We start from the raw sequence: 288,358 nt of genomic DNA, 5'->3' as shown, positions 1-288,358 counted from the left end.
ATCTGCAATGTTCAGCTTTTCCCTTGTGCCTTTTAACACTAGGGAGGGAAGATGAGTAGGCACAGACTATGCTCTGCTGGAAATTTGTCCTCTGCCTAAAAAAGTGCAGGTTTTGAGGACCATCTTAAGGACTGCAAGAGGAAACAGGAGGTGCTGTGAGGCTGATAGGGACATCCAAGCCTTGCAGCGATTCACCTAAGGATTTTCTGCATGTTCCTTAAAAGGATATTAGCAGCATAAATGGTTCTTGCCTTTTTAGGCTGAGTTGCCACATGGTCTAGTTCTTTTCTATGAGGCCCAACTGACTTTGTTGCTAACTAACCACCAGGGTGGGTATTTTCAGGCAGCATTAAAGCAAATTCCATGGAAGCGAAAGATCATTCTTGTCTTACTTAAGAGTTGATTTTGCTTGGGATCTTCTGACAATATCACTGTTGATTTTTGTTATTAAAACAGAAAGTTTTTGAAGAAATATATTGGTTTCAGATGGAAGTGTCTCTTACCCACAACAGCAGACGTGGTCAAAAAAGGAGGGAGTAGGTACTCATTTGAAGTGAGGAGGTTCAGCTTCATATTCTGGCTGTTTTCCTGATTTTCTGGGTGCAAACCAGGGTCATTTCACCTTGGTGCTCTTAGAAGTGGTCCCTGTTCACCGAGAGCTCCTTCTAGGCAGCTCTGCCCCCTCAGCTGAACAAGGCCACATAATGAGCAGACTCAGATGAAGCAGCAGAAATCTATGGCACAGGGGATGAGTTTTAGGGGGCACAGAGAGCTAAAGCAACTGGTTACTTTCTTGGAAGTAATGCAGTAGCGATCCTGCCTGAGGGAGGTCTTACCCCTGTTGCCAAAGGGAGGCTGCACTATGTGGTCAGTCCACTAATCTGTCCTGACATGCAAGAAATAACATGTTTTTCTTACCCTGCCCCACAGTCCAATGAATTTTCAGGCATGCAGACTTTAAAAGCGAGAAGGAACCCACTCAGGTGCCATCTGAATCCATGTTTTCCATGGCATGGATTGGTGCTCAGCTCTCCAGGAGGAAGGTGGGTAATTCAGTGAGGGGCAGGAGGCAGCAAGGACATTCACTGTTTCTTGAGAGCATTTAAAATGTCCCAGGTTCATTCCACATTGCAGCAAAACCTTGTTTCTGAACTTCAGCACTTCTTTGTGAAATGACATTCTTGATTTGCAGCCAGCCTGAAAAGACAGTCTCTAAGATTATCAGTTCAGCTTCAGCCCAGGAATGATCAGGGAAAGGAAAGAAACCCATTACTACTTGACAGATGGATTTGACTCTGTGTGGAATAGGTTAATGGGCTAAGTCTAAGTGGAGCAAAGTAAAAATCTTAGGCTGTTTTTTCTTCCCAACTAATAGTAGTTGGCAGAATCCAAGGGCTGAGAAAAGTGTAAAAGAACCTGTGTTACCCAGAAAACTTGGTGTGAAATACACATCTATCCCCAGGTACACGCCCCATGCTACCCCAAAAACCCAGCATCAGTACTGAATGGAAATATCTGACCATTACTGTAGTAGGAAAACAAAGAAATAAGGACTAGAAGAGGCAGTTGGGTCACTGAAGCCTGGTTCCCTGCTATTCCTAGTAACTACTGCATATCATCGCTTGCACAGCTGGATCTTAGTTGTAGGGCTATAGGCTCTCAAATATCACAGCAATGCTCCCATGGGAGTACCAAGGCAACAGAACCCTTGTGGAAGGCCATGTTTGTCAATTTCTTTTTCCTTAACCCTATATACAGCTCTTTGGAGGAAGTTCGAGTTTTCCCTAATATTCCAGTTCCAACTTGACAGCTCTCAATTTGAATCAAGCTTCTTCAGGGAGGACATTTTAAGGGGTAAAAAAACCCACGTATTTCACTTTTCCCTCCCCATTTTTCACCAAGTTTCAGATGAGATGAGCCATCTCTGCCAGGATAATCTGTCAGCAACATGACCCACAGTGTATGTGTTAAGGGAGAACATAAAATCAAGTCAGGTATAATGTAGCATTTTCCTATGCTACAGCACTCATTTATTTAGGAACCTTTCAAGCTGGAGACTGGATTTAGACTTTTATATTAATGACCAACGGGCGTGTTCTCCCCAGACTTATCTGGTTTTTAACCCATTTCTGCTTTTGATTTCTAAAGTAACCTATGGAAATGAATCCCACAGGATTCATTTTAAATATCTGTACCTAGAAACCCAGAAGATTGGAAAAAAAATTTGTTTCTAAAGTTACTTTGGTGGTGCCCAGTGCTTATAAACAATCAGATATTTGCATCTCGAGTGATTATCTTGTCCCCCAACCCCTAAAAGCTCAGATGAACCCAAACTGTAGACTGGGACCCAGAAGGAGAGCTAATGCTCAATTTTAGGATCCAGGATTTAGCAATTCTTTGCATCCCATAAAAAGCAAAAGCAGCTGCAAAGATGAACTTCAGATGTGAACTTACAAACTTCCCGAGACTGGTGCTATTGGGATTTAACTGGAACTCACAGTCCACTTCAGGTTTGCAGTGCTGCTTTTCTCCAATTGCTGGCTCTGTCCTGCCTCCTTCTGTAACTCTTGCACTTGAGCATGTACAGATAACAAAAATGAAACAGTAAGAGCGGAATGGTTTATAGACTCGTATATATTCATGTTTCCCCATTAAAAAAAAAAACACAACAAAAACCACAAAACCAAAAATAAACAAAAAAACCCCACCAAAACCCAACCACCACCACCAACAAAATACCCCCAAAGAACCCCCAAGAAACCCCAAGCCAACACATAAAAAATCCCCACACAAACAAAGCTCTGATAATGGATGTCACCTCCTGCTGAACTCCAGAGCCCGTTTGTGAAATGAGACAGAAATTGCTAAGTCTTAGGTGGATGCCAGACCTCCAGAAGATCTAGGGCTAGATCTCCAGAAGATCCAGGGGAGGTTAGGAAGGCAAATTTTTGACTATTTCAAATACATCAGGAGAATGGTTTGATTTTGATTTGGCTTTAGTCTATCCTTTTCCTTCTTCTGGTAATGTTCACTGATCCTGATACACAGGCTATGCCACACACTCTCACGAAAATGGGTTAATAGGTTGCAACTCTGGGGAGCACCTATGCTCTTAACTGTCATATTTTGCATTTTCCACTGTTCTTTACAACCTTTTCCGGCATCTGGGTGGGATGTGAATGAGTCCTGGAGAAGACAGCAGACCCATCCAACAGTTCATGTCAGACAGCTTGAAGTGACAAGATACTGAAAAACAGCATATGGAGGACCTTAATGTGTGGAGATGTACGAAGCTGCCTCTGAAACAAAGTAAGAAACACATCCCCCTCATCCACCTCCTCCTTTCAACAGTTTCCCTCTTCCATGTCTGAAGGTCTGATCCAGCAGGAGACAAGTTCTTGGTATGCAAACTAACTGAGATGGACTCAGCCCCTGCAGCACCCTCAGCACTTGATAGTATGTGCTGTCTCTTCTTAGATCTGGAATAAGATGAATGATCCATCTTATAGGTAACTTTGAGACCTTGTTCTTTCCATGGGAAGTGCTTCACTTATTTCTTACTCCCCTAAGTTTCCAATGAAAAGCAAAGCAATTAATAAAGTGTAATTAAGAAAGACAAAGAAGTATGGGACAACTGTAGAAAAGGGTGGGCTTTAAAGGCTTTTGATATAATCACATAGGACCAACTTTCCTGACCTTCTAGGCCACGTACTAAGACACACACACACACAGGAGCACCAAGACATGAGTAACTTAGACCAGAAAGCTGGAGAGTGGTGAAACATAACCAGAGCTCCACAGTGGTGTATCAGTCCTTGGAAGAGCAAGAGCATGCACACGGACAGTGGAGGTGTTGTATGGCAGGACCAGCAGCTCATTTCTTTCACTGGTTGGAGGATCCAATTACTCAACAGGACCTATACCAGCATAGCCACATCATGGGAACATTAGCTCCCATACAAGAGCTGCTCAGGTGTGTGTGTCCTGGTAAGAAAAGGTTTCCCCTCCTCTTCTCTTCCCCCACACACCCATTTCACAGTCTTGATTAGATAGAGTTTAGCTTCCATCTCCCACTTAGGTACCAGGAGTCATCTTTTGCAATTTCTCTAGTAGCTTCTTTCCTTTAAAAAAACCACATACACATCAAGAAAGCAAAGCATTTGCTTCCTATATTTTTGGGGGCTCCAGCTGCAAAGACAACACCATGGCCTCTAACTTTCTCCACCTTTTTTATTATTTTTTTTATAGCACTGGTATTTAATGTTTTTATTTTTTGTGTAACTCTGTGCACCATAATGCTGAAGGAGACAAGCAGGCATTTCAGTTGTAGTGCTGCTTTTCGCTCCCATATCCTGCCAGTTCCCTTTGGGAGAGGGAGTACCAACTCTTTGCTCATTTAAAATCAGACTTATTCAGGTTGAAATTATCTCTTCTCTTTGCAAAAAGGAAGATAGGAAGCACTTGCATCCCACTATGAAAGAGGAAGACTGCTCATGTATGCGTGTCTGAATGCTCCATAATCTGAGCATTTTGTCTTTTTCTCTGAAATATGATGTTTTTTTCACAGCCAAAAACGTCTCTACCTCATACTTTTCCTCCTTAAGAAGGTTTGAGTATTTTCAGACTCATCTGTGTTTACTCCTGTAGCCTGAACTGAGCCCTTTCCACTGATTACCCATAGTGATTAAGGTTAGATTTCTGCTGATTTGCACCCCAGGTTGCCACTGAATAATCCTGTGCTCTTTTAAAGTGCAACCACTGCCTCCATGCAGTATAAGTGGGATTTGAAGCTTGCAGGTCCTTTGTAGGTGTTTTTAGTATGCAACAAAGAAATCTGAAGTAATATGAAAACAAATGATGCTGAAGCATAATACTACCTGTCCAGTTTAACCATGTGGTAAGTCTTTAAACTTCTGTTTTTTCTGCCCATGTGTTTATCCTCCTTCTCCATCCCCCCATTAGGTTTATGCTAGTCAGAATTAACCCCACCTATCTGCAGGGGATGCATGAATTTCCAGCACACTCACTCAGCACTCCACACTTTCCACTGCAAAAGCCCTACAGACTTAGTGACAGAACAGCCAACAATAATATTAAAACATATAAAATATCTGTAAAATGTCTTCCTCCAGGAGATGACAAGGTGGGTTCTCCTCATGTTATTCTACTTGAGGCCATGTTGCAGTACCATATTATCCTGGGAATGTGGGTGTTTCCACACACTTGAAACTGAATTCCTAACCTGCTTGTGCTCAGGTATAGACTGGACTATCTGTCTATCTACATATACATAATATATCCCAGGTATAGTATGGGAGATATATATATATACACCCTGGGAGTATATATTGGCCCCAGGGTAGGGTCAATATTTAGCACAGCTGAGAAATGTGCCTCAGTTTCAGGATTTTGGTGGTCACAGTTAACCAAGTTGTCAGTACTTGGTGACATTTAATGCATTTTCCTGCATATTAACCATCTCTTATGGGTGGAGAAAATTATAGGCAGCTCCTTATGACTGCTGTTGGAGGCAAGATCCTTTCCTGGAAGGGCCTCTGATCTTCCATGCTGTGAGCTCACAGTATGCAGTGGTGGCAGGTGAGGTCAAAAGAGACTAGGGACACTGGGTGAGCAGCGGGATACTTGCATGGCTCTGTCTTCTGGGAATGCAATCTCCTCTTTTCTGTCACCAAGGCAATGATCCTTTCTTAGTGTCACTTTTCCAATGGCTTCATTTGCTGGAGCCACAAGGAGAGAGTGGAGCTAATTCTGAGTGCTGAGAAATGGAAGAGAGAAATAATAAACACTGGACAACAGTGCCTCTATTAAGAAGAGACCTGAAGGTGATAGGGAAACTGGAGTAATGGCAAGAGATACTGGTGTACAGTGATGTATCTTTGATTTCTGTACACAACTTACATCAGGAGAGGACCAGGGCAAAGACTGGTGGAAGAGGTAAAGAAGGATCAGGCGTGACTGAGTCCATATTCATGGCTGAGAGGCAGGAGTAGAACCCAGGGCTCCCAATCATGACAGCCCCCCACTGTCTTCTCTTGAATTATTGCCTTGATTAGCGTGATGTCTTGCTCCTGGCAACCATGTGGCATTGAGTCTATGGAGGAAAATATATGAGTGTAGAGAATAATTGTTTCTTTGCTATTAGATTGCACAAAGGTCAAAGTGTACTGGGGAGAGAGAGACAGCTGAAAAGTCACATTCCCTGCAAACGCTGTGGCACTGACCTCTTGTGCCTGCAAAAACTGGGAATCACAGACAATCTGTTGTGATCCCATTGCTTCTTGTGCTGGGGGACTGCAAGATCTCAGTACAAACGCCGGTTTCTCAGCTGGCAACACTGGAGTTCTTTGTAGCACCGGGTCAGGTTGTGTATAGGGGGAGTTACATAAGGTTTTCTTGTTATGTGATCTGCCTTGTTGCATTATTCTAACAAATTAGACACTAGAAAGACACTCTGCTGTCTATGTACCACCCTGAGGACCTCTCTCTCTTCCCCTGAACTCTGGAAGCTCTGATTTACTTAGGACAAACTTGATCTTTTTGAAGGATCTTGCTGCTTATGTCTGTGGGCTCTGTGGAAACCCTATGATTTTTAATGCCCCTCACTTGTATCTCCATCAACCATGATGGAATTTCTAAAAAGCCTAATACCTTTGCAAACTGCTGACTCCAAACCTCCCAACATGGAGCTTTGTCTAACATGAATTGATTTGCATCTATAATTTCCCTCTTTTTGTAACATCTCTGAAAGTCATTTTTTAGTAGTGTTTTAATTGAAACTGCATTTTTCCATATAATTGTTCAGGGAAAAGGCTGGGGTTTGAAAGTAAAATGATTTTCACTGACAGAAAAATCCCTGGCCTGGCTGCACCTAGAAATGGGCATCAAGCTGTCACTTCCCATCTCCTAGTCACCACAAGGAATGAAGAAAATCAAGCATATGGCTGCCTGGTGGTAGCTATTCAGAAAATAAAAGAACCTGTAGAGGAAATCAAAGGCATGATGGCCATTTAGTTGCTTCCTAAGTCAATGGCACACAGTGCCCCTGGCATCACTTCTGTTCAAGATTTGCTTCCCAAGGCCATCAGTTGGTTGGTGACTAAATGGGAAGCCTAGACACGAAGAGCCATTTCCTCCCACTGCCGTGATCTGTGTTCAGGTCTGTTGGCCACCTACGCATTACAGTCAAGACCATGCAAAACTTCTCCCGCTATAGTGTGAAATTTGCTTCAGAAAAGCAGAAACATCTGGTTAGAGCCAGGAAGTGGTTGCTGGCTGGGTTTGGCAACAAGGGAACGTGTAGTTAATACACTCTTACCTCATCAGTAGGTGTCACTGCAGCAAAAGACAGGGTCCAGTGGAAAGTTTCAGAGGGGAATAGAGAGGGGTACTTCAGCCAACCAACCAGATGCAGTCAGTTCAGTGCTTCCTGACTACAACCAGAGAACAGCTATGGATCTGGGTTTATGAATTGCTTGTAATAAGGCCATAGGAAATGGGAGATTAAGGAAATGAGTCATTAAGTGATTACAAAGACATGTGAAGCACACACAGTTGTGGCCGCCAGTAACAGAGCATTGAGCAACTGTAAATTTCTTCTGCGGGGGTTTTGGGAATGTTCCTGCTGAACTTGTACGCAGTAGTGAGTTACGGTTCGGTGGACATAGTTGAAATGAACCAGTAGCAAGTTTCAGCCACTCTTAGCAGAAAACCCACAAAAGAGTTTTCTACAACTCAAAATCACCCTTTTGATGCCAGGTCTAGTGACCAATCCCAGAAGAAGTATTGCAACAATTAAGAAACAGTCCCCCTCTCACACAGTAGGATTTAAGTTTGGTTTTCAGTATGGATGCAAAAGCTTTAACCAAGGCTCAGTTAAATCTTCTTTGTCAGGGCCAACATCTGAAAGCTGACAATGTATCCCTATGCTAGGATCAGCTTCTGACTCAGTTTCTGCATCATTGACAAAAAAGCCCCCAGCAGCTGCTCCTCCTCATGCAAGGTGTTTCTCTGGTGTGTTGGAACTGGCATTCAGCACTGTCACACAGAGAGGTGTGGATAACTCGGTCCTGTGTCTGCAGAAAGCACAAGACAGAGGAGAGCAGCACGGCTGCACTTGTTCAGCAGGTGTACTACCATCAGCTGGTGAGCAGATGTCTCTGGTGTGCCTGGAGGCCTTTGTTCACACCACAGTGAACCTGCTGCCTTTCCCAGCCTGCAACCTTTCTGGAGAGGCAGCCTCCCTCCCTCTGCCCTGCTGCAAAGCCAGCTACTGGAGATTCATAAACGAGGTCTGTTCATTTTAAGAATCCATCAGTTTGGAGGCAATAGGGGAAGCAGAATTCAGAAGCTGTCACTCCATGCAGCTGGGATAAGTCACATATCCCATCAAAATGGAACCTTTATGTGGTTTGGCATCGAAAAACAACTTTTTAATCTTATTTTCTGGGAAGCACAGTCAGGAAAAAAGATCTAACACAAGGCAGGTCAGTTGTTAAACCTGGACTCTCCTGCTCTCCATGACCTTCATGCAGGCTCTTGATCAGTCATCCTGCTCCAGAGTGTGCTACGCAGCATCTCCAAACCTGTTCAGCAAATACATTGCCAAATAATCAAATGCTATGGAAGGAGAAAATGAGGCAGTCAGGTATCTTTGATGCTATCCTAATGGCTTTACTAAAGACACACATCAAGTCCTGGCAGCTCCTGGTATAAAACTAAACTGTATGAGATGGGTTCTTTGAGTCTTTTTGGAAACTTCCTCCACAGTATTTTGCCTCCAAAGTATGTTGATTTTCTACCACCACCTCTGCAGTCTGCAAGTGTTGGCTTTCAAACTGGCTCTAATGCTCTGTGCCTGGTTCCCTCTGCCATATATCTGACTCCCTCAACCTACTCCCTACCCTTTCTCTCTGTTTTGTTTTGTTTTTTATATTTACATTCAGCCTCAGATCCTTGCTAGTCTTCTATGCAAACAGTATTTTGTGTTTATACTGTATTGTTTCACACAGAAGTTAATCACACCTGAGCAAAGATCGGCTGCAGTGCTTATAGCCACAGTTTGGTTTCACCCACTCTGCAAACTAACAATTCAGTCTCTGCATATAGAGTGCAAACAAACCAAACAAACAAAACCCAAACCAAAACAACGTTTTCTGTTCAATTTTGCTCCCTCAGTTTCCCTTCTATCATGAGCAAACTTAGGAGGCTCAGACACCTCCAGATTCTCTGTAATGGGCTGGCAGATGGGAAAGGATGGAGCAGAATATCCACTATTCATGCTACTGCAGGAGAAGCAGTCATCTAAGCATCAGTGTGTATATAAGAGGCTCAGTATGTGAGAGTTCCTGACCCTATGACTTTAAATCTGACTAGATAAGAGAGCCAAAGAGTGGGAGGTGAAACAGAAGCCCAGAGAGTTGAAAAGATTTGTCATAGCAGATCTGGGACTGTTGCCCAGGCCTTCTAAGCACAGCTGGGTGATGATATTATGATTATTAATAATAATAATAGTTAATGTGCCAAAAACTGGTGTTAGGGTAGGACTGGAAGAGATCACCAAACTGAGCAGAGTGTGGTGAATATTTCTGGCCAAAGAACACATCTGTGTTGAAATCTTTCAGAACAAAACATTCAGAGGAGTTTGAAATGGTACTTTACAAATAAAAATAGCCATTGCATTTAAAAGCAACAAAAGAAAAAACAAAACCAACCAAACAAACAAATAAAACCCAACAACAGAAACCCCACCAACTTTCTAAATGGTCAGAGTAGCTAAGTGTAAAAAGCCTTTAAATTTCAGTTTAGTGAAACATTTCAGTCAAATCCAAAATCAACCTTCTTTTTTCATCCAAAAATTCAAAAGATTGTCATGTTGGTTGAGACTTACTTCCTTTCCAATTTTCCATTTTGGCGACCAATCCAAAATATGTATCAATCAAGCTTCACTCATAAATCCTAAGAAAATAATGTGTCCCATGGACTGCACTAAACTACTATGTAGACTTTTCAACAATGAAAATCTCTCTCCCAGACATTTCAACTACATCATCACAATAACTATCCTACCATGCTACAAGTTCTACTACAATATTTCTTTGTTGTACAGATAACTGTGACCAAGCCCTTGCTAATGTAATTCATGAGGGGGAGCAGCATGATTGAAACAATATTCACGCTTCAGGGTTGACCTCTAAACCTGTCATAAGTCACAAGTGTCAAAAGTAATCAAGGTTATACAGGGGAGGTTATGAAATTTCATCACGTATACAGATGTTGGATTTTCTATGGCTTAACGACAGTCAGGCAACACGATTGTGTATGCCTTGATGCAAAGAACAAATTGATTTTATTTTGACTGTTTTTCATTTTTAGATGATGCTCACTATTTCTACAACAGTTTATTTTCTGTACTGTCTTTAAAGAAGTTCCTTTTTGTTTGGTTTGTTAGTATTGCTTGGTATGAGACAGTGCATCAATACCTTTCATTCTGCACAAATCCAGCCAAAAGGCATATCAGGGACGTATTTGCTCCTCGATGAAATGTAGAGAGACGTGGAAGTAGCTGTTTCACAGCAAAATGTTTATAAAGCTCAGGAAAGGAAGGATAAAAGGGATGTGCCTGAAGCTGATGGTGAAAGCAGAAAATTAAAGCAGAAGCAAATTCACTTATCTAACAAAAATCCTACCCAGATGCTGGTCATCTACTTTTCTTGCAGAAAATGCTTGAGTGGATCTTGAAGGATCAGGAGCAACTGGAGCTGTGGTTATGTCTTCAGAAAAGCTCCCTGAGTGCTCTCTGCTAAACCTCCCTCGTATCATAGGAATACATGCTGTTCTCACAAACACATCAAGATCCACAGGCAGGACAGCTTAACACTCTATTGTGTCTGATGCTGACTGAGAGAATAGTAGTTCCCACTAATGACTAAGCTTCTCCTGTTGGTCCTTCTGTACCCTCCAAACACTTATTTTACTCAAATGCCTAGATCTGCAGAGAATTACGACTTTTTTTGATACATCCAAATGCAGCTTAGGAGAACATGCCTGGAAAACCCCAACAGAGTTCTCTAACTCCTTGGATTTTCCTGGAGTCACCTAATTACTTCCAGGGTTTCTCAGAAATATCTGGAGTTTCCCAGACAGAATGGCCTTTGAGAAGCTGTGCTGTGACTCTATCAGGAGCCCATTAATTCTGCCTGGTATTAAATCATGTTGTCGGGAGAGTGATAACAAGCTGAAGAGAGAAATCAGTTTGGCAGAGCATTGCCTTCAGCTTGCATACACAACAGTGTAATCCTTGGAGCCCTCAGAGAAACACACATGTATAAGGAAGGAAAGATTTTCTTTTTCTTTTTTGTTTTTTATTCCAGGAGAATTAAAATGAACGTCAATAAATTTGGGTGTCAGAGCACACAGAAGAAGAGAAAGTAATAGTGCACAGCATCAGCAAGAGACCTACCAAAGGAATAAAGATTGAGAGCTATATTCAGCCTGGCCACAATAGATGTCCTAATATAAGTCAGCACCTACTTTTCTCTACTGATTCCAGAGGGAACCAGGCTCTGACAGTCCATCACTACAACTCGCTAAGTATGATCTCAAAATGACTGATGAAAAAGCCGCCGGCAATGTTTGCCATCTGAGAGTGGCATCATGGCATGTATGAGATAGAATGGATGGTCAATCTTACAGTACTTGAGATGATAGTAAGAACTCTAGAGATCAACTGTCCTCTGCAGTGTATACAGTTCCTATCAGGATGGTGTGGGACTACATTAGGGTGGCAGGGGAAGGAAATCAGGGTTTACCAGCTTAAGTGGAATAAAGCTTGACACAAAACACTTGATTTCCCATCTCCTGGGTGTTTTTACAGAACAAAATATTTGGGCTCATTAGAGAAGTAATAAGCTGAAGTTTGATAGCCCATGTTTGTGCAAGAGGTGAAACGTGATATTCAGATGTCCTCTACTGGCTTCACAAATCTGGATAATCCATAGAAGATTTCTATGCACAAGGTTGACATTCGAAAAAGTGGCAGAAGTAGTCTCTCTTCTACACAAAGAAATGTCATGCAAGAGTTAGTAGATGATGTGCTAGTCCTCGCTCTTCACCCCAAGCACTGTATAAAGCATAAGACCTCATGTCTTGTCTCTGTTGCTATTGTTCTAGTCCACCCCTCTCTTTCCAAATTTTGTAGCACAGCTGATATTAATGACATTTCAATATAATTCTGAAACTATAAATAAAATTAACAAACATGGTGTGGATTTGCAGTCTCTGAAGGCTTCAGTTCAAATACTTTCTTTCACTTCCTTTTTCGTATCCGTTCCAAGACTCTACAGGGCATTCAGGTGATATTTAACACTAGCTGTGCTGAGCAGTTTGGGTCTTGTTATTTATGTTCCTTTGGATTCAAGAAGCACCACTAGAGACCAGGGGTCAATTATATATATGTGTGGAATGGCCTTTGGCTTGGAAAATCACCAGAGTGGTATCATGAGCCCCTTCAGACACAACCAAACACACCACTCAATGTACAATCCATAAGTCCAGAGAATGCCTACACTCCTCATATAGAAACAGCTCGTATAGAAACAGTAAAAAAGAAGTAGTAAGGGTAGGGAAAGAGAAGAAATATATCCTACATGAAGTTTTCGGGTGAGAAAAGTAACTTCACCTCACTATTATAATGGCTGCATTAAAAAAAAAGACAAAACAGGTTGAAAGGGACCTTGAAGGGCATATGAAATGTACCCACACAAGGACAAATCATATCTAACAAGCAGATATTCTTAAAATTAACTGGAAATGAAGACTCCATACCCTCCTTGTGCAAATCTGTCCCAGACTTTCACTGTTTTTACTGCTTAGAAGCTCTTTCCCTTTGTCTCATCTTGGGTAATCCATCATGGGCGTGGAGAATTGTATCTGTCCCCCAGTACTATAAGATCCTGTTCTGTTGTAATGCAGTCCAAATAATTCCACAACATACAGAAATTTGCTTTAAAATTTACTAAATTTGGCACACCAAAATTAAAAATAAGCAAGTAACCCCATCATGAAAACAAGTGCCTGTGTTTAGAGGCATTCATGCAAGAGACAGGATGAGTGGCAACGGGTGTGGAGGAACAAAGAAGCTCCTCTGACCACTGCCAGGATTAATGAAAGACCAGTCCTAGAAGTCTGCTCCAGCAATTTTAGAAACGATAATAACAGTCCTCCCCCTCCCAACATACTAAATCTGATCCTTGCTAATGTGAATTAATACCAGGTTTCAGTGCAGTCATTGGGGTAATGTGATGCTCTAGAGTGCTGTAATCCTAAACAGAGCATTAGGAGAGCAGCTCACACCACAGCTGTGGCTCCTTGCAGGTGTTTCTTCCCAAGGCAGCCCCTTCAGTAGCAAGTCTCCGACTCTGCACGAGAGGCATAGGGGGAGCTCTGTCATGGGCAGACAATAGGGTCTTCCAGGGTCTTTCTGGAAGAAATGGGCTGGTCCAGTGCTGGTGATACCAGGAGGGGTCAGAAAGGGGGAGGTCTGAAGTGATATGAGTCTCTGTTTACTGTGCACAAAAGGAGAGAGAGTGGGTGAATGAACGAAACAGATACCTCTGTGTGACCCCCTTCCCCTATGGACTGGGCACACACCGCCTGCGTTCATATGTGCTCTTTGTTCTACAAATGATCCCGTTGCCCCTGCCCTACTCCACCACTTTCCCTTATCCTCCCCCTTAAACAAACCCTGGCTCACACATTTCATCAACAATCCCCACTATTCATTTTTCAGGGCACCAAAGGGAAACAGAAGGCTCTTAAGCAAATTCTGCCTCCTTTGGGACTGCCCTGCTTTCCCTCCACCCATCCTTCACCACCCTCCTCCCTCAAACCTTGCATCGTGCCTGTCTGCAGCCACAACTCAATATTGGGTTACAGCAGGCCTCCAGCTGACCTGGTGGGTTCATCCTGTAAAAATACTGCTTATGTTGTTCGTCTCTCTGATTACTTCTGGCTCATAACAGGTGGGGTCACCAGCTCAAAGGGGGAGGGCAAAATGGAAGAGCTCCTCTTTAGCTGCAAGCCCTCCTCCTCACAGGGGACAAGAAAAGCCCCATTTGTTCACTCTCCCATCTTTGTCCCCAGAGTCTCTTGTTTTCCAGAAAACAGTTTTGTGTGAGTCTATTTTTTCAAGTTCAGTGCCACTGGAATCAATGGAGGGACACCAGTAGTACTTTTTTAGCTTAATTGTCAGCGCAGCATCTTTCTGTCTAGATGAAGGTCCCCATCAGATTCCTATCTGACTTCTGTAATCCTCTCACCACTGCAGAAACAGGTCAGGAATTTAATTAGTCTCACAACAAATTCAGTGCTTCCTGATTGTCACATGGGCCAAGAACTACCCTTTTTGTTTGTTGTCTCCTGAGCTTTCAGTCCTGGTTGTACTCAGAAGTGGAGTAAAAGTTCAGGAACAGCTATAAACTAACAGTATTTTGAGTTCCAGAAACAGATATTGGAGGGACTTCTATTTAACTCAAAGTAGTGGGTCAGATTTGAACAGTTCGCAGCGTAGGGGAGTTTTAGATGTAGACCTTCACTCAATGGCTTGTTCCACTTCTGTGGTGATTTCAAAATTGCAAAAGAGTTTCCCCTTGCTGTTGGTAGCAACTGTACATTCCTCCTGGAGTAAGGTAGTTGTGGACTGCTTGATGACCCAGGGTTGCTTAGGTAAATAAGGAAATGCTTAAAAGTTTTCTAAACAAAACAGGAGGGATTTAATAGTGCAAAGCTCATAGAACTTCTTGAAGAAACAAGAATGGAGAAGCTCCAGGCATGGAAATGGTCACAATCTTTCTGTAGAGCAGTCAGAAGCACATGAACTAATTTTAGTTATGCTGTAAGACAGCTGAACAGAAAACTAGATTTGAAACTAGAAACTTTATTTCCAAGCCCTTTCCCATGCTTTGAAATAAAGCGTGCGTACAAGAAAAGTGAATGTTTCAGGGGGTGCAAGGCGTAGGAGGGATGTTCACCTTCTTCAGCATGCAAACCTCTAATCAATATCCAGAGTGGAAAAGAGAATTTTTATAACAGGTTATGCCAACTGAAAATAACCAGGCTTTTCTTTGTTGCCCTCCACATACTTCTCATTTCCTAATGCATTGCTCCAGCTGAGACTTCTCTAGTGTAGAAACACTGGGCTCATTAAAATGATCAGAAATGGTCAGGTACTTAGCTGGTTATTTCCTAACCCCCTAATAGCCTGCACTATGTCTGATCTATGAGATCCAAAGGACCTTCGATGTAGACATTGAGAGCTGGGGGTTTTTCCTCCTTCTTTGCAAAGCTGTAATGAGGAATTATTTAACAATGTTTCCACCAAGCTCGATGTATCCTGCACAGCAGTTGAAGCTGATGATAAGCACTGGCTTTGTCACCTTGGAGACAGAGCAATCCTCAAAGCCGAGTGACACAGGAAGAAAAAGATCACTGAACCAGACAGATTGAAGGAGGAATTCAGAGCCATTTTTTCAAGTGCCCCCATCAAACAACCCAAGTACTGATATTTTCTCTTTTTAGCTAACAATGACCTCTGTCTTCCCTTCTTCATTTTGTTCTATTTCACAATGAAAACCAGCAAAAAGGTTTAACTTCCCAGTTCTCATTTTTCTGCTCAAGCAGTTCTACTTGGAAACTCTAGGCAATAGGAATTCATATATTTTTCAAGCAATGCAGAGTTGTTGATGAAGTCTGAAATATAATTCCAGACCATTTCTACATATGGATAGTTGTAGACTCTTTGAAAGAAGAAACTCCTTTCTTGATGTATACTTACCCCTGTTTTCATCGGTGTCCTTTAAGTTAGTGTTCCTCACCTAAAAAAACCCCATAAATCTGCAAATTAGCAAAGGACAATGGCTTGTTTGTCTTTTACTTCCACTTTTGTGCCTAAATGAAGCACAAAAGACTTTATATAATATATTATACTATATGATATTTGTTTCTACTTTACAGACTAAGGAACACTGCGTCTCTTTATTCTTTTATGTCTCTCTTGCCTGTATTTCTTGGAAAAGGGAATTGGAGTTGTTGCTGAGAATTTGATAGGTTTTGTGTTTAAAATGGACACATTTTGACAAAACGTCATCAGTCCAAAGATGTCTAAGCAGCTGAAATTTAATATATGTTCCCTTCTTCAATAGGCATCATTTTTGATACCTTCATTGACATATTTTTTGCTAGTTTTCCATTTTTCAGATAAAAGTAGACCAGAAATAACATGCATTTATAAATTACAAACATGTCAATAAATCAACCTTTTTATAAAAAGAAACAACTGAGTCCATTTGTCCAAGTACTACAGATGTCCTAAAATGACCAAATCCAGTGACATTTTTCTTTTGCAAGTCATTTTTAAAGCACAAATTACCTTGTTACAACTGGAAGTATCATCATCATGATGACTACTTTGAAATCATAAAGCAGGTGACATGATCTACTGTGTTTGTTCTTGCTGTGCCTGCTTGGCGTAAGCTTCCTAAAAGCCTCAGGAATTGCTCTGGGGATGAATTTGGCCTGCAGGGGTCTTCCCTTTACTTTGATTTACTGTGGTCATTCAAAATGTATTCTCATTTGAATGGTCAGGGATTTACACACATAGCTTCCATTAACACTAAAGGGTGATACCATTAGGATAAATGTACAGTTAATCTCTGGCACTGTGGAGATAAAAATATACCTCAGAGAGTGCACTGGCTGGGCTGGAAATATTCATTACCTGAGTTTCATTTCTCATAATGAAGCAACTTTAAAAGGCAGCTTTATAATTTTACCACCTCAACTCCTGTATTTCTTAGGAGGAAGGAGAGAAGTGAAAAGGGGGAGATATACATGGGAGAGATGGAGGAAAATGAGATTGCTTCCTTTGAGCCCCAGCATGCAGGCAGTGTTTCACTTGGATAGCAGGAAGGATAAGATGATTTTTGATCTCTTCCCCAGATCACTGTCACGGCAGTATTGCCAATGAACACCATGGCACTTGCTGCTTTTATTTTAGTAGTGTCACTGTAGCCCTTGGAGAGGGAGCTTCCTAATTTTTCCCCAAATTCATGTCAACTGATAGACTTATGCGAAACCAGAGATGACCATAGAACAACTTACAATAGACAAAGGAGGAGGGTCAGATGGCAATCCAAATCTTAAGAGGCAGGAAGCATCTTTTCATTGATTTTCATCTACCTACAGTCCAGTAGGATTTAACATCAGTGGTGTTGCATACTGTATCAGTTTTTTGTTTGGTTTTTTTTTTTCTGAAGAATATGTCTAAATGAAGAAACAATAACATGCAATTTCCCCAAAAAAGCTCTGGTGAATCATCCAGGAGGTTCAGATGAAGATCACATTAACACCAGTAACAGAGGACTGAAGGCTCTCATTCCAGGGATATTCAGCCTAATAGCTTGGTTCTTATTTCCTAAGCTTTGGGTGAAAGAATTGAGTGCCAGTCCCTTCCAAAAGGGTATCTGACAGTGACAAATTCTATGCCAGCCTTTGTTTCATCCTGACAAGTCTCTCTTGAGGATACAAACTGGCTGGTTTCTGGAAATAAAACACTGGCTCATATACTAAGATGTCTTTCTCTCAGATGTCCTTGTCACCAGCTCAAATGACTCATTTTGCCATTGGGAATGTAAAAACAGTATTTGAAAAGCACATCTGTAATCTAACCCTATTCACCCAGTGCCCTCATGGTGTCCAAAACTCCCAGCACCTTGGGTTGTGACCACTGGGTAGTTAATTCACTAACAGATGAAAGTATGGCCAGCCTCATCCAGCAAATCATGGGCAGGGAGGCATACAGAACCCAAAGGTCTGTCTCACAAGTCTTCTCTCCAAGTCTTAAAGTGAACCCCTGCATGGTGCAGTCGCTCTCCATGTTCTCCTAACTCAACATTATTTCTGATCTGTGGACCACCCTGCTGCAGAACACCCATAACATGGCAAGATACCCAAAAGAATCAGTTAGGTTGTTAGACCCTATCAAGCAACAAGAAACAGGTAGTGCCATGCAGTGCATAGAATAGTGACTTAATCCCTGATCTTGAGCAAGGAACTTTATCATGTTTTACCTTTTGCTTTCCCCCCCTCACACTTTCTCTGCATCTCTTTGATAGCCAATATAATTCATTGAAACTAAACCACAGGAAAACACCTTGTACGTGTCTACATTAGGGTCTGGCACTTATGTTTTTCTCGGTTGCTTTAGTGAAGCCATTTATATAGTAAAAGCCCAGAGACACTCTGATTCTGTCTGTGACTTTATTATTATATTGGACACCATGACACATTTTAAGTGGTTCCCTGTCTTCAGCTGTAACTGAATATTACATTTAGATAGCCCATCAGGTTCTCTCGCTATGGTAATATGGATTCTATATTTCAAACACCACTAAACAGTTTTCCATTCCTGTGGGTGAATCCAGGTTTGTAAATTTTGCTTTGGGGCACAATGTTATTCAACAGCCTGACCCAGTAAAACTCCTACAGATCTCACAAGACCCCTGTCAAAAGCAGAAGAGAAAATGGTCTGTGTAAACAGCAATTGCAAGCAATAAGGAAGAAGAGGAAGGGGGAATGAGTGTGGTTCTCATTTAATTGCTTTTAAAGCTTTTTGTCATCTTTTTCTCATTTGCCCCCCCTGCCCAAAACCAGAATATCATGCATGTAACAGAATCCGTTCCGATTAGAAGGTTTTGTTACAGCTGTAATAAGCTTTCACACAGAGGAAGTCCCCTGAGACCTATATTTCATCTCAACTTTCCCCACTGCATTAAACAGAGGGATTGATTCTGGAAAACAGAGATTGAAATTCTCTGTTCCTGCACTCAACACTGGGAAGTAATGAGGATCGGCAATTCCAAGGTTCAATGTGGAACTAGCATGATCTGGACTGAAACTGCTTGTGTGATAACAGGTTTTGGGAATGTTTCCACTTTCATCTGTTTATTTATTATTCTTATTAATTATTCTTAGTCTTGTGATTTGGGGGAGAGAGGATGGGAGGAGGAAAATGGGATAAAAAAAGGGAGTCAGTAGCTTGGCAGCACACAGTCTAAATCTAAACACCACACACACTCGCTATACCCTGGAAAAACCTGGATCTTATACAACAATTTCTGTAACAGCATCACTTGGATAAACCAGCAACTTGGAAGGAATCTTTGCTTTCCTAGAATTCATGTAACTAAGAGATAAAATGACCTTGAGGGATGGCAGCTTTCCTTGTAAAATACATTAACTCTTTCAGAGCAAGCCTTGATGAAGATCCTCTATCCATTCCGTGGCAAATCAAGGAGGACAGAAGGGTCTGGTTAAAGCATGACAATAGGTCTTGTTGCACTTACATCACCAGATTTCACATCCCACCTCAGTTCTGATGATTTAGTAGGGAGACTTTAAAAATCTCCAGTCAGCATCATCTGTGAGTGCTGACAAACTTAATGCAAACAGATTACTTGACCCATTTTTACTCATCCCCATTCAAATGACCTCAGAGCTGATGACTTTGACCCTCTTCATTGTCCTTTAAAATAAACTGGCAGCCAGGTTAGCAGAAGGTCTCTCCCGAAGTGCTAGTCCCATGAACTGCTCTCTTGAACTATTTCTGTTCCCATGGTCCTGCAACAGTGATTTTTAAGAGGAAAGTGAGAAATGAGACAGTCAGGCAGCAACCAGTAAAATCTGCTGTGCAACTGCTTCAGGAACGATCAGTCCTGTGAAGAGCAGAACTGCCTGAGTATGGACTCTGGGGCATAATGTTATTTGGCTGGATTTTCTGGTGCTTAAAAATAGTGTTTTCCCTGCTGTAGCTTTTCCCTTCACAAGGTTTCTCTTCCCTCTACACTAGTTTCCTATTTTCACAATAACAGTAGGAACACAATACTTCTTTTCACTCTCTGTCGGTTTTGATCAGCAGACAGATTCAAGGTTATTAGTGGGTGACTGACAGAGTGAAAGGTAATTCTTGCTAGCTTGAAAAAGAGTAAGGATGAAAATTTAAAGTGATCATGGAAGCAGCTCACTGGAATCATTTAGAAGGGATAGATAAAAGGGGCCACTTGGGAGGGAGAAGCAGCACAAGCTGAGGGCTGCATACTTTTTACTGGTTACTCTACACCCAGATGTTGTGTCTGTAAAGAAGATTGTTTCATGCTTCAGCATATTTCTATAGAGATTCTGACAGCTTCCACTTTTTTTTTTTTTTTTTTTCATTTTTAGGTGATGCTCTAAGACCAGATGCTGCAAACCTTTTGGGATGAAAGAACTCCATGGAGACCCCTTTCACAGAGTAGAGATGTCCCAGATGTCCTCAGACAACACTGGCATCCATGTTCCCTTAAATTTGTCACCTCTTTTGCTCAGAAATGAGGACTTTCCTCCCTTCCTTCTATACAGTCCTGGGTTTCACTGAGAGCCCGCTGCATTTCACTGTCAACTGAGCTGAACCACAGGGATGAATATTCCCTTCTGCTTCATCAAGAAAAAAAAAAATGCTTAAGACATCAGAAGCTGGCTACAGAAGAAATCTTGCTTTTCTGTGTATTCTTCAGCTGTCATCTCTCTGAAGAAGACCATTTAATAAAGCTCCAGCAGGACCTTTGAAATGACAGGAATGAAGGGTTTACCTGCTCAGCCCTTGCCCCTGGCTGAGCCTGTAGCTCTTGGTGAGCAGCTCCCCAAGATGCTGCAGCTTCATCCATTTCTCTGCAAAGAGAGAGCAGTGTTAAAATAAGAGCAGCTGATGGAAAAGCAACCAAGAGCTAGATGTGCAGCGAAGAGGGGAGAGATGTGGCTCTCCCATCACTTCCGTGTTAGGGGTTTGCCAAGGTGGGAAATGGAGAGACAGATGGACTGCATATCCCCTTTTTCACTCCCCCAATCCTATCAGAAAGGTGAAAGAAAGAGGCCTACAAAGCAACAAAGTAGTGATTTAGACAGGCCAGAATCTTGTGTATCAACTCTGCAAGGGTTCATACAAATACACACACCTTTTGGCTGCTGGAACCTGTTTGAAAGCCAGAAGGAACATGAGCCCGAAGACCAGGTCACCCCCCAGAAAAATCCCAAATATGAAAAAGAGCCCAAAACCAACAACAGAAAGAAAACACACAGCCCTCCTCCAAAATAACAGCAGAATCAGCCCCATGACAGCCTCACCAGGGATGAATTTACCCTCATGTAATTAATCCCCCTTTGCAAGAGTTGCCAGCAGAGATCTCAGATTAAAATCTCTCTCTCCTCCAATAGGAAGCACCTCCAGGAGCTCAGCATCTTCCCTCCCCTCCCCACAGCATGAAGAACCAGTCCAAGTCCCAGTGTGAGACCTGAACCTACAGTGACCTCCTGAGCCCTGCAGTGAAGGATGTATTAGCCAATGAGTCATGTTGACTCTGGCTTGAATCTAAATGGGCCTCTTCTCTCATACCAGAGAAACCACGTCCACACAGCCATGGATGATGCTTGTATCGGATAACTCTTAATGCAAGAGCTGGGTGGTGCTTGTTGCTGTCATCCTTGCCTGGATGGAAGTGGTGAGCAACGGGGTGGGGATGTAAAAACCCAGTTACTCCAGAAGTTTCATCCTCTCTGTAATTTAGAAAGCAGAAGAAATTGTCATCCAGTTTGAACAGCAGAGACTAAACCCGACCTCTGGTTAATGAAAATTATGACTTCTGTTTCCCTGTGGGTGGCCTTTTCTTTGCAGGGAGAGAGCATAGAATCACAGAATGGTTAGGGTTGGAAAGGACCTGAAGATCATCTAATTGCAAACCCCATGCCATGGGCAGGGGTGCCTCAGACTAGTCTATGTCACCCAAGGCTCTGGGTCCAAGATCAAGTGATTGCTGCTTGTGTTGAATTACAACTTTTTGAGAGGTCACTTTTTACACCCTTGTGTGCATATCCTGTACAGAGCCAACTTCCAGTTTTTTATATGCCACCATGAAGGTACGTTTAGGCCTTCCAAATCACCTCCTGCTGTGGGCTAGCTAGCAGAGTTGGTAGCTCCTTTTGCTTATTTCTCTATGCTCCTTAGAGACACCAGCCACTTGGGATGTCTCCATCTCCTCTGCAGGTACTGGTTAAGTGAAGCTGGAGCAAAGTGTGAGTGAACAACCAGCAACCTTTCACGGAAATCCTAGGAAGTAAGAGTTTATTACCAAATCAGCTGGTGACATTCCTGGACCACAGCTGGTACGCAGCAGCTTTCAGATGACAAGCAAGATGAAGTAAGCCTCCCAGCCATAGATGCTGTGTGAGGGTCTGTGTCTCACTGAGCAGAAGGAGGGAAGGTTATCTCCTGGCAGGATACCAACTTGACATTGTGTAGAAGGGATTTACCCACTACTGAAAAGCAGCCTACTCTCAGCTGGATGCTGCAGCTGGTCAGGACATTTGAACATGCTTCACTTGAGGTGCTCAGGTGGTTGAAAGTTTAATGCAAAATAACACTCCATGTCTGGGTAGGGCATTCGGCATCCAGCTGTAAGTACAGGCTGATGAACTCCAGTTACTCATGCTGATATTTCCCAGGACAATGACTATTTCAACAGAGGTCATCCTTTGCCTGATTCTCTCTATCTGCCTGATAACCAGCAGGATATTTGTGCTAGAATATTTTTCTTTTGCCTGCCTGCTTGTCTTCCTTTTGCAGCTGAACAAAGAGAGCATTGTTTTCAGGATATCGAACTGATTTTGCTTTGAAGGGCTTAAATTACCAGCTATATATCAAGGGAAATCTATATCAGCCAGACCAACACCTCCTTCTCAGCTCCCGCATCCAGCCACCTCCTGCCCCCCCAAAAATATGTCAACATCTCCTCACAAACTCTCATGCAATTCTGAACCCTCACTGATGCTCTGTTACCCATTGGCATCCCTAATGGTCTGCAAGGAAATGCAAACTGGAATTGATAGGAAACCTGAGAAAGCAACAGAGAGATTTACTGGTCAGGAAAACACTAGTTTTTCCTTTCCTTATTCATATTGTGGTTCCTTGTGCTGTCATGTAATACAAATAACATTGATGGCATTAGCCTGTACTTAGAATAAATGCTTCCTGTGGTTCTTACATAGCTGCATTTCATCATATACCACCTGAAAAAAAAAAAAAAGAAAAAGGAAGGAAGGAAAAACTTGTTCATTGCCTCCTGTACTCTACCTATGCATGTTTGTCCTGCAGACATGAGTGTGTGGGCTGAACAGCTGTAATTCTGGTTTCTGTGTACTGTGCCTTTAAATATGAGTAGGCAGCCTGCCTCTAGGGCTGGGAGGCTGTAAATCTGGAAAGGCATTTAAGAGAAAGAAGAAAGAGATACCTTTTGCAATGTCATTCCTGTAGGAATGTGCCAGACAGAGCAAACTCAATGGGAAACAGTCCTCCAACCTGAAACCCAGGTTCAGTATTTATCAAGAGCAGGCAAAATCAGATAAACCTCCCAGCCAGGGCTGTTCTCTTGAGGAAATCTCTTCTCCAAAGGCTGGCTCTGCTGAACAGCCAGTTGGATAACCCTGCCTAAGGCCAGCTGTTTCTGCAGCCAGGAGCCCTACAGTGGAACAGAGTGGATAACACCATGAGCACATCCTTCTGAGAATGACCATTAACAACTCAGCTGGTGGGTCTCCAAAGCCCATTACAGCCACATTCTTCATGTTGACCTGAAGAAAGTACCACTCTGGCCAGGGCTGCCCTGCTGCTTCCTGCCACACACCCCCACACCCCCCACACCCCTTGTGTTTTGCAACTTCATTCTATAGGTACCAGGGAGTATCCCACAGATGTTCTGAGGCAGCAGTCCCTGAGGAGGTTAGATCTACACCACAAGGTGAAGAGTGATTTGAGAACAGAATTAAGAACTATAGCTTATAGCTTCATCAAACTGTTGGCTGCAGCTTAAGTTTAAAATGCCTGGATTCAGGCTAAACCTGGAATAACTCTTGATGGGATGGACCATAGCCTAAGGCATCATCTACAATTCCCATTTGTGCAGACCCATGTGGACAAGAGCTCAGGCCCAGTTTAAGGCAACAAACAAGCTCCTTCCCTGGCAGTAAGCCTATGTCCATGCATTGGCCTGGTCTCATGCAAACATACCACAGTGGTTCCATAGACAGTGATGTTTAGAAGTTCCACTGAGTTCCTCTTACTTTATATGATATCCAAGCTCTCTATACCCATGCTATAATTTTCCTTTTCCTTTTTCTTTCCAAATGGAGAAGACAGATTTGTCTAGAATCCAGCAGCAATCCAACACCAGAACTAGGAGAGCAATCCAGTCCTTCTGACTCCATTGCCGCAGGCTTTGTCTGCTAGACAGAAGTGCTGGTCATGTTTGAATAATGACATTATCTCTACTTGACTGGTCAAATTCCAAAAGCGAGTCATTTTCTTCCACCATCTCCTCCACGAGTTTCAATGTATTTCTGCATATGTCTCCAGGTGACATGAGCAGTTGCCTGTAACATCAGATATTTTGGGTTTCATTTGTTGGGGCTTGGGGATTTTTTTTTTGCAGTGACTGCTAATGACCATGCTCTAGATAAACCAGGAATGACATCAAGAAACTGCCTTGTTATGTTCATTATGAGATTTGGACATATATTTGGAACTGGTTTTCACACAGAGGTCAATGAGGGACAGAAGACACTAGACGGTCTTAGTTACTCAGTGTTTTAGTAATATGGTTTAGGTCTATCCTCAGGAGAAAACAAAGCCATGCTAGATTATCTAGTTGACTCAGTTAAAGAATTAGCCACAGTGTAAAACCCTCTGTTCCTTTCACCTCACACGAAGGGAGTCAGAGTCATGTCATTGTCAACAGAGGACTCCCAGTACAGTTTGCTGGAGTGAAACCAGTGATGAGTGGAGTTCCTCAGGGGTCAGGATTGGGACAGATTCTGATCAATATCTTTGTTGGTGACGTGGACAGTGGGATTGAGTGTTCCCTCAGCTAGTTTGCTGACAACACCAAGCTGTGTGGTGCAGTCAACATGCTGAAGGAAAGGGATGCTATCCAGAGAGATCTTGGTAGGTTCAAGAGGCAAAACTTCCTGAAGCTCAACAAGGGCAAGTGCAAGATCCTGCATCTGGGTAGGGGCAATCCCAAGCACAACTACAGGCTGGGCAGAGAATGCATGGAGAGGAGCCCTGAGAAGGATTTGGGGGTGTTGGTTGACAAGAAGCTCAACATGAGCCAGCAGTGTATGCTTGAAGCCCAGAAAGGCAATCGTATGCTGGGCTGCATCAAAAGGATCGTGACCAGCAGACTGAGGAAGGTGATTTTCCGTTTCTACTCTGCTCTTGTGAGACCCCACATGCATTCAGCTCTGGGGTGCCCAGCACAGGAGGGATATGGACCTGCTTGAGTGAGTCCAGAGGAGAAACACAAAGATAATCAGAGGGCTAGAGCATCTCTACTATAAACAGCTGTTATTTTTTAGCCTGTAGAAGAGAAGGCTTAGGGGAGACCTTATAACAGTCTTCCAACACCTACAGGGCATCTGCTCTGGAAGCAAATGCTACTTACAAAGAATTGTGCCAGTGGTTTTTCAAATGCCTAAGAAGACATTCGCTAAAGTAGTGAATGATAGTTTAGGAAGAGAGAAAAGAGGGAAATGACACATTAGTTTTGCTTGTTTTCACAGACAAGGACCTTGTGGATGAAATAATTTTCCCCCAGGATAATCCTGGAAAGAGGGAAAGCACCTATATATTCTTTTTTATAGTTCCCTGTCAAACTCACAGAGACAATCCAAGAACATGGTAATGTCATACTTGTCATGACTTGAATGGCAGCCCTTTCTTGCATATCATGAGCTCAGTTCTTCATGTGGGGTCACACCTCCAGTTGACCTTTATGAGTGGGATTGTGAAGAGAGGAGGTAATGGATTTTGGAGTGCTTTACTTCAGAAATTGCCAGGCTAAATCCAGTTCATACCCAGAGGTGATGAAGTGGTTAGCATCTGAGGGCTGCTCAGCCAATCACTCTTCCCTGGTCCCCTTACTTTGAGGTGGCTATCCAAAAATCCCCTTTGCTGATGGCACCAATTCAGATCTTTTCTGCCAGTGTTAGGCCTGGGCTGCATGATCTGTTGTGCCAGTAAAAGCTGCCTTCTGTCAGCACAGCTTTTTTCCACATCCAATGCTATGGCCTGGAAGGGCATAAAACTTTGTGTTTCTCTTAAGTACCACCCAAAAAAAACTTTCCTGGCATCAAGCCACCAGCACAGATGGTGAATGCTACATTTTCCCTGCCAGTCCAAACAGTGCTGGAGCAAATGTCCCATAATCACATTGGATCCCAAACATTTTCAAGGTCTGATCACATCTCTAAGTATCACTGCTTGGAGCAAATGGAAGCCTAGCCACAAAGATCTCATCCATGCAGAGCCTCCTCCCAGGTACTGCTATCCATTAACATGTTCCCGTGCTCCTTCAATAAGGGGAGCACTTAATGCAGAATGGAGCCTGGGTCTCAAGTAAAATGTCTGCATCATGGACAGAGTCCTACAGACCTAGCATGCCCCTCTGTGAGAGCAGAAATAAATGCCTTCAAAGAGACTGGGGGACTGGGGCTGATCAGGTGATGAAGACAGAACTCCAGGCCAGGGCTGTGTAGGTGGAAAGTGGTGACTGCTAATGACCATGCTGTCAGCCTGTTGAAGTAAGACAAGCCTTCTCTCTTTAACGCTCTTGTTAAGCTATTGCCAGAGGCACTCACTGACACTGAAATTCAGGAACAATTTGCAAGCTATCAGAAACACCTTCTGCAAAATTAGTCCCCTATCCAGTTCACAAAAAGCAATTGTTCTAGCTGCTTGTGGGACCTCAAAGTCCTGCCTGTGTTAGAAGCTGAGGAAAAAAAAAAACCATATAGTCATGGGATGGTCCTTCATTACTTCATTCCTCCCCCCCAGTGAAAAAATTACAGGAGAACAGGGGAAAAACAATCTGCCAAAGCTTCTGGTGTGGGGTTCCCAGATTAGTGGGGAATGCTATAAAGGGGAGAAGGGAAACCCACTTCCCAAGATATTGAAAACATGACTGGGCAATGTGCAAGAGTGGTTATTTAGGAACAGCTTTCACTGGGGTGATATGGTTTAATATAAGCTTTGGGGGTGATATGTCTTAACATGAGCTTTGGGTTTCATCAGATGCATTTCCCCTTTAAGGGATGATGTCTAAATATGCAGGGCTGAAACTCATTTACCACCAGATGTCCAAGGCCAGCTCTAACACAAAAGACCAATTTAGGAAATTAGAACTGAGATCTGAGCTATAAATGCCAGAGGCTCCAGAATGTGGGTGTTGACCCATCCTGACAGCACCAGCCTTTCCTCTTAACTTTTTCCACATCCTAATGCAATCCTAGAAGACCAGGTAAGGAAAGGAAACTATTTAAAAAATATAACAATACTTCCCTCTGCCCTTCATACTGGCAGTAGTTTCCTTTCCTTGAACACATGCTATATCAGACTATGGAACTTGTGTATGCAAAGTTAAGCTATCAAATTCTCTTGTCAGGCTTTTGTATTTCCAAGGGGTTTGCAGATAGTAACAGACAGTTTATCTATTTTTTTCACTTTCCTCTAACTTTGAACATTTGTTAATTTATTTGGTTTTTTTTCTTTATTGCTGTTACCCCATTTTGTACCTGTAGGTTGTACACAGGGAGGTAAAATGAAGAAATAAAAAAGTGGGTGAAACATTCAGATTTCTGGGTAAAGAGCCAATTGGTTTCACCTGCGTCATCTTTTCTCTTCTGCCTGGATCTGTTAAGAGCTCCCTTCAAGGTCTCGCCATGGTACCAAGCTTGTTTGAACACACCTGTATGAGGTGACTTCTTTAGTATGTGTGCATGTGTATAACTTAATGTTTAGAAGAGAGGCCATAAAGCAAGCACTGTTTCAAAAGCCGTTGTTTGTCTTGGAATCTTTCTTCTCTCCATTTTTGTTAATTATTTGACGAACTCTTGCTTGTGCCTGATGTCCTTCCAAATGAGAAGAGCTGTCAGCCAACTGTGCACCATTATTCAAACCTTCAGTTATTGCTCTGCAAAAGCCTCTTCAAAGCCCAGCCTGCTGCCCCTGTTTCTGTTTATCAAACAGCTGTGTTGAGGTTGGCTGTGTTTGGTCAAGTTCAAGGAGAAGAGCTGCCAAAATTATGAGAGAGGGAGCAGAGGAGAATAAAAATGCCTCTCACCTCACAGGGAGTAAGAAAAGGGAAAATGGCAGCCTCTGGTCCAGGTTGCTATGAATAACAAGTTTGGCACTGCTGTACAAGAAACAGTTTGGCTATCCCTCCCTTCTCCTTCCCCACTGGGTTTATTATGTATTTTACCCTCTGCAGCATTTATTGAGGGAGGAGGTTGTGCCAGCCAGAAGACCTTTCTCTAGGTAACTCTTTGCACACCATGTAGATCTCTACCATAACCAAAAAGGGCAATGGACCTAGTCCAGGTCAACGTTGGCTTCTAAATGTTTACTCATGCAACAAGCTCTCCAACAGCACCACAGCAAGTGCAAAATTAAGTAGAGGTTGAAAAGTCATGTGTTTCAGTCCCTTGACAGTAATAAACCTACTGAGATAACTGAGAGGAAGGGAGCAAAAAACATCTCTTTTCTACTGAAGAAAATGTGTACTGACCAAGATGATGGGCAGATCTTATTGCAAGATGTATGAAGGTATTCCTTCAGGTTAGTTGCTGCAGGAATTGTGCAATACTCCCAAGAGAATTTCTCCAGGATTGTCGATATTAGGAAGGGGCAGTAGCTCAGAAATATCCAAGTAGGGATTCTACGTTTAGTAGAATGCTGGGAAAGGGCCCAGGAAAATGCTTGATGCTCTCTGGAGGTTTTGGCAAAATACAGATTGCCTGTTGTAAGATGGGCCAATATTTTCTCCTGTCTGCAGAATGTTTCTTAGTTTTGACAAAATGCATTCACATCCTCCACAGTGTAAAGAATTTTAAATCAAAAGGCATTAGTGTCAAATTCAACAGTCCCTCTGAGCACAGATAATGTGTTGTGTTTATTTGCCACTGGCACCAAGCTGGGCCAGGCAGAGTGATTAATACCCACCTGAGGCTGAGGGATAAGCCTCTATTACAAAGTCTCTACACACCTTCCTTCAGTCTCTGCCTCAGCTATATGTTGGGGAACAGAGCCACAGAATGTGTGAAAATACAGATAGATGGCTTGTTTGTAGAGAGCTTCACATACGGAACACAGTGTAAGAGTCCAAGAGAGAGAAAAAATTCTTTGAAGATCTTACAAAAAGGCAAATATTTTAAGGGGCACCTCTGACTAAACCACTTCTTTCCTTTGTTTTTTCAAGAAATCTTTATCACAGTTCTCTTCCCTCAGAACAGTTTTCTTCCATCTCTTCAAATAACCTAGACATCATTTGTATCCTCACTGCAGGATCCAAGGCAAGACTCCCAGCAGTGTCCCCATTTACTGACCTCCCTCCCTCCTTGTCAGCACTTCGAAGGGGTTTTCTGGGTCCCCTTGTTCCAGGTCTCCCTGACCTTGGCTGCCTTTTAACAAAGTCCTTGGATCATCAGTCGCACACTTTCTTTGTTACTTGATTTGGCCAGCTCTCTTGTTTTCCATTCCCTCTGGTATCCTTGTCAGTCTCATAGATAGCACTCTTTCCCACTATATTTGTCTTTATTCAGAATCTTTCATGACACCTTTTTCCTAACTTCCCCAAAATTCCTTTCACTGTGTTATTCTGCTTTGTGCAAGACCTAAGCCACCACTGGAAATAATCATTCACACATCTTACACTTCCATTGCACCTAGAAAAGGCTCTGTGCAAATGATTGTATTTATCGTGGATGTGAATCCTTACCAGCAAAGAGAAGTGCTCCAAAATTTTAGGTACTTCCTTGAGTTCAAGGTGGAAGAAATACACTTTAGGGAGTCTTTCAATTAATGCCTATAAAAAAAACAACTCAACTTCAAACAGTCCTTGAATATAGCCCTAAATCAGAAATCCCAGCATAGGTGCTTTTCTTCTCTGCCATCCTCCATGAGAACTTATCGTTCATAAAAACTTGAGAGTGATCAAGTTAAAGATCCATGACCCTTAAATCCCATCTGTATAGCTGGTCATAAGCTGAGGTTTACAAAAGGAGTAAAAGAAAGTGAGGCCACATGGAGTGTTTGTGTCTCTAGATGTGCTCTTTCAGCCGCTGGCAGTATAAGGACTGATGAAATGGAGATCTTGACAAGTCGACTTAAGTGGACTAAGTAATGGAAAGCAACCAACCACTTAAAATTCTCCCACAATAAATGCTGCTCTTCTAAAATATCAATGTCCAGAGGATCTTTTCTTTTTTGCATCTTTTGGTAGTAGTTCATGGAGATAAATTCACGAAGAAAACTGCCTGCTTGTCGTATATCTCTACCTGGGAGACTTGGAACTGACATATTCATCTGGTGCAGGAATGCTAACTCAGGTGCCTGAGAACAAGGATGTAAATTCTTACACCAAGTTTCTCAGAGCCCCCCACAATAATTTTCCCAGTGTCATGTCAGGTTCCCTCAGAAATAGCGCATTTACCTCAGATGTAGATATGATGAGAGCTGATTATCTAGGGACATAAACTTATCGTTCTGGTGTAATATCTAAAGGACACTCTTGATTAAGCCATTTTATATTTAGAATATTTTCATATCCCTAGTTTGACCTCATTGGAGTGAAGATGACAGCTAAACTCAGTAATTTGGGATTGACTTTCTCCAGAGCAGAAAATCAGAAGGCCACTCAAGGGCAGCTTTGTGCAGTACCTTGCTGGAGCATCCAGTCTTTTCCTTTTGGAATATTCCCTCAGTTTCTGGTTTCACTGCGAGTTTTCAGTAGCAAGCAGACTGCCTTATTTCAGATGTTTGTGGAACTGAACAGCAGAAAGAGAAATACCAGGGCTCAGACCTTTTGCTTGAGAAACGTGAAACTTCCTTTTGATATATTTCCCCTCAAAACGTGGTATTTATTTAATAGGCTCTCTGACTGACTCTGGAAACCTGCTATTCTGACTCAAGAATTTTTCTCAGTGAATTATATTAGATAAATATAACCAAAGTGTGTGATTATGTTGGGTCGATTAACTCCTGATGTTAAAGCAGAACCATTCCTTTGGCTCTGTTCTCACCAGCAATTTGTCACTGGTTTATGTTTAAAAAAAGCTCCCTAAGACTTAGTGATGGAAACTTTAAAAAACCATTACATCTTGCCCAGCAGTTAATTGCTCCTGATGTTACATATTGCAGCTACTCACAAGCACATTATTTTCCTCTGCAGACAAGGTGCTCTCTGCAAGACCTGGAATTAACACAGTACGGCTCTTTCCTCAGTGCTTTTCCTGCAGTGGTAGAACACATATTACAAATCTCAAGTTCAATCCACTTTAGTTTGCTGGAAGAGAGAATCTGAACTAAATCCTGCAAGGTGCTGATTATCCTCATCTCCTGCTGTCAGCATGGGATCCCAGAGGACGAGTGCATGTGTGGATCATGCGTTTTTTTATAATTCATGAGCCCTAAATTGCTATTTAAGCCTGCTTCAGACATCTTATATCACATTCCTGTCTTGTTTGCCCTTTTCTGAGATTAAAATAGCATTTTTGTCTCCCTTGTCCCTTTTGGTTCTCCAGCATTTCTCGTAAGACATCTTCTCCTGTTCAGTGAATTGTTTCTAACTCTGAATACATCCTAGTCACGCTAGGGTAGTCTTCATACAGTCTTGGTTATACCACGTTGCTTGCAACACTGATACATTCCGCTACCGACAAAACTCTGTAAAAGTACCAAACACCACAACACCCAAACTCTTAATTTTCATATTTGAGAAGAAAAATGCAATTTTGTGTTTTAAATTTTTCTTTCTTTCTTTTTTTTTTTTTTTTTGAAAAAGCATAGAGGTAGGGTATTCGCAGCAAGGAAAACGTACTCAGGGCTAGGAAGGGTGGGAAATCGCTTTGATTCAGTACTACAGCAACCAGAAACTTTCAAAGAACAGTAAAGTGGATTTAATAATCACCCTGGCTCTGTTTATTTCTAATTGTTAATTGGCTCTGATCCCTATACTTTTGGCTTGATGATTAAAGTTCACCTAAGCAAAAATTAATTTTATTTAAGGAAGGTTCCTGCAATAAGCAGGACATGGGTTAACTGTTGGAGGTTTGCCAGGCATGAGGAAACCAACCTGCAGTGTTTGTAGGCATTTTATTCTACAAAGAAACTGCCCAAAATGTTTGTACCGGGGATTTGGGGAGTTACAGCAGTAACATAAGATTGTGCCCAAAGCCGGAAGAATTAAATGGACCTGGGTAAACAGGACTTGGAGAAAGCAATTGCTTACTCAAATTCCCAATCCTTCTTGCAGGCCATGGTGATTGTCCCAGCAGTAGACAGCAAACACTTTCTGGGGGGAAAGTAAGGGTTTTTGCAGACTGACACTTTCTGACACTGGATGAAGAAAGCAGAAAAAGGCAATTGTGGCACAAGGGAGTGAGAAAGGAGTAATATTTTGTCTCAGTCCTTTGACCTCAGGGTTTTCCATGTAGTTAAACTAGGAATATGGTTCCCAGGGATTTTGGGAAATGAGTGGTTGTCAAAACAAATACCACCCCCATGACACCCTCCATTCCTCATTGTAAAGTCTTTAATCGCTTCATAATAGGCTGCACCGACGGGAAATGGTGATTAATACTGTTTACCACTAAGAAACTCCTGTTGCTTTTTTAACAAGGAGTCATTAGTGTTGAGTTGTACTATGGATATAAGGCTACCTTCCTTTGAAACACAATTCGGGGAGAATACTGCCCTAAATTATTGCCTTATGGTGGAATTAAGATGAATGAAATGAGGAAGAGAGGGTCTCTTGCTGACTGTTGCTCTTTGCATAGCTCGACAAGCTCCTTAGAGCTTAGTAAGCATTTGCAGGCACATTTACAGGCTCATTTGCAGAAACAGAGGTGTGGGACAAATACAGTAGTTTCATTTGCTCAGTGCTCACCAGTGAAAAGTCCATCTCTTAAGGTGTCTGTTGAAAGCATTGACACAAAACATTTCTTAAACTGACATTGTCAACTGGGTAGCTGGAAATATAATCTAATTCTTTGATAAAATATTTGAGTCAAAGAATGTAATGGATTTGAGGAGATTTATTTTTTTTTAGCGGTGGGATAAGTCCAGGTTAAATGGGCAGTTCAGAGGCTGTGATTAGAGCCTTGTGAAACATAATCTTGAAGCCCTGAAAAGTTAGAAGGCAAATTTGCTCAAAAATCATTTGTGGTGACAGTGCTTCTGTAGGCATGCAAACTCCTGTTTCTATATGTTGTATCAGTAATCATGAAACACTCCCAAGCTGGGCCATTTGCTCTAGCTCATTTTCCTAAATAAGTAGGATTCATGGGAGAAAAAAACCCAACAAATACATTGTCAGAAACGTCACCACAAACTGGTCTGAGGGAGGAATCAGGAGCCCAAAACTTGAATTTTGTCCAAGCAAGTATGAAGCCAATGGAAATTATTCATCTGCTGGTTTTTAAGCTGTAGTTGCCTTCTCTCACTCACAACATACACTCTTGTGAGTGTATCTTGCAAGTATGCTGAAATGTCTTTAAAGCTTTCAGTGACCATTAAAACTCATAGGGTCTTACTTCCTGAGTAACACAAACCACAAAATTTCATTGGGAAATCCCCTCTTCAGGCCAATAACTTCTGGCTGAAAATTATTTAATCTCATGATGGCAGCATTTCACCCTTGAAGAAATGCATCTTAGCAAAAATGGATCACATGATATCATGTGCCACTTCCTCCTTCTCTCTCTTTCTTTTGCTTCTTTTCTCTTTTTACATGTGTTTATTTTGTGAAAATAACAAAAAAATGATTATCTTCCCTACACCGTATGCAGCACTTAAGTGATGCAATCAACCTGAGCCATAGTGGGGAACCAGTGGTGTGCAGCTTGATGAAATATACATAAGATCAAAGCTGAGATGGTTCCAAGCCAGAGAGTGGGAATGTGGGCCTGAACTTCCCCAGAGTTTGAATGAGCTGGTTCAGCCCATTGTGAAAGCCCTGGGTAGATTCCAGGTGCACATTTTCCTAAAATGTGGTGGTATTTAGATCATCATCTCTCATTTGAGCTTATTATAATGAATCAGCTTCTCTGTTCACTACCTTTGTAATTGGTTTGATTATTATATTATATGTATTTTTTTAAGAAATTTTTATGGCAGTATGCTATTTGCTTGAATATGAACAGGAACATCATGTTCAAAGATTGATGATGCATAGCATAAGTGAAAAGGGGTTCATAACTTTACATGTGATCTTAGTCTTTTCTGGTAGTTCCAAACAACACAGCAGTGTCTGTGCAGCAGATAACATTTCTTACAGCAGCTGCTGTGAGAGAGTGAATTCCTAAGGGGCAGTAAGTGCAGCACCGGCCAAACAGACCTCTGTGAATAGCAACCTCTACCCATTTATTAATGCATTATGTAATTAACATTGAGAATAACAATATGGGTATTAAACTTTCCTTAACACTCTCTGGTGTAAGTTCTTCTTTTCATGGATTTATAGCTTTGTCAAACTTTAATCATTCAAACTGAAACTTTCCATATTCATGCTCTGCCTTAGGCTGGCTTTTTTTTTTCTGTGTGGTTTTGTTGGGGATTTTTGGGGGAGTGTTTTTTTGGGTGGGGTTTTTTTTGGGTTGTTTTTTTTTTTTTGGTGGGTAATTAATGTTTTAACAGTCTGGCCATTTCTGAAAAAAGAAATGGAGGAAAATAAATTACTTTTCTAAACCAGACATTTTTTCCCTAATTGTTTTTCTTGAAACAGTCTGAAACCTTAAGGCTTTCAGGAGGAAACTTGAGAGGGAATGAACTGGGGAAGAAGAAGGGGCTGTTAAACCCCCAGACATGGCAATGTGCATGTGATCCTTAGAGCTTGCAAGAGTAGTATGTGGTCCAGCCACCAGTCTCTGCATGTTGTGTCTGAAAAGTGCCAGTCTGTACAATAAACTTTCTACATGGCAGGCAGATGAGTTAAGATCCTAAACAGAAGGGCATAACTGCAAAAAAACAGCAATATAGATAGTCACAACAGTGTTTGTTCTTTGAGTTACAGAAAAGTGTAGTAAGCTGCCAGCTTAATGGAAAGTCATGGTTATTAGCCTTAACTCCTCATTTTTTCAGTTTTCCATCTAAGTCAGCCCTATATCACTGCCTGAAGAGACAGATAGGGACCATTTATACATTTTAAAAGGAAGTTTGTGGAAAGGTTTTAGATGAGTACAGAGCTAACAATCTGCCTTTTAGAAAGATTGCACACTAAATTGAAGTGATTGATTGAGTGTACTGGCTAATTCCACATTTCCTCCCAGAATCAGGAAGAGGAGCCAGGATTTTGAATATCCATATATTTTTGCTGGCTAGCAGAGACATAAATGTATCACATCTCCCATTAACCATCTGTTCTTGAACAGTAACAACATACTACCTCTGCCAGTTGTTCCTTCAGTTCACACAGCAGATAGTAATGTGCATTCAAAAGTAGTGGGCTCCCACTGATGCACGAGGTTCATGTTCACTCTTCCTCCCTCCACCCCTCCTTCCTTCACTAGCATACATTTACCCAGAGTAATTAAAGACCCAAGTCTACTGCAGAGTTCACTCCAGCTTGTTGAGTCTGCTAGCCAGTATGGAAGAGGAATGTCTGAATGTGCTCTCATACCCATCCTGAATCAGTTCCTCAGCACGTTACCCATGGGCTACTCTCTTTCAAGCTACTGGTTACCTACAGCCACTGTTTGAAAACCATGAGGAAGCCATTCCCAGTGCAGGCTTGTTCCCTCCGATATGTTTTTTCATAGGAAACCATGAAAGAGGAGAGGGAAGGACATAATACCGTCTATTTAAGAGCACTTTTAAGATGTTTACTTTAGAAATGTCTCCTCCCTTGAATGTCCTAAATTCTTCAAATGTTACTCTCTGCTAAAGCAAATGTTCAGAGTAGCTGAAGTCAATAGCACTATGCAGAATTTGAAGACTGGGGTTAGAAAGTATGACACCTGATTCTTCCCATGCTTTTCTGTGACACTCCTCAGTTGGTGGAGCAAGAAACTTCATGAGTAACCTTACCCTTCTGCCAGTCTCCAGTGACAAATGACTAGGCAGCTCTGGAGTTACGGTTGAACATCCAAGGTGTTTGCTTTCCCCATGAACTTCAGGACCTCTCTTTGTTTCTGCCTGAAACAAGGCCTCTTATCAACCAGGATGTTGTAGTCTCTAACTTGTAGGTTCTACTCTCCAGATTCTGCTGTGAACAAAACAGGTGCAGCTATATTTTTTTTTTTCAAAACTGATTACTCCAATTATTCACTTTATTATATGAAACCTAAGGAAAAGATGAAGTGCACTAATTCCTGGCCACCTGCCAGTTGCAGCTCAGTCATTAGAAATTACAAATTGATGCTGGTTGTTTTGTACTGTTCCATGGGAAGATTTATGTCTTTATGTAGCCAGTGCTGATGGAATAAATTAAACTGGGCATGAAAAAGGAATAAAGATTTACTCAGCATTTGAAAGCCTGGCTTCAATGCCTCATGGAAGAGTGTGGCAAATATTCTGTAGACATGCAAATATATCACATATCCCTAACAAAGAAAGACTGGGTAAGTTGCCATTAAATCTGTGACATTTCACCCTAATGCCCTCTCATTCCCAGAAAAGTCCTCTAAGCTGCTGGGAAAAAGCACTGCATTCTCCCAGTGCAGAAAAAAATATTATACTGGGTTTCACAGGAGAAATGTGCTTTGTTGAAATCTAAATTGGAAGTTTTCAGGTCCTTAGGGTCATTACTACTGGAGCACAGTAGAGTGCAAAGGTACAGAAGAGGACTAGAAAAGGAGTGCCCAGGCAGAGCATGGTTGGAAAAACCTGCCATGCCTCTCTGTGCAGTCTCCCTGGCAGATAGTCACCTGGACTGCACAGTGTTTGCACCATACAGGGCTTTTCAGTGAACATATTGGCACTCTGATATTATTTTAGTTTTCATTTTGAGCAAGGGACTGCCCAAGGAAAGAGACTAGACTTAAACAGATCATCTTTCCTCCAAGCTTGCTGCCAGCAGGAGCTGAAGTTGGTTTTCATTTGTGTCATTTTGGCAAGCCAGCTCTGTGACTTAGCCTAGATTATGTGTTCACAGCTATGTGCAGGATTTTACTAATTCTGCTTGCACTGCTTAGACTGCATTGGTCACCCTTGCCCAGGCCTTTCCCCAGAGGAAAAAAGAACATAGGTTTTGCAAAACTGCCAACATTCCAAAAAAGTCACCAGACAGACCAAGGAAAGAAAGGAGTTAAAACTCATGTCTTGCCTAAAACATAAACCAGCCAAAGGTATGGGAAGTTTTCTCCGAGTTTTGCATTAAGTGACCATTCAGAAGTCTTGGTCCCATGTAAGAATTGAACCTGAAACATGTTGCTTCATGCAAAAATTTTGCTGCTTGAAACTTCTTGTTGCAAATGCATTTCTTTGTCAATGATTCATAGCAGGTTGTTTCTTGGATGACTTGTATTTCATTTTTTTGCTTTCAAATGTACATATTGTATGAGTCCAGCTGTGAAGTCGTTCAGATAAACAGTACTTTTCCCTTGTCTGTTCAGGGCAATTTGTTGTTGGGATTTATCCGTTCTGATTGGGCAGCTTGGCCACAGGGTTAATTTTTATTTCATTCTTCATAAGTGTTCTCTAAATTCACTTGTTTCCAGTCTGAAATGGGTTTCATCCTTTCACCATTTAAAAGAATGCCAAGACTTGTGGGATTGGATAAACACAGGACTGAACACGAAGTCATTTGCTGGAACGTTTAATGAGGAGTGAACAGAAGAGGAGTGAGTCAAAGTGAAATTGCTGATTAATACAAAAGTGTATGCACAAAAATCCATGTGTGTGACTCATCTAAGAGAGAGAGAGGCCCCAGATAAATTCACTTGCTCACTGGGAAGTGAAAATTAGGAGGAATCTCTTGTATAATAATCTCACAATCATCTTTCTCTTGATACATCTAGAGCAATCTGACTCCCGCCATCTGCTGAGGCTTTGTGGGAAACACTGAAAACTCTCCTTCCTTACACTATCTAATTTTACAACCTTCCTTCTCACATAGCTTCTCCTTAGGTGCATCAAAAGAATGCAATCTACCTGTGGTGTGCTTAAAGACCAGAACCTGCCAGTTCCCAGAACATCCACTCAGTGTCCTTGCTGAAGAAATAATAGGGACAACACAGCATAAGATATACTTCAGTTCAACTGGATAACAAGGTTTTTATACACTGTTGAAGACTGCAAGAACATTAGGGAGATCAACAGATGCTACAATATGGATGCACTGGAAACAGTTGGCTTACAGTACTGAAAGGAACCTGTCATTTACAAACCTGCCTATGAACAGTAAAAGAGAAATATGCTGGAAGAATAGATAGAAACATCGATACTACCTAGACTGTTTTCAGGCCCATTTAAGCAGCAAAGGTGCCTACCACAAGACTGAAAACTATCTGAATCACCTAATAATTTCTTAGGACAACATTTTAACGTACCTGAGGAGGAAGATGGTAGGTAGTCTTGCTAGCTCCTTGACTGCTCAGTGAGTTTGGAAGTTTTGATCCAAATGGGCATTTCCCATCCTTCTGCTGTCAGCCACCTTACAGCCGAAAAAACTGGCATCACTGGAAAGTGACATCAAAGCTGGAGGGACAGGGGGAAGAAGTAGTGAGTGAATGATAGGACAGGATAAACAAGGAGAAAGTTGTCCCGTTTGTTACACTTTAGAATCTACAGTTGGCATAATATGTATGTCTTGTCTAAGGACTGTAACATGTCTTTTGCCTGGTAATTGAAACAGCTCAAACTACTTTCATGGAAATGCCATGATTGAGGAAATGGTCCTGTGGTCACAATATCTCCAAGATTTCTCCTCCTCCCTCTTTTTTAACAACATCTCAAATGCAAATTTTCATCAAATCTGGAGATGTCACTCTCCAGTGATGACATTGTAATGTAAAGTGGTTGCATATATTAAAGGAGGTAAGCAATTAATAAATACTTTCTTTTTGGCCAGAATAGGCTACCAGGCCCTATTCTCAGCTAAAGAACAGTACAAGTCTGGGGACAGGAACAGTTTACACAAGAAATACTAAATGTGATGAGGAGCTGAAGTGTCCATGACAGTATCTTTCTCAGAAAGTCAACTTATTCACCACAACAGAGCCATCCATTGATAATAAGTTTTCACTCCAAGGCTTTTTGGGGAAAATCCTTGCATCTCATCTCCTCAGCACAAACAAAATGTGTGTTTATATTAGATAAACTGATTTCTTATTTGGTTGTGTTTTTTTCTTGACCAAAGTCCTCAACGACTCTTGGAACTGAAATTACTATGGGTATTTGAATGGAAGTTTTACATGGAGGCTTAATATGTTGATACGACAGAATACAGAAAAGTCTAGTCAAGTCAAATAGTCATCTCAGAATAAATTGAAGGAATGCATAGCGTATGTGGCAAAGGGCAAGGATTGATATTTGTCTGAAGAATAAGCCTCAAAAGATTACTTAGTGTCACTTTTCTGTAATTTGCTTAGTTTTGACATTATTCCATTTTCCCATGAGCTACCCTTGAGCTGACACTAACAGGATGCACTCCATTAACCTCAGTGAAGTCAAGGCCCTCAAAGCTCTTAGTATGACAGTATTTTAGTTTACTCTGGGGTGTAAATTAGCTTTAATGCCAGGACTGCAGGCACTGTAATATAAGCCTGAAAAAGTTAAAAGGGTGTTGCAATGCATGCAAAATCTATATGAAATAGAAGGATGCTTTTCTTCCCCTGCAGGAAAGAAAATGCTTTATTGGTTAAGCACTTTGATGTTCTCTTGGAAAGGCAGTGGTTTTTCTTTTTTTTTTTAAAGGAGAAAAAACAAGTACAAATTACTTCTGCTAGGAAATAACAGCCAATAATTGGGAGATGTAATTCTGCAAAGTGTTAGTGGTGGAATCTTTCTTCAAGAAGCACAGGGCCAGTTTTGAGGCCAGTTCCTTCCGGGTAACCAAACCAAATCCCACAGCACAATGTTACAAAACATTCAGCCCATCTCCAGACTCCTGCCTCAGAGGCTGGCTTTCACAGGAAAGTGTTTTACTTCTCACACCCACCTCAGAAACTTGGCCTCTGCCACTAAATAGCCAAAATGGTTTTGAGATAATTCTGTTAAGTCCTGAAGTCACCGACCTCAGTGCTACCAAATTTCAGGCAAGATGTCCCTTCTACTTTCAGTTCTCTTTAGCAGCCTGAAGTCAGAGGCAGTAATTGCGGGTTACAAGTAGAGAAACAGAGAAAGCAAGACCAGATCCTTGCAGAAGGGAGGCCTTGAATGTGATAGGAAGGAAAGTATCTGGATTCAACTAGACTTCTATTTCTATAGTTGTCACCAAAAGATTTTTGGATTCTTTTCTTTCCTTTTAAAGACTTTATTCATCCACTGACGGAAAAAAAAATAATAAAAAAAATAATAAAAAAAAAGAGAGAGAGATACTGAGTGACTTGGAACATCAGCACTAGAAGGTGGACAGAAATGCTGTCCAGACCTTTTTAGTAATGGCCTGTTCTGAAGAAATTATGCAAAGATTTGTCTTTGATACTTCAGAATGCCAGGGAGGAAACAAAATCAGCACCAGAAAAAAAGATGTGTTGGTTGCCGCAGATAAAATTGATGGGTTTAATGTTAATATTATCAGAGTTGTGCCAGATATTTTCACTGCCACAGACCCAACAGTGGGTAGAGGTAAGATGTCCAGGAAAATGGCACCGAAAATATGAACTGGAGACCAAGTGGCTCTCCTGAAAGAGAAACTGGGAAATCATTCTGGCAAATAACAGTATCTGTCTTTGCTGCCTCTTTACAAACAGGGCTACAGATGAAAATTAATGCAATTAGCTGGATGACCTAGAAAAAGGCAGAGTCTCTCTTTTCAGGGAGTTGTGGTTGAACCAAAGTCTCATTCATGAGAAGAATCCAGCAGAATTTCACAGCTTACTGAAAAGCGGTTCAATGCAATCTGGCTGAATTGACTGCGATGTTTGAAATTAGTCTTGTGCTGAGTGTGATCCAATCGCATTTCCAGCCAAGGACTCCAGGGAGACCTCAACATAACGAGGTAGTGAATCTTGATTGGATTCCTAAGGGATGAGTAGCCACATAACACAAAGTATCATTCAAAATGCTGAATTTCTTAAAATCTGCACCAGGAATGTTAATGTCAGACTGCAACAGAATAACTTCCCACTACCTGTGGTCACATATGGAGAGCAGGACTCATGGTACAGCTACATGTTTCCTATAATGACAGCACCCACAGAGTTAAGACAGCACTCATCCCAGAGTTATTTGTAGTCCTAATTCATTTCCCTTTTTTAAGAACCACTTTTTCACATCCATAGCCTGGCATAAAAATCCCAGCATCTAGACCCTGATATCTACTGCTCAAAAAAAAATAAATAAAAATAGTTCTTTTCCCTCATTTCCTTTCATGGCCCCATCCACTCATGCTATTCCCGCCAGCCAGAAAGGCACACAAATGAGACATAAGGGAGCCTACTGTAACAAGACTCTATGAATCTCCTGCCCCTGAAGAGCTTTACAGGCATTTTCCCTCCTCCAGGGACTCAAACACAGCATCTCCAAATGCACTTACCCTCTGCCAGCCTAGGTCCTGGGAACTTGAGTTTATTCCCAAACTCAGATGTTCCAGTTGACAGCATTAAGAAGTCGCTGCCAAGCCAACAGGCCAGTGAGTGAATGGGTTTCATTAAAAATAAACAATATTTTTTAAGGAAAGCTGAGTGAACTTTATCTTCATCTTTGATATAAAGCGGATACCAAATTTCTGGGTTAGAGTTCATTCTTTACCTGTTGCCCCTTCCAAAACTGACATAAATCACTCCTTTCATTTCTTTGATTTTTTTTTTTCATTTTTCTCTCCTAACTGATATGAAGAGAAACTTTCATGCTTTCACATAAACTCTAAGGAATTGTTTTAAGCTCCAGTACAATAATACAGACAGGTTTTTATGATGCACACTTCAAATAGCCATTCATGTCCATATTTGAATGCCTACAAAACTTGGCCTAACATACAAAGGTACATCATCTACTGATATATGTGTCAGCTCTGTTCTGTATGTATCTAGAAATCAAGCTGCAAGCATTTTGTTTTGAGCCTCTGGGGAAAATGTAAAAACCTGCTATCTAGGTGCAAATGAAGCCTGTTTTCATTCAAGTCTTTTTTAGTACTTCTTTTTACTAAGGTATTGAGAATATTCCTAGACAATGAAAAAATATTACTTTAACTAAATAGGGATTTGAATTGGTACTGTAAGGCTCTGAACTAAGCTTCACCACAAGAACAGGAAAAAGAATGGGTTTTGCTTAAATGAAGGCTTTTTGGTTAGTTATACACTCCTTACAAATTATTATTATTAGCAATATTAAAAAAATACTTTAAGGATAGCTTCTGGTCATTGAAAACATTTTACTTAAAAATAATCAGTCCCCTCTGAACCCAAAGGACGTGGTAGTTTCCTTTCTAAGAGTCTCTAACCCAGACTTTCCTGAACCAGAGAGATTTAATACGTGAGAAAGAGGGGTTCCTGGTAATGAAGAGGAGGAGAGGAAAAGCTTTAAAAGAAATTTCAGTAATTTTGTCTTGCTGACTGTTTCTAACAGGGCTTTTAAACTAAGTAATTCTGCCGGCTTTGCTGTGTCACCTTTCACTTATTGAGTTTTTCATAAATGTCTGAGAACAGCACTGGAAAACATAGGAGTGGGAGCTGAAGGGTGTGCGATAGACCACAAGAAGGAAACCTCTTTGCCATCCAATCCTGAAATCAGAATTTACCTAATATCACCCTCTGTGGAAGTTTCCAAATGAAATGTGAACAAAGCCAGGTCTCACCTGCAATGCCCTGAGAGGTGCAGCTCACAGTCATCTCTGCATCCTGTACCAGTACAAAACTAAATAACTCTTGCACAACCAGCATCCTGGCAAACCTCCCAGGAGGTTGGGAATAAGTATCGCAGATGAGAAAACAGATCCTTGTAGACTGAACTATTTTTCTAAGGTTCTTTGGTGAAACTGTGGTGGAGATGAAAACTGATGTAGGTTTTCTGGAATCCTGAGGCTAAACTTATAGGGCAGAATCATTGCTGCTGGAGAAGATGTACCTGAACTGATGTCATTGAGAACAAATCAGTGTTCTGTAGTTTATCTTCTAATCGAAGATAACTGGACATTTTTTATTTTTTTTTGGGGGGGGGGGAAGCGGACTGTGTGTGTGTATATGTAACTGTATGAATTTAATGCATATGCATGCATACGATGGGGTTTTAATGACTAGCTTCTCCACTTATTTCAAAGTCACTGTGAAGAAGCGGAAAAGAGTTTGAAGCCAAGTTAGTTATTTTAGCAGAAACAGCTAATATGACTGTATATAATTTTCTAGCTATAGAAGTGGGATAATACCCAGAAGTTACACAAACAGTGCTGAACCAAATACAAGGGCCTTATTGAAAGACAGGGAAATACCTGGCAAGTAATAATAATGTCAAGGTAAAACTCAGTTGATTATTCTTATTCATGTGTATCATGAGTGCTATCACAGAATAGAAAAGCCTTCCCTCCACTGTTTATTTCTGTTTGGGGGTGGAGATTAAGGGGAAGAGGCATTATCTTTATGCTCAAAAAAAGCATTTTGAAGGCACTGTGGAAGGGACTGATTTCTCTCTTGTTCTTTCCATGCCTCTTCAACACCCATACTTCCATTTGTTCATTCATTCATATTCAGTCCCTGCCTCTCTACCTAAGGCTCTGTTAGCCCATCACTGAACATGTCACATGCTGGCCCCACTACTGTAATCAGGAAAAGAGATGATTCCAGTGACCCTGTAAAAGTCATTACAGAGTCATTGGAGGGAGATGGTGGATTGATCAATGTCCTTGCTGAGAAGCCAGAGAAGCTGTAAGTCTCTTGCCAAATAATATCTAGAGAACTAGAATAGCTTTTAGCTGTGTCAAGTCAGACAGCTCAAGTCTGAATATCTTCAGATATGCTTTGGCTTTCCAAGTAAATACTATCTAGTTTCTGCAGGTTCTGAGGACTGTTTGGCTCAGATTCTGACCTTAGGGCTACATTCTCTTCACTCCTGATCCAAAATAACTCTGCTGATTTCAGTGAACTGACTCTGGATTTGTGCCACTCAGTGCAAAATTGGAATTTGTCCTCTCAGAGACTAGCTGTCCCTTCAGAGTTTATGTGTGGTACTCATTCAAGAAAAGCACAGCAAGTATGGGGGTTCAGTGACATTCTTATTGCCTCCCTTGAGTCACCAAAAAATAAGAGAGGTCCTGCAAAGTCAGCCATCTAAAGCACTGGTTATAAACAATCCAAGGGGCTCTGCTTTCCCAATGCAAGGGAAAGAGCTTCTCGGGCAGCTCTGAGATGTATGGATAGTGTTTAGTCTACATGCTTAAAAATAATAATAATAAAAATATTCCTCAGGCCAGAAGGAATTTACAGGCTGAGAGCATCATGGAAAGCAACTACCTTAGTCTGCAGAGTGAAAATATTCCAGAGAGACCCAAATAAGCTTCTCCTCCTCCTATTAATTCATTAAACTTGGCCATGAATCACTAGCCAAACACAACACTCTTTCCTAGGCAATAATCTTCCCCTTCATGGTCAGTCATGAGCTATGCCAGTTTTCTCCCAGCCTCTGCAAACTTGATTGGCATTGAACATCAGTCAAAGAACCAATTTTTCCTCATGGGATTCAAGTTCTCTGACAGCAAAAAGCCTCTTCCAGCAACATTAGGTATAGGGTTTTACACTGCTATTTATATGAGGCACAGATCCTCAAAACCCTTTCATGGGGAAGGGAATATGTCTGAGATCACACACTTAGGTCTAAGATCACACTCTTAGGTCTAAGATCACACTCTTAGGAGGGTCTCATCACTTTGCAGTTAGGAATGCTGGCCTCAAGATAACTAGGCCATATGCATTTCAATGGCAAATCATATTTTTCATAGTCCAAGCAGCCAGACATCTTAACCTCAATTCCCAAGCTAAGCAAAAGTTAGAACACTCATCATCATCGTCATGGCTTGACTTCACGAATGAAGATTTGGGAAGGGCTTTACCCACGCTTACTACAAGCGTGCTGATGACTAAGAAGGCCAATGTGGGATAGGCAAATCTGGCTACAGAAAGCACAGCAGAAGGTCTCCTTGGGTGGAACAGGTGGGATACGATTCTTCCTGCGTTGTCTTTTCTCCTCGAGACTAGTTCTTCGTGAGCTCTCAAAGGAGTCAGCGGCATTATGTATGGTGTGCCTCCAAGTCTCCCGATTTGAGGCCAAGGTGGACCACTGATGGTAGTCAATATGGCCAAGGCTAAGGTATTGTTTCAGGGAGTCCTTATACCTCTTCTTTGGGGCACCTCTCTTGCGGCTACCGGTGGCAAGTTCACCATAAAACACGATCTTGGGGAGGCGGTGATCCTTCATCCTAGAGACGTGCCCTGCCCAGTGCAGCTGCAATTTCAGCAATATGGCCTCAATACTGGTGACCCCTGCCTGTTCGAGGACAGTGACATTAGACATATAGTCAGTCCAATGGATGTTTAGAATTGTACAGAGGCAGCGCTGATGAAAGCATTCAAGGAGTTGCAGGTGATGACGGTAGATGACCCATGATTCAGACCCATATAAAAGAGTAGACAATACAATGGCTCTATAGACACTGCTCTTTGTACTTTTCTTCAGGTGTTTATTACACCAGACTCTTTTATGGAATTTTCCGAAGGCTCTGTATGCCTTTGCTATTCTGTTGTCTATCTCTTTGTCGATCGTGGCATCCGAGGAAATGATGCTTCCCAGATAGCTGAACTGCTGAACTGACTTAAGCTCTAACTCGCCAATGGTAATGTGGGGATGGCAATAGTCTTCTTTCTGTGCAGGTTGGTAGAGGACTACTGTCTTCTTCAAGCTGACTTCCAGCCCAAAAATTTAGAACACTAATACACCACCATTTAGCTTAGAGGCTTAAACTCTTTGCTGGGAGCAAATTTGGGAACACTAAGCAGCATAACTAGGTTGCCACAGCACCAACCTTTTGCAGGTGCAAAGAACCATTCAGAATCACAGCTGGATGTCTTTTGCCTTATCTTAACATCTGTCATAAATATTCCCATCCAACTTCCTTCATGTTGGGACAGGAGGCCGGAGATTAAACAACATCGATGTGGTCTGGAATGATAGATAATCATTATAAGAATGATAATTTTGATTCTGTAATGTTTATCTAGTGTTTATTGAATCTTGGGTTTGGAAAAGGAAATTCCTGGATGGAAACTTCAATTGTTGGTTTCAAATAGCCTTACCTTTCTATGGCATCTGTTACAACAGTTACGAGGCAGACAGCATTAAGCTCTTGGATCCTTTGGGGGAAAAAGCTTCATTATTTATTCTGAACAGAACAATGCACTAAATGCTCTAAATTCACTTTGTGGATGCACATTTAAGAACTGTGAAAGTCAAGGTAAATTGAAGCACATGGGATGGGAACAAAGACCCTTTAAATTAGGGACCTGTTGTGATCTCATTGGTCACACATTATCTAGAGCCACCATTAATGAACATTCTCTAAGGTTAGGCTGTTTAGTGCAAAATGGCCTCGTGCTTCTCTGTCCTCAGTAGACCTCCAGACTACCCAAAGGCAGAAGTGAGGAATAGTGTTCTGCTGGGGAACATGTATACCTCACTAGTCATCAGTGTTCCATCTGAAGATCAGGGGATCTCAGTCAGTGGAGAAGAAAGTAACACAAGCAAATAAATCATAACATTCACTAGCAACATAGGGAAGCAAGGTGGGACTCTTATGTTTCCTTTGCATTCTCAGCTCAGCTCTATTGACTAGTCAACACTTTCTGTTCCAGAACCACAGCTATGACCAATGAACAGGACAGGACTGGATTTCATTCTATCATGTTTAGTATTTGACCCAGACACCAATTGAGGAAATGTTTCTGAGTTCTTTAAATCTGCTGCACAAGCCTAGGCTAAGCAAGGCATGGATCATACATGTAGGAACTAGAGTAATTTGCATTTTCTATTAAAATATGCATCTGATTTTAACTTCTTTTAGAAGAGGCCAGAACATTAGATCTGATGACTGACAGCCTCATAACGTATGCAGCCAGAGTACACATATCCCTGCCTGACTCTTGACTTTCTTCATGCTAGGCAAAAAAACCCCAGCACTTCAAGGAAGATCTAAGATCTGTGGTGCATGGAGTCCTAGGGATTTCAACCAGCAGCATGATATGGGGGGGAGCAATGTGTTCTGGAAGAACTTGTGTTCATTGTAACATTGGAGGAAAAACCTTTCATTTTTATTCCTAAATCATCTGAAGGTCTCTAACTGTCCATTCTGGGGGAAAAGTAATCCTAACCACTCACCAAAATCAGTCTTCTCCCAGAAAACCTATTTCGTCTTGTCCCAGATTTTGCTCCTCTCTAACTGAAACCGAAGATCATTTCCAAGGTAGGTGTTGTGTGTCTGTAAATGTCTGTGTGGAAGGAAGTAGCCACAACTCAGAGCTGTAATCTCAACAACTAAGACACTGGTATTCTGTTTACCATGGGACCTTGCATATACATATCAGAACCAGCCTAAGCAGTTTAACTTCAGTACACAGAGCTGCCAGAAGACTTGCTGTGACTAAACCAGGAAGATTGTGCTCTAATGACTTCTTCTGACCCTGAAATGATGGCAGAAGCTATTTTGGCCTCTTTGTTTGTCCCAGCCTTGGTATGGTCAAACACACAAAATAATCCTTTAGTACAGATTAGAGTTTCAAACTATTTGATAAACAGAAGTCTATTTTTAGGCAATAGATTTGCCTAGAGAAGTTTTGGAATCTCCATCTCTGAATGGTTTTAATATCAGGTTAGACAAATCATTTAGGCAAAGGGAATCTTTGAGGCATGCAGATTTTCCCAGCTCTGTTTTCCGTGACTCAATATATTATGAAGAGAGAGGAAGAAAAGAAACATAAATTGGTAAAGAAAATGAAAAAAAAAAGCAGCATAAATTGGCAATACTTGCATCTTTTTTTGCAACAGGCAAGCAGTACTGTTTGGGAACAGATGGTGAAAAAGGAAACAGGAGAGGAAGTGAGGCATCGGAGACAAAGCAAGGAGGAGGAAGGAATGGGTGGAAATTAAAACCCTGACTAGAATTTGGAAGCAAAGCAGTGGTACCTCTCCCCGCAACTAAGAGACTCAGCAAAGAAGGATCTAATAAATACGTAATTTTAACACACTGTTTCAAGAAACCTTAAATCCCACTCCTTCAAGCCATCCTCCTCCATGTGAGAGCGAGTGACCAACTAATTCTGGGTTGGAACAGTCAGTGTACCTTTAACAAGTAATCCATATGCTCACTGAGAATTTATGCTCTCTTCTCCATCCCCAGTTCAGTTCACTTAAGCTTTTTATTGAAGCTGAATTTCAGTAAAACTATAGCTAAAAAACTAGCTACAAGCCTTGTGTCCTTCTATTTCTGTACACACCTGTTTGCTATGTGTAACACTTAGCTCTTGGGATATGATCCCTTTATTTGGACCTGTCTGTGCAGCCCCTGGGACAAATGGGAAGGGAGCTCACCAAAGAGCTGATCATGACATGAAAATTGATTCTATGAAAAAGAAACCAGTCTGCAATGAAACACAAGCAATGCATGCTGAGGAACATAGTTTTGCCTAGAATAAAATCATACAAACAGTTCCTCTTTTAGCAGGTAGTACTCACCTTGATCTGCAGCTCTTTAAAAGACAGGTTTTGAGCCTGATCTAGGGAGACACTTATTTTTTCCCAGCCACGAGTGAAGCAAAAAGGGGAGTGGGATTTGGAGCCAGGGATTTCTCAGTCTGCTCTCATTGTGCTGGGCAGGGTGTGGGGAGATAGAGGTCTCTTTTAGCTGCTTTATCTTCCTCCAGGTTTGTCTGCATTGTCTAAGCTGTCTTTGGTGAGGGCTTTACCAGCAAACTCCTGTTCTGTCTCACTGTGTCAGCAGACCCTGCTGCACTTAATAAAGAACTAGATGCTTCAGACAGCAGCATAGCAGCCCCCAGCAGTATTACAAAGGAGCACATGTGTAAGGAGAAAGAGAGCATTTCCTATGCAAACCAGGGTTTGCATGATCTGCCAGGTCAATTACAAGCTTTTGCAGCCATGGAGGAAACAGTTCTTTCTCCTTTTTGTTAAAATAGCTGCTCCATCCCCTTGTGGATTGAAAGAACTACTTGGCTGCCCTTGATTTAGCATATCTTGAGTCATAAGCCTAGACCTTTACCAGAATGGAGGGAGAACAATCAATCTCTAAATGAAAACATTGTCCTTCTGACTATCGTTTTGTTGACGATGGTGTTTGAAGCTATATAAAGAAAAAAGAGCAGTTCCAATATGGCTGTGAGGGAAGGAGTATGTCCCAGCATTAATAAGGCTTTTATCCTGTCTGTTGCTGCACAGACTGCATGCATGGATCTTCTGGAAAAGACAAAGACTGTTCTCCCCATACCCTCCTGCCAACACCACTCAGTGTAGAACACAACTCCAGCCCACGTTTCACAGCACCATGTTGTGTCTGGGAGCTCTATCAGTATCTTTCCTTGTCTTGGCTTGGATGAGCCTGGTCCTATACACCTACAGAGTCAGTTCAGAGAAAGTTTTGATAGGTATGGACAGGGAACAGGCATCAGTCACTGGGGCTCTTTGAAGTAAGGAGAGCAGACATTAACAGGTATCTGAGCGAGGGTAATGAAGGTGTCCGAACAGGAAAGAAGCCACAGATTACATGGCCTCGTCTTCTGCTTGGTTGCTTGCAATGAGGAAAAAAGAATAAATGTTGAAATGGTTTTTATGGAAGGACTTTGGGTTGAAGACCAGGAGGAACTGCCTGGAGCAAGGTCCAGCCTGATAGCAAGACTGAAAGTCTTACCCAAATGAAGTCTACAGCGAAGCTCCAGCTGATCTCACTGAGGGCTGGGCATTATTTCTGGTCTTTTCTTGTCCCTGGTGAAAAAAGATATTTGTCTAATGAAAGACATGTTCTCAATGTCATCTGCTGACTTAACTACCATTCAGTGCTGACCTTGTGAAGAACTAGCTCATCCCAAAGAAGTATCCTCTATCATGTTGGAGCTCTTGACCCTGATGTATAGGATTTCTGTTTGTGAAGGCTGGAGGATGGGCTTTATGCACCATGTTTTGAGAAAATAACAGAAAAAGATTCCACTGATGTCAAGAAGAAAGAGGCAGTTTATTTAGAGAATGCAGTCTGAAGGTATAACAGGCAAAGTTACCATTCAATCCAGGCATTCATAGATTGATTTTCTTGTTATCTTTTCCGTTATCTTTTCCCCTGTGTTTCAACTTGCACTTCACCTGCAAAGTTTCATACAAATCGCTCCATCTTTCCCTTTTTAACTGTCATTGTTGTGCTCTGTCCCAGTATTTGCTTATGTACAAGAGTCATTGTTACCAGCACAAGGGTCTAGAAGATGGAGACAAGCCTAGTCAATAGTCCTATTGAGAATGGTTCAGCTTTGAATGTCCTGGATTTTTTTAAAAACCATTTTGTAGTGGCTGTGTGCTTTGTCACTGAAGGTGAAGAATTAGTTTCCATCCAGTTCCTGACTTCACAGGAAGCATCCAGTATCCCTTGTATCTGACTCTTCCATCAGCTGAAAAAACCCTGGTTGCCTTGGCTACAAGTTGTTTCTTTTGGTGTGTGTGTATTTTCATCTTCATCGCTGCCACAGAATCACAGAATAGTTAGAGTTGGAAAGGACCTTAAGATCATCTAGTTCCAATCCCCCTTCCATGGGGCAGGGACACCTCACACTAAACCATGTCACCCAAGGCTCTGTCCAACCTGGCCTTGAGCACCGCCAGGGATGGAGCATTTACAACTTCCCTGGGCAACCCATTCCTGTGCCTCACCACCCTTATGCACCCGCGGGTGCTGAGGGAACTGGCTGAGGTCATTGCTAGACCGCTCTCCATCATCTTTACCAAGTCTTGGGAAACGGGAGAGGTGCCTGAGGACTGGAGGAAAGCAAATGTCACTCCTGTCTTCAAAAAGGGAAAGGAGGACCCGGGTAACTATAGACCGGTTAGCCTCACCTCCATTCCTGGGAAAGTGATGGAACACCTTATCCTTGGTGCCATCTTAAGGCATATCAAGGATAAGAGGGTTATGAGGGGCAGTCAACATGGCTTCACCAAGGGGAAGTCGTGCTTGACCAATCTCGTAGCCTTTTATGAGGAAATAACACGGTGGATGGATGATGGCAGAGCGGTGGATGTGGTCTACCTTGACTTCAGCAAAGCGTTTGACACGGTCTCCCACAGCATCCTTGCGGCTAAATTGAGGAAGTGTGGTCTGGATGATCGGGTAGTGAGGTGGACTGTGAACTGGCTGAAGGAGAGAAGCCAGAGAGTTGTAGTCTATGGGGCGGAGTCTAGTTGGAGGCCTGTATCTAGTGGAGTGCCTCAAGGGTCGGTACTGGGACCAGTATTATTTAATATATTCATCAACGATTTAGATGAGGGAATTGAGTGTACTATCAGCAAGTTTGCTGATGACACTAAGCTGGGAGGGGTGGCCGACACGCCAGAAGGCTGTGCTGCCATCCAGAGGGACCTGGACAGGCTGGAGAGTTGGGCGGGGAATAACTTGATGAAATATAACAAGGGAAAGTGTAGAGTCCTGCATCTGGGCAGGAACAACCCCAGGTTCCAGTATATGGGGAACGACCTGTTAGAGAGCAGTGTAGGGGAGAGGGACCTGGGGGTCCTGGTGGACGACAGGGTGACCATGAGCCGACACTGTGCCCTTGTGGCCAAGAAGGCCAATGGCATCCTGGGTTGTATTAGAAGGGGGGTGGTTAGTAGGTCGAGAGAGGTCCTCCTTCCCCTCTACTCTGCCCTGGTGAGACCTCATCTGGAATATTGTGTCCAGTTCTGGGCCCCTCAGTTTAAGAAGGACAGGGACCTGCTGGAGAGAGTCCAGCGCAGGGCAACTAAGATGATTAAGGGAGTGGAGCATCTCCCTTATGAGGAAAGACTGAGGGAGCTGGGTCTCTATAGTTTGGAGAAGAGGAGATTGAGGGGTGACCTTATTAGTGTATATAAATATATAAAGGGGGAGTGTCACGAGGATGGAGCCAGGCTCTTCTCAGTGGCAAACAATGAAAGGACAAGGGGTAATGGGTACAAATTGGAGCACAAGAGGTTCCACTTAAACCTGAGAAGAAACTTCTTCTCAGTGAGGGTGACGGAACACTGGAACAGGCTGCCCAGGGAGGTTGTGGAATCCCCTTGTTTGGAGACATCCAAAACCCGCCTGGACACGTTCCTGTGTAACCTTATCTAGGTGTTCCTGCTCCGGCAGGGGGATTGGACTAGATGATCTTTTGAGGTCCCTTCCAATCTCTAACATACTGTGATACTGTGATACAGTAAGGAACTTCTTCCTTATATCCAATCTCCCTGTAATTTCTTCTGACTTTGGTGCCTTTATTGCAGCAGCCTGACCCTTTAGCTTGGCACTCTCTTAAATGGGTGGTGTACCCATCTCTGCTCAGTGTGGGACAGCCTGGTCTTCATGGGATGCAGACTGCCAGTTTTCAGGTTCACTGGTCCCTGAGTTAGCAGATCACCTGAACTACATGAAAGTGTAGTGCAGTGTTGGACCATATCACTTTTCATTATGCTCTATCATCAGAGAGTGCCCTATTTCTCTCATTCATGGACCTTCCTGAATTTGAGAATACTTGAGGGGAGATATCAGGAGCAAATTCCTTTTTGCTGTCAAATTGCATACATTCTGCCAAAGTGTACTGTCACTCACTGTCCCAGTATGGTGAATCGGAGCATACAAAATGCCTATTAAGTCTCTACTTAGCACATTCTGGCTGAGCAGCATCAAGATTTTCAATGTATCTTGTAGAAAACAAGTTAGTTTTAACAAGACAGACACGGTATCTGGGGTCCAAAGCTTCAAAAAAGGGCCTTCACTTTGCCAACTGCTAACTAATGTGACCTTAGGAGGAGAATAAATTGTTGTTATAGGTTACACCATGATTTGGCTGTTTTGGGATAGCCAAAATGTAATTTATAGTTTTGCTTGGATGCGATGTTTCTTGCTTCTTCCCTACAGAAGTTTAATGTGCTGTTCAGGCCACCTTCTGCTCACTAGGTGTTTCCTACATTGCCTTCCATTTCACCTCCAGTGAAGCACGGTGGTATTACAGCTGCATAGGTTTGTCATTGTCAGCAAAGAATTCTGTCGCAAACTACTTGTCTCCTGCTTGGTGTCAGCTGCTGAGACACATAAGCCTCATTCTTCCTCTATACCCAAAAACTTGTGCCACTGCAAAGGCATTTCACCACGCTTCCATGCCTGGGACATTGCTTGGCTCCTGTTGAAAGTATTTAGGCATAGCTGAAGATGCTGCCATGGTCCACTGAAATCTTACAGACTTTCATCCTAGAACAGGCACTGAGAAGGTCAGTTATGTGGTATAGTATCACTCCAGGTTAAACTGATAGGGTGGATGGCTGCTTCTGCTGCCAGTGGTGGCTGAACACAGTCTCAAGCCAGGAATTTTCCTTCATGATGTTGCTTTCCTACTCAGTGGCCTTTTTCCCAAATAGTCACTTCTGAGAAGCGCAGTATGTTTATTAGGCAGTTATTCCATTCATTACCCATCTATTCTTCCTCATGATGATCAGGGATGTTCCCTACTGCACCAAAATATAGACGTGAATTTTAGGACATCAATCTGAGCTCAATATAATAAATAGTCCATTTTCCCCTGCACTACTGGAAGGTTAATTGAACATGCTGGTTTCCATATGTCCACAACACGAAGGGACCCAGTGTCTCATATATGTGATGCTGGGGAGCTTACATATACTGTGTTCCTGTCATTACAGACACAAGGATTTCACTCCAGTGTCACTCTGAGGCTCCAACAGCTGCTCAATTTCCATTTGGGTAGGCCTGTCTATTGCTTTCCACTGCTATTTCATCTCCAGTCCTGCCCATGGGAGGAATGAGTAAGTGACAGGGAGCAGGCGGTCAGCAATGGCTCTGACAGAGTCATGTTTATGCTGGACTTTCATGTTGTTCCTCTGTATCCAAAGGAGAACGGTCCATCTCCCCTGCACAGTGAGTGGTACATAAACCATCTCTGTGTGTTAGGAAGGAAAGGCTGAGCTGTGCTGATATTGCCACTGGCTCATCGTGTGCAACTGGGAGACTGATGCAGTCATTCCTTTCTGCCACTCTCACTGACTCAGATCTGCTGCTTGCCTTTGATGGGATTGAGCCATCTTGTTTCAGCTGTGTCCTGGGAACCATTTGCAGGCCTGGATCTCCTCTTTTGTTAGTACTTCAGCACCTGCATGGTATTGTCCGTGTCATGACAGAGCACTGGCTCCAACTCTGAAGAAATTTCTGTTGTATTTATTTCCTCTCAGCACGGCTAAGCAAATTGCTTCTTGTAGCATCCACTGGGATCCAAGAAGGGAAAAAGTTGTGGAACTGACACCTACTTTTCCAGATATAAAGAAGGATTAGATTAAAACACTTTTTTTTGCCAACTTTTTAATTTTTTAACTGTGGAGATGTTGCTTTCTGTTTGTTTTTGTTTTTTTTTTTTCTCCAGAGAAATGAGCTCCTTTTTCATGCGGGAGTTTTTTGCAAGTTTACACATTTCTGTTTGGCTTTACCACACTGTTCATTCGTATGTGTTATGTATTAATAAAAAATCTGAGAAGGTGATGAGCATTCTTTGAAACATTTAGATTCTCCCATTCAAAAGAGTTCTTAATTTTGAATTTTCCAGCTTTTATTATGCTTTAAAGCACTCAAGAATGATACAAGTTGGTCTGTTTTCCCACATTTTGCACAGAAACCAGCTTGCGTTTCACCCTCTTCTTTCCTCTATTGTTTTTCTGTTTCTCACAACCTCCAGGAAATAAGAAAATCCCCAGAGTTCCCCAGAGCCTTTGCTGCTGACACACACGTGTTTACTAGATTGCAGTGCATTTAAAGATCCAATTGAAAACTGCCTCTTTTTTGAACACTTAGTGGATGAGCTCCAGCCCACACCATGGCTCCTTCGCCATCTCTTCCACCCCAACCTGCCTTCATCTGGCCCCTTTGATGTTGCTGCCACTCTAAAGGGGAGCTGCCCAAACGGCAGGTTTTCTGTCCTTTTTCCATGTTGCTTTGCTTGGAGCTATGCTGCAGCAGGGCTGCTGCTAGAGAGAGTTCCCAGCCCCTTTGGTTTCTTGTCTTTACCCACAATGGAGGGTGGAAAGTATCTTGTGTTATGTTTAACAGGGTGCAGGGGAATAAAGGGAAGAAACCAGTCACTTATGGTTGCAAGAGATCATCTTGTTTGCCAAAACCAACCAACTCAGCCGGGATTCCCATTTCAAGCTGGATGTGATGATTCAGAAAATCGAGTAGATAACAAGCTGTTTATGAGCAGGTCCTGTTTGTTTACTTTGCTGCAAAGCTGTGAATGGCTTGTTCATGAGAAGCATCCTGGACTCTGACCTCCTAGAGGGAACCTCTGTCAGATGAGCAGAGAACTTCTGCCTCAGCAAAAGAAAACACACTGGTTTCTGAAAGGGCTGCCTGAGAGTTGACCATCCCACAAGGCTTACAGAGAGGACACGTGCTGCACTGCAGTTGAATGAGCACGTGTCCTTGTTGCTATGCCTCTGCTCTAGAAGAGCACTGTATGGAATACCACCAGCCCTAACACATCAACTGACCCAACAGTGAGCTTGGTGAAAGGCAGAGCAGATATTTTCCTCAAAAATCAGATTTCTACCTAGAATGAAAGAAAACAACTATGTTTTCCTTTCCTCCTATGTGCTGGAATGAAGCCAGACAGCAGCAAAAGAAATATGGAAGTCATGATGCAGTTCTGGGAAATCGGAATACTTACTGCATGAGATATTGAAAGAGGCTACTCTGTCCTAACATAGCATATCTAACATTCTTATCTAATTCCAGTTTGAAATACCCCTTATTCTTCAGACAAACATCCAGCCTTGAATAAAACCTTCCCAATGATGGAGATACCACCCCCAGCACTTAAATAGTTTTTGCTGTGAAAAAAAAAAATTGCATTTTCTCTTTTCTCTTAAATTATTTCATATTATCTCATTATTCCTTGTCATACTTGTGGCTACTTTACTGAAAAGTACTCCATTGCCACATTAGCATATGGAGTTTATTGCCACAAAATTCCAGAAAGGGCAAGCACTCAGCAGGATTCAAACATGAGAAATATGGCAAGTCTTCCCAAATTTCTTTGTCTCCAGCGGTACATTCCAGGGATCCCAGGCACAGTTCACCCCCCTCAAAAGCTGAAGTCAGGGCACTTGTTAATTTTTCAGACACTAATTCTGAAAAATGAATGTTCATCATTGCTGGAAAGAGGAGAATGGTAATTGTTTGCCTTTTATAAAAGGAAAAAAGAAACTCTGGCATATTTCAGAGTTTTGGCATCATGAGAATCTGCAGAAACATTTTGGGAGTTTTGCTCTTTGGGGTACTGGGGAAAAGGAGAAATGAACCAGCAGTATAACAGATTAAAAAAAAAAAAGAAAGAAAAAAAAAGAATTCTGGAGGAAATTCAAGTGGGTATGGAGAAACATTTAGTGGCAAAGCTACTGAACTTTTGGCTTTGGACACTGAGGGTTCTGTTTTATACTTGTGAGACCTGATGAAGTAGAGCCCAATTCTGAGTGATTTTGGTACTGGTTAGTGAAATTATATAACAAAAGAGTAGAGTTACAAGAAATTTTCCATTAACTATCATGTTCACAGGTGATGCTTGAAAGTACACCCTCAACTGCTTGCAGGCAATATGTTTTACAATAATTTGTTGTTGTTGTTGTTGGAAGATGTGCATGTGCAGAAAATTCCAAGCGTGCACACTTTGTTTGCATAGGCAATGTAGGGAATATATAAGTTTACTAAGTGTTTTGTTATTTGACTTTGCATGTGGCACTCCAGACACTCCAATCAGTATACCAGGCACTCCATCAGGCACTCCAATCACTCAGGAATTGCAGGATAACACCAGGCAAAGCATATTCTCACTATACAACCAACAGTTAGCATTTTTTAACTTGTTAAATTTTGCTCTTTATCATAATGGCAATGATCTATTCCACTGCTTTGCCTGTGAATAATCTCTAAAATCATACATTTGTGGATGCTTCCTCGTAAAACACGGAAATGCAAGATTCATTTATGTTAAAATATTGACCATGCATTGACTGCTGCTCACAATGGAATATTCCATATTTTTGTCAACACTGGTTTTATAAGTTAATTGATAGATCCTTGGAGATGGACCAAAGCCAAGCAATTTGAACACTGGCTTGAACCCACTGAGAAGCAGATCCAAGATATTTATTCATTCTGTTACAGGGAAGCAGCTCAAGCACATGCTGCAGCCCAGCGTATAGACTCTAGTGTCTGCAGGTAACGAATCACATCCACATACACACAGGCAGTGCTATGGGAACAAAACGTAGCAGCCATGGCAACAAAAATACGAGCCCTTGTTACGTAACTAAACTAGTAAGTCTAATAGCAGTGCATAGAAGGCCTTTTTCTCCAGAGCTGGCCACAAGAGAAGAAAATTGAGTTATGGGATAAATAAAGACAGTACAAGAACATCTCCAGGAATCAAAGTTTTGTATTTGTATTTGAACAGTTGCTGATAATGATAAGCTGGCAATGGCAATGACGACAGAATGGTGAGCAGTTAGGAGTGCCTCTCCTATATAAGGCATTGGCACAAAAGCAATTCCAAGATATCCAGGTAAACCGAGATGTTCCATACCTGATCCATGGCTCTTTCTGACATTAACCATAGTGGAACAAAGCAGTTAACAGGAAAGGTGGAAAATCCATCACTTACCTACTTAAATTCTTTACATTTCAAGCTGCCTATCTTTCAAGAAGAAATTATTTTGACTGAAAGACTGGGTGAAGTTCTTTGGTGTAGGAATGTAGAAAGTCAGTCTGGACAGTTCCTGGTCAGCAGGAAATAAAACTTTAGCATGAAGGATCCTAAGAACAAATGCAAAAACTACTTCTTCAGGTTTGCAATCCAATAATACTTACAGGCTCACACTGAACTGGCACCAGCCTGCAAAATGAAATATAAACACAAGTCAGAACATAATCTTTGTGCCAAAGCAGGCACCATCTAATCAGGCTATTGCAAGACAACCTAGTTCATGTGCCACCAGGAGCTTCCTTAATGCTTTTCCAAATGCTGATTCAAATTCCTGTCATGGAGTGATGATTTTAATCCAAGTTTGATATATCCCTATAGACCACTGGCATTATGGACCAGTTATGTCAATATTTCGCTATCAAAATTCACAATGAGAAGATGCAAGAGACCTCAAAGGAACTCAGCTTTCACTTATGACAGATAAACAAACAAATAAATATTAAACATTAAATAAAATAAGATACACTCCATGATTTCTTCTAAGCCTCTTAACCCTTCAAGTGCTGTAAGAATAATCAAAGCAGGTGGATACCCTGACATATACAAAGTACCTTATCAGATGGCATTGAATTTTTTTATTCAGCAAAACCAATTCTATGGTTTAGAAGGTCAAGCAAGAAAAGACTCAGGGTACAACACTGTTGTGGCACATTGGCTCACAGATATGGTCACACAACAATCACTTAACTCTGGAGTTTTTGTGCCACTGTCATGCTCAGCTGGGCAGTTGGGGCATTAGTACTAGGGAGTTTTGTCAAAAGGGAAGAAAAAAGATGAAAAGGAAAAAAGGATGATCCACAGATATTTAATCTGTCTGGAGTTTTCCTCTGAGTTAGGTAAGATGGAAACAGCAGAAGAAAAAGGAAAAAGGAAAAAAAAGACAGAGAGGACAAAAAGAATTAATATTTTCAGTCAAGTGAGAGCTGCTTGGTGTGACCAACCTCCCTCGAAGAAGAAGGGCAAAAATCTTACAGTGACGCAGGATGTGTCACAGACAGCATTACCCTAGTGTTGCCCAGGGCAACTCCCATGTCTTCTACAAAAAACTGTCAAGGAAAGAAAGTAAAAGAGTGCTTCAATCGTAGGGTGGCTCATTTGCATAAAGAGACATCAATTTGATAGATGGACACTCAGTAGATAAAGAACTGGCTGGATGGCCGCACACAAAGAGTTGTGGTCAATGGCTGAATGTCCAGCTGGAGACCAGTAACGAGTGGTGTCCCTCAGGGATCAGTGTTGGGACCGGTCTTGTTTAACATCTTTGTCGCTGACACAGACAGTGGGATTGAGTGCGCCCTCAGCAAGTTTGCTGATGACACCAAGCTGTGTGGTTCAGTTGATACGCTGGAGGGAAGGAATGTCATCCAGAGGGACCTTGACATGCTTGTGAGGTGGGCTGAAGCCAACCTCATGAAGTTTAACCATGCCAAGTGCAAGGTCTTACACCTGGGTCAGAGCAATCTCAGGCACAGCTACAGGCTGGGCAGAGAAGAGATTCAGAGCAGCCCTGCAGAGGAGAACTTGGGGGTGCTGGTCGATGAGAAAATGAACATGAGCCGGCAGTGTGCGCTTGCAGCCCAGAAAGCCAACCGTATCCTGGGCTGCATCAAAAGGAGCGTGACCAGCAGGTCGAAGGAGGTGATCCTGCCCCTTTATTCTGCTCTCGTGAGACCTCACTTGGAGTATTGTGTGCAGTTCTGGTGTCCTCAAAATAAAAAAGACATGGAACTGTTGGAACAAGTCCAGAGAAGGGCCATGAGGATGATCAGGGGACTGGAGCACCTCCCATATGAAGATAGGCTGAGAAAGTTGGGGCTGTTCAGCCTGGAGAAGAGAAGGCTGCGTGGAGACCTCATAGCAGCCTTCCAGTATCTGAAGGGGGCCTATAGGGATGCTGGGGAGGGTCTCTTCATTAGGGACTGTAGTGATAGGAAAAAGGGTAATGGGTTAAAACTTAAACAGGGGAAGTTTAGATTGGATATAAGGAGGAAATTCTTTCCTGGTAGGGTGCTGAAGCACTGGAATAGGTTGCCCAGGGAGGTTGTGAATGCTCCATCCCTGGCAGTGTTCAAGGCCAGGTTGGATGAGGCCTTGGGTGATATGGTTTAGAGCAAGGTGTCCCTGCCCGTGGCAGGGGGTTTGGAACTTGATGATCTTAAGGTCCTTTCGAACCCTAACTATTCTATGATTCTATGATTTCAAAACTTAGCCTGAGGTGGTTTTAGCTTCCTTTCCTATGGAAACAATTTGAAGCATGCCACCTTGGTCTGTGCATGTGTTCAGTCTGTTTGTCTTCCTGCACTGGCCATTTTCAATCCCTTTTTTCAAAGACTTCTAATTTCTACTGGGTTTATGGCCGAACAAGGAACAGAGAAACTAAAAACACCGTAGGAAAAGCTGTGTTATAAGATTTAGACCCAACACCCCCACCCCACTCCCCCCAAAAAAAAAAAAAAAAAAATCAGTGCTGGATAACTAGCTCTGGAAAAACAAACTTCCTTGGAACCTCTTACTGAATTGCATATCAAGATATAAGACACAACCTGATCTCTTGTGCAGTGCTTCTGCATGGAAAACAGCAGCTGCTGCAGCTCAGGACTAGCTATTGTGAATTCCTCTGCTCGGCCTTGTTCATCTCCAGCCCAGAGATTCCCTGACACAGATGTCCAGCATGCCAGAAAGACAAGTATCTTACAACACAGAGCCAATCTAGGAATCTTCCGTAGGAAGAGGGCTAGCTAACTTTCACAGAATCCACAGCATCCCAAGGGTTGGAAGGGACCTCAGAAGACCATCTAGCCCAAGCCTCCTGCAAGAGCAGGGTAACCGAGAGTACATCACACAGGATGTACACAGATGAAGACACAGATGAACAGGAAAATACAAAGGAGGACTCAAAGGAAGTCACAAAATAGGATCAGTGCAGAAAGCCCTCCTGGAACTGGAGTAACCTCCTCCTAGTGTTCACACAAGTCCCCCTTGCTTTGTATGAGAAGCCCATACTCTGCTAGCCATCTGGGATAGCATCACTCGCATTCATGCTCTGACATTCAAAAGTGATTAAATATATTCCATGAAAGGCAAAACAGAAAGAGAACCCAGTGAAATAGCAGAGATGGATACATTTCTGATCTCACCCTGAAATGCATCTACAAACAGCCCCCTTTCCAGTTTTTGTTCTGACGTTTCACCCACTGTTCCTTCTTACTTGGACTCCTTTCAGACCTGCTGTAGAAGGAAGCATGTTTCATTAATGATAAACTCAGTGGGATTTAAGTTAACTTAGTACTGAGTGTCAAAAGCTTTAGGACCCTGTTTCTCAACAGGAAAGGTTTTCTGATATGATCCCATCATTCCTGAAGATGGGACTTAGTTTTCCAAGTCACCTAAGCACACTTTGAAAATATTATTTTCCAATACACTGGGGATTTGCCACAATTGTACACAGCTGCCTAATCCAGTTCCCAGGAGCTGACCCACTGGGGTTTTTCAATCACCAATTTTATACCTTCTGCATCAACCCCCAGGTTTATATAAATTGTTCCAGTGCAAAGCCCAGATGCTGCTGGTCCTTGTGCACAGGGTTCAGACTGGTACCGCTGCAGAGCTTGCTGGTCATGCTCTTTGAAATTCCCTGTGTCCTGAACTGTGTTGTATCCTGCAGCTAGTCCCTGCCTCAGAGCAGCAAGGAAAACATGTCCTTAGCTCAATCACCAGTACCTTGAACACACGCACCATAAATCTTGGCAAGGCCTCGACCTTAAGTTCTTTACATAAGCTCAGCTTGGCTGCTGACTCGTGCACCTCTCTCATCAACCCCTGGTGCACTCCGAGCTCACTGCAATGCCCTGTATTGGGAAAGGCCATGGCTCTGGCTGCTGGCAGCACACAGAGAAGTTCACTGAAAATAAACAGAGAGCAAGCAGCTTGGTTTTCATAACCTCGGTTAAACACAGGGGGTGAAGGATCCAAAGCAGTAAAGTCATGCAAGTTCAAGAAAGGCAGAGGGTAACCTCTGAGGGGCTCTTTTCTTTGGCAGCAGGTTGGAGGATGGAACACAGAAGAGGGGAGAAGGAAAAATTATGGAAATTTTTGGCGCTCTGCACAGCAAGTTTGTAATTTCTCCTTCTGGGGCTATTATAACAGAGCTGATACTCATCACCGATACCAACAAAACCGTTTTCGTGGGCTCATTAGAAAAAATGGTATCTTAGCTGATCCCTACCCACAGAGTAGAGGCAAATTAAAACTGAATTTATCCTGTGGGTTATCTCACTTATGTTTACCTGCAGAGGCCTCAAAGCATCCTCCTTCCTCTCTTCACCTGAAGCATAATTTAGCTTATTTCTATTTGTAGTGGCAGGGAGAGATTTCTGTTCCTTGAGTCATGTTAGTGTGGTGGCAGGTCTGACCTTCGTCGCTACCTATGGCAGGAGTTGGGGATCAGCTGGTCACTGCAGCCTGTGGTAGACAGTCTATGCATGGTGTAATGCTCCTTTGGGCAGAGATGAGACATAGCTATGTCCTTCTGTGGCTGCTGGGGGAACAAAAAGCCTTCACAAATCACAGGAGTAAGCTGGGCCACTCCAGAGATTTTTGGTATTGATGGGAGCAAGCACCATACTCAAAGGAGGCATGAAAAACCTTCATGGAGACCTAAAGCTTCCCACAACTAAGAAAGCATTAAGTAAACCCACACCTGTCAGTAAGAGCCTGCCCCCAAGTCACAGGAGTCCTGAAAAGTCTACAGCATGAATTTTAATGGTTCTTATACAGCATATGTAATTATATGCAATATAGCAACAAAGGTTATTTTCACAGAATAAATAAAGTAAACAGATTTTAGTAGTAGCTCTTCAACTCACTGCAGGGTTTTTTTGAGCCCAGAGGTGAATGCAGTCTACCATGACTGTGGTCAATGCTGAAAACCTGTGCATTTGCCAGGATCCTGTCCATAGTCTGCTGACTCTTCCAGTGTTAACAATCATAAGGTAGGAACCTACAAAGAGGGTCTCTCCCAAGATTCTGGAAATACAGTTTTCGATCCACAAAGAAACAGATTATTTTTTTTTTTACTAATTGCTTCTGTCCTCTTATTCCTTCTAGAGCTTAGTATCACGAAAATGCAGTAATTTTATTTTTTTTTTCAGATACCAAAAAAATTTCAGGTTGTGTTGAAGCAAAGTTTTGGATTAAGGTCCAGATAAAGTTTTTGTTTTTCTGACTGTCTCATTTATCCAAGCATAGAAGGGATTTCTTTGTTCACTTGTATGTGACTTTACTTATTTGTGGAGTTTGAAGACCTGAGGAGGTCTCTGTGTTTGGTGTTGTGACTATGACATTTGATTGTACAGGCGGCTTTGCTCCCCAGCAGCCTGAATTGCCCATTAGTCCTCTGAAGTGACATAGCAGAGTGATTTTCATACCTTAGCAAGAACCTGTTGTAGTTGATTCTAGAGCTGAAAGTGACTTTCTTCGGTGCCATCAACTCTGCCTGCTCACAGACAAAACCTGTCCTCCCCCTGTCATTCCTGAGGCATGCTGTGTCCAACCTGCCCTTAGAAGTCTCCACTGAAGTCCAAATGTCAGGCTACTCCAGGGCTTCATTATTTTTCTTATTATGAAGATTTTTTTTCATGATATCTAACCTACATGTCCCTTCGTATTCTTTAAGCCTTCTCCTCTGCACCCTGGACGAAAAGAACAAATTGTTCTCTTCATCTATCTTTTATGTATTTAAAGACTGTTATCATATCCCTTCTCAGTCTGATCTTCTCCAGACTAAACAACCCCCCTATTTCAATCTCTCCTCATTAGTCATGTTCTCTGGACTTCTGATCATCCTTGTTGGTCTCTTCTGGACATTGTCCAACCAGTCCCATCCTTCTTGAACCATGGTGCCCAAAACTGGAGAGAAGAGAGTACAGCAGAAAAATCATTTCCCATGTCATGCAGATGGTGCTCCAGTTTATATACCCCAGTATGGTATTTACTTTTCTCATGGCAGTCTTAACTCTTCTGATTTCTCTTCAGTTTGTGATTCACTATTACCCAATATCCTTCTCTGCTGGTTATTTCACAGCCTATATTTGTATATCTGTCTTTGCCTAAGTAACTTTAATTTGTCTTTATTGAATTTCATCCTTGCCCTTTGCAAATATCTGGATTATTCTTACACTTATATTTGATAATTCTGGAGTTCAAGACTGTCTTATTCATGTTGGCAGCTCTCTTCGAATTTTGTCATCTGCTAATGCTCTCCATATCTTCCATTTAGCTGATTAACAAAAATCATGAATAGTAGCAGGTTCAGAGAATATCACTGCAGAATCTTACCGTGTTCCTGAAATATGATGATGACCTGAACCCAGCTTGTTGATATCTGAATTTGTACAGTACATGAACCTACAGCTACACACTAGCTCTTCCTGACATTAGTATGAGCTGAAGGAAACTCAAAACTGCCAGAGATTAAGCCATCGATATCACTGCCTATCAAGACATACGTATTTGTATACTCTGTATTTGTAGGTTAATGAGTTTATTCTGTGTCAGTGTACTTCATCTTTGTAACACAGTAACACAACAAAAGACAGGCAGCACACTGGTGCAGGTGTTACACATAAACTAAAATGCTGTAAGTAAACCCTGATGAAAGCAACTTAGCAGATCATTAACCTATGGGAAGGATATAAACCAACTCTTAGTGTCTAAAACATTCGCACAATATGTCCTGATGAATACAGCTGTTGCTTCCTTCTCCTGCAGTTGGTCCAATTTCAGCAAATGTACCCTTTACTCATAAATATTTCATGAATAGGTTTGAAATTTGCCTATTGCACTCTCTTTCTGTACACCATTCTACTTTCCTGTAGATGGCAAAATTTACAAGGCATCTGGTCAAAAACTTTTTCTGTCCCATTGGGGCATGAAAAGTAGTTCCCCAAACATTTTTTCAGGACTCTCAAATTGAGACTTCTCAAGCTAGACTTTTATACTCATGATTGATCATGATAACTGAGTACTATTCAGCTGTCATTTCGTCTGTGAATGCTCATGTCGCAAGTTGCTGTCTAGGGACAGGTCTGGACACATGCTCCACCTGTTAAACAGGAAAACAAAAAACAGTCACTCAGAGAGATCCTCACTGGCAACATGGACTGTGTGTGTGTTTTCATTCAGAGCAGCTTTTTCCTAAGCCCTGGAGAGACCTAAGACCCATTTGTGTAAACACAGATGGAGAAAGCTGAGATGCCTGGGAAATGGATCCTTTTCAAATTCAAGCAAATCTTGATGAACTCCTGTTTTGCAGGATTTGACCAGTAAACTCTGAGTCAGGGGCAGGGTGAGACATCACCTTCTTCTTGTGTCTGTGGGTCCAACAATGAGCAGTATCCGTGGTTTAGTCCCCAAGGCCAAAAGTCTTGCAGTCTGCCTCAATTTAAATTCTTACTTTTCCTCCCACAACTCCTCCTTCTGGAAGTCACTTATCATTACCTCGGGATTGTTGCCAGATTCCCTTCTGGCATCACTTCTCTCCCTCTTTTCTTCAATCTTTGCTTATAAGGTACCTTAATCACTTCCCATGTCAACTACCGCAAAGCTTTTTTTATAGCTCTCGTAAATACTTACAGGCTTTATATACATTTCCTCTCCAAACTTCAAGAGATGCAGATCATTGCTTAGAATTGAAGAGGTGGAAACGAGGGCCTTATTCAGATCTCTACATGACCCACTCATGCCAAAGTTTCCTGATGTGAGATGAGATTAGCTTTTGTATTAGTATGCAAAAAAAATAGAGTTTGCAGCCCTGGTTCTGTGTTACATCCCCACTCCCTGACATCTCATTCTGCTCAATGATGAATTTTTTCCCAAAGCATAAAGCCATTGAGTCATCCAGAAATCTGGCTTTACTTTTTTCTTTTCATCATAAGTTTGAGCATTCTGGTGATAATTTTGTTACTCACTAATGCAGAGGTTTATAACAGTTTTCAAACTGTATTTTTTCTTTTTCCTGCGCAGTACTTTTAATCCTCCTGGCAATCTGATGATTTGTCTTCTTTTTGTTTAATAGCCTCCTACAAGAAGTACTGCATAGACCCCACAGGTCTGGGCACTGCAGGTAAAAACTGACCAGATAGATTTCTTAGTGACAACTTCTGCTATTTTTCATCAGATAAAGGATACAGGTTAAAGGCTCAGACTAACGGGAAAGGAATTTCTTTTTCTCCTGATTTGAAAAGCGGAACTGTGCTTTATTTTTCTCCATCTTTGGGCTTTATATCAGCTGTCCGTTGGGTGTTTCAAAAGTAATTGTCTTGTCTCAGCACAGTAAACTCACAAGCTAATTCCCATAACACTGGCAATACAAAGCAGTCAGGCCAGCCAAGATATTTGTGCTTCAGTGTTCCAAATACACTCTTGACTGCCTTCAAGCAACAATTTTATTGGGTTTTCCCTCCTGAAAAATCATCCAGTGATGACCTAAAAGTGAAAAGTTCTCTGTCTTATTACCATTTCTATCCAATTCCACATCAAATGTACTTAAAAAGCTGGCTTTGACTAAGCCAAGAGTCAAATAAAAGAGTTACAAGGCCCTGATTAAGAAAGCACTTAATCACTTTCTGTGCTTTGAGTTGGACAGATGCTTTACCCTGTCAAGGACTATATCAGTAGCTGGGGGAGGACTGGGGAAAAGAGCTTGGCTTAAAGCCTATGAGAATTCACAACTGAGAGGTACAGCTGCAGGACCTTACTGAAAATGCTGGTATTCTAGGACTATCAGGTGTCTCTCATTTTGCTCAGAACTTTCCAGGATACGTGCTTAATAAACTGAGTGGCTTGAGTTGCCTCTGAAAACAGAAGCCACAAAAAGCCCTGGGAATCGTCCTGGGAGTACCTACCTTTCATGGAAAACAGAGACGAGTCCAGAACAACTTCTGCTTAGATTAGATTGCCCTTACTAAAAATAGGAAACCCTTTAGTCCTCCATCTCTCTTGATAAAGCTTTATTTTTAAGCGTATGTTTTGTTTGACCTTGTGGTCAAAAAAAAAAAAAAAAAAAAAGAAAGAAAGAAAAAGAAGAGAGAACAAAAAAAGAAAAAAGCCTCCTGACACAATTCCAAGTAACACTGAAGATAAAGCTGTGCTGTAGTTACTTGGGATTCAGTGAGTGAGAGGCTTTATACAGTCTCAGAATGTCCACTCTGTATTGTTCAAGTCTTTATTTCTTGGCTCCAAAGGGATGTCAAACAACACTTCATCCAGAATATGTCTAGTTCTCATCCACAAGGTATCCCTTCTGCTTTCTCTGGCTTCCCAATATATTTTCCCCGTTCTTCCTAACCCCCGCAGCAATGGTCAAGAAAAAACAGAAGTGAAATGATCATCAGCACCTTTAGATCACAGTAATTTGGTGTACCGGCTCTAGCACCATCAAATCAGGTTGCAGACAATACTGTCCTCTGTAAAGACTTGACAAGTTCTTTTTGTTGTCCATCAGCCAAACAACCTAAATGGGCAGAGTCCATGTCTCTGTTGGTGTGACAGGAAATAGACCTCCTTCCTTAACCTAAAATGAAGACTTTTTGGACCACAGCACACCATTGTAATTGTGTACTGGAAACTCACACTGTCATTTGCAAAGGTGAATTTTATTTCAGGTGTAAAGAAACATGAGACAAAATTTCTGGTGGCACTTGAAGAAGCTGTAGATAACTTCCATCTAGAAAAATCACATGTGCAGCACAAGACATGCCCACCTTTTTGAAGGAAAACAGCCCAAGCAGAAAATACATGTCTAGCTGCAAAAATAATTCCAGTTGAGTATTGACAGATGCTTAATAAACAATTGAAAATGTGCACAGATACAGCAACAGAAGCACAGGGTTAACATTCAGTTTCAGGACCAACAGGCAGAAGGATGTGAGTGAACCTTGCATGACCCTGTGAAAAACAAACTCTCTAGCGACTCTGGGACTCCAGCTAGTGCTGTTTGTCAATGCAAAGCTGGTGTGAGCTGTGCAACCCAATTTACCTTCCATCCCAGGAGGATGTTATTTTACACTCCCTCACCTTAGTACCAGCTGGGTCCCCATTGCTAGCACATTCAGGGTCCAGGAAACCCATGCAGATGTTTTCATGGACATAGCAAAAGCTCTCTTTCTCTACCAAGACTCACACTGGGCTTTCTGTAGGAGCAGTATCTGTCACTTCTAAACCAGTGTGGTTTTGGAGCAGATCTAATTTAATCTGCAGTTGAGAAATAAAATCCTCCAGACCTAGTTGTTGTATTCTCCTTGCCCTAAACAATCCTGACAATAAAATGGCTATTATTTGTCTCTAAACTTGGAATCTCAACCTGAGGTAATCACTCTCTTTAGTTAATTTCAGTCCTGAATAGGGTTCTGAAAAGTTACTGGCTTTTTTCCGAACCAGAAATGCACAGACTCTTCTGACTGCTATTAAATATCTCAACTCTCAGGCTACTTGTAGTTCAGAATAAATAATTTCAGATTTCTAGACTTGTTGGCCGAAAGTCTTTTGCCACATACACACATCCTGGGGCTTCGATTTTCCAATTCTGACCATAACCAGTTGAAACTGATTGTCAAACTGGGTTTTAGGTGCCATGCTTTGAGGGGCATACTGAGTCCTGCAAGTGAAAAACCTGTTGGGGGTGCTTAGAGATGTTGGACCTTTTGTAGCTCACATTTGCACAGCTTTTGTGTATTTTCGTGCATTCTGGCACCTTTCCATCAGGTCTGTGCTATGGTGAAAGGTTTTTGTGTGAAATTCATGACCCTTTGAATGCTTCTTTTTAACACTCCAGAGCAAATCACCTTAACAAAGCAATGAAAGAGGGTTTTTTGTGCAAAAAGTGTTTTAATGTGAAAAAAAAAAGGTCAGTAGACCTCCCAGAATGATACCTACCTTCTGGTCATCAGCAATGGTAGTCATCTATGAAGGTGGGAAAAGGCAACCAAGTCCTTCTGCACTCATGTGAGAGCATCAACCACTGCAGTAGCAAAGAGCAGCCAGTGAACAGATTCTTCTCTGGAGGTAAAGGCAGAAGCTTGAGCTCTGAGTTGTAGGATCCAAAGGCAATGAGTATCTTTTTTGTCAAACTTGTAAAAGGATCAGGTCTGAATATCCTTAACCTTTTGAAGTGTCATAGTGCTGTTCATCTGCATGCGTGTGTCTATGTTCAAGTCTACTTCCATTCTTCATCTATTCAATTGCACTAGGTTTTAAGTGCTTTAAGAAGAAACACTATCCTATATTGGCTATAACACTTGAATAGGACCCAGAATTTGCTTGGAAAGTAACAGGTGCCAACCTTTCAAATAAATATTACTAAAAAGAGTCAGCAAGTTTTATTTCAGTTTAATTCTGGATTTTGGTGACCTGTCCTGGAAATGCACGTACCAAAAATTTCAGCACAATCTTCTTTCCTTCCTGTCTGAATACATCAGAAATTTAAAATTAAAGCAATTTTTTTTGTTTGTTTTTGCAAACACATGCACCATTTTATATTGTGAATTTGCTTCTCTTTGGAGTTCCAGATAGCCCTGGAAAACTTCATTCTGTTTCTTTCGCTTGTTGATGGTCATTTTCCTCTGAATTTGTGCTTTTGCTTTTCTTGGTGCATATTTGTTCAGCTCCATCACAGAGACAGATCTAGTGCAAAGAGCTCTAATCCATGATTTCTCATAGACATAGTGGAGAATTAGATACCTGGATCTGCTGTTATTCATGAACCTGTCAAGAGTTAAGAGAAGTCCCCAGAATTTACCATCATGACTTCCTACATCACATTGATATGTACCATACATGGATCTTGATGTGTACAAACAGATAGAGGAAGGTTCTTTCAGTGTCACCTTTCCCAAATCACATCTTCAGCTATGCCTTAGTCTTCCACCACTGCTAACTTCATCTGAACAGTTTGACCAGCATGGTAGGTCCTCCCCTCTGTCTTGTGAAGAATTGCAAGGAGTAGAAAATAAAGGGTTACTAATACCCTTATGTGCAGTTAGGAATACTGTGCAACCACGTAGAAAATACTTGACTAATAATTTACTGTGTATTTATAGCTCAGAACAGCTATAACAGAAACAATTCCTGCAGCAGCTTTTGCTTAGGAAACCTGCACTTTGCAAATGGCTCACTGAACAGATCATCTTAGCTATTCATTATGGAATGTGCCATCCTTACAAGAAAGGAATTTGCTGAGCTCGGAAACAAGCTAGTCTAACTGTTCAGTCCTGTAAAAGGCCTTTATGCCAAATTACAAGGAAGATAATCCTACTGCAATGTTTACAGTGGTTTGGGCAGTAACTTGAGAGGGACAAGAATAGTGCTTAGGGTTAAAAAAGAGAATTATAGTAAACAAATATTTCCCCCTCTAGCTGCTCTTGTACACATCACCGTAATATACAGAGGCCAAGTCACCTATATAGCTCATACTTCTTGGGCTGCATCAAAAGGAGCATGACCAGCAGGTCGAAGGAGGTGATCCTGCCCCTTTATTCTGCTCTCATGAGACCTCACTTGGGGTATTGTGTGCAGTTCTGGTGTCCTCAACATAAAAAGGACATGGAACTGTTGGAACAAGTCCAGAGGAGGGCCATGAGAATGATCAGCGGACTGGAGCACCTCCCGTATGAAGATAGGCTGAGAAAGTTGGGGCTGTTCAGCCTGGAGAAGAGAAGGCTGTGTGGAGACCTCATAGCAGCCTTCCAGTATCTGAAGGGGGCCTATAGGGATGCTGGGGAGGGGCTCTTCATAAGGGGCTGTAGTGGTAGGACAAGGGGTAATGGGTTAAAACTTAAACAGGGGAAGTTTAGATTGGATATAAGGAGGAAATTCTTTCCTGTAAGGGTGGTGAGGCACTGGAATAGGTTGCCCAGGGAGGCTGTGAATGCTTCGTCCCTGGCAGTGTTCAGGGCCAGGTTGGACGAGGCCTTGGGTGATATGGTTTAGAGCGAGGTGTCTCTGCCCATGGCAGGGGGGCTGGAACTTGATGGTCTTAAGGTCCTTTCCAATTCTAACTATTCTATGATTCTATGATTTAGCTTCCCAAAACATGAGTTAGCTCCTTTCTTGCGCATCTCTGAACTACCTGGGTTTGTCCCCCACAGCAATGGCAGGTCCTCTTTGCAGAATTCGGGTCATTCTTTGACTTGAACGTGAACTTCTTCAACAACCATCGGGTTTGGGGGTTTTATTATTTTGTTATGAAGAGAAGCCAGCATATGATGTTCTAATCCTACTGCTGTCCTCATCCTTCTTTCTGACCTGCACATGCCTAAAACAGGTTAAGAACTCAGGCTCCTGTTTGGGTCTTAGTCCAGCTCCAACCTTATTTCAGAAACATGTGGTGTAGATAGATACTCACAGAATGAGAAGCTTGGTTGCCTGTGTGCTGGTCATATAGGGCACAACATGCCTAATATTTCAGCAGACCAGTCCAGAGCAGCAAACAGATAAAGAAGCAGTAGCCAATTTGAGGAGTGGTGATGGTGGAAGAGAAATTGCCATACGTGACGGAAGCATTGTCAAGAGCAGTTTAGGTGGATTTGAACCTTGTTTGGTATTTATCTGCAAATTGACAGCTGCACCTGAGTTTGGACGCAAAGGAAAACTCCATCTTTCTCAGATGCACAAAATAGCATAAGGCATAGCATCTGCCTAAGAGCCATCAACAGGAGTGCTTATTCCATCTTACAAAAATAAGCAACAGCAGACATGAACAGTAATGATCAGAGAGGAATAGATGTTTCACTCATTATCCTCCATATCTGCAAATTGCACTGTGCCCCAGGCCTATCTCTTCACACAGAACTTCTTTCCAGAAGGAGTGGATGGAAATTTGGAAACTAAATTCTTTTGACTCTTCTTAAAGAAACTGACATACTTTTCTTTCTGCAACCTCTTCCCTGGATGGAAGTGAAGAGGGAGGTGGGGGGGATTATTATCCATCACTTCAGGTCCTTCTCTCACATTAAGGAATTTGTCAATGAGCTGAGCTTTGGCAAATAGAAATACAGGTAGCAGAAAAGATCAAGTCTTTGAACTTACCAGAAAAGGCTGGATACTGCATACAGCTTTACAAGGTGCCTCTAAGTGATCTCATTCCACTGTTTCCCTCTTCTCTGTTTTATTTACCAGCATAAAATTTTACCTTTCACTGTTTTCTTTCTCACTCTAGAGAAAAATGCTTCTTCTCAGGAACTTGAAAACATAGACTCCTTTTGCTTATCCCTTCCTCTTCTATTCAAGTGGAATGCACTCCTGCAGTAGCCTGGGGGAGCCTCAGTCCTTCCCACAGCATGTTTGAAGTGTACATCTCCCTTGCCAAAGTATCTCAGCCTGAAGCACACCCCAGGAGCCATCCAACTGCATCAAGGTCCACTTTATCTCCTTCAGAGTGAAGCCAGCACCTGCTTCTCACAAACAGCATCACCTTGCACAGTGGAAGGATTACTTGGCCAAGAAATCCTTGACCTCTTGCAACTAGGATTTTAGTCAAGACATTAATCTAAAGCAGCGACAGATGCTTTAGAAAGTGACATACACACCAAAAAAAAAAAAAAATCCCCAAGTTGACAGCTGAGAGCTAGTTCAGTCTCAAAGACCTGTGGGACAGGGAGAAGGGAAGGTATTCAGAGAGCAGACAGTGTATTCCCCTTTGCAAGCAGGTGAGGAAGCATGAAGAGGTGATTGTCACTCCTGGACAGCTAGAATTCATCACTTCTCCCCATTCGCAATTATCTAGAAAGAATTCAGTTCTGTTGAGCTATACAGGCAGCTGGTCATGAGCTTGGTAGACACAATCATGGTGTGCTTTATTCTGTGTCTTCTGTTTTCCAGCCCCTGCACTGCAAATGGATCTGGTTTTGAGAAAGGCTTGGGCAGTTGCTTACTGAGAACAGCAGACCCACTAGACAGCCTGGACCCATTTGCAGCTAGAGAACCCTAATCTTGAAAACAGTTTCCTGAAACAGAAAGATAAAAGAAGGAGGGGAAGCAAGATGGGTAACTTCATTTACAAGCTTCATCAGAGCATTCTTCTAACCTTTGGTCCCTTTGGTTTCACAGCCCCCATTACATTCATAAAAGGCATATCTATATATATACACACACACATATGCATATAAATATGTGTCAAGACAGACCTTAAGGTCTCATTTCCAGCCCTGACGGTGGCATTGTAACCTATTTTCCTTTGTGAACAGAAGAGTTTAGAGTGCTTCAAAACCATAGAAAGGGACAAACCAAGAGATGAGCTTGATGCACCCCTGGCTGTTTGGCTTGCTGTATTGGTGGAGCCAGAGTTGTGGTTACAGTTCAAACCAGGACAGGGTTTGTTGTTTTTTTTTAATTGTCTCTCTTATCCTTTTAAAGCACTGACAGAGCCCACAGCCTGAGGAGCAAGGGGCAGTCACCCGTGATATAGCAGAGGATCAGAGTGGGAGATTCTGTGTTGTTTCTTCTTTTCTCATGTCCTTGAGAAAGAGGGGAAAACAGAGGCACAAAAAAAATGAGAAAAGGAATCGAAACTCAAACTTCATTGCCACAAAGGAAAGTAGATGGTGATAAAATTTTAAACTTGGAAATATGTTTACACTTTTTAAAATTCAAAACACTCCATGATTCACATGCCTGCTAGATATCCCTGAAGACAGGTTTATGTGTCTGACTGTGCACTGGTGAACCTTATTGCACCATCTTGTTGAACCTGTTTCTAAAAATGTGCATCTGTGCAAGAGGTTGGTGTTCCAACTGCCCAGTAAAGGTGAATAAAGTGACTACCAAGTAATTATTGAAGTTCAAGGGCAAGATGACTGTTTCAGACACAGCATCCAGATCACTGCTGGAAAGTGGCAGTTGTGACACCAAAACCAATCACCCATAATAGGTGCTTAAGGGTGGCATTCAGGAGGCCATCTGGATCACGCAGACGACTCCTGCCAGGACCAAGCCTTGGCAACTGACATTGCAGGATACTTTGGAAAGAAGTTAAGTGAGGCAGGAGATGTAGAAGATTTAGGGTGGGAAAACAATTACAAAAGATTAATTACAAGTTCTCCCCATGCTTTGGACCCAGCCCAATAGTCTGCTTCTCCCTCAGAACATTTGGTTCAGAATTTGGGGCAAAAAATGAGTGTTCATAATGTCTTTGTGGATGACCTTTCACTGTTACAGGCTACAATGACTCTTTATTGGCAGTCTCTGAAGCAAGATTTGGCTCTATTGTTACATGCCTCCTTGCCTAAAGTCTTTGGCAGAAGATATGAAAGATACTTTACAAAATAAAGCAGGAGGGGGTTCCCACTGCTGCTAGAGAGAGGTTGTTGCTAGCTCAGCATTAGCTTTTGTAATGTGCTTTACATGAGGTATGTTACCCTTTTGGCAACACCTCCAGGCCTGACTTTTCTCCTTTGTCCTCATGTGGATCTGGGATAGGGGTTCCTCAGGGAAAGGTTCTCACACTTTCCAGCAGAAAAGCTGCCTCCATGCTGTGATCCCCCCATTCCTCTGGATATTTTGTAGTTCAGTCCCAAGTAAGCCTGAACTCTCAAGTTTGTTAACCCATGCTGCATGGATGTCACCTGAAATTGTCTTCTTTCTGGGCTGTTGCTGAATTACTCCACTGAACCATGACTGATTTTTAATGTATTTGCTCAGGGCACTTTTCTACTATTCTACAGTACAAAGAGAAAGATTCAAAATGTGTGAGTGTGAACCATGGCCTCTTGGAGGCATGAGTCATGGCACACAGGACTCAGGCTGTGATAGAGCATGGAGGTTATCATTATATCTCAAGCATATGAGAGAGTGGTAAGGTGCAGGTACTTCAACAGCCTAACTAAAACTTTAAAACCTTCTCTGAAGGCCAGTTTCCTGCTTAAAAAGCAGAACTGCGAGTAAAGATATCAAGGTAATGTTTTTTGCTTTACAACTGACTTTCAGTCTTTGAAATCTTATGCTGTCTTGTCCCTTCACCTCTAACTTGTGGCAATACCAACAGCTACATTGATTTAGCCCTGACAGATCATCAAAAGCCTGTCTTCTTCGTACCACCAGCCAGTACCTTTCACAAGAATTTCTTAAATACAGTCCAAACATTTTGATTAGGCCAACTGTTGAAGATGTTAAAAATGCTGGATTCTGTAGGAAGAAAATACAGCACAAAAGTTTGGCCAGTCTGGGGCTCTGTGACAGCAGTGAGCAGCTTAAGTGGGCTATGAAATAATGACTCTGCTTGAGACCTACACCTAATGCGTAAAAGGCAAACTCCTTCTGAGCCTTTGCCAGTGGAAATCATGGAAAAGCTACCCTGATTTCTATCATGTTTTGGGATTTCTGAAACCCTAAACAAACGTTGCCCATTTGCCACTTTCCTTTTCCCCTACATTCCTTGATTCTTCCCTGCTCTACAGCCAAGTCTCAATCTACTTGTCCCAGAGGCAAGCTCCCATACATTTTGCTACCTAATCTTTCTGGTACCTTTCTAGGGGGTTTGTGGCATTGGCACAAACCTCCTAGTAACAGCAAAACCAATGACAAACTCTCAGCCCAGCCCAACACACACAGTGAAATACAAGGCTACAGCATAAATCCTTCCACTCTTAAACCAGGCTTAACTTCTGAACTTCTCTGAGCTCTTTGTTATTTGCTGTCCAATTTTTGAACTACAAACTGAGGTCAAAGACTGCATTAAGCATTATGTATTTTGGATCATATTACACATGCTCAACCAACTAATAAAAATCAACAGCCTTATTAAGTAAGCAGCCCTGAACTCTTTGGACATGAGCACTTTGGACATTTGGCACTAGAAAATTGCACTTTCTGTTTTGTTCAGCAACATGATGCAATAAATATTTTTAAAAACATGATGATTTAAGGTTTTGTTTATTTCAGAGTTATAGATTCATTAGGTATGTACAGTACAGACTATAAATGGCTTGTATGTTCACCCAGACAGATTTTGACTCACGTCACCAATTTTCACAAGACTGTAAGTAACAGCTCCATAATACTCTATTGCCTTACTGGTATTATGCCATAAGCTTGGACAACTGGAGGCATGCACATCAACATTTACATCAGGGGCTGTCTCCGCCTGCTCAGATGTAGATCATTAACACCCCAGGATAACAACACAGGACTACATCTAGGACCCATAATGTTCTGAGTACGTTCTGTTGTAAAGCCTCTGTTGTGAAGAGGAGCTAACAGCTGGCAAGCTGTGACACCTTCAGAAGCCTTGGGCACATATTTCTCAGTAGTCTTTGTGCACCCACTCTCTGAGGATCGCACGACATTTTGTGCATCAAGCTGCTCAATAGGTATTTTGAAACAAGTTACAAGTAAGGCCCTACTTTTCAAGTAAAGAGGATGATCTAACAAAGAAGGAGTCCACACACAGACACTTTGCATAGATTTCAGATCTTCACCACCTGGTACTGATTCAAAAATTGTTATCTTTTCAATACCCACTTTTTCCCGTGTCCAGCCAATGCTTCTTGTTAACTTTCTAGGCTAATCCGACCTGTGATCACAAAATTCTGTATGTAAGAGCTAGTGGACAGGTTGTATCTCCTTCCCTGAAGGTGGAGGTTTCTAACTATGGCTTTCAATAAATTTTTCAAGTCTCACTCTCACATGGGCCAAGTGCCTCACAAATGTCTTGTAACCATTTTTTACCATTTTCTTGTGCATACAGATCAAGTAGAGGAGGCACTGAAACCAGCTGATGAAGGGAAATAAACAGACCATGAGTTTTCTGTCAAATTATGATATTGCCAGGTTGCATCTTTTTTCTGAAATTACTCTCTCAGCTGGAGACTGACATTAGATCTTCTTGTTTGCACAAATAAGGCTTTTGAACAGACTTTTCAGAAAAGCTACAGATTGTATGACATGTAGAGAAACCTGTGATACCCACCCAACATGGATTCTGCTGTGTGGAAAGGGAATTTGTAGTGGCTGCCTCCATCCTTTTAGAACAGTAGAGGAAAAAGCTTTATTTTTTTGATATTATTAAACTGTGTCAAAGTTGCATCCTTGGGACCAAATTAGAAAGACCTTTCCTTCACTTTTCCTGATCTGCCCTTTAAGGAAATACAATGACAGGAGGTTTCTAAGCAATCTGCCTCAAATTCTCCATGGGATCCAGTGCATTTTGGGGTGGCATTATTTGGGTTATTTAGTTCTGTATCTTGTCAGCCTCCCTCTCAGCTAGAAAAAATAGTCTGTAAAAGCTACTGCTTCCTCACCTTTAGCCCAAGTCTTGAAGTGTTAAAGCACAGCTCCTAGTAACATGGATTACAATAAATTCTGAGTTTCTTTGGTTCACTTTCACTGATGGTTTATAACTTTGGGACCCAAAAGGTTGTTTTGTAAACTTAAAGAGGACCAAGTGTCCAGTAAAATTTTTAATACCATGTGAAATTTGAAAGCCTGAACAGTAGAGGCTTAGCAGTAGTGTCTCACAATGCTCAGGCATTTAATGAGTTGAATTTTATGAGTCTGTTTTTCTTGAGTGTAACAAAAGGATATATGAAAGGTCAGAGTTAGGAGAGTGTACTACAATGTATCTTGCCAGGGTTACATACAACTTATCTAGCACTTTCCCAAGGGAAGGATGGATTAGGTCTGCAGCAATGGTGTACTCTGAGTGATTTTTAAAGGCTGTAAAAAGAAAGAGGGTACTGTAGACCTCTTTTTTGTGGAGGTGGAGGGAAAGCAGAGACAGACATTGGCAGGCATCTGCAACCTGTATGGTTCAATGCACAAATGCAATCCCAAAGCAAGTTGCTAGTGCCTGGCTCTAGCAATGTGGTCCCCACTCCTTTATCTCATGACTTTTGTTTTCCATTTTTTCCCATCAAGGGTAAAGCTGTGATGGGGGACCAAAACTTGTAGAGAAGTTCTCTAGGCTGCTGCATGAACTTCCAGCTAGCTATTATTGGCTGTTACTAGTGTTGTTGCAGTTATCACAGGGATATCTCTGCTCTGGGGACTTCGTCTATAGACAGCTGAAGCAGAACTGTCCCAGAAATCCCAGGCAGGCAACTGGTTTCCTAAGTCAGTTTGCATCAGTCCCTACTGAAGCAAAATTCCTACAGAATTAATTTTCTTCATATATATGAATTCTCATCTCAAAATTTTCTCCATGCTGCATTTCCTCAGAAAGATGTTTCCAAAATATATTTGAGAGATACAAGTAAGGAATATGGCAACAGCTTGTGGAAAACAACATCCTTCTTATGTACTTCTTCTCTTGCCTATGGGATATACTTCTGCAATACCTGAGAAGCTTTTTCTCTATTTGTCATTCTTTACATTTGGGAAGAGGGGAACTCAACATTTTATGTATTATTAAGTAAATCCAATGTTCTTTCAATGTTTTTTTGCTTATTATTAAAAGTGAAACTCTTGAAAATAACTGGAAGTATGTCAAGCTTTGGAAAAAAAAAAAAAAGCAACTATAGATGGTTATCCAAAAGAGCCCTTTTCTCCTGTTGGTGTCCCACACCTTTCACACAGTCACATACACAGAATCATAGAATTACATGCAGAATCACAGAACCGTAGAATTATAGAATGGTTTGGATTGGAAGTGACCTTCAAAGGTCACCTAGTCAAAGCCCCCTGCAATGAGCAGGGACATAGAATCATAGAATGTATCCGGTTCCACATATTACTGGCTTTAGGCATGCACTAAATAAACATTTCAATGTTAAGCTTATTGACTACAGACTCTCGGCAGCAGCCCCGTGGGCTTGTGGGTAGTGGAGAAACACGTGGCTGGGTTTAAGCAGTGGCCCTTCAGTCACTGGGGAACAGCTTTTGCTGTTCTTGACCTCAGTTGTGCCTTGTCGAGAATCAGACCCTACAAGAGTACCTCCCAGCTGGCAGTGGGTGGGTGATGAGTAACTGGGACATATCCCTTTTTCCAGAACCAGCTCCTCCTTGCCAGTGATGAACCCACTGTGCTGGGACTGCTGCCCCCGGCATTCCCTGCCTCTTCAGCTGGAAGCAGATGGGCTTTGGCAAACCCCAGATTCATGCGGTTTGGCACTCTCTGTTCATCAGGAGCAGGAGCTCCATCCAACACATACTGTTGTGTACAAGTTCAGCAACAGCCGCAGCAAGGACTGGGCCAGAAGCTGGCCCACAACCTCCTCTTTAAGCTTCAGGAGGTGGGTTAGTAGCCGCAGGGACAGGCTGGGGAAGGGCCAGTGCCAAAGGAAGAAGCCAGGGATGGGAAGAAGTGAGTTTCAGTGCTCACACACCCAAGCAAGCTGGGGCTTTCTCACCAGTAGAAAGAGCAGTTTTTGCCTCTGTCTCAGCCCAGGGAGGCTACGGGAAACACAGCCAGCTTGCTTCCTGTAAACAAGTTGTTGTTCCCAAAGCCATGGCAATGAGACAAGCCACAGAAATACAAGCAAGGGGGCAGGTGTCACTGTTGGTGATGGGCTGAAAGGCTTCACTTCTCATTCTTCTCCAATGCCCTCCTTATCCCACCATCTCCTTCCCTTTGCCCTCTGCTTTAGCTGTCTTCCTTTCTTTTACCTTCCCACCTGCCTCCTTCCCCAGTTGCAGCTGCAACCTTATGGTAAAAACACAGGCAGCACCCAACCTATTTTCAGGACCTAGATAAACCTAAATTAGCCTTTTCCTAGGACCTCTCTATTTTTGGGTATGGGGCAGTGGGTTATATGGCAGTACATATTTCATCCCACGCTGAAACTTGGCAGATAAATAATCTTCTGAGGAATACTTTTAAAAAGGAGCTAACATAGCTTTACACAGGGCCAAGCAAACTGTCCTGCACATCCATCTCCCCTCTAGCTTCTCTCTGCTTTACTTTGACAATGAACTCAGGCTGTGTCATTGCAGGAAAAGAGTGGTTATGCCAAAGTCACAGTAATGATCCAGTATTCTGCTCCTAACTTGTAGCAACGAGTGATTTGGGACCACTAGTGAATGTCAGCTCCTAAAATTTCTCCTGGGCCATCAGTCCTTATCTCAATCTCAGATGAACGCATGAACGAGGTGATGTGGCCTTTGACACCAGCTGTGGCCGGCAGTTTAGGCATTTCTGTGTTAAAGGACCAACAGATTCTCAATTCCTGCGATAGCTAATGTTTTACTTCAAGACTCAGCTCCTTGACTTCTCACTGTTACTAGATAATCTTGGTTTTCTTTCTTTTCTCTATAAATTTGGCGTGCACACAGACACCAGGATTTTTGTCAAAAGCTCAATGATGTGAACAAAAATTATTCAAACTGCAAGCAAATGTACCTTGAATAGGCTCATTTCAAAAACTTTGTTTCTTTTTCTGTCAAATCTTGTGATTTTTGCTGGTCTGCCTCATCCAATTAATCACTTATTACTTGGCAACATTAAGGAGATGATGAGCTGGCAGGAATACTGGTTAATTCCCCAAAAGAAAGACACAGAGCTTTTGTCTTCCATCAAAACATAAATTCAGGATACATTACATCCTGTAACTATGCAGTGCTGGACAAGTTGTTTGAAGCCAGCCAATGTCAGGGTGTATGAAAAAACTAAAATAGGCTCAGCCTCTTGGCTGCCTGCAAACCAGGTGAATTTTTTTGTTTGGTTCTTTTTTTTGGGTTAAAATTCACAGATTACTGAATACATGCTTGGTAAAGAAAAGGTGGGTCCTTCTTTCTTGCTTAAAAGCTGGAACATAGGTGAGAAGTGAACCTACACACACAAACCCCCAACTAACCATATAGGTTTATTTGTGTTTGCTCTATTGATTACAACTAATTTCTTTGGGTTTTTTTGTGAGTGTAAATTCTGCTTTTGTGTGTCAGGGACTAGCATTTTTTTAATTATGCTTTTTCTCCTTGAACAAATGGGCCTCAAGGTCATGAAGAAGTATATGCCATCTCCAGAGCTCCTGCATCCATACTTCCCTTCTATGGCCTCTATGTTCCCTATTTTCTGCTGCTGCTGAGGAGAATTAAGAAGGGCTCTGTCACCATGGCAACACAGAGTGGTACCTGTTTTGGAAAATAGGTAAGCACCTACAGCTAAACTTTTCCAAGTCAAAGCCTGCCATGATATCCTCAGTTCTCTCCCCATGATGACAAATATTGGGTGTAAAAGACATTTCAATATGTCTAGGATAGAAAAAAGATGATCAGAGCATGGACAAAAGGCCCTTCTAGGGGCAAATTGAGTTAGTGAGGAGCAACAAAAATACACCCTGATTCTTAACAGCCAAGAAACTCAACACTTAGTTGTGGATGAATCACTGCAAGGTACAGTCAGTTAGTTTAAGAACAGGTCTGAAACCATCAGAGGTTCAGCTTAGAAAAATTAAGTCAGTGGGAAAATCCAAAGGGACAGAGCCATCCTATTGTCAGGGCTGATGACACCCGAAGAGGTACAAAACTTTCCCTGAGAGCTGTGGATGGTCATTCCTAGAAAGGAGAGACATGCAGAATCACTTGGAAGCCTTCAGAAAACAGCCTAAGTAAAACATGATGGGAGGCCAGTTCTTCCTTTACTTGAGGAAAGAGTAGAGCCAGGCTGGGTTTCTCCCACATCCTGACCCATCCCTTTATCCTTGCTTCAGAAGGACCTCTAGAGAAAGCTATTTTCTTCTTTACTGTCTTATCACCTAGCATGGATTTGGGGCCTTCCCTCAACCTTGGCAGGCCTTTGCTTGAGAGGATGCCTCTTATCCAGTGCCTTGAAGGTCCTCTAGGTAGTTCTTTGCTTTGTTTTTCAGCAGGGATTACACAGGATGCCACAGTTTGACCTGGCACTTGCACTGCATGCTGTAAATAGTGAGTGTTCCCTAATGTATTTTCTTCCAATGAGGAAACCGGAGCTTGCTGTTCCAGAGGATTTCAGAGCTCTCACTGAATGAGGAACTCAGCATCTTACTATATGTGTCTGCAAGGCTGCATTTACTTCACACTCACCTGCTGCTGTAATGCCTGTCCCAGAGGATTTTTTTCCTATATTAATACTAAAGTTTTTGTATCTTTTTTTTTTTCTTGTACCCCTAAGAGGAGATGACCATTTACAGGAAGGATGAGAATTTTGTTTCTTTGTTTGTTTGTTTAAATTTTGAATGCCACAGTCCACTACTGGAAATTTGGGATGGTAAAATAACCCTCCTTAGACACACACACTGTGAATCCAAAACCAAAACCCAGGACTGGACAAGCTCCAGATGCGATATGGGCCTCTGAGACTGAAAATAAACAGCCAGAGAGTTGGCTGGAAGAAGAAACCTTCCCTCGTGCCTTGCATCCATGAATTGCTAAGCCAGGCAGGGCTGGCTTAATGCATAGAAGCTGCTGATTCTCAAACCAATGCTGTCACGGTGGGATGTTGAGAAGGAGGTACGAAGTCTATTTGTGTGCCCTTTTTCTATGTGTTTGAAGTTCCTTTCATACCTGTGCTACTTTCTGCCATGAGACAGAGCAGATCCACTTTGCAGGATGCTTTACAGCTAGCTAGCACATAATGAAAATTGTTACCAGCTCTTAGAGCAGCTCAGTGAAAGCTAAATTCATAAATAAATAATTGAAATTCACCTCAGCAGCACCTCTGAAAAGCACTGCATAGTAGTCTCTGTCACTCTTTCTGCATCTCTGAAATGCAGTCAAGAGCATCATGAGAGCTGTAATGTACACGTCATGAGAAAATACATGTCTGGATCATTACAGTTAAAATCCTGAGTTAGAACTGAAAGATTTGGCCTTTGAAATGAATACTGGCTCTGGTTTATAATGGTTTCATCTCTAAGTAAGAAATGCCCATGTCTGGCAGCATGCAGAAATATACTGTTCTGACTTAGGAGGCAAGCAAAATAGCAGGAAGTGACTCTGTTTGAAAATTTGACTGTAAATTTAGATATAGCTGTTAAGAGTAAATCAGTGTATTTTTGGCAGAGATCATGAAACAAAAAAAAAAAATAAAAAGAAAAGGAGAGAGAGGGAGAGAAGAGTAGAAATAGAAATAGAGTTTTATAGAGGAAACTAAAGGGAGAGATGCCAGTTTGTGTTACCTGTATCATAGATTTCAGGTCACCAGTACTCCAGCCTATTGACAGCTGCAATGAGTTCAGTACAAGAAAGCAGAAGGGGATCTGCACAGAGACTCTAGATACTTGAATCCTGGTTTGGAATCTAGCTCACACTTGCCATTGATTTTCCAGCTGTTCCTGCCCTTGGCACTTCTACCTTTTCCCTGTTTAAAAGGCTGTATCTGGGTCAATCTGGGGAAGGGGCCAAAGCCACCTCCAAGACCAGAAAGCTGCATGCCCAAAACAGGCTATGCTGCTGCTTCTGAAGCTTTGGGAGGCAATGGAATGGTGCAAGCACAAAAGGGCAAATGCTTGGAGCAGGGAAAGAAAGCCATCAGGACCTGGAAAAATGGTTAGGAGGCCAGATGGCAGACCAGAAGTCCTAAGCTTCATGTGTGCATGGGCAACCAGGTTTTAAACATCTGTAACTACATGCCTAATGCCCTAACTAACAACAGGCAAATCCCCGTACAAAAGGAATACAAGGATTCAAATTAAAAATTGCCAAAGGTGTAGCACTGCACTGCTCTGCTCACTCTGCTCCCATTGCTAAAGCCTGTCTCGTCAGCTGACCAGTTGTATCTTACCAGGAAACAATGCTGTGGCAGGTCAGCAAGGTGTGGGTATGTTGTGACAGCTGGAAATAAACTTCCTGAGGGAGTTACTCAATTTCTCTGGACATAACTGGACAGGCTGAGATGAGGGAATCCCCATTCATAGCCTCTGCATCCCCAGGCTGAATCCCAACATGCGAAAGCAGAGGACCGCTTTTAAAAAAATGTCCCAGATGTGGGAGGGGACAGGGCAGAGCAAATTTTTCCAAAGGTCAGACTCCAGAAGTCTGGTTAAAGTGAAGTCCTGGAACAATATCCGGGGCTGCTAATCTGCTTCATGAAAAGGGGGCTTTTGTCACCCAGAGGGGTGGAGAAGGCAAAGGAAGAGACTAGAGCATGATTCACTTGGCACTCTCCTCATTTCCTCTGTTGGAGCTTCACTAAAACCTGTGCAGCAGGCAGGATTATGTGACTACCTCTGATCTTCTATCATGCATGCCCTCCAGGAGCAGTACACTTCCTGGCCTGCTGCAATGCAGCTTGCAGTGGAAGATGATGGAGCTGTCCTGATTCACATCAAGGAAAGATCTAGCCCAGTGGCTGTTTAAAAGCGCAATTCAAACTCCAGTTTCTAAGAAGTGGTTTATGAAGAAAAGCAAAGGAATTCCAAAAGCGCTGGAAGAATCTAGCTAGGCAAAATACTGTTTCCTCCCTTTGTATTTAAAGAAAATACTAGGTTTAGACTGCACAAACAGGACATTTGTATCAGCCACATACAGATAGTTCCTTGCTTTTCTGTTCCACATACCTACTGGTATAGTCCCGTGTAGCTCTTTGTAGCAGCAGCCTGAAAATTCAAATTAGACCCATACAGAGTGACTGTCTCATACTTAGATTGCCTTTAGACATTTACACCTGTGCAATGCAAATAGTACCAAAAGAGCAATAATATTTGTAAGGCAATAGGCCAAGAATTACAGCAGTGGAAAGAGCTTCATAATCCTATTGTAGAAAAAAGTAAAGCATTTTACCCTTTCAGAGAGCCTGTCTTTCCTCATTGATGGTCACGTCATACCCATCTTAAGTAGACGCAGCAACACTGGAGGAAAATACAGAAAGAACATAGCATCAGAGCTGAGGTCGACATCTGGTTGGACTTAGGCTTCACAAAGGAATTCACTGACTCATTGGCACATGTGAGGACTGTCATCTCCTCTGCAGTATTTAGTCTTTAATCATGAGAGCCCATCGAAGTAAGGCTTGGCTTGGCTTTCAGGAATATTAATGGAGTAATAATGTTATGAAAAATGAAAAAAACAAGGCAAGAAACTGAATAATTCAAAAAACACCATTATGACTCCCTCCCTACATACACACATAAGGAGGGAGTAGCCAAAAGATCGACGCTGAAAACTATTAAAGTCACCCGCTGGGTGTTTGAACAGGAATAGGATAGGAGTCACATATGTGCTCTGACCCCACCCGACCTTCAGGGGCTCCACCAGAGGTGCAAAAAGTTTTGTGAAGTCTCCCTGTGACCTCGGTGGGGCGTAACATGGACTCTCCTGACAGGATATCCTCACCATCACATCCCTACTGCTCTGGGGTTGTCATGCCCAATACAGGGAGAGGGAAGGAAGAGGAAATAGAGTAAGAGATGATGGGCAGGGCTTTCCTTTTGCAATTGTTTGGAAGAACATGGACCATAGTGTCACTTTCTCGGCAAAATGTGCTTTGAATAAGTTGGTGTGGGCACAATATCTTCCCTCACACACCCAGCACATCCCCCTCCTGCACCATTAGAGAAGCTCCAGAGGCAACTGGGAGCAACAGCCTGCAGATCTGTGCCCAGGTATGCTGCTTGGTCTGGAATGTTCACTAGCTTGGGCCACATCCTTGCCTTTCCACGCCTTGGAGACATATGCCTGCATATGTCTTGCTGGCCTAGGATGCAAAGAAAGGACTCAGAGCTGGTATGCTGTCTCATAAATCTGGGTCCACAGCCCTGCTCTCCTGAAGATTTTGAGTGAATTACTGAATCTCTTGAGGTTGATAGATCACAGGTGACAACAGGAAGTGGTATGGAACATATTTACTCATGACCACCCCATTGTTTGTTCTTTGTTATTTAAGCAAATGTTTTATTAGGTTAGTTCCATGTGATCAGGAGGATTTGGAAATGCCTGGTTTGACCTACTGCAGTGATCTCAATTCACAAGACCCCAGACTGTATTCCTCAGAGAGCTAAAGGATTTCTAGTGGAAGTTCCTGTGAAACTGAGAGGACAATGTCTGCTTGGGCGTCCCCTGCTCCATATGGGAAAGGCCTGAATAGAGGAAGAAATTTATATTCTGACTTGATTTTGTGTGATCAGTTCCACCACCACCTTCTGGCATCCTGCCTCCCCCAGCCATTGTTTCCATTTACCCAGAAGTAAATCACTACCTTGCTCCAATATATCTAGTCTACTCCAATCTATTACTAGCCTGCTCCGGTCGTATGTTGTTGCATGAACTTGAGAACCATTCTCTGAGTAGCAAAGGATGGCCTTTCTTGGATAAGGACAATTAAAGCAGGACTGTGTCTCAGGCATTTATACTATGAGCAACAGATGACAGCTAAACATTTCTAGCAACTTAGGAGGCAGTTTTGTTCTCAGACTAAGTTTAAACCAACCACTACTCTAAGATAAGCCTTAACTATTTGTTTCCCCTGTTTTGGCAAATCCTCCCAGTCCTGGACAGTCCACTACATCTTTATGTGCACCAGCAAGAAGGTCTCTGAGATCACATTCTAGCGATTACACACACACACAAAGAAAAAAAAACAACCAAAAAAACCCCAGAAAACAGAATGCATTCAGTCCTGTTTATTTCAAGTCAGTTCTGTTAGGCTTCTCTTATTGTAGGATCATCCCAGAAAACAGAGGTATTTTGTCATGCAGTTGTGGAAGCTTGTTTCTACACTGCAATACATGGCAGATAAGACAGTTAGAATCTCAGTACAACACTACCCTCCAGGAAGCATTCTTCTTGCCTCCTGTAAGAGAAGGTAGAGAAGCAAGGATGAGTATGATTCTCCTTAGTCAAAGAGCTGCTAAGGGCATTAATGGCAAGAGTTAATTGTCCAGTCCGTTCATGGCACCTATTTATTTCATGGGTTTTCATTTCATTTTACAGAATGCTCCCAAGTACTTCTGGAACTAGAAACACAGTGGTACTTACAGGAGGGTGTCACTATGGGTTTCCTAAATATGATAATCTAATAGTTTAACCAGTTAACCAAGGTTGCAGCTTTAAGCAACAGAGACACATGTATTTTCAGAAAATGATCCATTTGATCTGCCTTGGTGTACCTTAGATACATGTCTACAGATCCAGCCAAATACTTACCAAGCCCTATAAATATTTGCTTCATCACTGGTTATGCTATATAATTGCAGGAGTACACATGAATGTCTCCTGATTGCTCCTGTGCAGTCAGAGGTACTTTTTATGCTAACCAACTGCCATGATCTGCTGACTGGTAACTAGTGTCTAGGGACTGTACTATTTCTTATTTCCCCAAATTCCCTGCCCCACACTTAGTAGTTATCATAAAGTATTTATATATTACAGTCTGAAATCCTACGACCATCTCAAATGGCATGAATGCCCTTATAGTTGTAGCCAATGTGTCCATTCCAACTTTCATGTTGGCTCCATAGTCAGGATCTTAAACCCATCTTCCCTCAAAGATGCTTAATCCTTGAGTCAGAAAAAGGTTTCTGTGTCTGGTCACAAGACAGTCCCTGCAACACTGTAGTTTCACCAAGGTTGTTCAGAAAGTCTCATCCTATGACAGCCTTTCCATGACTTAGTCTGAAAGACCATACCTTTCACCTTTTTCCTTCTTAGCCCTTGTCTCTTTCCTTGCTTCCTGCCTCTGACTCTGTGTCTTTGACTCCACTGGGAGTGTTGCCTGTTGTGCTGCTTCCGAAATTGCCTGTATCTCGCCATTTCTGCTTTCAAGATCTCTGTGACAGGATGGCAGAGGTGCCTGATTCTCTGATGGGTGGTCTTGCTCCCTGTGATAGTGAGTGGACATGTACCTGGCCTGCCCTTACAGGTCAGACGCTATGGGGTATTTGTGATGCAAGAGAGTTCCTTTTGCCGTATATGGAAATAGCTGTATTTGGACGTTTGGTTTTCTACCACAGTATAAACTGCTTCGCGATTGGTCTTTGGCTGTGAAAGAAGAACATTTTCTTCCATCTTGGGGTCCATGAACTTAGACCCATGGCTAAAAAATTTACCTCTGGGCTTTCACTTTGGGGTTTTTACTGTGTTAGGGGGAGGGCAAAGACAGTGAAACTGAGGTCTGTAATCTCCAGAACGTAGCTGAAGCTCAGTAGTCCAGATCCTAGCCATGTGATGCCGTCTTCTATGAGGCCCATGTGTTATAACCAGATCTGACATGACATGACAATGAAACAGAAAAAAAAAAGAAAGAAACAGGCAAGTTTGTTAAAGATAGGAAACACAGAGTCATAATTGGTTTCTATTAATTATTTCATTTTCAGGCCAAAAATCTCACCCATTAAAGCACTGATGCCTGACATGTAAGAATTAAATGTCAGAAAAACTAAACCCAACCCATAACTACAAGAGTATTTTTTCTGCTCTCTTGTTGAAGTGACATATGAATACTGTGAGGTTACTCCTATTGTGCAACTGACGCATTGTTATACCACATAGCAGGATGGAGCTGACCCTAGAAACTCCCAACACACAATAAATTGAGATCTTCTTTTGGAAATGACACTAGTAGTATGTATCTCAGTAATGATAGCCTTTGGGCCTTGTTCTGGAGTCATAGGGAGTTTATGAGAGGTTATATTCTCCCATTTCCTCCCTGCTGAAACTTCCCTGGGAAGGTCTTTCGGGATCAGGATGTGTCACTGCCAAAAGGATGTTTGGGGGCAGAGTCGTCTGCAAAAAAAAAAAAGAAATTGGAATACAGCTCTGGAGCTTGGTAGGCAGGAGGATACGGTTTAGAGCTGGAGCTGTTTCCAGGCCTGCGCCACCTTAAAACTTGGTGGCATAGTAAAACATTATCCGTCTTGGACATAGGTCTCAATCTGGCTAGGAAATATCATACTAAGTACTAAAAACAAACCCAACATTCTCAAAGAGCCAAAAGCATCTGGTATTTAAAGGAAAAGATGTAACAGGCATAGTTTGATACACCTGAAGTCCTACAGCAAGGTCTGGATACCATAACAATGAGTTTGTAACAACTGTAGATAAAGACCTTGTTTTTCTCTCATAGCCACAAAATCAGAAAAGCACTGTGGATTAATGAATATATCTTTTTATCAACTGTGGGTCAAACACATGTGCTGATGGATACAGGTTATTATTTTCAATAATGCGGCCAACATCAGGTGCATTTTTTTATAATTACATGTACAATACTGCATTGTGCCCAACCTAATAGCTGGTCCCACAGCATGTGAACATTCACAGAATTACACTGCAGCACCTCAGTTCAACACAGCCACCCCAGTATGCTGAAGAAGGTCTACGATACATCAGTCTACTTATCATGTGTTCCAGGAAAGAAGAAAGATTAAAGAAGAATGAGAGTTTAACTGTTCCACAAATTATCCAGAGAGAGACTTTTCTGGAAGAGTAAAGCAGCTTTATACAGCTGCAGTTTCTTCACGAATCCTTCCTTCATTTGTTAGTGCAAATTTGCGAGACTCTTAGTGAAAAGTGGACAGATGAATGATCACAGCAGACATTACACCAAATCTCATAGTGATTTGTCCTTAAAACTGAGATGTCCCATGGTTATTAATTGTGTGTAGTGAAACTGAATGAATCTATTCACATACAGCAAGTCAGTTTTCTGCGAATGTGCTTGTAAATCAAGTGCCAGGTCTTTACCGTCAACAGATACCCAGTACACACAGCTGTAAAATGGGCATGAGATCACATGCAACACTCTAGCATCTGGGTTCTTTGCCTTTTTTAACCTTTGTGATTTTGAGACATTAAGCTACCTTGCTTGTATAACTGATCCAACATGCTAAACTCTTCTTTTACCTTTTCCCCTCTACCTCTAAGCCAAAGAAAGACATGAGGAATGAGTTTATTCCTAACCACCACCCCGCCTTTTGTTTTTCTGGTTTGATTTTTTTTCAGTTTACAGTCTTAAGAGCCATCGTAAGAGAAGTTTAATAACGCCTACAGGTTTTTACGCTTCAGTGAAGAATGACAATGCAAGTCCTTAGGCATTTTTTCAGAGTGGCTCTGGGCACAGTCATTCTTTTAGAATCACCAATTATTATTTTTTTTTTAGAGTGTTGTATTTTACTGTTAAGGAGGGCTTCTTATGAAAAAAAAAAAGAAAGCCACTTGATCTTTTATAGAAGGAGCAACTATATTAAAACAAGGAGAGAGGATTAAATTTTTACAGGCAAAAGATGTTTTCTCATTGACATCATACTCCTGTTACATTTTCAAGGCTACCTAAAAAATATGCATGGTTAGGTGCAACTTGCTGGCTGTAACCAAGGAGGTGAAACAGTAGGAGTCCACAAATTGGAAATATGTCTTCTCTGTTCGCAGATAGCAGGCTCAATGTGGGTAGGAAATAAGTATATATTGTGCAAGAAAAGTAAGTCAAGTATTTTCAGTTGTAGTCATTGGGGGTGCTAACAGGTACCTGCATGCATAAAGAAATTTGCTGAACACTTGGACAACATCTGTCAAAAACTCAGATAACATTTGTGCCCAGGTAGTCCAGCTGCCAGTGGCATACCAACACAGCAAAGTTAATCTCAGAAAACAGGGGTGGAAAAATCCTACTGTCTTCACTATCATATATACCTTGACAGAAAAAAAACAATTACCTCTTGCACTAAAGGACAGGGAGAGTCAGTCTTTCTCTGGTTAGGAGTTGGCATGATCAGAAACGCACTTTCTGGTCTTTGAAAAACACCATGCTCAGTGTAGCACCACTCTCAAACTTCAGCCAGATCTGACCCTATTTCTTGGCTTCAGCTGTGGCCTTAAAGCTGTTCCTTAGCCATGAATATTTCTATCTGTTTTCTATTTAGAAAAATGCTTCTAGGAAACAGGGCCTTCAGAGAGGGTCATATCTTTTGTTTTGTTGGTAGTGCAACATTTTTGAGTCCCTGGTTGATTATGCCTGTTTACCTTCTGATAGCCGTGTTTCCTGGATGACTGCCATATGTTTTTCCTTTCTAGTTAATCTTACGGCAATGATCCTGGCCTTCAACAGATATAGACTGTTTGTCCTCCTGGCATTCAACAGAATAATTATTATTTTTTTTTTAGCATAAATACATTTTCATGTGTTTCTGGGTACATAGCATTCAGAAACTAGACTCCTTCATGAGCAGCACTCATATCCAGCACTTGGCATTTTTCAAATCTCTGCAGACGCATGAATTCATGCTTTCTGTATCTTGAAAAGCAATAAAGTTTACAAATAACTTTCCACACTTTCAGGGAAGAAAGCTGAGAAATTAAAAGGTCCAGGCTGCAGGAGCAAAAACTAGTCATATAAACAAGTAACCAAACATATAAAAAGATAGCCTTTTAAAAGGCATCCAAGGAACCTTTCTGGAAGAGGTAACCTTTCATAGCAGGAAACCCTTGCTTTGTGCTTTGTCTGAAGACATCTTTCCTTTCTTCAAGGTACATGTTGCTGACTTGGGAACACCACTGACATTTTAACTCTGGTGCTCCATGATTTTCCTTTCTTTATGTTTTTAATTTTTTTTTGTGTTCTGCTCTTTTGCATGTTTAGCTTTTGTTTCTCAATGAAGACTCCAAGTTTTCTGTAGCTCCTTCAGTCCTACAGAGTGCTCTAGGAATGCTGTTAACTGAGTAAGACTTTCCCCTGACATCAACACGAAACAATGTTGAGCTGAGAAAGCAACAGACCATGGCATCTTATTGTATTTGTCTGAGATAGGATTCAATATGAAGAATCAGCTCATTGTTTCAATGTCTGCACACCAGTTAACTATTAATGAATTCACAGTCAATAAAATATACTCTCTGGGTAATATCCGGTCAACAGTTAACCTAGTAGTTATGTTTGGAAAAGAGTTTATGATCAATCCCCTGCTGCCACAACCATACAAGTTCTGGAACATCCACTTGCTGGCCTGAAACTTCACAGAAATTTTAGGGTGGCAAAATCAAAACTTACATGAGGAGGGGGAAGTACACTGCTTCCCAAAAGGAGGAAAAACATGTATGGCTATCCCAAAATTAGGAGAACTGAGAAAAAAGAAAAATGCTGAGAATATATTTTTTTTTAATTCTCTTTTTCTTACGTGTGCAGCTGCTGGGGCATTTCCTGAAGAAATTTTCCTATGCCCATTAACTAGACGAATAGTTCTCAAGACTGCTTTGTCAGACTGTTCTCAAGTTTTATTTACATGACTGCACTGCAAGTCTTCAAACTTGATTGCTTGGAAATCTCACTGGGACCTTAAAAAGAAGCTAGGTTTGAATAAGCATGGTAGAGGTATAAACCAATTTCAAACTTATCAACAATACACACATGCACACACATGTATTGCTGAACCCAGAGCAATTACTCAGCATTACACAGTCACTTGCAGTCTTCAAACACTTAAAATGTTAATAATACTGCAATGGTGGGCATTACACTTCATATCTAAATGCCTTGAAGATGCACAAAACCAAATAGTCAAAACAATATAAAACAATAAAACCCCCACAATTCCTAGCTTAGCAGTTTTAAAATTACTCATATTTCGGCAAAGGACCCAAAACCATACTCAAAGTGAATTCCTAGCACTCAGAATCTGGTTCATTTTTTAACTGGAGCTGTCTTTCCACATCCAACTCTCTTACCAGGTAAAGTCACATTCACATACATCTACATGGGGGTGTGGTGAAGGAGTGGGTACAAAGCAGTTTAGTGGGCTGGCTAGAAAGCTGTGATAAGGAGACAGTATAAACAGGGTTTCTGCTGTGTTGAAGCTTTCCCTATGCTAATATAGAGTGACTTGATTTTGTTTATGGTGTGGGACTTGGATTCCCCACAAAGTTCTTTTCATGGGATGCTTTTTCTTGGTCCCCCCTCATTAAAGTAAATCTGATTACATTTCAGACTCTGTTTTTTTTTAGAAAGGGGAGCTAGCGGGGGGAGCTGTAGCCACACACTTAGACAATTTCCATTCAAATCCAGCACATTAGTCCTCTCAGCCAAGTCACACTTAGGCAAAGGAGACAGCAGGGGAAAATTTTGTTCTATTCTTTGATGGGCTTCATTGGGTGGATGAATCATGACCAATCACCCATACCCTGACAAGGCCTTGGAAGAGGCCGAATTATGACTGCGTCATGTATACCTCCAACACCAGGACAACAGAGGATACTGCTGTGGGCTGCAGGGGTTGAAAGGAAGAGCATTTAAAGTTGTATTAACAAGAAGCCGTGATTATCTGGAAGGTGATAGGAGGTATGGGTGTTCTGGCAGAGGACATCAGAAGAAGCTGGGGGTGGGGGAATGAGGTGTCTGGTCCCCTCCTTGCCCCAGCCTCCATCCTCCATGCTCCCTGAGGCATTTCAAAGTTCATTATCCAAGCAGCAAGCTCATTTCTCTAACAGGGAAGAAAGAAATCAATTGTGTTTTTAAAAGCTTCTTGGAGGCTACAAAAAGTGCATTGTTTCAAAATGGGTTGAGGGGGCTGGGTGCTTTGGGGGACAGAGTTGAACTTACACCATCATTCTAATTACGCCTGTTATTCCTGCTGTCATGTGGGTTACTACAAAGCCAGCTGCCAGCTTGTGTCCCTGAGAGCAAAGACTAAACTGTTACTCTTCCAAGGACAGGAGGCTTGTTTCCCTCTTCCCTCCCTCTCCTATGCTACCATGGGCTCTGGCTCCTCCTTGGGATACCCCCATGCTTGGAAAAGATGTTGGGAAACATGGGGGAGAAACCACCTAGGAGGCTGGAAGATACCAGCCATTTCTGCCATTTAGAAGACAACACCTGAGTTTAATCTGTAAAACTCCCTAGACAGTATCCTTTCCTTTTCTGTCTGGGCAATGCATTTGCTATGTCCAGTTCCCAGTCCAGGCACACATTGGAGCTTATCCCAAAGCAAACTGTCTTGTCATCTCATCCAGGTTTGCTCCCAGATATCTTTGACAGAAAGGAAGCTGGAGGCCACCAGGGTTACCAGGGACAACATATTGCCGAGAGGAAAAGGCACAGGCAGCAGGGCAAAACAGAGTTTGCAGAAACAGGGCAGCTACAGGTATCACCAATTTTAAATCTCAGATCCTTCAGTAAGTTCCACCTCCTCATGTGAAAGCCAGATCCAGCAGGTCAGTAACTTGACTATGTCCTGCTCAAGGCTGGAGACTTTGATGGCTTTCTAAGACACTATAAGGAGATGTTTAGAAAGTAAGAAGAGCTTGGTCTGTCCCTGAGGTAGGTCTTCACATGTGCATGTATCTGTCAACTGCCTCTTGCCAGTCTGGCTCAGCTTGGACCAGGGACGGTGTATCCCAAAGGGCGCTTGGAGTGAAGGTGGACTTCCAGCTCTGTCCCTGGGTTTTACACAAGCCAAACCCAAAATAAACATGGTCAGAACCTGGTCCTTTGGCAGACCCCACCAGTTCAGGCAGGGTCACACCTAGTAGCTGGGAATGGATGAAAGACCAACACAATGTTCAAGGCAGCTAAGCAAACCTGTTGTTTGCTTTCATTTTAACCTTCATAGGCTGCACTCCCTGCCCTCTGCTGTCATCTTTGCCTAACAGGATACACCATTTCATCATTGACTTGGATTAGACATTCAAAACAGAGACTTGTGCTTCTTCAGAGCTAGGGAAAAATCTCTCATGTTGAAGCACTGAGATGCACTGTAAGCATTGCCATGGTCTTTTAAAGCCCCAAACGTCCAAGCAGGTTTTAAAATGTTCTTCTGCTTGCACATATTTAAAAAAAAAAATTAAATAATAATAATAATAAAAAACAACAACCCAGAGAGAAAGAGAGAGAGATTATGGGAAAATAGCTTGGGAAAAATAAACTCTTTCTTGTTTAAGGAGGCTGTGCAAGGGATTCTTTTCTTTCCCCTTCTTTAAAGCCTCTGGTTTATAAAGACAAATCACCTGCCCCGTTCCCAGTCTCATCTGAGCACTTTCTTCTGTGTGGTAAAGAACATCTTTTACATGACTCTTCTCCCATACTCGAACAGCTTTATGCTTTGGTTTGGTTTTAATATGCAGGGACACACATTGTCATACATTTATGCTAGAGATGGCAAAGTCAAAAAACAGATGCTTACCTCTAAAAACTGTCTTTGCTTTTCACTCACCAACTTCAAATCCTCTTCATCACCCCTGTCCCCTTTCCTTATTACAGTGGATTACAGTGAAGGACTTGGAAGACAAGTGGGTCATGGAACCTGCTGGGAAACTATCTGACCTGGTCTCTGTAAGTCAGACATACTGACCTTCAAAGCTAGACAGTAAAGCTCACCTTTTACAAAGCAGCCTTCCCAGTTCCAGAAAATGGCTGTTGGGACAGACATGCTGGAAGCTGTAACAATAGCAGTATTGATGAGAGGGAGGATTTTATTGTAAGTTGGATTTAGGAATGAGTAATTATGCAAACAAGCAATTAACTAAAATAAACATGAACGTATTCCTCTTTCAGGGAATGGTTTTAGTTTGATTTGTAGTAAGATCAGAGGCATGAGATTTCTCAGGGCTGTATCAAGCCTTTAAAATGAACATAAAGGTAGCTTGGTGATGAGGGAATAAATACTGTTCTGTCTCTCCTATGCATCGTTAAATGCTATGTGCATATACATGCAACAAGGCAGCTGTAATTTACAGAATCAGGAAATACATTAAAATATTGAGGATTTGAGGGCAGGTAAGGCCCACTTTACTGACCCACCACTTTACTGACCCACTGACTCCACTGCTGTGGAGCACCACCATTCTGTTTATTTCCATAAATTTCACTGATGCAAGACAGGACACACTTTTTCTCTTGGTGGTAGTGGCTGTTTTCTGATTCCTCTCTTCCCTCAGAAGGCAGGCTGCAGGATGCTTGAAAAATAGCTGAATACATTGACAATGCTGTCTGCTCTGTAGCTTCAGCTAGCTCAGCTCACCACACCAGACACTCTGGAAATCCAAATAATTCTGAGGTCAGCCTTCTCCTTCTGCAGTGCAACACTACCTTGTTTACAAGGCCTGTTCTGCCCCATACTCCAGCACTGATGGAAGGCAGCTGGCCTGAGAAAGCAGTGCCAGATTCCAGGAAGAAAGAGGAATCTTCCTGTAAGAGAAAAGGCAAGTTTTTGAGCAGGGGAGGAGGTAGTGGCAGATAATATACATAATCCTTCCCTGCTCAGGGATGCTTCAGCAGAAGGGACAGGACCTAGTCTTCCCTTTGTGAATGTCATGCTGATGAGCCCACAGAGATGAATTTGCTGCAGATGCAATATAGCAGGAATCACTGAAGCAATTTGTGAACTTCAACTTGACAAACAAGAAAAGAAAAATATCCCCTCCCCCATCCAAGATTCTGCTCTGACCTTTTGGAAATAAAATGTGTACAAAATTCATTCATGCATGGATTTGTCTTTGTGTTCCCAAATGATTCCTTTCATTTTGATTTCCACCTGTCTTTTTGTAAGGTAGCATTACCAAAAAAAAAATTAATTCATTAATCCCATATCAAAATGGCGTGTTGCATTTCAGGTAGAAGGAATGAAATGTTCTCTGTAGAGAAGAAAAATTTGCTATTTACAGATTCATTTGTTATCAGCTGAGGTCTAGAGCCCCATCTCCTGGAGTCAGGTGATTGTGTTGGAAGTTTAATTTGGTTGCTTTTGACGTTTCTTGCTCTTGTGGTTTGGAAGAAAATCTTGAAAACGTGTTTTAAGTATAACAAACGCTACAATGTCTGCCTGAGCCTCCCTGCATCCGGAAACAAAAGGTTCATGCAGAGCAATCTGTTCCAAATTTATCAAGACAATGTTAACTCCAAGGCTCGCTTACGAGGTTCTGCTAGCATACTCATGAAGAGCTTGCATAGGACCAGATGTTTTTATTCAAACTCAGAGAGATTTAGTTTATCCCCTCAGTTGACCCAAAAGGGTACATCAGAAAGAAAAGCCTACTTAACATGAGTAAAGCTGTTCCTCTGCCCTCTAGGGTACCAACACCATCTATTCCCTCATCAACATTCAAACCCAGTGCTGTTGTGTCATTTTGCAAAACCAACATTTTGCTGTGCCCTTCAAGGATTTGCATTCAAGCTTCTGGTTCACAGGCAATGCTAGCACATATTAATTATAGATCAGCACCTGAAGAAGAGGAAATGACACTGAACAAGAGCTCTCACATTACCTGTGGCTTCATTGGTGATGGAGTATAGGCCAGCCTCTGGTACTGTTTCATAGAATCATAGAATCATAAAATAGTTAGGGTTGGAAAGGACTTTAAGATCATCTAGTTCCAACCCCTCTGCCATGGACTGGGACACTTCACACTAAACCATATCACCCAAGGCTCTGTCCAACCTGGCCTTGAACACCGCCAGGGATGGAGCATTTATCGCTTCTTTAAGAAATCGGTTCCAGTGCCTCACTGCCCTCAAAGCTTCACCCACTAAGCTTCAGGTGTGCAGTGCACCCATTTTCAGTATGGCCATCTGCACTAGTAAAGTCAAAAGAGAGCCGTGAGCCTCAGCCCGGACCTGGTCCATGGCCACAACCATTTCCTTCTCTAGTCTTTACATTTATGCCCTTTAGCAATCTGGAGGTTCATCAAGACTCTGTCACTGGCTGTCTCAACTGATTTACAGTTATTCATTAAGCCATGGCAACTTTATTGTGAGTCTGAGTTGGGCAGCTTTCACTTTCTCAGTTGCAGCTCAGGAACCGAGCTAGTTTAGTCCCCTCTATTCATTTTGGCCATACTTCCTCTGAACTGCCTCCACTTTCTCTCTCTTCCTGCTAGTGACTGGAAACCAAGCTGCCTTCTTACCACTTTTTCACAACACACAAGCCAGAAAGAGGTTTTCTCTCCCAGAGTCAGAGGGTGACACTTAGGATTTCTGAGCTCCATGTTGCTCAGTTCACTGAGCACAGACTCACTGTCAGGCCTCTGGCAGTTCAAGCCCATCTCTGGTGCCTCAGTTACTATTATCAAAGGACAAGAACAATCCTTTTTTCTAACTTACAGTGGAGCTAAAGTTTGTAATTCAAGCCCAGCTGAACTTGACAAAACACCCCTCCCAACCCCCCAAAAAAGCACCATAACCCACCTTTTTGTTTGCTTGCTACTAACGCCTTTTAAATAGAACAGCCTGTAATAATTTTGCAATGAAGGGGTTCTGTCGTCTGTTTTTACCTGTTCTTCTGTTCTTTCAAACTCTTCCTTACCACCCACTGCAGATATACTATAATCAGCACTACAGAACATTTTGCTTCTTACTTAAACCCCAAAAATCTTCCATGACAGGTTTGACCTCTGCCCTCTTTGAGTTTATTTACCCCTCTCATGATGTTCAGCTCTTCCTGAGCTTGTATCTCCTTTCTAGTCCATCTCTCTTCCCCCTGCAATTCCTGTCACCCCCTGCAAGGCATTTCATGAAGATCATTGTGCCCACATGCTTTCCTCATAGCATCTTGCTCAGTTCAGATTGGTAATTAATGATTTCCCAGGGTAGTGCCATGGGCCTCTAAATTCCTGCTGCTGACAGAGCATCTCTAAACTTCCTAAGAGAACCTGAACAGGAGTCTCTGAGGGAACAGTGGGTCAAAAGCCTTCCTGCTGGGGCTTTTTCTGAGGTTTGTCACCCCTGGGCTTTCAGAGGAAGGTCAAAAGAAAAGGAAGTCAAGAAAGCTGCCAGCCATAGCAGCCGCACAGGCTGCTGATGAGCAAGGAGACAGTGGCTTTGCACACCCAGAGAGCAACCAGAGGCAAAGCTAGAAGGCAGAAACGCATTGGGGGGTGGAAGAAGAGAGGAGCAGGAAATTCAAAGGAGATGGTGAGGGCAAATGAGGTTAGAGATAATGATGGGAAATGTTGAGGTGGAAAGTGCTGGTTGAAGAGGAGGAAAGAAGGTGAAGGGCCACAGGAAAGTAAAAGGGCTATTCTCCTACTAGCTGCGCCCAGATTAGGAATTAGAAACTCACTTACTCGCCTGCCCCATACCCTTGCCTCAGACAAAATGAACAGGACACTGAGTGTATCCCTATTCCAGACCCACAGAAACAACAGAGAAAATTCATTTAACCACTCACACAGAACTTGCCAGTTTCTCAGAAAAACCCAAATACCCCCAGGAAATAACTTTGGTTAATTTTGCAAGCAGGTATTTGTGCAATCCCCAGACGCCTAGAAGTCTAACGGCAAAAGCAAGAGGCAGCTGTTTGGGGTGACAGTATAGGTTTGGCAAGATGCGCTTGGATCAGGCAGGGCTGCTGGCAGGCCATGGCAAGGAGCTCCCAGGGCCCACACTGGATGTAGAGATCAACCCTCAACCTTCAGGCCCAGCTTTTAGGCAAAGAGCACTGTGCATTCAGGACTCAAAGAAAGCAGCAGCTCCAGGGAATCAGATTAGGGACACCCCTCCATTGCAGCACCATCACAGCTCTGGGGAGCAGCTGGGCATCTACTGCTGAGCATCCATAAAGCAGTGACACAGGCTGTCTCCTGGCCAGTTCCTCAGCAAGCAGCACTAAGGAGGAGTCTGTAAGGAAAACAGTATCTTTGATTAAAACAGACCCTATATGATTTCATCACTGCACAATTCTTACTGTGTCTGCCTCACAGAGGTTCTAGTTGGAGTCAGGCAGATCATCTGCTAGGGATGAGTGGATGAGAGCTTCTGTCCCAGCTTGCCAGTTTTGTGCAGCTTTACTCTGGGGACTGCAACATCAGTGAAAGTGCAAGTGAATCTGATTACTGGAAAGCCAGGACACAATACACATTTTGATGTTTTGGGGCATGATGATGTTTTAAAGATGATAGGATAGCATGCCAGCAGCTGGCCTTGCAGCACTTGGAAAGGGGCTGGAGACAAAGTTCCTGTTTATGCAGAAGTGACTGAGTAGCCAGTAATTTTGGGGAGGGAGCATTACACACTCCTAAAGAGCAGTCTTCCACTGGGAGGTTTTCAGTTTGTGGTCAGTCTTTGCAGTGTGAGATTCACAAGCTGTCATCCAATATGCCTCAGGCTAGGGTCATGGCTGAACAGCTCAGACAAAGTCCCTAAGAAACAGTAGGGAATCTGGTTCCTGGCAAATGGGAAGGAGATTCGGGACAGAGACATGACATGCATGTGGAGTCATACAAGAGGCACACATACAGGCATAGGAGTCAAATGACACCTAGCAAGAAATACGTGCTAAGCCTGGACACATCACTGGGAGAAAATAGTGGGGGGAAGGAGCTCTACATTATGAACTGTGCCTGCACATGTGAACGGAATCCAGTTGGATGCTGCTACCCAGAATATTACACTTTCTCTGTCCTCCCTATGACTGCAAAATCTGGTCATCTCTCTATCATCTCCCAGCTTGCTATTGTGGCTTTCCTACCAACATCAGGAGCTCAGAGGAGCAGCACTGGCCCACATTCTTCAGTGAAAATAAAAAGGACTATCCCATATTCACTTTGATAAGGTTCCAGAGTCTTAGCAAGTCAGATGTGCCATTAGGATAAGTTTGGAGTCCAGTACTGGCCACAGGGATATCAGAAGTTGGAGGTCCTGCAGCACCAGGCAGGTGATGGCTGCTTCAGTTGGCCCTCATGGTGAAAACTGCCCATGATGGGCCACGCTGAATATCACCCATAGTCCCAGTGCAGGCTGAGATCCTACAACAGGGGTGCTGTCTGAGCCTAGGAGATCCTGAAGACAAGGGCCTCTCAGTGAAATCATGCTGGGGAACCAGAGGCTCCATCTCAACAAACACTAAGCCAAGGAGCTGACAGTGTTTGAGACCCTGTGGATAGGGGACAGCTTGGTAAGAAAGGCTGCTTACTGTGCAGTGCAAAGGCAATTAGGTTTTAGGTGAAGCAAAACTACCCACCCCAACCGTCCCACTAAGGACTCCATTGTTGCCCATCCACCTCATTTTATCAGTTCAATGATAAGCTCCAGGTTTATCATTTTGGGGTTTTCACTTGTGCTGAAGTGAAGCAGAGGGAACTCAGGAGGACAAATCTCAATTTATGAGTGTCGGGCTGCACTCCCCAGGTGATGCTGTAGCTGCAGTTTCCACTGGACTTGCTGCAGCCAGGATCTTCTTCATGTCTCTTTTTCTATGGACCTTTAAGGCAAAGCTGAGATTCCTTCAAAATCTTGGTTTCCAAAATGTCAAATTCTTGCTACAACCATCATTTAAATATCAATTAAAAAAAAAAAAAGTCATCCAGAAGCTCCAGCATAAGCACTGATTCAAAGAATAAACCTCCAAGAAGGGCTAGGTAGTGATTAACAGGACGGAGGCAATTCTCCATGGGCTGGACAGTACTCAGGTGTTAGAAAGTCACAGTGGCAACACAGTCTTGGTCTTTTGGAAGAGACAGGTTCTGGTCCAGTGGTGTCTTGAAGTCTACATAGCTAAGAAAATACAAATACATTTCCATGCAGAAAAAATCTCTGCTGATATATCCAACTCCACAAGTTTACAGTTTTGCTACATTTGCCCTGGAAGTCTGCCAGCCAGTGTACAATGGTTGTACACTGCATTGCAGGCTTGTGACCGTTTTCCTTTCTTTTTCAAGATCCAAAGTCAGAGATGGGACATTTTTCCTTTTCTACTTACTCTTCCCATAGGGCAGAGACAAACGTATTCCTTATGTGAAGAAGCTGAGATCCTGGAAAGGTTTTTGCCTTTGCATGTGTGGCTTTACAAGTCCTGTTTGCTCAGCTCTGAGAAGTGCTCTGCTTTAAAAGAATAGCATGGCGTGCAGATGCCTATAAATGGAAGATGAAATTGTTACTATTAAGCCCAGGCCCTGCCAAGGCAAACAAGTGCAGGGCAAACTGCATGTGCAAAGGAAGGGAGCTAAGAAAACTTGAAGTCAGCTGAATTGTAACTTCAATTTTAACATCACTTAAACTACATGAACAGCCATCTTACCATTAACAAAGCTAGCTCCTCAGTGGAGCTGCTGTTTGGAAAGCCAAGCCCATGCACATGGGTGCAATGGGAAGAATGTTGCAGGGGGAACATGCCTTCCAAAGCTGTGTTTTAAATCTAAAATAGTTGGGATGTCTGAGATGCAGCAGCTTTGCAGGAGCCTTGAATAGCACTTAATGTCTGCTGCAGTTCACCAGGTCCCAATCTCTGCAGGGCTGGGAGCTTGTCACAACTGGCACAACAAACAGCCCCACAGAGACAGCTGCTACCTGTCCACCAGCAACGCAGCACTGCCTGAGTGGGAAAATGCCCATAAATCCCAAAGGCTGCCCAGTCCGGCTTTCTACTTTCTTAGAGGAGGATGTGTTAGGTCATTTTTGTCCTCCTCCTCTCAGGCTTCGCAAGAGCTCTCAGTATGACTTTGAGTAAATCATGTATGCATACATTTTAAAGTGCACGCACTCTGCACACGTAGACAGCGTGCAGCAATGTAAATCATCAGTGCATTTCTTCACATAAAGTTTTGATTTGCCTGTTGGGGGTATTCTGTGGAGTATTCAGACCCTCGCATTGTGCAGAAGTGTGCAGGCTCTGGGGGTGCACTGTCATGAATGCAAACAGTTCTGAATTATGCTCTGTGTACTGTTTAGTGAAATGGAGAAAATACCATTTCACTCATTAGGAGTTGAAAGTTATAAAGGTACAGCAATGATTTGCAGGAGTTTTGAAAAACACTAGAGCAGCAAACAGCAGAGCACAGCAAAACATTTTTGCCATTGTCTTGCAGAACTGATTTGGTTTCTGCAGTGATCTGATAATCTCAGGCTGAGGAGTGAAAACACACTGGTACAAGGCTTGTTCTTTATTACTTCTGACATTTCATAAAGGCAGGCTGGCTCAGCAACTCCCTTAATATATAGCCCCTAAAGCAGAGATGCAATTCCTAACGCATTCCTAATGAAACTCCCCTGACTTCCATGGCCTTGTGTTAAGACTGGATTTGGCCTCATCAGTAAAGTACATTTAGACTTCCAAACTGAAAACTGCCTCTGGATTCCAGAGGGACTTGAAAAACTCCCAGAGCACTGGAGTGCAGCAGTGAGATTTATGTTTTCCCTGACTTTTCACTACTCAGTAATACATTTGTATGGCCAAAGTAAAGCCAGATCTGGCATTCTCCACTCCCAATTTCTCTACTACCCAGGGAACTAAATGACAGTGTAGACTGGAACAGTAATGCTCTAAGCCCCAGAAGAGCTTTTCAGGGATATTTTCACAGCCTGTGGAAAGAATGCATATGTGAATATTTGAAATATAAGGACTTGACATGTTAGCTCACCCCGATCTGGACAGCCACTGGTGACACAAGTTCCTGTGCAGAGGCAGAGACGCGAAGCCAAAAATATCTCCTTCTGATATTTATTTGCACGAAAGTAGCACTTCTAGTCTCCAAGAGGATGGAGAGCTTAGTTGTTATTGGGCACTCTTTTTACCACTGCCAAAACCAGTCCCAGCTCTGGAAGAGGATGCACACTAAACAGATGAGCAGGTAGAAGAACAGGCACAGGAAAGATTGTACAGAGATTGTACAAAGCCAGCGCAGGCTCAAAGCTTCCTGGCAGTATGTGAAAGCTGGCTGCTGCTGCCACAGTCCTAAGGCAGGACCATAGGGACAGGGAGCAGCAGAGTTGGGACTGGGAGCCAGGGGCAAGCTTAACTGCTCCTTCTGCTGCCTGGTGGGGAAAGGAGGTGGGGCCTTCATTTCCTCAGCCTTACCCACTGCCTGATGACTCCTTGGGTTCAGCTGCCATCTTCCTGGGAATCTGGTGTGGGTCTTCCATTCAGCTCCCAACAGCCAGTTGAGACTGCTCATGGGAAACTTCCCTGGCCTCCCTGTTCTTTATCTCATGTCCCTTTTGCTTGGTGGTGAGGATAGCAGAAAGCTTTCAGTCACTGCCACTATCCCACTCATAGTTCTCATACTCTTTCAAGCCTCACCCCTTGCCTGGCGCTAGGAGATATTGTAAAGTTTGAGTCTTACTTTTAGCAGCAACCACATCGCCACCACCTCTCTTATGAGTATATCAAGAATGAAGGATGCTTTAGCTGTGTGTGATAAAGCTTTAGAGTAGAGGATTGCAGTAGAGCAATATATCTCACCCAGTTATGCGTGAAGCACTGTCAGGTTGAAGGTCTGTGAAATGACTGGAAATGATTGATTTTAATATTTCATGTTCTCATATGCAAATGTACAGCCAAATGGGAAACATAATAAGAGGAACATGCAGGGGATGATTCTTTTTAGTAAGCTGTGAGTGAAAATTATTGTGGCCACACTGGCAAAATGGTCTCTGGCTTTTATCTTTTAAGAGCAGTTGTCATATTACCAAAGCCCCCAAATGAGCAGGTCTCCAGAGGCCTTTCTGAGTTCCATTTCTACGGCTTTATAATCTGAAACTGACTTGTTTTTTGTTGTTTTTTTTGTTTGTTTGTTTGTTTTCACTTTTGTATTGCTGTTTTCCGTCTATTCCCATTGTCTGGATGCATTCATGGGCAGCCTGTACCCAGCTGTTCCGATGCCAACATTGTACTTGAATTAAATAGCTCTCTTTCCTCCCCATTATTTATGTCCCGATGTATCTGTGGCAGCCAGTCCTACCCTTTTCAGCCTTCATTTCACTAAACTCCACAAGCTGAGCTCTTCCAGTCTTCATCTGCAACATGAGTGTGCTCTTGTCTAGACTGTTACAGGACCCCTCCTCTGCATCTCCTCTTTCTTTAACATTGGTGAGATGATAGTAGTTTTGACAGGATTTTCTGTCCAGAAAATATTGTCTAAATGAAAGATACCCAGTTGAAGTTGGATGCAAAGAGAAATGGAATTGGTGGGAAGAGAAACACCACTATAACAGCACTTTTTAGTGGCAGAACTGGCTATATATACAAGGGATATTATTGCTGTCATAGTCCTTGTTTTGCATTCTGATTCAATAGTTTTGATAGATAGTCAAGGCTAGTGATCAATTCATTTCTTTATTTCTAGCTTGGTACTTCTCTACCACAGTTTGCCTAGACCCTAACTTCAAACTGTGACAGCATCCCACTCTACCAAGATAGATCAGCTGTCCTGCAAACATTTCAGCCAGTATGAACCTGCTACCCTTGGGCTCCACATTCTCTCCAGAGACCTATTCTGAGGTTAAATCTTAGTTTTCTGGCTTCCTCTTCAGGCGCCTCCTGGTTAGTGGCACAAACTGGTGAGGCACCCACCTTTCTATCAGATGACATTATCTCTTGTGAGGCCATAAGCTGTAGTCTTCTCTGAGACACCAAAGAAGAGTCAGAGCATGACTTTTTTTTGCTTTGCACACTTTCCTGAGTGGTAAAACCTTATGGAGGACAAGGTAAGGATGTGTCGCTATTTATACAGCACAGAGAACAAACACCTCGTTCCTATAGAGCTGGGGAACAGCAGTAGCTGAGAAGGAAGAGAGAAACAGGCTGAGTATTGAAAAGTCACCATGTACTAAAGAAATATAGCTGCATTTGAAGAGAAAGGGGAGACTGACACTCTCAGAAAGATTTTATTGTTTGCATTTGTAAGAATCTAGGCTTTTTTAATGATGTGTTAATGACCATATTCTATTCAGATGGGATTCTCCACACTGCCCTTTCTCTATTTAAAAAATTAGCATGTAGTCTTTGATGACCATTTAGGATCCCCCTTTGCTGAGGGGCAGGAGATCTGCCTCTTTCCAAGGCCGCTGTCTATGACATAGAGGATGCACTGCCATCCAGAGCTGTCAGTCTCTTTCCACATGCTGTAGTAGCGCATCCAAGCTCCATCTCAGCTGTGCCTTGCAATTGTCCCTTAAGCAATGGGCACTCTCTCCTGACATAGACAGGGATTTAAAAAAACCCAACCAAACCAAACTTTAATTTCCCCAGAGTTAGAAGCCAAATCAAAATCAGATGATGTGAATCCCATTGTTAGCCGGGGTGAACAATAGATGCACACTGTTCCACAGGCTCAGAAAATACACCCCCGGCTGTATGTCACATATTGTTCTCCCTACCCTTTAAGATTCATATATTTGCAACCAACATTAAGCTTGGAAAAATAATATTTGGAACTTCTTTGTCTTGTAAATTGCCTTTCCAATCCTCCAAAAGATGCTACTGAGTGTGTTCCACCCTCTGCTGCCCTGTGCCAGGCTGGAAGGGCTGATTAAGGGCAAACTTCTGTGAGCATTAGTTGATGGGTGAACCAAGACTTCCCAAAGCACCCAGTGGTGTATTCAGCTTGCTGGTGCTGACTGAAGACCATCCTATGTGAAATCATACTCTTTTTACTCTCTATTACATTGGGCAGACAAAACTGGAAACCTTCAAAGCCCTTGGTGATCTTTGAAGATGGAAGTCTTTATTTTAAATACTTCGGGGAGGGACTACAAGCATTGGCTGCTATGACTATTGCCTCTATTTTTGGTTCTTCAGCCCTCAATAAACACGAGTATAGAAAGACAGAGCTAAATCAAGAGGCCTGGCCCCTGCCTTCACAACCATTTATGTCATTCATTGACTGATGCAGATCATCTTAAAACCTGACACCATTTTTTACCAGTGCTATACCCATGGCTGACATGCTCCAGACCTCCTTCCCTCTGCTGCTTAGAAGCCCTACTGTAATTTCTAGTTTCTAAATTCATTCATGGCTAAATTCTGAATCATTCCCCCTCCCCCCTTTTTTTTTCTCTAGTCTCTATATAAAAAACCCCCAGCAGGCTGGACAGTTTGTTAGCAGGACTATAAGTTGTCCCCCATTGAAGGCTTTGAGAACCCCAGTCTTCAGCTCAGATCGGAACACAACTAATGGCATTTGCTCTTTTTCACAGGGAAGGAGAGTGGACTTTGTGGTTCAGATGTTGCTGTGACCCAAGTGTTGTGTTGGAAGGCGCATTTTTGTATAACAGCCATTTTATCTGAAACATTAGTCAGAGCTGGATTTCTTCATCCTTTGTCCTGGAGCTCCATTTTTTTGGCATCACCTGACATTTGACTCAAGAATTAGTCAGTATTTCCATGATGATTAACCCACTGATTGTCAGCATTCACAGCTCAGTGTTAAATATGGGAACACTTTGATTGCACAGATGCCAAGTGACCATTGCTAACCAGATAAAAACGTGTCTTGAAAGCCACCCTCCCAAACACCCTCAGTGCTGTGGAGCAGCCTCAGGGAGGCAATCAGGAGGGCTCTTGCTTTCAGCTGTCTACACAGCACTTCCAATGCAGTAATTACAGTTCAGAGCAAAATGTGTGATTGGACTTACTGGAAATTTCAGGGAAGGAGTTAAATTTAAAAATTTAAAAAAAAGACATTTTGGTGGTGGACGAATCAGAAGGGAATTACATTTTAAAGGGAATTTAGTTTCTTGAAATACAAAGTTTTGTTCAACTTTAAGCCATTTTCTATCCCCTTTGAAGCCAGTTTGACTCTCCAGAAATGCCAACAGTTTTCATTTTTAGCTCCTCTGAAATGCTTAGGGATTTTTTTTTATCTTCTGAATGTTTTCAAAAGAAAATGTAGAGCCAGAAAGTTGTTTCAAACAAACAAACAAATGAGAAAATAACAAAGTGCCTGATTATAGAATTAAATATTTCAGGTTTTCTTCTCTTGCCACCCCCTACTCCTCCGGAAAAAAAAAAAAATAAAAAACTTCTCTGTTTCATCTGGGAAGTGGTTTTGGGAGCCAACAGAGGTACTGTGCAGATCACAGGTGTAGCAGGCAGCTAATTCCTGTGGAAAGACAATGAGCTGGGAAATCTCTCTTTTTTTAATTAATTTGTGTCTCCTTTGCACTCGGGCAGACAGAAAGAAGCATAATACCAGGAAAAGCCAAATACTTCAGAGTAAGAATTGATAAAGGCATGAGAATTCCTTCTTTAGCACCTTGCATCTTGAAAGCAGAAAAACCAGCTCTTTTCTTCCATGATTGTTGTTCTATGTTAAGTAGGTCACTACACTGACTATGGTGGAGCTAAACTTTTCTAGTGCCCTGCAAGTTACAGAGTGACTCTGTGAAAAGGATGGCAGTTATAACCAACCAGGAGAAGAAAGAATATGGTCCCTAGGCTGAAAGCATTCAAGGTAGGATGATTCTGGTGGAAGAGAATAAAAAAAGCAAATCAGAATATGGACCTGCCACTCCAATGATGCAACTCTGACCTGGAATGACTGCATAGATGGGTCCAGGAGATCACGGGATGTTTGTAAAATAGATCTTCTCTCTTGTGTAAGCAAGAGGATAAAATTATCCTGGCAGCAGCTGTTGTTTCCCAGAATGAGGATCAAGGCTGGCTGGTTTTCATGCAGTATTCAAGACATCAGGCTTTCTTACCCCCACAATCCTGTGGTTGCCGTACTGTGCAAGTGGTCTCAAACACGCAGACATACACTTTTCTCCCTGACACGGTATCCATGCTAGTGTGGCATAAGGTTCTTCTTAACATCTTACACAATCTAAATCTGCTTCCCTACTCATTTCTGAAACATAAAAAGCATTAGAAGGAAGAATGGGGAATGCAGAGAAAAGAAGGGAAAATAGAAGAGAAAAACAGAGTCAAGTGACTCTGGCAATATAATACCATCTTGAAGCATGTCCAGGACTTCAGTAACAGGAAGGGTTGAAGCTCATTTACAAAGCTAGAAGTCCCATTTCCAGTGTTTAAAAAGGACACAGACATTCCTGAAGTCTCTATCCAAGCATGTGTTCAGCTAGAACAGTGAAGACAGATCCCATCAGTGAGGTGGCAGACAGTCATTCAGCTGGCCAGGAGTGGAAAGAGGGTGGTTGGAGGAGCAGATGTCTTGCCACGTGACACCCTACAATCTGGCACCGATTGTGAGCCACATGGGGTTCCTGCTGCAGCAGTTTGTGGACTTCATTGAGGCTTGCTGCTCGCCGGCTGGCTACCATCCCAAATAACCCATTCAACCTCATGATGGTAGGTCAGGTGTGAGCTCTTCAAAGATAAAGTGCCTTTCCACCATGCCATGAAACCACGCTGCTCCCTTTAACTCTCCAAAGGAGTCCACATCCTTGAGTTTATATTTTCCTGGTCAAAGAGGAGAGTAACAGATTTGCTTTGTTACTGGCAGCGCTCATGACCAAAGTGTGGGCCTGCATCTGCTACCAAGATAAATCAGAGGAGATAGCAGGGTAGTTGGGTGAGCATCTGACAAGAGCTTTAGCAGTGCATTTAATTTACAAGCAGGGGGAAGGTTTAATATTTCCGTCCCTCTGTAAATATACTCATGCAGCATGCCCTCACCTGTCTCCTAGGGAGTTGGGCTAATTGCCACCAGGCAGAGGGGCTGAGCCCAGACTGATTTTGCAGGGCACTGCAGCCAAGCATGGCTGTGAGCAGAAGCATTAGGCATTACAATATTGCAATAAGGGCCATGTTATCAGCAGCTGAGGAGCAAGCATACACCTGGCTGGCTAGCTTGCATTTATTACATTATAAAAGTTTATTTGAATTGTAAAATGATGATCAGATGGATGAGGGCTATGGCAAGTAAGGTGCAGCAAGTTTCCAGCTTCAGTCTCTACATCAAGACCTGGCTCCTGGAGCATGCCACTTATATCACCCATATCCAGTGTACCTTTTTTGTGTCCCACCCTCAAGACACTCTCCAGATCACACACTCCCAGCACTTGATCCCACTACCCTGGCAGACTTTTCCTCCATGAGGCTCAAGGAGAACATCACTTCCATCCTGTCATCATGTTGTAGTGGTTTGTGGGTTTCTCAGTGCCAAGGGCAGTGTCTCCGGAGTCGTGACTCACTGCCGGTGGGAGCAGGGGACAGCAAGAGTGTCTGTCGGTGGGAAAGCTGCACCTCCCTCTCCCGAGAGTTGTCTTCTGGGCGTATGGGAATAATGCCCCAGAGTACACTGTGGCTGGCTGGATTATCAAAGATCTTCAGCTGAGATCTTTTCACACGGTGCAAAATGCCAGCCACTGAACAGCTAACCTGATATTGAAGGACACATTGCGTTACAGCCTCTGAACTGGCTTTGTTTTTAAAGTGCTGCCTTTTGTCTGTAACCCTTCAACTTTCCATCTCTTTTTACCTTCTCTGGGTAGGTACCATCTCTTTTTACCACTCTCTGTTTCCCTTTTTCAGACCTTATTTTAATTGTCCTCGTCAGGCAGTTTCCCTCTCAGTGACATGACCATCGGGTTGTAGCTTCAGCTCAATGAACCTACATTTTAGACATCTGTGTTAAACATGTGACCTAAACTCATATAGCTGCTGGAGAAAGTGACATTACAGAAAAGAAAGCTTCCCTTCTCGTTTTGATTTCTTGGTTAGACTGACAGAAATAATTTACTGGAGTTGCCAGTATCTCTCCAGCAGCTATAGAGCAAGTTTTGGTTTTGTAAGCTGCCAGCTTTTTAGGTAACCAGAATATGGTGAGATGACTCCTGGCCTTCTCTTTGTGAGAGACAAATTTTCTCCTTTCTTATGGCCTTTTTAAATAAGCATAATCACACGCTAAGCTTTAGAGGTTTTTAGTTTTTAAAAAGGAGGAGTTAATATGACTAGATCATTAGGAAGGTTTAATGTCCATATCAAATTTCCACCTTTGGTTCACATCAAACTGTTGTTCTGTTCATCTGTATCTAATGATTATGAGCTGCCATCAGACATGACAGTTGCTGTCTTGTTTAGTTTACAGGGGCTGGACTGGAACCTTGCAGAGTGAAAGCCATAAATTTGCACTGCTTCTCCCCAAAATCAGCCTCTCTCTACCACTTTGGACCCTCAGCGCAGCCAGGAGCCTTGTTCAAGGTCTCATTGGTGGGTTAGACTGGCACTTCTCATCACCAAAGCCCACTGAATGCTTTTAAAACACATTATCCACAGGAATCACTTCATCTAGAACTTGAATACAAATACTACACAGCAGGATGAGACTTTTGTTTCTGACACAGACATAGTGCATGGTCTATGGGCTCAATGAAGATGGTTCTGTTCATCCAGGCACAAAGATGTCTCCACTACCCTCCTAACATATAGACAGGATAATGGCTTTTTAACATCACACAGAGACATCATATTACCCTATCAGGAGGAAAAGGAAGACTGTTACTTCTAATTTAAGACATATGAAATCTGCATTTCTAAGATCAAACATTCAAAAGCAGGAGTTTTACTGCAGAAATCAGAAATTAATCTTTAAATCACAAAAGTTTATTTAACATAAAGAAGTATGAAAGGAACAGTGTTTGATTTCCAGTTTTTCTCTCTTCTAAATATAACTTTCTAATTGCATCGGCCAACTCCAAAAAGCTAAGGAGCTCATAATTTTACTTAGCTAAACCAGAGATGATACACAATCATCTAACTCCAAGAACACGCCTTTTAGGAAAAACACGTGCAGTTCATCAGGGTGGGGGCCAATTTTAATAAAGAAATTTGATTAAAGGATGCAATTTTTCCATTTTCACCATCCCCCCAGGCCAAACCTGAAGGTAGAAATGTGAACACAGATCAATTTAAATCATGGCTTCAGGCTATGGGGTTTTGGCCTGCTCACTGCTTACTGTTAATATCAAAGCATGAAGAGTTTTACATGCAGAGCAATACTTTTTTCACCCAGCTAACACCCCTTTCTCTGACTGCAAATAGATTAGCTGCTGAGATGTAACAAAGCTGGGTGGCAGGTTGGCCATCCCTGGACCCTGCCCTGTCTCCTCACTGCTGTTGCTTACTACCTCTGCTGAATGGATGGCATAGGCATCTCTGTAGCCACTTTCAAACCCAACTCCCTCAGAACAGCCTGGGCTGCTTTTTAGAGCAGTTAACAAGCAGTTGAGCTGGTGGGTTGGAAACAGAATGGAGGGAACAGAGATGAGCAGCTGGAGAGTAATAACTTTCTAAGGAGATCTGCTGCCACTGGAACAGCATGTCTGATCCCAGATTTGTTGCCAAGCATCTGTTTTCCTCGTACCTCCTGATGTGGTCCAGCTTATTTGCTCTGACTCTGCTCCCTCCTTCATTTTCAGACATTGTGTTTGTCAAACCCTTATGCATCCTTCTGGGTACAGAAAGAGCTCAGCAGATCCACAGGCACTGCCAGTATGTTTGAGAATTGCCCCCCATCCCGTGTGCTGTTCTGCCTAACAATGCCATGCCAAACAGCCTTAATCAAGTTCCCCTGAACTAGTCAGATCTCCAGGGAGTCCAAATTTGTATATTTTCTTAGGCAGAGTAATATCACACAGAGTATTGAATGACAGTTAAAAACCGCATCTGGATCTTTCTGTATTATAATACATCCTTAGCCCTAAGGGAAAGCAGTGTGGTTTAGTGATTCATTAAACCTGGGTTTTATTCCCAGCTCCTCCACTGCCTTCTTGGGTGACCTTAACTAAGTTATTTCACTGCCCTGTGCTTTGATTTTGCTCTCTGAAAATGACAACCTCTTAACAGAAGTAGTGGTTGTCCTTCTCTGTGTTACGTGTCCCATCCAGCTGGGACTTACTGAGACACAAACAGTTAAGCTCCTAAAGAGCACAAAGTGACAAGCCATCCTTTTCCATTGAGAAATATTCCTATATTCCCAGGTTACAACCCACTAGATAAAAACCTTGAGCTGAATGTTATCATGGCTGAGATTTCCAACCACAGCAACATACAGGATACTTTTTTGGTTTACTACCCACGCTTGAAAAAAAAGAAAAAAATTCATACAGCTAAATAAAGTGAAGGTTCACAGCTCTGACAAAGCCTTTCAGTGGGAATCTGGGATTCTTTTCAAGTGTTACTGACTGCTTTATTTTCCCATGACTCTTTCCAAGATAATAATTGCTCCGCAGATGTTTCCCTCAGGACAGTGAGATGTTCAGGTACTGGGGCGAAAGCTGAGGCTTTGGGCTATCGTTCACAAGGCTACTGTTACCCACTGTGCTCTTGCAGAGAGCAGGCTTTTCCCATCACAGAATTTCTTAGGTGTCTGATTTATCAGAAACGCTGCAAATCTGAGCTCTTTGGCTAATTGTGCCTGATTTATGTGAATGACACAGTTGTGTCTGTATGCAACATGAATAAGAAAAGGGAAGGCACTTTATTTCTGACACACACGGTAACCTGCATATGCCCAAATACACGATTCTGAAATATGTTTCTCATCACTTTGGAAAGACATCAAAGAAGACTGGGGCTTCTGGCTTTTGACACATTACCAGCTTTTTTAAAGGTTCTGCAAAACCAAAAATGCAATTTTTTTTGTTTAATCTTTCACTTCATGTGTGCTTTTCTCTGTTCTCAAACTGGAAGAAGCAATATCACCTCAGGAATAAGGGACGTTGCTTAACATCCCTAGTGTCACAGCAAGGATTGTTATCTTCCTTCCTAGTAACACTGCCACCTCTGCCTCCTTCACTTAAAAATAGGGCCCATTAAGCAAATGACTTGGTCTTTGAGCACAGCTATCCTCTCATGTGGTAATTTAAGGTCTGCAAAAGTCAGTCCCGTGGGCACTCACTGAGTAACATGTGAAAAATGTTTACAACTGCTTGTGATGGGTATGATTATACAAACTCAGGTGATACTCCTTGTATCTGTGGAACAAGAACTGGGCATGAGACTGCTAGGCTTTGTCTTAGTGGGGAAGATAACGTAGGTGCTCACTGCAGTACTGCTAAGAACTCGATGTGTTTAACTGCCCTCCAAGGAGCAGGAATGGCAAGTTTGGGTACCAAGTCAAATCCAAAAAGCAGGCAAGTCACAGTGGAAATGGGGCAGACACAAGCCAAAAGCAAATGAAAGGAAAGGCTGTTTTCATAGCACATCCATATCCCAGGAGTCAGGAAAATCACCTGCTTAAAGAAACTGATGGCACAAGGCCACTTCTCTCTTGCTGCCAAGTCTGCTTACAAAACACTCACTTTCTAACTTGAGAAGGCCTGGTCCAGAGCTGTAAATTACAAATGCTCCTCTGTAGAAGCAGAGGAGGGGACTTTCTACCATCCACTCTTTCCAGATAGAATGACCACCCAATATGTCTGCAAGACCTGAACAGGAGTTCATTCTGATAATCAAGAACCCTTCCCACATGGTAGCTTTTATGCAGGACCTATGAAATTAGAAGAAGTAACATGTTCTCTTTCCGCTGCCCATTGGAGTTCCAGCCAACATGTCACATGTATGTCACATGCTTCCAGACCCAACAGAAGTTCTCTTTTCTCTGCAAATGAAGGGGAGAAGAAAGGGAGTGAGAAACCCTGAATGCAACTACAAAACTTGGCTGTGACTTGGGCAGTATGTTGAGCACTATGGAGGTCTGGCCAGACAGGGATTTGTACAGAGTTAAAACAAAAATATACCCTGCCTTACACTGCTCTTTTAAACTGGTCTTTCTTTGCTTCTCTCCCATATAATAATGGAGGGAATACTTTCTGCCTAGTCACATTCACACACACACAAACCAGCCTGGAAAAGAAGCCAGATATATCACTTGGGATCCTATCCAACAGTCTCCTAGAAATAGAAAGCCAACAAGAGAAAACACTTGGTCATCAGACTCCACTGCCTCTGTCTGAGTTGAGCCCCTTGGAGCCAAAGCGATCACTATAATGTCCAGACACTGGTTTTCATCAAATCTGAAGTCCTGCTTGAGAAAACAAGTGAGCCCCAAAGCCCATCAGAGGGTGTGATCTTTGATCTTCAAAGTTTCCTGAGAGCCTGTGGTGGTGACAACAGGCTGATTTTGGCTATGAACAGCAATGCTCTTGCACCTTAGAAATTAGCAGGAACTGTTTTTCACACAAACCTCTCTTCCCTGAGACATGGGGGAATTTGTTTCGGATTTCTCCGAATCATCCCAGAAGCTCAGGACTGTGACTTCACTTGAGTGTCATTGCTACTTGCACCTTACTTGAGTATGTACAGAGGGCCAGACATAGCTGGCTTTGGCACCTGTCCTTTTCTAGAGGACATGCAGACCGAAAAAACACTAATAACATTACCTTTGTCCCCCCAGTACACTGAGATACAATTTGGAGTAGTAGTTCGAGGGATCTCTTCAAACCTCAGCACAGGTACACATTACTGGAGAAGTTTTACAAACTCACCATGCTGGACTATTCCACAGTGGCATCCATTTTATGAGCAAGCATAAAACCCTCCTTCCCACTGCATAACCTTTCAGGAGAGGGAGAAGGTGAGGGGAACACCTTCCTCCAGACAATCAGCTAATTAATTAGCACATGCCTTAGTGTAATGCTTTCAGCAAAGCCTTGGCTGTGTGCTAATTAGCATCATTAGCTGGTGCCCCAAGGAACAAGCTTTGATTACCCTTCTCTTACTGATTATACAGGAATAGCCAGGCAAATGCTTTCACAGGTCATGAAATTATTTCAGCTCTTAAAGCTAATCTACAGCCCTCAGATCTCTGACCTGCTGTGCTGATGAGTCATCCAGGCATTGACTGAAAATTATCCTTCTTACTAGTTAACACCTGCCATTAGATGACCTGGCATGCAGGCATAGGAAAATGCAGTCTTTTATGATAAGCTTTTTCTATAGATTTACATATAGTTTTAGTTCTACACGTGGTCTAATGGAGGAGGCACATTTGCCTGGGTCAGCTTCTAAGAAGCATTTCTCTGCTCCACATTCTTTGATTACCCCTGACCAGGCTGTGTAGGAAGAACTTCCTGCATATGCTCTTCTCTATTATTAGTTCAGTTTCTGTGAAGAGATGTGATCTAGACCCCTCAGATCTCCCTTCCAACAGTCAACATAACCCTGGATTCCTGGGTTTTCCATGAAGGGAAGAGAAAGAACAGAGCATCTCCTACAAAAGATCCCATGATCGCTCAACAATTCCCTCTGTGCTGGGACATGTCCCACTGGTTCTACCTTTTTTACTTCTCTCTGGATTATGAAGCATAATAGGCACAGAAAACCTGTTGACTGCTCACAGAATCCTCCTATGAGTTTTACTAGCAGAAGTCACATTTCAAACCCATGTGCTCAAACATTTTGTGAAACCAAGTATTTATCTGTAGGACACTGATGGTTTATATGCTCACTCTCCTTCAGACTGGATCTTGAAGCTTGTGAAAATGGGTATAATTAGCTATGTCACTCAGCTCAAGATAAAACTTGATAAAGCCTACATTCAAATAAGGTGCCAATCAAACAAATGCAAAATAACAGCAAGTCATCCTTTCTTCACAGCTAGCTTAATAGCATGAATTAATAACTGCAAATTACTTAGTTCAAGGGAGCACTTCTGTAGTAATTAAGGACACACTTAAACAGTCATGAGCAACTCTTTTACCTCTCTGTGGGTAGCCGCCTTTTGTGGTGGATCATGGAGGGTGGTGGAGTGAGGAAAAGAGGCTCACAAGCACAAGAAACTAATGATGTCATACAAAGAAAGAGAAGGAGATGAAAAAATGAGCAAGGTCAGGGGCACAGCACTGTCTCAGTTGTGACAGATAAATGTGAAAGTGGCTGTGGTAGTTCAGTACCCTTTTGGCTGCAAGACAGAGCTGAAAATAGCTGATAGCGACTGCCTAAGAAAATGAAACGCAAGGAGGCATGGTTTTAGTTCTTTAAGGTAAGGTCCACCATATGCAATTGTAGTGATTGGTAGTGACAAGAGCAGAGCAGGAAGGACTCTGTAAAATCCTAGAAGTGCTTTTCAGCCCACAGAATCAAGAACATTGTCCAAGGAGCTGAAAAAACAATAGATCAGTATATTGCCAAACTGCGCAAAACGGCTGACTCATGCAATTATCAGTGCCACTATCGCCAAGCAGAACAATATGCCCAAATTAAAAAGGAATGTTAGAAAGACATGGGAAGACTCAACTGAACCAGTCACATTCCAGTTTCAAAATCAGGGCTGGAAGGAAGCCGGGAATACATTGTACAAGACAAAAATTTACAAATGTTCTCATTCATCTTCCTGTCAGGCTGAGTGGGCACCCAGAGCAAGGGTCCAGCTGACTCCAGAGAGAGGAGATCTTTGGGCAAGCTGACCTCCCACCCTATGTCACCTAATAAGCAAATGAGGTGTAGGCTGGAACATCATCTTATGGAGTTTCTCAAGAGTAGGATCCAGGACTGATGAAACTGCCTGGCCTTCTCACAGTACCCATCGCAAGACAAAACAATGAGGAACCTCAGCCAGCTGATACCAGGCACTGAAACCCTGTTTCACATACTGTGCATTCGTGCTTTATCCAGGAATGGCTTTTGGGTCACGTTCCACCAGTATTGCTACTGTCAGGCACAAGGTAAATTTCCTGATTTTAATAAATTAAATTATACTAAATTAAGTTTTAACATCGCAGACACACTCTCACAGAAACAAGCAAAACACACAAAAAAAATCTTACGCCATCCATTCTCAAATTTCTGCTTGCAGCCTTTAGAGTATCCACAACCACTAACATTAGCACACACACATATGTAATAAACACACATAAACCCTCTGTGCTACCAGTACTAGCACTGTTAGTGCCTACAGCAAAGGTGTAACAGTGGAAAAGGGGTCTTTGGCTGAGAAGCAAAATCTCAACATTGGAATACTGCACAGATTCAGTTAGTTCCTCAGAATAAATCATACATCCAAGAAGGAAGAAACATACGTGGAAATCATCAATCCTTGTTTGTGCAACAGGCTGGTTAGTGGCCATGGACTTCATTGCATTCAAACACCAAGAACTATGTAAGAGCAGAAGCTACAAGTTCATTAGACGGAACTCAAAGTGAGACTCCCGTTGCTTGTGCTCACTCTTATTCAGCCCCTCATGGGCATTTCTGGAGAGCAGATACTTGGCTAGGCATCATGTCTTCTGCTTAGTAACTATCAGAATAGAGCCAGAACATACCTCATCCATCAGAAAATCAAATGGAGAACAGATTCATGTGGTCACAAGACAGATGTTCATTAAATCACCAGCCCACCTGTATAGTGTTAAGATGGGCAGAGAAGCCTTCAAAATGTTGCTTGCATGCACAGGAGTTAACACTATCCCTCCTCTCTGAGCTAAGCTGTAGTTATGTAGAACTTAAGATAATTGCTACCATATTAACTACCTGGGAAGAACATAGCATTTAAGATTTATTTTGCCGTCTCTTATAAACAAGGCAATAAGGCTGTTAAAATAGATCATAGCTATGGAAGGAAGGTGTAATGCTGAAGTTTAAAGCAGTGAAGAGTGTTTTACCTCTTGAGCATGCTTGTTGCAGAATGATGGGTACCACATTCAGCAATGACTTGTTCCTCCCTCTTTTTATTCAGAGATTAAAAATACCCAGCACACCTGACCAAAACTGGTTCTTTTTAGCTAATGACTTGCTAAGGTCCCAAAACAGAGAACGGCAATATTGCATGAAGTTTCACGAGACGATAGCAAGCCACTATCTTTATCATCACCTCTCCTGACTGACTTGGTCATGTGGCCTACCCAATTACTGAACAAAAGCTGATTTGTCTGTGATGTGGCTATTTTTAAGAACACGTACCAACTGATTGCTCACAAAGCTTTCATTATTTAATCCTGCAGTGAGGGCTTTGCAGATGTGAAAAATGCTTTTCTATATTACACATAGCCGTGAGCCTGTATATTTTCTCTTTGTTTTCAGAGCGAAAGTTGGAACAAAGATAGCAGGACTAAACTAGAGTCCCTTTTTCTTGCTGGTAATCCTCTTGGACCCAGTCCAACTCTATGTCACTGAATAACCCTTTCTTCTCTCAAAGAGAAGAAATCCATTTTGTCTCTCTTCTTATTTTCTTGAAGAAACACTGCATCCCCACAAGCAGCTGATCTGTAAATAGAAGCCTTGGTTGGCATCATCAACACCTTTTCTTATATTTGGGGCATTTCTTAAATTATATGAGTTAAATATTTCATTAACCAGGTCATGTTCCACCCAACCATAAGCTTCTAGGCCAACGAATATGTCCTTCTGCTGCTGTAAGGGGGGAATGAGCAGTTGATATTGGAGTATTAAATAATGGAGTTACCATGGCTAGGCTTTTAAAGGCAGAGGTGGGATCTGGAAGTTTCTTCTGAAGAAGTCTTGTAGCCCTGCATCAGTATTCCATTTCTGGAGGGAAAAAAAAAAAAGAAAAAAAGAAAAAATAATTTTAAAAATATATTTTTATGTTCCTTTTATAATATTTATTATAAAAAATTAAGTTACAATTTTCAAAAGTGGAACATCTAAAAATCTAGTTTCTAACCAGAAAATGTTTGCTTAACCAAAAACTTATCTTGAAATAACATTCATCAAAATCCATGTGTGTGCCTGGAGTCTTTCTCTTTCCATGCATTGTTATTTTATGAGAGAAAAGATGTTTTCTTGGGAAATTTCCAAACCGCTTTTATTCAATATGTTTTCTGTTTTTCTAGTATCTGAACACTGGTCCTCTAAAATCAGCAGCAATAAATACTTGTTTAGGTTTGAATTCTCCAGTCACTTAAACACCATATACTGCTGAGACAGATGGTGAGTCAATGCAAAATAACAGTGAAGGCATGCAGAGTCAATGGTGGGTTTATACTTATGTCTAGCATCTCAGATCTAGCCGTGACCAGACCCATTTCTTTCACTGAAATGAGTTGAACCAAGATATCAGGACTGATATATTTCCAGATATTGTTATGTGGACTCAGAATCATTGGCATATTTCTAAGAAAATAAGACAACCCTCTTAGCAAGAATGCTTGCATAGGCTGTGTCTACATCTGGGTAGAGAGGCAAACCAAAAGCAAATTTGGAGCATGCAACAGCTGGTGCAAAGAAGCCAACATCCACACTATATAACATCCGCACTATACACATTCTTGATGTTTTCCCTCTGACTACCTCTAGCTTGGCTCCATGGACAGAAATGTTCTAGTGTGGATGGAGAGTACTAGGTTCACTTCTGCTTATCTTCATCTGAGAACACTCTGTGACAGAAACCAAAATTTTCATGTGGAAAAGTGGGTGAGTGAGAATGGCTCACATAAATTTCCTGATCCAGACTAATGCACCATGTAGCTGCATGCAATAACACCCTGAAGCTTGTCCAAAACTACAGCATGTTTGAATAAAATTTTCCTCACTCACAAAAAGAGTTAGGTACAGTAATACGTTCTTTACATTTCTTGTTTTAATTTGTAGCATTTCAGACATACTTTTAAGGGAGAACAAGAACCTGTTGTGCGTTTCATGTGTGCAAAACCAGCTCAAGCCATAATTGTGATTCGAATTACTCATGCCCTCTGCATTTTTATACACGATCTTATGCTGGATTATGTGGCAGACAAATGAGAGACAGTGGCCTTCTTGGGTAGGTGCAAATTTGCACATCAGCTCGCTCTGGCTCTATGGAGATGATAAACATACAAGCAGGATACTCCATATATTCTACTACCTTAGGTTTCCTCCTAAATCCTTTTAAATCCTCTACTGCTATTCCTGAGCTTATGTTCTACCAGTTAATGCTAGCAGCATTCATCAAGGTTGTACCAAGCCCAGGCAGATGTATCTACATGACCTGTCACACTTCTGACTGTAGCGTGGACTTAACTCGCAAGGGTTTCACCCCTAAATTGGTCCTGATTTCCTGAGGAGCTGCAGCAGAGAAAGGGCATTATGGAGAAGGATCTATCTACTAAAGCAGCAAGGTGACCAGCACTGTGTGTTATAGTCACCAGCTGCCAAACACTGCTGTGGTATTGCCACTACCAGCCAGCAAACCCCATGGGACCACGCAATTTGATGTTGGCTCCACAGACAGTACAGATTGTCTTCATGGGAGTTTCCAGTACCAGTCCTTGAGGCATCAGATGTGGTCCTTGAAGGCTCTTCTCAAAAAGACACTTTGTACCCTGATGAAGCTTGTCAGCCAGAGGGACATTTAAGAACCAAACTGGTGTCTCAAAAGGAATAAAAATGCCTTCCTGATCAGATCACTCCCCTTTACCTGTGCTGGACACATTGGTACCTGCTGGTCCTACCTATATTTCATGGAAGCCAAGTTTTCTCTGAGGGTTTGTTTTTAAGAACATGTACCAACCGGTTGCTCACAAAGCATTCTTTCTTAAACTTTACAACAGATGCTTTGCAGAAATGAAAATTCTTTTATATCTTGCACAAAGCCAAGAGCCCGTATATACCTCTCTTTGTTTTCAGAGGGAAACTTGAAACATAAAGAGCAGGAGTAAATCAAAGCCTTTTTCTTTTTTTTTTTTCCTTTTTGCCATCTCTCTTGGGTCTGGTCCAGGCTCTTGAGTTTCTGTGCTTTCTGGACAGCTATGCAAAGCCATAGAGTTACATGTGTGCAATTCATGGTACTTCAGTAGATTTTGATGGTTGGGCTTCAAATGCAATGGCAGTACAAGGAAGGACCATGCAAAAAGAAAGTGTCCCTCCTAGCATAGCTACCTGCTGCTCTTCCCTGGTGACTGCTGCTAAACTGGGAAGAAATTATATCAAGAATAAATGCAGAAGGATTGGTTTAAAAAGCAGATTGGGTCCATATTGCCAGTGGGATGACAAAGCCTATGTGGAATCCTGGGGTATTCTAAATTACAAATGTCTACTGATGCAGCTATGTAAACAACACAGGAAATGTGTCAGGAGATAATACTGCCCAACATTTCCATTTTAAAACATTTCCATTTTAGATTTGAAAATTATTATAGAGACCATGAATCCAAGCAGCAGAGAGACAGTTGTAGCTCCTACCCTTAGTGCGTCACTGGTCACAGCAGGGAGAAATAAGATCCCTGCAAACACGGGGAAGTACTGTGTTGAATCTGGGGCTTTTCTTTCCTCCTAGCAAAAGAGGTTCTTAACTAAGAATCCGGGTGTCTCACAGAGGATTTGCTACAGACCCAGCCGCCATGCCCGCTCAGTGACTCATTTGAAAACAACCATTTTCTGAGAGTCTTTGTTTATGGATATTTGAGCAAATAAATGTCAGCTCCTCCTCTCTGGTTATTAATGATGCAGTTTCTCAGCTCTGTCTGCACAAATTCTGCATCCTTATCTGGTGCCTCATCTTGGACACAAACTGAATGACCGAGATAAGCCATGTGCATCTCCTGTACTTCAGCATCATCAGCAACAGCTAATCTCCTCTGGGATCACCAACCACACTCTACCTGCAGGGAATCCATGGGGGTGGTTATTATAACAAGAGCTATCATATATTCATGTCCAGATACTTTCCCTTGAAACCCATGGGAGGGGGTGGGACACAGTCTTGTCTAAGAAAAACAGGATTAAGGTGACCTCTGTAGGGATGGCCTAGACAACCCACCTGGTAGTCAGGTCAAGAAATTGAAGGCTTTCTGGTTCTCCTTTCCCTTCACATCATAATTTTTGTAGGGTTTGGGGTACAGATCACTGAAGATTTAGGTACAAGAAGAATATAGCAAAGCAGGTTGGATTATTATTTTTTTCATAGAAAATGCCAATTCATCTCTAGCTTAGACTATTCAAAAGGAAAGAATTAAAAGTACTAAATTTTTCATTGAAAGTCATGATTGCCAAATGTTCTAGGCTTTTTTCTTTTCAGTTTTTATTTTAAACTATACACTGCGGAACAATTTTATTTAAAGATTAAAATCTAAACAAAGCATTTAAAAAAATGATTTATTGTGTCATTTTTTAGTTCACTAATCTAAATGAATTGTTTATTTCACATCATTTTGCCAGTTCAAGAAAAGAATATGAAAAACAAGTTCAGAAATTAAAAAAAAAATTGTAAGAAAAGAGATTTTTTCATAGACATGTTATTTGTCTAACAAGAGCAAATGAACAGTTTTGACTCTATCTGATAAGTGCAATGACAGTGATGAAAAAATAGACTATAGTAACACTGTATCTTCTAAGCTATGAATTTTGTCTGTTTCATTTTTAGCCATTTTTTTAAGCATGACTGTAATAACCTATTCTGTAATTTTATTCATGCACTTGTGCAAACAAAAAAATGAGACTTTCTAAATTTCAGCAATTGAGCTGATTTTAGATACATGTTTATGTGCATGCATCGTGTAGTGGAGAAAAGCCAGGAGACCTGCACCAACCGTCACCCTTTCTCTCCCTTGCATCTTTCACCTCTTACAAACTGGAACCCAGTTGCTCATTGTAAGTCCCTGATTAACTTCTTTCTACACTTGCAGTTGCTGTAGCAAAGAAAGAGACCTGAAAATGATTTTATTATTTAGGAGCCAGAGATATGGATTGTCTTTTATTTCCTAGATTTCTCAAGCTAGGAGACTGCAGCCTTAACCTTAATTGGTCCCAAAATGCTCATGAAACTTCTTATAGTCCCTGTTTCCAGACAGAACTAAGGACTCTCTTTTGTCTGAGACATTCATATAGACTTATTGCCAAATTGTCTGAGTGTCTCACAGTCCTCCCTCTATTTATTTTCCTGGTATCTCTGGGAGAACTCTTTTTAGCTAGAAATGAGACAGATTAAGGCTCTCCCCAAGATCTTTATTAGGTACCTGACATCTATTCAAATGGAAAAATCCCACTGATTTCCATGAAAGCAAAGCTGTTAAGTACACTGGGCCCCACAGATATGGGCACACAATTATGGCGGCTTAGCAAATTACCACTTCTTTCTCTGAGGTTTAAGGTAGCCTCTATCACCTTATGGTTAGGATCAGGTTAAACATTTTCGGGTGTATCAACTGATGTACAATGTAGCTGCACTATCATATCAAAATTGAACAACTTTTTTAACGAAGGGACATGTAATCACTCTGAGGAAAAAACTAATCCATAGGCCTGCTTGTGTAATTTTTCTATTTTGGTTTTCATCTCAGCCCATTAAAGACCAAGCAGGACTTCATGTTCAGCTACTATCTTTATTTTCTCCCATTGTGCTTTTTCACTTGCATGTATGAGACTGCGCAGGTAAGTTTGGGAGCAGAGTATTAATTTTAGTTTTAATTCTCAGTCACTTAGGAGCCACCTTCTGATGGAAAAGTGTCCAAAAATTCTTTTAAGTGACTTACCCATGCTCACACATACCATCAGGACCTATACCTGCATCTGTTTCTGATACAGGCTATACTAACGTCATCTTTCCTGTCATTGCTCTGATGACCTGCATACCGGCTACTCCAAAAAGCTCAAAAAACCTAGGTTTCCAGCACTTAAGAAATAATTTTTTGTAACAGATAAAAACAGACAAATAAAAAGAATCCACTGTAGCATGTTCTTTGGAGAAGTGACAAAAAGTCACATTTCCTCAGAGCTGATGAAGGATTCCCCTTTGTGCCAGGAGCTCATGGCTCTGAATCATGCTCCTCTTTAGGCCGAGGTTAGTTATTCAGACCGAGGCTAGTTACTGGAAGGCTTATGGACCCAGCTGCCTTCCTGTCCCTCAGCTAGAGCAGCAATGCCCTTTGGCAAAGGAGCAGGATGATCAGCTGTGGGCAGTAACTCCAACATGTACATGAGGCAAAAAAATATGCCTGATTTAATTAGCTCAGCTCTTGCTCACAGTTTCAGTGTAGACCCAAAATAAGATAAACTCAATGTGTCTGCTTTAGTCAGTGATAGGAGCTTAATTCTGTTATTGTGTTATCTACAAAGGCAGACAGATATTAGATAGATAGATGATCAGATAGATAGATAGAACAGCCTGAAGTCACTCTAGTGATAAATCTATTTATTTCACTGTATTTATACGTGATAATCTTCTTGGCTGAAAAATGCCCTCAAAAGACATCCCTGCGGCGTCAGTTTGCACAAACAAAGGCAAAGCAGCAACAAACAAATAACTCCATCTCTCATGCTGCATGGGACATGAAACACACGGCAAGCACTTTCCCCCTGGAATGCTTCCAGCAAAATTTTACCAGAGGCAGTTTTGAAGGAGACGTTCCATGATTCTTTGGGAATCTGTGTGCACATGCCACTATTCTGAGGGGAAGAGAAATGCATTTGTGAAGCTGCATCACGAAACACAAAGAAGTTGGTGTAAGATCACCTCTGGAGTCAAGTGCATAGATTAATTTATTTTCTAAATCTGGTAACCATATATATTTTTTAGAGTATGTTTATTTGGATGGGAATAGATATAAAGGGTTGGGAAATACTAAGCCCTATTTCTGGGGAATCTGCTTCAATGTATTTACACAGAACAGCCTTTGTGGGATGAAAAAAGGGTTGGAAATAGTCCCAGCAGAAGATTACGGGCAAGGGAAGGGTCACACTTTTCCTGAATTATCTGTTATCATCATAGACAAGATACTGATTGAGATGAACCTTGGCATGTTCTTATCTGACCTCTTTAATACTCCTGTCACAAGAATATTTTACCTTTCTGGCCAATGATATCTTCTCTAGCTTTTACCTGCTCTCTGTTATCCAGCAGAAGCTGAAAAATAGTAAGCAGGGTGTAAGCACTGACTTGAAACATAGGCAGGAGCCAATTGCTTAAGTCATTTAAGACCCTTTATGCCTGCCAGACAGGGGTATATAGTTCCAAACCCCCTGTCACTGGTAGGGACACCTTCTACTAGATGAGGTTGCTTAAAGCCCCATTCAGCCCAGCCTTGAGCTTCCAGGGATGGGGCAGTCACAGCTTCTCTGGGAAATCTGTTCCAGTGCCTCACCACTGTCATAAAGGAGAATTTCTTTCTCATATCTAATGTAAATCTCCTCTCTTTCAGTTTAAAGTTATTCCCCCTTGTCCTATCACTACATGCCTTTGCAAAAAGTCTCTGTTCAGATTTCTTGTAGGACCTCTTTAGGCACTGGAAGCTGCTTTAAGGTCTCCCTGAAGTCTTCTCTTCTCCAGGTTGAACAAGCCCAACTCTCTCAGCCTGTCTTCATAGGAGAGGTGCTCTAGCCCCCATCATATTTGTGCCTCTCCTCTGGACGTGCTTCAATAGGTCCACATCGTTCTTACGTTGGGGGCCCTCAACTGAATTTAATACTCCAGGTGGGGTCTCACAAGAATGGAGGATCACCCACCTTGACCTGCTCATCATGGTTTTTTTGATGCATCGCAGGACACGGTTGGCTTTCTGCACTGCAAACACACACTACCAGCTCATGCTGAGCTTCTTGTCAACCACCAGCCCCAAGTCCTTCTCCTCAGGGCTGCTGTAAATCCATCCTGTGCCCAGCCTTTAGCTGTGATAGGGATTGCCCCAAACCATGTGCAGGATCTTGCACTTGCCTTGCTGATCTTCATGACGTTTACACGGACCCACCTCTCCAGCCTGTCAAGGTCTTGCATCCCTTCCATCCAGCATGCTGACAGCACCACACAGCTTGGTGTCATGTGCAAACATCTTGCAAACTCAATCCCACTGTCCATGTTTCATATTTCACTAAGGCACAGAGCAGAGCTGTTGAGTCCTAGGAAGCAAGAGTGAATACTTTGGGCCACCTGGCCTTCAAGGGAATCAGCTAATTCATCTACCCTACCATGCAGATAAGCTTTCATCAGACTTTTCATCATCTTGTTTAAACACAAGCCTGGTAAAGTCCATCTCCCTTTTAACATGTTATTCATTTTACTCCTTTCCTCATGAAAATTCCTGCCTGGTGGTCAAACACCAGCAGCAGTGTCATTGTCAAATGTGTCATTTAAGTACCAGTAAATCATTATTAGTGCCAACGTTGTTTGGAAACATGGCTATTAATAGAGTGCTCCAATGGAATTGCAGAGAAGCAGCCAAGCGAGGGGTGATGGGTGAGCTGACATCACCCCCACTTTTCCAACAGGGACTCTTCCTCCACCACTCAAGACGGCCAGAAACTGTGAAAACCTGCCAAGCAGAGTGTCCCATCTGCCTGATTAGGGAAAACCCCTGTACAGGCCCATAGCAAGCTGAGCCTGCCAAAGAAGATAGGCTCTGTCACAGGGAAAGACATAAAAAAAGGACATTTAAGTCAGAGCTGGAAGTGATGGTTCACAGCAACAAGGCAATGTTGTACCCAATTGCCTGTATTAGCAGCTGGCTCACAGAGGTATTTTGACATGTCATGGCAAACAGGACCTTCTCTCATCCCCATGTGTGAGTGCTCACTCCCCCATGCACTTCAATGTTGTGGTGATGAGTCAAGTGAGGGTTGATGGATGGATGTTTGAAACAGCAGGGTAGCACACACCAAGCAGCAAAGCCCATGGAGACCAAGTGTTTATTTTCTGTGTATAGCAGCATAAATCCCAAGCACCCATCCCTCCCGCAAAGGCGAGCAGCCTGGCTCTCAACGCGCACCACCACCCTCCATCCCACCTCCCCCTGAGATGAGCCGTCTGGATTTGCCATCTAGCCCATGAAGCTGGTTGATAGCACTCATGAGGGGTCTGGAGAGAGGCAGAGGTGCTCACTGTGAAAGCACAATAGGGAAGGAGGGAGAGTTCGACATCAGTCTCAGGGAGCACCCAGGATGCTCACAGATCACAAAGTAAAGCTTTACCTCTGAATTGAAGGAGGTTGCTGCTGCTTTTGCCATCAGTCATCTGGCTCAGGAGAGTAACTACCAGGGAGTAAGATCTCCTGGGAATACAGTATATTTTCCCTCTCCTCTTTCCCGTGTTCCTTCTCCAATAAAATGAAGATGCCCTCAAGATAAGCTCTCATCGTGCTTTTTTTCCCTTGTTGGGTGAGTTAGAGTCACTTTTTTATGAGATTCTGTACTACCAGGGAGCCTGGACTGCTTCAGGCTTTTCCTCCCAAAACACTGTCTTTTCAAACTACTTCCATCACTGAGAATGACCCAAGGGAGACCAGCCCTATGGATCTCCCTTCAGGAGGCATTTGCTTCACGCCTATGGAAACACAAAGCAGAAGACCACACAATAGCTTGTGTGCAGTCATGGACCTTGCATGTGTGGCTGGGGAAAGGTGCAATTAGGGCAATAGTAAACAAACCTCCAATCTTCTCCAAGCGCATCTCAGGCAATGCACGTGTGTGTGTGTTTTGGCAGAGGGTAAAAAGGATGGAGAGCAAGTCTCACAGCTGCAGGGGGCAACCAAGATACTTCCCACCTTTCTCTTCCCCAAATCTGAAACCATAAACATCTTGGCTTGCTTCTTCCCCCTCCCTTCTTTCTTGCGCTTTCTAAGACTGCAACTCACATGAAAACACACAACCTAATTGGCACTGTCATTTCCAGCTGACAGATCTCCCATAAAACACACCCAGCAATAAAAATGTAATCCTTTTTCCCTCCCCCACAACGAAGTTCAATTAAAGTGAGACAAGGAAGACTCCAGTAGATGGCTGTAGGCAGACTGCAATTTGCTGGATTTATGAAAAAATGTTGTAATTGTGCCAATACTTTGATGAGGACCACTTTGTGATAATAAAATGAGGTGGTATTTACACACTGGAAGACATCAAATCCCGCTGAACTAATGGGTGGGTTTTAAGGCTGCCCTAGGTGCATCCCCATGAAACCCAGTACGATTTACCAGCAAACATCAACTCCTACCCATTCTCCTGAGCCTTGTGCTTCTCACAAACACTCCTGGATGGTTTGCTTTCCTTCCTGTTTACAGCACTGCTAACTTCCACAGAGTTAGGGACTGCATGCATTTCTCTCTCCTGTGTAACTTCATGAAATCTTGCTGGTGCTCGTGTGATGAGCTGTACTCAGGTCCAGACTGAAGAGAAGCAATGGATGCAGAAAGGAGGAAGCCCCTCCTGCCAGACCCCTCTACCCTTTTGTATGGTGGAGATCTTCAAGGACTAGTTCAGTTTGGAGATGTGCCCCATGACCTCAACCCCTCCAGTAAGAGGATCAAGCGGGAGGTAAGGGGGAAACCCAAGCTGTTCTTACCTCCTGACCCCATGACATTTCTGCCCTTGACTGCATGCAGTCACAGCACCTCCTCTGTCCCCTTCCTGGCCAGGAGACACCACCATCGTACATGCAGGTGGCAGAGGAAAAGAGCATCAGCAACCAGGGTGTTACTGGCCAGGGGTGGGCAGGGAGGAGGGGTGCAGGCAAAGGCAGAGTGGGAGCTGGGCTGAGAAAGGTGGGACGATAATGCAGCAATTATCTGGAGCCTTCCCAAGGGAAACCACAACCAGATGTTCTTGCAGTGCTGCATCAGGACCTTGAGGAGACAACTAATGGGGACCTTTTGATGCTCTTCTCTGAGGCAGGTGGAGTGAGGGAGCCGGGTTTGTTCAGCAAGTGGGAGGTGGGAGGAGGAAAGGGCAAAGCATATCCTGAATGCTGGCGGGAGCAGACTTACCCCTTGCCCTCTGGCAGGGGGCTGAGATGAAATGCCATGACCAAGGTGTGAGGGTAAAAATAGGGAGAGCACAGGAAGTGTCCCAAGTCTTTGCTTTTGGGTTTTGTCATCATCAACCCTAGCAAGAAGAGATGAGGGCCTGCCTGGCGGCAGAAGAGGTCCCTGAGAAGGCAGAGCTGTTGAGCAGCACTCTCTGACACACAAAGCCAAGGCTTCAGAAGCAATGTGGGTAACTATTTTGGCAGCACCAAGAGTGAATGAGATGCTCCTCTTCTTTCCCCACTGCCTTGCTTCTTGGGTGGCCACCTCTCTGAGGTGGAGAGGGAGTGTGAAGCACTGTGTTATAGGAAGGGAAGGGCAGGGTTAGGTGTGGGGCAGGAGGAGAGGCCAAGGAGGACTGGAGGAAACCAGGCTCCCCGTCTCCGCTGCCACCTCAGCTTTGTGCTGCTGCTCCCCAAATGCCAGTTCCTTCCTCATCCCTACCAAGATACCTTCCTGTTCAGCTCCCATCACTGTCTAGAGGCCCACAGTTTGGGGCAGCCATACTGGCTGGGACAAGACTTCCAGTCACAGGTTCAAGCCCACGGGCTTGTGCACCTGCATGTGTTCTTTTGTGCACAGGCAGCAGCAAGGGGAGAGGAAAGTCAATGCCAGATTTTCCCAGGCTTTGCACTGTGCCTCTCTTTGCTGGCAGCTCTGCCAGGGAGGGGGGAGGTAGGCAGCCAGGAACGCAGGCTATGAGCAGAGGGGGAGGCGGAGGAGGTGGCTGCTTTGGACAGGGATGCTGGCTTGTGCTGTGGGTCTTGGTGGTGATAGATCCCTGTGGGATGCCAGTGTCAGAATGCCTGTGGGGGAAGCTTGTACTGTCTGGCGCTGCTTGGATGTTCTCTCATCTTTGACAGAAACAACTGAATTTGCGAACTTGTTTCCCACAAGAAAGGCCCTCAGTGTTCACAGAGGAACAGATTAGGGATTGTCCTAAAACCTCATGGTGGCCAGGGCAGAGGGAAAAGCAAGTACCAGATGATTTCCTTGGAATGCAACAAATCTCACAGTGTGATAAGAGCAACAATAGCTTTCCCTCTGTCCCTCCCTCCGACCTCAGACCCAGCACCTCACAGGATCTTCCTCTCTGTGCAAGTGCTTTGCAGCAAGAGCGAAGCAAAGGTGAAGCATAGTGAACTCTGCGTGGATGGATCCAGAGGGACTGGTGAGGGCAACAGGCTGAGCAGAGGAGGCAAGAGATGCCTCCATGCCACTGGTGCTCTGCTTGCACATGGCTCCTCTCTAGGCATGTTAAGACAGCGCTGGTAAGATCCAGGCACTGGGGAAATCTCCAAGCAAAATTCTGAGCTCTCTCTGCTTCAACCATGAGTCTTCTTCTCATCCAGAAAATAACTCTAAATACTATATTCTCTGCTCAGCCCCCGCCCATGGATTTGGATCTCACATTCCTCCTAGGCATCTGCAGAGTTCCGCTACTCACAGGTACAAAAAAGGCTCAGTGAATCTGCCTTTCTTCTTCCTTTCTTCACTGCATGATTTTTCATCTCCATATGCTCTGCCCTTGAAAATGGTCAGTAATGTCTCTGAGGTGTGTAGACAATGACATCCAAAAGTAAGTGGAAGGGTAACCTTGTGACTGATAGCTGCATTCTGTGTGCAAACTGAAGTAAGTTACCCTACCACAACATTACACTCAGTTCCCAGTTTAGAACAGGCCTAGACCCATGAGATCTAGAAACATTTCTTAAAAAAAATCAAGCTTTTTTTTTTTAAGATTGATGTAGCCCATCTATGATTAAAACCTCTATTCTAAGCATAGAAGTTACACATTACCAGAAGGGCATCACAAGTGATGGTGATGCTGATTAAATGGAAGGAAACTCTTCTAATCCTAATTATTGCCCTGCAAATGAGTCAGAAAGGCCTGAGGGGTATTATCTGTTAGAGGAGCAGCCTGAACACCCTGAACTCCTCATTGCTGAAGGAAAGGAAAGATTTCCCTGGGGTTACCACAAGACATTCAAACAGGCATCCTCCTTGAGGTCTTTAATCCTTATAACCCAGTCTCATGTTTGCATTATCAACCATGGTGGGCATTATTAATCCTCATCACAATACAAATTGACAGGCTGGTCTCTGTCATGGGAAACTTAACAGTGAAAGTCAAAAGGCTTTTGAAGGCCCTGGGCAAATGTGGCAGCATGAAGTAGCCATAGCTAACGCAGTGCAATGGTCACCTTTGAACTCCCTGCTCCATAATGGAGCTGGTGCACTGCACAGCCTGTGATCCAGCACAGAAGCATCTGCACTTCAGCTGGAAGACCAAACTTGCCTATGAAACCACCCCACACAGCCCTGGCGGTGAAACTCCCACTGACCATATAACAGCTATTAGACCGTGATTCCCGCTAGTGGCAATGGTGGGTCTTAGATTAATTTGCTGTCATTACATCATTTACACTAAATGCCATGGTTCTTTGATAAACATTTCAGGCCTTTTTCCAAACAATTTTTCCATTCAGAGCTGATGAAAACAGGCTGTCAGCACCCCCAGTAGAAACACCCTGCTCATGGCAACAGTCACTGTCTGGACTAGTGGTCTCCCTGGAGAAAGTCCAAGTGGCAACACAGCCTCAAAACTCCATTCCTGGAGCTGATCAGGTCTGGGAGAAAGGTGGACACTGTTTCAAGAAGATGATGATGCTCTTTTCCTCTGAGGGACTTAGGGGACAGCACAGAGTGGGTTTTGTCAGCCTGGAGGCTGGACTGGCACCAGCCAAGCCAAAAATGAGGAGGGGGACAACGGCAGCCCAGAGTGCCAGGGGAAAGGAACTATTTTCTCCGTACAAAGCCTGGATTGCCTTCCAGGTGTTGATATTAGCGGCTTTTACCTGGTGAGCTCTCCATCATCTTTTCCCTCCCTACCTTACAGGAGGAAAAATATCTCTGAGATGCAGGTGTGGGGCTGGTAAGGCTTCCCAGACTTAGCAAGACAAGCACAACCCTTCCCTGGATTTCTACATGGGTCCAGCCCATAAAGAGTCCTGAAGCATCTTTCATCTGTGCCTCCAAAGTTTGTCCTTAGGAGCTGAGTTCACTGTGGCAGTACTAAAAGGCAAAGCTTAACTAGATCAAGAAACAGGAGGGAAAGGGAACAGTCTGTATGCTGAGTTATGAGAGTCTGGCAGTTTCTTTTTAGAGTATTTATTAGGATATTGTCCAAAGAGTCCTTCACTGTTTATGACACACCATAAATACCATCTGTTTCCCCATGCCTCCTGAAACAGTGAGCTGTTCTTTGCTGCAATGCTGCTTGCAGGTCATCTTGATAACCTGCCCCACAGGAGGAAGTGACAAAAATAGATCTCCCTGCTTAAAAATATCTCTTTATTTGCACTAAGCACCGATATTTTGCCTCTATTGATGTAATCAAACACCACGCTGACAGCATGTGAAAAGTCTAAAATAAAGACTCCATTAATCTGGAAATCAGCACCTGGAAGTGTGCAATCAAGGATAGCTGAAATGGAGAGAGAGCAAAGCTTGTATCCAATATACTGAAGCATTATTCAAGACATACAGCTTTGCTGAGGGCCAGGGACACTGGTAGAAGATTGCTCTACACAAAGATATTAACAGAGTTCTTTCCTGGCTACACTCCTTTTTCTCTTCTGGGTTTCTACTGTAGGTGGATTTTGAGGTCATTTGTTGGATCTCTGTTGCTCCACAGAGGCTGCTGTATCTCCAGAAATGTCAAAAACATTTGCAGTCTCTGCTTAGATTAATTAGTCACTGTACAATGAGCTCTGTGTGGACTTTGTAAGCAAGACACAGCCACAGAGGTGTTTACAGAAGTCCTAAAGTTTCTGAGGAACTATTAAGCATGAACATTAGGTTCAAAAAATTTTGAACCTCATTGCTTTTTTCAGTCTCTCATTGTCAGCAGGATGTGCTTCTTCATACATGGCTTGCCAGCATAACTTTTATTCTAAGGTTTTATTTATATAGACAGGAAAAACTAGGCAGAGAATTCATAGATAACAGCTGCTCTTATCTAAAAGTAACACAGCCAGGCCAAAAAGAAGGGGCAAATATTCAGGCAGAAGTCTGACTTATCCCTAGAGCAACTGAATTTTAGTTGATGTACTCCAGTTGATGAACCTCCAGAACAGGAAATATTTTTCTGAGGATAAGGTGCTTTTTAGTAGCTTTTACACTGAAACAGAGTTGAATTAATAGAAGTCCTCAAGTCTCAGTGTTGCAGAACTAAACAATTAGAGATGTCCCTTCCAACTTTATAACTGGTAAATTCAAGACCCTCTGAGAACAGCATCTACCTGGGATCATATGGAAAGTCAGCGGTAGACAGCTTAAGTATCCAGCTAAAGGAGATCATCTCTTTAATGTTAACTAATCCCAGTGGACAGCTGACAAATGAGGCTATTTAAAGAACTATTTACTGTCATTATTCCAAATTGAAGAACAAATTGCTTTGAAAAAATCAGAATCGCTTCACATGTGATCAGAGCTGAGTAAAAAGACAGAAAAGGTCAGGTGGCATATTGCAAACCAGTTTTCCTTCTCTGAAACTGCCTATCAACTAGGCTTAACTACAGAACACAGCCCCCTCTGAGCCAAGACTGCAGCACAGAAAAATCTGTGGGCTATTTGGATACAATAAAAAATAACATATCACAGAAATCCCTGATGTCCCCATATTGTTTGCATGGGGACTAAGTTGTCCCATATATACAAGTCCTTGTTTAGATTATCTGCTGCCATCTTCAAGAGAAGATTTTGGTGGAAGGGGAGAATGAACAAACATTCTTTAAACCATTCCTTAGTCTCTTAGCTTCATGTCACAGTAAGTAATGAGTTTGGTACTACATCATGGCAATGTTATGACAGAAAGCAAAGCCCTTCTGACCTCGAATTAATCCTGTCTTCTCCAAGAGCTTTGCTTCAGGCTTCACTAGGGACATGTGCGTGTAACTTTAGATGATATCTGAAGGCATTTCAGATGCTAGCCAAAAATGTGCTTTATATTTATGCTGGATTTTGTTGTCTCTTTCCATCCAAAATAATTTGGGGGAAGATGGTGTGAACTCAGGTGGGAAATCTCTTGACATCCCCTGATTCCCAGAGTGACAAATTTAAAAATAATTATCAAAATGTCACTACTGCATGACCTGCATCTGCTGATATGCAGAGCTGTGCTTATGATTTCGTAGATGCTTAAACTAGAGGCAGAAAGTCAAGACAATCACACATTTTAGGAAAGAGCTGGCTATCTCAGATCAAGCTCAGAATAACAAGCCAGTTTATTAATCTAGATCATAGAAATTAGAAATGAAAGAAGCCTGTGGGGTATTTAGACCAAGCACATGTGTTGACGTCTATGGAAAAGTTCCCATGCTGATTCATGGAAGAAAAATGTCCTGTTTCTTGCTGGTCTACAAAATACCTTCAAACCATTCAGTGTCAGCCATTTTCTGTCAATCAGCCTTCTCTTCCGCGTGTATTGTTTCTGTCCCTCTCAGGATGCTTGAGATATTTGTCCATTATCTGACCAGTCAATAGTTGATGCCTGGTTTATTTTAATTTTTGTTCCATCTGCTTTCAACTAGAATGAATGAAGATAGAGGAAGCATGATGCTCCAAGAAGAGTTTCTTTGCATACTACAAGACAACTCGTGCATTCACTGGGGAAGAGGGGGAATGCATAAAGAAGTTCTGGTCTTTGGGGTCTACAAAAAACTATTTGGACTGGGACCAAAACCAGGCTGGAGAAAACCTTTGAACCTTTAGTGTCACATGGGAACCTTTAAACGTCTTCTCTGTTTGGTGGTTCTGGTCAAGTGTGTTTCTGTAATGATAGTGAGAGAGCAGTAGATGGAAATACAAGGAGCCATAAGACAACTATGAAGTTACATTTCTTTTCTTGCATACAGATGAACAGAAAAGGAGAGATTTGAGTCCCCTGGTGGTAAGCTCAGGGTTAGCAAAATCCTCTGAATCTTCAGGAATTGAGACAGTCTCAGTTCCCCTGTCCCTGGGGAACCTCTAGCTACCATGATCTTGGCTACTTTCAGATTCCTCTTGTAAGCGTAAGGAGAGAAGCATAAATTTCAACAAGGGGCAATTGTTTGCCTGTTTCCTCCCCCACTTTTATGTGAGTCTGTTTCATATATCCTCTTGCTGCTTCTTGGAACAGTTAAATTCTTGAGCTGTTCGAAATGTTGCTATGTTGGATGGCTTGGCCTTAAAGTGTCTGGTCCTGCCCATGGTCCTTAAAGTGTCTGGTCCAGCTCTCTCTCACCTCAGGCATATAAATTAGGATCCTGCTAGCTTTCAGCTCCCTCTACAGTTAGCAGAAAGAGAAACCATCTGAGGGTTACACAGGTCACCTGAGGCACAGCCAGAAGACCCTGGTCTCTCTCCCTCGACTGAATGGGGAGCTCATCTTGTCTGTGCTCTTAGCCAAGGCAGTTCGGTTACCAGCTGCAATTTAGGGAAATCATGACGTAAAGGGTGTGAGTAGGGAGTAACTGACAGAGGAAGTACTTCTGTCAAAACAATGAGATTCACCAAGGAGAGACTGGAAAAGGATTTTGTAATCCTGCTTAGGGCTCAAGAATAGGGAGCATACTTCCAGATATTTTGATTCCCTTGCTGCAAGACGGGTGGCAGAAAGAGGAGCCACCTGAGAACACACAGAGAGGAAACAGGTAATGGGGAAAAGTAGCAGGGGATGATACTCAGCTTCAGAGTAATTTCTGGGGGCTCTGAGTTATCCCAACAATGAGAGCATGGAGGGCAAGCAGCAACTCATATTCATATGCTTTTCACAAAGTGTTACAACCTCTGCTGGTGCAGCAGAATTTCTCTCTCCTCTGAGAGGCTTCTGATCAAGCAACCAGGTTGCCTCTACCATTAACAATGCATTCTTGCATCTTTATCGTTTCCTGGCTTACACATCCCACCAAATGGGCAAGTGCTTTAGTGCAAGGTAGATAAGGAAATTCTGGAACACTTAGAGGTGCTGTTTTATGAGGGGAGATGAAGAAGTAAGGTTTGGAACTTGCAACAATTCACCTATAGTTTTATCATCAGAATTAATCTTCATGTTTCCTGGCTCCTGCTTGTGTGTTGCCTTCCTTAACTCCCTCAGCAAATCCTACAGATTATAGTGTTTTCCACCTAGAACCAGTTTGTACTACCATTGTTTTCCATTAGACAGCCATCAAGTGGCTGTTTCAATAGCAACAGTTCCCTTGAGTCCATGAAGGCTGATTATCAGAAATATTAAGCATTTATGACTTCTGATGACTTGAAAATGAGCAATGTTATCAGCAAAAGCAACCTTAGTCTCTTATATTTGGGCATTTCTTTTGCTTCTTTCACAGGGCTAGTCCTTTTAGATGGGCAGATCATGCAGTGGAATGCAATTGGACTTAGTTTGGGATTTTTTTCCCCAAAAAATTTTGTGGTTTAGCATTTAGAAGACTGGTTAAATGGATTCTTCTCCACTACTCTATTCACGTGCCTTCCTGAGGTATCTTTTCCCTGTGCCAACAAAAAGTCATGACATGAACCAAGCAGCGGGGACACAGCCAGCTAACTGAAGGAAGGTGAGAAATTACTGGGAGATCAGAAGGTGGCAAATTTGGGGTGAAATTGCACCCTCTGCACCCCCACCCCCCCCCGAAAGAGTCTTTCTGAAGCCAGTAGAGGGCATTTCTCCAGGCTATGGAGCAAGGAGCTCTGCTATGTCCCAGGGAGGAGGGATTTGTTCTCCAGCCGTTTTTGAGTCGGTTTTCATGTGTGTGGTTATAATGGAGGATTTGAATCTGTGGCACTTGTCAACCTTACATCTTCCTTCAGAAATTAAATACACTAAAAGGTATTAATTTAATTTGCCTGGTACATTGTTGATCCAAGAGCTTGCTGGCAGCCCACCTACTTGTCTCTGACGTTTCTGTGGTCGAAAGTAACAACCAACAGCAGTCACTGGCAAGCGGGTCTCAGTATCCCAAGAGCAGGGTTTTGTTAAGGAGTGCCATGGCTAAATGCATGGGTGTCTTTCACCTCCTTTTTATTTGAAACAGAACAGTCAAGAGAAACAGCCAGCGAGCTAATCACCACCACAGCCTATTGGGAAGATAGGAATAATTATTTAAACCAGTCTTGAATTACTCATTGGCATGCATCTAATTAACAAATTCCGTTTATTCCTGTAACTATTGTGCAACAATTAGTGGGTGTTAAATTGAGCTCTTCTGCCGGCAATTTCAATGGTGTAATTTTGCCAAGATATCTTTGTTTTGCCTGCAATGGCTGGTGCCACTGAGAATAGCCTGGAGGTGGTCACAGCATTTCGACTAAATTTGCTTTTGCTGAAAAGTACCATTCCCTCAAAGCCTGGGGTGTTTTTGAGTGGAGGACAAAGTGATTTCAAGCAAGTTTTTTCTCTGGCCAGATTCCAGGACTCTGAAACCTGCTGGTCATTTCAGACAAGAGAGGAGGAGACATCTGAACACAAGCACAGAGATGAAAACAGATGTTCTGACAGTTTCATGATTCACATGCGTGTTGGGTTTAAAATAAAATAAAATAAAATAAAATAGTGCTGATCCTGCTGCAGGGTAGACAAAAAAAATTTCAAAATCTTGAATAATTGCATAAAGATTATTTTCTTTTTCCTCTGGCAATGCCAGTGTGGCTGCCCTGCAGTGCAGAAATGCTCCTTGGGCTGGGAGAAGGAGCAAGCCCCATGAAGAGCACAGGTCTCTGACTTGCACTACTCTAGCCAGTGCTGAAGACACTACAAAGCTTTGAAGCCATGGCAATCAGAGGGGGGTAATATGGGTGTCTTCCACAAACAAACCCAAAGAATTAGGTTGCTATGAGATGCTGTTCCCTCTCTGCTACATTCAGTTTCCAGGAGTCATCTTCCTTCTGTGGTTCTGTGGGCTGGTGGGGTGGTCTGAACAGATATCTCTCTTCACCTTGATGAGACTCCTTCACATCAGATACACTCTTGAAGCTGGAAGCAACAGTATGGATCTAGAACAACCTCACCTTGCAAAAAGGAGGCTAACATGAGGCTTTTTCACATATGCTAAGCTTTGGTTGTCCTATTTACAATACAGTACCTTAGCTTCTGTTTCATATAGGGAAGCCCAGACCCAGTCATGACCAAGCCAGATCCCAAAGTGGGGACTGAGCAGTGGCTACAGGTATTTCACTTCTGAAGACATCATGAAGGTTCCTAGAGACTCTTACCCAAGCTTAAGATATGGTTCTTTCATGGCTAAGCTTTCTAACACTGGGAAATGAATCAAATAAGTGAAAGAAGAAGAAGCAATGTCCCAGTACCAGCTGTATTTTGCACAGACCTCATGAGGATCATGCCATTGATACTCTGCCAACATGAAGCTGTCGTCTTCTCCCCTACATGCACACCTGATTCTGGCAACAGTGAGCTTAGCCCCTCCTGGGCAGGTTGAGTACCACCACATCCCTCATAATTTCCCTGATGTATTTTCCTTTATTCATCAGTTTCCATCTTGGCTAGGTTGAGTCTAACCTGCTTTACATGGAATCGTGTTGGTCTTATAGTAATTATTAGTATGTTGGCTGTTCCCAGGACCTTATTTTTTTCAGCATGAAATAGTCACACAATATTTGTCAGGCATTTAGGACACGTGCTACATTTCCCTTTGACCATCCTTGCTCTCCTCCATTCGTTTTTTCTGTCTCTTCTATAAATAAAAAGCTCCCTGAGATACCCAAAGCACTACCTAAAAAAGAGGTGGGGGGAGCTTACTGGGGGGGGGGAATGGGCCATTATAGAAAAGGCCAGGTGCTTGGCATGTCCCCAGCTTGCGAAGGTGGGAGCTGTCACAAGTCTGAAAAATATCAGTGTGGGAGTTATAAATAAAAGCTTTAAAGCCAGGGTTTTAGAAAGTCATCTTTAAATGCTGCATAATTTATAGCCTGCTGCAAAGAGAAGAGTGTGAGAGCTCTGAAAGCTGAGATAACCCATTCTTTGTTCCCTCCATAGTTGGGCTGTTCTCATGCATGTGGTGAGCTATACGCTGGGCATCCAAAATTCAGATTTTTAACCAGCATTGCCTCCTTCTTCAGGTTTATCTGAGTCACTGTGGCTGGGTTCATTTCATCTCCTGGTGACTCAGTATGAACTGGAAATAAATATCATTGGTCTCATATTGAAAAAAGAAAACAGAGTCGAGTAGGGATGCTGCACTCAGGTAGGGCAGTGCTGAGAGATAGCAAGAAAACCAGCAATGAAGAAGTGGGATACCCCTGTGCTCTGTACAACTGATTTACTCTCTTATGGACTCAACTTCTCCTCTTTAGAACAGGGATTATCCTAAGAGGTTGAGAAATTTCTTTCAATAGCAGCTACAAAATGCTTTGCTCTCCTCTCACAGAACAAAGCCGTATGAGAGGCAGGGGGTAAGGACCCATCCCAAGGAAGGCCAGAATAGCTGCCAAGCTGGCATTTACAGCAGTCATTTCATCAAACCCTGGAAGTGCAGTTACCTCTAGGATGTAACATAGCAGCTGTGCTATCACCATCCAACAATAATAAACAACGGGAAGCAGAATGGACTTTCAAGGCAGATGAGCCTCATGAGAGGATCTAGCCCACCACGGTATCATTTCTCCCCCTTTACCCCAGCTGGAAACAAGTCTGGAAATACTGAGTCTGAAAACAAAACAAAATAAAATAAATATATGGTGTTGGAGCTTTAGTAGTAATGGCAAATAGCTGTAAGAGTAGTAATGGCAAATAGACCTTCCCTGAAAGATGGTCCAGTGTATGCTCTGCTGCCTTTTCCACCACCCTGGGGCTTGCTTCTCTGGTGATGTGGAAGGACCAGTGCCACCTCTCTGGTCTCTCTCACCTTGCTTCTCCCCACACATCTGCACCCAAGCCTTGACTTGTTCAGAGCCTGCTGAGCTGGGTGAGATTTAATAGGATCTCACCGCCCAAAGTGCTGTGGCTTGAGGCTATAGATTTAAGCAGAAGCATTAAGCACCCTGCTCTTTAACTCATTTCTAATCCATTTATTTAAACTTCAGAGTGGTTTTAAAGAACAAGAATCAAAGGCGAGAGCAATTTAGAGTTTTCCAGCCCAGCTCTGAGATCTGACCTCTGCACATACCCTGGCTGCCTTTAAAAGTGCACCAGCATAAAAGCACAGTTTGTGACAAAGCATCTGGAAGGATTAAAAACTTTCTGGGATGGAATATACTTCTGTCAAGGATCTCTTTCCTATCTCAACTCAGTTGCCAAAAAGAGATCTTTCCTCAGGGGTCTTCTAGCCTGCCTGAGGGATTTAGAGAAGAATTGCTGAGAAGAGCATATAGTGATTTGATTAAAGGATAAATGTGAGAGGGAGAGGAAGGGGGTAAGGGGTAGAAGGGAGAAACAGGATTAAAAAAGAAAATAAAAGAAGTGAGAAGTAACTGAGCTGAATGAAGCTGTGTAAGGCAGGGTTTATGGAAGCATTTTGGAGTCCCGACTCTGGGGGCTGTTTTGCCTCCTGGCATGCATGACATCCTTCAGCAGTTCAAAAAGGTAAAAACTAAGGGGGTCTCAGGGAAGGTGGCAAAGGGAAGAATGGAGATGCAGAAACAAAGCAAAGAAAAAGCAGAAGGGCAAGGGATTTTGACGAAGGGTTTCAAGCCCTAGTGTAGGCTGCTCACACTGCTTGCCTGCTTATGTCTGCTTCTTGGACAATGCTTGGGAAATCGTTACCTGATCCCTCCCACCTTTGTTTACAAAGGTAATTTGGGTCAACTAATCCTTCATTTCTTCTCATTCTGTCTAGATAGTCACTATGAAGTAAGTGGTAACCAATCTCCTAGCCCATGGAGTCAGTCTGTCTTCTTATTTCCTTATTCATTAAAGCAGACACCTTACAAAGGCTGGAAAATATTACCAGAGCCCAGGAGACTCAGTCTTCAGAATAAGGAACCAGTATTTCAGCCTTGGAGGCGACGTGAGTCTGGGACATGAGACAGAGCCGGATCTGAAAACAGCCCCTTCAGCTGAGGAGCAAGCAGTCTCTGGACATGCTGCTGTTTTCTTGGTTTGTCTGAGGTTTTTGTTTTCGGAGTTGTGGGATTTCCTTTTTTTTGCTTTTTTCTTGTCACTTTCTGTTCCCTCAGCCCTCCACCCTGAATTGGCCTGACATTAGAAACTGATGTGAAATGAAGAAGCTGCCTGCTAGGACAGTTTCTTCTCTCTTTGTGATCCCTCCTGCATGCCAGCTCTCCCGCTGTGTTATTACAAGTGTATTTCTGTACACCACCGTGCTAGGTGCTGTACAGTTTCAAGCCAAAAAAGAAGAAAGAAAGAAGAAACACTGGACAAACAAACTGTTTGTCCATGCAGTACTACTGATGCCTGCTTTCCCAATGGTTTGTGTCTCATGATTAATGAAGACCTCTGTTTGAAACTTTTCCTGTTCTCAGGACTCTAATTTAAACATGTGAACTTGTGCTACCATGTATCTGTCTTTCTCGCTGGGTGTTTATTTTTGCTTATACCTCAGAAAATCTGTAAGAATTGTATCACTTGGCCAACAGGTTTGACAGTTATTTGAAGGAGAACAGATTGGCACGTACAAATACAGACAATACAATTGCTCAAGCCTAGTTTCCTTAGGAAATTGGGTGAAGAAGATCCTTCCCAACAAGGATGAGTCTTCCCATAGAAATGTTACTACCTTGCAGCCAAACAAGCTGCAAGATTTTGGGGCTCTTGTGGTCTGAGCTAAGAGACAACCAGTCGAGGCAGATGGACAGGCAGGGGAGTTCAGCTGAACAATCAGACGATATTGAGCTTAGTCAGCTCAAACAGCGCCAACAGGCGCTTGAACTGCTTTTTCTCCTATGGCTATACTACTTGCCAACTACTGAGGCTTGGAAAGCATCTGCCCTACATCTTTGCTGGGGTCAGAAAGTTTTAGGTCGGCTTGCTCAGGCATGAACCACAATAGGGAGGACATTTCACTGCATTGGATGGATGCCCCAGTTCAGCTTCCTTGTGCTGAGCTGCATTTTGGAGAGGACATTCCCATTGCAACCTGGTGGTGGATGTGGCTTTGGAAGTCACATCTCAACTAGATTTATTCCTGAGAGGAATATTAATGTAACACCAGGATTTTCAGCTGGAAGCTCAGACTGTAAAAGTGGACCAGAAGTTTGATGGATATCCTCCAAAACAGGATCCCAATGAGTCTGATTCAGTTTCAAGTCTGTTCAACTTGAGCTGCAGTCCTGCCTTTAGCTACAAGGCAGCTGTATATATGCTCAGTAACAGAGGATCTTGGTGCTATTCAGTGACAGCTGTGACGGATAAGGTGTCCCCTTTGAGTTCAGTGGTTGAACCAGAGAGAAGCGTTGAACTACTGTAAGGACACAGAACTAGCAGAGGAGAAAGGAAGTCAATGACCAAGAAAATGTACTTTATGGTGACAGCTGCTCCATTGAGGAATCTCCCCAAAGGCACAACAAAAAAAAACATCACATTTTAATTACTTTTTTTTTTAGTGTGTTAACAGCACAGAAGATGAGATCTGGAATGGAGAACATAAAGCACAATCTACTGCTTTCCTCCCACAATCTTCTGCTTTCCTCCAATAACAGACTGGAGGGGGACGTCTACTTGAACCTCACTGTTTCATGTTTTTCTACACTCAGGGATGGTTAACATGGTTCTAAAACAACCCTGGATGTCATAGATGGCAGTTTGCTCCAAACAGCACAGTGGGGTTTCTGTAACATGGGACGATATGAAGAGACAGTCCATGTCAGACTGGGTCCTTCTGTCCATAATACCCCTGCTAACAGTGGCTAATAGCAGAAGCTAAGGGGAAAGCCTATGAACAGAGTGAATAGAGAGTGTTTTATTCTCCCACCAGTCTGCAGCTTCAGGACTTCCAGAGATGGAGATGAGGGCTTTCTGCTTAAATAGCTGTAAGTACTTTTTTTTCTGGCTACCCTTTATCTTTGAGATCCTGACTTAGAGCAGTTAGGGACTTCTGCAATGATAAACTGTCTCATGACTATTACCTCCTATCAAAAAATATCAAGATTTAAGGACTCTGCTTGTATCTCACACAGAATAAATTTGTCTATATGTTGACCACATTAGTCCCTTCCTTTCAGATATATTTAACACACCTATCACAAACGAATCTCATCAGCAAATAACAATATACCAAAAATTTGTGGGATGCTAAAGGCATAACTATATATTAACTCTTCCCTAAGATTTGGTTCCTTTTCCACCCTTTTCCCCAGTTTCTGCTATCAAGGGCATGCTGGGTGGAAAGTGTTTTGGAATGCCTAACATTACCCCTCCACTTTCTCTTTCGTCAGTCATGAAACTAATTCCCCTGAAAATAACCTTCCATGACACACATTTGTTTCACAGGTAAGATTTAAAAGAAACTTTATCACTTACATCACTCTTGGCATAACTTAGAATCAGGCCTGAGCATAATACAAATTTTGTCAAAGCTTTGTTTTAGGGGATAGGTTTTGGTAGGGACCCTTCCGTCTTGACACTGTCACTCAACACAAAATTATCTGCTTTAATTTCTCAAAATAGAAAGAGAGAAAGAAAGTTAAGTATTTTACTTCAGCACCCCAACTAACAATCTAAAGGAAGATCATTACACTACAACACGGACCCAGCACAAGGAGACTGAAATGACACTGTGCAGGTGTAATTAATTGTAAATGACTATAGGAAATGAAATCGCTAGTGATAAATTCCCAGGGCACTGCCTTCACTTGTCAGTTCCCAAGCTTACCTGGAACACAGGTAAGTAAACCAAGGAAGTATCACTTACTAGTAAAGACTTCCTCAGCATTTTCCCTCCCTCCCATGTCCAACTCATTCCCATTGAACACGTTCACTGACTTAGCCAATTTTGTCTCTATTGTCTTTCTGTTGTTTGACTAATTCACATATGGAAAATTGAATCTGAGCATAGGTACAAGGTGGGCATTGTATCTCTTTGCAGTTTACGGACACAAATCCCCCTCCTTTCCTTTCTCTCTTGGTCACTCTTGCCTTGTTGAGGGCTGCAGCATTAACTGTTCACACTGAGACCTGTTCATCCCTTGAATAGGTAATTTTATAAGAACTTTCTGGGGCAAGAGAGAGGAGAAAGTCTTGCAGAGACATCATGATCTAAGACCCAACTTGTTATGAGTTATTTTAATATCAAGTTACTTACTATATCATTCTTCATGCTGGGCTTTGCCAGAACCACCATATCCCTCTGCCTTAAATACATTGACTTGTCCACTATAAGCTTTTGGCTGCCCCTACCTTATGTGGCTTGACATTACTTGCTAATTGCCAATCCAGTCCAAGACTGATCCACACATGGATGGGCTTCCCTGACCTCTCCTGTGCTCCTAGTATAATGGTCTGACTAGTTCCCAGCAATATGTGGTTGCCACTCTCAATTTCTGTGAGTCCCTGGAAGAATTCTCTCAATAGAAACTCAAACCTTGGGGTTTCTCAAACCCTGACTGGATAAAGCGGAGCTGAAAATTGTTCTTTTATTATTATTATTATTATTACTATTATTATTGTTGTTGTTGTTGTGTTTTTTGTTTTCTTTTCCCATGGAAAATGTTGAGATTTCACCACACAATGAAAATGTTTGGCCAAGAGCCCTCCATTTCAGTTCAGAAATGCTCCCCTGTGGGAGTTGTAGCTGGTATGCTTTGTGTCCCTGAACTTCCCTCTGAGCTGACATTCCTGGCTTGCGCACATCTCTCATGGTGCAGCATGGTCCCTTCTCACACTGAGACAATGCCACGCACCATGAAAGTTTGTATCACCATGGTGCTTTGTGAGAAACTCACTCCACGTGGCAAGTCCAGCCACTAGAGCAGGATGGAGCCACAGAGCTCTTCAGTGACAGCCTCTAGTAGACACTGTCTGAAGATTTTCCAGCTGGATCTCCAGGCCTCCTGACACACTCTGAAGCCTTGTTGAGAGATGGGTCATAACACAAAACAATTTTGCTTTTATTGAAAGGCAAACTTTCCACTGAAAAAAATTCTGATGGAAAATTGCAAGCAGCCCCAGAGGAAGTTCTTTCCAATGCCCTTTGAATTGTAGTTTACCAACTTAATCTCACTTCTGTTGTATTTCTTTTCTGTTGTCTCTCCTTAATCTCTGATAACAGAGGGAGAGGTCCCTTTCATACAAATTTGAGACTGGGGTAACCTAACATATGTTACTAACAATGTATGGAAGGGTTTGTACATTTCCAAACAGACAGATTTACCAGGTGAGCTTTCAAAAGTCCCTGAAGAGAGGAACACATTACCCTGTCTTTTGTATGTATTAACAATGAAACAAAAATCCTTTCAGATCTAAATCCAGCAAATAAAGATTGTCTCTCTTTTTTTTTTTTTTTTTATGTTTCTTTGCAAAGAGTTTTGAACCTCAGTATCCCATTCAACTTGTTTGAGTTTTTTTCTTTCTTTTAAATTCATTTCAGGCTACTGAAAGGTGCCAAACTACCTGAGCTAGAGATATCACTCTTTTTCTTTTTTTCTTTTTTAAATGGAAGAGAAAATCGCCTGCTGAATCTGAAGACCCCAACTGACTGGACATCGCACATGCTTTCAAAACATTTACTTTTACAGTTAGCGTCTACTTTACTATCTTAGTGAGCTAATTCACTTGGGCTAGTATGATCTTTGTTCTTCCCAGACTACCAAGCTACAGCTTCCATTCACTCTTCAGTGTTTCTAAGCAGAGCAGGACCAAAAGGGGTGACCCAGAGGTTAAGAACAGAGTATCCTTTAGCAGGGTGTTGAGCTATGGGGCATCCCACAGGCTTTTCTTTCTGGTTTTTGTTTTAATCTTTTTCTTCCTTAAATGCCTAACTTGCGTATATTCTTTTGTCTGAAGTGATGCTGCAGCAACTGCTGCTAATTACCCAGTGGCATTTTTGCTGTGGATGTGCTCTAGATCAACTGCATTTCAGCATGGAAAAGGAGTAGGGGGCATATTTATATACTTGCAGGTGGGAAAACGCAGTAGACAGCATATTCTGTTCCAGGCTAGCTGTACGGTTCACCTCCAGATCTCAGGTTCCCCCATTAAAACCTACCCCCTGCCCCAGGGAACAGCCTGGCAAGCTCTTCTGACCCAACAGCACTGGCAGCTGTTTGGCAGCTTCTGAAGTGGATCCAATCTGGTATGAGTTTGCTACACTTTCATTTTGTCTACATCTTCCAAACAAATAACTGAGTCCAGAATCTCAAGCTGTGTTTTGCAATGGAAATGCTTCAACATCTGGGAATTGCTTCTGCTGCAGGGGAGATATAGAGCATTGTTAACTGTTTAAAGGGTCAGTGAAGAAGGGAAGGCAGTTCCATCCTTACGGGATAAACACTTGCTTTCAGGGCTTCCTAATGAATGCCATGTGGTTAGGGAATCTGGTGAAACTGAGGGAGCCTGAGGATGTCTGTCTCTCTGAGTCAGTGCCCTCAACATTCTTTTTCTGTTAATTTCCCATCTCTTCCATGAACCTTCATTTACTATCACAACTCTTTAACTGGAAACATTATGTCTTTACTGTTCAGCACAGTTCCACTGAATAACTGTGAGTCCTATTGCACAGCTTTGTGGACAATCAACACAAACCAGGAGTTACCTTGGTTTTCAGATTCAACACAAACCAGGAGTTACCTTGGTTTTCAGATAGATATAACCTCTCATGCTTAACACTACTGGACTCGGTGTGAGGAGCAGCAGAAAAGAGAACTCAGCAGTATTCAAAACCAGATCACTTAGTGATGTACATGGATGCCTTTCTGTACCTGACATTCCTGTATAATCCAAGGCAAGACAGTGAATCAAACAACAGCTGATGCAAACCTTCACTTGCATCTGGAAAAATGTGGGGGAAATATGGCTGTAGGAAGGCCAGTTTTTCATTCTTCTTTGTGCAGTGCTTGGGAATTATGATAATTATGAGAGAATAAATTCTTATCTTCTGTCCAGAGGTCTCAGAGCATTCACACAATCAGACTTCATGGATTAGCTGGATTATATTACAAGATACATGTGAATGGACAGTCTCAAAACTTTTCCAAGCAAATATGGTTGCCTTATTTTACAGCTGGACTATGGCAATGAGAAGAGACAGGGCACCCTGCCCCAATCCATGCAAGAAATCAGCAGTAACACCAGGCATGAAATCACTGCCTTTGCTTTATTCCTACTGCTGCTCCTCCAGCTCCATCCCTCCTTAATAGAACACTCCTTTCTAAAATGTGATTAAAAGAAAGAAGGTTAATTTTTTGTTGCAACTTCTCTTTAGAATTTTTTTCTACCTCCCCATGAGAAATCCGAACTAGACAGTTAAAAACCAAATCCATCAATATTTTTTGCTTTATTAAATTACATTATCTTGCTCACAGAGCTAAGCACAGTTCATTTAATCTCCCATTCCTTCGTTATGTTACTTCAGTGCAGCAACAGAGGGACTGATCCAAAGTCACATAATTCCCTCAGGAAGGTATGTCAGTTCAGCATGTGTGTATCTTTAAACCAAAATTTGCCCAAATACAGAAGGATGACAGATCAGCTAAATGCAATATCTTTACTTTTTCTGCCAGATGAAGTTTTCCAGCTGCTCTGATTCAGGTCAGTGATTTGCCAAAGGTCAAAAGCTGAGTCGGGAGCTTGGAAAACCCACAATAGTGCTGGCTCCCAGCTCAGCTTAGACCATACAAGCCCTCCAGGTCAAACCCCTCCTCACTTCCATCAATCTCTCCTATCCCAGACCAAACGGCTTTCTTCTTGGAAGAGGTAATAACATTTCCAAGCCCCTAACTGTGCAGGATAGGCACAGCTGCACTGGAACACACCTGTACTTTTTCTAGCCAAGTACCTCACAAGTATCTTGAGAATGGCTGATGTCAGGTAAGTTCAGAAGAAAAAAATTGTCTTAACCAGCTCATTTGCAAGACACCTAATCCCTCCGGCATAACCAGCTTGATTCCCCTTTCATTCACAGCTCACCCAAGAGCACTGCCCTACCCCAAGTTACATTCAACTCCCCAGAAATTCCTTCTGGCTCATAATTGCAACTCTTCTCTGATGAGCGAGGCTTGGGTCATATTTACATCCTTTTTTTGGGTATACCCCTCTCCCTCTGTCCTTGCTGCAGCTCTACCCTGATCGCAGTGTAGGGCATCCTGCAGCTCCATCACAGTTCTGGCCTAAGCTGTAATTGCAGCTGGTGGTGGGATGGCTCTGGCTTGCAGCCCAAGGACTGACAGAATTTGGATGGGACTCATCTGACATGGTGCTGACAACCCCCCCTCAATTAATCATGTTAAGTATTCTCTACAGCCCATTGGGATGTACTTAGAGAAGTCAGTGGAGACTCGGGCATGGATCACCACATCCAAAAGTAACTGTTCACATTGATACAGATGAATTGTATCTGTAAGTGTCCCCTTCTCCTAGCTAAATGTGGCTAGAGAGACTAGTTCGTATGGCAACCTCCACACCACAGACAGCTGAAACAAAGTTAGTTAAGTCCTTTATTGCATCTGACTGAAGCATGCGATGAGCAGATTTTTTTTCCCATGAAAAATCATCTTCTTCTCTGCATTCACCTCTTCACTGCATCAGAACAATGGAGACTAAGATTTTCTCTATCTTATGCTGTCTGTTAAGAGTTCAGTCAACACTTACCCATTCCTAATTCTCAGCTCACAGTCACTCATGCATTTGTTCACAGAACAACTAGCATTTGATCTTAATTTTTTTCACTCAGAAGACTGTTATTCCAGAACCTGTATAAGTCATCTCAAGTACAGATGTGGGACCACCCCTCTCAGCAGCAGACTTGCCATTAAATTGGATTGTCCCAGACACAAATCCCACCTAAGTAACCCAGGATTCAGTCACAGTTTCTTTGAAACACTTGGTAGAAGGAGGAATAAGAACTGAAGGAAGCTCCCATCAAGCTCAAGGGGTATGCTATGGTGATAATTCAGCAGGAGACGCCAAGACATCAAGAGTCATCGAATCATAGAATACTTTGGGTTGGAAGGGTCCTTCAGAGGTTATCTAGCCCAACCTAACTGCAATGAGCAATGATCGAGTTGGACATCTCCAACGAGATCAGGTTGCCCAGAATGACATTCAGTCTGGCCTTAAATGTCTCCAGTGATGGCACATCCACCACCTCTCTGGGCAACCTGTTCCAGTATTTTACCACCCTCATGGTAAAGAATTTTCTCTCCACATCCAGTCCTTGCTCTCAAATAGCTATCATTTGATTTTGAAACATTTTGATAGGGAAGTGTGACATAAAACAGAAGAAAAAGAAGGGAAAGCGAAGAACCTATGCTATAAAATAACATATTTTATAGCATATATTTATAGAAAATATTTTATATATTTTATATAATTTATTTTATATAAAATATTTTATAGCATAGGTTTTATATATATTTTTTTTTATATATATATATATATATACACACACACATGTATCTAAAATGTGCCAAGTCATTGGAGAATCATAAAATCATAGAATAGTTAGGGTTGGAAAGGACCTTAAGATCATCAAGTTCCAACCCCCCTGCCATGGGCAGGACACCTCGCTCTAAACCATATCACCCAAGGCTCGTCCAACCTGGCCTTGAACACTGACAGGGATGGAGCATTCACAACCTCCCTGGGCAACCTATTCCAGTGCTTCACCACCCTAACAGGAAAGAATTTCCTCCTTATATCCAATCTAAACTTCCCCTGTTTAAGTTTTAACCCATTATCCCTTGTCCTATCACTACAGTCCCTAATGAAGAGTCCCTCCCCAGCATCCCTATAGGCCCCCTTCAGATTTGGCTTGGACTTGGTTTGGGGAGCTTTTGCATTTTTTAAACAAATGCATACAACCATCACTCCTCAACGGACACATTTGTACCCATGACTGGTGACTGCAAAGTTTTTGGGAGGATCAGATTAGAGGGTGGTGCCTCTTGAAGAAAGAAATTCATAAAGACCTGAACACTACTTAGCTACTTTAGCATATTCAGAATTATCTTTTCTACCTCTTCATTTGCTTTCACTACAGAGCTCTCAGAACATCTGATGAAGTTTATCAGAAGCATTGTTGTCAGGGAAGAATCTCAGTGGGGAAACTGAGGCAGAGGCGTACACTCTACCCTGAAGGTTGGTAGCAGAAGCTTGGAAGGGTCTCCAGCTCCTCTCACCCTTGTGGGTAGGGATAGCCAATATTTCCTCAGAGTTTCCTCCATGGCATGCCTCCAAATAGATCCTCATAGCAAAGCTGGACTCATAGCCCAAAATAAGTGCCGATACCCTCAGTGGAGTCTGTAATTATTCTCTTTGCTGTCTGGCTGCCCTCTCGCCTGCCTTCCCTCCAGGCCTGGACACCTGTGTTGCACCATGATTACCTCCTCATTTATAGCAAACAAGTCTGGATTCTCCCACTGTATTTTTTTAAGATATTTAGAAAAAAAATCCCTTTTTCTTTTTTCTCTTTTTTTTTTTTTTTGCCTTGCCTCTGTTTTTAATTGGATCCATTGCTGTTCTCCTGCTTGTTAATGCTTTTCTTTGGGGAAGTGCAAGTTTTTAACAGCCCTGCAAATACTCACTCCTCTTTGCAAAGCCAAGTCCATTTCTTGGGGATAACCTGGCTCTGATCTACTTGTAAGTTATACAACAAATTCTCTGCTTTCAGATCAGCCTACTACTGTTCAAATCCATACTGTTCAGGCATCATTTACACACCTGCAGGAGAGTGGAGGAAAGTCACGCTTGGCAGTTAGCCTCTTCAGGAAGGCTAGATGCTTTGCCTGGGGGAAATCACCCATCAATCCCAACAGCACTGACATTCAGAGATGCCTCTCGTTGGTGCTCTGTTCTCCTTTCATACCCCCCTGCTATGCCTTTCCTCCACTGCCTCAAACCTGAAGGCAGGCACTGGTGTCAAGGATTTAATCTTTTTCAGTTTCTCTCCAGTACCGCTGGCTTCGAGGAACATTCCTGTGGTTCCTGCCAGGCTCCCTTCCAGGGGAAAAGATTCAGGTGGCTTCGTTCCCTTTGTCTTTGCCAAACGTTTACATTCCTGCTGACGCCGCAGGATAGCAGTGTCACAAGTGGGAGCACTGGCAGGAGAGCCTGGCCTCTGCTCCCTGGCCATAGTTACATGGCACAGGGCATGGAGCAACTGAGAAAGGACTGATTTGCATGGCCTCTGCTATGAGACCCAGCAAGAACATTTCATACTGATGACTGCATGCTAATTAGCAACACTGCCCAGCCCAAAGGTAGAGAAGTCTTTGACTCATTAACAATGGCAGTGGTTAACTGAATTCCCCCATCTATCTTCTGACCAGAGCTTTGGGATCTTTCCTTCAATACAGATTGAACTGAAGGCACTGAAGGACAAATTGGGTGGCTCTATCCATATTGCTCTGAGAAAGAGCTGCTGGAGAAGCACACACAGGACTTTCCACCTCACACCCCTCCTCAGGGGAAAGGACAGACAAGCTCAGCAGGTCTTCCTTAGATAACTTTATGTCCTTACCAAGGGAACAGAAAGGCAAATTTCTGCCCATATCTTCTAGTACCAAAGATGCTCTTGGTCTAGGCAGCTGTGATGTCTTTGCATTTTGCAGCTTGGTGACAGAGGTCCAAGCTGGACATCTTTCAAGTTTCAAAAGCAGGCTTGATGATCTCATCCAGACTTCTGAACTAACCCACTGCAACACATACAGTGATTTAAGGCACAGCAGGGTGGGAGATAGTAAGCCAGAGAGAAGAAAAAAAATCTCAGGTTATATGTGATTGGTAACCTCAGGAGCTTTCTACCCATTGCAAACAGATCTGTAAGGAGCACTTCCAGGCCTCCATAACCTTCCCTTGCCTGTCAGATCAAGAAAAAGTGCTTGCTATGACACCACAAACCGTATTTCTCAGGCTGAGATATGCCAGAATTTCAAACAGATGTGGCAGTGCAAACAAGCAGCCCCCTTGGAACTGTGCCAGGAGGTTCAGACAATGCAACAGCATCCGAACATGGTTAGAAGCCATTCAAAGCCAGCCCAGCAATAATGGCCTGTACATGTACTTTCTGGCCTGCCTTGCAGCCGAGCCCAGAGCAACTCAGCAAACAGTGGTACTGGAAGGCCTTGAAAGAAAGTTGCTGAGCTGGGGATTCTGCTGAAATAGCACCTGTATTTTTATTAATTTTTTTTTTAATCTGCCTTCTTTTCTTTCTCCCTCTCCTTTTTCTTTTTTTCTCCTTTTATTTTTTTTTTAATTATTTTTTTTTCTTCTGGGGCCACGTTTATAGCTTTTTCACTGCTTGGAAAAGCTAACCCCAGGCCTGTTTGGCATTTGCTCTTGGCCTGAGCCTTCACATGAAGATCTTCTGTAAATAGGCTAATGCTGGTTTCATTTCCACTCTGAAAGCAAGAAGGGATCCTTCTGTTTCACTAATGCTTTCTTCTCTGGCTGTAATGGAGAGGGCTGGAGCAGGGCAGATGGGGGGGTTTGGCTGGAAACACCATCAGCCAGATTGGAGAGGCTCTGCGGGAACAGGTTGACTTTGTCAAACCGTTTGCCTGAAAGCAAGGTTTCCCAGGGAAATGTGCCAGCTCATCTTTCACGTTGAAAGGTCAGAAACCCACTTCCAGTGAATTTGGACGTTTTGAGGTTTCAGTCAGAGGTGAATGAATTATTTTTATTAGAAGTGGGTTTTTCAAAGAAAGGGAATTTCATTACTCAGACTAACGAGGAGAGTTAAAAAAACAGATATACTTTCAGGCTCACCAGCCCTTCTTCAGGTCTGAAACCGGAGTGCACCATTTTCAGCTGCACACAGGTGGGAAACACTTGCTTTTGGTTTAACATCTCCATGTCAGCACATCTCCATGTCAGCTGTTTAGACAAAAGAATAATCAGCCTCTGGGGAATGAGAGGAAGAGGTATTAGCAAAGTGAGAGGGGTCAAGGTGATAGTGTGAGACAAAGAGAGGTACAGGTAGCTGAAGCTGGTGTGTCTCTGTTGAATCCATGCTTTTCATCTCTGGTTTTAGTATCCTTTCTGGGGTTGTTTGTTTTGTTGGGTTGTTGTTTTTTTTTTTTTTTTAAACCATTCTGTTGCTCTTGCAGCAATTCTGGAACATTCCCAGATGCAGGAATGATGGCCTTTAGCTCCTTATCCTACACGAGGATTAAAAAGCAACAAATCTGCTGCTCTGGGAAAAGGCAGGAAAATGCTGGCATATGAACAGACACTAGAGAATATTTTTTATCCTTCCTCTGAAGGCTAGGGAAGCCTGTGTAACCCCCACAATAGGTGTTAAAGCAACTAGAGCTACCCTCAATTTTATTCCAGCTATTAGTGGTTTGCGATCAGTTGTTGCATTAAACTGAACTAGCTGGTACATGGAAATCTCCCAGCCCTGACTTTTATCCAACCCCAGCCCTTGTCTCACCTTCTGGGGAGCCTGGTAGCAGGAGGACAAATTTAGCTTCACTGAAACATCACTTGAGTGAGCAACTTGTGTGACAAAGTGAAAAACAACTGTTTAGAATGGCTTAGTTCTGCTGCTGGTGGTGTGCAGAGGAAACAGGCACTTGTTAAACCAAGTGGGAGCTGAATGCCTGGGGAGAGCAGACAAAGAAAGACCCTGATTACTGTCATGCACTTGGGTACACAGGCAACTCTGGACACTGAGTTCCCTCCTGAATTCCCAAGAGTAGATGGGCTAATGCAATCCCTAGATCTCTGCTTATTTTGCTGGGAGAGAATTCATGAGAACAAATTGTGGATTACAGACCTGTTCTCTGCTTTTTTCCAGGTGTGTGGGCAGCTGAGGACATGACAAAGGAGGAAGGAATGGTGCATGGTTGTGGGAAACCAGCTCCCAAACAGGAGGGTCAGTGTGGGGAAGCTTAAAAGAGCTACTTGGAAGCATAGTGGTATTCTTTTACGTTATGTGCACTTTCCATGAGAAGCTCCTTTGCCACTGAATGCTGAGAGTGTCAGAAGCAGGAAAGAGGGGGATTCACTGAGTATGGTGCCTATTAAACACAAGGTTCTACAGGGCAGCCTTCACAGCCAGTCCTTTAAGGAGCTGATTAATAGGAGTTGGGAGGTCCCAGCTAGAGAATGGTTAGCACTGTAACTTTCTTTTTTCTGCTCTTTCCCTGGGCAATTTGCCACTGACCACGGTAGAAGAGCCTGCTCAGCTGGGTGGATGTTCAGTCTGACATTTTCAGAGGACATTTGACAAAACACTTGGGAACTGGAGTGCCACCAGCACAGGCAAATGGGGAAGCAAAATGACTGTAGTGGGTTGCATTCAGCCAAAGGGATACCTTTCTGCAATGTATCTGAACCCTTTCAGGAATAAACTTAGCAAAATGAGAACTAGAACACTGACTAAACTCAAACTGGAACCATCCAGTGCTGTCTGACCCTGGTGAGCACAGAGATTTCACTAGCGAGAGCAGGAGACAGTGAGTGACAGGTCTCACAAAGAGCAGTCTGAAATTCGCTCCCAGGAAAGAAATATCATGTTTACCAGTGCTGTCAGCACCCAATGACCAGCTCTGCACACCTGCAGGTGACTTCCTCCTGAATTGTACTGCAGTCCATCTCTCTTCCTTTAGCTGAGCAAGAATGAAATTTATATACTTATTTATCTTTTTTTTTTTTTTTACTTACTGTACATAAAACAATTCCTCCTTTCCACCCTGGCAGGGTTTCAGCAAGGAGGAGGATGCGTGGGAGCGGAGGCTCCTGAATGGTTGCACACAACTCTTTGCCTCCTTCCTGGCACGGAAGAGCGGTTTCCCAGTACTGGGTTTCCATACTGTTCTGCTGGAAGAAACAGAGCCAGGCATGCTCGCTGTAGGCCTGATCTTATCTAAAAACGCTCCCATCACTGTATTGCGTAGGTATGGGGTGGCTGTGGAGAACCCTATTTTGGCAGTCTTCAGCAAGCTGGATGGGAGCTCTGATTTTCACATACCCTGCAGCACCTTTTGTCTCCTTTACATCTCAACTTCTTTTCCCCCTTTGATCTAAGAGAGACAGAGCTTCCTCCTTTATTCCCTTGCTAGGTTTCAGGCCCTGAAGGATTTATGATCATACAGAATCTGATTCAGAGAGACCTCTTCTTCTATCTGCCCTCTCCAAGAAATGAATTTCCAACCTCAACCTAACCCAAGAGAGAGAGGAAAAGTGACACAATCAGTATCAGGACAGAATCTGAAATTACCTGCCAGGGAAGAAGATAATTTGTGTGAGAGTAACCTATTGGCATCTAACCCCAAAAGGCAATTAGTCACCAGAGACTAATGGTGTACTACAACCAGTCTGGACTCAGCTGGATCATAGTTCATCTCTGCCTTCACCAAAGTGAAACCACTGGTATTTCTAAATCAGGGCTCCCTCTGGTAATGAGCCTGAGTTAATTTTGCAGTAGTGTTCAACCTGGGAAACCTTTATCTAAAGTCATATACTTCTTTCTTTGAGATTAAGCAAGTAGGACATAGTTAAAATGGATTTACCCTGCTTTCGTTTCCTCATGACAAGAGGCAGGTGCCAGTAGTGTCACTCAGGAAAGCCAGTGGTCTGGAAGAGACAGAAGAGTGGAAAGAAGCTGCCTGAGACTTATGTCCTTCCTGTATGTGCTCCTTTTGTCCTTCAGTTTTCTTCTGCCTCCTTCTGCTGCTGTATGCTGCATCCTCACCTGCAAGGTACATCACTGAACCTAGCAAACAGTATCTAGCAAAGCAGTGTTCGTGCAGCCAGGCAACCGATGGTCATTTCTGAATAAGGGTCTTGTGGCTCAGCTGAGGCAATGGCAGGTTTCAGCCATGATCCTGCCCTTTCCTAGCAAACCTACCTTCTGAATAGCAAATTGGCAGACATGACAGGTTGGCTGGACCCCAGGCCTTCCTGGATTCCTTCCCTGACTTCTCATCATGCATGTTTTAAATTACTGTTTAAATCAAAGATGTCAGTGATTTAGGCCAAAGGGTTTTGCTGAGAGGTAATCTCATACTTTTTCTCTGGCGTCCTTCCTTGTGCTTATCCCAGCATTGAAGGCCTGGGGATCATGAGGGGGCTGCCTTTCTGTGCACAGAGCACGGCCCACTTCTTTGGAGGACGAGAACATTTCATCTAACATTTCCTGCTATAGGAAGGATATGGGACAAGAATTACATGCCAGATGTCTCCCTTATTCTTTTTCTTTTTTTTTTTTTACATGTTGCAAGTCGTAGCTGTTAGGTTTCTTGCTTTTTTTTATTTGTTTGATCTTTTGCAAAAGAGTCACGTTTGTTCCAGAGGCTTGAGAAGAGTTCAGGGCAGGTGTATGCAATGGTGTAGAAGATGTATGGACCATTACAAGAGCAAATTTTGTTTTTCAGGGTTTAGCTTCAGTGACCTGGCTTCTCTGGTACTCCTCTCCCTGGGTATGAGGTCACCTCCTGCTGATGTGGGATGCACCATAACCCCGCCAGTGGTCTGTAAATGTGAACTGAAGGACACTTCCAGAGTCTCTGCAGACTAGAAGGAGTGTTTTAGAGAACTGCCCAGTTCCTCTAAACTTGGACCATAGGACCTCAAAAAGAGGGAGAAGGAATCTAATATCTGTTGCCAAACTCTGCAGGAGAGGGGAAACTCCTCTACAAGCATAGTGAATATTAATGTATAGTCCCTCATCTATGACAGTGTCCCCCATTAGGGACCCTAACTACACCATTGGTGATATTTGATTTCAGAACAATAGCCTCTCCTGGTTTGGAAGGTGTTTCATTGATCATCTGCAGTACTGAATTCCCTAGACTGGATAGGAAAGGCATTTCTTTCCCTGTCACCTTTAATGGCATTGCACCTCCCCCTCATTTCTTGGCCACAGAAATGCTAACAAGATGCCCCTGGTAGGACGGTTGGCGTGGTGGATTGGCATTACATCCTGCTCCAGTTCCAAGCAGGGGCTAGCTGAGGACCTGGAGGGGATTAATCTAGTTATACCTTTGCCTTTAGTCCCATGGATAAATTTAAAGTGTCTAAATCAGGTACTTGCTTTGACACAGCTCTGCCTTATTTTGAGCATTGCCCAACAAGTTCTCAGTGGGGGCTTATTTCTGCTTTACCCTTAGCCTGCCCTTTGGTAGCTACTTGTCTCTCCCGAGCTCCTTCTCTTGTATCTCCCTTCTTGCATGTCTGTCTCAGACTCTTCTGTTAAATTGGAATTTTGCTAGGCCTGAGAGGCCTTTTTATAAAAGCCCAATAAAATATGATCGTGGCTTTATAAAGTGCATGAACATGAAAAAATCAATGCTGTAAACACTACTCCAGCCAAAAAAGCTCAGCATACATACCAGTGCTCTAAGCCATGAGTGACGCTCCTGGAGTTAGTCTAAGGGGCATGAACCACTTTTATTTCTAGCCCTGGCAAATTCTTCAATCTCAGCACCTCAGTAGTGATCTCCACATCCCTTCCACAGGGGATGTTTCCCCCAGCCCCCAACTTGGCTATAGTGCAGCTCTGTTACTCTCCAGACGTCTATCCTAATCAGTCCCTGCCAGGGATTTCTGTTCAGCTCAATCTTTTCTTGCTTTTCTGTTTTTTTGGGGTTTTTTTCCCCATCCTAAGGTCTGAACATCTGCATCTCATTCTAAGGAGCAAAGAAGTCCCCAGTGGGTGGGAAGGATGTCTCCTCATTGTGATCTAACCTACTGTTGTCTTTTGACACCTGATTGCTTCTCTTCCGCTCTCTAAATGCTGACTCCCAATGGACCTAGCCTTGTGCTGCCATTCATGTCTTGTTCTTGCACCATTTTGCAAACTGGACAACACAGACTTCAAATTTACCATACAGCTTTAAAAAAAAAAAAAAGAAAAAAAAACACCAACCCCCACACACACACAAAAAAAAAAAAACAGAAAAAAAACACCAAAACCCACAAATACAGATACATCAGTATAGTTCTCAGTTATATCCTTAACTTCTTAGCAAAAAAAATAAAAATATATATATAAATGTTGTCATGCACTTGTCTCCTATCTGTTTTCTGTGGTCAGGCAATGCTTTCCTTGGCATCCTAGGAATTTTCATGGAGATACTCTGGTGAATACTAATACCACTCTGGTTCTATGAGATCTCCATGAATAGATGCTGTCCAAGGTTTCTTGCGAGTCTGATTTTTAATTACATCCACTCACACATGCAGCTGGGACATCAGAATATGGAAAAACAATCTAGAAATTCTCTCTTTCAGATAGAACTGCATTAGGGGGGGACATTCATGTCACAGGGATATCTGCCTTTTCTGAACTCTGAAAGTTATTCTCATAAAAAATTAAATCACAACCACATCTTATACTCCAAAAACAGGTTTGGTAACAAAGCACTACTAGACAGATGTAGTAATAAGTGTAGAAAAACAACCGTTACCTGTCATTCTCTGGAATTAGATCTTTTATATAATTTTTGAAGATTTCAGATTTGGAGCCACAGGGCTAAGCTAAGCAAGAGCACCAAGCCCTAACATCTCAGATTGAGAGACAGAGATGTGAACCCATAGTCACAGATGATTTTTACTCAATTTGTCCTAGGTAAGGATAAGTTGTCTCCTCTGTGAAATAGAATCTGAATGGTTTGCTAGGCCAATTGAAGTTTATCCACTATTTTTCTCACTTAGTCTACAATGTTTCTGAGATCAGCTCATTGGTCCTTCCTTCCTTCTAGAGCTAGAGCATCCATGCAAAGCCCTTATAGCACTTACATGTTAAAGGGAAGAGCCTGTTTTCAGTTTTGTGCTCAGAAGGAAGCCTGAATTCCAAACCAATACAAATATGGTGAGAAAACATTGTTCTTTAGATCTGACACCTGACTGAAGTACACCAAGACAACAGTGGGGTCTTGTGGCTCTTCCATCTCTTTTGTCGTGTTGGTGTTTCTCAGTTTACTTGGAATAGTCAATTCTAATATTTGAGAGAGGTACAGACTCCACATTCAGTCAACATCTCTAGTGGGATGGTTAGTTAGTGACAATGGCTAAAAGGTAACATGCTCCATTTTCTGTTCCCCTGGGGTATCTATTCCCTGAGAAAAGAGACATGGCCAAAAAAAATGAGAATGGACACTCTGTGAAGGCCAAAAGTCCCAGTACCGACCCTTGAGGCACTCCACTAGATACAGGCCTCCAACTAGACTCCGTCCCACAGACTACAACTCTCTGGCTTCTCTCCTTCAGCCAGTTCGCAGTCCACCTCACTACCAAATCATCCAGACCACACTTCCTCAATTTAGCTGTGAGGATGATGTGGGAGACTGTGTCAAATGCTTTGCTGAAGTCAAGGTAGACCACATCCACTGCTCTGCCATCATCCATCCACCGTGTTATTTCCTCATAAAAGGCTATGAGATTGGTCAAGCATGACTTCCCCTTGGTGAAGCCATGTTGACTGCCCCTTATAACCCTCTTATCCTTGATATGCCTTAAGACGGCACCAAGGATAAGGTGTTCCATCAGTTTCCCAGGGATCGAGGTGAGGCTGACTGGTCTATAGTTACCCGGGTCCTCCTTCTTGCCCTTTTTGAAGACTGGAGTGACATTTGCTTTCCTCCAGTCCTCAGGCACCTCTCCCATTTCCCAAGACTTGGTAAAGATGGAGAGTTAGTCCCTATTCTGAGACCTCTCCTCTTCCTTCAAAAACATAAACCCCCCACACCTCTGTACCTTGATGAGCTGAGTTTGGGAAGGAGATGCTCAGGTTTTATTTTGCACCATCTCTGTTTGAAGGGTTCAGCTATGGGCTAACCTCCATACCCTGTAACGTTTCAGAGCAATCAGGGAAGACAGACAGATGGAAACACAGGGGGATGGAGAGAAGCTGATTTATATGCAGCTGAAACACAGCCGTGGGGCTGCTGCCAAGCCATATAGATGTGGTGGCAACACAAACAGAGACACGCAGAACAGCCTGTGCAAATATAAACACTGCCACACGTGATGAGGGTTCACCAAGTTCATGCAAACACCAGGGAAGGAAAAAAGAGACTTAACTGGGAAGGCAAGTGTAAAGATTATGTCAGGCACATGAGCTCTTTTCAACAAGAAAACAAAAAGAAAGTGCCTCTTCTCTTCTTCTGCAGAAAAGCATGATTAGATAACAGGAATTTGAAACAGATTGAAAGGACAGACCCAACTTCTTGTGTCCTCAGGAGATACTCTTAACACGCCTGTGCAAAACGGTTGTTACAAGTGACCAGTTTTCCTCTCCTGTCTAGATCTGGTGGCTGATAGTTCATTAAATTATATGTCTCTGATGATTATGTTTATTTCTCTGTTAATTCAAGATTGTCTCCAAATGTAAAAGGCTCATTACAGACATCTAGCCTGGCACTGGCCACTCCAGTGATGGGTGTATCTTCTCCAGCTTTGCCATGTGAATCTACATCAAGTTCAGCAGAAACTAGAAGCCATCATCCTGCTAGAAGGGGCTTGCATGGAACGAATTTGTGGAGCTGTGCATAGTCCCTAGAGGTTACAAATTGCAGGGGAGAAACCACTGGAGTAATTATTGCTGACTGCCATCCTAGGACAGAAGGGACATGGAAACTAAACACTTGGTCATAGCTGAGGATGTCTCCTCTACCACCATGAAGTCCTACTGGCCACAGATTTAATAACAAACTGTATTCTTGCTTTTGGAGTATCATGTTACAGAGATGCCAGTGCAGCATTTTTTAGCAGCACCAAACTGCAGAAAATACTGTATTCTAAATAGTTTGTTTTCCAGGATGGTAGGCTTTTCTTACACAGGAAAAACAATGCCAGCACTTCTATTGCACATACCCCTTCTACTCACACCCTGATGTCCCTCTAACGTCTGCCTATTTGCTGCCATCCTTTGGCAGTCTCCAGGTAGAAAAAAGGAAGTGCCATCTGTGAAACCTTCAAATATCCCCATCAAAAGCTAAGTACTCAACAAACAAAGCTGTGGTGCCTTACCAAGGGCCAACAGGGACACCGCAATTTCCCTTGGGCTGAGAGATTAGATGGTTAGAGTGCAGAACTGTGAGCCAGAAGGCTCCCATCCAAGCCCAGCCACTGACTCAAAGTCCATAACCACCTACAGGCCTTTGCCAAATACAGCTGTAAGCAGAAAGTTATATCCATGAGACTGATGAGACACAGTGTCCTCTTGTTTACTGCTGTCCATAATATTGGCCTGAGCAGGCCACACTGGTTAGCTGAAATTGGTTGAGATATCCCTGAAAAACGGGCTTTGTCATTTCAATGCCCTTAGCTATGGAGATGGTCTTGTCTGTTCTCACGTCCTCTGTCCACACACAAAAGTCAGCTCCATGGATGTAGATCATATTCCAGCCTTTTACTACTCCAGCCTTACCTTTTTCACAGAGTGATTCTTCCCTGCAGAAAAAGGGGGACAAGAATAAGAAACTGAAGTTCCATCTGTTTTGTATCCTATAGATTCTTGCTTCTGTGGAATGTTTTTATTCATACAGGGTTAGTTGGGTACTCATCATTTTGTTCTCTATTCTACTGGATGAGGCTGGAATCTCCCTTGTACTAATCAACCTTATTGCAATGATAAATAAATACAAGCTATTTCAAGATCTCAGTCTATTATAGCGCTTTCCTTCAGACTCTTACTTAATTGATGATTTTTAATTCAGTGTTTTAATCTCTCCAAGTCTTCCCCAACACTTGTTAGGCACTGTTGTTACCTCATCTACTAGATGATTTTGCCTTTCACCCTCCAGACAGATTGAGAAATTAAAATGAAGTGACAATTGTTTTTTGCATCATATTTTTGATAAAGAGATGGAGTGAATTCTGAAATATAGCAGCATGAAAGTAATTTGTCTTTTCAGAAATGCATCAAAATGTCTCCACATCTGTACATTCTCCAGTGCTATATCTCATCTCCACAGGGACTGAGGAACTCTGATTGGTCTTACATTGAAGTCTGGATATTTGTCCTGACTCCTTGTGAAGGCTGTACAATCCAAAGCACAGTTCTTTCGGATACATCCCCATTCCAGCAAGATCACATTTCACTTTTTTGGGGGGGATTGGTAAAGTGCTCTCTGTAGTGTGAAAACAGTTCAATTGACAGCCCTGGAAGTAGAGGTCCTCTGTTTATCCATAGTAGATGCAATATAAGTTTCACCACTCCACCCACTGGCAACAAAACCTCAGCTTGGAACCTCAGCGAAAAGAAGAGCAAATAAAGTTCACTCTCCATGATCAAAAGTTAGCTCTTCTGGTGTTGCAATCAATAAAACTGGCAGTTTTGAAGAAAAGTTATATCTGGGCAAATCTTGTTTACTCTTTTTGGATGAGATCATAGAATCATAGAATCATTGAGGTTGGAAAAGACCTTTATGACCATTGAGTCCAACTGTTAACCTAACACTGCCAAGTCCACCACTAAACCATGTTCCTAAATGCCACATCTACACATCTTTTAAATACCTCCAGGGATGGTGACTCAACCACTTCCCTATGCAGCTTGCTCCAATGCTTGACAACCCTTCTGGTGAATAAATTTTTCCTAATATCCAGTCTAAACCTCCCCTGGTGCAATTTGAGGCCATTTCCTCTTGCCTTATCATTTGTTACTTGCAAGAAGAGACCAACCCTCATCTCGATACAACCTCCTTTCAGGTAGTTGTAGAGAGTCAGAAGGTCTCCCCTGAGCCTCCTTTTCCCCAGGCTAAACAACCCCAGTTCCCTCAGCTGCTCCTCACAGGACTTGTTCTCTAGTCTGTTCACCAGCTTCATTGCCCTTCTTTGGACACGCTACAACACCTTGATGTCTTTCTTGTAGTGAGGGGCCCCAAAACTGAACACAATGTTAGTGGCACTGAGGACAGACTGACAGGCCTGTAGTTCCCTGGATACTCCTTCTGCCCCTTCTTGTAGATTGGTACCACATTTGTTTACCTCCAGTCAACTGGGACCTCCCCAGTTAACCAGGACTGCTGATAAATGACTGAAAGTGACTGGGTAAGCACTTCCGCCAGCTCCCTCAGTACCCGTGGGTAGATCCCATCCAGCCCCATAGACTTGTAGATTCCTAAGTGGTGTAACAAGTTGCTGACCATTTCTCCTTGGACTATGCCATTTTCATTCTGCTTCCTTTCCCTGTCTTCCAGCTCATGACACTGGGTAGCCGGGGAACAACTGGTCTTTCTATTAAAGACTAAGGCAAAGAAAACATTAAATATCCTAGCCTTTTTCTCATCCTCTTTCACTATGCTCCCCCATGTGCATCCAATAGAGGATGGAGATTCTCTTTACACCTCCTTTTTCTCTTAATATATTTATAGAAATTTTTTTAGTGCCTTTTTTGGCAGTAGCCAGATTAAGTTCTAGTTGCATATTGGCCCTTCTAATTTTCTTCCTGCATAACTCACAACACCCTTGTAGTCCTCAAGTTGCCTGCCCCTTATTGCAAAGGTCATAAATGCTCCTTTTTCTCCTCAGTTCCAGCCAAAGGTCTCTGTTCAGCCGGGCTAGTCTTTTTCCAAAGGACACTGGCTTGTCCTTTGGCATATGGGGAAGACCTGCACCTTTAAGCATTCCTTCTTGAAGAATGTCCAGCATTCTTGGATCCTTTTGCCTTTCAGGACTGCTTCCCAAGGGGCTCTGTCAACCAGTCTCCTAAACAGGCCAAAATCAGCTCTACAGAAGTCCAGTGTAAGAGTTCTGATGGCCCCTTTCCTTACCTCTTTGAGAACTGAAAACTGTCATTTTGTGATCACTATGTCTAAGATTGGCTCCAACCACCAGATTACCCACAAGTCTTCCTCTGCTTACAAAAAAACAAGTCCAGAAGGGCACTTTCCCTAGTTGGCTCCTAGCCCTTGGAGCTCTTCTGCTCCAAGCCCTCTCTATCTTCTCTCTGCTGTATTGCTTTTCCAGCAGACATCTGGTAAATTGAAGTCCCCTGCGAGAACAAGGATTAGTGATTGCAAGACTTGTCCCAGCTGCTTATAGACTATTTGATCTGTGTCTTCATCCTGGCTGGGTGATCTATAACAGACTCCCACCATGATATCTGCCTTGTTGGCCTTCCCCCTGATTCTTTTCCATAAACACACAATGCTATCATCACCATCATTAAGCTCCGGACAATCAAAACACCCCCCAGCACACAGGGCTACCCTACCACCTCTCTTCCCTTGCCTATCCTTTCTGAGGGGTTTATAGCCATCCATGGCAGCACTCCAGTTGCACTAGCAATCCTACCATGTTTCCATGATGGCATCTATGTCATAGTTTTCCCTGTTTGTTGCCCATGCTGCATGCATTGATGTAGATGTACTTTAGTTATTGATCCCACAACCTTTTGGGGAACCCTGGTAGCAATGATTCAGACTTGCTCCTAACCCAATCACCAGCATCCGTCTCAGTTCATACAGTACTTTGAAGATCTGTAAGGCCAATAAGAATCCATATTTCTCTTGGTTGCCCTGCTCATACCACCCAGCTCTTGCCACACTCCAGCTCAGCTGGAACGCACAGCCAAGCCAAGACTGCTATGATGCACTGGGCATGTGGGAGGATCAGCAGTGAGCCAGACAGCAATCATGTTTTCATATTAATAATTTTTTAAAAAGTTTAAAAATCAATTATGAATGAGAATCATCTTTTAGGTGAAGTTTTTTTATATTTTCAGACACTCCATATTTTGTTCCCACATCCTTTAAGGAAGCCTGCTATGAATATCTAAAAAGTTATGTTATCTCCTTTGAAATCCAACTTGAAAACTTCCCTTCTTCATAACATTGAAGGCAGTCTAAGCACTTGTTAAATCTCTGATGGCCTGAGGTACCTAATCACTGTGTTTCATTGTTCTCATTGTTCAATATCTCTGTATCATTTTTTCTGTCCCTTCTGATACAGAGGGCTATCTTTTTGCTAATATAGTTTATTGAATAGTAGTGGTGGCTTATGAATGAACTTGAACACCAATGAGTATAAATAAACCCCATTCATAACATTCATTTTAAATGTGATGAATTTATCCTCTCCCTCACTTTCAAACACAGAAAATATATTCTACAGAAAAGCTGAGGTTGCAAAAATGTTCTTTAAAGAATAAGATGGGGAAGAGCAGGCTGGGAAATAGTTACAGGTGATTCCCCTTCCTTCCTGGAAACAGCCTTTAAAAGGCACTAGTAGTGTTGTCACTGGAGCTAGAGTTCAATAAAAGGAGGTCTTTGCCTACATCCCCTCTCTTTTTAGTAGAGCTCTGTCACACAGATAAAGTGTGACATAAAAGGCAATCTGAAGGGGGACTCTGAACTGTCCTCCTACTGTAAAACTTCAGGCCAGTTCTGTCCAGACTAAATAAAACCCACCGGATCTACATATCTCTCCCACCCAGAATCATTGTTTCAGTAATCAGAAAAGAGTGAGGACTGTTGTGTGGTATTTACAGCTGTCAGTGATTTCATGAGCTGTTGTAAACATCCCTGCCATTTAAAGATCATGAAGCATGTTGAGAGTATGTTGACCATATAATGTCACGGTCAGCGCCTTTTTAGTAAAAATGAAAATGTATTTAAGACCTCATGGCTGACTGTGATGGATTGGTTTCCATCATAAAAACTGAAACGCTTTAATGAGAAAGGGCTTTATGAGTCTAGCTGTTAGCCATGGGGTTGTCATCACACTGTAGCCTTCCAATTCTTTCCCTCTGGGATTAATCCAAGGCTGCTGGACCACTAATTTATTACAAAGACAGGTGCTGGATAAAGAAAAAATAATTAAGAAATAAAGAAAGAGTGAGAAAGAAAGAGAGAAAGCAAGTGAGGAAGAAAGAACAAGAGGATGCAAGCAAGCAAGACAGAGAGAATGACAAATTTAACTACATGACAGAATTTGCCTTGGCTATAATTTGCTTGCACACCAGATGTCTGCATGGTTCAGGCTGACAGCATTGCAGAGGGTGGGAAGCTCAGCACTGTCCAAAGACAAAAAAGAAGAGAAATTAAAAAAATTAAAACAAAAATGACTTTGCTGTTTATTTCCTTCACCAGTAAAAATTGGGTCCCTCCATTCACATATCTGGTCATACCATGCACTAACACTTCCCCTTGCCAGCACGTCACTGGAGTCCTCCTCAGAATTTGACCAGACTAGGTGAAAAAATATTATTTTAATGCAGTAGTCTGAGGGAGTTGCAAAATGCCTCTGTCTAATTAGTTGATCAGTTTGAGAGTGAAGGACTTGGGTGAAGAAATGTAATGATGTCAGTTCTGCGATATCTGAACTGGCTTATTTACATTCCTCACCTTACATCTTTTCCTTTCACACCCATCTTCCTCTCTTCACCTCTCCCCTTTCCCCCTGTCATCTGTGTTTCTTTCTTGCTTCTTGCCAAGTTCATTGTGTACCTGGGGTCAACCAGACAGTTCTGCAGATGGGTTGATGATACTGCAAAATACTTGGTATGAGATGTTTCTGTCTGGCCTACAGATGGGAGACTCATAAACACTTTATACACCCAGTCCCTCATTACTGGTTTAACAGATTTTCTACTGGAAAGCCAAGAGCTTCCCCAGGCAATGCAAGGAGTTGCCATATGTTCAGGATACTAATTAATAGTCCTAAAAACTCACATGTTTTCAGGCTAACAGAACAAGTTAAATTCTTTTCTTCTTGGTATGGTTTTAGTGCTTGAGAAAGGATCCAACTATGTGGGCTGTTCCATGGGTATCACAGACTTTGCCAACTGGATGTGTACAAGTGTGAATGACGCTTTTTTGTCTTAAGTCATACAGATTGATTGCATTTAAAACATACTGCATCATTATCTTCTGTCTCTGATACCTCATCACAGTTCCTCAGAGACAGCAGCACTTATTCTGCCTGAGTCAGAGTAGTGTTTCTGAGAGAGTTGCACACATCCTTGTAAAAGCTGAGAAAAAGAGGCAGCTCCACACCTCCAGAGCTTTACTCCACCCTGCTCAGAGCAATGGACCTCTTTGAAGACAGACTGTCCTGGAGTAGGAGATAATTAGGAGCGCCCTTTCTCCCCAGTGAGATTCCAAGTGTGAGCTTAGTACATTCACATCTGCCAGAAAAGAAAGTCCCAGAAGATTTTTCCATGTGTGAGGGCAAAAAGTGCTCAAGTATCCTACTGGAAGAATCAGTCTTCCTGAATTCCTTTGGCTAACCTGGAATGGAAATGGTGGACCAACAATCAGGTGCCATAAGGAGCATTGAACATAACAAAATACTCCTTTGTCTTCTCTATTTTTTCATGAAGTGCTATGAAGTGAACACCCTGCCTCTGTCTGACAGCACCCTGAGAACAAAGGACTTAAGTGAAGACCACGTCAGGCCGGGACAGTGGAGGATTTCAGCCTGCACATAGTAGGAAAAAGCTCATCAGCTTTGGGTTTCTGGCTGAGTTATTCCAGAGAAATTTCATTTTTCTTCCTGTATCCCTTTTGTGATTTGAGATTGACAGCACATCCTTCTTTCCTCACCAGAAATACCTGAGCAGTGTTGTTCCATGCCACCTTCTATTCTAGCTATAGTTACATTTTTTGTATATTATACATATAAACCCATCAGGAAACTGTAAAAAGTTCTGCAGACCTCAGTGAAAGTAAACTGGCTTCTCAGCAAGACAGAAATGAGGTGTGCTGAGGAAAGAACACCTCCAAAGGGAAATTCAGAGATTTGTTCTCTGAGTCATGTGCTAAATTCCTTTGTAGCTTCAAGGTCTTGGTGGCCAACAGAGACTACGTCATTCTTAGGAAAAGACTAGAAAACATGACTGAAAGTGCTAAAATGCCATTGTGTACATAGCATCACTCCCTGGCCTCAAACAGTTTGAATCTCCAGCCCTCAGAAAATGTGTAACATAGAATCATAGAATCATAAAATAGTTAGAGTTGGAAAGGACCTTAAAATCATCAAGTTCCAACCCCCTGCCATGGGCAGGGACACCTCACACTAAACCATATTACCCAAGGCCTCGTCCAACCTGGCCTTGAACACTGCCAGGGATGAAGCATTCACAACCTCCCTGGGCAACCTATTCCATTGCCTCACCACCCTAACAGGAAAGAATTTCCTCCTTATATCCAATCTAAACTTCCCCTGTTTAAGTTTTAACCCATTATCCCTTGTCCTGTCACTACAGTCCCTAATGAAGACTCCCTCCCCAGCATCTCTATATGCCCCCTTCAGATACTGGAAGGCTCCTCTGAGGTCTCCACACACCCTTCTCTTCTCCAGGCTGAACAGCCCCAACTTCCTCAGCCGATATTCATATGGGAGGTGCTCCAGTCCCCTGATCATTCTCGTGGCCCTCCTCTGGACTTGTTCCAACAGTTCCATGTCCTTTTTATGTTGAGGACACCAGAACTGCACACAGTGCTCCAAGTGAGGTCTCACGAGAGCAGAATAAAGGGGCAGGATCGCCTTCTTCGACCTGCTGGTCACGCTCCTTTTGATGCAACCCAGGATACGGTTGGCTTTCTGGGCTGCAAGCACACACTGCTGGCCCATGTTCATTTTCTCAAGAAAAAAGATCTAGAGCAGAAACATGGAAAGATTTCCATATAGAAAAGACTTAGAAAGGAGATCTCTGATGTAGGTCATTGACAAATGAAATATGAGAAGGATATAAACCTATGACTGGAACATGGCAATCTCTAATGTCCTCATCATCCCAGAATGAGGGACTTTCACCTTTTTCTGAAGCACATGCCTAGTTTGAAATATTCAAGCTGTTCTTGTAACTTCTTCATGGAAACCCCTTGGATTACTTATAAGGTTTCAATTTTGACATCTTCCTCAGGATGTCACTGACTCAATGCCCCAGTATGAAGAATAGCCAGTGGACAGGACTGCCCCACTCACTGCAGTAGGGCTCCATGGGCAGCGAAGTGGCAATTGTGATTTCCAGTCCCAGACGAGCAACTGCCTCATCCTATCTTTGCTCTTGGAGTCTCAATTTATTCATACCAGAGACTGTTCTTCCTTCAGATTAATTCAATTTCTATGACATTGGCTCCAGTCTGTGTACACTGGGGGTGACTCTCTCTGCCTTTCCCTGAAGAGCATTTTAGACCAATGAGACCCCACAATTATCCCCATCACGAAAATAAGGAACATTTCCACAGAGAAAATGGGGATTTGTATTCAGAAAAGCTTGACACCTGCTGCAGAAGGTACACAAAAGTCATTTGTAATTAGATTTTGTATATGCAAGCTGCCTTTAAAATTCCAGTTCCATAAATTAGCTGACATCTCAAAAAAAAAAATAGTGAAACATTTACATTAAAACCAGAATTCTTGGAAATCCGTTTCTTCTGTTAGTTGCAAAGGAAAGAAGAAAGTAGTCCACATTGGTAATTCTTCAGTCTACAATACAGCACAAAGGACTTGAGGTCCTCTATAGTCTTGTCAAGTACTTCTTATTGTTACTCACATGGTGAAAACAACTTTTGTTTCTTCTTAAATGTGGTGCAGGAGAATATTTATAGAATGAATCAGATGAAGAAGGCTGGAAGAACTCATTCTTATCTACACTGATGTTCATCCCACCAACTTCAGCCATTTGTAAATTAGGTGCCTAAACTAAGTGGCTGTCTAGATTATTCAGTTAATGAAGAAAGGTAGGCATTTCCAAACAAGAAAAGCCTCTACCTGTGGGACAGGCTGGGAGAAATATTCCTCAGAGATACAAAACTTTCTCCATTGCCTATACTGGGATCTATCCAGAATCCTGTGGAGAATCCTTAAATACTATACAGCTTAAAATTTGATGAGTTCAACCCCATCTGGAGACTGGCCTCCTGTGTAACACTAACCATAACATTCAGTGATTGAATTTCTCTAACCTTCTGGGTTGTTCCCTCTCTGGTAGAGCTATGCCAGACCCCTATGGGACAGCAGAGTGATTTTGCTGTTCCCTAATGTGACATTTTCCCCCTTAGAGCCTATCGCTGTGTTCATAGATTTTGTTTCACGCCACCTCAACATCAATCTTCTTTCTGTGTCTGTCCTTTAGCTCTTGGTGTAAGTTCTGGGGACTTTCCCACCCTGTGTCACTTCATCTGGTCACAAAGCCACAATCCCACCACAGCCTCGTTTGCCAAATGTGTTGCATAAGGTTCAGCCTTGTGGGTTTCCTCTGGAGCAAGGAGACAACAAAGATCCTCTGTGGGAGCAGGAAAACCAGCCTGCTCTCTCAGGGTGCACTAGAAGGGGGCTTTGGCCTCTTTATTTTCAAGTGATTACAGACTTTAACCTTAAATGGGATTACAGAACAGGAGGAAATGCTCAGAAATAGCTGAAAGTAGTAAAAAGGAGATCATTTTAGTACTAACTTCCCAGTAACAACCAAGATATGCCTGGGGATACTGCCAGCAGTATCTTCTAGCTGACACTCCAATAACATGGGCATGTCACGTTTCCCACCATCCAACACCTAAACTCCCCGGTATGTCCTCTGACTGTTCTCCCTGTACCTCTGACAATCCCTGCAGTGGTTCTGCAGGGCAGTGCCATGTCCAGTAAGCTTATTAATTTGTGTTGTGCTCCACACCTACCATTGAGCAAGAGGCTCTGGATTACAAGCAGGTGGCAGGACACTGGACACATCTAGTCTGGTGGGAGCAGAATGCCAGTGAGGCTGTCACTACCCAGCCCAGTGAATTTCTTGTTCATGAACTCAGTTCCCCCTGGAAGCTCTTCTCCACCCATGACATCCTCTAGCCATGCACCCGGTCACCCAGCGCCATACAGCCTACACCAGGAAAGCAGGCTTTAGTGCACACACCTTGCACATGAAGAACCAAGGGAGAGCATTTAGCTGTCATGGTTAGTGTGGAAACTTCGCCTAGTGTGTTTAAGCAATGTTGTTTCATGTGCCAGCAGCTGCGTCTAAACATCTTGACCTAACATCACGTAACATTTTTCCTCTCATTCTGTTAATGACAACCAAGAGGGAAGTATTCGGTATTCTCTATGAACACTCATGGCATACAGTTACAGGATGGGCATTCTTAGGGTCTGTGGCCTGGCCAGATAAGGTTCAGCTTAAGTCAGCTGCCAAGAAGCTAGAGGAGTGTATAAGGACATGATTGCAGCTGAGCTGCATCTGACCACATGTACATCTGGCCCTTAGTAAAACTAAGAACAGGATGAGTATATATGCTGTTTCTCCCATGTCTACATAAACATGTTTAGTCTCTGCATACTTATTAATCCCCAGTGAACCTCCTCTTCTTGAGCTCATTCAGTCTCCATGGGAAGCTTTTCTCCACCATGACATCCTCTGGCCATGTATCTGGGAGTTCATCTACACACTGCAGGAGGAACTGTCTCCTTGGGCTGGTTCTGACTGAGCCCCGCAGCTGCATTTGGTGCTCACCCCACAGATGCTCACCTCAGTCCCTGTGCATCTTCACTGGCAGCTCCAGATTCCCTTGCACTGGTATTGCTAACGTATGGTAGCTGTGACCAATGAGCAGAGACCTCACAACACCTCATCCTGCTTCTGCTCAGCGAAAGTAAGGAGGAAGGAAGAAAGCTTCCTTCAGGGTTTCCTAAATCAAAGTGTGTGAATAGCTGAGGTTGGGGAAGAAGTTGTCCCTTGCCAACACACACACAGAGGCACAATCGTTTCTTCCATCCATAACTCCTCAGGGCAACTGAGTTTCTGGTTGAGTCCACTGCTGAGTCATTGAGGTATAAATTCAACCAGTATGAAAACCTTCCCCCTTGACAGCAATTCAATAGAGCACAAATTAGCAGAAAAGATGAAGGGGAAAAACAAAAACACAAACAAACAAAAAGCAAACAAAAAAAAACCCAAACCACTGGGAAGGTATTAGGGCTGACAGCGCTGTAGAAGGTCCTACAGGAGGTATCTCAGCACCTTCTCCTACAACAGCCCACCCTGGTAAAATCTGAGCCATCCCTTTCCTGACACTCCACAACAAACCCAAACACATTGATGCTTGTTCCTGAGAGATGCCAAGCAACCCTCCACTCCTACTTAAATCAGGAGATTGTAGACAGCTCTTCACCTGGCAGGATGAAGTCTTTGGGGTGTTGGAGGGAACAGCCTGCTCTATGGCTTAAGATGAATGACAGCCATCTGAGCCCATGTCCCATGCTGTGATGGGTGGCAGAGCTGCTGTCCGAGCTGCTCTGGCCAAGTTTTACAATGGTGCCGTTATCCACCAGCCATCTGGCAGGCGTAGCTTCTATTTTTCCTGCATCCAGCCCTGTGTTGGCAGATGTTAGGTGGAATGGCAGGTTGGCAGGGGGAGACTGGATATTTGACATCTCCTCCCTTCTCGCCTTTGCTAACATTCCTTTGGCTTGTAAGTCTGACAAACCAGCAGCAAGAGAAGATTGTTGTAAGTTATTTGCAAGGACACAGCCTCACATGTTTTTCATCCATTCTTTTTAAGACTTCAGTGGCAATATACAAGCACCTTTCCCAGGACCCAGCAAGGAAAAGCCTGTTTGGTAAAGCAACAGAGGAAGCTTGAGGTTTATTTTGTTGTTTATAAGAATAAACACCCTCAAAAATATCCTTGAGAGTTGCTGATATTCTTGGTTATTAAAAAAACTCTCATGAGTGTCAAGGGCAATGCAGTAGGTGTAAAGCAGAGAGGGGACAAACGTCTTCAACACATTATTGTAAAGGTTTCACATTTAGGCTGCCAAGAGGGGCTGAGCTGCTCCACGGGCTTGTTTCCTTGAAGGCAGGAGTGCGTCCTCCCCAAATATGTCCTGATTGCCTCAGCTGATGATGCTGTTATTCATTAAGACCCAAAGCGGGGATTGAGTTCAACTGTTCTCGGCACTGTGCTAACAGAATGAGGACAAGATGATCACTGGTAACCAAATCCAGCAGGAGAGGGGATCCCTCACACCCAGCCTCTCTGCTGGGTGGTCTGCACTCTTCTGGGGACACTGGGCTTGAGTGGCCAGCATTTCTCTGAGCTGCTGAGTACTAAAAGCAGAGTCAAAAGGAAAAGCAAGCAGGCAGAGGTGCTGCCCAAGGCGGTCACAATCACCAGAGAGCAGTGTTCCTCTCCAAACGGGCTCAGTGGCTTCTGCCAAGGGCAGACTCATCGATAAGCTTGTCCAAAGGCAGCGTGTCTCACTCCCTGAGTTTAACATGACGCCTTTTGGTCTCTGCAATTCCCCTAGTGCGTCTCAGAGACGCATGGATTTGATTCTGGCAGCTGTTCAGTAGGCCACATGTTCGGCCGATCTGGATGATGTGATTGTTTTTGGGAGGACTTTCCAGGAACATTAAAATCGCCTGGAGGATGCATGTAGCTGGCTGGAGCAGGCTGGTCTGAGAGCCGAAACCCATCCAACTGTGAATAGTCATGGTCCCAGGTGCAGCCCGCTCCTCATATCATGTCTTCAGCAGGGTGTGCCTCCACCTCCAGTCAGGACAGACACCCTCGGCACAAACCCACCCTGGCACTGGCAGCTGAAAGGACAACCAGAGCCCTCTGCACAAGGTGTGGGAGTCCTGGGTTTTCTCTGTTATCCAGTTGAAGACAAGGAAGGGGAGGGAGACACTGAAAGCGCAGCCTGGATCTAAATCCCCAGTCTAAAGGTAGGCTTGTAGCGGCACTTTTCAGCTCACCTACAGTGCTCGTGTGGACAGCAGTGCTGGTCCTGTTACCTGTCCATGTTGCTTTCCTCCTCCAGCAGGGCTCAGCTTTTGGACCTAGGATATGAAGCTGGGCTGTGTCCCTGCTACAGCCATTTTGGAGAGGTGGCACAGAGCTGCACACCCCAGTAGTCACAGGAGCCCAGAGGGAGGAAATAAGAGGATTTTTCTGAGTGAGCTGGTGATGAGGAACATCAAGTTAAGCTCTTTGGAGTGAGGTACAGAGCTCTTTTCCAGCGGAAGGATCTTGAGCTTTGGCCTAAGATGCTATCATGAGTAATGGTCAGGTGTCACGCTGGCTGCCAGTGACCAGAGGCACTGAGCTCCCTGGTCTGGCAGGAGCACACTCCGATCACAGCCCGCTCCTTGTGGGGGGTGAATAAAGTAGATAACAAAAGAGAGATTTTCCACTGTCATGCTTGGCTGATAACATGCCAGAAATAGGTGTCCATGTTAGAATCGTTTTTCTGCCCTCAGAAAAAAAAAAAAAAAAGCAAAGAGTACTATGCCAGTTTCTGTAGATATTATGGAAAGGCAAATTTAAAAAAACTTACTTTTGACTAGCCAGATTTAAAATGACCAGCAAGTGAAGGATTACTAAGTGGGAGCACCAGGGTAAAATGGGCACAGTCCTTCTCCCGATTGCCTGCTCCTTCATCCCTGAGTCGGTCCTTTCTTTGTAAGTCCTCTCATCCAGGTCCCCACCTGTCTATCTCCCAGAATCTACTATGGACCTGTCCAACCTCACAGGAGGGACAGACAAAATTTTAGGTAGAGAAATACTGAGCTCACATGGAGACACCTTTTGCAGGAGTCTTTTGTAATACAAATCTCACACAAACACCCCAAATGTCCTTGGAGCCTCATCACATTTCTTCTCTCTTTGTAATGGGCTTCAGCAAAACTCATTGTCCATCAAAATTATGTGTCCAAGATCATGTAGTAGGAATCCTGGAAAGTGTATGAAAGAGATTGCATTTTGCTGTTTGACGTCTTTGCTAAAATGCAAATTATCTGTCACACTCCAGTAAATTACGTGGTACCAAGCTTTACTATGCTTCCTTCTTTTCCCTTGTGTTGCAAATAAACATGCTGGAAGGACAGCCTCTCCTACACATGTAGAAATGCTGATAGCTAAGTCAGGCAGCAAGATTTGGCTGAGCTTTTCTGTTTATAATAGCTTACAAATCTTGCAACTTAAAACCTACAAGCCATATGCACATGCTGCTAAGTCACTCTGCTCCACATGGTGGGGGAACCCATAAAAACTAAGCACAGCACAGAAACCCAACAGAAAAAAATGGACATTGGATAGGGTATTAAAAAAGCACTGACAGTCTGGGGGGAGCTTGCCCCTGTACAGCTAGAAATCTGTTTGAAATTGCCTACAGTAGGAGCCATGGCCCATTTCTTCACACATCTTTGCTAGAGAGATGTCAGCTTCATCTTTCTGTGGTATCATGTGCTGGTTTTGGCACCACCAAAATCCAGGTGCACTTCAGAACTCAAGCACTAGGTCTTCCTCTAATGGGCTGCTCCCAAGAGTGCCTGCCTCTTTCACTGAGACCTTCTGATGGCTGGAAATACTGTTTTATTTCTAGCAAATACAGAAAGAGAAAATTAATTACTTGTCACAAGTCTGGGTTACAATAAAGCAACCGATGTTGGGTCTCTTGAGACAATTAATACAGCTCAGCTTGGAGAACAACATGACTGTGAGAGCTAACAGGCAGCTGGAAGAGTGCAAACAGCCAAGTAAAATGGCAAAGTCAGCAGTTACAACCTTTTCCTGGCTGGTTGCATATCTCAGACTAAAGAGAGGTGACAACCTTTGGTCACTGTATGGGCTTTAATCACAAATGGTGCTCTCAGCAAGATACCCCAACCTCCCACAGCTTTTCATATTCTACTGCAGTCCCATAAAGCACCCCGTTGCATCGCAAGCAACTAAACACGGACTGCCTGCCAGCACCTCGGCTGCATAAAGTGGGTGTACCAAAACTCAGCTCAGCAGTCTTTCTGTGCATAAGAGGACATTTGTTCCTAGGTTCAGCCACCTCTACAGTTTGATCCAGCCCCTGAAAAAAATATGTGATTGTGGTATTCTCACTCAGGCCTGAGCATGACCTCAGGTGGGAGGAGATCTGATTGCTGGAAGGAAGACTTGGGAGCCAGCACCAAAATCAGTGTGGGTGCAGATGGCTGCAATAGGCCAAAACTCCAGCCAGAAGTATCAAAGTCTGGGGTTGTCTCATGTAAACACCCAGCACCTGATGGAGGAAATCATAATTTTCTAAAGCTGCTGCTCCCTCTCTGTTTCTCTAAGTGTGATGCCTGCTGAGGAGCTCTGCTTTGCACCACTGGGGTCAAAAGCCTGACAGATAATGTAAGGCAGAAACATAACACACTGTATAACTTTCTACCATGCACATCTGGATGAAGTGTAAACTTCACCTTCTCGTCAATGTAATAGTATGCATTTATTTCTCCCTCTGGGAAAAGCAAAACCAGTTCAAATCTGTGCAACAACAACAAAAACCAAAACAAACTGTGATTACTGATGTGGAAATGCTACAGGAGGAGACCCTGCAAAAATGTGGATTGGTTTAGATAAATAGAATCATAGAATGTTTTGGGTTGGAAAGGACCTTAAGACCATCTAGTTCCACCCCCCTGCCATGGGCAGGGGCACCTCACACTAGACCATGGCGCCCAAGGCTCTGTCCAACCTGGCCTTGAACACTGCCAGGGATGGAGTATTTACCACTTCTTTGGGCAACCTGTTCTAGTGCTTCACCACCCTCACAATAAAGAGCTTCTTCCTTACATCTAACCTGAACTTTCCCTGTTTATGTTTAAACCCATTAACCCTTGTCCTATCACTACAGTCCCTGATGAAGAGTCCCTCTCCAGTATCCTTGTAGCTGTGCCTGGGATTGCCCCAGCCCAGGTGCAGGACCTTGCACATTGTTGAACTTCATGAGTTTGGCACTGGCCCACCTCTCATGTGTATCATGGTCACTCTGGATGGCATCCCTTCCCTCCAGCAAATCAACTGAAACACAGCTTGATGTTGTCAGCAAACTTGTTGAGGGTGCACTCAACAGCTCCGTCTATGTCACTGACAAAGATGTTAAGCATGATCAGTTCCAACACCAACCCCTGAGGGACACTGCTCATTACCAGTCTCCAATTGAATACTGAGCCGTTGACCACAACTCTTTGCATGCGGCCATCCAGACAGCTCTTTATCCGCTGAGTGGTCCACTCGGCAACTTTATGTCTCTCCAGTTTAGAGACACAGATGTTGTACAGGACAGTGTCAAACACTTTGCACAAGTCCAGGTAGATGACATCAACTGCTCTACCCCTGTCCATCAATTCATTAGCTCCATCACAGAAGGCCACCAAATTGGTCAGACTAGATTTACCCTTAGTGAAGCCATGCTGGCTGTAACCAAGCACCTTGTTGTTTTTCACGTGCCTTAGCATGCCTTCCAGGAGAATCTGCTCCAAGGTTTTTCCAGGCACAGAGGTGAGACTGACGGGTCTGTAATTCCCTGGGTCATCCATTTTCCCCTTCTTGAAAATGGGGGTTATATTTCCCTTTTTCCAGTCATCAGGAACTTCACCTGACTGCCATGATTTTTCAAGTATGATGGCCAGTGGCTTAACAGCTTCATTTGCCAGCTCCTTCAGGACCTGTGGATGGATTTCATCAGGTCCCATGGACCTGTGCATGTTCAGGTTCTTAAGATGGTCTCGAACCAGATCCTTTCTTAACAGTGGGCCCAAGGTCTTCATTCTCACAGTCCCTGTGTCTGCCTTCCGAGACTTGGGTGGTGGTGTTAGAGCCTTTGCCAGTGAAGAGGGAGGCAAAGAAGCCACTGCGAACCTCAGCCTTCTCCAAATCCAGGGTAGCCAGTTCTCCCGATAGCTTCCAGAGAGGGCCCACATTATCCTTAGTCTGTCATTTGTTAGCGACATACCTATAGAAGCCTTTTCTTTGACATTCCTGGCCAGACTCAAACTGGGCCTTACTTTTTTTGACCTGATACCTAGCTTCCCAGACAATGTCCCTGTATTTCTCCCAGGCCTCGCTTCCACCTTCTATAAGCTTCTTTTTTTACTTCTAAGTTTTCTCAGCATAGAATCATAGAATCATAGAATAGTTAGGGTTGGAAAGAACCTTAAGATCATCAAGTTCCAACCCCCCTCCCATGGGCAGGGACACCTCACACTAAACCATATTACCCAAGGCCTCGTCCAACCTGGCCTTGAACACTGACAGGGATGAAGCATTCACAACCTCCCTGGGCAACCTATTCCAGTGCCTCACCACCCTAACAGGAAAGAATTTCCTCCTTATATCCAATCTAAACTTCCCCTGTTTAAGTTTTAACCCATTACCCCTTGTCCTATCCCTACAGTCCCTAATGAAGACTCCCTCCCCAGCATCCCTACAGGCCCCCTTCAGATACTGGAAGGCTGCTATGAGGTCTCCACACACCCTTCTCTTCTCCAGGCTGAACAGCCCCAACTTTCTCAGCCTATCTTCATATGGGAGGTGCTCCAGTCCCCTGATCATTCTCGTGGCCCTCCTCTGGACTTGTTCCAACAGATCCATGTCCATTTTATGTTGAGGACACCAGAACTGCACACAATACTCCAAGTGAGGTCTCAGGAGAGCAGAATAAAGGGGCAGGATCACCTTCTTCGACCTGCTGGTCACACTCCTTTTGATGCAGCCCAGGATATGGTTGGCTTTCTGGGCTGCAAGTGCACACTGCCGGCTCATGTTCATTTTCTCATCGACCAGCACCCCCAAGTCCTTCTCCTCAGGGCTGCTCCGAATCTCTTCTCTGCCCAGCCTGTAGCTGTGTCTGAAATTGCTCCAACCCAGGTGTAGGACCTTGCAGTTGGCCTCTGAGTTTTGGGTTGTTTTCAGAAGCCTCCTGGCCTTCTTGTCACATTTCCTTCTTGTCAAAATGCAACATTCCTGAGCTTGGAGCAGGTGATCCTTGAATATCATCCAGCATTCCTCAGCCCTCTCCCCTCTAGAGCTTTATCCCATGGAACTTACTGAGCAGGTTCCTGAAGAGGCGAAAGCTTGCTCTCCGGAAGTCCAGGACAGTTTGCTTCCTGTGTGCCCTTCTCACTTCCCTAAAGATCTCAAACTCCACCATCTCATGGTCACTGCAGCCAAGGCTGCCCTGGAGCATTACATTCCCTACCAACCCCTCACTGTTGGTGAGCATGAGGATAAAGAAGAAATATCCAACTCTGTCCAGGACAGAAGCCAAAACTTTTTGAAAACCCTTCAACAAGGTTTTCCTTTCCCCAGGGGAAGGAAAAGAGAAGTAATGATCTGCACAACTGCATATAATGGAGATTAACCCCACCTGCTCCATCCTGGACATAACTCTGAGAGTTACTGTCTTCTATAGTTTGAATGGACTTCCCATTCCCAGTGTCCCATGCTGGTTACCTGTGATATAACAAATTTGACAGCTTCTCCAGTTCTCAGCTGAGCAAATATCCTGCTCACAATCACACCAATACATCTCATAGATTTCCCCACTGCCTCCTTCCCTACCACTCTTCTTGCTTTGCCTGACATGATGTTGCCTATGCAGGATCCATCACCCTCATCCTGCCATAAGCATCCCAAAAGATTTTCCTGTTGTCCTACCATCACAGTAGGTTTCACATGAAGCTGACACCAGGCTTTCCTCACGTGGTCCACATCCAGCAGATTATGTATAAGCACAGATGGCTCTGCTAATTGGGAATTGTTCCTTTTTATCTTCTCACTGGGGCTTGTCCTGGGCAGGGGCTGCCTGATTTCTTTCTCTTTGATTTCAGAGGGTTTTGTGAGAAGTTACCAGGCAGAACTGAAGGGCTGGTGGATGAGGCTTTGATGAATGCCTTGATTTGTATGGCCTGCTGGGCAGTCTGTAGCTGTGCAGTCAAACACACCAGTGGCTTGTCAAGGATCTTACCCTATCTGCACCGGGAGCAGGGTTATGCAGGATGTACAGAAATGTAACCCAACAAGTCTCTAATCCCCAGGACAAGGATGAAAGTGGATTTAGAGTAGGGATGGCTATGTTCCTCCTACCAGCTCACCCCCTCTGTCAAGTTCCTGAGTACCAGTGGTGAATAAACTCAGCATGTGCCACAGGCCAGCATGTAATGAGCTGTTTTTATCACCCACTTCTCAGAGCTATGTAAAATCCATGCACTGTTCTGCTCTGCTCCACTTTGCTTGGACTGGTACATGGAAAAATTTCAGCTCAGAGTAGCTTATAGCCCCCCTATAGGCACTTTTCCAACACTGCCTGCCCACGGCTGTAAAGCATGGACGAGGATAGTGCCTGCAGGCAAGTGACTTCTGGTTGTCTTTGAACGGCCTTTTCATTCCACTATAACTCCTGCTTCCCTGCTCTGCTTCCTTCCCTCCCTGCTTCCTAACCCAGTTTAGACTCTCTGGTTGAGGCAGCTGAGACCACAGTGACAGAGCAAACAGTGGGCAAAAGGAAAAGCTATGGTGCATCATCCAGACGGACGGAAAGAAGTGTGGACACTGGAGATGTTGCAGAAGAAAAGCTTGCTTGGAAGAGTGGGGAGAGCGAAGAAAGTTAGACAGTGCCCCAAAAGCCATCAATGTCCTAGTGATACTGCAAGGGAGCTGGGAGGACAAGGAGAAGATTTTGAAGCAACAGTGAGGTCCAGCTCTGCAGGACAATCACCTACAGCAGTACCCCCATGCGTGTCAAACTCATAGCAAGGAACAGGCTTCACAAACTCCTCAGCACATCTGGCCATGCTCCATAATGTAGCATGGCTCATCTCACTACTTCTGTTCCCCTTGTGGACACAATCTGAAGGCGGTTCATGGGAGGCCTGAGCTGATGTTGTGATTCTTTCCTACATTAGCCTATAAGAGGAAAATAGCCCTTAGCTAGGACATCTAACATCTAATAAAAAATGCCTTAGTGACTTCTGACAGTATTCCCCAGACCTCACATTTCAGTTACATGTATGCACAAAAACTTATAGTGGCAGGAGCAATTCTTATGCAGATGAGGCTATTGGTGAGCATTTCCCAATACGCCACAACTTTGGCAAAGGAATGAACTGTTTAGTTGCAAAATATCACGCAGGTATTCCTTAGACGGCCATGACCAAACCCCCACCACCTGGGAATGAGCAAGACAAGCAAACAGACCTTCAGCTCTGCTGTCAAGAAGCATCTCAGCAAGGGAACACCCCCTTGCCCTTCCCATGAGCATCCAGGCATCATAAGCATCCCTAGTCTGCAGAAATCTTCATCAAGGACATGACCTCATTGTTTCAGCGGCTGTAAAAATGCAGCTAAAGAATGGTCTCTGACCCCAAAGAACTCATAATCATGTGTGATAATCATGCTGGATGGGGAACATAGTTTGATTGAAAGGCAGTGTAAAGCAATAATAAGATAATACTGTAATATATCCTTGGCCTAACTCCCTTTCCTCAGTGTGTTACTCTCTCGACCCTGATGATGTGATGTCTCATTTACAATTCTGGAAATGCAGGCCATATATACTTTGTAACTAAGAGATCAGGCACTGTACTTTGCAGTCTGCCTAGCACAACTTGGCTCAGCTTGGCTCATAACCAAATTTGCTTCCCTCCTCCATGCTGTGGTAGCCATCTCCACAATCTTTACTGGGAACAGCCCTGGGACATGCTATTCCGCAGGCCAAGCCTAGGAAACACAGCCAAAAGCCAGCCAACTAAAACAAAATGTTTATTATGCCCAGTGTATAAAGCTAAGAAGTTGAGGCTAAGATTTGCCTAAGGCCATGGGTGAAGTCAATGTCAGAAACTAGGCTTTCTTTTCCAAGGGTCAGAGAAGTATAGAAAGAGAAGCATTTTTTCAGGTTAGGATTAGCCCTTATTGCATATCTGTTGCTTTTTTTAACACATCATTCAGAATTAGTTGTCACCTAAGGCTCAGCCTCATAAGTGTGCAGGCACATATATCCTAATCTCCTGTGCAGTGTGCACTTGTGAGTCTTGTTGAGGTGTGGTATGTATTGGCTGCACATGCAAAGAACCACTGCCACATACAGTGAAGCCTTTTCAGCAAACATAAATGCTTTTTCTCAATCAGTACATGGTTGGTGCTGCATATAGTGCCCTAGCAAAAATGGCCTGCAGCAAGCTATTGAAGTGTTTAGCAGAGGGTGCTTGAAGAGCGTCAGGTTAGCTCCAGCTGAGGTCTAGATGATCAGACACAGCTTCTGATCCTATACTCACTACCAAACTGGAGAGCAGTTGTTATCAAATCTTCACCAGTGGTGTCTTCAGCCATTTTTAAGTTATGGCTTTAAGTTAATACACTGGAGGTGTTTATCTCCAGCATCATGGCTTCTAGCATAAGGAACTTGCATCTGGGAGTCCTGGATGTTAGGGTTCCTGCGAATCACTACTTCTTTGAATTAGGAGGCAGCATTTGTCACACTTCCATTAAACAATTGTAATTAGCAACTTCAAACTACAAGATCACATTGCCTAGACGTGAGACTTTACTGTGTATGGCTGCAATGGCAGAAAAGTTATACTGTCTTTTTGCACTTCTGTCCTTCCTCTCTGCTGCTGTGGAGCATCTGCAGTGAGAGAGCAGGGTTTTTTGGGGTTATATAACGTGAGTGGGGAAAAGTGAGACGACAACTGCAGATTTGACCTTGAACACCAGGAGAATGCATAACACACAGTCTGTATAAAGTTTCCTCTATAATAATAATAACAACAATACTAATATAAAAATAATAAATCTTTTTGTTTCTCTACCAGAGAAGACTATAAAAATCTGCTCCTACATAGCTGCAGTGGATTTCACAGCCAAAGCGAGGTCATTCAGAAACTGTTGCCAGGCCAAGTTTTCACTTTGAACATTTTCACAGTTAAATGAGGATCCAAAACATGTAAGAAAACACAGTCCCAGACTTTCCACTTAAAACTGCTTCTTGCTTGAACTATAAGGTGAAGAGAGGAGGAGGGGGGTGGCTGAAGTGGATGTGCTTGGGTGATTTGTTTATCCAGAAATTCTTTGCATCTCCTCTTTTGAGTGAAGTTCCCATTGCTTTTTTTCTTTTTACTCCATTTTCCAGCTGTGTAGCACAAAGTACAGGCAGGTCAACAGCCTTGCTGAACATCACAGAGTGAGTCAGTGGCTCTGGAGAGATCAGAGCCAGGACCCCACTGTGTGCCAGCTCTCTGTGCTTTCCTCTGGTTTCAAAATTCATTTCAACCCCAGGTGCTAAAACAAGGTGAAACAGGACAAATTCCAGACTGTGAATTTGGCAAAGGCTTACTAAGGACACAGTGACAATGCCATCTCAATGCTGTGACACCAGACACCACAAATTGAACAGTGGTCAGTCATATTTATGCTTAGAAGTATGGGCATTTCTGTGTCTCCATGACCTTGAAATAGCTTTTCAACCCACTGGTCCATTCCAACCCAATCTGACAGCACTGTTGGCTCCTCCAAAATGTAACATTTGTACAGTTTTCATGAAAACTGGCAATCAGATAAAAGAGAGATCTGGAAATTAAGTACGCACTATAGGAAAAGGTGACTAAGACACACTCTTAGCCACCATCAAATCCACTGAGAAAGGGAGAGACTGGATTTGCACAGGGAAGTTAAAGATAACAGAGGCTCAAGCACCAGTATGTGACTGTGCTATGTAACTGGTAGAACACTCCTTGTCACAGCTGTCGTAGCATCTTCTAAGCCTTGGGATAGGTACCACAGAGACAAGAGACATGCCCAGGCTTAAGATGTGTGACATCCTCCTCCTAAGTGGAGGGCAGAGAATGAAGTCCCATGTGATCTGTGCCATGCCACAGGATTTGGATCCTCCAGGCTGACATTGGGTGTTCCTTCTTTTTCCTGATTGAATAATTAACCTATTAAAAGTTATCTCTGCCTTCTCCCCCAAATTACTATTTCTTCGTGCTCATGTTAATCAAAGTTCTAGCCATAAGGTTTAATTTCTGAAATGGAAAAAAGAAAGAAAAAAAAGAAACCACAACTCTTTAGAGAGCTGTTTTGAGGTACTTGGAAAAAAACAAAAACAAAAAAAAACCCTCACTATTTTACCAGCAGTGGATTTTGATGTTATTGTAGGGTCACTCAAAAGTAATGGCTGGCAAGGGTGAAAGTAATTTGCAAGCCCTGAGCTACACTGATTAATTGTGGCCAAGTTGCATAGTGATAGTGGGTCTTTTATTGGGAGGTCACTGAAGGGTATGGGGCTGAACAGAATGGATCATTACCAGAGGGCTGCTGGTTAACAGAAACTATAGAGCTGTTTATGAACAAGGGGTCAGCTGGTCTGAACAGGATATTCATGAAGACTGTGCTACAAAATGCTTCGTTGTTGTGGTCATGCGCTCTGGGCTGCTAATATTCGTGGGTGCACTTGTGTGGGCATGTTCAGTTTGTTTAGAAAATAAGGGCATTGAAGCACTTGTTTTCTGAGGGAGAGAAAAAAAAAAGCACTGAGTAAGAATTACACCAACTGTGCAAATACTGAAAAGAAGGAAAAGAGAATGTCTCACTCTCCTTTTTACAAGTTTTTAAATGACAAAGCAAAAGATGTAAAACACTGGGCAGAGCTGTGCTTGCCGTTGCCTTGGGTCCCCAACACAGCAGAAGGCTGCTAAACCAATAATCTTCCTATCCTGACCTTGTAGCCTCCTAACAAATCCTTTCTACTTTAGCAGGATTTGTTTCAGAGAACTAGGTGTAATCTGGTACTCTGGTAATGTCCTCATTTAACAGATTCAAGGCCAAATCCTGCTCATACCTCCACTGGCACGGTCCCACCACTTTTGGTACAACTGCTCTAGCTGAGAGCAGACCGTGACGTTTTTCCCATTAATCTCATTCTCCCTTCCTATTGTGTTTCATTTTGTGGTGCCCTGGAAACTGGAAAACCTGTATGTCTTCAGCCATTTGATGTACAGGAAATGTAGTCACTTAACTAATCTTTTTCCTGGGCAGCGGTGGGGATTTTTTGTTTGGTTTTTTTTTTTTCTCTTTCTTTTTTTCATAGCTGGCCTCACAATGCTTATGGAAACTGGTTATGGTAGAGGGGAAAAAGAACACGGATGGTAACTTAGCAGCCACACACATCATGCTCAATTAAAACATTTAAAGCTCCAGGAACAGAAGTCCCGAGTCCAAACTTTGTCTAACGCTACTCTCCATCTACCCTTTCAGCAAAAAGAGCAGCCTTTCTGGCTCATTCACCAGCTGGAACGGATGCAGGCATGACTGAGCCCAAGACATCCCGTGCGGGCTGCAGCTGTACCAGGGTGACTGCAGCCATCTGCCCCTGCCTGGTCCTCGAAGCTGAGTGGCTGTCAGCCAAAGGGCTCCGGAGCCTTCTGGAAAAGCAGCAGAGTCCAAGGCACAAAAGCCAGGCTGTTTTGGACCAAAGGCGAGCCAGGCCCTGTGAGCACTGGAGCAGTCACCACTTGGTCAAGTGACACCAGAAAGGACAGGATTTCTCAACATTCACCAAAACTGGTAAGATATCCAGGAATATCTCAGATGTCCCACATCTATCTTTAACCATGAAAAACCTTAACAACTACCTTCAACCAGACAACCAACTTTTAGATGTGTAAAGAGTGGTGGTATGGAGTCTGCAAGTGTAGCTAGTTAGGCTGTACAGGCTACTACACTGATTTGGAAGACTCAACTAAAAGTTGAGGATGAGATGGTGACAGGATGAAGATCTTACAGAACTCACACTGTGACTTCTCCAACATCTTGTACCACTGCACTTGAAATATGCTCAAATTTAGGAAGGTTTCAGTGGACATAAAGTACAAGGTCTGAAAACTTTGCCTGCTTTTTGAAAAGATGATATTTTGAGATGACAACAAGAAAGCCTTCAAGGAAGAGGTGGGAAATCAGGCAACATGCAATTCACAGACTTGGAGACCTCAGAAAAGCATCAAGGATCTGGCAACAACTAGTGGTTTCAGGCAGAGCTAGACTGCAGAGAATAGCTACAGGAGCCAGTCACCTGGGAAAGCTGCTACACTGGAGTTTATATTGGATCAGGCTGTCCTAAGGGATTTCTGCAGGAAGATTGAAGAGGCTGCTGAAAACTCCGGAAAAAGAGTGCAAATGGGCCATAAAAATGAAGGCAAGTGGGAGGCATGATTTTTTTTTCTTTGGCCTAAATTTGTGCACAAGCTTTTGTTCACAGATGAAGTTCTTATCCTGAGGAAGAATCTATCACTCTGGTATATGAATGTCAGCAGAGCTGGCGTCAGTGCCAGGACGCTTGTTTACTGTGCTGCTTCCTAATGTGACATTTCAACACCAAGAAAGGGCTTCTTATGCTTTCTTATGCTGCTCAAGAGAATCCCTGCTCCTCTTCCTAACTCTGTTGTAAACTGCCTGCTCTTTATGGCACTATGTCTATTAAGTCTACCCTGTCAAGTTGGTACACATTTCTCTTAAGCACTTAACCCTCTGTTGCCCATTTTGCACATTGGTTTAATCCCATGCTCCCACCTGAAATGTAAAAATTAACTGCCTTAGAGGAAGCCCAACGCCTTAATGCATCATTTACATCAGACTTGCTCCAACACAGAGGGCTGGTGACCAAAGGTCCATGGATCCCAGTGGAACATGAGACCCACGTCTACGGCGAAGCTCTCCTAGAATTTCCTCCTGTAAGAGGGCTTGGCTTCCTTGTCCTGTTCCCGTTACCCTCCTCTTGCCAAGTAGCACACAGTTGGCTGGCAGTTTCCCGAGACCATTGTGAGAAGTGCCTTCAAAGTCATGACGTCATGTGTGGCAGAGCATGCCTCCAGTCTGAGTGAGTTCCTGTCAGCCTTATGCGCGAGGGGAATACTGAATTAATTCCTGATGCCATTACATGCATCTCAACACGAAGATGACACCCACTGGCATAAGCATGTTGAGTCACTACATTTCCTTTCCCCAGGCTGCGAAAACACAAGCATCGTAACTGTTTCCCAGCACAGACCCATAATGGTGCTGGCTCCTGCAGAGAGACTGTGGGCTCCACTCAATCTCCCAACAACTTCTCCTAGGAGTTAACACCAGTGCAAGGCACAAGTTGGTCTGCCTTTCTGTCTCACCTTTTTTTTTTCCTGTGAAATGAAAATAGGAGGAGTACAGAGAAAGCTATGCACCTGCCCCAGGTTGTGAAACTTGGTTCATATAAGGCTGTTGAGATTCCCCCCTCCAAAATAAAAAAAAAGGGAGAAAAGGAAGAGAAAAAAGAAATTATGGTTTGGACCAAGTTCAGGCCTTTGATGTGTGTTCTGAGTCTGGGAGCCCAAGAGACAGTTGTATGTTTAATGCCTCGCTATTTCTGTACTGGGCACAGACTCTTTTCCCTCACCATCTCCTGGATTGCACCTGATCTTATTTCAACGACCTTTTTTATGCCTATGCTTTAATACCAGTTTTTTATTATTCCTTTTATTACTGAGTGAAACAATTGTAGGTTTAATGGGCCATTCCCAACCCTACAGACCAGTGTGTCCTGGGGGTGTTCATCAGAGGGTGGAAAGAACTTTTGCTGCGTCATCTGTGAGAGATGCTCGAATCTGCTGGGAGAGCCAGCAGGGCAGAAGTGGAAGTCAGGATACTTCCTGAATAAAACAAATTGCAAGGGAAAAGACATCTTTTTCACAGGGTGAAAATGCCTCCCCTCACCAATGGGGTGAGGTAGCTAGGGGAGAAGACTGGTAGCAGGGCCTTGCAGCTCTTGCTTTATGTATTTCTGCTACTACTGCACAAGCAGGCCAACAAGGGAGACCACCGCTGCAAGCCATTTGTCAAGAATGCCAGAGAGATCCATCCCTGGCTTATAAACAACACCCATGGCTCTCTTCTGTGATGACTATACCTGTCTATGTTAAGGAAGCCGGCAACTGGAAAGCAGAGGAAGATGATAGAAAAGGGGAAGGCTCTCAGTCCTGGATGGACAGATAGGTAGTTACTGCCTCTAGGATCCCAGGGGACAGGTAAATTGTAAGGGAAGCTATAACATGCCATAAAACGAGTATCTCCTGTTGAGACTGTGATTTGTCACAGCCAGGATAGTTATGAATTTTAGTTCAAGAGTCAGTATTATTTTAGCTTACCCTTGGGGATCAGGATTCACAGGCTGGAGATGAATAAAAATGTTGTATAACGTTTGTATAGGAAATGTTTCCCCACAAGTAAGCAGGTGTTCCTGCTCTTCACTGAGTGGTCTGTGTGATACACAGTTTAGAGAGGGCATTTGGCATAAAGCATAAAACATATCACATTACACGTGAGAATATGTGGGATCCAAAGTTTTTGATGGGTCTGAAGTGAGACAGCTTTGAAAATTCAGATAACTGGGTCAATGACAAAATGTGTTATTTTACTGCCTTTGAGGTTTTGTTTCTGATGAGTATTTGGGTCTCCATACCTCTGTCTTAGGGAGTTTCAAGAAGGAAGTGTCAAGCACAGATGACAAGAGGAGATAATAACCTGGTCTGTGGTGCAAGGGAGAGACTTATTGGGGATCTCAGCACTGCAGGAGACTGGGAAGAACGGTGGCCTCAAAAAGAGGCATCAGAAGAACGGCCTGGTTGGAGGACAGCCAGGTGCCTTTAGACATCTTTGCTCTCTTCCCTAATTACTACACCCCTCTGGGAATGGTCTGAGTTACAGGGGCTGCTCCAAATCACCATGATTATTCATTAGACCCATCTACACAAGCGCATGTTCCCAGGATATCTGAATGAGACACAGCTCAGCCTGTAGCCAAGAGATGACATCCCTTAATCTTTGCCTTGAGTAACAGCTTTAGACAGCCAACCCCAGTCCTGCACCCCACCTCTGCCATGCTTCAAACTGTCAGGGGATTGGTTTAATGAAGCATGGCATTGAAATTCAGCCTCAGAGGAGGTAGAAAATTTGAAAGACAAAGCTAGGACCCATTTGTGGGAGCAAGCTCTGCCATCGAGGGGGTGAAGCCAACCACCCTCCCTGCACATGCTTATTGTCCCCTTCATCCCACTGGGGACAGAGGTAGCCCAACAGCAGCTGTGAGTCAGAACAAGTCACAAAGGACACATTCTAGAGGAAAAGCAAAGGCAAAAATGCACACACAGGTTCTCTTGCAAGTGTAACCATTCGGAAAAGTCTAATTATTGTAAATGAAAATTAATAGTGATCTGGGAAGATTATAACTTTCTCTCTCTTCTTCTTCCCCCCTCCCCTCCAAACTTTCTGATTGTGCTTTTTTTGGCAACCCAAAACCAGTAATTTGATGCAAACTCTGGCCACAAATCCAATGGAGCTTGATATGCTTTAAATGAGGGGAGGGGGGATAGGCAGGGGTGATTGCTTTAATAACTGTTCTTGGAGAAAGGCCATTGATGTGTTTTCATTACTCGGAAGAAGAAGAAAGCCAGAAAGAAAACAAGTGGTAGGACAGCCGTTAGAAAATAACTATGAATAATTATAGAGTGGGGCTAAGGGGAAGTCCAGGGAATTACTTAAGGGATATAATCATGAGCCCACATCCAGGCCAGTTACTGGTGGCTAAGAGGAGGATGTATTCAAGCAGTGTTTGAGGGCCCCTCTGGTTTGGGTCTGTCTCCATCCAGTCTTGCATGAGCCTGAGTCCCCATCACAGAACCCATGGTCCCCAGTGTCTCAGCAGGACCCCAGAATGTTACATGCATTCTTGATCTTACAGCACTCTGCAGACCTTCAGGGATGAGGCTCTATGCATGTGTCTGGGATGGGATGGAGACAGGATATTTTCCTTCCACAATGGGAAAGCTGAAGGTCTTAAACTGCAGCCTGGATTAGACTGGTGAATATCTTAATGGTCCTTTGAAAGAAGACTGCTCTGCTGCTCCTTGTGTGTAATGAAGGAAGCTGTACACAGGTATCCCACCAGCAGAAAACTGCAAGAACTGGAGGTGTGATAGTCAAAGGGAGGAGAAAAGAGAGTTTTTCCTAGTCAAAAGGGCTATAAATGGGAACAGCCAGTTCTTCCCTTCCCCAGATTCCACAGTGGTTTGGAAGTCTCTGAGAACTTCTGCAGCACCTTAGCAGAAAGGACAGCCTTGTTTCTGAGCACTCTTCAGAGTCAGGCTGCAGAGGTCACATCTCCTCATCTCTAGAAAGCCTCCAAACCACCCATACCCATTCCTGTCAACCGTGCAGCCATACACCCACCCATGGGGCTCTAAAAAAAATTATACCCCCCTATCCTTTGGGGAGGGGTTTTTGGCACATTCCTGGTGGTGATATTGATTCAGAAAAGAACATTTCCAGACACACAGCAATGCAAAAGAAGATGAAAAGCCCAAATCCATCTTGGCTCAGGCACAGAGCAGGAGGGAATCCAGAGTGGTTGAAAGATGAAAAAAGAAAAAAGAAAATCAGCAGGACCCAAGAGGTTATTTTCATGCCAACTCCTCAGGCGCTGTGCAAAAAGTTCAGGAATGAATGTGCACAGCAGGCTTAGAAGGAGGTGATGGTCACAGTCAGGAGTTATCTCCTCTAAGGAAAACACTACTTACTCTTTGTTAATGGGGACAGGCAGCAGGTACGTGATCACAGAGGCCTACATCAGACCTAGCACACCCTGTAAGGGACATCTGGATTCCCAGTCAACTCCAAGCATGTCTTCTACCCTAAATCATTATCTCAGTGCTCACAGCAGAACCTGCAAAACCTTACAAAGGCAGAAAGGAGCATCATTCTGATGGCAACTGCTTGTTCCAGGAGACGCCCCTCTCCAGCCATAGCAACAATCTGTTGTATTCCTAGGTCACCAATCACCATGACATCCATCTGCACAGCAAGGTTTATAAAGCTCCTTCATCTATGCCAGAGAGACATGGCAACCCCCTGAATTTTACTGCGCTACAAGGTAAACAACCAGACAATACCTCCAGAAGACAGCAGACTGGAGCATCTGTTCAAGTTTCTGAGAGACCATCTGAATTTATACTCTTCCTTTTATTTACACCATTTTGTCTTCTGGTTATTGATGATGTTTCTCATCTGTTTTTATGAGATGCAGGTGTTTTCTGCACTTCAGCTGGGAGCACTTTCCCTTTTTAGCCAATTCCAGATCTAATTTGTGTCTCAGTCACCTTTTGACTGTGATACTGGAGAGGCAGCGAGAGGAAAAAAGAAAGAGATACTGGGTTTTGCTGCCTCAGCAGATGTGTGTTAAAGTGTTTTAGTGATTCAGCTAGTGCATCTGCCTGAGGCCAAAGGAGAGGCACTGTCTGAATCTAAAACAATTAATAACAAAAAAAGCCCTACTGTGGGCAGCATGAAGCGGGGGAAGGTGGAGGTGGAAAGGGAGCAAATAACAGGAGTATTTCCAGCTTGCAGAGCACCTTGGCAAGATCTCCAACCGCTTTCAAAGACAGCCCTGCAAACCTACCCAGTCCCCTCCAAGATACAGAAGCTTCATCAGCTCTATTGCACATATAAGGGAAACTGAAGGTGCTTTTGCAACTCATCTCCAGTCATCCAGCATCTCTGGAAGAGTGCCAGCCTCTCGCCAGAACCAGAAAGCACTTTCTTGATGCCCCAGGGAAGCGTGACCCCATACACAAGCCCACGCTTGCAGCACTCATGTCCGGACGGTGGGAGAGTTGCAGCACCCACTTCTTGTTGGGCCACACGTGTTCTAGTAGGGACACAGCCATTTCCCTCATGCTAGGGGACTGCTCTCCAGTCCTTTGAGAGCCACCAGCAATGCAGTGACCTCTGCTCTCCACTCCAGCTGGGAAGGTGCAAAAGGGAGCCTCTGTTGTCTGCTTATGACAAAACATCTGTCTTCCCCATTAGCAGAAGAAACTCATTTTGCACTGTGCTCAGGCAAGAGGAATTTGTCTCCTGAGCCACTTCTGCCTCTACCATTTAAACATCCAGTACCGCCTTTAAGCTTCAGTCCCTGTGAAAGGCTCCAATGACATCCCAATGCTCAGGATCTCATGTCCTTCACTTGCCAAATCCACTCACCTCACAAGCTAAGTCAGGTGAGGCACGGGGAGATGAAGACACCAGAGTCACCAGTCACCACTGGAAATCTTGGCAGCCAAACCTTGATAACATGAAAGAGAGCCAACACAGCCCTGCAGAACACCCAGACTCTGATCTGGTGGGGGGAGACTCCATTTCTACATGCGGTTTAAAATTGATACCCCCATGAGGCATGTTAGAAAGCAAAACATTGATGCTGTCTTCACTGGAAGCATCGGTTGCTTTGTTTTTTTTAATGACACAGCAAGCTGCTTGCAAAGAGATAATTTCATTCAGCCTAGCCCTTGCTGGATGTGGAAGGAAGTCCTTGGAGGTGACTCTCCAACGTATCCAGTATGCCACCTAGCCCTCACTAGCTCTACTACACCCAATGATGCAGGACGGGCTGCTCGCTCCTGCTGGAAAGGGGCTCCCAGTGTGAAGCTGCAAACATTTGCTGGGGTTATCAACACAAGTAAGAAGGCATTGTCCAAGAGAAGGACAAATATATTGGGAAGAAATCACGTTCTACTTCTGACACTCAACCCAGTCTCCGCACAAAGTGAAACACTGTGTTGGTATCTGCACCATGGGCTGTTGCTCATCTTTCCTTTCTGCATTTCTGTCTCAGACTTGCCCCATCAGTTCCACTTTTGGCACTTGTCATTTTTCCCTCCAAGAATGAAATATTGGCTCATTTTCATGACGATGCTTCAGGCACCTGATTTCACAACCTAGTTATTCTCCTGTATAAGCATTATTTTGCTAATGAGTTTCAGATCTACACAAACTGGACAGTGGTTTTGGAGGGAGAAAAAAAAAAAATCTCACGCTTGTATCTGTGATTCAGATCTTAATCTTTCTAGATTGCCTGAACTTGTTTGATGTTCTAAGTGCCTCCAAAACACACAGATTAGCCCAAACTGATTAAAGTGTATGTTCCATCCTCTTTATCTTACCCTTAAAAGTCAGTGCTTTTGCACATTACAGAGAGTATCGTAATGAAGTGTGATGTATCTGAGATGTAAAGAACAGTTAACTGCTGTCCAAATAATTAATTCTCTTTTTGCAACACAGCCATATGTAACACATTGAGCCTATAGCAATGAAGTATATTAGAAGATGCTAACAGAAACCTTGGTTTCCTCTGAACACTCTCTCTTTACTCCCCCAGAATAAGAAAGTATGTCTTACAAACATAAAACATGATTATGATCTGCCTTGAAAAAACACAAGCCAGGAGAAATGTGATCTTTCTTAGCTGCAGGCTCTCCGACAGCTCACGACCAGCCATACGCTGCACACTGCCCTACTGCTGTCTTAACTTTCTCAGGGTAGTGGGTATTTTTTGGTGTCAGCATAGGATGCCGAAAAGACAGCCCTTGTGAAGAGCAGGGACAGCATGCACCAGGAGGTCATCTGCAACTCCATCCCAACTGCTGGGCTCAGTGGATCAATACAGGCGGTAGCCCCATGATCCCCATAGCTGAGACCAGTTTCATAATGTGGGAGAAAACCTGCTAGCAGGGCACATTGCATAGCTAAAAACTTGTCATCTTCTGATTGAGGGTATGACTTGGTTTCCAGGTGTGTTTTCATAGATGAATGTCCTCACAGCACAGCACAGGACTGACATGAGGGTAGCCACAGGACAACTTCACACCTCCTGGACTTCTGACTGCTATGAAAGCCTAGGAGAAAGTTCCTGGACAGCTCTAATTAGAGCAGCTTCCCCAGGGATACCTTGCAGGACCTCTGCCCCATGGCAATACAGCCGTGCCCAAGCTTCCAGTGCCAGGGCTTGCAGCTGGGCTCAATGGAGGCAGCTCTCTACACGCCTCACCATTTTGTGTCCCGCAGGTTGGAGCGGGAGTGAAACCTCGCCTCCAGCCCTCCAGAGACTCTCATTGTCTCCATTGCAGGTATTAATATACAGGGCACACTGTTTATTAAGGGGTAGAAAACAGAATGAGGAAAGCAAATTTCCTCCTACCCTTAGACCTTTCACAAAGTGCTTCCACATCTCCAGGTGAACAGTGCTCACTCTCTGCCCAGTGCTTCCCATTCAGACCAGTGGCAGATGCATGTACTTAATATGCTGTGAAAGTCATATCAACTGAAGAAACCATTTTAAATTGCTTCTGGATAAAGTCTTAAGGGATTGCTTTTCTTACCTTAAGCATGCTTTATTTATTTATTTTTCCAGTTAACTGTGCTCTAAGCAGAGATTAAGGTAGCATTAAATAAAACCTCTGGAAACCCTCTTGGTAGAAAGAAGAAAATAAAAGGCTTAGAAATGCAACTTTCGGGGTTCTTTTAAGGGTAGGAGGGAAGAACAGGGGAAAGCTGATCTTTACTACACAGTCCACACGGGGTAGGAAGGCAGTAAAACAAGGAAAACCTCAGAGGTGCAAAAAAAAAAAGCCTTAAGAGTGAAAATTTTGGAGAAGAAGGAGTTAACGCTTTTAAGCAACCATCTCTTCTCTTACCATAGATAAGGGTGCATTCTAGTGGCAAAATCCATGCAATGCAGCTGCACAGATGACTGATCTAAAAAGAAACCTGTGGAATATGAGGCTTTGGAGGAGTGTGTGCACATGTGGAAGCGGGGGGTGGAAGACTTGGATCGCACATAAACCTCACCAGGAACCGTCTTTTAATTTAACGCTTTTAATTTCCCACTGCCGTGGTCGATAACCCTGTGCTTGCGCTCCTGAGTGAGCCCGTAGCCCCTGGCTCTGCCGTTCCTGCCGGCGGGCTCAACTCATCCTACTGCTCCAGGTGTAACACCCGGTGCACAGCTGCCGGGACGGGCCGCAAACCGCAATGCTGGAGATTCCCTTCCCCACGCTTCCAGCTTCCCCGCTCCTAGCAATGCATGAGCACTAAGGGAGGCAAGTGCGAAGGACCACGGCCCTGAGCGCTGTAACCCTTAGGTATGCAGCGGTGGAACAAAAGACAACAACCCCACGCTGCCCAAGAGAGAGGATGAGCATTGCAAAGCACTTTTTCTTCCCTTCTCCCTCCCCACCTTGTGCAGGGCAAGAGGCAGAAGAAGAATGAGCTAAAACGTGCAAATTGGACTTCACATGGCAAAATTCCCCTTGTTTTCTGGCATGCCCTAAGCAACTGCGAACTTTTCCAAAGAGGAATCTAAGAGTTCTAACAAGCAGCCCAGCCCTCCTTCCTGCTCACTGTCCGGCGGGGTTAACCCTTGCTGTTTGGGAGTGTCATGGGCGCACCCTGGCACTGGGCAGAGCCTCACTGCGGTTTTACACCGGGCAGAGGGGCAGGAGAGGCGAGCTGGGCACCCCGCACACACACAAAGGCTCCTTCCCAGGCCAGGGCGGGCGAGAGCGGCTCCTTGGCGCGCATCCAGCCATCTCCCTCCTGTGCTCACCTTGGGAGCTGAGGGGTAGGTGGGTACGCCCGATCCCCGCTCCGATGGCCCCCAGCCCCCCAGGCAGCAGTTGGGGGTCCCTGCCCCACCAGCACAGCATACAGTTGAGGCAGGATCAAGCCCTGCTAACCCGCCCCTAAATGCAGAGCCCTGACCTCTCCCTCCCTGACTCCCCACAGGCTGCTGTGCAACCCAATTGCAACCACTTTTCTCCTTTTCTCTTTCGCTTAAACCGTGAAGATCTGAACTTCTCCCCCCTCCTCTCTTCTCTTCCCCTCCCCATCCTCGCCTTTCCCTTCCCCCTCCTCCTCCTCCCCTTGTCTCTCCTCATAATATTATCCTTGATCAGTGCCCGGGGTTTGAAGCCCAGAAGTCAGGAGCGGCGCTCCCCACCCCCACCGGCTCGAGTGCGCACTGATAGGGCCCTCGCTGCTGGCACCTAGTCAAGCTGAGGTGTCATTGGGATCTCAAATTGCAGCGAGGGGCTGGCAGGCAGCCAGGGGCAGTCTATTTAAAAGACAGCCTGTTCTGCAGTATTCAGTCTCTTTAGAAACTTCTCCAGGGGAAAAGTGTTGGGAGATCTACAAAGTGGATTTTTTTTCATTTTTTTCCCTTTTTTTTTTTCTTTCCCCTTCCCCCTGTTTTTTACCGCTCTTCTGCAGACTTTGCAACAAAACACTCCAACTTTGCAGAAAACTTTTTTTTTATATTTTTAAATTTTTTGCCTTTTCTAGTTTTTTTTTCTTTTTTTCCGGCTTTATTTTGACTTTGCAAATCCTGGAAGAGGAAAGCGGGAGGGTTGAACAGAGCCGATCGAAACACAACTTTGCTTCATACCAGGCTTCCCAGCACCTCGCTGCGTCGGGAGGGACTGTTTCTCTTCCTGCAGAAGAAGAGAGAGGGAAGGGGAGCTTTGCATCCCCTCTTCCCTCTGCTGCGTGTTGGGTTTCTTTTTTCCTACCCCTCTTGACTGCTTTGATGCATTAATAGCAGGACACTGGTTTTCAAGGAACTTTGCTCCCTTCCCACCCTGCCTCCTCCCAGCCCTTTGGGAAGAGTGTGTGTGTGCGCGTGAGTGTGTGAAACCGCCGTCCCACCTCCCTAGACCCCCCTGCTCCCCTCCGCCTCCCTCTGCAACCTGTAGGCTGTGCAACCCCTGCAGGCTTTGCTCCTTTCCCCCCCCCCCCCCCTCCTTCCTTCCCCCTCTTCTTTTTGCGCTCCCGGAGACTGCTGTGCGAATTCCCCCTTTCGAGACGAGAAAAAGAAAGGAGAAAACGGACAAAAAGACAAAAAGCAAACCTAGAGGCCCCCCCTCTCCCAACGCCAAAAGCAAAGCAGGAGGGTCTAGCACCCCGAGAATAAACCCCAGAGCGGGGGGCTTGCACCCAGGGGCTGCGCTTTCCGCCCCTTCTTGAATTTTTAATATTTTTTTTCTCTTTTTTCGCCCCAGAAGGGGCAAGCGGGAAGCCAGCGCAGCCCGTCCCCCCGCCCGCGGCGCCCCCCTCCCGCGGCATCCCCCGCACCCCGTCCCGCAGCATCCCCGCCGCGATGCTGCTGCGGCTCCTGGTGCTGCTGGGCGCCTGCCCGGGGCTCTCGCGGTGCCTGGGCTCCTTCGTGCAGTGCGAGCCCTGCGACGGCAAGGCGCTGTCGCTGTGCCCGCCGCCGCCGCTGGGCTGCGAGCTCGTGAAGGAGCCCGGTTGCGGCTGCTGCCTCACCTGCGCCCTGCCCGCCGGCCAGCCCTGCGGCGTCTACACCGAGCGCTGCGCCCGCGGGCTCCGCTGCCTCCCGCGGCAGGGCGAAGAGAAGCCGCTGCACGCCCTGCTCCACGGCACCGCCGTCTGCCTCAGCGAGAAGAGCTACCGCGAGCAAGCCAAGGCCGGTGAGTGGCGCCCGCCTCGCCCTCCCTCATCTTTCCCGGGTGCTTTTCCCGTCTGCTCGCTTGCTTTTCGCACCCCGCCACCGTCTCCCGGCTGCATTTTCCCCTCTTCCTGGGTGTTCTTCCTTCCCCTCCGCTTGCTTTTCCGCCTTTCCGGCTCCCTTTCCATCTTTCCGCTGGCTTTTCTGCTCCCTCCCACTGACTGCTCTTCCCTGCTCCCCCTCCCCCCGCCCGCCTTCCTATTCTTCCGACTGCTTTTTCATCTTCCCAGGTGCTCTTCCATGCACCCGCTTGCTTTTCCGCCTTCCCGGCTACTTTCCCGTCTTTCCACCCGCTTTTCCATTCCCACTCTTCCCCAGCTGCACTTCCATCCCCCCTCACCCGCCGTGTGCTTTTCTGCCTTCCCGGCTGTTCTTCCATTCATCTCCACCACCACCAGCTGCTTTTCCATCTTTCTGGCTACTTTTACATCTTTCTGCCTGATTTTTTTTTTCTCTCATATACACACATATACAGGCCCCAGCTGCTTTTCCATCTTTCCAACTATTTCCCCATTCCTTCCCCACCCCTTCCACCAGCAGCTTTTCCAAGCCCAATGGTTCTTTTCCATCTTTTCTGGCTCTTTCTCCACCACCACCACTTCCCTTGTCTGCTCTGTCATCCCCCTATTGCTTTTCAACCTTATTTTTCCATCTTTCCAGCTGCTCTTCCACCCCTCCCATTTGCTTTTGCATCTTTTCCAGCTGCTCTTGCACCCTCTTTGCTATTCTTCCATGCCCCCCACTGCTTTCCCATCCTTGTTTGCATCCATGCCCTTGTTGAACCTCCTGTTGCATCATCTCACAGCCTCCCCCAACCCCAGCTTAAATCATAACCTCTGGGTTGCCCTATCCCCAGTGGAAAGCTTTTCTTCCGCCACCTCCCAGGTACACCCTCTTAGTCACAGCTGCATCCCAGTCGTTCCCCAGTTGCATCATTTACATCTTTCCTGCATCCCAGTCCTCATCCTCTCCCTGACCCCTTTCTGTCACCATATCTTCCACCTTGCTGGGGGGCCCAAATTGACCTCTGCAGGTTGACATACAGGGGAGGGCAGGGCACCTTCTTGCAACTACCTGCCCCATCCCCAAAGTTCTCAAGCACCCTGGCGTTTGTTGCTCAGACTCCCACTTTCCCCTCACCATCACTGCAGCCCTCTCCTCTTGCCTGCCTGCTGCTGGATGCCTTTGTTGGGCAGTGGGTTTTAGTCCAGGGAGGTGAAGAGAGCAGGTGCACTGAGAGCAGGGGATCTGCGATTGCAAATCATAATGATGGTGTCGCTAATAAGCAGAACAGGTTAAAAGCAAGCACGAAGGCTGGTGTGGTAGCGCCAGTGCAAAGCCAGGCTTCTGAAATATTTGCACTTTGCACGTGACAAAAGCACGAAAGTAAGCACTCCTCCTCTTTGGCACTCATTTAACTCCCACTTCTGGATCCTGCAGCTTGCTCAAGGACACTTTCCCTTTACTCCTCCAAATACATTTGTATTTCTGCCACACGGTGAAGAGGAGGCAGGGAGTTTCTGCATGTTCAAGGGGACCAGAGGACCACTTGCCAAAAAAAAAGCAAACCCAGAAACGAGGCCCCCACTTTTTTTTTGTTCCATGAAAAACTCATTTTTGCTTGTTAGCAAGCTTCTGCTCATACCCGCGCAATGGGAATCCGTTCCTCCTTCCTAGCACCTAATAAATCTTGATGGTTTTATTATTTTTCCCCTTAGCTGCTTGCAGGCAGTGGTTGTGTTGCTATGCTCCATCCTTCAGAGCAAAACCAACTTATGTGTGAATAAATTCCCCTCTCCCTCAAATGACAACAAATGTCCAAACTCCCTTAAAGCTATGCAGAAACAGCAAAGCTGAGCTTGGTTTTCTGAAGGGGAGCTGGAAGGGGTGAGGGTTGGGAGGGGACCCACGCAGGGCGAAGCCAGAGGCTGCGTTCCTGCCGTGGAGCCCGGGAAGCTGGGCAATAACTCGCTGGCAGCAGAGCTATGTGAAGTATCCGGGAGCGCATCATCCCCGGTGTTTATTTACCCTGCGCGTGTGTGCGCGCAGCCAGGAGCAGGCGCTGTGCTCGGGAAGGCAAAGCTGTGCAGCTGAATCCCAGCAGCACCGAGGAGACAAGGGCTGATCTTTCCGCCCATGACACAGGTGCCCCATGCAGACCAAAGGCATCTGAAAAAGCTGTGGTGCTTGATTCCCAGCAGGAATCTAACTTGGTTCCACCTGCTTTGCTCTTCCCAAGGAAACTAGTCCTTTAGCAGGTGCTTTGTGTGAAAACCTTGTAATATTACTGGGTTTGGTTTTGTTGGCATGGGGAGCACCTGTTGAATGAACAAGGAGAGAGGGATAGGAAAGAGGTTGCAGGTTGGTTGCAAAACCACCCCCTGGCACTACCTGCGCTTCCAGTTTGGACTCCCTGAGCGCTGCAGGGGGCTCTTTTTGACAGGTTTTGTTCACAGACGGGAGATGAGCCTGGATCCAAAAGGCTGCTGCAAGAAGCTGTGGGAGACCAGCAGGCTCCTCTTGAGATTTGTGAGATTGCAAAAAAGAAACAAAAAATAAATGAGGAATTCCTGAGGATGGGAGAGGAAAAAAACTCCTGGCATTCGACTGGTAGAATGCGAGAACAAAGTATATTTTCATAGGCGTGTTCCTAAGCAACGAGGCAAGGAAAGAAATTAAGTTTGACTTGAACTTTCTGGCCTCTGCCAGTTTGGCCAGCAGTGCAGGACCATGCGCTGGGGAAGCTGGCCTGGCCCTCCCATCTGTCAATGACCAAAATTGGCCCTGAGCTGCGAACTGCTGAGAAAGAATCAGCACTCTGCAAAATAAACTATGTGACAGCAGCGAGGACTAGATCAAACTGCATTTCTATCTATTTCTGCTCTTGGCACTGGCCGAGCTCAAAATCACAGATGCTTTCCTCTTTATAGTTGAGGTGGAGAAGCAACCAGTGGTATTATAAGAGCCCAAGCCTGGGAGGCTGGGCTTGGCTCTTCTGTAGACCAGATGTCTTGCCTGAGGACAAGATGCTCCCGGGTACCATGCCTCAGTTTCCTCATCTTTAAGCTGGGCACAGCTGTACTGACAAATGCTGGACCTACTGAGCAGAATATGTTAATGGTCGCTGAGAGGTCGGAAATGAAAGAAAGCGTGGGATTAGAGGGTTTTGGTAAGGCTCATTTTAAGTAGACCAGTGTGTAGGTACTGACAGGACAGTCCCTGTAATCCTTCCTGGCACAACTGTCCTTTGCTGAAAGCCAAACATTACGGCTGTAATGGACTGTTCCTGGTAAAACAACATGAATGAGCTTCATTTATGGCACAGGCTGCAGGATTCTGGGCTTTCTCTGTTTTGTTTAGGTTTCCTTTGAAATACACCATGTCTTTCCATTTTTCTGCCCCATGCTCCTGCCAGACTTCCTCCTGCTGAGACAGCAAGGTCAGGCCGAGCGCCGGGGAGCGGAGGGCACAGATTGGAGCCTGCTGCCCTTAAAAAGGCTTGTGGAAAAACAAAGGTTGTCAAATATTTCCTTCTCCTCTCTTAGTCCTGCTCACTTTCTAGAAAGCGAGCAAGACTTGGCAAGTTTCCGCACGAAACTGTGAGCCAACGATAACCAGGAGGGGAAAGGAGGGGGGTTGCAGAATTAGCCCTAAGAAAATCGTCTTTGCTGCGTCAGCTAGAAGTAGGCGGAGTAGGAGCGCTACCAAGCCCAAGTTTCCTGCATCTTGTGTTTGGTGCAGTCTTTATCCCTTCCCAACTTATCCCCCCCCCCCATTTCTCGTTCCCATGCTCTTCTGCTCCCCATTCAGGGACGCAGGGCTTCAGGAGTGAGCAATGGGGATGTGGCAGGACAGGTGGGCAGCTGAGGTCTGGGGTGCAGAGTGAGGGTCAAGGTTAGGGCAGGGGTCATGGGAGCGGGGTGCTTGGGATGCACCGTCTTGCAGCCATGTGTTGCTCAGGGAGGGACCCGGCTGGTGCAAGCGGCAGGTCCTTTGTGCGAAGCAGCTCCCGAGCTGTCAAGGCAAAAGCTAGTAGCAACAGGCCTGGAAAGCCTCAGATCCAAAACAGGAAAATCTCCATTTTTCTTTTGATCTGAAGTTTCAACAACAATAACAATATATTAAAAAAAAAAAAAAAAAAAGAATTAAATCCATCAGGTGCCAGCAAGAGCCGGGTTTCTGCGGTGTGTGTACGGGGGAGGGAGGGATGGGTGGTTCAAACAGGAAAGGAGGGGCCTTGGCTGGAAAGATTTTGCTGCAGCCTGATTTCTAAGGAAGGAGGGAGAATATTAAGTAGTCGATCCAAATGAAATTCCTGCCTGGTGCCAGCAGAGTTCACTGGAGAAAAGACATGGCTCTGTGCGTGTGTGCATTCATGATAGATCTGGTCCCCAGCTCCCGCACAGCGCTGTCAGCCTGGACCCGCTCCAGGTGAATGAAGGGAGCCCCTCCAGAGCCTGTACTGCTGCAGGGGAGAACTGGGGCTGGCCTTAAATGGGAGCCCCGGCAAACCTGAGAGGTGGCTGTGTGCCTCCTCCTGTCAGTATTTAAGCACCAGCATCCTGTACCCAGATGTCCGTGGTGGCTGTGGCACATCAGTGTGTGACCAGAGTTGTGTGCGACTGGAAGTGTTTGCGTGATTGCGGGTAGAGGTGTCTCCTCAGGCCCAGAAGACAGGAGTAGGAGAGCTCGGGTATGTTTTGTTCCAGCTTCAAGACAGCCCTCGGTTTCTTTTGTTGTGTAGTTTGGCTCATGTGCGTCAGGGCAGACAGGGAGGAAGAAGAGGAGAAGCGAGTAGGCACTGCCTTGCACAGAGTGTGGTCCTCTGCTTCCTCCTAACGTCTGCTGGAAGTTTTACTCATGCTGGGCTGAAAGACATCACAGATGTGAGAGTAGCTGTGGGAGTTTTTACAGTGGGGATGGTTCTCTGTCCTCTTCACCTAAAGTGGAAAGCCTGGGAGCACTCTGGGAAGGGGGCAGGAGCCTCCACCGCCTCCGCTGCTCAGCAGGTGAGCTGCTAAGAACAGCTGCAGCTCGTTTCACCTCTGTTCAGTTACAGGGGAGATAAAAGGACCCATGACACATCAAATCCTGGCTTTTTTTTTACCAGGCACTTAGTAGTGCTGATTTAAGGTCAGACATAAATGGAGAATTTGGCTGGAACACACCTGCCCTCAATGTGGGCTGCAGAGCAGCAGGATTAACATACACAGGAAAGATATGCCTGTGAACATACATATACATGTACCATGTTGACACACCCACACATGCCTGCACAATAGTTTAATGTGTGGAGATACACACACGGAGCATTTTTGTCTCTTGGGCAGAATGGTTTCCAGGCAGCACACACAAACCTCTCTTAGGTGGAGTGGTTCTGCTTATGAGTGGCACATCGGTATTTTGACATCAAGATTAGATATTGGCATACAGACCAGCCTACCCTATTCACCCACTGAGGGCTGAGAAATGAGGTGCAGCAGGTGAGCATATCAAACAACAGGAGGCAAGGAAGGAGATAGATGCAAGATATTACTCCCAGACAGCTGTGTGGATCTGAACTCACCCCCTGTGCTTGGAAGTGGCTTGTGTTTTTTGGAATAGAGCAAGTCTACATTAGTTAAATACCTTGACAGATATCCCAGTGAAGATGCAGAGAGGCTGCAGTTTGCAGAGGGCAGCCAATCCACCTCCTGCCCCATGTCAGGGCTGCAGGATATGTGCAGAAGGCAGTGGTGGCTGGTGGCATCAGTGGAGATCATGCTAGGGGCACTGAAGGAGCTGGGACCCTTCAAACTTCTCTTTGCCCAGGCAGCAACAACTGACCTTTGGGAAAGTGAGAAGAAGAACTTAATTGGGAAAAGATAGCAAAGCTGCTAAGACGTACCAGGCTGAGGGCAGGAGAAATAACCTCCAGCATTGAGGAGGAGGAAGCAGCAGGAACTGAAGACATGGTGCACGCACAAGTCAAAGATGATCCAAAGAGTTTGGCTTGGGTGAACTCACTGGCAGCCAGCATAATAATCACCTAGTCATTTGTAAGGAGATTTTTTACAGGCAGAAAGATAGATACTATCTGTTTATCCTCAAGACGGGTGTAGCTGAAATATGAGGAAGCTCTGCTGGCGAGGAGGAGGAGGGATATTTGGTGCCCGCATTCCGGGATCCCCTAAAACCTGTACCTACTGGGTCCATATAGCAAGAGCCCTCACACTGGGTCTCCTGTAGGACACAGAGTGGGGTAGAAGCTGTTCCATAACTCCTGGGCCTGGGACCTGCCTGTTTGAGATCACTGGGCATGGGTTGTGATTGATGCCTCAGCCCTTCCTGGAAGGCTCACATCACATCTAGTGATGAAGGAGTGACATCCCCATCTCTCCCCACTCAGCCCCCCCCAAGACACGCTTTACTACCTCAGCTGTGTAGCCAAGGCAACTCTCAGCAAAATGTTAGTTTTGAGGTGGCTCTTTGATGTTAGTGATCTGAGGGAATCCCTCAGTGTCAATCCGCTGCTTGCAGTTAATCCCAGCAGGAGCCATCATACTGTGTTTGCAGAAATTTGGGACTTTTGTTGGTTTGATGTGGGCAAATTTGCTCTCAAGGAACTCAAGGAAGCTGTTTCGCAACATGTTTTGACGGGTCTCCTGTCTGTTTATGATCTTTCCAGGACAAGTGTACTAACTGTCCCTCAATCAACGTCTTTTAGATACCAGCTTTTGGCTAGAAGACCATACCTGCACTGAGCAATGCCTGCAGGAAGGTCCAAATGTTGCCTGGGGGGAGAGAGATCCGGTCAACAAGCTAAACCCTGAGGAGGCATCTTAAATGTATGCCTGTGGAGTCAGTGGGCATTTCATGTGTTGTACACATAAAGCCTTGCTCTCACTATTACCCTCATCCTGTAGAACCCTCAGATACTCTCACAGTTTTTCCCAATGCCTCCACCCCAGTGGTACTGCCTCTTTCATGCAGAATTTGGGAAAGGGGTGTCAATACCCACCACCAATTGGCACATCATTCCCTATTAGCCTGGCAGGGCTTGATCCTGCAAGATACTGAGCACCAAAGCATCACAAATTTTTGGGGCTGCTAAACTCCTCCATGGGAGCCAGCCACCTCAGTCCTTGAAGGTCTGCAAGGCCAAAGCAGAAGATTATGTTGGATTAGGTAGGATTGGAAAGCGCTTAGCAGCTGTCTACCCTGGGGGCTGTTGGTTTGTTTGCTTGTTGGATGGACACAGCTGGCTGACTGATGGAGATAATTGTTATGTTGATGGAGATAACTGGTCTGGTTGCTATTTAAAGCAAGAAGGTAACCCTAAGAGATGCTTCAGGAAATGATCCTTTAGCTAACCAAGAGAGGGAATGTGTCTTAAAGGTAACTCTGGGTGCAAAGTTGGCCAATAGTCATAATTCCGTTTGTAGAAAACCAGTAGAAATATTTTCTTTTTCCAGATTCAGATAGGATTCAACCTCCAAAGACAATTAAATCAACAGACCCGTTTAGTATTCATGCTTAAGAGATCAGATGTTATGCATTGGACTAATGAAAAAAATCTAGTAATTAATTAAGCCAGGAACAACTGGCTTATAGAACCTGCCTCTAATTTTTTAATCTAAAAGAGATGCTGGAAAAGGAAAGAATGTTAGGAGGGACTGCATAGTTTTTATACCTGTCCGGCAGTCAGTTATGGTGCTGCCACAGCCACAGTTATGTCTTAATAATGTCTAAATACACAGTAGCATACAGCCACTTTGCTTTGACTTGTGGCTTCTGCTTTCCCAAAGAAATAGCAGAAATGGGTGAAATTTTACTGCATCATTTCATAACCATTTCAGTGTTCAGTTATTTGGTTTTGTAATAGTAGAGGTGGCTTGAAGTTGCTGGAAGAACTAAGAAGTGCAGCAGGGATTTTATCATTCCAAAAAGGCTTCGGACCTGATAACCCTCTGGCAAAGGGTGATCAGTTGTCTTTCTTGGAATTTCACACCACAGACTGGAGGTCTGTACCCTTTGCTCCATCAAAGGACACATATTTTTAATATTGAAAAGCATCTTTGCATTGTGTTGGACCAAAGGGAATTGGTTTATTGGTATGCAGTGATCTAGTGTAAGGAGGGAAATGGTTAGGAGAGCCAGGAGTCACCTGCCAGGATCAAGCTTGGGCAAGTTACTGCTTATCAGAATTGTAAGTGTGAACATCAAACTTCTGCTGCGTTTTTGTGGTACTGCTTAGGTGGATTGAGAGATTAAATAATGAGCAGGCCTACTCCAGGTGAAGGCTTTCTGAGAGAAGGAGCCATTAAGAAAGTAGAAAGGAGTCCTGAGGGCAGAGGTGGAAATCTCATGGCTCGGAACTTGTAAAAGTCAGGCTGGACAGTACATGTGACATTATGTCATCTGGTGCTGACACAGAGTTGAGCAATGGGTGATCTCACACATCTTTTCCATCTAGTTTAAGGCAGAGCTGTGAAAGTCAGGCTGAGGGCCTAGAAATTAATCCAGGTTAGGCTGGAGGTTGCAATCACAGCTGCACACCTGAAATATTTGTGGTGTTCCACCAGTTCTCACCCTGCACCTGATACAGATGCATCTGCAGACTCCATCTGATGTGTCTTCACCTCTCTTCGAGGCAAGCAAAGGGTTTGGCTTTCTTGGATCTTCAAGTTACTGGCTGCTGTATATAACATAAGTGGGGATGGGTCTTTTGGTGGAGACTACCAGCCTCCAGCGAGAGTACCATCTCCTGGATTCAGTTCCAGTAAGTCAGTTGTTAAAAGCTTCTGCTTAATATAAAGCTAAATCAGGTTCAAAATGCTGACCAAAAGGCAAAAGCTAGCCTCATCCGTAAGCAGGCCAGAGAGCTTAGCATAAACTGTAGTGGCTACTTTCACAGTACATCCTCTTCTCAGGATCATCTCCTTTAATACAGTCTTCCCGTCAGTTGCACAGTGTTCATAGTATTGCTACAATATCCACAGTGATATCCCAGCTTTTAATAGTCACCAGCAACAGCCTTCTTGGTTATGCTTCTAAGGTCTTCTAAGCACCTGGCTCTACAATGATTTGTCAGATTTGAGTGTCAGTGATCAGAATAGCATCAGCATACGGGCAGCATCCTGCTTTCAAGTCCAGGTTTCTTGACAGCTTGTGTATATTGACACCAACCTTCAGCTGAGTTTTAGAGACAGACCCTACATAGTTCAAGAGGGCAAAGCTACCTAATCTTTTCCCTGGTGACATTTCCCCCATCAGTGCTGTACAGCTGCTTGCATCCAAAGAAGTCCCATGTCCTCTTCTTTCTCATATGATAATTATAGTTGATGGATGCTATTGGAGTTCTCTTCCAACCCATCACACCTCCTTCTTTCCTAAGGACACAGCAAGATTTTTTTCAGGTGATCTCTGATGGCCAGATGAGCAGTTTACACCCTTTTGTTTCTATTCAGAAGATTCGAAAGCGTGTGTGTTTTCTAAGTAGGGTTTCCTTTTTATGACACAGGTAAGCCCCATGCAGAAACTACTGGTAAACAGTTCAGTGGTGCTGTTAAGAGTTACTCCAGATTTTCCTCACCTTTACTGTAAGTTGGGCAGAAACTGCCATGCAGTCTTTTTCCCTGAGTTTTCTTTTTTTGTTCTTTTCTGTTCTTAATTCCTTGACAGCCTGGTGGGGTTTTGCCTCCTTTATAACAACTAGTGGAATATGCCACTAGGGTGAATTTGTTGGAAAAGATGCAAGACTAAGAAAGATGAATGATTTCATCTTTTCAGGTAGGAAGAACATGTATTGATATGTTGATATTGAAAGATGATTTATTTAGATTTCTCTCGGTCATTCTTCAATTCAGCTCTCAGCTTCTGCAGTTTCAGCATATGGAATGGGGAACATCTGCAGTCTCCAGATGATGTGAAGGGAATATGTTTTATCTTCCTATCATCAATGCATCAGCAACAGGAGCTTCTTGATGTAAATCTAATCCTGAAATACTTCCTTCCTCTCCACTTGGCAGTTCAGTTCACTGGAAGAAGATAACTTTGTTCAGGAAATGTCAGGCTGATACCAGCAGCTATCTAGAAACAGAGTGCCTGCAATTTTGCATGATCGGCATTCATTTAATTGAAATGGATGGATGTTTGTTCATGTTCTTAACCAGAGGGAAAAGCTCTGGAAAGTTTCCCAACTCTTTTACTGGTTAGACATTTTGGGTTCTCTCTTGCATAGAAATGGTTGTCAGTGAGAGCCCAAAGAGGCCATGTAGCCTGTTCACTCAGACCCTTACCTGGTCTTGGTGTGTCATGTATATGCATCGCAAACTCCCTTTGCTATAGCCTTTGCTGAAAATTGATCATAGCAGATTTGGGAGATCTCTGGAGAGAAAGAGATGGATCAAAGACAACACCTCTCAGTGAGCCCTAGTCCTTGCTTGTACATGCCAGATCAGAAGCAGCCAAGCCCACCAGCTGGTGCCCATGCTCGGCTCTTCCAGCACAGCAAGGATGCTTAGAGTTTGTCAAACTAACATCTAACAATGTATAGGGAGCTCCTATACATTATGGAGCTCCCCATTTCTAAACCTGCTTTTCTGCTTGCACTGGAGGGTTGCTCCCAGGGAGTATTATTTTGCGACTGCAGCAAGAAAGGTCAACTCAGGAAAGCATCATTTGGCACACAGCAACACAGATCCTTCTTTATGCTTCCAGTTCCCATAGCTGTACATCTCCCGCCTCCGTGGCACTTGCTGTCACTGTGAAGAAGTGGTGCTGACCCAGAGATCCGTTCCTACAGATAGGCTCTGCGCTTCCAGAGCAGACCAAAACATGAGCTGATTCCCTTCAGAGCTCCTTTCCCACATACTGAGCTGTATTTCTCCCCCATCCAGCTCTGCATGACAACACCGAGGTCATCAGGACAATGATCTCCCTTTCCCATGAATCCTGTGTGAACTTGGGGGCAGCCCAAGCACCTGATATTCACGCTCTGCAGGTGAGCCTGGCTGATGCAGCAGAATCTGCATCCACAGGTTTCTACTGCTGAGAGACATTCCTGTCCTGAGAAAGAGCTGGTCTTCCAGGAGAGTTCAGCAGAGCCCAAACTATAACTTTAAAAAAAGGACACAGTACGACAGTGTGGCACATCCCTTTGCTATCCGCCCCTGTTCTCTGAGGCTTGTAAGGTATTCCTGAGTTGTTCCCAAGCATCCTTTTGGCTCTTGGATTAATAAAATGGATATAAGTCTTAACCCAGGGTTGAGTCCTTCCAGCCCTGTGGCAGCTTTTTCACCTCTTTCTAAGCCTGGTCCCACTGCTCTGTATCCTTCTCCTAAAAGGTGTCTCAGTGGGACAAGAGAGTGAGGTCCCAGCAACTTTCAGCATGCTGTCACAGGGATATAAGGTGCTGGAATACCCCAGAGCTCTCTTCCAAAAGCTTGTATGGCTTTTGGGACATGGACTGGTTTTGGACTCAGATCGTATGTCTTTGCAGGGGACTGGGCATGGTGGGGTATAGTTGGTGTTTTTGTGGGCGCTTCATTATGCTTTGACTGCTAAAGACTTCCTTCTATGCTCTGCAAATCACAAAGGTGATTTGCCGCTGTGAGCATTTGTTGGGATACCTAATTCCCAGTGAAGAACACAGGGTCTGGGTTTTCTTACCACCACCCCTTATGCCTGTAAAAGAGTTTGTCACTGCCGCCCGTAAGAGCTACATAACAGACTGCAAGGGGACCAGTACTAAAGAGGTTGTAGGATTTATCTTTCTTAACTTCAGATCTTCAGAAGCCTAAGAGTGACCATTGGAGGCACAGGAGGAGAGACTGCAGCCTCGAGACATGTTGTTCCACCCTAAAATCAGCACCCAAGCCAAATGGTGGAGCTGGTCACAATTTGGAGGGTGCAGCATTTCTGCAATGAGTTAGACAAGGAATTTAGCTGTCCAGCAAAGCCCAGACACTTCTGTATTAGTAGATGGGTGTTATTTAACCCAGATCTGTCATAAATGCCTGTTGCACATTGCTGGGGCTTGTGGGATGTGGGGTGGCAGTCCAAGCAGGGCTGCTGTTTTCCTTAGTGTGTGGTGTCTCCTCCCAGTCTCTCACCGCCTACGAGCATCACCAGTGTGCTCCCTCGCCAGTCCCTGCTAGATGAGCCATGCCGGCCTGCTGCCGAGTCCCCACCAAAGCACAAAAGTTCGTCAAAAGTCCAAGGCACATAGCAGCTGGCTCTGCAGCAGCCAACACCCTGGGCTAGCGGGGAACTGGCCAGAGGCTACATCCCCAGCCCTGGATGCAACTCCTCTGGTGGGTGCCAGACAGCCTTGGGTTGGGCGGGCGCCTGAGATCACTGCCTGACCTCACCAGGGCGGTGATCTGGGCTCAGTGACCCCAGCCCCCAGCACAGCACCTGAGCTGGCTCCACTGCCCACCCTGCAGGGCTGTGCACAGGGCTGGGGGTCATTCACTGCTGTGCTAGGGTTGTGTCTGCAGTGGGACTGTAAATGAGCTGTTCCTCATTAGGGCAGTGAAAGCTCCCTTCTGGGCTGATTCCCGTGGCCTCCAGGGAGCTCAGGAATGCTTTTTCGCAGTTGTACTCTCCAGCTGCCAAAGGGCGCAAGATGAGATGAGATGACCCTCCTCACTCCACATCCCTGCCCTGCCTGCATTCTGAGCACGCAAACACAGCGGCTGACCCTTGTGTGCTGATCAGAAGGGAGGGATCTTTATCTTCCTGTCATGGGCACAGGTCCAAGGCTGGAGAAGAACTTGCCTGCCCATCCCATGAGGTTTTGGTGTAGGTCTGGTACACCCCCTCCTCTGTAGTGGGGACAAGTGGGGAGGGCAGCTGGGTGAAATGCATGAGCAGGGCTTTTACCAGCCAGGGTCCTGAGCACAGATTTCTGCATAAGACTGAGGCTGAAGAAAAATAGGTACACCTCTAACGTGATTTGCAATAAAATGCTGATTTCAGGGACAGCACCAACATTCCTCTTCTCCCAGCCACAGGGAGCCCAGGGAGCTGCTTTACATTGCCCAGCAAGAAGCAGTAGCATAAAGGATGGGGGAGGAAGGAGAAATGGGAGGATCCTGCCCCTCTGGCAGGTACAGGGAGGAAGACAAACACTGATTGCAGCACTTACTGCCTCTGCCTGCGTGTGTGTGTGTAAAGTCCAGTAAGAAGACACAAGCAGCCAGCGTGGGGCTGGGCAGATAATGGAGCCACCGTAGATAGGAGTCTGCGGCTATTTGTGCTGGAGAGCTGTTGTGGGTGAAGCTCAGAGGGAGTGTCCAGATCTAGCTCTGATTAGCACTTTGGGGTCTTGATCAATGGGAACTGCAGAAAAAAATCCCTCTCTCTCTCTCTGCCTCTCCCCTAAGTTTCTTCCTTCTCCATCACCAGCACCGGCTGCCTAGGTGTGTTATCCCAAAATGTTTTCCCTCCCTCCAAAAAGAAAGCGGATCACCCAGCCAGATTTGGAAACCACCATGCTGTAAGCAGTAATGGGATGGAAACTGGGGTCATCCAAAGACAGCTGCCACCAGGGCCCAAATTTACGAAGAGCCCACTGTAAAAGTGGGGTGGTGCCATCACTCGTGAAGTCCTGCAGCTGGGGGTATGCCTGTCATGGGCATACTGGGAAGTAGCACTTAATGTTGGGGGTAAATCCTCCTCCATTGGACAGCGGAGACATTGTGCACTGTGCTGTTCAGTGGGAGACTGCTCTATAACCAGCAATGTTTCAGCCCTGGATAACGTAAGCCTTGATTTCCATCTTGCAGTGAGCACTTCTGAACAGAGATGACTGAGTTTGGGGATGGAGGAAGGACAGGGAAACTTCTCAAGGTCTCCACCAGTGACGTTTGTCATTCCTGCTAGAAGTTTAATTGAGATCCCCGTTAAGTCTTTCTCCAACAGCTTTCTGCTCAAGTGGTGTGTTATGTTAGTGCTTACACTGTAAATAGTAATAATAATGATAGCAATCAAGAGGGCTGTTCAGCAAGGTTGTGCTATGGTCGTGCTTGTTTTTCTTAAGGTGTATGTGTCTTTGGGAGGTGGGGGTTGAACAGGACAGCAAGTTCTCTAGCAGTGGGCTGTGGAAGTAACAAGCATGGACCATAACCAGCCACAGTCAATAAGATACTTTTCCTACCTTTCTGCCAGAAACCAATGAAAACATGTTACAGAAATTCCAGCCATTTGGATAAAGCTTCCTGCTCTGCTCTGTGAAGTCAGCAGGCAGGGAGGCAGTGTTCCCACATGCCCCACACCCACATGTGAACACACACCCCTGCCCTGTGGGGAACTCACACATCTCCAACGCATCTGAAGCGTGGAAGCACCTGGGCTGGGTTTTGGCCCAGATGCAGGAAAGTGCCCGGCTGCTCTAGGTGGTATCTGTTGAGGACAGCAGACAGACAGACAGAAGCAGTCTGCAGCTTTCCAGAACTGTGCCTGGTATTTTGCTACGCTGCATGCTTTCTGTGGGGGCAGAGTGAATGGGTTGGAAATGGCTCCTGCTAGAGAGCAACCTTTGGTCAGTCCAAAGTGGGGAGAGGGACGGTGCCCTCAGCCTGGGGCAGAGGACAGTCCACATGCTGCTATGAGTATTTTCTGTCTCTCAGGGCTCATGGGAGACTGCATGGATTTGGACATCCACACCACAGTCCTTCTGGCCTAGCCTGTGTCAGGACCATATGCAGATGCTCACCCCTTTTTCCCTGGGTCCTCCGTGGGCACCGCAGCATCAGATCCGACAAAAGGCCACAGGCTGGCTTTGAGTTGAGTTTAGTCTCCTGCTTTGGCTGTACAGTCAGCATCCTCTTCAGATGGCTACAGCCAAAGTCTCATCTCCAGAGTAACCAAGCATCCTTGTCTTGGCCAGCAATGTCATTCTTCTGTGTGGCCAGTGAGCCTGGGACTTCCTCTTGAGAAGGGATGGAGGTGTGAAAACCACCTCCCGCTTCCCAGTGTCCCCAGGCTGGGAACACAGTGAGCAGGGCCTTCCTGCCAATGCCTTGTGCCTATAGCTGAAATAGAGACATGCAGCATGCTCTGCCTGTGCAAAGAGCCGCCTGCCTAAAACCCAGTCGCTGGTTTGGCAAGGTGGGTGGGAGCAGGCAGAAAAGGGCTGTGCAGCAGGCCAGATGCCGACAGCAAGGGAGGAGGAAACCCAGCCTCCTTCCTCAGTTGCAGACAGGCACAATTAGGGCTCTTTGGGGGAAACTGGGAGTTGCTGCTGCTGGCATCTCCTCAGGAGCAGAGGTGCAGCGGTGCCAATGCTGCCTGCCACGAGCCAGCCAGGGCAGCAGATGGAGGTTAATGAGCAAGCTGGAGGGTGAGGATGAGTGTAGGGGCTCTGGAGATGCTGACAAGTATGTCTGGTCCTGGATGCTGGCCGATGCAGATGATCCAGCCAGGAGCCAAAGGGGGGCACTGCAGGGTGTAGTCTGCCCTGGCTTTGCCTTTCCCTCCTGTGTTGGCATCAGCAGGGTCCCTCACCAGCTGCCCAGAGCTTGTCAGAAGCTTCTGTGTCAAGAGACCTCTGCCCTTCAATTTGTCAAAATTGGCTTGTTAGTATCAAATTAGGGAATAGATAGGTGTGTGAGCAGGGAGTGCTTCAGCCTTGTTGCTGAAGGAAATTAGGCTATAAAAATCATCAGAGGGTGGATGAAAAGGATCCCTCCAAGGCATCCATGGGGTAATTCACTGGGAATCAAAGACCTGAACTTAGACACCACTGCTGAGTAGCAGATGGAGGAGGCCTACCACATCCCTTGCTGTGCTCCTGCTTGACCTATGGGTGCCAGGGCGGGTGAAGAGGGTCTCTTCCAGGTGTCTTTTTGGTCCCACACTGCACTGGAGCTAGGAGCTAGGCAGCTTTCCATGTATGCTAGCCCTCAGCTCCCTCTGCAGAGCCCTGGGCTCCTGTGGCTCCTTCTCATCTCCCCTTGCTGAAAGGGCTCCACATTAGTTCCCAGTTTGCTCTGGGGCACCTTGTGGGAAGCAGGGAAATAAGGTGTTTGCAGAGGCTGAAGCTGCTGCAAACACCCATTGCACATCAAATCCTGGGGACTGGACACCCCGTGCTGTTTTTCTGACTGACCCTCACTGCCTTGTTTGTTATTTTAGGTTTCCCTAGGTAGCTGTGCCATTCGTGTTTGTTATTGCAGAGGTAATGAGCTGTGTCCCTCTTGTGTGATTGCAGGGTTGCCTGCCCCGGTGTGAATCCTGCCCTTAATTATGGTCAGTAGATGCCCTGGCTCTGCCTTCTGTGGCTCTGGCAATGTGTGCCAGAGGGGATTCCCGGGACAGATCACAGCATGCTTCGTTGCCGTGGAAGGGCTTAGTCACTGCGGCTGTCTCCGGTCTCTTTTCGGACCTTGGATGCTGCAACTTCTTTGAGGCAAAGCATTCACTTCTGCTGCACCTTGTACAGTGACATTTCCTGGAGAACAAGATCATTCCCAGTTACAACAATCTATTCCCTATCCCTTGTCTGTCATCCCCTCAAAATAGAGGAGCCCAGAACTGTAGGGCCTTTGAGCCCTGCAGCAAGAGAGAAACCCCAGGCATATGCACATCGTGGGGCAAAATAGCAAGAGGACCCTGTCCTGGAGAGATGTGTGAGTCCTGGGGATGGTGCATGGGGTCATTTAAGTGGTGTGGGCAGTTAGGAGGGTGCTGAGTCTGAGATGCTGATCCAGCCCTATTCTTGTGGAAAGAGAAAACAAAGAGAAGTTCTGCTTTAACAAATAAGTGGCCGTGGAAAGCTTCCGGGTTCTGTTGGGAGAGGGCAGGTTCACCTTGTCAAGGAGGAAGAAGAGACGGGGAGCCGTGGCAGGCTTGGGGACCCAGTGACCAGCCTGTCCCCTGGGCCACCTCCAAGACCCCGTTGCGATGTGTGTGACGGGCCGGTGCTGCCATCTGCCGCTGAGCAGCGCGCCTGTCCCTGTCTGTGCCTGTCTGTCCCCCGCCACCGGGCATCCCCAGCGCAGCCCGGAGGGGCAGAGGCATTTGCCTTCCCCCTGGGCGGCATCTGGGCTCCGGGAAGCAGCCGGTCTGCAGAGAGACTCCTGTTTGCCTTGTTGGGGTGGGAGGTTATCTGTTTTTATTCTCATCCTAAGACTTTTTCTTTTGTCCCAACTGTGATGTTGGTAGGAGAGGCAAAATTAGTTCCCTGCTGACTTCACCATAGGGTTGCAGGAGGGAATGAGCCAGGTTCACTGGAGTCGTGGTAGACACCTTGCAGGGAGGGATTTCAGTGACTCTGTGCTTTTCCTTCTGCTGCTGTGGGTTTCGCTGTGCTCACCCGCCAGACCTAGCACAAGCCTGGTGTTAGTGCAGTGTTCCTGGGAACGAGGGGCTGAGAGAGCAGGAGCCTCAAGAGCTTTAAACTCTATTCCAATTTAGTCCAGAAATAACCCTTTTTCACTCTGGTGGCTGTACTAAATGTCACAAGTCATCTAAGTTTAGACTGTCACCAGCTCGCTCCTATATATAACCACACAGTGCCCCTGCCTGCATCCCGCCGGCACAGGTCACGCTGGGGCGATCCGAGGGATCTATAGGAAGACAACTGCCATGGACAGAGCCTGAACGTGCTGTCAGTACCATTGGTGGCAGCTGCAGTCAGGCAGCTTTGCTGTCACCCCACGCTTCGCTGGCTGCTTAGTGTGTGCCAGCAGACAGGGCCTGGTTCAGTCCTGTCAGCATGGGGCTGCAAGTGGAATTCCCAGGAGATCCCAGCACTTGTCAGCCAAACTTTGGCATTGCTGCTGAAGGTCTGCCCAGCTGAACAGTGGCTTTGCTATGTGATTGACCTTGACTTTGGAGTTGTCGTATCTTTGAGCATCCCTGGCTTTTGCTCTTCCATCTCTAGGTGGGGTGGAGTGTGAAGTTGTCACTTAATCCTCTCACCATGGCTAGAGGGGAGCTTCTCTGCACATTTTGTGTCTCATCTGGTCCTTACTGGGTGTGAGAGAAACCTTCCACCAGTCTTTTTACACTGACACACTGCAGACGATGGTGGTCTTATATGTAGGAGCCTATCTTACACTCCCAACTCTTCCATGCCCTCAGATACCTTCCTATCCTGAGCTTGGGGATCACACAAAAGCCATGCCAAGTCCCACACAGTGGGGTAAAGCCAGGGCTGTAGGCAGCAGTTGGGAAAGGGATTTATTTGGTCTCTTGTTCCTATGCTGCCTAATGCAAAGATGTCCTCTGGGGTTGGGCAGGAGGCTCTCTGTGCCAAAGCAAGCCCCAGTCAGATGATGGAGACCTGACAGTTTGGTACCCCTTCTCTTCCAGAACGGGAGTCCCGAGAGCATGAGGAGCCGACCACGTCGGAGATGACAGAGGAGACCTACCCACCCAAGGCCTACCGGCCCAAGCATGGGCGCCTCTCTGAGCTCAAGGCTGAGGCCCTGAAGAAGGACCGCCGTAAGAAGCTGACCCTGGCTAAGTTTGTGGGCATGGCAGAGAACACGGCGCATCCTCGTGTTGTCATCCCTGAGCTCCGGCAGGAGTTTGAGCTGGTGGGTGCCTTCACCTTCCCTCCATGGGGCTCCTGTGGGCAGGGGGCTGTGGGAAGGCTTTGTCCCCCTGGGGAGCAGGTGCCAGTGTGGGGACAGGGGACCTGGGGCATTCGCAGCTGGAGGCTTGCTGTGAGGTTCTCCCCTTCTCACACTCCATCTTCTCCCTACTGGCAGGGTCCCTGCCGCAGGCACATGGAGGCATCCCTGCAGGAGCTGAAGAGCAGCCAGCGGATGGTTCCCCGTGCCGTCCACCTCCCTAACTGTGACCGAAAGGGCTTCTATAAGAGGAAGCAGGTAAGAGCCCTGTGGAGAGATGCTCCCCATTTAGGGAGGCCTTTTTCTGCTGCTGCCCTGGGTGGAAAGTACGGAGGTTTTCCTCTGCTGGGCTGGTGGGAAGACATGTTTAGTGGTGGGTGGCCTTGCTGATGGCTTCATGTGCCATTTGGCCTGAAGCGAGCAACCTGAAGGAACTTTTTAGGGAGGAGGAAAAGTCAGAGAACCCTAGGGTGAATTAGCAGTGGGGATGGAGATTTGCTGAAAGCAGAGAGCAGGAGCTAGGTCCTACCCAGGGAATTGCATTGCTGAGGTGAAAGGGGCAAAGCACAGTGGTGATCCTGGTCTCGAGCGCAAGGGAGCCACACAGCGTCTGGTGGCCAGCTCCTGATCTCTGCTCTTGGTTGTCTCTGCAGTGCAAGCCCTCCCGAGGCCGGAAGCGTGGGTTGTGTTGGTGTGTGGACAAATACGGCATGAAGCTGCCAGGGACTGACTACCTGAGCGGAGACCTGCAGTGCCACGCGTTCGACAGCAGCAACGTGGAGTGAAGTCACATCCCCTCCCTCCGCCCCATCACTACCTACCCAGGCTCCCTTCCACCCTCCCCTCCGCACCTCCCCGCGCCCCGGGACTCCGACTCCTTTCATCTCATGTAAGAAGAAAAAAAGACAGGAAAAGAAAAAAGAGAAAGGAAGGAAAAGGAAAAAAAGAAAAAGAGGAAGAGAAGGAAAGAAGTAAACAAAGGAAAAGCAAAGAGAAAAGAAAAAAGGAAGAAGAAAGAAAAGAAAGGAAAAAAGAGAAAAGAAAGGAAGAGAAAAGGAAAAGAAAGGAGAAAAGAGAAAAAAAGAAAAGAAAAAATAAGAGAAAAGAAAGGAAGAGAAAACTAAAAAGAAAAGAAAAAGAGAAAAGGAGAAAAACAAACCCTGAAGAAACTGAGGACTCGGAATCTGCAGCAGCCTCTTGACGACAAGGACTCAGCAAGGAAAGGACAAACCAGTTGCGGCCACTCCACTCCATCTTGCACTGACCCGTGCCTCTCCCAGTGCTGCTTGCACCTCCCTGCTGCTTGAGCAGAGGCTTCCACTTGTAGGAAGCTCTCTGAGTTGGTGATATTCCAGTATGGCTTTCGAGCAGGTTGATTTTATTTGGGAGGTAGGAGGAGTAGATATTTTTTGTCTATAGGGTCTCAAGAGAAAACCTGGTGGCTCCCAGCATCCTCCCTCCTTGCTGCAGTCCTCCAGAGTCTCCTCCCCACATCACTGGGACTCACTTGACTCTATTTGGTTTCCGTCTCAAATGACTGCCCCAGATCAAGGCAGATTTCAACGCATCGGGAGGAGGCATGGGACTGCTAGGTTTTTGTCTGGAGATGAGCCGGGGAGGGAAACACAGCTCCTGCAATGGCATGAATACCCCTGCAAGAATACTGGTGGGCTTTGAAATCATCCAAAAAGGAAAGATACCCTTCTCCATCCAGTTCCTCTCAAATGGGAGGTCAGAAATCTTTTTGGACAAGCAGGACTCTGACCATTGTCCATCCAGGTGTGGAAGCACTTGTTTCCTGTGTGCATGTGTGCAAGCATGTGTGTGCACTGATGTGGCTTTTCCTCCTTGCAAAACTTTGCCTTGAAACCTGCAATTTGGAGGGCTTCACTCTTAAGCAGGGGGAAAGATGCTGCCCCTCCCAAAGAATAATAACCTGATGGACTAAGCATGGGATCAGAGTTACAGAAGAGCATCAGTGCCTGTGGGATCAGGGTCACACCAATGCCGAGGGCTGCATCCAAGCTGACCCTACAGATACTCCATCACTGTCCAGGCTGAAGCATCTGTACATGAGGACAGGGGAATTGGGGCCAAAACTCTTCACCACCCTTCGCTGCCATGAGGAAGACTAACTATGGAGATTTCTTTTTTAATTTTGTTTTCCACAGCCAAAAAAGGGGTTTGCTCCAGGGAAGGGGAAAACCAAACCTACATTTCGTTTTGCATTGGATTTTTGTTAAGGCTGGTTTATAGCCTTCCCCATGGGTAGGAAAATGCTGGTCTCCATCCTTTTGCTCATGTTGCCACAGCTGACTCCCACCACCCTGCAGAAAGATACTGCAACAGGCCCTCGCCTTAAACATGGAGATCTCAGTCCTTGTTGAGTGACAGCAGCCACCGCACCATGGAGACCCACTGCCTCAGGCATGCTGGCGCAGCCCTCGGCTGCCTTCCTGACTTTTTCATTTTTACGTTCAATTTCAGGACTCTTGCCTTTTGCTTCCCCATGACAAGGGTCTCTGCGATGTTGCCACTGGGAAGAGATCCTGCAGCAAAGGAAGGAAAGGAAAGCAAACCGTGGCATCTGGCTGCTGCAGTCCCAGTGGGCAAATAACACACCCACTGTGGACCACATCCCACTGCCATGGCTGGAGCTGGCAGAGGCCACTGGCCAAAGGACACAGCTGATCTCGGCGGGAAGGTTTCTGCACCCCAAAGCCCTTTTGAGCATCCCAGGCCTGGGCATAGAAGACAGGGAGTCCACAGCACCACTGGGTCCCTGCCAGCAGGGATGGGACAAGGGGGATTTAGTGACAAGGGGGTCTGGTGGAGGCTCCTCTCCGTCACCGGTGAGGTGCTCTCATAACCTCCCATGGCATGGCATCATTCTCTGGAGCACCTTACGGGCACCCCACCGAGACACTTGCCCCAGTCAAGGGAAGGACTGGATGTCCCACAGTTACTTCATTTGGAGTTGCAGCAGGGCGAAGTTTGCCAACGGACTTCAGTGGAGACCCAGTGAGGCATCTTCCCTTGCTGAAAAGAAGGGAGGGTTCCACCAAATGCAGATCTGCTGCCCTCAAAAGAAACTGCCAGAGCAGGATGATCCTGTGTTGCTGGAGGGGGAGAATGGCGGGTGCTGGGGCCAAGGGAGGAACCCCTCTGGGCTCTGCAGGGCTGATGAAGCAGGGTTGGTTTGACCAGGGTGGTGGGTTAATGGTGCAGTGAAGGTGGGGTGAAGAATTTAGTGATGACAGCAGATGATGGGGAGCTCATGCTAACCCCAAGGGCCACAGGTTGCCATCATCAGTGCTGTCCCCATCTCCTCTGCTCACTGATCCCTCTGCAAAACCTCCGGTTATAGGCCAGTACACCTTCCCCAGGACCCTTCCCTCCTCTCTCTCTCTCTCTCTCTCTCTTTTGCTTTTTTGTTTGTTTGTTTGTTTTGTTGTTTAATTTCCCAAAACTTGAAAGCCTTTGGCTGCAGAGAAAGGAGATGTGCTGCCGGGGCGGGATGGGAGCTTCTGCAAGGTGAGGCTCAGCTCACGGGGCCTGGTGTGGTCTCATGATGTGGCCACCACAGTGACACTGGGAGGGGCATTAGGGTGCCTCCCTGACCTCTCCCTACAAAGCAAGTCTCGGCCATGGCCTGGGAGATCAAAATCCATCCCAGCCTCCCTCCCTGCTGCACATCCATTGCTGGGACAGCACTGCCTGTCCTGTCCCCACCAACCTGGGGGAGGAGGATGCAGGAGGGGACTGCCTAAACCACCTTTGGCCCCCCAAACCACCTTGGCTCCTGGGACGAGGCACCAGGTGAGCCCCCAGCTGCCCAGTCCCTCCATGAACCCTGGCCAGACGAGGCTGTTTGCAGGCTGCACTAATTATTTAGGACCAGGGTTGGAGCCTGGGTCAGGGTGGAGGCAAGAACAGCTTCAGGAGGGATGGCAATGACAAAGTGCTGCCATTCTCAGCACCCAGCAGCACCCCTTTGCATTTAGGGTGAGAAAAGCAAAAGGGGGAGATGCGGGAGCTGGGGGGGGGAATGGGTAGGAGGGGGTAAGGCACGTGGAAAGATGCTGGCGATTGGTGCATAAGGGAGAGGTGTGAGGCTCGGGGGCCTCCAGCCACAGTCTTTGCACTGAGCCTGCACTGGTACTCGGTATGCGAGCTGAGGAAAGAACACAGATGGCGCAGGGGTCAGGAAAGCCCTTCTACCACATCTCCCTGGGGAGCGGCACTCAGCAGCTGGGCTACCCCTTGTCTGTACTGCAGTGGACCTCAAAAACCACTAGTACAAGAGCATTTTGCACTATTTCTCTGCTCTCCCCCCTTCTCTTTTTCTCCACCTTCCCCATGAAAACTTTTTTGCTGTTGGGTGTTTTTGGGGTTTTGGTTTTTTTTTTTTGGTTGTTACTGATTTTAGGGTTTTTTCCCAAATGGAGCATTGTATATTTAATGATCGACAGTTCACTTTGCTTCCAGACCGCTGTCCTGGCCATGGCTAGGATCCCTGCCTCCTGTGCCCCCCTCTCCAGCCCCGCCAGCCCCCCACCACTGCCAATGGGACAGGCATCACTGCGCACATTACCCACTGTTGTAACACAGTTGTTAAAACACACCAGATTCCGAGTTTCCTGCCTGGTTTTTATCTTTAGCAATACTCACTACACATTTTACGGTAGCTTTTTATAGCTTTACATACATACAGTAGCTCTGTTGTTTCGTTTCGTTTTGTTTTTGTTGTTTTGGGTGTTTGTTTTTTTTTCCAGTAAACAAGAAATACTCATAATCTTACTGGTGGGAAAAAAAAAAAAAAAGCAGTTTGTGAAAAACTGACAATGGAAGAAGAGCTTAATGCTCTGTTTAGCATTTTGTACTTTAAAAAATCTCACATTTTATTAAAAAGTGAAGATTGCTGTATACTATTTATTCAACTTATAATTTATGTTACTCTTTGATCTTTGTCTTTTCTCATGACAAAGCATTTATTTAATAAAGTTATGCATTCAGTTAGCTTGTGCCTGACCCTCCTGGAGCATCTGTGTGCTGGAGCCTGCTAGTGAGGGGCTCTGTCCCCGAGCATCCCCTGGCCCTGTGCCCCTGGGGACTCAGCCAGCTCCATAGGGGTACCAGGGGAGGTACAGGGCCTGGGGCAATGGTTTAGGAGAGCTTTCAATACTGGAGCAGTGTGCTTAGTCAGTGGTAAAACTGAAGTTTTGAGTTTACAACACACTTAAGCAGAGCTGCCCAATTTTTTAGAAACACCTTTACATGGGTATGACAGCAGGGCACACACTGCACTCAGATGGCTTATGTGGGAGAGGGATGCTACTAAGCCCCTAGATGCTTGCCCAAACTGAGTCCTGCAGTTTGGGATTGGATGTGATGTTTGAGCCTCAGACCTCTGGGCAGCTGAAGTAATACCACAGTGTCCTGGAGCATTCCTGTGCCATCCATGAGGCAGCCCAGCCCAGCCAGGTCCTCGGACACCTCGTGGTAGCCCTTGGTGGCCCTTTGCTCTACCCTGTGTTCTCCTGAGTGCTGGATCTGACCCTCCCTGTGCCCATTTAGCCATCACCCTTCATCTTCCCATTCACCCCCTCATCTCCCTCCTCCTGTGCCCCCATCCCCTCCACCCACGCGGCTGCCAGCATCACCCCATGTGCCCGGGGCAGGGTGGGAGGCAAAATCTTCCCCGTTCCCCTCGCTGTGCCAACACGTATCCCCCATCCCATTTGCACCACCCAGGGCTGTCACAGCCACCCACTCCCTCCTCTCCCCATAGCACAGCTGGGGCCAAACATGCTGCCCCAAGCGACAGAGGCAGGGGGGTCCGAACCCCGCTGCACCCCCGTGCCGCGCCGCTAGGCTGGACCCGCTGCCTCAGCCCCCCCGTGGCGCGGGAGCCGCACGGCACGGCAGCGGCACCAGGCGGCGCTGGGCAGCGAGGCGCTGCTGCTGCTTCCAGCCACACAGGCACTGGAAATGGATGGGCTTTCCACTCAACAAGTTAATGCTTTTCTCCCCCGCCCTCAGCTAGCTGGCTAGTAACTTACACTCCTACCCTCAAACTATCGCTATCTATATGGATATAGATATGGCTATAGATATCTATAGCTGTACATAGATAGCCGTACAGTCTTACACTAATTCTTTATAGTAAATATTACTGTATAATGCTACTGCATAATTTTTATGCTCTACTAAAACTGTAGTTTGCCAGTGTATGTAGTTTTGTGTGTGTACACCAGAGCTGCTGGGGTTTCAGCTAGTACCCTATGTGCAGCTGGCTAAGCCTCAGTGCCCAACCACATGTCTGATAACCCAGAGCTCAGGAGGCACAAAGCTGGCCCAGATGAAACCCCAGAGCTAGGATCTAAGCAGTGACACCCTTTGCCACATTGCAACCCTGGGGAACCCTAAACAGGAGCTCTTTGCACCTCTTGCCTTACTGCTGCCTCTGCCCAGCAAGCTGCAAGCTCCCTTTACTGGGCTGAGGGCTCCTGTTCTCCTCCAGCACTTGACCAAAAGTGGAACTTCTGCCCCCCAAGCCCTCCCAAAGGCAGCACCTGGCTTGGAGCACCCTTGTGCCCCACAGTGCTACTCAGCCTCCCCTGAGCCACCTTCAGCTCCCACCAGGGGCACAAAAAACAATATTAATTGCTAATTTTGCCCCTTTTCTCATGTTCTCCTGCTTACATCCCACCCCCTGTCCTACCAATCCTATGTCTGTCCTTGCAGCCCCATGCACTGGCTGCCTTCTGTCCCCATACGTGTGCCTGGGGCTCCCTGCCACTGCTCACCCCTCAGCACACATCGGTCCCGCTCAGCATTCTTGCATGGGATAAGAGGAAACAGATGGGGAAGCAGCCTAGTGGTTTTGCCTTCCTTTGGGGAGGCCAAAGGGAAACCACAGACACCTGGATGTTGGCTGTCAGAGCCACATGGGGCCTCTCCTTCAATGCTGCGACTTTAATTGAATGCAGCATGGGGTTTTTTTCTATTATTGTTGTTATTCTCTGCCTCCCAGCGGTGCCCTGAGCACCGAGTTGTGCTGTGATGCTCCCTTTGGCAGCACTTCTCACTCCGGGAGAAGGTGCAGGCTCTTCAAGAGGCCTGTCTCCACAGCCCCATGAGTGGAGCAGCCCAGGCCTTCCCCCACCTCCCCAGCAGCCCACGTTGGGGAAAGGCTTCACACAGAAACACTAAAGCTGACTCTTCAGCCAGCTCAAATTTTGCCCTCCTTGCACAAGCAAAGGTCAAAGTCCTTGAAGGGTTTCTCCATGCATCATCCAACTCAGCCAAGGAACTATTTGCACAGGGGGCAGTGGAGACCAAAACTGTAGCAAGAGACCTAAAGGAACCCGGATGATTCATGGAGAACAGGCCCATCTGCTATCTAATAAACAGCATGAACAGCTCAAGAAGACCCTGAGGTACCAAGGATGGGAAGACAGAAAAGACAGCGCCTTTATCCTTATAGCTTTTGCCCAGGAATCGGCAAAGGTCTCCATTGTCCCTGCGCTGGGTAGGAGGGACCTTTCCTTTCAAAGCTGCTGCCCTGCTCAAGGAGCAGGAAGTTCCTGCTCTCATACAGTCTCTCTCCAGCTCAGAAAGCTCCACAAGCATCACACTGGACGGGACATTCACACTGCCGTCCTCTCCACCCAGCAAAGCGGGACACAGCCACCCTTCACCGCCAAATCTAGCTGCTGTCAGCAGGGAAGATGGTCTCCACACATATGCTGGCCAGATGTTGACTTAAGGGCACAGTTGCATTTTGCAGGCTCAGAAGATACCACATGTGGAGCAGGAACATAACAGGCCAGCCAGCAAGTGACACCAGTTCCTCCCTGCTTGTACAACTGGGACCAGTGACGATGAAAGGCCCAACTCCCATTGCTGCTTGTCAGGCTCAGTGTTTACAAAACCCCCTGGATAAAAGCTGAACAGGCCCAAATTTTGTGCATGATGCGTTAGGCAAGTAAACATTTCCTATGAGCAGAGGGGAGTGGTGAGGGGGAAGATGACAGTTTTCTGGCATCCCATTTAATTTATTCCAACTTTATGCAGCTCAGCTTTTCCAAAAGAGAAAAAAAAAAACAAAAACAAAAAAGAAAAACAACACAAAAGAAAACTTCCTGGTTCCTAAACAAAACAAAAAGTACAAACTGTAGATGAGAGCCAGCGTGTGCAAGGTTTACATGAACAAGCAGAACACCCTCGGCTGTTAACAGAAAACAGGTAGAATCATTTTTACAGTTACTTGGCTTTGCATGGAGATGTGGTTTGTTTTCTCTCTTGCTCCCTCTCATACACATTTTCATGTGCACCCCCACATCCCTGACTTTCAAAAGGGGTCCCCTTCCCCATCTCTTCCACTACCACATCCAAAGCCCTGGAAAGTTGCAAGGGGCTTAATTTGCAGAGACTGCCATGCCCTTTGCACTTAGGATCTGAAATATGGGGCTAAAAGGGGGAAAGCAACAAATCCCAGCACTCCCCTTCCTCCAGAGCCTGTGGGCTTTTTGCTTTACCTTCTCCAGACCAAAGTCCCCAGATGAGGGAGTATCAGCAGTGGGAACCTTGATGTGGTGTTTCTTTAGCACAGTTTGGTAGTTCCAAGGCATGATGGCAGTCACCAGGGGATGGTCCCATCCCTGAAGGTCATGGTCAGGTAGATTTGCTGCCTCGCACCCACCTTGCAGGCACAGGGTGCTCCCCACCAGCACCCACAGTCACCAAGGAATCCCCTTCCTCCATCCTAATTGAACCTAACCTCATGATGGACCTGGATGGGACCTGGAGTCTATTTGCTACTCAGAAGCATTTGCCAAAAACTGGGAGATGCTTTATTCTCCACCCTGCCCCCAGCCTTGACTTCATTTAGGGGAAGCCTGAGACTTCTACTGTAAGGAGAGGATTTTGTAACTGCTCTGCAAATAGCATCCATATTAAAAAGAAAGGAGTGGAAAACAAAAGGTAGAAAACAAGTCTCCTTGCTTAGGCGACAGGGAAGTTATTTATTCTCAGTGTCTGTGTGTTCTGTACAGGAAGAAATCAACAGGTGAAATAACAGCAGAGACATCTCTTCTCAGAGCGGCATGTCCAGCGCAAAACCTCTCTGAGCGCTTGGATCACTTGGATTTAATCTACTCAAACGTGTATGTGGGCAGAGGAGGTGCATGTGTGTCAGGACCTTTACAAAGCACGATACATACTGTAATTTACTTACAAAAAAAAAAGATAAAGTGTGTGCTGAATAGCAGATGCTCACTCCAGTCCCAAGTGAAAATGGAGGGACAAGGGCAGCTGCTTGGGAGTGCAGGTTTTAGATGGGTTTTTCCTATCTATCTAGAAAGAAAGAATGAATAAGAGAGAAAGAGACAGACAGAGACACTCCCTGGCTTGTTATCCTAAATCTACACAGGCATCCTTCCAGCCAGCCCCAGCAAGTTCACTTTAGCTCCTTCAGCATAAGCTGATTCTAAGAAATACTCGGCAATAGCCCTTCAGATCCCCTGGAAAACCAAGTGTTTAGCTTCACCATCACCCAAAGGCCCTGTCATCCCAAACCTGGGGCTGACTGTGCCCCAGCACCAGGAAGGAAAGCACCCAGGGATGCCTTAGGAGACAGAGGGAGCTGTCTCATATTTAGCCCTTTCCCTCACTGATGCCTTCTTGAAGGGTGCATCCTGACTGTGCCAGCATGTTCCAGCTGGGAAGACAGGGGCTTTCCTTCTTCCCTCCCTCCCACGCTGCATCCCATGCCACAACCAATGGCCAGGCTGGGGCACAGGGGACCAGTAGGATGCAAGAGGCAGGCCACACAGTATTTACAGTCTTTGGTCTTGGGGAAGGGAGGGAAAGAAGGGTAAGGGTGGGTTTTTAACTTTTTTTGTTTTGCTTTGTCCCACTCCCACCTATGGCAAAGGGCTTTGTCCCCTGGGAAGTGTCAGGGAGCACACGGCATTCTGTGCTGAAGGATGCAGGAAGATGCCATAAAGCAGCAGGGATGGCAGGGCCGCAGGGCGAGGAGCAAAAAAGACCGATTCTCTGGCTTATATTGGGTGAAAGACTATAGGAAAGCAGTCCCTTCTCCTTGCAATCCCCCCACCACCCTTCCCCTCCCTGTTATCTCTCCCCTCCCCAGGAGCTGGGCAGCAGAGGAAGGAGAGCAGCACGCAGGACCCAAACCCAGTCTCTTCCAGAGCCTAAAGAGACACGCTGAAACCCATGTAAAATCCAGCACTGGGGCCACAGCGAGCCACCTCCAGCAAGCAGGATCACGTCTGTCTACTGGCTTCGCAGGGCATGTGCTCCCCGGTCCTCCTGCTCATGAGCTGTGTAGAAGAGGTGGCACTCAGGGTCTCCACGGATGGTGGGTGCGCCCTGGATCACCTTCCCATGGATGGGGTCCACACACCAGCACTCGCCACGCTGCCCATTCACCGACATCTTGCACTGCATGAAGAGGGACAGGGCAGGCGTCAGAGGAGGAAATAGGAGGATAAAACAACACACACACCCCCCAGCCCACCCCCCCACCCAAAGCCTTAGCACAGGCAGAGCTAGCGTTTCTCCAGCCATTTGGCACTACTTTGGATTTAGGCAAGAGTCATGGATGTTGCACGCAAGACACCCCAAGGTCTGTGCTGCACCAGCAGTCCAGGCTGAGGGCTGGACCTCTGCCCCAGGGTGCCAGGGACCAAGAAGTCAATTTTCATGAACCACAAGGACAACTATCCCCAATATGCACCACGCTCTGTCAACTGTGGATAAAATCATCCATAGAGTCAAACATTCCTGAGGGAAGAAGGATGGGATAGACTGGCACATGAGCTGTGTAAGCTGCTTCTTGCCTGCAAATCGGGCTAAATAAACTGGAACATGAGAGCAAGGCCCCCACAGCCAGATGCAAATAGGTTTCCAAACAGGGTTTCATGCTGTCACAGACCAGAGGTGGGGACTGTGGTGCATCTGGACCTTTATTCTGCCCTACATACAGCCTGGTTAGAGAGAAGTTTCTTGTCCTTATGGCAACCTAATATCCACCTCTTGCCCTGGAAGGGCTGCAAGCACTTCGAACCTGGTGCTCATCTCCACATCCCCAGCAGATACATTTATGAATAGGGCGTAGTGGAAGACACAGAGGTTACTCCAGCAGACTGGCCTCCATGTGCACTCTGTGAAGCTGAATTCAAGCCCTTTTCTGCAGCTGGACTGAAGTCAAAAATGCAGTTTTGTTCATGAGAATAAAAATCACAAAAAGAGAGGAAAAAGCCTCCCCAGCAGGAAAGTGCATCCAGGCACCCTCCACCCAAGTACTGGCCCACAGGAGGTGGGAGCAACTGGGAATGCTTTTGTTGGCATCCACTTTCCAGCAAATGAAAAGGAGCTGATGCTCAGCGCTGGAAACGCAGATGGAGGGAAATGGGTATCATTTCATATTTGCCCTGTTTGCCCTTAACCAGGGGGGGAAGAAGATAAAGCAAATTTTGTCCCCTCTTTCTCTGCAGCAGTGACCAGTATGTCAGCACAGGCTGAGTTGCTTCCCAGGCACAAGGAGCAGCAAAGACTGGCTTTTCTTTTGGGGCACTCAGTGCTTTGCTGTATTGCCCAGGCTCATTCCCCAGACACGGATTATTTCCTTAACAAGGAATTTGCCAGCTTTTCCCCATCTCCTCCTTCCAAGTGTGCTCATGCTGGGGGATCCAGCCAGCCCATGGGGCTCTTCAGGGGGAGGTAGAGTGTAAGGGGCCAGGCAGGACAAGGAAGAGAGAGGGGACAAAGGGACATAATCTCAGAACAACCTACTTTTTTAATGCCCTTTTTTTTAATGCTCCTGATCAAGGGGTAAAAGTAGCCCTAAGAAAAAGGCTTAGCCACGAATCAGGTTTCCTGGGGTCCCCTCCAAAGGCTCAGTTATACATAGCTATAAAGGGTGCTCGTATCCATTTACTATTCACACGTGGCGGCCAGTCAACCCTGGACAAGCTGCTGTTTAGCTGCCCAAGAGATTTTTCCTGGCATTTTTTCCCCCCATGCCTCAGCTGCTGACACCTGCTGATTTTACATTAATAAAGCCAAGAAGTCAGAGTTCAGACACACATTAAGTCATTTGAGTCAGTGGGTCTCATAAATACTTTCAGAAGCATGCTGTACCCTAACCCACATCTCACCTGGAAGGAATCCCTCCTGGAGCTGTGGGACCAGCCTCAATTTGTGGAGGAAAACCAGTGAAGTGCACTAGAAACCTTCCTGACCTCAGGAGAAAGTATTTTCTGCTTTGTCTGTAAGACTGGCCAGCATCCAGCCCCTCCATCCTTTTATTCTGTAGCAGGGCCCAGCCAGGCCAAGAGCTGGTTCAAAACACATGAAAATAGACCTGGACATACAAGCAGCTCTTGTGGGAAAGAAGGGGCTCTGAACTAGATAGATTCTCCATCTCTGGTCTGTTTGCAGCCACATGTGGACGTGGCTCTCACACCTTCACTTGCTAGCCCATGGCTGCAGGTGCACCTGGGTGTTACTAAACCTGTCCATGTCACATGTGATATTTGTACAACGTCAGCCCAGGCCCAAGCATGTCCTCTGCAGCTGCACACGGCAAACATGCATGATGAGCTGAGGGCTGATGCCAGGAGTGCAGCCAGCCCTGGGACTCCAGCTCTTTCCATTTACCTGTTTGAGATTGTACAAGCCATGCTTGTCACAGTTGGGGATGTGGAGAGAGTAGAGATGCTCCAGGGGACCTCGCTCATCCGGCAGCCGCATAGTGGAGATGCGTTCAAGGACCTGATCCAGCTCCTGCTGACAACGGGTCTGAAAAGAGCCCAGACAGAACAAAACAAAAATCAAGGCAATGGGACTATTCAATGTCAACACTTTGGACAACAGAAACACCAGTAGGGATGAACACCTATGTGCACCTGCTCATGACACAGGTTTGCAACTGGGTCATGCTGCAGACTTCACCTGCAGCCACCCAAAATCAGTGCTGCATGTCCACACATGCCAGTATGTGGAAATCCACACAGGAAGACATGCTCATCTCTCCCACCTGCCTCATGTGGCCAAGAGCCAGCACGACAGCAGGTCACAGGCACTGGAGGCGGAGAAGCCTCAGAGATGCTCCCGTGGGTCCCACCAGTGAGAAGAGATGTGAAGTAGGACTAATCCAGACAGACCAGGAGTGTTTCCATGAGCATCCTGCATCTGGGATGCAGTTTTGGCTCAGAAGTACAACTCAAAGCATGTAAGTGGAGGGGAAGCCCTGGGAGCAAGAGCACTCAGCAAAGCCAGCCTCTGGAGGCATCCCTCTTGCTCCACAGCAGCCCTAAGCCACGGCTCCCAGCCAAGGCAATCTGGTTGAATAATGCCTGATGCGAGCTGGAGTGAGTCCACACCTCTCTGCTTTTGCAGTTGTTGGGGTTGGTTTGTTGGGTTTGGGTTTTGGGTGGTTTTTTTGTTCCAAAGGAGCAGCAGTGTGGGAGCTCTCTGAGTTGACAGTGCCTGCAGCTTGTTTTGAACCTCTGCTTTACCTGTTCTTTGGAGGGATGAGGGCTCTTTTAAAGCCCCTTTCTGTAGAAACATCCTGTATGTTTACCCAGACACCTAATACGGACCTTTTGGGACGGCTTTCCATCCCCATCCCTTCTAGCTGCCTTGACCAAGCTGCCCACTAGAGGGAAACCACGGCCAAGGACTGGAGGGAAACGAGACAGGGAAGAAGGTGTGACAGGGAGGACTCTGGGCACTCTCCCTATGTGACAGCCCCACAGACCATCCTCAGGGGCTCTGGGCCCCCTCAACCTAGACTGTGGCTGCCCTACAGCAGGCAGACCACCACCACCTGTTCCCAAATCCCTTTGGGCTATCCCTAGCACTTGCTTGGGGGAAAGGGTACGAGAAAGCCAGTCCATGGGCAAAGGGCATGCTCATACCCCTGAGGAGGTACGTATCAAGCCAGCAGGACCCCCTTTTCCCTGGCTCTGCTGTTAGGAGGTGAAGAAACAATGAAAATAAAGACTCCTTGCCAGCACATCAAAGTTCATCAGATGCTGTGTTTGGCCTCAGCTTTAGGGCAAAACAAACATTTGCTTTTTCTTTTTTTCTCTCTCCCTCTCCCCCCCTTTTTCTTCTTTCCCTCCCTCTTTATTTTTTTTTTCCAAGACATCGTGTTCCAGATGCCACTGAGCCTTTGCCTTCAGCATTACCCAGTGAGTCCACAGCAGCCTCTATTAGCTCCCCACATCCCTTGCCCTCTCACCCTGCCCGTCGACAGCCGCGACTTCTTGGAGTCCTCATGGTTGTGATGAGGCTTGCCGACTTTGCCCATCTGTCGCTGCTGCTCGTTCACCTTCTCCCTCATAACTGCCAGCTCCTTCATGCCCGTCTTCATGGGCTTCCTCCCACCAGCTCCACTCAGGATCCCTGTAGTGCCATCCACATGGTTCTCAGCAAGGATGCTCTCAGACCGGTCATCACCATTATCTGCAGTAGACAAGGCAGACCATGAAAGGGTCAAGCTCAGCCAGGCATTCTCTCACGTGTTCCTCCGGTCCTGGATCGCTTTCAAGTGTGGCTGGTTACCAAGCCATAAAATTTTTGCATGCAAAAACTTTAAACTGCATTAGCCCTTTCATCTGGAAGGTGAGAATAGATCCTTTCATTCTGGAGTTATTACCACACTAAAAGACAGTTTAGAGAACAGGGGAAATCGCTGCTGGAGAAGTTCTTTCTAGTTTTTCTTTGACCTTGTAAATTACTTCCCAGAGAATGTAATTTTCCCATCACAAGTCCAGTTGGGCTGAGGATGCCAAGTGTACTTCGGCTCCAAAACTTAAAACCACAGTGATTAGTAACAATACCTTGAGTCCATCTATCATCCCCCAGAGTATCTCCAGGAATACTTACTCAATATTAATGTGCTAAAATAAATTCTTAGTCCTCCTTTCAAAAATACCTTTCCTCTGTTTTATGGCCACCTCAATTTCCCTCGGAGCTCCTGCAATTTCAGTGATCATCCTTGCTGTATCGTCTTTCACATCGTTTGTCATACAGCACATTACTCATTTAGCTTCTACCTACTTCTGCATTTGGCCACTTCTGCTGACTGTAGAACTGCTCCACATGGCCCGGGCCCAACTCTGCCAACACTGCAAGACCCCCAGCTAATTCAGCCATTTCAAAGTCAGTTAACAAAAACCTGAGGATAAAACACTGGACTTTTTTTAACCTTCCCTACTCTCTGCTTTGTGCTTTTCCCAGTTCACTGGCTGCTGTTTCTGAGAGCGATCCCTGCCAAAGTAGGCCACAGCCGTCATGATGCTGCAGACATCGATCTCTCTGGCCTTTGCAGTGGCATTGAGGACAGATCTCAATTCCTCTGGCTTGCTCTAGGGAGCCCAGAAGGTGACAGCTAACCCCTCCTTAGTCCCCAGTCTTACGTGGCTGAGCAAACACATCTAACACTGTAGCTAGATCTAACATTAAGCTGGATCTTATTTAAGCAGGGGCTTGCACCAAGACCTCTAGCAGTCCTTTCCAGGCCAAATTAGGAATCAACCCCTGCACATCACCTTTCACCACAATAACCCAGGCTTAGTACATCTCTGCATATATCTCTGCATATAGGAACTCTTCAGCAGCTCCACAGGGCCCACATCAGTGACAGACCAGGCCATTCTGGTCCTACAGTGGTGACAAACATGAAGTGTCTTTTAGTATATACCAACAAGGAACTCTTAACGCTTAGCCTCTCAACATCAGCATTCTCTTCAGCACCTCCAGTTTCAGCTTTCCAGCACTCCAGAACTCAGGCACTTAATAGAGAAATAAAAAGATCACATCAAACTGTGCACAACGGAGGGCAAGCAATACTTTTGCTCATATCACAATGCCTAATTTACATCTCTCTCCTGGTTCTTGGAAGCCCAAGCACACAGAACATTTACAGGTTTTTAATATTTCCTTTTTTCAGAAGTTGTGTTGTGAAGTTTTGTCAGGGCATAGCTCATGACAGAGAGTCAAAAACTGTTAATAACAAGTGTTTGATTTCTGCTACATCTTTCCAAGCTCTTTTCAGGTGTTACAACCCCAGGCTTACACAGGAGAAACTGCAAGAAGAGTTTTGTCTGAACTCACTGAGCAAATGTGCAGCTGCCTGCAAACCGATGGCTAGTGAATGGCTGCATCAAACAGCCATCCCAGCCCAGCATGCCATCCACAAGAGACCAGCAGCAGCTGCTAAAGGACACGTGTCAGAAGGACCAGTGTGCTGTGGACCAGCAGTAAAAGCACTTTCATGGCTGGAGACTCCATCTGACCCACAGGACTTAAAAGCTACCAACAAACCCAACCCTCAATGGATTTGTCCAATACCCTTTTGAACTTCCTCACCATCTTGGCCTCAGATCTCCTAATACCTGGATAGTCCCACTTCCCAGAAATACTAAATGTGTTTGGTCTGCAGGTTTTCAGCTGCTTAGGTAGCAACTGAAAAAGCAAACACGGGGCAAAACCTATCCATGAATTTCCTCAATACTGGTTCCAGATGAGAACTGGGACCAGGTCTGATAGCCAAGATGGGCGAGCTCAAAGTCTGGGCTTCTGCCTGGGAATTGCTGTCTGGCCGTCATCCTAGGAGCTGGACAAGGAACATTTTGAGCAGGAATCTTCTGTTTATACACCAGTCTCCCTGTTAATTAGAAACACATAGTGAGAAGAATGAAGGCCATGACGCCGCCCTTCAGACAGGATCAAATGAAAAAGCACCATGCAAGAGACAGGCAAGGCTGGCCAGGCTCCGATTCTCAGTGAACTGCTTAGACGGGTTTTAGCCTGATATCCTTTGTGCTTCTCTCCTCAGTGTCCCACCACGCTGTCAACAACAGCAGAACAAGTGCAGCAGCAACGCAGCATCTCAGACACTTTGCAGTCCCCTTCTTCATTCAGAAAACCAATCATACAACCAGACAGAAAAGCAGCAAACTGAAAGCGGTGCCTTCTCCCATCGATTCTTGCTCCTTCCTGCCTCCAACTAAAATATCTAGACATCTGCCCAAATAAGCACTGAGCTAGTAAATGAAAGCAAGCTGGTAAGCCTCTTGTCAGCTGATTCATTCACAAAACCTGCTTCTGATAATATTTTCACTCATTTTTCTCACTTTCCAATGCTAACAAATACCAGCCCAAAGAAAACCACCGATGGAAGCAGAGTGTGCAAGCCCATATGCATGAACACACCCAGGGATCAGAGAGATTGGTGTTGGCTCCCCAGGCACCATCATAGGAGCAAGCCTGGAGCAGAGGCTGGGAACATCCAGCTGCTATGGGCTGAAAGCTCTCTTCTCCAATGCCAAGCCAACTGTGATGCACCATACCTTCACCCTGCTGCCAGTCTGGACTGATCCACCTGGGGCTACTGCCAGAGCCCCATCACAGCTCTTCCCTCTCCCAAATCCAGCATTGCTCTTAGGAGCTTTCCTGACCTGGGGCTTACAGGGATGACTCAATCACTGGGAAAGGGAGATGGGACAGGAGGGGCTGGCTTCATGTGCAAAGCACTGGCATCTCCTCCACAGACAAGTTGCGCTCACAGGAGGAGGCTGAGCATCAGGTATGATGAACCACATTTCAAAGAGCCAGTGGGCTGGGTAGTGATGACAAGAGCAGAGACATCAAGGCTCAAGGTCAGGAGAACACAGAGCATGCCACAAGCCAAACAACACCTTTTTCAGCCAGGTAATTCTTGTTAACACTGCCCAAAAGCAGAGCTGTGCATACTTGCTTATGACTATCCATGAACCAACTAAGCCACCCACCAAACCCTACTGGCATGGGATGGGCAGGTATGCAGTTGCCTCAGATATACAACACTAATCTGTTTGTCGTCCTGGCAAACGCCCTTTCGCTGACCAATTTCAATTCACACTAAATATATTTGCGAATAGACTGCCGTCAAACTCCAAAACAATAATGTTTTATTGTTCTTCCATTTTCCTATGGCATGTGGAAAACATCTCCTGTGCTATTTTGGATCAAAAGGTAGATTTGTGAAGGGCGGGACAAGTGTGGCAGGAATCAAAGCAGATAGCTGAAGTTCTCCTGAATGCTGATGTGAAGCCCATGAAACACCTCTCTTCATGCCAAGAAAATGATTTTTCTATGGCCTTCTTCAAGGAAAACTCCCATTGGTTTTAATGGGGTGAGGACTTGGCTGAGGTGAAAGTGTATTCAAATGGCCATCAACTGATGTCTGTAGGGAGCTGCACAGTCTCGCCAACATTTTCAACAGCGGCTACCAATTTCCAGTGCAGAAATTTGGGGAATTTGCTTTGAGACCTCTAGGAACCTCTGCTGAGACAGCAAGAAACAGAGGGGCTTAAAAACAACCTGCCACTTCTAGAGCTGCATGAAGAAAAAAGCACCACACAATAAAAGGCAGCTGCCTGAAGTTAAAAATACATATTTACCCCTTTGAAGAGCCCCAAAGTGTATCTGGGATGTAGGATGGGATTGAGCCAGTAGCACTCACTTAGCACAAGAGGGCCAGCCTATATCACAGGGAGCACACACTATGCCAAGGACCTCAGCCACCCTCTCCTGCACTGCTCTCTCTCTGCACTTGCTTTCCTTCAACAACAGCTTGCCCAGAGGGTTTCACATGCATTTGATTATCTACCAGGGTGTTAGGGTAGCATTTCAGTGCTGACTACAGTCCCAGACCCACAGGAAGTTTCACTTAAGTGGCCTTGAACACACTGCCTGAAGCCCTGCTAGCCCCAGATCCTGGCAGTGCCTTGGGCTGGATGAAGGCGTATATCTCTTTCCCACAGCCATCACACTCTCCATTGGCCAGCACTTTCCCTATGAAGACATCAAAATGCTTTGCAGTTCATTAATTACAGTGGAGAGGTGTTCATCCTGGGTTGCACATGGTAAAAAACAAAGGCATGGAAAAATTCCCAAAGCCACGCAGGGAACTGATGAGTGAACCCAGAAGCCTGTGATCCTGCCCTGACACTGCACCATGCACAGGAGTAAACACACTTGGAGCTGCAAATACAGGCAGCACTGAAAGAGTGATTCTTCACCCTGAGCAGTATTGTTTGTCTCATCTAGTTTTGTTTGGTTTTTTATTCCCTCCAACACTTCTAGCTTCTTGTAGCCATAAGTTCTACCATTTCAGGATAATTTAAGAGCCCATTCTGGGTTTTGCTTTCCACTTTTCATTTTAAGGAGCAGAACTACCCGTCTTGGGCTGCCAGGAACCCAGCACTTGTTCTTCACACCCTGAGAGCAGAGACAAGGCCTTTAAACCTGACCTTTAACATGCACAACCTCTCTTCTTGCCAGAGAAGTACTTGCAGGAAGGTCAGGAAGGAGCAGACAAACCCTAACTACAGCCCTGGTGACCTCTGCCTCATCAGATTGCAAAGCATTTCTAGGAGAGCCCTGAGCAAAGGTTCCTATGCAATAGCTTTAGTGTGGGTGGTGTTGACCTGGAGCTCGGATACCTCAGAAAACGTTTGCCAGCACGGTTACACTGGCATTGCAATTTCCTCACAGCAGGAGCTACCAAGAACAAAGCTTCCCCCACCCCAGGCCTTCTAGCCCATCCTATCCCAAAAAGGACCAGGGGTTGCTAATCACCTCTGCCAAACTGCAAAGTGCTGAGCTACAGAGCTCAGCATCCATCAACAATCAGCTGGCGGCAGAGGAGGAATGTGGGTGCATGGTACATGGTCTGGCCCCAGGTATAATCAAGCTGGCCTAGATGGAGCTCTCCAGAGACAAATGAAACCAAAGCAGTCTCTCAAGTTTCACTCTTGACACAAAAAAAACCCTGTGAAATGCCATAGAGGGAGCACAAGCAATGGGCCATGTAGGAGAGGGGAAATGGACAGAGAAGGGATGCAGAACGGATGTAGAGCAGAGAAGCAGCACCCCTGCCCAGAACAACATCTCTGACAGCTGCCAACTGGGTACTCAGGGAAGGAGCTGAAGAAAGGACATAATTACAGAGCAGTCTCTCCTCAGCTCTCATCCTGGCAATCAGCAGTTCAGGAGCCAAAGGCTGCATCTAGACTGGGTTTGATAGCCACTAACAGGCTTTACTGGGGAGGAGTCACGCATGATCCCTTTCTGAACTCAACTACGAGGACCCCCTCATACCTCCTCCAGGTCTCCCTCCCCAGCCAGCAGCCTGTTCTGCTTAGCCACATCCATTTCTGGACAGGAAACATGGATTTTTAAGCACTAGATTTGCTTGCAGAGGACACACAGCCAGCATACCCAGGCAGCCCAGAGGTGCCCATGCCACCCACCTTTGGGGAGGGCTGGTTTCCCAGCTCCCTCAGTCATGGGCTTCCATGAGACAGATGGAGATCAGCTTGGAGCATCTCCATCTGCCAAGAAGCTCTGAGGCCAGATTCCCAGGATCCTCTGGCTGCCTGCACTCCCCAGGGTTACTGAGCCAACTTGCTCAGTAACAGCGAGGCAACTGCACACCACAGCCAGAAAATTCCTGAATCAGTCTCCAAGAGCATGTTTTACCTCTGTGATAAGCTGTCCACAAAGCACTCTGAGAGCCCCTGGGGCTGAGAGCACTGGGGCTCTGCAAACACCTTTTATTTTTGCCATGAGATCTTTTCAGCCCATCTCTACCAGCAGGGAGGGCAGGACTGGGGAGGGAACGGCATGTTCTGGCCAGGGGTTGCTTAGCAAGTTCCTCTCCCTGCCCAGAGCATCTGGCACCAAGGGGCGATCCAAGGGGCACCCAGTGCCTTCCTTTGGCTCAGGCATCCTGCAGGAAATGCTTTATGCTCCTTCAAAGCACCAGGGACACTGACTCAGGGCAGCACGGCTTTCAGCAGCCTGCTGTACTCTTCTCTGCCCATTGCGGGTGGCTGGAGAGAGCAACTTTCCCTGCTCCATTCACCTAAGTCCAGAGCCAGAGAAAAACCTCTTACCCACTGCACAGTGCCCTATAGTGCACCTGTGCCAAATAGCACACAAACTCCTCTGGCACCCTAGAACAAGCACAGAAGTGACACTGAAATGGAGCTGAAGTCAACTGAGGGAAGGACTGTGGTGTCCCTTTTCCTGGGCTATTCCTCAGTCGAGTCCTTTTGTGTTTGTTTGTTGTTTTTTTAAACATGTTTGTAGACTGGTTTCCCAAGGATACAGGACTTGTGCAATAACACAGCCTGCGTCTATGTGTTTCTGCATGTGCATGTGTTTGCATGACTGCCTGTCTCCCTATTAGCCCTCCTCCCCTTCCACCTCCCACCGTATCTACAAACACGTCAGCAAATGCCAACTACATCTCAAACAGGAACACAATTCTCAAAAATAGCAAGTTTCCACCATTCCATGGAAATGTGCAGGCACGCTGAAGAGAGACAAAATAGCAAGGTTTGTTTTGTTAGCTTGCTTTCCAAACGATTTGACTGATGGGACGTGTAGCACATCTCCAGCCCACTCTGTGTGGACCCAGCGGAGCACAATCCACTGCTGGGAAAGGTCTGCTCCAGCCCTCCTTCTGCCAACTCGGAGCCCACAAGTGTTGTTAGCAACATCCTGTTCCCTTCCGTGCCAGCTGTTCACTGCATGCCAAGAGTGATAAGGGAAAATGCTGTTCAGGTCCCTCAAAAAAGCAGGAGAACGCTTCAAGTCCCCTCAGTTACCAAACTTACACTTGCAATCCTGCTTTTCTTTCACCCATTAAATTTCTTTCCCCAGGCATGGGGCTGCTGAGCATCCCAAGGCAAAGACTCTGCAGAGACTCTCTGGAGCCACATTAAAGCCGAGGAGCAAGAGGGTCATCTTGTGTTTGATGACAGTGGCTTTGCACACATGCTTAACTTCAGCATGCATGAAGACAGGTTGCTCAGGGGAAAGACCTCAACATCTGTGGAAGGTTTTGCTGAGTGAGGCTCTCTGAGCTCCCTGCCACCATGAAAGCATTCCCCCTTGTTAGTGACCCATATCTCAGCCCTTTCAACACACTTCTCTAATTAGCCCTTTGCAAAGCTGCAATCTTCCCAGCAAAGCCAAATGAATTAACTTGAAATCACTTCCAAGCTTAAATTAATTGCACTTCAGCTTCCCAATTTGACCTTGTCCCTATCTGTAAACCCCCCAGGGTAGCTACTGCTCTGTCATTAGGGGCTTCTGCCTGGATGGAACAAGCCATTAACATTACCAGGTCAAGTTTCTGCTCTTCTTCCCAGCAACTCCCATGCAGGAATGTGGTCTTCAGTACCCCAGATACACCAAAAAGCCTGCACTGACTTCAAGTATAACCTCAGCTCCTAAGTCCTTGGTTCCTACAAATTTCCAGCATGAAACCAGATCACAGAACCACCTTGTTAATTTCCTACAGGTTCTACTGCTGTGTTTGAATTACCTTCATGTCACCAGTTTGTTTTAGGAAACACAGGCTCATCTCTGACCCTGAGGCCAAACCCATCTGGGGCTTCTGCATCCTACAGTCCCTATGATGCAAGCACAGAAGAGCTTTCTTTACTGCTGCCTCCATGAGGGTGCCCGCCTGTTAATCATTATCTCAATGATCTCTGTTTGGCATTGGGATGCTGCACCACTCTTTGCTGCAGAAGAGCTAGAGGCTGGCAGAGTTACAGGAGCTATGAATCTTAATAAGGCTGACTGCCAGGTATGGTGCTCTGCAGCCCACCAGAAAGGTCTGATGAAGGACTGATGGTCTGATGGACACACACTCACAAACAAGAAACTCTTCTCTGAATTCACACTAAACATTTCCTCTTCCCTTGCACATTTTTGAAAGAAGTATAATAATATACAGAACCTGTTCAGACTCTTATCCTATTTTAAGATTCCCACCTTTCTATGTGCAGGCAGTGACAAGCAAATACCAAGTTAGCTGGAGACAGACTGTCAAAAAACAATTTGAACCGGCACCAAGGAGAGATGTGCTACTGCAGAAAGCACACACATCTGTTCATTAGGGTCTTCAAACCCACACAGTGTGTCTCTTAGATAGGGTGCTTTAGCCAAATACACCTTGCTCCAAGAAGATGTGGCTGAGGGAAATTTTGTGGTCTCTATCACACATGAAGCTAAGGGACATAGTCTAGGGGTTGTTTCTGACAATGCCCTCTGCTTGATATGGCCCCCTCAAGGATGGCTTAGCTCACCAGAATGATGTCCTCTGGCTCTGGAAGCTCAACTGTGCCTTTTGGTACCAGTTTATAACCCTCATTAAAATCAGTGGCTGGTGGAGAAACAGCTCTGGACAGGACATGACAAGACGAGCCTACAGCAGAGTACTGATGCTGAGTATTACCTTCTGGGAAGGCTGCGTGCAGAGTGGCCAGAAGCTTGACCTTCTGCCCATCACAAAGGTGGAAAAGCTTCAAGATCAAGAAGAAAAAAAGAAATGTATTACAAGTAAAGAAAAAAATACTTAAAACCCCCAAAAGGTCAGAGCAGTGCCACACCTTGCCTGCGAGAGCTCTCCCTCGCCTATCTCTGGTATTGCTCCACTCCCTTCTCAGCCACATTGGCCTCTCCAGTTATTATGACTATTGCATGCAAATGGAATGAAATTCAGCCATTTGTATTACTAGTTTCTGAATAACATCTCACTTTTCCACAGTCGATTTTCCAGACAGTGGCTCAGCCCAGGGCTACCCTCGCCACCCATCCAAATCTCACTGTACATTCCCTCAAAGTCTGCCTTTCTCAAAACTCATTACAGTAATTCCTTTCTACCTTCTCCTCAGAAACCCTGCCAGGGCTAAACAGCAGTTACCACCAATGTCACGTCAAGATCTGCTGGACCCACTGTCCCCGTGCAGCCCCTTAGCCAAGCACCAGCCCTTAAAGCTAACAAGCTGCTTTTTCCCCAGGAACCTGCATTCTCCAGGGATAAAGCCCGAGTGCCTCCAAAAAACAACAGAGCACTGACCTGTAGCTGGAAAGAGCTGTATCTACTGTAATTTAGTTGTGAGTCTCTTCTGCCCACCATATCTCCCAGCTGCCTCCAGCACTCACAGACATTATCCTTCCCTCCTCATGGGGGCTATTACCAAGTTGCCATATACTTCATTTAAGCCCCAAGTTTCTCTTCACAGATTATGGGGTTTTTCCCTCATTTTATGTTGAAGCTAAACAACATTGCAATTGCTTCAGGTTATGTCAAAACACTTTGTTCGTCTGTTCTTGGAGCAGTATTTCACTCAGTTTTGCACTCAGTGGCAGATTTCTTTAACCCTTGTTTTATCCTTCTCACAGGTAGGGACAGAGCTGAATTTGAACCCTCATGTTACAGTACCCCATGAGGAGGGACTGAACCTGGTCTCACATGTGTATTTATTATGCATGTTCACTATTTATTTTGCAATGTGCATTTACTGAAATAAGGCAGCTGCCACTCTCTAGGCATGAAGACTTTAGTGATACAACATTGCTACTGAAATAAACAGGAGTTTTGCCAAAATTAAGACTCGTGGATTTGTCCCACTGCTGAATGACACGCGTACACGTGCAGTAATGCCACGAAGGGCTCAGACTCATGGACAGGATACCAGAAGGCAGCAATTTACTGCAGATGAGCTGACCTGTAGTAACCGTCTGTGGCATACAATGGCCATGCATGTGCAAGTAATGCAAGTTACCTTTATGATCTTTCAGTGATTTCCAACCTCTAGAGCCTACAGCATGGTCAGATCAATGTCACTTGGCCTTCACAAGTGGAAGTTTCCTCCCACACAGGTGGGAGGGAAGCAGTGCAAGGCAGCCTGTGGCTTTGCTCTGCTGTCATTGCTTTGGTCTCTTGTCTCAATAGAAACAGGGGCTGGATCGCACTTTGTCTGCAAACGCCTTTGTATTCTGGGCCACCCATGAAGTTGCCCAAGCTCAGGAGTATGCAGACTTCACTGAGCAAAAGGCAGGAAGAGAGAGTCGAAAACTGTGGTGGAGGAAGGAAGAAAAGGGAACATCAGTCGGCTGCATTCCCAAGGAGGAGGGGAAGCACTGCAAAGCTTCAAAACCAGACCACCACAAAACAGAGTGGTGGAGACAGATGTGATAAGCCAGCTGAACCACTGGAAAGGAAGCTCAGACGTGCAACAGTCAGCTTTCCACTCAAACAGATCCAGAAAGCATTAAAAATACGTACAGGTCTACAGAGCACTCCTTGCCGGGGGGGGAGAACCGAGCTACCACCTAAAGGCGTCGAAGATACCAGCCTTATAGCAAAGAGCCCTTTCATTGGGGAGCTGCTGGTATATGGTGGTGGGGTGGTCCCCAAGTTAGAGCAAACCACCCCTGCCTGTGGTAACAAGCCAAACAGTTAAAACATTGAGCTTCTGAAAAAAAACATGAGGAAATTCTCTGGCTTCAAGAAGCATCAGTGTTCTCATGGAGTTCACCCCGAAACACTGGACAGCTTCAGCTGGCTTATGGCATACTGATGTTTTAAGTCTTTCTCAGCACACGGTCTAAGCCTGGCCCAGGTGAGCCTCCCCAGCCAAAACCCAACCAGCTGCTCTGCCCCAAGTATCATTCACACTGTACATTGCAGGTGGTGTACAGCATGTGAATAACACGTTTTAGCTGGCCTTCATCCATCTTTCTACAGCCGAGAGCATCTCAAAGCTTTCTGATGCATTTCTGAACCCCCAAATTTGCAAAACAAACTGTGGCAGTCATTTAAGGGCATGTAACTCCCCAGGCATAGGGTCTGGGGAAGTTAACAAGGGGGCCACCACAACCTCCCTCCGGGAGCACTGAGGTGGGAGGCTGTCATTAGATAATTTCCCTGGAGGGCTATAATTAACCCACCCTCACTGCTCTCAGACAGACGACCTCAACTGAAAAGCACTGTAAACTGCAGCCATCCCAGGGGCAAGGGGCAGGAGCCAAAGAGGCAGTGGGAAACATCAGCGCTGAGCACCCACATACCCGCCAAGGGCTTTCATCAGACCCCAGAACAAAAGCACTGCTGTGCCATTTCCCAGCCAGGAAGCAATGGGCACATGTACCCGCCTCCATCGAACTCGGTCCATAAAACCCCACTTCATTAGAGCCACTGTTGCCACATCTGTTACTGCTTTAAAGCACGTACATCTGGCTTACTCGAGCACTTGAATTTATTGATGCTTTATCTCCATTTTCTGAACAGGCCCTGGGGGGATGGGCTTTGTGCATTCTGGATTTGCGGAGTTTTTTTTCTCCTTCTTCCGTTTTTAATCTTTTCCACTGAAATCCCACCCGAAGCAGGAACAAAACCCTCTCTGACAGTTGCTCACATGCTGGGAGCTGCTTTTAGGAAAGTCTCTCCTCTAGACAATGAACCCCATCCTACATACTCTGGTTTATGTGTTCCATAGCTGCAAAGCCTCAACACACCAGTCCTCCCCTCCCACTCTCCCTCTGTCCCCCCTTGAAAACAAAATAAGAAATAAATCCGGATTATTGGCGAAGGTGTTGCAGTACATGCCAGGGAGAAGAGAAAGAAAAGAAAAAGGATCTTGCTGCCCCTGCAGTCTCTGAAACTGTGCCTCTGCCAAGTTACAACAAACAGGAAAAGCAGAATCAAAACACAGCCCCCACGTCCCCCTTCATCCACCCAGCACAGGCTGCACTACTGCCAGCAACTGCTCACAATCACACTGCAAGCCTCCCCTGGCACATCCTTCCAGGTGGACTTAGCAACAGAAGAACCCAGCTCAGGAAGCCTGCATTCAATGCAGGGGGTGCTTGAAATCCCTTCCAGGGAGGGCAGAGGTCCTCCATGCCCCCAGAGGAGATGTTACCTGAAAGCCCCTCAGCCAGATCCTACACTGGAAAATGCTTGTGTTTCCCTATTAAAGGGGAAGCCAGGCATGCAGTAGCTGGGAACAGAGAGGAATACTGTCTGCAAAGTTGGCTGTTTTCCCACTAAGCCACCCCAAGCGCTTCCCAGCCACTGGGAGAACAGGACTGGTCCCTCCTGCAGGAAGGAGATGCTGGGCTGCAGTATCCTCCCAGGGACCCGTGTCCTGCATCTTTCCACAGTTTTCAGCCATGATCTGGCATGGGCAGGTACCAGCAGCATCTCCATAGCTTGGCTTTAAAATACTGCCCTAAATAGCATTTCTCTTAATGCAGTCTGAGGCTGGGATCTCTCAGTGGGCAGCCTAGCTTTCAGTGAGCACCAAATGCACAGCAGATGCATTGTGCTTTTTGATGCTAACACAGAATATAACCCACATGTGCAGCTCAGGAGCTTTATACCTGCTAAAAGCAGGACAACCTGCTGAAACCAGGACTACTACAGCTTCAAATGGCTAGATGAGAAGTGATGCCTCGTCACACCACCACGTATCATGGCTGTGACGCTGCAATCCCCACAATTTGTTTAAGACAGTCAGGAGCAAGCTCCTCAGTTACACCACTTGCTTTTCATGCCTGTCAGGACTGGTGGGGGTGAAGAACGCACATCTTCCCAGATGGGCTGCCCTGACCATCAGCTACCTGTTCTCCTGCCCCCCATCCACAAGGGAGTCCTGTTCAGCCAGTGTCACACCTTGTAAGCTCTGGCTTTTAACAATTCAGATGGAAGCAGGCATCGATGTCCTGCCTGTCCCCCATCCTACGAGAGTAAGATATTCAAAGCGCTGTCAACTTTCTTAATACTGTGTTCCAGTTCAATTTCATGCTGCAGTGCTGAGTCCAACCATCTTTTATCCCCACTCCCTGGTATCTTTTCTCAGATACACAAAAAGAAACAGAAACACAAAAGCCACCCATGAAGCAAGCAAAAAGCAAGGCTTACAAGCAGCAGCCGAATGAGCTCCCCTGGTCCTTCCTGTCCTGGTCCAACAAGACTTCAAGCCCAGGAGATGAAACATCTGAATAGTGAAGTAAAAGAGGGTCAAATTGTAATTAAGTTCTGTACTTCCTATCCCAAACTCTTAAGTGGGTGTTGCTGGGGGTTTGAGGGTTACTCAGGCACTCTTGCTTCACTGGAGAGGAAAACAGTGCCATCCTTAATAAGAGAAGTTCTTCTGGATTCCTTGGGAGGAAGGCAGTAAGCAAATTATAATTTCTAAACCTCTTCCTGTCCCTTCCCTTCCTCCAGCAAGGCTCATATGCACAAAGCAGAGACATCTTTCCAATCAAAAAACTCCCCCTTTTGGCTTTCTAATCGAACTTAGCCTGGGCTCTACCCACAGAAAGATCAACTCATTGTACCCTCAAAAGGACACTCCATCTTCCAAAGTTGGGGAAGGCAGAGAATTTAGATACTGCAGTACCTGAAACGCAAAGCCTGCAACCAGAGCCCTTCGCTGCGTGTCCTCTGCTCAAGGCCCACATGCCCCATGAACTGAGGATGGCTTACAAGCAACCCATGTTAATCCCCCTTCAGCTGAGAGCCATGTAAGGTGGACAGCAGAGGGCATCTGCAGTGATGCTCACCAGTGAGAGTGGGAGTGGGCTGTGGCAGCTCCTCATGCAGAAACCAGTCACGAGCCCGAAACATAAGCTGACCATGACACAGAGGCTCATCCACACAGAGGCAGAGGGAGGCACAGGGCAAACCCAACCAGCTGCACACAGTTTGTTTGAGGCCCCACCACATGACTCTTCCTCATGTCTCCCTGCCAAGGCACCAGCATGCTCCTCCAGCACCAGGCTGAGATCTCTCTGATCCACAAGCAGCTGCGGCTGTGGTCTGCAGCAGATGTTGGGAGGAGTATAAGGACTGATCTTTTCCTCTGCTGCTGGAAACCAACGGTGTAAGGACTTTTCAAGCCAGAGGCTATACATGGATCTTCATATTTCATAGCTAGCCATCCCTCTATGAATTCCTATACTGCCTTTTAGAAGCCATTTTTAACAAGGACATTTATAACTTCCTACAGCAATGACTTTCATGGTTTAATCCTGTGCCCTGCTCCCCCACATGTGCTGCTTGATCTCTGCATGGGACGCTGACCGAAACTGAAAAAAACAGCAACCTTCTTGTTCTTCCCCCTATTCGCAGTTTCATAGCTCTCCATCTCAGCCCACAGAAGCAAGTCAGCAGAAAGACTGAAACATCAAAGTGCAGGTCTTCATGCTCTGTTGAGACAGGTTTTGAAGAACCCCTAATCAGGGGGTGATGTTTGGAAAGCAGCGTGCACCTGCTGTGTGCCACACATGCCTCCAAAATCAACCACAGCGCTTGTGAGCAACTGGGAGCCAGGACACCTCTTCTTTAAAGAGAAAGAAAAATGCCCAGCCTTTTCACAAATACAGACGGCCTTGGCATAAGCTGAGGGCACAGGAACAAAGCCAAAGCACATGGAAAACAGCAGCAGCAGCAGTTCTTACTGCTGCCTGTCTAATTGGAGAGCCGGGACACCACCCCACAACAAGGGATCCACTGCAAGCTCCTGACAAGTTGCACAGGGTGCTCCAACGTGGGGAAAGACCCTTCCAGTGCTGCCCCGATGGCCCCAGCCCACCAGCACTCACTCTTGTCACATGCTGCTCTTCCTCAAAAGCCTGTGAAGCATGTTGGCTGAGTCCCAATGAAAGCACCTTCTAATGGGATTTTTCATATTTCAAGGATATCAGTGTCTGGCACAGGCTGAAGTAATTACAAGGACATCCAACAGATGATCTGGCATTGATTAACTGGCTATTTACCCGATAAGTCCAATTCTAAAACTCTACACCAAAACTTGCTTTTTCCTAATTGTTTTCTCCCTTGCCTCATCCTTGCCTTTCATAAAGCCCAGCTGTGGTCCCCCTCACACTACTCCTCCCTCAGCCCTACCACACTTTGCCTAGCTAAATAAATCATGATGGTGCCAGCCAGGCTAAAGCTGGAAGGCTCACTGAGGGTTAAAGGGAAAAGCGTGTTGCTCTTGGCAAACAGATAAACCCAGTTTTCACTGAACAGGCCTCAAGATGGACAGCCACAGCCACATGTGCTTGCAATCATCATGTTTGCATTTGACTCTTCCTATTAAATACGAGGGTAAGGAAAATTTTGGGCTGCTCTCGTTTCTGCCAGCTTCACTTGGCTGGTCCCTATACAGCCACAGACCTGTTCATGATAAGTTCTTCCAGACCAGAGACATCCCTCGAGCTGCAACAGCTGAGTTGTAGACTCATTTCACTACAACTCCCTCCTACATCACATAGAAAGCATTCCCGGAGGAGCAGAAAACAGGTAGCCCTGGAGGGAAGGGTTTGTAGGCAGCTGCAAAGTTACTGGTGGCATTTAACACCTCACAGGAATGGTAATGCAAATTCTGCAGGGAAAGAGCATTCAAATACAGAATCAGTTACAGAAGCCAAGACAGCAGGTCCAGCTTCACTGGAGGCAGGCTGGGGCCTCCACCCAGGGGAAGACCAACCCATACAGCAGGGTGGGCAAGCCCTGCAAAATTTCTTAGAGGTCTCATCATGCAACAGCCCAACACACAGAGAACCAACGATCAGTTGGGCTTTAAGAGCAACTGCTGTTTCCACACACAGACCAGACTGCATATCACACTGTAAGGGCCACCTCTTCTATACACCCCAAGCAACTTATGAGAGTACTTCCACAATCTCTGCATGAAGTATCACCAGGGCGTACCTCCTCCCCTCTCTCTGGAAGAGAAGTAGGAAGGTTTCCTACTCCCAGGGAGCTCCACAGGAGTAAAATGCACCCAGTACCTCCAGTATTTGGGCTCCCCCATCAAAGCTATATTATCTTTGCTCCCAGTGCCCCCAGAGCAGCATGTGAGATGCATGGAAAGACTAGGAATTGGTGGGGCAGGCCTCTGTCTCTTTTGAGGTCTGCAGAATACTATGCAAATTGATGGGGCAACAGAAATATGTATTATTAAGAAAGTGTAAGGGGAGAATGGAAACTGCTAATCAATAATGAAAAGCAGAAGTGAATAAAACCTTTAGAGAAAATTCCCCAGAAGCTTCTTACTCATTCCTAAAATACAGCTGTAATGGAGAGTCACAGAAGAAGGAAGGATAAATTGGTCAGATACTAGAAAAGAAAAAGTGCAACTGGGAAAAATCTGACCACCTACAGTTAAGTATATGAAGGCCAAAAGGAATTTTAAATACCCAACTATTACTGAGATGAAGACTACTTACTGGATGAGGCAAACACATATAATCAAAATAATTAACTACTGGAACAGTTTACAAATGGGTTGATAGCATCACCTGTTATGAGGAATTTTAAAGGCAAAACTGAATGGGGTTTGTAACACTATAGTCAAAACAGCAATTCACACAGCAAAATTCTGTGGTCTGAACTTGATCAAGAGTCAGACTTGAGGATGGAACACCATATTTCTGGCCTTAAAGCTGGGAAAAATGAACCTGGGAGCACCGGAGATGGATGCACCTAGAAGGCCTGACGTTGCATGGGCTGAGCCCTCAACCCAGTACTTCCAAAGAACAAGGCAGTGCTCAGATCAGATCTGCTACTGCAGAGCCAGGGAGCATGGGACGTAAGTCTCCAGATGATGATTTCTTACAAAAGCAGCCTTGTCAGTTGCCATGACTGATGAGGTTAGCATAAATCCTTAAATCAGACAGGAAATGAGGCAGCGTTGATACAACAGAACAGCTCCGGAGATGGACAAAGGAACAATCTCTTAATAGAGCATCAGGTGGTGGAAAATGTGAAAAGTCATCAGAGAAGTCATCCAGACAAATTAACTGGAAAATGGGAGAAGGCTGATGAATATTTGGCCCTGAAACAGCCATCAGCCTCCCTGGGATGTTCCCAGACTGAAACTGTAGAATGAGCCGTAAATAGCCTAAAGTGCATCTTGCTCCTTTGCCCCAAAGGCAGCACGGATGTGCTGGGGGAGCTCAGAGGTGGAGAGAAGCAAATGCCTAAAATCCAGCTCTCACTGAGTCACAGGAATAAGTCACTCTATAGCAATCTACAAAGAACCACTGCAAGCTGGGGAAGAGCCTTCTGGAGAACTTAAAAGGCATGTGATGCATCTCAATTTCTCTCCTGCCAGCTTTTGTTTCATTTGCAATTAAAGTATCAGAGATGCCAGCTATCCTTTTCCCTGTTTCTGCTGGGGCTGTTGGCCTCAATGTACCTGATACCTCCTCTGGAGCAACCAGTTATCTACCAAGAGCTTCCTAAGTTTACCACATTATCTAGTAGTTGTTTTAGTTACATAGCTCTAAAACAAAGGCTTTGTTTTAAAGTCTTCCCCCATTTCCCCATTGCAAATATTAACTTTCTGAACACTTGCCATTTCTCCATTCCCTAAATCCCCTTTTATTGAAAGTTTAAGGTCACAAAGTACAGATTTCCTCATTTCTGTCCCCTCCCCTCCTCCTCCTCCTCTTTCCCTCCCACCTCCTTCCCCCAACCTGGTGTAATTTGGCTTGACTGCAGGGCAAAATCCAGAGCCTAAAGAAAACAAACAAATAGGACACTTCTGTTACCCTGAAATGCTGAGCAATAAAATCTCAGTAAATAAATAAATAGCTGGAAACTTGCTTTAGGTCAGAGTATGTCATGCTGCTTGGTTTGCTACAATTAAAAATGAAAACTATTAAAAAAAATAACAAACCAACAAACAAACAAAACCAAAAGCCAAACCAAAACAACGGACAGGAAGACTGGGGTCCTACATCTAGAAAACAGTATGAACAAAGACAGCAAGAAACCTCTACATTCTTCATTCCCTTTGAAAATTCAGTACAGTAACTCACTGTGAAACAAGAGCACTGCTTTAGCCTAGATCTAACTGCACTTTGAGCTAGACCCCAAATTCTCAGCACAGTTTTATTTTTAATTTGGTGAAAAAATACTGATCTCTAACAACCATTATCCCATGACAAAACTTCCCTTTGCCAAGCCAAAGGAACGTGAGTATGAGATGTGGCCTCCCCCCCCCCTAGGCAAGGGGGCTTTGGGGTAAGATGCAGCGGACTGGAACAAACCAGAGCCTGATGATGACAGAAGCAACCTAACCTAGTGTTCCAATCCCTCTGGCTGGGGGTTAGAACTAGATGAACTTTAAGGTCCCTTCCAACCCAGATCATGCTATGATTCTGTGAAGGTTAGCTCTACATTTCCCTGTCCACTGACAAAACCTGCTGGAACCATAAGCAGAACTATAAAGATTTTTAAATTCTTGTTTAAGTAAAAAAAAAAAGAAAGAAAAAAAGCCTCCCTAGCATTAGTGCAAGGGCCTCCTGCGCCACTGGACATGGGATTTGCCATCAGCCACATCATACCACTTTCCACAGCAGCAAAAAAGCAACTGCCCTGCCCTCCAGGTTCCACCTGGAGAAAATATCCTAGAAGAACAGTGCTCCAGCCAGCAGAAGATGCTGTGTTTTCTAGACAGGATATTATTAGGACCAAGTTATGGTACGCTGTCCTCATGCCAGCACCCTTCTCTAGCTTACGGCACTTTTCCCCTCCCTGTCTTTGTTTCCATTCTCTACCTCACAGGAGCAGCCAAGTCCTCCCCTGCCAAGCCCTCCCCATGGCACATGCTCCCACCGCCCTGGAGCTCGTCCCTGCACCTGCACCTGCCCACAGCCATTTGTTCAAGTTCAGGACTGCAGCCCAGGGCTTGCCAGCTGTTTTCAGAGGGGTTAATGATTCCCTTCCCATGGGAAGCTTCTCCCTGGATATAGGGTGACTGTGGGTACAAAGCAGGACAAGTTACAGACTACCCTCATCCTGGGATCAATTAAAACATACAGGTCTTAACTGTCCACTGATAGATTTTGCTAGCAAAAGTCCCATTTATGTCTTTCCAGCCTGGTCTTTCACTGCCTGTCCCAGCACTCTGTGCTGTTCAGTTTTATCCCATTCCTGACCCTGTCACTTCTCCACATCACTTATCCTAAAGAATTTTCCTAAGCTTTCTCTCTCCATGACAATAAACATAGTACAATCACAAGTATTCAACACCTTCACACCTACAGTTTCTACCACAGCCATCACCGCCAACCCATAGCCAGACACACCTCACTTATTCCTGGGGGGGGGGGGACGACGACAACACGGACAGGGCTCTGCACACAAATCCCACCGTCCCCACACACAAGCCTCTGCCACCCCCTCACCACCGAGGGAATGATCAGGCAAACTGACTCGCCACTATTTTAAGGAGTATCTTCTCACATGCATTTGTATCTGCTGCTCCATGGGAGATGACACAGACAACTCATTTTTCAGAAAAGTGCAGTGCATCAGACAACATCAGCTCAGCTAAGAGCTACAGCAGTCAACGCACCATGATCCACCTTTGCCTTATCTGCTCGGCATTCACCTTTATTACTTTAATAAGGACTTCAGTCTTTTATTACTCTGTCCTCCAGATCTACCAGTGTCATCCACAGCTGAGACTGGATTAATGGGTCTGTACTTGTCTGAATCACTCCCCCACCTTTGGCAACCTGAAATACTAGGTCCCTGTCTCCTATTTGCCACCAGGACCTAAAAATCTTGGAGTGTTGTTGGATTGTTTTGGTTTTTCTTTTCGGTCAGCTGGTTTTGTCCTGGTCCCTTCAGGAACTGGGGCCAGTGTTCCTGGCCTCTGTTCTCTGACTAATTTCAATCAATTTAATTATTTGACTTTTGGTTTTTCCCCCTCAGTTTTCAATTTTTCCATGTCTTCATCCCCTCCAACTGTACTGAACACTGAAGCAAAGTTTGGTTAATACTGGAACCATACCTAGATCATCTTTAATCTCCAGTTGGTCTTCACTGCGCAGCAGTTTCAAGTCTCTTTTTATTTATATAGCCGAGAAACCTGTTGCTATTTGTTTTAATTTCCTTCGCCAGGCCTAACGCAGCTTGACTTTTGGCAATTCTCATTTTATCCCTGCCCCTCCTGACCTCTAAGACACTGCTTTTTTTGCCAATTAGTCTTTTTTTCCATTACTTGCAGGCTCTATTTAATCCCAACTATCCTTTTTAAGGTGGCTGTTCATGAGCTTCAGCAGGGAGCCCTTTCCTGTCGCGTTTTCCTCTTTTGCTTGGGATCCCTGGTCCAGATAATTTCTGCACCTCTGAATTACACAGAGGCTCTGCAGCCTCTGCATTCAGGTTTTCACATTTCTCTGCCCAGATGACTTCACTCACCAGGTTTCTTCATTTCTCAAAGTTTGCCGTTTCAAAGACGGGTATCCTAGTTCCAGACGTACTTTTGTTTAGGCTTCCATTTAATTTAAAAGGAATCCATTTTATGAGCGCTAAGTCCAAGATTCCTCTGTACAACAAGGCCCTCCTGTAACATCAACACTAGTTACCAAAACAAAACCTAAAATAGCACCTCCATTTGCTGGTGCTGTTACTATTTAATGAAAAAATCTGGGCTATCACATCCAGGAATATCTATGTTTTACCTTATTAATACAATGTAGTTGCCAGTGTGTATTCCTAGATACCAAGATACATTCCTAAGCTCCCACAGCAATATTATTTTGGTAACATTATCTTTCTAACATTACAGACAGATCTATCCACAGAGCTCCTGTCACTCCTCATTTCACAGTCTGCAGCTCTACCTGTCTACCTACCTATTTATCTGTCTATCCATACCTATTTCCCAAGGTATGGTGATGAACTGCAGCCTTCTAAGTTATTTTGCAAATACCTTCAAGTGGCCTTATCACCAGGGTATCTCTCAAAACAACCAGCCCATCATAGGAACAACTATACCAACTCAGACCACAGGTCCACATAGCCTCTTCTCCTACAGCAGACAAATAGTGGATGGAGACTGAGGGGATTTCAACCCCCATTAATTTCCCCAGTCTCCCCTTGCGCAGTTGGAAATGTTGAGCATTCACTGCATCCTCTGCAATGCAAACCCGCAACTCAGCTACTGATGCCATGGAAGGGCACATTCCTTTATTTGGGCAGCCTCTGACCTCTCAGCTGTGGTCCTTGAAAGAGACCTTCAAAAGGCAAGCTTGGAAACAAGCATTCGCAACTCTGCTAGATACTAGAAATCCTGGTCTCAACAGGGAGACTGGCTTTATTGTCTGCTCTAGTTCTGTCCTGCCTCCCCCCAGCTAATCCCATGTTCAGCAGATGTTTGGTGGTTGGTTTTTTTCTCTCCCACAGAAAGTAATTTCCTTCGTTTCACTTTTTTTTGTTTGTTTTTGCTAACAGCCCTTTCATATACAGGTATGAATTACCTTTCTCTCCAACAATCTACGTGATTAACCTTCCTCATTAAGCTTGGAGTATTTGCTCTCAAACTGAATGTAGCTTTGAAGATTGCCATCTCTGTTCCAGACTTCAACATATGTATCTTAAAGTTTGGCTAGCAGTCTAGTAAGAAAAGTTACCCTTCCCCACAAAGCCTACCTTCCTAACGTCGTTAGACTACCACAGCTAGGGCAACAACACTTGTCTACATAGTCTACATGCTAGTGCTTGTGGGGTCACCAACCCTGGGGACCTTGACTTCTGATCACAGCCACCCAGACCCTCCTCCTTTCTGAGGATACTACTAAAGAAAACAAAACACACCACCACTAAAACCCTTCACTGAAGATCATTCAAGCTTTTGCTGCTTGTGTCCTCATCTCTGACCTGCTTGAGATGGAGTCAGGACTGTTTTCTCAGTGTAAGGAACTGTGAATGGACTTGTCATGGAAGTCACAGGCTCTGGCATGTTTCTTCATCAAAACCAATGTTATCCAAAAAAAAGGAGAAATGCAAATGAGAAAGGATGAATTAAACTAAGACAAAAATAGATTCTGGTAGACTAAGAAAGTCCTAGTGCCAATTCCGTTACTGACTGTGAGGCCAAAGAGCTTTGCTTTCAGTACTCTTTGTTCCTGCTCCCACTCCAATTTCTGTACACTGTGTTTCACAGTAAAGTCCTTAAAACCAGCTAATGTGGTCCTGGCCATAATCTGCTTAAGGCAGTTTACACTGGTGCAATATAGCCGACCTCAGGGAAGTAAATCCCGACACCAGGAAGGTCCCATAAACAGTCTCAGAGCCAAGTTCATGAACTGGGATTCAAGAAAATTGAATTCAAGCTGTCTTACCCTGCTTCCCCCTCAAGAGACCTTGAGGAAGTAATTTTATCACTCCATCCAGCAGTAAAAATCTGTAAAAAAAGAGGTCATAAAAATCCCATCCTTGACAGAATGGCTGTTAGCTTTAAGCCAGCAGATAGAAGGAAGTCCTTGTAACCACGGCAAGGACAGCCATATAGCCACACTGGATAGATACTTAGGTACAAGTCTCTTGCTCTGATAATGACTGTGCTTTTAGTGCCATATAAATAATTCCACCTTATTTTTCACATTATTATCTCTGCACATACAGGTTAAAATGAAAAGGGGAAGGAAAAAAAAAGGCAGCTTGCTTTCTCTTCAGCCCTGTAAAGGCTGGAGCTACTTAGTGAAATCTGAGGGGAAAAGTACTGTGGCAATTACCTCACCTACTTTACTCTGAAGATTGCCCCTTCACAAGAAAACTCATGCATTGCAGCTGCCTCATCTACTTTACTCTGAAGATTGCCCCTTCACAAGAAAACTCATGCACAAGAAAACTCATGCAGTCAGCTGCAAACTGAGACAACACCTGAGCTGTGCATCTGACTTGTGTTTTATCTCAGGCTATGCAGAATAAGCAAAACTGACCCCATGCAGAAACCCAGGAGAGACAGCTGCCTCTGGATGCTCACCCTGACATGGTTCCCACCCCAAACCACCCAGCAGGGTGCAGGAGAAATGCAGCTCTTTCCCCACTGCACCAAACAGTCCACCTAACTATATCACCTTGTTACCTGCTGGAAAGCTCCTATTCTTGCTTGGTACCAGGCCCTGTGATTACAGAATGTGGCAGACGTTGGAAATCCTCAAACTTGGGACTTTCAGGAAAAATTTGGATGTATCTTCTTTTTACCTCCCATAAAATAAGAATCAGCAATTTTGCAGAAGTTATTTGCATTTTCTCAGCCCAGTCATTTTTCATATCAAAGAGATGTACGTGCCAAAACACACATGAGCCTAGGCATGTAAGAGGTAACAGAAGTCTCCAACTTGCCCTTGAGAAAAGTCAGGCAGTAACGAGCTACTTACTCATGGTGGAAAAAGTTGCTCCCAGCCAGTGAACAGCTTGAAGGACCAAGGTTTGGTCCCAAAAGAACTGAAAGACCCCAGAAGAAAAGGTCAGATTCTGACTTCTAGATGGGATAAATCTAATTCTACACCTGAGCCACTTCACCGCATGCTATTGCTATCACTTAAGATGAACATGTTGACCTGAGGTCTCTTCAGGACAACATAGGCCCATCTGACAATTTGCTGAACAAAGTTATTTAGAGATAATCTTGTCTCCTAAACACTTCTTCATCAAAGCAAAACAGCCAGGCTTTAAGTGAAGAGATGAGCACCCCTAATCTCATTGCTTCATGACTGGATTAGCTAACGTGGATCTTCACGTTCAAGCCCTGAAGCTGAGCTCCTTCAAATCCACCCGCTCCTGCTGGACCTCCTGGGGCCTGGCTGACTCAAAGGCTGCAGTAACCAGACATATTACGGAGAAAGTCCTCCAGCCCAGAGCCTTCATTCTCCTTGGATGCATCAAGGTTTTTAAGTTCTCCATAATCAACACTGCACCATCACAATGCTTACATACAGCAGACAGGCAAGCTGGAGCAACTGAGGGTCATCTGCTCAAGATCATGCAGACATCCGCAGCAGAGTTGGGAGACAGTCCTAGCTCTTGCTTTTTCCACAGTGGATAGCGTAACTCCAGGGTTAGGTAACTTGACTTGTGCAAGTCCAAACTAACTGCTCCTCCCGCTGTAAAGAATGCTCTTGCCTACTTTCCATTGTATGATCTGGATGGCCATGGGTTTGGAAGTAGGACAAAGCAGAGACAAAGGAACAATAGAGTGGTATAAGACAGCAGCCTGGTCTCTCATGTTGCCCTATCTCCTCAGCTGGTTATAATCTCTTCCACAAAATGAAATAACAAGAGGATGACTAATGACTGGAAGATGACAACCCCTCGCTGAAGCAACACAGCAGGGCAAAGGACCCTTGCCAAGGGCAGTACAGAATCTTATTTCATTGCTTCCATGAATACAGCAGCCATTTACCTATCTCACCAGATCTCATTATGCCTTCAGTATGCTGCTGCAATGAGAAGAAAAAACCCAACCCTTACCTTCCACTGATTAGTGGTCCCAAATAATCTTAGTTGCTCTGAACTCATTTTTCCATAATGAGCTAGGCCAGCTCTATGCTGTTCCACCACAGCTGTTCACAAGCATCTATTGGAGGTATCTCAAGCACCCAGAGAAAGCAGCATGAACAGGATCAGCCTGGAAATCCCCAGATGGCCCAAGGGGAGGGAAAAAAGGCTGCATGATGCAACCTTTTAATGAAGTAGACCTGCCCTAACCAGTTCCCATCTAGAGTAATTTCTTCCTGAGGCAAATGAATTTCTTCCCGAGACAGCTGTTCGGTCACTTACAGGGGAGGACACTCTTCCCTTTTCTCTTTGTTTCCCCTCCATATTTCCACATCTTGGACCAAACCTTCACTGTCCCTCTTCTGAGAGACACAATAATTTGTGACCCTGTCCTTCCTTCTGCTCTGATGCCAAATACATACTAGTTCAAACCCATTCCATAATCATGATTCCCACCTGGATGAACCTCTAGGGACTACAGCAATTTCTGTACCAGCTTAGTTTGAACTTGAGGGTTGTTCTGTGCTGCATAATCAAGAAACACTTGGAGAAAGGGAACTGGACTCGGGATGCTGAGGAAGGAACCAGCAAGGTCTGACAGACATTAACTTGCCATCAGCATGGGTGGATTCAGCAGCAGGTCTCAGGAAAGAAAAAGTCTGACAAACCAGAAAGGAACAAATACCTTAAAATGGCCAGATTTCATTCCTACCATTATTCTTGGGTTAGAGGAAAATGAAGCCATTTTCAGCATCTCTTCTGCCTGAAATAACAATGAACTGGTGGGTCCTCCAGGGACCAGGACCAAGGAGGCCAGCTGTTCAGGGGACTGCCACAGATGAATGCTCTCCACGTGGTTCTCTGACATCAAATTCGTAGTCTTACAAGAGTCTCATCTCTGCCAATTTTCATAAAATGAATAACAAATAAATGGCTTCAAAGGTTATTACATTGGGAACACAATCAAATGATTGAAACACAGTATCACTACTTATGTTTAGAAACATGCTGAAAAAAAATCATCCATAGGACCTGACTCCCCATAGTCTAGAAAGGCTGACAAGAAACTATACACTTACTTGCTACCAAATCTTTCCTTCCCAAGCATTACGCCCCCCAAAGTGCAGCCTAGCATGGAAGTGCACCAAGTCAAGGTGAGGCTGGAAAAATTCCTGGTGCCAGGCAGTAGCTGCATGCCACTGCAGCTGGACAAGGCAGGTAAAGGACTTGGCACACTCAACTAATGGTGCAAGAGAAGCCAATGAGTCTGCAATGAACATCTCCCCTCTACAAGTCCTAACACCCACAAGAAATGTGATTAACACGAGGTGGTCCACAAGGTTTTTCTTCCAGTCTCCTTCTTTAGCTTCTCACACTCACTGCAGAATGTGTGACCTTCATGATAGGAGCAGAGATGATGCCCCAGTAAAAGCCCCAGAGAGACCAAGAAAACAGACATCCACGCAATGGGAATGTCAGCAAGTCATCTCCCACAGCCAGAAACACTGGCTAATTAGAAACATCTTTAAATCCCCAACTGGGGAGGTGCCTGAAAAAAGCCAAAACATAATAATGATGATGATGATATTTGTAACTGCTGTTACTTGTTATCTTCTCAAAATGTTGACAGCAGCTCTTAGCAAGCACACATCAATGAACAGCTTACATGCTCTAATTCTCTCTTAAAAAGCACATGTTTAACCCTCATCAGCAAGAGCACTTCTCCATCCCATATGAAACCTTAGGAATTGCCAAAATTATTTAAAACCCTAGCAAAGAAGAGCTCTTGGAGGTGATAATCAACCCCCTCTTGCCCACACGTGATTCTGAAGGTCTGTTTCTCATGCTCTAGTTTCCAGCTGGGACCCATCAGCAAGCTGTCAATTGCCCCTTACATACAGATGAACAGATAATTAGTAAAATGGCCTAATTAATATTAATACACTTGAGTGATAGAACTAACAAAACTTGATTTTTAAGTTTGAGGGGTTTTTTAATGTAGCTCTTTCCTGAAGCTGATTGAGAGTTGGTTGTATGTTCTCTGATGTCTAATACTGGCTGAATTTCTGCCACAACCCACCAAGAGAGGTGAATAAGGTACAGTCCCACCACCCAGCAACTATTTTCATAAAAGCTATAGGAAACCCGTATCTTAGAGCTCAATCCCTCCAGTGAATTTTCTGGTTCAAAAGTTTTCAGGGTAGCCATAGAGACAAAGATAATCCACACGTGCCCACACACAAGGCTTATTTGGAAGAAAGCCAGGCTTAAAATGGGACAGCCAGTACATTGCTTTGAAACAAGAAAGAGGAGTCTTTATTGAGTAGAGGAGCTAAACAAGGACCATGCTTGCACTTTATCACCCAGATGCCTTCCCAGCAGAGTTAATACAGCATGGCATAGCACCGAGATATTAAGGGGGAAAAGATCTGTGCTGTGACTGTAATCAGATGTTCCTGTTGCACACAGCATGCATGTGCTTGACAGGGATAAAAAACGTAAGATTTGCGAATTTTAAGGGGTGGGGAGAGACAAAGAACGGGCAGAGTGAACCCAGCCTCACAAAATACATGCATGCACTCGCCTGCACTAAGCGGAGACGCTGAGAACTTTGGCGTCAGGTCCTGAAGCAGCACAGGGAATCCCGCCCACCCTCCCCATCCCTGGGGCTCAGGCAGTGGCATGAATAAACAGGGACAGACATGTTATGGAGCAGCCCACAGGGAAGCAGAAAGCCAGTTGCTCACCTTGCAAAGCCTGCAGGCAAGGCTTGCTCACCGCCTGCCCCCAGCTGCTGTGGCAAGATGTGGTCCCTCCATGCACAATGCCAGTGGGACTGCACCCCAGGAAAAGGGCAGAGACAGGCAGCCCCACACAGAGGAATGGGATGTCTAACTGCAAACACCATCCAGCCCTGGATGTGTTCCCATGTCTCCATGACTCCAGCACATCCCATGCAGACAAAACCCAGGGACAGGGCTGGATCAAGGGGGCCTACACAGATGCTGCCAACAGACTCTTCATGAGGTACTGTAGTGATACAACAAGGGATAACGGGTTAAAACTTAAACTGGGGAGATTTAGGTTAGATACAGGGAAGAAGCTCTTTACTGTAAGGGTGGTGAGGCACTGGAATGGGTTGCCCAAAGAAGTTGTGAACGCTCCATCCCTGGCAGTGTCCAAGGCCAGGCTGGACAAAGTCTTGGGCAACCTTGCCTAGTGTGAGGTGTCCCTGCCCATGGCAGGTGGGCTGGAGCTAGATGACCCCAACTATTCTATGATTCAAACCAAGCAGGAATTAAGTTTGAATTCACTTAAAGTAACTTTATGACCCAAATAAAATAGAGAGTGAGCCTGCCAGACCCTGCCAGCTGGGCTGGCCACACTGCATATGAGAAATTCAGGGCACCTTCTGCAGGGGCAAGACTTCCAGGACCCCGTGTCTGCAATAAGCAGTATTTGCCTGTGTGCTGTATCACCAAAGAGGACATCGAACTAGTCAGCAATTCAAATATTCTCATAACTCTCCTGCTCTCCTCAGGTTGGGATGGTTTTCAAGGAACATTGTCAAAGCTGACATAGCCCTAAAAACCCCACCACATGTCACAGCCCCAGCCTGAACCCTTCAGAAATGAGAGAAGGAGAGGAGATAAAGGAAAAAGCTGTGTCAGGATGGAGGACACAGCACAAAGGATGCTAGCACAGGCACGTTGACAGCCCCTAGGAAGGGGGGGGCCCTGGGGGTTGAAACGCAGCCCAGACCTGCTGCTTAGCAGCTGGGCTTTTAACACTTGTTACAGCAAGAGAAATTAGTAACAGCAATCAGCTTTGGGAGAGAGAGGGATGTCAGGTTCAAGGCTTGTGCTGCATCAAGGAAGAGCAGCAAAAGTGGTCCTCAGGGAAGGGTTGATTGGCTTTGTTCTGCTCTGGTTTATATTTCTGTACGCAGTTCTTCTGACTCCTGACCACAGTCCCAGGAGATGGACACCCTCCCTTAGATATTCCCATTTGACCATCTTGGTGCATCAACAAAGCATGAACACCCTGGAAATGAGAAAAGCAAGTGAATTCGTATTATTTGCTGGAGCTTTTAGGGAGTCAAAAGAAAATGCTTATGTGAATGCCAACAGCCAGCTTTGTTATCTGTAGTCCTCTCCACTGGTCCTTATAAAATATTGAAGGAGCAAAATGAAAAACAAAACAAACCCACATTACCCCATCTCACAGCAGTTCAGCTCCAGCCCACATCCCACAGACATTTGGATTACCGCTGTGAATTAAGTGCGTTGGTGCTGCCCAGGTTTCACCCACTGCATGGCTTCTTCAACATGGGGCCACCCCACAGCTCAGAACCCCTGTCGCCTGGGGATGTGGGGGAAACACAAGGGAGCGAAGGTGATCAGGAGCCACACTCACCATCTTCTCAGGACAACCCTATCCCCATATTCCTGCTGCAAGTACTCTGCAAACACTGGGTTATGGTTAGGAGCCTTCCCTGCCACCCTGTCAGCATGCACAAGATCCCCCTGACAGCAGCATGGGTGCAAGTGCATCTGAGGCAGCACAGGGCACTCAAACCCCCCTCAGAGCAGCCTCCTGGGCCACCAGCTGAGCCACAGCAGCCTCCCTACATGCAGTGCTCCCAGGAGTCTCAGCACATCCAACCTCTCACTTCCACCTTAGTTGGGTCATAACAAACTCAAGTGTCTGGGGTGATTCAGGCCAAGCCATTTTGTTTTACAACTGGAGTGGATGAAGAGCAGGCCTTGTGCTCAATGACCCTGCTTCCACCAACAGGAGAAACCTCAGCCCTGCAAGATGCTGATGCTTGTGCCTACACAGATTCAAACTCCACAAAGGTTCCCTGCAAGTGGAGGATTACTTTTACATAAAACTAACGAAGTAATAATTTGTGCCAAACTGTGACTTTAAACTGATGCTATACTGGGTTTGCACGGCAAAGTTTTCATAGTGACAGGCAACAGAGGTGGCTTCTGTGAGATGCTGCTTGAAGCTTCCAATGCCCAATACCGCGAATGCCAGCCAGCTCCAAGATGGACCTGATGACCCCCCATTCCGATCCCCCTGCACTGGTAAATAAAATCAGGAGTAAAGTTAATCCCAAGAAGAAGGGAAGGATGAGGGGAAGATGGTTTTAATATTTGGGTTTTTATTTTCTCATTATCCTGCTCTGCTTTGATTGGTAATAAGCTGATTTCCCCATCAGGTTTTACCTGATGGTAACTGGTGAACAAGCTCTCCCTGTCTTTATCTCAACCTACAAACCACTTGTTATACTTTTCTCACACTGTCTAGTTGAGGGGGAGTACAGAGCAGCTTTGGTGGGCACCTGCCATGCGGCCAGGGTCAACCCACTACAGATGCATAGCACAGGTAGGCTTCTATTTGAGATTTAATAGGTGCCAGCAGCATCTCAATGCTCTCCTACATCAGGATAAGCAGTGAACACCTCCACCCTGCTTCTGAAATTGTCTGAACAAAATAAAAGATAGAGCTTAGCCACCATCCATCTGAGCCAAATCACTGAAGTGAAGGCTCCTGAGTTTTCCCACTACCTTTGCACTGGGACCACATTTAGGTTATGGCTGCAGAGTATCACAGTCATAAGCTTCTGAGATTTCTTCCTGCAAGGAATGTGAACCACTTGGAAATGCTAGCGGCTTTCCTACAGGGATGCAGGCAGGGAAGCCGAGACACCAGGCAACCGCAGCCTCTCAGAAAAGAATTTGCGATGAAAAATTATGGCTTTCCCTCTCAGCAGGAGTAACCTTAAACTGGGAGAGGCTCTAGACCCACATTCTGCACTGCTGTCACTTGCTCCAAGCAGAGATCTCAGAGCACAGAGCTGCCAGATAAGGACTGTACCTATACATTAGGACTCATTCTAAAGCATGCCAGTCAATGAAGAGACTCAGCAGAAGCCTAGTTGGGCTGGTGGACAAAGGGGGGGGGGGCAGGAGAAAACTGACAAATTGAAAATTCAATATGGATTGCATAACTGCATGAATAATTCCTTTCAAGCCAAATGGGATTCCTGCAAAAGAGGTACTTTGCTGCAGTCCCTCATCTCCACTTAATGAAAGAACCCTCAGACAGTTAAGTGGTTTATTGACTTGGCGGGGGAGGGGGGGGGTTGGATTTTTGTTGTTTGTTGGGTTTTGTTTAGTTTCTGTTGGTGTTTGGTTTTGCCTTTTTGGTTTTTATTGCTTATAACCCTGCAAGAAGATCAGCTCCATTTACAGCCTACATCAGCAGAGAATAGATGGGAAAATCAACCAAACAGGCAACACAGGCAGATTTCCCTGGCTGGTCAAGAAACTTGCTCATAATGGCAAAGATGCTCATTCCCTTTTGCTAGAGACAATTTTTAATTAATGAAAACAATACAAGAGTTATTCATGGGGAGGAGGAAGATCTGCTAACAAGTATTTTCTCTAAACCAGCGACTTCTGAAAGCGTGGGATCACATCCCAGCACGAAAGATGAAGCAGGTGAAATGAAGACAAGAAGGCTGGAAAAGCAGGATAAAAACAGTAAGATTTACTTAAGTCATTGAGTGCCATGTCCAGAAGCTGGGAAGCCCCGTATCTCAAGTTATAGGATGCAAACCTGGAACCACCTAACACAAGTAAGGGCCCCCTTCCCTGCATTTCTCAGCTGCCATTGCAGGGTTAAGCTTTTTCCATGTGCAAAATCTAACCCTGCAAGAATCTCTTCTAGGCACACTGCCTGCAAGAGATACTGGTCCCACTGTGTTACCATACAACCCTAAAAGCACCCACACTGACTTAGACCAAAGGCCCATTTCTGCTCTGTATCCTGCCTTCCGCCAGGACCAACAGATGCACAGGAGGGTGTCCATACCCTGCAAAATCAACAGCCACCCCAAACCCGTGGGGCTGACAGGATCCTCCCAGCAACAGCCAAAGGACCCTTCTTTAAAGGCAGCAGTCCCCAGGAGGAGAGGAGAGAGTGTCCAAAGTATTTCACCTGGTGAGAATAAGGAACTGGGGGGTAGAAGGGGGAAGAGGCCATCCCTGAACCGAGGAGAGACCTTATCACTCTGTAGAACTACCTGAAAGGCATTGGTCTCTTCTCCCAGGAAACATGCCATAAGACAATAAGAAATGGGCTCAAGTTGTGCCAGGGAACATTTACATTGGATATTACAAAACCTTACTTTACCAGAAGGATTATCAAGCACTGGCACAGGCTGCACAGGGAAGCAGCTGAGTCACCATCCCTGGAGATATTTAGAAGATGTGTACCCTACATGGTGCTTAGGGACATGGGTCAGTGGTGGACTTGGCAGTGTTAAATTTATGATTGAACTCAATGGTTTTAAGGGTCTTTTCCGTGACCCTTCTTTGGAAAAGGGTCAATTCTATGATTTTGATGCAAAAAGTACATTGTTTCCCAAAGGGAGAGCCAGCCATATCAGAAGCAGTGCTACCCAGAGGACTGCATCCTGGTCACAAGCACCCTCATAGATTCCCTGATGTCTAACATGGTAGCTGAACCCGCTCTACAGCCTCTCCTCTCCAAGCAGGCACTAGCAGAGCCTTTCCTCTTGTACCTGGCCAGTGATTCCCACATTTTCAGGAAGGAAATCATTGGTCAGACCTGTGCACCATCCCTCCTGCAGGGAGCTGGTCAGTTGATCCAAAAAATAGTGGGAAAGGGAAAACCTTTATATAAATCAGGTTAAAATGCATTCCCTCCAGTGGGATCCTTAGGAGCCAAGCCCACAGGCTTTGGAGCTCCTTCCTTGAATCCCACATCATATTTTACGCTGTTTGCCTAAAACCAGATCCCCATCTCTGCCAAGCCCTCATAATCCAACAGCTTCAAGGCCAGGACTGGAGGCTGACCCACAAGTTCCTCCTCCCCTCTCCCAGACAGCCCCAGCTTCTCTTCCTTTTCCATGATGACCAGTCCCATACTGCTTGTTCACCATTTTACATCTCCACCCCAGTTCCGCTTCCTCCTTCTTTTTGTTTCCCACATGAACTTTATGAGTCCTAACTCCCATCCCAGACAAATCCAGGTCCTATTTTGTTAAGGAGAGACTAGATGTCTATCATGAGCTCCAGGACCAGGCACAAAGACCACAGAAAAGGACAGGATGGCAGGTTGGGTGTTTTGGAGGCTGCTGATTATTGGGAGGGTGGGTGAACATACCTTTTTTCCCTACTTGTGTCCCTATTTGGGGGTAGGGATGCATGAAAAGGGTTCAGGACTGCCTCTTTCTCTAGCCCCTTGGCTGGCAAAAGCAATTTTGCAGCTTGGTGCTTCACATCAGCTCAGGATGGCCCTGAGCACCCACACTACTACCAGGAAACACTGCTCCAGATGCTCCCACCCCACTCAAGACAGTGCTCACATGGCATAGCCCAGCCTCTCCACCCTCCTGTCCAGCTCAGCGGGGGCACAGCCAGCAAAACCCATGGTCTGACCCCCAGCAGCTGTGCTGCACAAGCGCTGACTCAGGCATGAGCAACACCAGCACCAGGGCATTGCCTGCCCTTGGCATCCAGGGCCCAGACAGCCCGCAGCCTCAGCCCAGAACATGCTCTGCCCCAGTGAATCACGCACCAATCCCAGCAAGTCCTTTCAAGACCCATCAGTCACCAGAGGGGAAAAAAATATTACATGCACACAAAGTAATTAGAGGTGTAACCCTCTCCCCTCCCTCTGTGCAGGCTTAATGCTCCCTTTGTCAGGGCATGTTTGCCTCGCTAAGTCATGCCTCAGGACAGCTTTCTTGACAGAAAACAAAGGTTAATTAATAAAACAACAAAAAAAAGAAAAAATGCAAGGAGAAACCCCTCATTAGAGTGGTCACCCTGTCAGCACGGCTCTCTACCCTGACTGGTCCTTCCTGGAAACAGAGAACTGACCCATGGCTGTGACCCCTCCAAAAAAGCCAAATCACACATAGCCAGCTCAGGGCTGTCTCCAGCAGCAGAGGGATGGGAAACCAGCACGTGGAACAGACCCAAGACACAGCAAGGTGCAAACCTGATGTTTGTTAAACCATCTCACCCACTGAAATCCCAGTCTCCCTGACTATTTGTCTCCAGTGAAATTAAAGCCTTTCCCTGGTCGCTTGGTGGCACACGTCCTGTGACCTCCTGTAGCTCTGCTACCCCTTGCACCAACAGCTCTTGGGAGTACATTACAGAAGATGGGGTATCAGCTGCCAAAGATACTCAGCTTGATCCCTCTTTACCTGAGAAAATGAAATAACAGCAAACCTCACTTCCAGTTTACCACCAGCATTATCAAATGCTTCACTCCCCCCAATGGAAGTCTCTTATTACAGCATAGACACAAGAAACACAGGTAGAAGTCTGCTTCAAACCTGTACTGTGCAAGTGCAGAAACATCTCTCCCACATACTCATCCAGTTTATCTTGGACACACATGAGCACTTCTGATCCTGTTAGCTAGAGAGGTGGTGAAAGCACACACGCATGTGCATGCTCACCAGCCAGCTCATTAAATCTAATTAGACAGTCTTCCACAGGGAATTTTGAAATGCATATCCAGCAATTGCTGTGCACTGCTCTTTCCTCAACCCTCTGGATGTATGAGAATGATTACTCACCACATGAAAAATAAAAACCCATGTGAAACTTAAGGGACCTACCATACTTGCAATTAACAAAGGTGCACTGTAGTTTAATCAGAGTCTTCCTACTTAGAGGCAAGTATGGTGGCAACAATACAGAGAAAGAACACCCAAGCCTCAGGTTGAGATCCAAACCTCTCTAAGAAATTGACTATCCAGCATACCAGCAGTTTGCCTTGGTGACTTTATAAAGAATTTACTCTGTTGACATTCTGGTGTGCAATATGTGGAGCCAACACACACGTGCACCATGAACACAACTCAGCCAAAGTACAACGGACTGAATTTTGAGGGCTTAGAGAAAATTAGAATATCCTCTTCATGAGCTTCCAGCACAGGAAAATTGTGGCTTCATACCAATATATATAGGATATATGAGGATTAAGCACTAAAGTGAAACATGTAATGCCTTCCCTAAACTGTTCTCCATCCCCAGCTCTGCCAACGCTACCCACCAGGGGCAGTTATTGCCAGCTCCAGGGACATTCCCTGTGCTCAGGATGGATGTCCTTTAAAAATTCTGCTTCACTGCATCGATTCACACAACAGAATCCCTCAACTGGCTTGTTTACACAGGGGAAGCTTAATCTGAATTCGCTTTCACAGTAAAGTAGCTAAACAGTGTTAAACATGCCAACACAATACAGAGCATCCCTCCTTTGAGTTTGCCTTCTTATTTGGAGGGAGAATTCTGCTTGCTTTGAACAAGGAGCATTTAAATTCTGAATAAGTACACTGCATTAAACCATCTATAGATAAAGCTAATCCAAACTATATACACACCCTTAGAGTCCCTGGGCACCCAGACCCAGCAGCCTTCCATCATGCCTAATTCAGCAGATCCTACATGGGTTTGTTAAACTCCTGGTTTCCTGGCTGATGTGAATGCACCCCAGCAGGTGTGATAAGGAGACACCAACAGTATTGTTCATCTGCAGCAGCCTATGGATGGTACTCAGGAGACAAAAAAAAAAGCCATCTCTTCTGGAGCCCATCATTTCTCTAAGCTACGTTCTTTGTTAGGGTGATGTGTCACCTAGAACTTTCTACTGAAAGCAGAGAAATGGTGTCCATTGAAGCCATTTATACACATGTAAAATATAAAAAAAAAATATGTATTTTGCATTGCAGGGGTCTTAGTCTGGTCCCTCCATGTCTAAGTCTGAGCAACCAAACACCAGCATGGAAAGGCTCCCACTGACCTTTTGGGAGCTGGATATAACATTCACATAGATGCCCTCACAGAGGGCACAACTAGTTAAGCGTAAGGCGGGTACGTTCAGTGAATTTGCAAGCTTGGCTAGTGAAGCCAAAGGGGTTGCAACTTCCATAAATCAAGCAATTCCCAGTTTGTTCACCCTTGCTCTGTTAGGTCTTAAAGACAGGAAAAAAAAAAAGGTAACAGATACACACACCAAAAGCTCCTGAAGTATGAAAAATCATGAAATACAAAGGACTAATCCAACCATCACTCATTCATATGGGTGATATCCGCATCATTTGCCTTTTGTTTTTCTTGCTGGTTAAGTATCTAACATGTCCCTACTGTTTTTCGTGCTGGTTAAGTGGCATGCACGCATATGGCTTCACAGACCAAGCTGTTCGAATTTTATGCTTTCTCCAATAAATCAACTTTTTCCAGACACTACAGTTTCAATTTAAAAAACATCAGAAACTAACTTAGAACTGCAGTATATACAGCTATAGAATAGCTAGCTGCCAAAGCAAGACAAAACCCCTAAAAAAATTTTTTACCAGTAAGACATTTCAGGAGAAGATCAAGATTTCAGTGAAGTGATACAGCCAGTAAATGATAAAAGGAAACTGTAGTTTAAAAAAATACAACCAGAAACTAAACCAAACTGCTTTCTGTAATTTGTTGTGACCCTACATTAGATGACTTTTTATTGGGGATCGTGATCAGAGACAGCAGTGACATTTTCAACTTTTTTTCCATTTTGGTCTACAAACTTTGCATAGCAGCAATAACTAAAATGAGAACCCGTAAAAATTGAGACACAATGCAACTAAAGGCTTAGCTGTATTAGAGAGTTGGCTTTGCTCTATACATGTGCTCTTTCTGCAAGAAAACTAAAGATAACAAGACATTTACTCTGACTACTGGAAATTGCAGGTATTAGCCCTCAGTTATATCCTGTTAAAAACAAAAGCTGGGGGGGGTGGACGGGACACAGGATGGACTTTTTTAAAGTACTGAAGTCACAAGAGCTTCTTCACAGAGACAGAGAGAAGCAACTTGAATATAAATAAGTGTCCAAAATAGGTCAGCACTCTCTTCTTGGCCATGAAGTTTGATACTTTTCTCTAGAGGTTAGCACACACACTGCAGGGACACATGCTGAGCCCACAGGCAGCTCTGAGCTTGGAGTGAGCTCCAGTGCCCCAACCACAATGCCATAGTGAAAGGCCAGGTCTCACCCATGGATTATCACCTGCCACTCAAGGCAACAGCTACACACTCCGCAGCAGTACCTGTTTCCCCTGACTGTATGGGCTTCCAATACAACATCAGTCCAGTTCCAGGAGGGGTTTGAAATGCTGTGTCCACAGCCCGTTTTGAGTTTATCAAGCAACAAACATGGTAAGAGACAAAGGGGTTTCCACAACCCCCACCAAGAACCAGCAGCTCCATGCTTTCAGCTCACAGCATCCTAGCCATACCCTGGCAAGAAGCACCTCTTTCTGCCAGGGCAGAATTGGGCCCTGCATAATCCAATTACAGTAGGCAAGGCCATTACCTCCTCACTAGAGATTACAGCACCTTAAACCAATGCAGAGGGCAGGTTTAGACCCAAAAAATCAGGACACAAGGTGCAGAGCATGCATCTCAGCTGTTCTGCCATTGCTTCCACAGGGGAGGCTGGTGAAAGCAGTAAGGCCTGGCTGCAGGAGAGCCGCAGGTTCTCTCTTTTGTTTTTTAAAAGGAAAAAAGTGAACAAATCATTTTTACAGCACTGAGCAGCAAGCCTGCCAGTCCAGCCTCGGCGGCATTCCTGCCCAGCTCGGCTTGTTTACCACCAATAAAAAGCCCATTAGTTGCACAATGCGTCTATTAAAAATAACTAAAAAAAAAAAAATCATTACTGGCAAATTAGTAATACATCAGGACTCACAGACACCTCAGCGTGGTGTTATGGAAACCACAGAGGAGTCAGACTTCCCTCAGGAAGTTTTCCCAAGGAAGATGAGCCCAAAGATTTCTCTACCTTTGAGTGGACCTAGCTAATTTGACAGGTTCAGGACCAAAATACAGCAGTCACCCAGCCAACCAACACAGGGTTTCAAATCAAGTGACTTCTAGAGAAAGTAAACTGATCAAGCTCAGAGGCTGCTGGTCTGTGCTGAGAGCACAAAGTGCCCCTTGCACAGGGGCAGCCAGTGGAGGATGGTGCAGGATCTGATACAGCAGCAGCAACAGGTGCTGACTCAGCACAGCCCCATCCCTGGCCCAGGGACAATGACCTAAATTTTCCCCATCTATTTTAACATAACTGCTGTAAAAAAATATACTCAGCTCCCAGCCCAGTTCCTGACCAAATGAAACACAAAACTTAGCACTTAGCCTTGCCACCTGCCACACAGGCCACTACGTTCCAGCTAGGGAGCTCGCAGCAGCATGGCTCAGACCTTGCAGGCACAGCCTAGAGTACCTTTTCTGATCACTGCTCCCAAGCTTCTGCAATTCAGGGGTCACTCTGAAGTTGACCCCGGGGTTCACACAGGCAGTGGGATGAGTGGAGTTACTACCTGGCTTTCCAACACTTTCTTGAGCACCCAGAGCCAAAGACACAAAGGGAGATATAGACCAAATTCAGGAAGCTGCTACCCTGTGGGTTGTGGGCAGAAGAGCTGAAGCTTTTTACAATACTGTTGTTCTCAGCAAACCCCTCTACAGACTGAGCACCCCAGGAGCTGCTCTAAACTTAAGAGCAATATTGCTTTTCCTCCCAAGCCCAACCAACTTACTTGGGGGCTGGCCAGACAAACAGGCCAAATCCCTACCTCTCTGCCTAACCCACCATTATCTAGCTAGGGAAAACCTGAAGCCACTGCTTTGCAAGGATGCAATCCAACTATTCACTCTCTCTCCCTGCAATAGGGAGTGCCTGAGACTCTTCTGCAACTTGTGTGTTTCCATGAGCACCCACAACCCCTTCCACACCTTTCCACACCCCCTTGAGAGGAAGCTCCTTTGAGAATACTCCAAGCAGAGGTACACATTGAAGACACAGCATTTTTGAAATGAGAATCTCCTTCTGCTAATGAGATGATTAGAGGGGATTTCAAAAGCAGCTGCAAATATCCAAGGCAGTGATTGAGATTGACCTTTTCAAAGGAGAAAGTTCTCTTCCCATGCTCACACAAGAGCGCAAATGTATTTTTCATACACACACTTGATCTTCCAGATTTGTAAGAATGAAAATGGGGTCACAAAAGCAGGTGAGCAAGCGCTGCGCTAAAGTTTAGCTGAAAACATAATCTCTGGATATAAAATAAAGACACCCATCAGCACACAGGATCTACAATATCCTCGTAACTACTCCTGCTAGTAACAATTCTCTTACAGAACCCTGAACACTCAAAATTCCCAAGCAAGACTCAAATGCCATGTGAGAAACTCTCACAGTCCTCAGACTGGAGGACAACAGTTGCATAAACCACACTAAGAGACTTACACCCAGGGGAAGAAGAGGTGTTCTCAGCCTAGGAAGGAGAAACAACCAACCAATCTCCCTCCCACCTAACATTCAAAGCCAGGTGAGACTTGATAAAGACAACAGAGGGATAAGAGCTACAACCAAATTAGTAGCCCATGTTTTGGCAGGGATGATGAAAATGCTCACCTGCTTCAGCTATGAACATCTCCAGCTGGAAATGGGTGAGAGGCACTCCCCTCTATTCCTAAATAGTGTCTCTGTTCCTAAACCAGTGAAGTTACATTGGGGAATATTTTGGCCTGTCAAAGTCCCTACCAGATATGTTTTTTAACAAACAGCAAAGGAGTTTCTTCAAACTGAGCCATCAAACTGCAGTGTGCTTTGAATGCCATGCAGGGATGGAGGTGGATGTGGCTGTGGCTGTGTCAGAATAAGGCACAGCAGAGCTTTGCTGGACCACTCTCCCCATGGAGACTTCATCAGCCATGATCCTGCTGAGGTGCCATCACCTCCAGCCCCAGCAGAGTTATATATTCCCACATCATTTTAACTAAGTATCATATGGCAGAGGTTCTCCAGATGCTACCTCCATCTTGAGTGTGCTTAAAATCACACCCAAACCATGATGGCCAGTGACCCACTCCACTCTCCTGCCTGCAGCATAGAAAGCATCCAAAACGATTTCAGGGGAGATGGCAGGAGGGGTGACTCCACTCCAGCAGATTTCACGCCAGACAGAGTATCGTATCATCTGCGCTGCTGTAATGTGAGGCCGGCAAGGTACCGTCAGCACTGCTGCGGCAAGGCAGCGTGCCAGCACAAACACCGTGTCGGCTGCTCTGGCTGGTTCCACAGCAACACAACCATATCCTCGGGCCAGATCCAGACCACAGCCTGCCAGCCGAGCCGGACACACGCATCTCCGGTGCCAACAGCCATGGAAACAGAGCTTTGGTTTGCCCCGGTTAAGCCGGTTTTGGGTGCAGGGCTGTCCCCTGAGCCCACACAGGGGAAGTGGAGGTGCAAGCCCCGGGAGTTTGCAATAAAGGAGATCTGTGTGGCTGGTGAGTGCAAGGTCTCCTGGGAATGGCTCTTTTACTGGGCTCCAGATGCTGTGGAGTGATTGCATATATGAAGGCGGGGGAGGCCTCTTTACTGTTTCTCATTTCCTCCTTTTTTGCTCTTCCCCCCCCTCCGATTTCCTGGTTTTGTTCAGAAGCACAAGAGAGTCATTCATCATTTTTCTTCCAGCACAAGGAACCCTCTCACCTCCCCCTCACCCCTAAATCCCTCCCCACCAGAAAAGGGCACACGTTCGCCAGCCAAAAAGGCTCACAGCAGGAAAGGCAAAGCTCCCCTGCTTCTGCAAACAGCTCCGGCACAAAGGGCCACATTCTCAGCTGGGTTCTGTGGGTGCCAGCCCCCAAAGGGTGAAGGCCAAAACTCAATGGCAGCAGAAATGCTAAGTCAGAAAATGGGTATCAGCAGAGGAGGAAAGCAATTTGCACTGGTTTGAATTACGGGTGATGCAAAGCAGAGATGAATTTGCATGCTGAGGAGACAGACAGCACCGCAGGTAACTGGAAAGAAAGAGCTAAGAGATGAAGATCTGCATATGTCTCAGCCTGCATGCTCTGATGGTCACTCAGTTCACTGAAACCCAGGAAATCTTGCCTTGCAAAGCTGTCCCCCCCTCTCCTCTGGACGGGCACTGGTCCAAGCGCAGTCCAGGTGCTGGACTTGCACTGCTCTACGTGACAGCAAGCCATCAGCCCCAGCTTTGGGATGGGCTTCCAGGAAAACCCTGTTCAGTTTGCAGGAGGGGGCAAAAGGGGTAGCTATAGATGCAGACATTTAACCCATCTGGAGAATCAGTGACATCCCAAGGAAAACTTCACTATAGGGCTTTCCTCCAAAGGCCACTTGGGTTCACAATCACTCTGATTCCTTCCATAGCTTCTTGATGGCCTTTCCTTGCCCCATCTTAGGGGAAGGGTACCATGACTAAAACCTCTCAGTACAGCTGCAACAGAGAAAAGCAGCTCTCGCCAAATGCCCTTGAGGAGACTGAATAGGGCACCCCAAAGTAGTCCAAATTCTTTTACAAAGCAACAGAATGTTAGCATGAAGACCAGGACAGTACAAACACCTACGGCCTGTTTTGGGCTTTATGGTTTGGCTCTTGACCTGGAAAAAAGGAAATAAAACCAGTCATACAGAAAATGTTATGGGTTTTGGTTTTGGTTGGGTTTAATCACAGCAATAACAACAACCAAGTCAAAAAGATCTGCTTTTGGTCAAAACCAAGGTTTCTTTTCGTCATTTTAGAAGGAAAAGAAATAGAAGATCATGGTCAGTATTGGGGCTGGTTGGGTGGAGGGGAGCCTGTGTACCAGCAGCTCCACCGAGGGAGTACATTTATAGCACAATTTCAGCAAGAACTGCATGAGCAATGAAGACACAAACCACCATTTGGGACTAAGCTATTCCACAGCCACTGAGCCAGAGATCCTGGGGCTCCTCCAGCTACTGCCCATGTTTTAGGCAAAGGAAGAGTCTGAGGCCACATTTTGCACATCCTGGGTCACTGTGTGAACTGGTGGCATGCTCCATGCAGCCTCTTTTGAGAGTCTGGCTATTCATTCCCTTTGCTGTCTTAAAAAATGCTCAAATGGTAAAACTTCTAGCTGCTAGTCTACCTCAACATCTTTGCAGACTTGTTTTGTAGCCCCTTTGTGCTGTAAAGGGCAGACACCAATATTTCAAAGTTACCTGAATAAAACCTTAGACTCTGCTCGCTCTTCTTTTTTCTTTTTTTTCCCCTTTTTATTTAATGGTTTGGCAGCCAAACCGGAAGGATCAGTCCCAAGCAGGAACCAACATGTGGGCTCCATTGTGCTTCAAACCCAGCCTGTGTCACCTCCAGAGCTCCAGACGTGCTCACGCAGAGCTCTGTGCCCGACCCTCCCACCCTGGCAGGATAGCCCCTGACGGCTCCTCTCTGAAGCACCGCAGGTTTCAGCAGGTCTTTACCGAGCCAGACAGGCCAAAATGAGCCTCCCAGCACCCTACTGACAATATGCAAGGTAAATCTGAGAGCAGGCACGGGGAGAGGTGAGGCAGCAGAAACGTGGCAAGAGGAAACAACAGGAAGGAAGAGAGCGCAGCACTTCATAGCAGGAAAAAATAAACTTGCTGACCAAAAAACCCCCAACTATAACTGGGAGAATGTACAGGGCTCTAGAGAAAAAAAAAAAGCAGCAAAGGAGGAAAGTAAGAGGAGGTGGGTAGAATGGTGTGTATTTTCTTCTCAGCACCAAGGAGATTCCTGAGGGCCCCTAAAAGCCTTTTGCAAATCAGGATCAAGCTCCTGGGTGCAGCAGCTGCTGGATCATTCCTTACCAGGAGGGCTCTCAACCCACAAAAGTCCAGATTTCTGCTGTTGTAAAATAAACTCCAAAAAATCCCAGTGGATTTTGCACTGGAGCCTTTTCGGTGTTTTCTTCACCCTGGCATCTTCAAACTAGGCAACATGTGGCACCATCATGGTTCTGTAGTGTTCATCACTGGAGCAACTAGCAAGCTGTTCAGGCTAAGAAGCTCTCCTGAGATACAACCCCAACACCAAGTCTTCCAGAACCAAAGGGTAAGTATCCCCAAGAACAGTACACCCAACAGTACCTGCCTCAGTTTCCTGTACTGCCAGGTCAGGCTTTTATAGTGCAGCAAAGGCCAAAACCAGGTGCCCATGGCCAGTCTGTGCCTCAGAGCAGCAACCACATTTGGGGAGGGATGAGATTAATTACATAGAATCACAGAATAGTTAGGGTTGGAAAGGACCTTAAGATCATCAAGTTCCAACCCCCCTGCCATGGGCAGGGACACCTTGCTCTAAACCATCGCACTCAAGGCCTCGTCCAACCTGGCCTTGAACACTGCCAGGGATGAAGCACTCACAACCTCCCTGGACAACCTATTCCAGTGCCTCACCACCCTAACAGGAAAGAATTTCCTCCTTATATCCAATCTAAACTTCCCCTGTTTAAGTTTTAACCCATGATTACATGAATAACAAAAAGCTGGCTATCAGCCCCCACCCCATGTAGCTCAGATGGCAGCACAGGGGATGCTCAAAGCACAGAAGAGGTCCCAAATGAGGCCAGTCTTACCCTGTTCCAGCTACAGACCTGAATCTTGGCCTTCACAAGGGCCAGGAAAAGCCCTGAACATTTTTTTAGAGTACGAGCTTTCCTTTCAGGCTGACCTGGCCCGTCCTGTGCGTCTGCCACAAGGGCAGAGCCACCAGGAGCCAGCTCACCTGCTCGGGGAGGAGAAAAGGGATTTTCACAGCCAACAGAAAATGGGGATTTCTTTTCAGATGGCAGGAATGTAACCGTGAGGTTTAGTCACTTGATATTCCTGCTTCCCGGGTACTCTGCAGGAAAGCCCCTGGACAGAAGGCCCTCCAGGCAGCATTGCCACATACCCACTGAAGGTCCCTGTGCCAGCCCCTGGGGGAGCTGCAGGGTTTTGGGGGATGTTCAGTCTCACCCACTCTGTGCCTTGGCTGCATGTGTCTAGCTGGACAAAGGACAAACCTGCAGCTCTGGCCTAAGGCTGCTCAAGGTCTGACTCACATGCTGAATACAGCATTGCCCCACTCTCTCTATGACATGCATGCCAGGACAGGATGGCAGCATGCACTGCACCAGCCCCTGTGCTGCATGAAGCCAGGTTTAGAGGGAAGGAGAACCAGCAGCACATCTCCAGCTCTGAAAAGCAGCCATTCACCACCATCATGATGGGGAAATTGCATTTGCTCCACACTGAGCTGTGAGGATGAACAACCCTACCTCACAGCATTGCTCCTGCAACAAACACAGCTAGCACCCCCAGCTCCATCACGGGGACAGTATCTAATCTGCAGTGTCCCAGCCCCTTCCAGGCTGTGGCTACAGGGCCTGTAGGCATTGCACCTACACGGTTGGAGAGAGAAGAGAGCAGCCCAGCTCAGGGTTACTCCAGTACAGGGCAGACTGCACACCTTGCACAACACACCCCAGGTACCAGCTTCAGGCAGACAGCTCAGCTCAGGTGACGCTGCTGACACCACTCAGCGCATGATTCCAGGGATTTCCAAAGCACAGCCCAATCTGCAGCTGCTCACAGAGGTACCTTCTCCATTGTGTTATCCCACTGATTGCACTCTTGCATTGCAGACCTTTCTGCCATACAGCTTCAAGTCCCACCCATTCACACGTCCATCTTGGGCAGAATTTTGGGAACTTCCTCCATTAAGGTTTTGTAAATCTGATGGGAGGGCTGCAAAATCTTACTGGAGATTCTGCAGTTTCTCAGGATATAGTTTATATGGCAGTAGGCAGCCCACAGTGGGCTGTAAATATTCCCACAGGAGCATTCACATGCCCAACACCAAACTCAGTGTCAGTCTCAAACATGGGTAATGATGACAGGAGACAAGCAAGATGCATGATTTAATTACCAAAAAGGCTGCTTCAACATGGGATGCCATGGAGGGGATATGCAGAATTCACAGGCAGAGAAAACTAAAAGAGAAAACTAGGGGGAGAAAAAAGAAACATGGACTCAGTTATAGGGGCTGCTGCATTTTAATTGCAAGCAGCCTTTTAGGTCAGCTGAGACATTTCAGCTCTGCTGGTCACATCAGCTCCAGGGAACAAGACACTGCTGATAACCACAACATGGAGGCCCAACTCTCCTAGCACGTAACTCAGAGAAAAAACAGATCTGGGCAGGGTTGTGCTTCTACTGGGCACAGCCCCAGCGATAAGACCTTCCTTCAGACCCTGGCTGATGCTCCTGGATATACAGGTGGCAGGAAATGGGAACAGGTAGCAAACAGGATTCACAGGAGCAAGCCCAAATTGGTCTCTTATGTGGAGAAACTCCTACCTCAAAGCCTCAAGACACCGCAGTGATGCACTTGGCTGAGGATTTTTTTGCCTCCCCCAGCACTTGGAAGCCCCACTGCTAGAGATCAGGAGGGCAGCTCACCCAGCAAAGACAGTACCACTGTGAGCAGCCAGCAGACTGGGCTATGCATTGGGAATCCCTGAAACCATGGTCCGAGTGGTGTCAGCAGCCTGATGCGTTTCCGTAGCACAGTGTCCACCTCACAAGGCTCACCCCGTATTTTCATGAATTCCCAGCTGGCTGCCACCTAAGGGCAGATTACAGGCTTGAGAGACCTTTGTCCGGGATGGTCTGCCTCCTGGTCATATCTGCAATGCCCAAGTGCCTTAAGCGTAGTCTGAATTTGCAAAGGTCAGTTTCAGCGTGTACAGGACTAGCCTAATTGCCAAGGGTTAAGGTAACAAATCCTTGAAACCAGCCTGATAAAAAGAATAAACAAACAAAAAATGGGGGAAAGCAATGGCTGAAATCAATAACAAACATTACTAGAAAGAAGCTTTGCAACTGTCTGAGATTAGAAGAATCTATGTCTGCATTATCGTTTTTTACTCTTTTTTTTTTGCTAGGCACATTTTGTTAATACTGAAAATCTTGCATTTCAGCCCTTTGTCTGCTCAGGTGGCCTCAGTCCCTGCAGGATGGGTCACAATTCTCAAGAGGGCTGAGCAACTGATTTGTGCAGTGGGACCTGCAGTAACTTCACCACCTCCCTTACCAGCTTTGCAGTGTTGGACTCACTTCATCCAAAACAAGGGAAAGAAAGCAAACAAGTTAAGCCCTGGTTCACAACAGTAGGGTTGAGCAGAAAGGAGGGGTTAGACTCAAAAGGAGAACCCCCTGTCCAAACACAAGTATCTGAAGCAGTATTCATAAAGCAAACACTGAAATGACCAGCAAACAGAGTGCATTTTGCACACCTGCCCTTAACATCAGGCAAATCTCAAGACATCAGTGCTTCTAAAGAGGGATTAAAATAAAAGCACACCTTGTCCATGGACAACCTTTGTTCAAAAGCCACGTGAGAGGCGATAAGTTTCTACAGGCTGACTCCTCACAAAGTAAGTAAGGGAAAGTTATCAGCTCTTGGGTCCCAAAATATTTACCCAATCTAATGTTATTCTGACTGCTCTCGAGCAGACCTTTCCAAAGTCCCATGATGTCATTTTTACAGCATACCCTTGATCAAAACTAAATGCAGAGCACCCTTTCCCAAGGGCATTTCCAAGCACTCACTGCCATAGAAGCAACGTCCTTGCAAGGCAGAAATGGTGCTATGGAAACCCATCCCTTCGGGAGAGAAGGCTAAAGGTGCACAGCTTCTGCTGTGCAACATCCAAGTGTCAGACCTAAACTGCATCAAGTTGAAACTGGGGGGGTCATTAAGAAGCCAAGATAAATGGCTTAAGCTGATCAAGGGCCAAGAAGCTGAGAAGACACCCTCATGGAGCAGGCTGGGGTGTTTTAGTGGCTGCAATTGATCTAAAATTTGGGTTTAGATCTCATCTGGCCACAAGCTACCTCTTGGGAAGCACATCTGGTGGAGGTTGTTGGTACACTCTGCGTGTTTCCTTACAAAGGGTTGGGATACCAGTTCTTATTTTTAGTACTATTTTTATTTCTTCATGTAATGAGTTCAGTGTTTCAGGCAGCCCTGGAGGAGCAGGAAGGACATGTCCTGTAATAAAACTAATTAATTCATGTGGAATTTCTAGCCAATATTGTGAAAGTGGCCAAATTCCTCACTCCTGAAAAGCTGCCAAAATGGCCATTAATCTGGCTGTGGTCATGAGCAGGATTCCTGTGGCCTCCTGCAACACCCAGCCGGCCCCCTGGGACAGAGACTGCAGAAACCAAAGTGGATGTTGTTATTTCCTCACACCAACTCCCACAGCCCAAGTTTTACTAAACAAGACAGTTGCCTCAGAGGGCTTCATGCCAGATTCCTCCCAGTGCCCCCAGACCAAGCATGCCCCAGTCATGTGCAGAGAGGTCTAGACCTTCCTAGACCTCCAAAGTCAACCCAAATCAGGTATTTTAGCATTATTCAAAGCTCTGAGGACCAAGTGTTTCCACCTGCCCAGCCTTGACCATGTTCTCAGTGCCAGGTGCCCTGAAGAGAGCAGGGTAAAGAATCTACCGTAGAGACATCAGAGGTTGTATTTCCACTACCCAGGAGGCGGAGCTTTTCAGGTCCCTTCTGCAGGCAATGGGAAGCTGAGCTCCTCCACAGAGAAATTCCAGGCAAGAATCTCATCAACTGAAATTCCTCAGTAATGCACAGGAATTAATAGAATCTGCCTCACTCACTGCAAGCTGGAGGTGACAGGGTCTGTGGGGCCTGGCAGTGAAAAAAATCACAGAATAAACTTATTTTAGTCATGAAAATCAACAACAACAAAATGACTCAGAATACCCACAGGGATCTGACCTGTTGTGTAAGAAGGCACCATTTTGCCACAGTCTCTTTTTTCTCTCCCAGTTCTGGATTGCTCTTTAAATTCAGGATGGATTACAGGGTTAGCTTCTAAGTAGTACCTCTGGTGCTGTCCCAGTCCCAGGAATGGCAATATTCCCTGAACACCACTAGAAATCCAGACCTGCCCCAGATGTCATGTGTAATGGACTGTCCATCACAACCCAGATTTCTAACAGTCTAAACAAAATCCTCACAAAACCACTTCTGCACAAGCTGTGGAGGCAGCACTCGCCCTTCATCATAGCCAAAGGAAGAGGTCCCCTACCATGGCCAGCCACTGCTTTAGGCCTCCTCATCCCAGTTTCCATCATGGCAAATGATGCTCCTGTCCATTCATTTCCATCATGGCAAATGATGTTCCTGTCCATTCACACCACAGTCAGATGAAGATGGTGCAGCAGTGATTTCCCTGCAGTTCTATCAATCTGGATTCATGTGATGTTCAGAAGAAAGGAAGGTGCTCTTAACACATCTGGGATCATATCAAACTTATGGCCCTTGGTTAGTGTGGGTATTATGCTAGAAAAAGAATGGCTGTTGGAGCCCAGTAGTGCAGAGAGAGATAAGGTTCCAGCACAAGAATGTTGTCCTTGATCAGCTGAACTGTGAGACACCTTTCTGGAGCATGGAGGAGTTCTTCCAGCCTCCAGAAAGCAGTAAGTCTTGTTATAGTGTTATCACCTGGCATTTTCCTCACACTGGTTCAACTGCAAACCTAGAAATGCTATAGTGGGGAGGGTCAGCACCCCTGACAAGTGTGCCCAAGAAGTAAGACATAATTCATCAATAGAACTGGAATTTGTCTTCAGCACAGGCACTCCAGGGTGAGACAGGAGTAATGAAAAACAGCCACAGAAAGTTCCAGGACTGTTGGGTTAACCTCATAGCAAACAGAAACACCATGGTGGCCAACCGCTCCAAACCTACAACCTCCACTCTAAACTCTCCCAGGGTCCAAGACCCAGCAGACACAAACCAGGCACCACGTAGAGCCCTTGAGCCACCCACCTTACATTATTTACAGCCTCTGTGACTACACAACCCGGCTGGAGCCATGGGGCAGTGCCCCAGCACCAGCTCCAGGCTCCAATGGCACAGGAGGATGGAGCTCTCCACCAGCCACCCTCCTGTTTCTCCTCCTCATGCCATTCCTCTTTGCTAAACCTGAATTCCTCTTCCCATTTCTGCTTCCTTTTGAAGTGCCAGATGAAACAGCACCAGATGGAGGCGAGCCACTTGCCCGCTGAAAGAAACAGGAGACGAGCATTTCCACATGGGCTGTGCGGGAGGGCTGACATCGCGCTGGTTGCAAACCCTGTGTCTGCCCGTGGCTCAGCTTGCAGCCCAATGGCACACCAAGCACCACACACAAAACCTCCTGGATCCAAACAGAAAATGACCCCCAAGGGACTTTCCTCATGAAAAAAGAGGGCAGATCCTGGCCAGTTTCACTGCTTCTCCTCTTCTGCCTTCACTGGGACTGTTCAGTATCTGTGCTGCTCCTCTCAAGAGCAGAATTTGGGACTTTAAAATACAGGGTGTTCCTTATCCTGCAGGAGATAGGTCACACTGAGGGACACACACCTGATCTTTGGAGGTATCAAAAAAGGTCTTGGAGGACACCCAGAACTGCAAAAACACCTTCAACAGCTCACTGCACCCACCAGTCCCCCCAGACTGATCAGCTGATTCCTGAGACAGGGACACCAGGTGCTCACCCTTTTCTAAACCAGCAAGAGGAGAATGTGGGAAGGTTATCAGGCAATCTTCTCACCAAACCAGGAGAAGTCTATTAGCATGAACTGGGCATCCTACAACTAACCAGAAGAGCTGAGAACAGGCTGCCCTGGCTTAAGTATGAAAAACAAGATCTTATGGGGAAATCTAACTGTGGTCTCAAGCAAAAATACTGGGCAAAACTTTCTGAATTTTTCCCAACATTATAGGACTACAGGACTCTCCCAAAGACGGTGCCATGCAAGTGACTGCAACAGCATGTCACTGGTGTAGGCATCCTGCGTCACCTGGCTACAAGAACAAGCTGCAAGGAGGCACGAAACCACCTCTCTAAAATTGCCTCCAGCAACTAGGGTGTTGGAAATGTTATTAATTTCAAGGGCAGAGTATTAGAAATCCCCTCATCCCACCTGAGCTGGTTTATCTGCAAAAAACTGTAAGGGAAAGCAGGGATTTCAACACAGTCCAATTCCCACCAGTGCTTTGTGTCACTCTCAATTACAGTCCACAATGAAATACCAAGAAATCGTTCCTCGCAGCCGGCAGAATTAATGGGATCTTTGACTACAGAGAGCACCAGGCAGTGAACTTGTTCCCTTACCAGCCAAGAGGCACAGTGCAGCCTTCTTCAGAATAAAAGCTGCAATGTCAAAGGATAGTTTAAGGCTTATAAAGTGACCTGATGTTTCCCAGTATTCCAGTCCATAAGAAAGGCACATGATTACTGACCCTTTCCTTTCTAAAGCAATTTATTCCTACCATAAGCTGATGCAGCAAGAGACTTTATATTCCCACTGGTACCTAGCTAAATTACACGTGGGCAAAACACTGAACAAAAGACAATCAATAATGCAGTTACAACAAGCTGTCAAATGCTGCAAAGTTCCAATAACTGTGCACTAACCCCTTTCTCTTAAGCCTTTGCCTACGATAGCCACCACATCACGTTCACTTGTAATTAGATGTCAACTTGCACGTTTAATGAGGTCATGCTTGGCCAGTCTGTGAATGAGAAACACCTCCCGGCTTGCTAGCAGTGACTGCTAAAAGCAGGCAAAGATGTTTCAATCAGTCTGCTGAAGGTAGTTTGTCTTTATGGAAATAACAGTAAGACTGGATTCGCAATCTTTTAAACTGGCTGAAAACTCATCCTTACAGAAAAGTGAAGATTTTGTTGAGCTAACTCCCTGTCATTGTTCATCCCGGGTCCAAAGACCAAGAGTTGTATGATGGAGCATGAGGATGGAGCACCAGGACAGGAAGGGAGTGGAGCATGACTGTTACTAGATCAGCTGAGCAGGGATGAAAGGCAACCAAGAATAACCTGCACAACACATTAGGACCCCCACAAGGGTTTTTTCCTTCTCTCCCAAGTTCATTTCAGGAGCATGTACTATGGTTAGCCTCCAGATCGCACAGCACACTCAAGACGCATCAAGCAGCATCTTGCTGCATGGCACAGAGCAAAGGAACAGGTAACACAACTCCCTCCCCAAGGCAGACCTTGAGCACTAACACAGCTTCCTCCACAAGGCTAATGCCATCAGGTAAAGCCTCACTCTTCCACTGAGGACAAACCCGCCTCTTCAGGTAGATGCAGTCAGCAAGGACAAGTTGGAAAGCAAAGCCCAATGTGTTGCTGCTACAGAACACCCTCAAAACTGGACACACACACACTGATTCAGGCAGCATCACTCCAAGGAAGAGCCAAAGGTGAAGACAGGTGGAAGCAGTAGTGGAAGCGCATGCAAAGGCAATGGCTTTGCATCCCTCTGATACAGAACGGATCTGCTAAGCAGCCACCAGATTGAAGATGCATATTTCACCCTGATTCAGGGAAAGAAAGCAGGAATTCTTTCACCTGGAAACTCAGTACACCACCAAGCTCCACCCTCCTGCCATTACCACAAAGGCTTGAAAAGTACATTTACATTTTACATTGGCCTTCCTCTTACTCTGCCTAGAGCAAAGTTCTTTCCTGAAGGAATCACAGACCCAGGAGGGAAGGCAGATGTGGCCAAACTCAAAAAGCTGGAACTCTCCAATCCAAGCAGAAACATAAGAAATCCACCAGACAAACTGCTCTTCCTCCTTGTTCCTTAGTGCTGAACACGTGACCAGGCAAAGCAGGTTACAGGAGTGCTGCTCCTGTCACTGGGATGAAACCCTGCCTTCACACTGGGATGAAACCCTGCCTTCACACTGGGATGAAACCCTGCCTTCACAAATTCAGCTGTTTGTGGACAGCAGTGACAGCTGCCTATCAGACTGATAAATTAGTCCCAGCTAATACTGCAGCCAGGTCTAGAAGAGAGCCAAACACAAACACACCTCCTGCATTCCAGTTTTCACTGTTTTGCCTCCCAAATTGTTTATCCCAGCTCAATTCCTGGATGTGGATAAAACAAACGACATGGACTTTCTCACAGATGGAGCTTCTTGCTGTTCCCTTGACAAATACCATGCTCAGCGAGTACGAGCCTGAAACACAGAGTAAAGGAAACAACTGCAAAGGGCAAGAAGGAAACAGATCATTTGCCAAAGGACAGCATGAAAACACGTTCCTCCTTTGGGCCAGAGCCTTGAAATCTTCCCAGGCTTCCTTCTCCCTCCAAACCACCATTTTCACACAACCAGGAACCCCAACACAGCAAAGTCTAGTGGGACTGAGGCAGGGGGTAGCATTATTTTCAAGAAGCTGCTCCACAGGATGTTATTTATTGTCTTAATACTTAAAGATGACAGTCAGTAGAGGGCCTAACAGGTTACCTACCTCTTGACCAGACACAGCCACCACAAAGGAGCTTGGAGACCTGATCCACCTACCAGCAAAGACCCAGAAGCAGTGAGGACAAATGAGCTGTGTGGGTTTTCTTCATTCATGTATCATTCTTAGAGCTATTAGTAACTGCATTTCACTTTTAGTATTTATCCCAAGGCAAGGAGCTTTGCAGACTTTTGTTTTATCCTGGGCAGAGATGCTCTAGTGGCTCTGGAAATAGGTATTAACACACTCCTGTGGATTTGGTTCTTACAGTTGGCTTCTCTGGTGTCTAATAATGTCCAGGCTTGCTTAAGCCAGCCTGAACACCTGGTTGCAGCACTTGGAGCTAACCTCCCTCCTGCTCTTGCTTCTGCCTCAAAAGGCATCTAGCACGGGACGAGGGAGACACAGCCTGGCTCTCCTCTACCTCTCGCCCACTTCTGAGCAACACAGTGCCTTCAGGGTGTTCATTGCTGTGTTAGAACTGGCCAACCTGACTAACAGGGTCAGAAGTTGTGGGGGCAGAAGGACAGATACATGCAGATTGTGATGAATGCTTCATTTCCTTATAAAAGCAGGAGAAAAGCAGAAGTCTCCCTGGCAATTCAGTAGACATGAAAAATACGCTCATAGCATTACTGGCATGGTTTTCAAGTCAGTGTTAAAATTCCACTTATATTATGCTACCTCCAGCCTCAGAGTCTTCTGTGTTTTGGAGCAATACATTAAACTGTCTTTTAGCAGCTGCCTGCCAAGGGGAAATGGAGGTTTTGACATTTGACCCATAAGGAAGGATGTGTGGCATTTGGGGCTACCCAAATAAGGATTTTAGCTGGATGCTAAAACAAGCTGCGTTTTTAACAGTTAACTATTTTGACGCTGGTTTTATATCATGGGAGTTCAAAGTGGAGTCCCTGACCAGGTGAATGAGGCAACCCCAGTCCTGCACATTCAAGTTGCTTTGGGCCGCATTCTTTGCACAGCTCTTTCCATTTGGAAAGGTTACTTTGCACTGTCATGGACTAAAAAAACCCACATTTGTTTTAATAAGGAACAGAGATTCCAAAGCAGGACTCAATAGCCAGCAGTGGGTTTTGAGGCAGATCCCTCAGAATTAGTACAAATATCCTGACAACAAAATAAAACAGTACTACAAACCCAACTGAACTGCACTGCCAAAGGGAAAAAGATAATTCCCTTAACTGGTCAGTTTTGAACAGTGGCTCAAGAACCGTTTTTTCAGTGGAACAAATTTTATTCCTAGGGCCTTGTCTCCATTAGAAGAAAATGGATGATTTTCAGCTATTCTCATAACTTGGGCAAGACAATTTTGGAGACTGCTGAGATTGCTAAGGTCTGCCCTGATCCATCTCCTAGCATAAGTTCCTGTCATGGAGCAGTACTGACACCCTGCTGCATCTTGCCAGTTCAGGACATTGATCTGCCAGAACACCACTCACTTGTTTCCTGGGGCTGGCCTTCTGCAGGATTAGCTCTGAACCAGCCTACTCTGACACAAGGTGACACGTAAACACATCAGAAGGAAGGGAAAAGGACAAGAGCTGGACAAGACCATGCAAGCCCCCAATTCCAGTTCATGATGGCCAAAGCAGAAGGCAGCATCCCCACCCTCCAGCTGAGATTCAAGAGGCTGAGGGACCCCAATGGTACCTGAAACACCTCCCAGAGCATGTTGTGTCTCCAGGACCCATACAGACCTGAGCCGCCCTGACCCTGCTTGGGGAGAAGGTGGCTATCAGCAACTGAGACATTATCTTTCAAGAAACAGAGTGCTAATACGATGTACAGACAGCCCTTACTCTGCTTCCTGTGTCCTGGTGGACTTCAGGCACATCATTTACTCCATCTGCAAAACAGCATGCCGATTTCTCTGAGGTGCTGAAAGAATAAACACACTCGAGACTGGCATGAACTCTGCGAGCTTTGTGCACACAATAACAACCCTCTGTCCCCAGTTCAGGCAGTTCCAGTCAGCCATTAGGGTACGTAAAGTTTGTTAAGTGATGACCTGAAATAAACTGTTAAAGAGTGTGGTCCAGTGGCATCAAAACTATTTTAGAGGCCCTGATCCCTGGAGGTGCTGAGCCTCCATCTTGCTCCCACCCTTGGTGGGAGTTCAAGCACTCATCTCCCCAGAGGGGTACAAGTTCTCAGCCTGATTTCCACAGACTGCTGCTATTTAGTTCCAACATTCCCAACATCTTCAAAATACCCAAAGCCTCTTGTGCAATGAGCAACATCCCCTGCTTCCTAGCTACGCGGTGGTTTATGTTACTTTCCGCCTACAACCATTTCAGGATTGGCTTTACAGACCTAAGTGGAAGACTAAACAATGCTGGAGCCACAGCAGGAGAATTTGCGGAGTTTTATTCCTTGTTTCATTTGGGCAAGCCTTCTGCCTCTCATCAGGGACAAAAAACTTGCCAACCTCTTAATTTAGGAATAGTGAGAGCTCTGCATTCCAGTCCTGAACCAGCCAAAGGAGCCTTTTCAAGCTGGAAAGGGGAAATAGGGCAAATACCTTTAAGCACATTTAAAAAAGAAAAGGGGATAAAAAAAAAAAAAAGAGCTTCAACACCTGCCTTTTGCAGGCACAAACCTGCTCTTGGGGCACTCTTGAAATTGGCCCGACATCAGCATTTGAAAGCAAATTCCAATCCCTGCTCTTTTGGGTGTCAGAGTCCTTTCCCTGTCACTGCTTTAAACAAAAAGCAAACTCTCCCTAGTGTATGCTTTGTAGGCATGCTGCAGATGGAAGCACGAGTCCGAACAGAATAGTATCACGTGAAGCTGGCAGACTGGGTTTTGTTTTTATTGGGGGTTTGGTTGTATTGGGTTTGGGTTTTGTTTTTTGGGTTGTTGCTTTTCCTAATGGCTACAACAACCTGTTAAAAGTTTTGTCATCTGCAGAGCAAACCCTTTTCTGGATGTCCAAGATCCTTTGCCAAGACATGCTGAACTCTGAATATTCCAGCTGCATGTTTCACATCATGCTGGTTAAGGATGTGCCAGTATTTTTATTATTAGCCCCCTATGGACATTACAGAACACCGCATATATTAAAATGTTCTTAAACTGTGCTATTTATGTGTGCATGTATTACACATAGAGATATGGTTAAATAAATCACACCCACTGTAACAGAATAAAGACAATAAAATCAAGCAAAATATCCAGTCAAGTAATGTAATTCTGAAATAAAGTCCATAAAAAAAAAATAAAAATCATTAACTCAGAAAGTCACCTCAACCCATCACTGCAATGCTCTCTCCCCCCACCCCAACTTCTTGTAAAAGCGTAAGCTTGGAAGTCAGTGCCAGATTCCCTACATCTACATGCCCTTGGCTTCTTCTAGAGTGTAAAATTCACTCCCTTGACACTCATATTCTGTAGTCAAGCAAGATTTCACATCAACTTGTTCTCCAGACTCCCAACTCTCCACAGCCCTTCGCAGCCGGGCAAAGGAGGGGGAACAGGAGTGGGGACTATAGCATTCGCAGCCCAAGTGCATGGAAGCAGCATCTTGCAAAGTGCGATGTTTTCCCTGCTGCTGGTTTTTCTTCACTCGCCTCTCTCCATCTCTCCCCTTCAAGCAGAGCAGGGTGCATAGGTCCCCGGACCAGGGTTCACAGGTACCCACAGCAGTGTGCGCAGGTACCTGGCTATGCTCCCATTCTCCTGAAGAGCAAAGCCAGGAGGTACAGCCCGGTTCAGAGTGCTTTTCAATAAAGCCTCAACACGAGAGAAAGGAGGGAATTCAAAGTTGTGCTGCTGAACTAGTTATGCAAAGAAGGGTCAGAGCCCCAGTCTTAGCCAGGGAGCAAAGCCAACAGGGAGGCAGAAGTCAAGGAGGGGTGATTTCAAAGGAGAAAGTGCTGGTTTCTACTCCCAGACCTGATTCTGCAATTTTCAGCATTCCACGGAAAGGGAAAGAGCTTGCGGCCGATCGCAAGGGAGAGGAAGCATTAATAAAACCCAAGCTCTGCTGTATCGGCATCCCCGGGAGCGCTCCCTCCCACACACTGCAGCAACAGGTCAGGAGCCTGTTGACGTCCCCGCCCTCGGGGCTATGCCCTCGGGGGATGCTCCTCTTCCTCTGGCACCCGGTACCTGGATCGGGGGGAGGGGACCGGGACCCCTCACGGGCTCGGGCAGTGGCCACCGCAGCTCCGAGGTGGGCTTTACTGGGAAGGCACCCACAGGGAACTGGTTCCCCACAGAGCAAAGCCCCGCAGTCCCTCAACCACCCCCTTCCCACCAAGCAGCACATGGTCCTCCCACACTGCTGCTCCCCGTATGTTTGGGGGTCCACCATCCTCAGGAGTGATTTTACGCCTCCAACCCCAAATCTGAACCTCCACCTCCCTCTGCTCGCTAAGGGCTCCCACTCCCCTCAACTCCTCAACTGCATCTCCCCGAACTTCACCCTTAACTGCCCACAAAGGTTTTCTTCTCTAGAACATCCCAACCTGCCCCCCGCCCCGGGGAAGTCCCTACATTTCCCCCGTTACACCCCACCCCTGGGATTCCTGCCCCGTGCCAGGCAACCTCTCTAACCCCAGGGGTAGCTGCACCCCCCAAAAAAAACCCAAGGACGCACTCACGCTCCTTCGCCCCCCCCCCCCCCCCATCGCCTTTTTCATTCCTGCCCCCTTGGTCCCTCTGTTGACTCTCCCCTCTCCCGCAGGGATTCCCTTTCCCTACCCTCCCGAGGGGTCCCTCTGCCCCGGGAGGACACCCTTCAGACCACCCTTTAGGTGCCCCGCGGCACTGGGTCCCGGGTACGTTGTGCCCAGCGCCCAAGCCCGGTGCGCAGTTCACAACGCACTGTACCCGGTGCTCGGTCTCCGGTGCCCCCCTCCCGGAGCGCGGCGCGCAGTGCCCTGTCCCCAGCCATGAGGTCGCCGGTCCTTAGCACGCAGGGCGCCCGGTGCCGCGTCCTCGGTGCGCGGCTCTCCGGGGTCCGCGGTGGGGTCCGCGGGGTGCGCGGAGCCGGGCGCTGCTCACCTGCGGGGCGCTCGGCGCTGGCGCCGTACTCGGCCGTGTCGCGGCGACGGGCGCAGGTGCCCTGCCCCTGCACCAGGGCTTGCAGGGGCAGCTCGGCGCCGGGGTCGGGGTAGCAGCGCAAGCCGGCGGCGCAGCGCGGAGTGTAGACGCCGCACGCCTCGGCCTCCAGGCGGGCGCACACCGGGCAGCAGCCACAGCCCGGCTCCCGCACCAGCTCGGGGCAGGGCGGGCGGGCGGCCGGGGGGCAGGCGGCCAGGCGCTCCGCCGTGCAGGGCGGGCAGCGGAACAGCACCTCGGGCAGCGCCGGCCCCGCCAGCGCCAGCGCCGCCGCCGCCGCCGTTACCAGCAGCCGCGGCCAGGCGGCCCGCGCCGAGCCGCCGCGACCGACCCCGCCGAGCGCCATGGCGGGACTGACGGGCGGCGGGGCCGGCAGGTGGACACGCCGCTCGGCCCCCCGGCGGCGCGGCACGGCGCGCGCGGCGCGCAAAGGAGCGGAGACGAGCGGCGCTGCGCAGCACGGCACGGCACGGCACGGATCGGATCAGCGCGGAGCGGAGCGGAGCGGGGCCGGGCGCGCCTCGGCGCCGCCGGGTCCTAGAGCCGCCCCCGCGCCCGCCC

The 288,358-nt window shown here is 45.0% G+C and overlaps 2 protein-coding genes and 5 long non-coding RNA genes across 8 annotated transcripts; 3 read left to right on the top strand and 4 right to left on the bottom strand.

Annotated features, from left to right (window-relative positions):
- Positions 1-86,840: 86,840 nt before the first annotated feature.
- LOC133221252 (uncharacterized) lies at positions 86,841-88,274 on the bottom strand. The gene is made up of 2 exons (XR_009727947.1): positions 87,861-88,274; positions 86,841-87,025 (listed from the first exon to the last, which is right to left on the bottom strand). It is a non-coding gene; the product is annotated as an uncharacterized LOC133221252 (long non-coding RNA).
- A 77,896-nt stretch (positions 88,275-166,170) lies between these two features.
- Positions 166,171-191,359, bottom strand: LOC133221349 (uncharacterized). Of its 2 annotated transcripts, XR_009727982.1 has the most exons (5): positions 191,266-191,359; positions 167,663-167,773; positions 166,889-166,990; positions 166,504-166,557; positions 166,171-166,341 (listed from the first exon to the last, which is right to left on the bottom strand). It is a non-coding gene; the product is annotated as an uncharacterized LOC133221349 (long non-coding RNA). The 2 variants fall into 2 exon arrangements; XR_009727981.1 differs by having other exon boundaries at positions 166,171-166,557.
- LOC133221251 (uncharacterized) lies at positions 173,240-174,661 on the top strand. Its single transcript, XR_009727946.1, has 2 exons — positions 173,240-174,207; positions 174,303-174,661. It is a non-coding gene; the product is annotated as an uncharacterized LOC133221251 (long non-coding RNA).
- Positions 191,360-196,489: 5,130 nt separating the features above from the next.
- On the bottom strand, positions 196,490-197,610 carry LOC133221347 (uncharacterized). Its single transcript, XR_009727980.1, has 2 exons — positions 197,471-197,610; positions 196,490-196,638 (listed from the first exon to the last, which is right to left on the bottom strand). It is a non-coding gene; the product is annotated as an uncharacterized LOC133221347 (long non-coding RNA).
- IGFBP5 (insulin like growth factor binding protein 5) lies at positions 197,256-217,243 on the top strand. The gene is made up of 4 exons (XM_061370174.1): positions 197,256-197,634; positions 215,976-216,202; positions 216,377-216,496; positions 216,892-217,243. The coding sequence occupies exons 1-4, from the start codon at positions 197,304-197,306 to the stop codon at positions 217,021-217,023; spliced, it is 810 nt and encodes a 269-aa protein (XP_061226158.1). The 5' UTR covers positions 197,256-197,303; the 3' UTR covers positions 217,024-217,243.
- On the top strand, positions 209,744-211,666 carry LOC133221350 (uncharacterized). Its single transcript, XR_009727983.1, has 2 exons — positions 209,744-210,766; positions 211,449-211,666. It is a non-coding gene; the product is annotated as an uncharacterized LOC133221350 (long non-coding RNA).
- An 8,004-nt stretch (positions 217,244-225,247) lies between the features above and the next one.
- On the bottom strand, positions 225,248-288,158 carry IGFBP2 (insulin like growth factor binding protein 2). Its single transcript, XM_061370175.1, has 4 exons — positions 287,741-288,158; positions 230,517-230,740; positions 228,929-229,069; positions 225,248-226,708 (listed from the first exon to the last, which is right to left on the bottom strand). Exons 1-4 carry the CDS (start codon positions 288,141-288,143, stop codon positions 226,541-226,543), a joined length of 936 nt encoding a protein of 311 aa, XP_061226159.1. The 5' UTR covers positions 288,144-288,158; the 3' UTR covers positions 225,248-226,540.
- Positions 288,159-288,358: the final 200 nt, after the last annotated feature.

The sequence above is a fragment of the Neopsephotus bourkii genome, unplaced genomic scaffold (genome assembly GCF_033783945.1).
Source record: "Neopsephotus bourkii isolate Nb327-2 ecotype Australia unplaced genomic scaffold, CSIRO-AGI_Nbou_v1 NB_1526, whole genome shotgun sequence".
NCBI lineage: Eukaryota > Metazoa > Chordata > Aves > Psittaciformes > Psittacidae > Neopsephotus > Neopsephotus bourkii.
Note: the sequence above shows the minus strand (reverse complement) of the source record. Positions and strands in the feature narration are given on the sequence as shown.

What these genes read in the sequence shown, in the direction of transcription:
- IGFBP5 (XM_061370174.1), top strand. Translation starts at nt 197,304, where the DNA reads ATGCTGCTGCGGCTCCTGGTGCTGCTGGGCGCCTGCCCGGGGCTCTCG. An exon ending in CCGCGAGCAAGCCAAGGCCG is followed by an intron (nt 197,635 to 215,975) that starts GTGAGTGGCGCC and finishes CTTCTCTTCCAG; the next exon opens with AACGGGAGTCCCGAGAGCAT. An exon ending in GCTTCTATAAGAGGAAGCAG is followed by an intron (nt 216,497 to 216,891) that starts GTAAGAGCCCTG and finishes TTGTCTCTGCAG; the next exon opens with TGCAAGCCCTCCCGAGGCCG.
- IGFBP2 (XM_061370175.1), bottom strand. Translation starts at nt 288,143, where the DNA reads ATGGCGCTCGGCGGGGTCGGTCGCGGCGGCTCGGCGCGGGCCGCCTGG. An exon ending in CAGCGCCGAGCGCCCCGCAG is followed by an intron (nt 230,741 to 287,740) that starts GTGAGCAGCGCC and finishes TGTCTACTGCAG; the next exon opens with ATAATGGTGATGACCGGTCT. An exon ending in GCTTGTACAATCTCAAACAG is followed by an intron (nt 226,709 to 228,928) that starts GTAAATGGAAAG and finishes CTCTTCATGCAG; the next exon opens with TGCAAGATGTCGGTGAATGG.